The 259070-nt window shown below is 43.2% G+C and overlaps 4 protein-coding genes across 6 annotated transcripts in view; 3 read left to right on the top strand and 1 right to left on the bottom strand.

Moving 5' to 3' along the window:
- Nucleotides 1-1161, top strand: part of LOC115459946 (2-iminobutanoate/2-iminopropanoate deaminase-like) — an 8658-nt gene extending 7497 nt beyond the window's left edge. Inside the window, exon 4 of the mRNA XM_030189800.1 lies at nt 1135-1161. Coding sequence (XP_030045660.1) covers nt 1135-1161 — 27 coding nt within the window. The remainder of the gene's footprint in view (nt 1-1134) is intronic.
- Nucleotides 1162-15485: 14324 nt separating this feature from the next.
- Nucleotides 15486-92702, bottom strand: LOC115459936 (ribonucleases P/MRP protein subunit POP1-like). Its single transcript, XM_030189789.1, has 12 exons — nt 92645-92702; nt 78976-79126; nt 73271-73423; nt 63451-63626; nt 50929-51177; nt 49868-49955; nt 37933-38120; nt 29115-29371; nt 27938-28031; nt 18297-18408; nt 16118-16237; nt 15486-15595 (listed from the first exon to the last, which is right to left on the bottom strand). Exons 2-12 carry the CDS (start codon nt 79118-79120, stop codon nt 15486-15488), a joined length of 1692 nt encoding a protein of 563 aa, XP_030045649.1. The 5' UTR covers nt 79121-79126; nt 92645-92702.
- Nucleotides 92703-92931: 229 nt separating this feature from the next.
- Nucleotides 92932-118105, top strand: LOC115479269 (2-iminobutanoate/2-iminopropanoate deaminase-like). Of its 3 annotated transcripts, none has more exons than XM_030217125.1 (7): nt 92932-93016; nt 93124-93231; nt 102900-103005; nt 103724-103778; nt 110189-110257; nt 115196-115251; nt 117471-118105. In XM_030217125.1, exons 2-7 carry the CDS (start codon nt 93167-93169, stop codon nt 117537-117539), a joined length of 420 nt encoding a protein of 139 aa, XP_030072985.1. In that variant the 5' UTR covers nt 92932-93016; nt 93124-93166; the 3' UTR covers nt 117540-118105. The 3 variants fall into 3 exon arrangements, with proteins under 3 accessions (XP_030072985.1, XP_030072992.1, XP_030072978.1); XM_030217132.1 differs by having other exon boundaries at nt 92986-93051; XM_030217118.1 differs by lacking the exon at nt 92932-93016 and having other exon boundaries at nt 93058-93231.
- Nucleotides 118106-124245: 6140 nt separating this feature from the next.
- Nucleotides 124246-158270, top strand: LOC115479260 (2-iminobutanoate/2-iminopropanoate deaminase-like). The gene is made up of 7 exons (XM_030217107.1): nt 124246-124289; nt 124917-125049; nt 130642-130747; nt 143775-143829; nt 146058-146126; nt 149878-149933; nt 158054-158270. Exons 1-7 carry the CDS (start codon nt 124277-124279, stop codon nt 158108-158110), a joined length of 489 nt encoding a protein of 162 aa, XP_030072967.1. The 5' UTR covers nt 124246-124276; the 3' UTR covers nt 158111-158270.
- Nucleotides 158271-259070: the final 100800 nt, after the last annotated feature.

The following is a 259070-nucleotide window of genomic DNA, read 5'->3' as shown; positions in this document are numbered from 1 at the left end:
CACCACCTGCTAGCCAATCAAGGGAATACACTGAAGGGAAGAAAAGTGTCATAAGGCAGCATTACAATCACAAAGCATGAAAGTCCCCAGTTCCACACAGGGTTGATCTTCGATAAGGTCTTAGATTGCAGCGAAGTTGTTTTGTATCTTAGGGTACAAGAGTGGAGTGGAGGAGTGGCCTAGTGGTTAGGGTGGTGGTCCTTTGGTCCTGGGGAACTGAGTTTGATTCCCGGCACGGCAGCTCCTTGTGACTCTAGCAAGTCACTTAACCCTCCATTGCCCCATGTAAGCCGCATTGAGCCTGCATGAGTGGGATAGCGCTGGGGTACAAATGTAACAAAAAAAAAAAAAAGAGTTAGTGGTGAGAGCCACTAATGGGTACATGGTTAATCATTTACGGCCTCCATTAGTAGGGAAGCTCTCACCAGCTTATATGCAGTGTTAGTAATTTTGGGGGGCTTTATTATCAGGCTAAGATGAATATCGAGTAGAAGAGTATTGTCAATTTATAATGGGGGGCAGATTATCAATTTAGCTGTAGCAAGGATATTGTCACAACCTGGAAACTCATGGCACATAAGAAAACTGGGTCCAAAAACTGCAGAGCATAAAAAGGGAGAGTAAATGTGACATGCGAATGCTGGGGTATGCTTATAATTTTGTTCACAAGCTGGTCAGTCCTATCCTGACAACCATGTTACTGCACTACTTCATTTTATTGTGCCCAAAAATGGGTAGTAAAGTATTTAAGATCAAATGCTGTTCTTAATTGCCTTTATTACTAGATAGCCAAAAGGAGAAAAAATATGTAAAGCTGGAAGAAAATCGTGTGCAATCAATCTGGTTAATACACATTTATAAATGGAAAGTGAATGTTTGTATTAGAAAGATCAGATAAAGCCAGTATTATTGTATGCACATTGGGCTGATACCAAGCAAAATATTGCACATTTCCACCCATTTAAATAATCGAATTATGGATTAACTAGTTGCCATTAGCCAGGGTCATCTTCCCTAAGAGAAGAAATTTTATACCACAGCACAGATGGGGTTATTGCAACCCAACAGAGGCTCATATCTGAATAAAACATTCTTTAGACTATGCATTTTTAATAGCTGGTTTCTTATTTCTAGAGTACCAAGTTATCTGCAGTGTGCTAACTCATTAGTGACTTTCCTTTGGGGCTTAGGACAATTACCATAGAGTGGCTTAGGGAAGTTTTTGTGTTTACAGACAACAAATTCAAGCATTGAGCCCATTATTCCAAAGGAATAGAATTCTAAATAGCAAAAGATACCTTCTTGGAACAACTACTTCTGGAACCACAAGGTGTGAAGCAATTCCCCATTCAATTCCGCAACTGTCTGTACATAGTCAGCTTGAAGCAGCTCCAGGGACAACAGAATTTAACAGGTTATAAATAAAAGTAAATGGCGGAAGATCCATTTGGACCGGTGGGTTAGATAAAAGGGGATTTTAGGACAAGTGAACCACACACTGGTAAGAGTTTAATGAATTCAAGAACAGAAAGGAATCCATTTTCTGACATTTGCAGAAAACAGTCTAATGAGGATGAATGCAGAACCCTAAACATTGAATAAATTTACAGTAGACATGGTTTATACATGCATGAATATTACTCCCAGACCTGTCAAACCTAAACCCCCTCCCCCCCCCCCATTTTGGGAAGTCGCCCGAAGAGAAGGGAGTGCTAGTCCCTCCCTCTCCCACTACCACGAGGTAGGCTGCTGGGGGGGGGAGGGGGGAGACAGGGGCAGATAGCGGTCCCACTGGACCACCAGGGCATTTTTGTTGGTGAGGGGGGGGAGGGAGGGGAAGCTAGCACCAGGATGTTCTGGACCACCAGGGTTTTTGTGCTTTGGGGGGTGGGGCCTAGAGGTCCACGGACCACCAGGTCTCTGTTTGGGGGGGGGGGGGGGGGGGGGAAACAGGCTTAGGTTTGACAGGTCCTGGGAGAAAAGCCTCTCTCATTAGCAAATCCTAACGCCAGCACCTAGCTGGCGTAAGGTTTGCAGCGGTAGCAGCGCACTTGTCTGGCACGCTGCCCACTGATCATGAGAGATGAATGCGGGAGACCCTTGTTTCCATGCATTTGCAAGCAGTGTTCACAGCCGGCAAGCGCGTATTACACGCACCTCACTGGTTCTGATTATTAGGCGGGGTACAAACACAGGCGCTAGTATGGCGCTACTGGCCTCTAGCACCCGTGTTTGCTTCTGATCATTGGCCCATGAGAACTCTGGAGTTCTGCTTTCCTCTTGGATCCTGTATTTCTTCAAATCCAAGGCTCCTAATTATGGCTCTCAAGGATTGCAGGTATACTTTGGACAATAGTGGAAAAAGGGGAATACTTGTGGGCTACCCCACTGAACAGACTGATGAACCATTCTCCACTGTGATGATTTCTGACCCCTCAAAGAGTAAAGAGACAGACCTTTAGCTCAGAACCCAAAATACCCATCCCTTTGGCTGTGTGAACAGTCAGAAGACTGATCATATCAAAAGCGAGAGAGATATTAAAGAAGTTTGGTATCCTAGCCCTCCGGAAACCATTATCACCCATATACTGTCCATTAAGAAAATCAAGACAATCTCAGTAATAAAGGCACTGAAATCGATTTAATCTATATAGTGCAAAAAATTAAAACAATGATGTAACTGAATTGTAACAGCCAGGTGTGTGTGTGTGTATACATACACACACATATACATACATACATCTTTTGTAATGTTTTTCTAGCTCCTCATGCTGGCACATATGCCGAAACATGGCCGTGTCAAATCTGTTCTGCATTAGCAATTACATTTGATGACACAATAAAAAGTTTTGGTACTACAACCTTTACAATCCTTGTTTTCCTATTGCCTCACTGATCCATTTGCGCGTAAATCTTTTAACATGGAATTGAAAATGGAGCATGGCCATGGTAGGAGCATGGGTGAGTCAGGGCATTCACTAAAGATGCATACCCTATTACAGAATTTGGGGGATCCATGCCCAATTTATGTACGCAGATTTACACAAGGTTTCAGTTGGTGTAAATCCTCATACCAAACCTTAGGTGTGGATCCCGGTACTACATACTACCCAACCTCTTGAGTGCCATTTAGACAATAGCACTCAGTGCTCATTTTCTTTTAGCACCCAAATTTGGGGCACCACTTACAGAATCTAGTCCTAAATATTTACATAAGATGAACAGAACGAAAAAAAAAAAGGAAGGAAACACAACACAAAATATACAACACAGCTGAAACAGCACAAAAGACAGTGAACCAAGAAAAGATTTCTATCGTTAATAAACACAGTACATAAGGTTGTCAAGCCCTGTGGCTGGGGTCTACAGTGCTTTGTGCTGCAGTGATCTGTATCCCACACACATAGAGGCATATTTTCAAAGTACTTAGCCTTCCAAAGTTCCATAGGTTTCTATGGAACTTTGGAAGGCTAAGTGCTTTGAAAATATGCATGATAGTATCCTCAGATCTAGAGAGTAAGGGAAAACAGCTCTTGTCAACCAAACCAGCAATTCTTATGGTGAATGAACAGGTGAAGGTCCACTGAGTCACCCAGATATGCTATCACAACAGAGTAAGGGGGTCTTTTATTAAGGTGCACTAGCATTTTTAGCACGTGCTACAAATAGGTGCACGCTAAACGCTAGAGATGCCAATGTATTCCTATGGGCCTCTCTGGCATTTAGCGTGCGCCTACTTTTAGAACGTGCTAAAAATGCTAGTGCGCCTTAGTAAAAGACCGCCCTAAATGATGGCAGAGATAGCTGATGAGGGGAAGAGGGAAAACTCCAAAATACACAAACACATTTGTATAGATGAGTAAAAATCACATAAAGGTGGGAAAACCAACATGCAAATGTGGTTGGTATACATACCTCGCTGTTCCTAGTGAAAACCTGCAGTTCTCTTTTGGACACTAGATGTCAGAAGCAGTACTGACTAGCATCAGCGAATCTTCTCCATTTGAGTTGCTGCCCCCTTACTTTGAATTCCTTTTGATGTGCATATTATTTTATTAGTAAGATAAGATGTGGTACATACCAAAACATACCTTTACAAGATAGCTTAACAATAAGAGAATATTTATTAAAATCTTCATATCCGCCATGTCCCAAAACTCATGGTGGCAAACACACAAAAACCCCACAATGCCAAACACAAATAGACTAGACATTAGAGATGTTATTTCTCTTATGATGACCATACATTGCCTGAGGAAACTGTTCTTGCTAAGGGATATTCCATAAAGCTGTTCTCAATCCCTCATATTTGAGGTTGCGAGCGACCCCTTGATACCCACGAGAACACATTTTAACCTTCTTCATAAACATGGTTTCCACTTCTACCATTTGAGGGTCTATATGTGATTTATTCCAGACCTAGGACCAGCTATGGAAAACGCCTAATCCTTTGTTCAGCGAAGAGCACTAACCTTACTGATGGACTAGGTAATAACTTGAGTACCTTCAGACGGGAGTGATCACACAGGTCTATGCATCTTAAGAACCTATTAAAAGTACAGGAAATCTCCCCAAAGCAAGCAAGCAAAAAAACAAAACACAACAACAACAACATTTTAAACTGCACCTGCCACACCACCTGTAGCCAATGAAGAAAGACCAGCAATGGGAGATTTGGTCAAAATATGACAACTGAACAGCTGCATTCTGTGGGGTTGTTTCCTCTAACAACAGTAATTTCTCCTACACCGGAGGAGTGTGGTAGTCGTGTTAGTCCACTCTTAAGGTTATCAATAGAAATCAAACAAAATAAAACATGAAAAAGAAAATAAGATGATACCTTTTTTATTGGACATAACTTAATACATTTCTTGATTAGCTTTCGAAGGTTGCCCTTCTTCGTCAGATCGGAATAAGCAAATGTGCTAGCTGACAGTGTATACAAGTGAAAACCTTCAAGCATTACTATGACAGTCTGACAGGGTGGGAGGATGGGGGTGGGTCGAAGGTATGCATGAGAACATCAAAGCATATCATTGATATTCTAACAGGATGGGTGTGGATAATTGAGGGGTGGGGTGATCAACAGAGAAATACAGCTTTATGGTTGTCAGAATGATTGAATATTTTAACACCCAACAGAAAGGACTTAACAAGGATCTGGGGTTCCTAGCCCATTATAAACCATAAAGCTCTATTTCTCTGTTGATCACCCCACCCCTCAATTATCCACACCCATTCTGTTAGAATATCAATGATATGCTTTGATGTTCCCATGCATACCTCCGACCCACCCCCATCCTCCCACCCTGTCAGACTGTCATAGTAATGCTTGAATGTTTTCACTTATATATACTGTCAGCTAGCACATTTGCTTATTTCCGATCTGACGAAGAAGGGCAACCTTCGAAAGCTAATCAAGAAATGTATTAAGTTATGTCCAATAAAAAAGGTGGTATCTTATTTTCTTTTCCATGTTTTATTTTGTTTGATTTCTATTGATAATCCTACAACCGGACAAATTGTAACTACTGCAGCTGTTAACAATGGTAAGATAATATAACCTCTATTTCCACAGTGAGTTTATCTTTATGGAAACTTGAGAAAAACAGCATATAGTAGCCATGCTTGATAGCAAAACACTACACATGGAATAATATATATACATAGTAGACAGATGGGGTTTCCTCAATTCTGAACAGACTGGAAGACAGACGACCTACATTTTCAGCAAAATAGCTGTAGTCCTGCAGCTAGTGAATGTACGACAAGTTGTGGACCTTTTCCTTCCAGGTGAAGTGAACAGCTTACTCATAGAATGGAAGATTACTTCAGTTAACTAGACTCTCAACATGAACATGTTGTGTTACACATAACAAAAGTTTAGAACAGGGATCCACAGCCAGTCAATTTTTCAGGATATCCACAATGAATATGCATGCTTTAGAGGCAGTGGATGCTAATCTCTCTTATGAATATTCATTGTGAATATCCTGAAAACCTGACTGGCTGGGGTCCTAAGGAGAGGTTTGGGAACCACTGGTTTAGTACATAACAAAGCTGCAGTTTCCAAACTGTGGGTGATGATCCCAAATGGGATCACAAAATCCTCATTTGATGTCGAACATCTATACTAAGAAAATAATTTGCCACCATGTGCTCATTAACTATACACACACATATGCCTATACATTTCTAAGAGGGCCCAGGTAAATGCCACTCACCATCACTGCTTCTCTTCTGACAATCACTACCACCAGTCAAATCTGCTCTCATTCCCTTCATTGCTGTTACTCCCAGCCTAGACCTGCTCACTCCATTGACTATCACCAAATCCAACCCTGGCCAGTTCCCCCCCTTGCTGGTGACCACCAATTCCTTCCTGGGCCTTCTTGCCCTCACTATCCATAAAATCATCACACCCAGGGCCCTCTTACCCTCACCTACAGCCTTAAACCAGTACTGCTTTGATAAGTCTTCTTTCCCTTCCCTCTGGCACCAAGTCTACTGTTTACAGTTAATTAAAATTTGCTGTACTGCTAAGACTAACTCGTAGATCGAGACGATGTACAAAGAAAAAGCACAGAAAAGGCAAATAATATATTGTTAAGAAATGAATTCACAAACACCATGCTCAAAGAGTAAAGATAGGGTAGACTAAAGAGGGGAACAGTACATAGGCTGGGCCAGAGGGGGAAGGACTGGAGAAAATGGATAATAGCAAACAGGACAGCAGCAAACAGTTCAGTGGCTACTCCCTGGTAGGGACCAATGCTTTTAATGAAAATTCTGCAAAGAGATAAAAGAGGAGGGAATTCCAAAATGAAGGGGCAGTGAAAAAGAATGCACGTCTTGTCAAGTCTTGTTGGGTGAACCTAGGACTAGCAGGACTAGCCGGTGGTCATTTAACGATAGAAGGAGACAGACTGGAGAGTACAGGATGGTAAGAGTGGGTAAGTAATGTGGAAAGCACAAATCTGTGGGCCTTGAAGTGTCAGCAATTTGAAGATTATGCACTGTTGGATAGGAAGCCAGTGGGTATTTCTTAAGTAATGGAGTGACATGGCATAATAATATTAACATGGCATAATAACTGGATGCTACTAACCACTGCCAGTTTGTGTGTAAAGCCTATCATTCTCCACAGTTACATCAAGAATATAATTATTAAACAACAGAAGCCTCAAAGCTTCCCAGGTGAGGACGTCACTATTGAATAACAGTACCACTACTGGGTACACCTCAAATGTCTATGGAGCATATCATATCCTTGCTTCTATGATAAAGGGAAAAAAGGACCAATGCAAAAAAAAAAAATAAAAAAAACTCCTATAGAGGAGAAAAAGCTTTGGTTCCTAAAAACCCCTTTAAAAAAAATTCTTGAAAAACTGTAACTGTGAGAGAAAATGCTATAATTTTAAACAATGGTGTTTCTCAAACTAAACTTAGAAATACCCCTTACAAAAAACACATGTCTTGGGGGGAGGGGTGATGTAATTGAGGCCCCTCTGAAACGTGGCGAGGGAGGCTATAAGAACCTCTGCTTTCTATAATTTGGGGGGGGGGGGGGGGGCAAAGTGGCCTTTCTGATATCTGGAGGGGTGGGGTGGGGTTTGCTGGGGATTGTATGAGGTATACTGTTAAACGTTTGATGCTTTATTTTGCTCTATCTTTCTGATATGAGTGGTGACCTTTGATTTTTTTTTGTATCTCTTTTTCACAAGATTATGTTTACTTTATATTGTCCTCAATATAACAGTTGAATGTAAAACAGAGGATAAAGGGGGGGGGGGGGGGGAATAAGGGGGGTGGGGGCTGCGGGGATAACTATGTGACAAACATGGTTGCTTTTATTACGCTTATTCTGATAATGGACACTTTATATATTTCCATTGCTTATTCTGTATACTTTGCAATGTCATCAATAAAAAATTGTTGAAACATAAATAGTAATAATAAAAAAATATCTAGTGAATATGTATAATATACCACTGCATTCCACAAAACATAAGAAGCATGTTCCCACATACCATCTTTCTCTTTTGATCTACGAACAGGGAAAAAAAGATTTTAAATGCTCCCAGGTTTCAACCTAATTAAGGTTTAAAAAAAATTGTAATTTAAAATAAAAACTCAATGTTCAGACCTGATTCTCTGAACATGATGTCTGTTTTGGTGACCCTTTACTAGGTGAAAAATTCTCAGCATTAATACAAGGTCTGCTAGGGTGCTAGGGAGTCCCTATAACCAGCCCCTCGAAAAGACACAGTGATTACGATTTAGAAATAAATGCTACTCTAACCAATGAAAGGTGGAGGAGTAGCCTAGTGTGGTTAGAACAGCGGACTCTGATCCTGGGGAATTGGGTTCGATTCCCACTGCAGCTCCTTGTGACGCTGGGAAAGTCACTTAACACTCCCTTGCCCCAATAAGTATCTGTGTATACTATGTAAACCACTTTGAATGTAGTTGCAAAAACCATAGAAAGGTGGTATTATCAAGCCCCATTCCCTTTCGCTTATTCCGTTCCTATACTTCCTCTGTGTACATCCGACAACAAGCATACAATATGGCGGCTGCGCAGGAGGGGTCGCTTCAGCTCTTTGACGTCACGCTGGCTCCTGTCATTAAACCTCCTTGCTTCACAGTGCTAAATAGCATATAAAGGTTGTGTGCAGCAGAAATGGCTGTTGTTGGGGGAGGGGAGTAGGTTGGAGAACAAGCTGATTTGCTATGAGGCGATGGAGAGCCAAAGCACATTCAGAGGTTTTGCTAGGAGGAGGGGCTTTGGCAAGGCAGAGATAAAACAAAGTAAAGCAAGGGTTCCAGGGGAAGGGAGGGAGAGAGTATAAGGAAAGAAGAAAGAGGAAACTGGGGATGCTGCTACGAGTTAGGAAGAGAGAACTGGGGTCTAGCTGTAGGGTAGAGAGACCAGTACAGCAAAGGGGGAAAAAAACGGACAACAAGGGGTCAGAGAGAGAGAGAGCTGAGAGGGAGGAGATCACGCTAAACTGGGGACAGAGAGGTAGGGAGGGTCAATATTCCATCCACATCATCAATAACTAAACTTCTCTCTCAACCCAATACAACTTACTGATCTCCTTAAATCCACTGCCATCAAACTGGTTGAAACAGTCACTAGGAATATCTCCATTTCTTCATTCATCAATATCTCATAGTTTAACTTCAGGAATGGTTCCATCAGCACTTACACATGATCTCATTAAACGTCAGCACTTAAACATGCTCTCATTAAGCCTGTCTTTAAAAAGTCTACTCTTGACCCACTACAACCAAATAACTACCGCCCCGTCTCTAAATCTTCCTTTTCTGTCCAAGATAATAGAAACTGGTTTTTCACCAACTTCAATCTCATGTTGAATCAATAAATGCCTTACATCCTTGCCAATCAGGTTTCAGATCGGGCTACAGTACTGAAACTGTTCTTATTGCACTTTTCAGTGAACTTCATTGTAATCTCGAACAACATAGAATAGCACTGATTGATCACTCACTTCTTCAACACCTATCCTCTTTGGGAATTGCAGAAACTGTTCAATGGTTCACTTTTTTTTTTTTTTTTTTTTAAAGAGCACTGATCCTTCGCGGTTGTCCAGCACAAGTCCACTTCTATTTCTCATGAACTCTCCTACGGGGTTCCACAAGGGTCAAGTCTTTAACCTTCTTTATTCAATCTCTTTGTTAGTCCTTTAGCACTGCTTATTCAAACGTTCGGCATCAGTACTTACTCATATGCTGATGACTTCCTCTTGGTTTTTTACATTGATTCCATATCTCTTAATTTAGGTCCACTTGAAGACTGCTTTCGGGAGGTTGCTATCTGGATAAAAGAACACCGTCTGGTTCTTAATCCTGAGAAGACGATGGCTTGCTAGATTATGGGCTCTTCTCCCATACCTTCCTTAGCACTGATGCTCTTTGATAGACAGATTAACCCTGTCACTTCCTTCAGATATCTGGGAGTATACTTGACTCTGCTCTCTCTTTTACCCTGCAAATATCTCAAGTTAAAAAGACTGTATTTTCCTCTCTCGGACATGGTAGGTCTGTTCGTAGTTTGGTTGACCCAGCTTTCTGTTCTTTGTTTATGCATACATTAATTTTCGCTATGACTACTGCAATTCCATTTATGCAGGTGTTACCAAGGCCAACTTAAACCATCTTCAAACCCTTCAAAACATTGCAGCTTGTATAATTTGTCACGTAAGCCGCAATGATCATATCTCCTTATGATAAAATGCCTTCACTGGTTGCCTATAGTTCCATATAAAATTCAAGGTTCTTACAATTATTCATAGCGTTCTGCATACTGCCATTCCCTCTTACCGGCCTCTGATTATACCTTACACTCTTCCCATATTCTCTGTTCCCTTATGGATAATAGGCTTGTTATACCTAACCCTTCTAAGGTATGATGGGAGTCTACCCAATTGTCAGCTTTTTCTTTGTTTCATCCACCCTCTGGAACTCGCTCCCTCGGTATCTGTTAGATTATTCCTGTGCATCGTTCCACGCCTCCTTGAAAACCCTTTTCTTTCAACCAAGCTTTTGGACTATGATGTCCCTACCGGTTGGATTTCTGCAAATTTGGGGGGGGGGGGGGGGGGGGGGGGGGGGGGGGGGTGGAGAAGCAAATATACAAATAATTTTACATAATTATTTTAGTCTAAGTTGGATGTTTGTGTGTTGGTCAATTGGTCTTCAGTGGTTCTGCTTTTCTATTTTACAGATTTCCTATTAGTTTTGTTTTTAAGTTTATTTTTATGTACTGTAAACCGCTTTGTTTTACATGCAATGAGAAGCAGTATAGTAAACTCAATAAACGATAAGCCTAAGAGAGAAGGTTTGGGGCTAGGTCAGGCCTAGGTAGATGAGGAGCCAAGTCTTTTGAAAGGGGAATGCGGCACAAAAAAATGACAAACAAAACATATAGAATTTAGCAAAATATAATGCACAAAACTCCCCCAGGAATAAAGAGTAAACAAAAAAAAGAAAAAAGGAAAGAGACCACTATGTAAAATAAAAATGATTAGTATTGGAAAGCTGAATGGAACTTAAAAGGCACAAAAAGGAAGAGATAAAGAAAGCAGCAAAGGAGCAAAAACTCTAAAGCCCTAGTTTAATTAGGCAACTCGATGCTAAACTGTGCAGAAATAATGCAGCACATTTCTGTATATTGTTTAGATCTGTGCATTAGTTTTGTTTTTATGAAGTAAAAAAAAAAAAGGTAAGTCATTTCTGATGTTTCATGTGTGTATGGTTATTTAGTGTGTTTTTTTCTGGAAGAAAAACTTTTAGTGGTCAGCTCTGGGAAGGTAAGAGGGACATTAATAGAAGAAGGGGTAATCCAAGGTGTGGTAGAGGAGAAAGGTGGGATCTCCAAATAGGGAGATGACAAAAGGGACCTCAGGGAGGAGATGGAAGAGGAGAATTGGTATGGGGAGAAGGGGGATCCATTCACATTGTCCTCCCAATTATAATTCTGTCACTTATATGTACATATAACCCAATCCAATCAATTTGCTTCTCTTGTGCCTCTCACTCTCCGATTCTATTTTCTCCTCACAGTTCCTCTGATTCCCTCACTCTTGAGCACATATTCCACATCTTAAATACCTCCTTATCAGCAACTCTCTCTTCCCACCCTCCCCATCATACCCCCTCCTATTCTGAAGGTTGATCACCTTTGCAACTTCTCCACTTGTTTAAGATTTAGAATACAAGTTTTGTCATACTGGGTCAGGCCAAAGGCCTATGAAGCCCAGTATCCTGTTTTCAACTATAGCCAAACAGGTCACACATAAGTGACAGGATCCCAAAAGGTAGACAGATTCCATGCTGTTTATTCCAAGGATAAGCAATGGCTGTCTACACATCATGTTAACAACTGTTTATGGACTTTTCCTCCAGGAACCTTTAAGCCCAGCTACATTACAACTTACACCACATCATCCAGCTCCTCATTAACGCAATCTCATTTCTCCTTACACCCCTCTTCAGGTGCTCTGTTCATCATGCAAGTCATTCTTATCTGTGCCCTTCTCCTCCATCACTACCTCCAGACTCCATTCCTTCCACCTTGCTGCACCTTACACATGGAATAGACCTTTTCAGTCTGTTTTATCATGTTCCCTATTTAAATCAAGGCGTCAAGCCCATCTTTTTCAGGCTGCTTTTAAATCTTAACCACTCATTCTACAGTTTACACCTGTGTTATTTTAAATCATTTCCCACAATCTCTTATTTGTCCTGTTTGTAATGTCCGTGGGACAGAGATGGTCTCTTAAGTATATGTACATCCATAGTGGTAAGTGGCAGTATCTTCTCGCCCCTTTTTATCAGTTGGCATATTTCTTCCAGTCCCCACTGGCTGTTGATGCCTGTCCAAATACAGGGCAGGATTTAGGTACAGACAAAATAGGCATGTGACTAGAGCACAAATGTTTAGGAGGGGTCCTTTCAGACGTGCAATTCAACAATTCCAAGGGCAGATTTTTGCTCTGGTACGTCAGCTTCTGACAGAAAGGAGAGCATGAAGAGAGGGAGAACCCCCCCCCCACCCCCAATGCGCTGTTCTCCAGTCAGCTAAAGAAGTTGAATAGCATTTCTTACCTGCTGCTGCCTCCTTTGCCAGTTTTCCTCTGTTGTCAGAACCACATAGGACCCAGATTTATGGGAGTTTAAAAGTATATTTATATTAGGATGGGGGGCCCAAAGCTTTAACATTACCTTGTCCAGACAATTTACCGTTAACAGTGGCACTTCAGGCAACTTCACATACCTTGCACAAGGATTAAAGTGTCAAGACTAACATTGCACTGTATAACACAATGTTTTTCTGCTTTTTTGGTATCCTCAGAAATCGTGTACTGTATATATGAAATTATACCCCATATCCTCTTGTGGGCCTATAAAGATGCTTTTACATTTTTCATGAGAAAGCATAGGAAAAGTACAAATCGGTAATAAGGTAAAAAAAAAAAAGGCCACACATATACATGTTTTTTCTGATTGCTAAATAATTTTGGGAAGAATGTTTTGATCTTCGAAAGAAGAGTTTTAAGGCCCTGTCTACTAAGGTGAGGTACCGGTTTTTGCACGTGCTAAAATGATTGCGCGCCTAAATGTCTGAGACGCCCATATGTTCCTATGGGCATCTTTAGCGTGTGATAATCATTAGTGCACGCTAAAATGCAAGCGCGCCCTTAGCACTGCTTAGTAAACAGGGCCCTTATCGTTTTCACATCAAACTATTTCTGAACCATTATAGCATTTTAAAAATACTACTTTAGTTTTCAAAATAATCCCTGGGAAAAATTTTCTTGCTGGTCGTCTCAGGTAAAGTGGGTGGCTCGGAGGCTTAGAACAGAGTGGGACACAGGAGATCTGGGTTCAGACTCTGCTTCCAACACCAACAGTTCTTGTGATCTTAGGAGAATAACCACCAGCTGCTGCCTCAACTACCTACTTTGATTTTAAGCTCTTGTACCTGCATTTCATGTATAAAGCACTGTTTAAATATTGATACAAATTATCATCCCAATAAAGTAAATATTTTTCAATGGAATCTGTACCTATATCCATCTATAAATCAGACTGGAATAAATAATCTAATTTAAACTTTGCCAGTATAAAAACAAAAGCACAAACCAATGCTTTGGGGTGAGATCTCCATTACACACACCTTGGGGCACTGTTTGTTCTGTCTGAGTTCATTAAAATTCATATTGATTTTATCTTACTCTGGCCTTCTGCATGGATATGCATTCCAAGATCTTTCATGAGCCAAAATGTATTAGATGTTTTGAAATCACTTCCTGCAGTGTACACAGAATGTATTGAGTAACATAAATAGTGGTGCTGATTAAAAAAAGAAAAAGTGTTAAACACTGCACTTCCTTACCTTCTTCACTTTAAAATGCAGCATGTGGGCAGCCAGGTGGCTCACACCACAGACTTGAGTTACTCTCCAAGGTTAGTTTGGTTTCTCCTTGAGCTGGTAATGCTGCAGAGGCAGTGTACACAGCTTCCAGCCATGATGCAACAGTGACACCTACTGATCACATTCAAGGTACCTGTAAATCAGGTTTCTGGGGATGTTGGCCAGGGAACATGTTGGAAGAGTGATTTTGGATTTAGCACATGTTCAGTGGCTGAGTTATATTTGGCTGCAGTATTTATTTCTGTGTTCCTAAGAGCCTTGGATCTAAGATTATAACAGAGGCAATGACGAGTTAATGACTTAAAAATGGCAAAAAAAACAAACCCCAAAATAACCCTCTGGCAGCTAAAGAAAAAAGCTTAACTGTTCTGTTGCCGACTGAGCCAAAAGCTGCTGGGGAAAATATACCTCCCCCCCCCCCCCCCCAAAAAAAAAAAAAAAACTATTTACAGTGAACTGAATTGGGGCACCAAAAAACTGAAGGGTCACTGGCCAACATGTCATACACACTTCAGGACAAGGATTGCACCACAAGAGCACCACTGAGGCTTAGGAAAGGAACAAAACACCAAGACAGCCAACATAAGACCTGAAAAGGCACACTGGGAATAATATGGGGATTCCTATGTGAAAAAGACTTCACATTTTATCCTTTATGTAGCCATTATTTTTTCATTCAGCTTAGTAAGTGGAGCCCGCTAGACAGAAGACCAAAGGTAAGCTGCCCAATTCAAGATCTTGATTTTTCCTAAAATGAAGTGATTTTATATACAGATTCTACAGGATAAGTCCTCACAGCACGAATGGTGTCAACAACAAAGCCCCTGTGTGGGAAGCTACTCCAATTTAGTGTAACCTCATTGTGCAAGCACATAGTTTCCCACTGTTTTTATCATGTGGGACCACCTCGGTTTCTTTATTAGCTAAGAATAGAATACAACTGCTTGGGGAGATGGATGGGTATACAAGGACTTGTATCCTCCAGTCAGTGGAGAACACCTGCTAAAAGGTCACTAAACTGGTATTCTTCAATGTCAAGCAGAATATAAGCCCTCACAGCATGGGATTCCCTCTCTACAGGCTGTCTTCAATTAAAAAAAAAAAATAAAAAACCCCAAGAGGGAAAACAGTAACAGGGAGATGCAACAGGAAGACACCAACATTTTTGATAGCAAATAGCCCTTTCCATAATTTTCTCTTTTTTGGAAGGCAGCCTGCAACAGAAGGAAATGGGCCTAAGAGGGATGGAGCTGGACTCTGATCCCCAAAGAGATTCTGAAGGACTGACTGTCAAAACTTACTATTGCATCGCGAATCCTTGTCTGAATAGTACTGGGATGTGAATGTATGAACCAATGTTCACGATGCATCCCTGCAAATTTCGTCCATGTAGGCTGGCCAGATGGGCAACCAGTGTTTAGATATTCACGGTGAAGTGGAATATTATGGTTGCAATCTTATTCCACTTGAATACGTAGAAACTAACATATTACTGTGTCATAACACCTCTTCTTCCCACGCTTTATGGTGTTAAAATGGTATATCCAAAGAGCCTCATGCCTAGTTGACTGTTCTGCTTAAAGTCAGTGTAACCATGCTGCTTCTTCACCGATATGACAAAAGGAAGCAAGGCTCTCAAAGCAAGTAAGAGATGTATTGAGTTAGTCCAATAATAAACTAGGTCAACTACAATTTGCTTGCTGATCTTTTTCCTCTAGATATGCAGAAAAATGCTGAAAGGGAACATAAGGCATCCCGGTCATCATCAATATAAGGCACCACTATGTACAATGTGCTGGGAAACCCACAAACAAAATGGAGGTTGGCCACAGATAAAGAAAAATACTCTGCCAGCAAGCAAGGAACTCTATAATGATCTAACTTAATGCTAGCAAACTTGAGCACTTTGTTGGCCTTGCCAGGATTCGAACCTGGATCACCTGTATTGTTTGACAGAGGCTCCCTCTGAGCACAAGACCAGCAGCGTGTACAAGTCCCTCCCTAGTAGTTATACAACTCCCTCAATCTAAAGTATACCAAAGGCTACCTTGATTTCCATCTCCAGATAATTATCTTCATTGAAAGGGCTGAACTACTACCAGAATCCACTTCTTCCATCAGAGCTATGCAAACCAAAGATCTGAATGGACTTACCTGAATATTTTGACAAATCTGGCATGGCTTTTGTCCTCTTTCTTGGCAAATTCAATCTAGGATCACCAACTGTCAACCCAAGCACAACGCCTGCTGGGATTTCTGCTGGTGAAGATATCCCTTAAAATTAGAAACACAAGTTAAATGGAACACAGAACGGAACACCATATTCATGTTACCAAGTGTCACTATGCCAACAGGAAGCTGTAAGTTTATAATACCAACCTTAAATTTAACTGGCTGTACTGCATTTCTTAGTGAAAGGATTATCAGTCAAATATTTATGCAAAAAGTTGACTAAGTTAAAGCAGTAATACCAACATAATTTAAGACTGTTTTTTTTTTAATTTGTTATTTTACTGTCATCCATAAAGTTAAAAATAAAAAATCTTTTGATTATCCCCATTTTTAATTTCAGCTTCAGTTCCGGTCCTGCTTGTACCAGCCCTGTCTGTTTTCAGCCTCGTTCCCTGTTTGGGTGGTTCGCCTGCTGCTGCCGGTCTCTGGCAGTGGCCCAAGGGCTCACTATTCCTGACTCCGTGTCAGAATACTGCTGTGTGTACACTTCCTAGACTGATCTAGTGGATGCTAAAGAGAAGAGAAATTAGATCTTACCTGCTAATATTCTTTCCTTTAGTCTCACCAGATCGTTCCAATTTCCCTCCCTTCTTCAGAGACACAGATTGAAGGGCTGTAGTTTGCCTGCCTGAAGGTTAAGTTCTTATTGAATCTTGTGATGCCTTTTCTAAGTTTACTATGTTACTTGATATTCTGATTGTTTTCTCTCTTACCTGATTGATTAATACTATTTTGTCATCCACGTTCTTTATGTAATACCAATTGTAATTTACACTCCGGAATGGCGAATGCCATGACGGAACATTGTAAGCCACATTGAGCCTGCAAATGGGTGGGAAAATGTGGGATACAAATGCAACAAACAAATAATCAAGGCAGTGTTGGTCTTAAGTTTTTGAAAATTCTTCCTCCTCAGTTCACTCCCACTGCTATGGATGTAAAAATCTAGGTGCAGCTTTAAGCGACACCAAGAAAACATGAATTAGAGATAGCCCCACCACTGAGCTGTAAAATCTGAGTAAGACATACAGAGCATGGTTTTCATATTGCTGCACAGTTAGGAGGCCTGCAGGTACTCCATACCAGGGGTGGATTGACTGTGGTCGGGGCCCCCGGGCAGTAAAGGTCATTGGGCCCCCCGGCCCGCCACGTCACCGTTGCGAACTCCCACCCATAGTCCTACTTTGAAGGGCCTGGTGGTCTAATGGCTTCTTTGGGGGCAGGAAAGAATCCCACTCTTTCCTGCCCGCTGCTGCTACTATGCATGATGGCATAGGTAGCTCTGTGTTTTTCAAAATGGCTGCTGAGACTTACCGTGGTAGTCTCACGAGTCTCAGCAGACATTTTTAAAATATGGTGGCGCTGGCCTGGCGAGTTCTTTCTCCCTCTTTTAGGATTACGACGTTAAGATTTGTTTTTTGTATTAGAACTAGAAAACAATGGCATTCGCTTTCTCTCTGCACTTTTTCTTATAAACAGAATTTGTTACACCACGAGGTTAGTAGTCTATTGTTCCACTTGCACTTATTTATCAATGTCTGATAAACGATTTATCGATGTCATTATTTTTGTATTTTATTTGAAAATGCTGATCATTACTTACTTATTATTTATATATTTTTATGTATGCAAATCTAGTCAGCCATTTTAGGTCATTTTAACATTGTATTTTTGTTCATGTATGCATATTCATATTTTTATATTTTGTCACATTTATATTTTACTATTGTTTTTAGTATTATATTATAAGTTTTGTAGATGCCTGAGGCAGGCGCTTAGGTGCTGAAACACACCAGCTGTGTCGAGACGTTTGATGCTTTGTAATAAAGACCTATAATTGCATATATGTCTCCCTCATTGTTTGGAAAAAGCTAGCCTCCCCTACTCTTCCTTTGCTAGAGAACAACTGCCATTCTTCCAATCCCTCCGAGGCCCTATTCTGATTTCTTTCCAGCACATCACTTTCACTTTAGAAGTATAACAGAGCTAGCAATCATTTAACAAGACAAAAAAAAAAAAGTCCATTCATATTTTGTATTTGAAGACTTATTAAAAATGTGTGTTGAACATAGGGCTAGCATCTACCTAACATAGCTTATACCTTGCAACAAATGGAAGATAGTTTCCTGCTGGCGATGACGAGCCACATCATCAGGGCTCCTGCAATGTTCTGTCCACCACTGGTGAGGACCAAACTCTATAGTTTCCAGTTCCTAGAAAGCCAACAGATAAACAATTTGTAAAATAAACTGTTAAAATAAAGTGCTTCTTTTCAGTTTTGTCAGTCCATTTGTGACAATGCTGTCACAGGTAACACCAGCAGTCTGATCACAGTTAAAACATGAGCGCAGGAGCATATCTAACATTCGAAAATTCCACAACCTGGTACAATCAAATGGTGTTAAGCCACTTGGATTACTGTAATGCCATTGACGCCGGATGCAAAGAACAAATCATTAAGAAACTCCAAACTGCCCAAAACACTGCAGCCAGACTCATATTTGGAAAAGTGAAATATGAAAGCGCCAAACCCCTAAGAGAAAAACTACACTGGCTCCCACTAAAAGAACGAATTATGTTCAAAATCTGTACTCTGGTTCATAAAATTATTCGTGGCGAGGCCCCGGTATATATAAGTACATAAGTACATAAGTAGTGCCATACTGGGAAAGACCAAAGGTCCATCTAGCCCAGCATCCTGTCGCCGACAGTGGCCAATCCAGGTCAAGGGCACCTGGCACGCTCCCCAAACGTAAAAACATTCCAGACAAGTTATACCTAAAAATGCGGAATTTTTCCAAGTCCATTTAATAGCGGTCTATGGACTTGTCCTTTAGGAATCTATCTAACCCCTTTTTAAACTCAGTCAAGCTAACCGCCCGTACCACGTTCTCCGGCAACGAATTCCAGAATCTAATTACACGTTGGGTGAAGAAAAATTTTCTCCGATTCGTTTTAAATTTACCACACTGTAGCTTCAACTCATGCCCTCTAGTCCTAGTATTTTTGGATAGCGTGAACAGTCGCTTCACATCCACCCGATCCATTCCACTCATTATTTTATACACTTCTATCATATCTCCCCTCAGCCGTCTCTTCTCCAAGCTGAAAAGCCCTAGCCTTCTCAGCCTCTCTTCATAGGAAAGTCGTCCCATCCCCACTATCATTTTCGTCGCCCTTACCGCCCTTACCAAGAAGGAACTCAAAAAGATCATCACGCACATTCTTGAACCTCCATTACCCTAGTTGCAAAGGACTTAAATATAAATCAATATATGCATCAAGCTTCTTCTACATCAGCACGCAACTTTGGAATGCACTACCAAATGCCATAAAAACAACGCACGCCCTGACAGCCTTTCGGAAATTACTAAAGACTAACCTGTTCAAAAAGACATACCATAATGATCCTTCATAAATGACCTGACAGCAAAACTCTACCAGAACCAGACAAAAATCGAACTCTCTATACCTGTTTGCTTCAATCAATTTGTCACTAATGAACATTAATGCATTACCCCCTTATTTCTCATGCCTGAGATGTACTATTTATCTAATTTACTTTATAAGGTATTCTAACATTTATGAACTTTAAATGTAATACAACTTTGTATTTCTCTTTCCGGAAATGGTGATCGCCATTACAGCATAATGTAAGCCACATTGAGCCTGCAAAAAGGTGGGAAAATGTGGGATACAAATGCAACAAATAAATAAATAACAAATCACATTACAGGAGTGGTATGAATGTAACCTATTCTGCGATTCACGTATATCTTGAGGCAGCAACTTCCCTTGATCTGACCTGATAAAAGGAGTATTAGTTCAAGAAATATATTAGGTTAATCCAATCATTTATAGTTCATACTTGTTTACTGACTTTTTTGCTGCATACTCAAATGGACTAAAGTGATATACTTTTTAATTCACTTACAATATTTAACTAATTCTCTTTTTTAAACTTTATTTTTATATAGAAATAACAACAAATGAAAAAGTTCCACTGCAATATTCACTATACAAAAACAGGACCCCCCCCCCACCATTCTCCATGGGTAGCAATCACTACAGTTTAAGTAACTAGTTATAAACACATGGGTGACTGGATATACTGAAACATTCAGCTTATAAAACTATATACCAGAAAAGGTCAGCTTCGTAATAGTGTATAAAAACTTCAGTGGCTGATGGCCCTGCATCACTGCAAGAGAAGGTAGCATGCATCTCATGTCCATACATGTTCAAGTCTATCATGACCCGGATTGATCATATCAAGGTAAGAAAGGAGCCCAGGTTTTTTCTAATTTAGCTACTTCTCCATATTTAATGGTATAAGCATCCCAAAAGGCCATATACATGGTAATATTTTAAAAGCATAATTTGGGAACACATCAGGCAGTAAACTCAGGAAGAAAAAGACAGGATTGGTATCTACCTGTATACCAAGCATCAAGGTAAACATTAGGTCCAAGCATTCTGGATAACAGGGCATCCCACCAAATATGAAAATATGTACCATCTTTACCACACCCCCTCCAACACAGCCTATCATATACAGGACTAACTTAAAAAGTCTACTAGGTGGAAGATACCATCTATATACAGAAAGATTTCACTCTCCCCTCCACTAGGTTAGCTGAGATAGATATATGCAACTGTGTAAAGACTATTCTTTCCACAAGTTTTGACACAAATGAAAGATTTGCAATAGGCCGATAGTTTGTTGTATGGTGAAAAGGAGTGGAGGAGTGGCCTAGTGGTTAGCGTGGTGGACTTTGGTCCTGGGGAACTGGGTTTGATTCCCACTGCAGGCACAGGCAGCTCCTTGTGACTCTGGGCAAGTCACGTAAGTACCTGTATATAATATGTAAGCCGCATTGAACCTGCTATGAGTGGGAAAGCGCGGGGTACAAATGTAACAATAAATAAATAAATACCCTGGAGGATCTGGATTTCAGCTTTCTACTTAAGAGCCTAAATATGGCTTTCAGAACCTCCCCTCCATATCACTGCCACATGTACCAAGACAACTGGCTCTTCCCCAGAACTATCTAAAACCCTATCTAGGTGACGTGTGAGGTCTGTCACCTTTGTGCCAGGCAGGCAAGTGACCAGGCAGTTCTCACGTCCATCAACCACCCAGCTATCTATATGCCTAATGACTGAATCACCAACTACAACAGCTCTCCTAACCTTTCCGTCCTGGGCAGAAGCTCCTGGAGACACACCCTTGGTGCAAGAGGATATTGCATCCCCTGGTGGGCAGCTACTGGCTACAGGATTACTTCCTACCAGGGTGATGCTCTCCTTTTAGGAGACCTTCCTCCTCCAAGGCAGCACAACGTCCCTGTAGGTCTCCTCTATATACCCCTCTGTATCCCTCAGATCCTCCAAGTCTGCTCTATAGCCTTAAGAGAAGAACAGATTTATTTCTTTGAGAGCTATGAGCTCTTTTCATCAAGCACATACATATAACTTCTCGCCAACTGGGAGATAATCAAACATGTGACACTCAATGCAAAAAACTGGATAGTACCCCTCTCACTGCTGGCCTGCTACCTGCATCTTAGTATTATTGAGTTGTTTAAGTAAAACTTGTTAAGGTACTAGGGATAGTAGACTAATATAGAGAGCCTTAAGGTTATATGGTATATGGAGAAATTAGATCTTACCTGCTGATTTACTTTCCTTGACTCTCTCTAGACCATTCCCAACGTGTGGGTAATATGAACTCCTACCAGCAGAGGGAAACTGAGAACTACTGATTAGTGACCTTACAAGGGGACTGTGCAACCCTTCACTTCCTCAGTATTTCGAACAGGAAAGCCAAGAGGTAAAACAGCGAACAATCATAACAGGAACAGGCATAGAATCCCCAGTAACCAAAGAGGAAAGTTTGGGTGTTCCCTGCCCGATGAATCCTAGGAAGTGCTGGACAGGGCGCCACCATTTTGAGGCGGCACTCACAGAAGGGAGTGTTACTCCCTCCTCCTGTTTCAAGGTACGGGGCAGGTCTGGGGGGGGGGGGGGGGGGGGGCAGAGGCTAGCAGGGGTCCAACTGGGTCACCATTTTTTGTTGTTGTTTAAATTGTTTGGGTGGGGGGTCTGGCGGTCCATATGTCAGGGGGCTTGGCCTTAGGTTTGGGCTGTTGGGGTTTTTTTCCTTTTTTTGGACAGCCCAAACCTGTCAAATCTCTTCTGCTGGAGTATTGTGCCTGAGCACATGTTAAATAAATTCACATGTTATTAGTGCTGATGATAGCGAAGTTAATTCCCAGTGCTGTTTTGGTGGTATTTTTTCCCACGCTGTTCGGAACAGCGAGGGGAACTGATCGGGGCATCAGAATCCAGGCTCACAGCAGGAACATGAGACTGTCAGTCCCGGTTCTACTAGGATAGATAGCAATCTCTCCTCCCTCCCCCATGTCGGCTCACCTCTGACTTTTTTCTCTCTTTGGCTGAAGAACTTGCTTGCCTTGGAGGTTCGCTGTGCCAAAACGAGGTCCACTCATGGAAGTGCCCCACTTCAACCCTTGAAAGGCCATGGCCATTTCTTCCAATCCTTACACATCAAGGTCCTAAAAATTCCTGATCAATAATGCTGTCAGTCATGCAGTGGCGTACCTAGCGTATTTGACACCCGGGGCCGATCATTTTTTAACACCCCCCTCCTCTATATGAAAAAATTATTTTTAATAATAATCCACGAGTCACACAACAAGGGTATGCATAGGAAAAGGCAACATCTTAAACATTGCAGTGAGCACTAGAACATCAATACACCCACTGTAAAACTAAACAAGACATTAGTAAAAATGATCCTGCCAACACAAAACCATGTCTTTTTCACATAGAACACAGATACATCCTCACAAAAGTATAGAATAAGTAACCACAAACTAAAAACAGAAATATGTAGACAAAAGTTAAACTGAACCCCCAATAAGTCAGATTCTGCATACAATGCAATACCACAGAAACAGTGATGCATGTCCCCTAGTACTGTGCAATATAAAGACAGCAGATGTAAATTTGAAAAAACTGACAAATACCAATCACCACTTTACAAATTAACAAACAGAAATAAAACAAAAAAATGGAAAATAAGATACCATTTTATTGGACTAATGCATTTTTCAATTAGCTTTCAGAAGCCAACACCTCCTTCCTCAGGTCAGTATGTTACGGTAGCCTGTCCTGACCTGAGGATGGGGTTTTGGTCTCTGAAAGTAAGTCAAAAATGTATAAAAATTAGTCTAATAGAAAGATCACCTTATTTTCATTTTCATCATATCAATACTACTTTATCTTAAAGCAAAAAAAATAAAATAATAATAAATCTTTTTCCTACCTTTGTCGTCTCTGGTTTCTGCTTTCCTCAACTTCTCTTCACTCTCTCCCTCCCATCCAGCATCTGCTCTCTCTCTCTCCCCCCCCTCCCTTCCATCCAGCATTTGCCCACTTTCTCTGCCCCATCCAGCATCTGTCCTTTCTCTCTCCCTCCCATGCAGCGTTTGCCTGCTTTCTCTGCCCCTTCCATCCACTGTTGCACTCTCTTCCATTTTGCGTCTGCTCTATCCCCCTTTCCACTGGTGTCTGTCCGCTTTCTTTGCCCCTTCCACCCAGCATGTGCCCACTCTATCCTTTTTACATGATGTATTCCAACATCTCCCCCTCTCTCAATCTTTCTCTCTCCTCTCCCCATCCATCTTCTGCTTTCCAGTATCTCCTGTATATTTTACTTTTCTCCTTCCCCTGTGGCCTGGTATCACTTTCCCTCCTCTTTCCATCCTTCTTCCTCCTTCCTCTGAAGTCTGGCATCACTCTCTGCCTCTCCCCCTTCGGTCTAGCATTGCTTTTCCTCCTCTGTCCACCCTCCTTTTCCCTTCCCTTGAGGTCTGGCTTTACTCTCCCCTCCTCTCTCCATCCCTTCAGACTGGCATCGCGTGATCTTCTTCCTCTCTCCATCTCCTTTTCCCTTTCCCTGCGGTCTGGCTGACATCGCGACGCTCTTCCACGGTTCACCTCCACTCTCTCCACCCCTACCCCACTCTGCAGGCCTCCAAGCTTTCCAGCCCCACTGGCACACAGCATCAGCGATGTAAGAGCTGCTTTTAGCCTGCCCCGGAAGCTTTCTCTGTACAGCTTCCCGCGTAGGCGGGACGTTGTACAGAGGAGGCTTCCGGGGCTGGCCAAAGGCAGCGCTCATGTCGCTGATGCACGCTGCCGGAGTTCTGAAAGTTTAAAATTTTGAGGGAGAGAGGACCCTGGAACTCGGAGGGAGGGGGGGAGCCTGGAAGTCGAGGGGGAAGAATGATGGAACAGGGAGGGAGGGCCTGGAACAGGAAGGAAGGAAGGGAGGGTGGGCCTGGAACAGGAAGGAAGGAAGGAAGGAAGGGTGGGCCTGGAACAGGAAGGAAGGAAGGGAGGAAGGAAGGAAGGAAGAAAGGAAGGAAGAAAGGAAGGAAGGGAGGGAGGGTGGGCCTGGAACAGGAAGGAAGGCTGGAACAGGAAGGAAGGGAGGGCCTGGAACTGGGATGGAGGGAGGAGGGAGGGCCTGAAACAGGAAGGAAGGCTGGGAGGGCCTGGAACTGGGGGGGATGCATCACATGTAAAAAAATATTCAGCACCCCCAATCATTTTCAAAAGTTGGCTCCTATGCCTGGTAAGATCCCAGAACAGTAAAACAGATTTTATGTTGCTTATCCTAGAAATAAGCAGTGGATTTTCCCAAGCTCATCCTAGAAATAAGCAGTGGATTTTCCCAAGCTCATCTTAATAATGGCTTATGGACTTTTCTTGTAGGAAATTATCCAAGCCTTTTTTTAAACCCTGCTAAGCTAACTTTTTACCACATTCTCTGGCAACAAATTCCAGTTTAATTACACATTTCTTCACTCAATATTTTCTCTGGCAACAAATTCCAGAGTTTAATTACATGTTTATTCACTCATATTTTCTCTGGTTTGTTTTAAATTTACTACTTAGTAGCTTCATTGTGTGCCCATTAGTCCTAGTATTTTTAGAAAGAACAAGTAATTCATGTCTACCCATTCCACTGCACTTAGCATTTTATAGACCTCTATCATATCTCCCTTCAGCAGTGTTCTCCATGCTGAAGAGCCCTAACCACTTCAGCCTTTCCTCACAGGGAAGTCATCCCATCCCCTTTATCATGGTTGTCGCCCTTCTCTGTACCTTTTTTTAATTCCGCTATATCTTTGAGATGTGGTGAATAGAATCGCACACAGTATTCGAGGTGAAGTAACACCATGAAGAAATAAAAAGGCATTATAACATTCTTATTTTTGTTTTCCATTCCCTTACTAATAATTTCTAACATTCTACTTGCTTTCTTAGCTGCTTCTGCTGCACACTGAGCAGAGGGATTTAACGTATCAACGATGACACCCATATCCTTTTCCTGGGTGTGACCCCTAATGTGGAACCCTCCATAATGTAGCTATAGTTTGGCTTCCTCTTTCCCACATGTATCACTGTGAACTTGCTCACATTAAACGTCATCTGCCATTTGGATGCCCGGTCTCATAAGGTCCTCTTGCAAATTTTCACAATCCTCTTGCAATTTAACAACTTTGAATAACTGTGTCATCAGCACACTTAATTATTTAACTAGTTGTTTCAATCTCTGGATCGTTTTATAAATAGGTTAAAAAGCAATTGTCTCAGTACAGACCCCTGGGGAACCCCATTATCTACCCTTCTCTATTGAGAATACTGACCATTTAACCCTACTCTGTTTTCTATCTATCATCTTTTAGCCAGTTTTTAATCCACACTAGAACATTACTTCCTATCCCATGACTATCTAATTTCCTCAGCGTCTTTCATAAGCTATGTTTTCAAATGCCTTTTGAAAATCCATATTCAGGTCTGTTGTTCTGGAGCCTAGGACCTCTAGAAAGGACCATGACTCAGGGAGGATGTGCAAACAGGAGGGCTGGACACTGGGAGTGGTCTTGAGCCCCTGATATTAAGGTCTTAGAGATCACTTTTTTCCCATCCTCTTCCAAACTCTTTATACTGGCCAGAACTTGGGGAACATACCTCTGGGCCCCCTCCCAAGAGTAGGGAAGGAGGACAGTAGACACTGAATCCACAAACTCTCACAAAGATCTGGGGGAATTGGGGGGGGAGGGAGAAACCCACCCCCACTAGTTTTATCACCCCTGGACTCTGTAGACAAGCCTCAGTCAATCCTAGCCCTCTAGTCTGTTTCCAAGCAGGGAGGGAAATCAGCCCCAAAGGACTGCTCCCCTTAGCATCCCATGGACTTAGGAATCTAGGCCTATAACCTTCCCAGGAGTGGCCTGCACTAGGCCACACATCTGCACCATGTGAAGGAGCTAGAGAAATACTTAGATGCTGAAGGCTGCACCAGGGGAATGAAGTCAGCTCTAAGCTGTTTTTTCTCTAGCACTGATAGATTGGTTTGGCATGAACAATAAGAATACACAATTATCTATATGGTACAGTATTCATAATGAATAATTTCAACAGAGGAGAGAGAACTTTATAATGATTTCACAACACTTTTCTGGAGGCTGACAATTCTAAACCACTCCAAATTCATAATAGAGCGTTTTATACCTCAGCATAGTATGTCTAAAAACAAAGGGGAAAAAGCCTCAGAACAGAGTCTGCTTATACATTTAGAAGCAAGCAGGATCTAACAGAGTGGTTCCAATCATTGGCATTAAAAAAAAACCTTTGTTTTTTCAAGTCATTAAATCTATCTGATGTGTCAAACATTTGCTGGTTATACCTTCGCCTAGTGGTTAGTGAAGTGGACTTTGTTTGATCCTGGAGAACTGGGTCTGATTCTCACTGCAGCTCCTTGTGACTCTGGGCAAGTCACTTAACCCTCCTCCATTGCCCCAGGTACAAATAAGTACCTGTATATATACTATGTAAACCAATTTGAATGTAGTTGCAAAAACCACAGAAAGGTGGTATATCAAGAGGAGTAACCCAGTGGTTAGTGCAGCGGACTTTGATCCTAGGGAACTGGGTTTGATTCCCACTGCAGCTCTTCGTGACTCAGGGCAAGTCACTGACCCAGGTACAAATAAATACCTGTATATACTATATAAACCGCTTTGAATATAGTTACAAAAAAACTACAGAAATGTGGTATATCAAGTCCCATGCCCTTTCCCTTCTTAAAGTGACTATATAAAATTCAGAAAAGTTCAAAAACTTAGCTTTTGAAAATAAAGCATCTCTTAAGCTTGTGCTGAAAAACTACACAGACTATGGCCACAGTTTCGTCTGTAGCTGTGTCAAGGTGAAATGATCAGCTATTGATTGCATTGCAAATTTGTTGTGCGATACCTGGTGACGCTGAAAAGTTGCAGAGCAATCAACAGCTGATTAAATCAAGACCCCTTGACCCAGCTATGGGCAAAACTACAGCCATAGTCACTTTAAGAAGGTATAACCAGCAAACGTTTGAGGCATCAGATAGATCTAATGATTTGAAGAAACAAAGGGGGTTTTATGCCAATGATTGGAACTACGCTGCAAGATCCTGCTACATTCTATATGTATAAGCAGGCTGGGTTCTGAGGCTTCCCCTTCTGTTTTTAGACATACTATGCTGATGTATGAAAAGCTCTACTTAAATTTGGAGTGGTTTAGAATTGTCAGCCACCAAAAGTGTGTTGTGAAAACAGTATTTATGATGTACATATAAGACAAGCAAATGAAGTATGATCTTACCGAATGGACAGGAGCAGCCTTCAGAACCTCACCAAGTACACAGTGTGAGAGAGGTCCAATCAGCCGGAAGCGCATAATCTCCATTGTCAAATCACTGAAAAACACCCCAAACCCAACCCAATGAATTAATACCCAAATGATACCATGTAAGTTATAAACTGCTAAAAACCTGGCTTCCCACAGCAGTCTTCAGATTACAAAAGGAACCTGGCTCCTAGAAGTCTTGGCCCAACATGTAGCAAACTGATCCTTGGTCCCTTTAAACTTATTGCAGCCCTGTATCTCTTCTAATCTACTGCTTACTATCCTTCCATTTTTACCTTGCTTTTTAAAAAGTGAATTGCTTCTATCAATGCTATCCATTTTTCTCATTTCTCAAATACTGTCATTTGGAGGTTTCATAACTACATAGTTCAACTTAGACCTGACTGTTTTACATATATGTACCCTATCAAGAGGTTGGTTAGTACTGTTTGTTTTTTTTTTTTAAACCTTCACTGCTACAGAAATGTATTTTAGATAGAGAAACAGAAGGTGGCGATTAGACCAATGTTCTTTAGTGGGGGATTCGTGAAATGGAGCTTGATTTTTCCTCCTTTTACTCGATTTATAGTCATTTCTTTTTTTTTTTTTCCTTGTCTTTTCTTTCTGCGATCTGGGCTTGTTTAAAATTATTTCCGCTTTCTTTATGATATAAGGCAACAAAATTTTTTTTTTAAGATTTTGAACAAAACACCCCCCCACACACACACTTATGACTACTACTACTACTTACTATTTCTATAGCACTACTAAATGTATACATAGGGCTTTACAAAAAATATATATGAGAGAATTCCTGCTCGATAGCGCTTACAAATCTATTAAATCTGACATGGCTACTGAACAGGTGAACAGATTAAGAGTTAAAAGCAGCCTCAAAAAGGTAGGCTTTTAGCCTAGACTTAAATACAGCTAGGGACAGCTCTTAATGAACTGACTCAAGAAGGCTATTCCAGGCATACGGTGCAGCAAGATAAAAGGCATGGAGAAATATATGTACCCTGATGTACAGTAGGTCCAAACCTGTTATAACACCGAGTGAGAAAATATGAAACAGATCACGATGAAATAATATAGAGACAGCATTACTGGGCAGGAATTGGTCTTGTGTGGATATTGCCCTTAGGGCACGTGCCTGATTTTGATGCCAGTATCTTGCGATACCCAGTAATATGGGTGCAGTGAATCTCTGGTTCCATCTCCGATAATCTTTTTCACAGGCACCACTCTCTCTCCTTCTCCAGACTTTCTTTTCCTTTTCTTTCCCACAGTCTTTGCTCCTACAGCTGGCTTCTCCTCTAGATGCGGAACTGGGATGGGCTCAGCAGTACAAGAATTTGTATCAGTAATCTCGGCACACTGGCACACTCGTTTCAGCTCCATCAATATATCCTGGAGAAACAGTTCATGTAAAAGGCTTCAGTTCGGACATTTCTTACTTTCACAGAGAGGGTATACAGCAGTTAAATCGCTTATTATATTTGATATACTGCCATTTGAGTTCCATCTGAGCAGTGTACATTAAAAAAAAGTTAGCATAAGAGAATTTACATCATCGTAACACAGGAAAACAAAAACTACCACCTTTTTTCTCTTTTCTTTACATATATCGTCCCAGTGCCAGCCAACATTCCCATACCAGTTATCCAACTAAACTACTGCTCGGTTTTAAGGTTTTGCTTAAAATTCAGCAAAGACGTCAACAGGATGAAGATAATTGGGCAAAGAATTCCAAAAAGGGAGGTGCTGTAAAGTTAAATATAGAGGTACTTAAGAAATCAAAACATGGCGAAATGAGGGGCTGTCAAGGTTGTGTGTGAAGATCAACATCCTTGCTGGGGCATAAGGAATTAGGAGAAAAAAAATAGAAAAGAGGATGTCCTGTTTATCTAATTTTGAATGTTAGAGGGGCCAATTTACACAGGATTCTTGAAGAGATGGGAAGCCAATGCTCAGCTCTTATAAGAGGGGGGGTCATCATACTTATTCAATCCAATAATAAGTGTAAAAAGAGGCATTTTGATTTATTTGTAAACGTCTAATATCAAGAGCACGGACACTCTGTAGGATGCCATTACAGTAGTCCAATTTCTGTATGTATGAGGATAGCACTAGATTTCTTTGTTAATAAGGGATGTAATGAATATACTATGAGCACAGTATATAAACAATCAAAGAAACTAAAACTTAGAAGAAATGCAACACAAATGAGATACCTTCCTTTGGGCACCTTAGTCAATCTGCAGTGTGTAATCTCATCAATTCCTGTTGCAGAATTCCTCTCCCTGTAACAAGCTTTAAACAGAGAATCCCTTAACCCCCTCTTTTCTTTTTTGAAGCTCATACCTAGAGCTGGTCAGAGAAAAGCCAAGTATGCTCATTACATATGATTTCAAATATACAAGAGTAATATAATATTAAATGGCATGGAAAATTGTATTTCTTATGGGGTGACAGCTAACCTAGCACAAAGGCTTTTGTCTGTGGTTTTGATAGGGCTCCATTTCAATTAACATTTTTAGACATGATTATTTGCAAGATCAAAACATTTTATTGTGATTTAATTCTCATTGCCGCTCCTTGTGACTCTGGGCAAATCATTTCACTCTCCACTGCCACAGGCACAAAATTAGTTATATAACTTATTGTAAATAATCCACAGATTGTAACCAGAAAGGTGGTATATCAAATCCCATACCCCTTCCCTAAAGGGCTGAATCTCCCTCCCTCCCTCCCTCCCACTCACCACCTTTCTTTTCCTTCCGACCCTCTCCTCTTCCCCTAGGTCCATTATCTGTCTCTCTCTCTCTCTTCCCTTCCAGCCCGTTGTCCAGTACCTCTCCCTTTCTCCCCTCCACCCCATTAGTAGCAACACAAACTTGGTTGTGAGAAGCACCAAGCTCTTCTCATGGCTGCTGGAGCTCACTACCCTCACCCATAGCTTCCACCGGTGGCCACTCCAGTTCTGCTCTCGGATCTGCAGCTCACTCTCCTCACCCCAGCTATGGTTCAGCATCTGCACCTCCCCCCCCCCCCCCCCCCCAACTTCAGTCTACCTTAAAGGTGGTCTTCTGTTGGTCCCTGGCAGCAGCAACATTGCCCATATGCTGCTTGCAGCCTGCTCTGAAGCAGCATAATTACAATGCTGCCAGGACCAACAGAAGACCATATTTAAGGTAGAAAGGAGTGGTGAGGGGAATGCCAGATCACGTGAAGAACAGGATGTTGGAGCAGAAGAGATGTTTAGAGGAGACAGAAGACGCTGCAACATGATTTTTTTAAATCACAATTTGTGATTAATAATTAATGTATTCATAGTTATTTTATTTTAATTATTATTGATTTTTCAACAATAATAGAAATTAACAATGTAACATAATGTAATATGTAGCAGGATATAACTTGGAATACATACTCAGAATGATTCATGAAATTGATGGAATTTTAGCTAAATAATCATTCAGTAATTGCCATTTACAGATTCTAGATGGCACACCTGAGGAATGAAAAGATATTAATTATCAAGTTATCTTTCCAATGAGATATTATCAATTTAAGTGCCACTGTGATGAAGAACTCTAGTAATGATTTAGTATCATCATCAGAAAGAGTGGAAGAAAAGGCCAGGGATTTCCAGAGCATGTGTTTATGAAGTAATGGAGTGGTAAACTGGAGAATGTCCCGAATCTTAGACTATATATTAGACCAAATAATTTGTAGGTTAGGACATTCATAAATGATATTAGTGTACCCACATTATCGTTACAGGACTAGTATAAATCTGATTTGCTAGATCCTGATAATTTCCATTTCCTAGGAGTCCACAGTACTCTATGATATAGAAAAAACAGACCGTCAGTGAGGCAGATAAAGAGGTTCTGGGACCATGTGTCCAGAAAATGGACCATTGGGAATCTAATATGCTATCGCCTACATCTTCCTCCCACACCTGTTAGGTACTATGGCAAGTATGAGTAAGAGAGGTCTGGAAAATTTGTAAAAAAAAACCCAAAAAAAAAAAACCCAAAAATGAGGAATGGTGAGAAATAGAACAGGGACCACAATGAATGCATTTAAACTGTTCGTGAAAACAGTATCATCATGGTAGAGTCTCATAGAATTGATAGTGTGCTGTAATTGTAGCCAATGTAAAACTTGTGAACCAGGGAAATTGTAATCAGTTTGTAACTGGGCAAATGTTTTAAGCTTTCCATTATTGAATAACTGACTAATAAACCATATATTTACAGTTCTGCCAAATGGCCCAATGTATCGTTTTCTATAAAACAGTAATATATGTTTATTATTCCAGATGACTGCATCCTCTACAGCGTTGAGGTTTCCTAGGCAAAAGGTTGAGTAAGCAATGAAAAGCTCTCCTAGTCACCAATATGACAGGTGGAGAGGAATTGTTTATAGCAAAGGTAGAAGGAGGAGCATTGGCTAAAACAGACAGTGGAAAAAGAATATTCAAAGCAGTTTCAACAGTAAGCCAAGTGGAAGGATTAAATAGTGTTGTACCAGTGATAGCCTTTGGAGAGAATGTAGGAGTTATGATATAGGGTAAAATCAGGGAAATTAACTCCTTCTTAGTTTTTGAGCAATTTTATGTGTTTTTAAGTGAGATCCTAGATGGCTTAGAATGCCATAAGAACCGTGACAGCAATCTATCAATGGTTTTAAAGAAGGAATGAGAAAGAGGGATAGGGAGCATACTGAGCATATAATTTATTGGGTTCAGAGATTCTTGGATTTCTGATCTGAGTGCACAGAGGGCCTGAAATACCCTATAATTATGATTAGTAGCATATTGTAGTTCCAAATTCCTGATCTCCGTTTCTAAACAGATTAGGTGAAATCTATTATCACAGATTAGGTGAAATCTATTATCTTTCTTCCAATGGGAGGTGAATCCCATGTTGACACTACAGGTAAAGGATTTTAAAGCATCCCACCAGTTCAGCATGGAAGTGTCAGCTTATTAAAAGGCAATAATCAGACAGTCTGTTCTTGATCGTGACTTGGAATCCCAAGTCACCTATCAGTTTTGAGTTAAATCTCCAATTGGGTTTCTGAATTTCCAATCCAGACAGAGAAAAAAGTATATTAATAGGTGAATGACCTGAAATAGTAGTAGGTAATATATCTGCTGAATTAGTAATTGGAGAGGCAGCTGTGCTGCTGGACCTAGACAGAGAGAGGCGAGGGGCTGCTGGAATGGGCAGGGCAGTGGCGAGGAGGAGAGAGAAAGAGATTGGATCGGGGGAAGAGCGGGAGAAACACTGGACTCTGGGAGGGAGAGATGCGCATTGCAGGGGGAGAGCAAGGAAGATAAAGGGAGATATACTAGCGACAGAGTGGGGTGTGAGGGCAGAAAAGAATAGAGAGGTGAGGGAAAGATGCTGGGCATGGAGGGAGTCCATAGTCTGCTACTGAGATAGACATGGGGAAGCAACTGCTTGCCCTGGGATTTGTAGTATGGAATGTTGCCACAATTTGGGTTTCTGCCAGGTACTTGTGACCTGGCTTGGCCACTGTTTGGAAAACAGGATACTGGGCTAGATGGACAATTGGTCTGACCCAGTATGGCTACTCTTATGTAGTAACAGAACCAAAGTACAAAGACAAAAAACTGTGGGAGAATCTATATGTATGTCTAACTCAATCTAACTTGATGTTTTATTTAGAAAGTAAGACTTCTCTTCTGTTTTTACTTATCTTGTTTTATCGTGCTGCACACGGGAAAGACCAATACCATATGAGGAAAATGTAATCCTTAAAAAAAGTGAAAGGGGAAATTCTCAGAGATGTAAATCACCCATGTGGGGATATCCACTACAAATGTGGATTACCACCCTAAAGTGTGGACAAGGTTTACCGATTTGGAAATGCAGATGGATTCTTAACGGGACCTTTGTGCATCTGGCCCTCAGTGACAGAATTTTCAGCACTTTCCCAGGAAGGAACCTGGCACCACCAGGTCTACCCTAAAATTAGAAACCAATCCTAGCCTAATCACCCTCAAGCTCAATTGAACTAGGAAACTCAGAATAGGAGCAAGTACAGCAGAAAAGACAAGGAGCTTCTGGGAGACTGTCCACTGCCTGCTGAAGAGAGGAATACTGGCTGACCAAGAAGCATACTGTCCTATATGACAGAGTTCAGTCTGTTGTACTCTCATCTAGACCTGCTGGTAGATGGTCATTACCCACAAGTCTCTGGATTCATCTGCTGCTGATGCTAAGGGGGGAAAAAAAAAAGAATGCAATGGAAACTGTGTGCCTATTCTAGAAAGAGCAGAGAAAACTGCAATGTATGTGTGTGTTTTATAAAATGCACAAGTACCCCCCCCCCCCCCTCCCAGCTTTGGCATTTTCATGCTAGTGAAGCAGGGTCTGGGAACTTATTTTATAAGAGCCACGTAGGCTTAAACAGTGTGTGCAGGAGTTTCTCCTGAGATTAAGTTAAAGTACATGCATACTTTCCTTTTGAAAACTAGAGCAAAGAGTGTGTAGTGTCTTGCACACTTTGCCACTGGCATGAGGAGCAACTTTTAAGTAGATAGGACTGTGGCGTAGCCAGACCTGACATTTTGGGTGGGCCCAGAGCTAACATGGGTGGGCACTATGTATATAGGTTATGAGTAGCCTTTCTTGGGATACATACATAACATAGCTAGAATGTTTCCTCTAACAGCTTTCCATAGGAAAAATGTATTCAAAGTCTGATAGCACCTCAATAATAGCAACACAAAATCCCTTCACTGCCAGGTATTTTGTGAAGTAACACTATATCCTGCAAAGAGGCTTCTTAGAGCCTATGCTGCAAACCTTAACACCAATTCTGAATAGGAATACCAGTAACAGTACCTTTAAAAAGGCAGCAGTCAGCAATACACATCCCATTGGAATAGCCAGACAAGTCAGACTCATAGATCCTCACACAAACCACATGCCAGCAGAATCTCTCACCTGCTCGGTCACAGGTAGCACACAGACCAACCTTATCAATTACAAAATAAAGGACCAAAATTTTAAATTTGTCCTGTAGTCCTTCCTTTCCCTACCCCCCTCCCATCCATCCCAGTGGCCCAGCATCAGCCCTCCCCTACCTCCCCATCCATCCACATAGCCCAGCATCAGCCTTTCCCTTCCTCACCATCCTTCCCGTAGCTAGGCATCAGCCCTATCCTACCCCCACCCCTCCCTATAGCCTCAGCCCTGCCCTACTTCTACCCATCCCTTGCCCTTCCCATTCTCACCCTCCCCCACCCTGAAGCACACCAGCATTAAATATAAAACATTTTGGGGTTTTTTAATGTCCTTTGCACTGTAGAGTCCACCCCCACCCAGAAACCTGCCTACATTAAATACAAAACTTGTTTTTTATTTTAGCCTGGGCACTCTAGAGCCCACCCCCACCCAGAAACTCGCCTTTATTAAAATTTATTGTTGGTGGGTTTCTGGGTGAAGGTGGGCCCGTTACTGAGGGAAAAAAAGTATATTTAATGATTATACTTTTTTTCCATAGGCAGTGAAGAGTCACCCCCACCCAGAAGCCCACCACAAGCATTACATTGTATATAATAAATATATATATATATATTTTTTTTTTACCTGGGCAGCTGGGCTTCAGTTTTCCAAATTCTTATACACACCATACACTTGTGTGCACGTGGTGACAGATGACTCAGAGCACTGTAGATTGTGCTCTGTGTGCTGCTAGCTCCTGTGCTTGACCTGTTTGTGGCTGCAGGAGAGGGCTGAGGCCTGGAGGAAGGGGGCTCAACTCAAAGCTGATTAAGCAAGCCTGGGAGGGCCCAATAGCTCCTCCAGCTACTGCTGGCACGGTGGAGGACACCCAGAGCCACGTCATTATACGATACCGCTACGGCGCTACTGCATAGGATGGATGGAGGGAACAGCTACGACGCGCGCTCCGCGGCCGCGATGAGTCCTGCTGCAAGTTCATTTTTCAGTGCCGCCGCCGAGCCGAAGGTAGGCGGACTGAGGAGAGATCAGCTGAGCCGGCCCTGACCGCGACGTGGTACGCAGTGTGTGCGCGCTTGGGTGGGCGGGCCTGAGGGAGCCTGGAGAGATCAGCTCAGCTGAGCCAGAGTGAGCGGGTGCCGTTTCTCATTTCTGTCGTGGTCGCTACTCGCTAGGCTAGGCTGCTGCACAGTGTGTGGGCGCTTGGGTGGACGGGCCTGAGCTGAAATTGGGTGGGCCTGGGCCCACCCAGGCCCACCCGTAGCTACGCCCCTGGGTAGGAGGGCAGTTCTTTATACATAGGTGCAGTCTGTTATTTCAAAATGCAAGTAATATCTCTTTTTTAAAGTAACCATAGTTGTACACACATCTTTCAAAATTATCTTTACAATCTGTGCTCTACTTAATGTTTTGTGGCGATTTTCATTGTCCTCTGCATAAAGGGCCAGCCCAACTCAACTGGTGGAAGCAGTGAAATATTTACAGGTTTCCCCTAAAGATTCTCCTCTGTTGGACAAACTGGCACCCGTTGCTAAACTCTCCTGTATCAAACTGTGCACTGGCCCTGCCAGAGAGCCTGAAGATCCCGGCATATTTGAATGCTGTGCCAAATCCGAAGATGTGCTGCTGCCAACCGTTTCCTCTGCATCCCGTGGATTCTCAGTTTGCACACACTGCAATGCCCCGACGCTGGTCGGTGGGTACCACAGTGGGAACACCACTTAACTGCTTCCGTGGGGGGTCGCTATTCACCCTGTCACAAGTGCAGCACAATGTGTCCTAAGCAGTAAGTCAGGACCCATCCTCTACACCAAGTAGAACTTGCAGCCCTCCAAGTGGTTCCGAGTCAAACTTTAATCAGCTTTACCACTGCAGGCTGCTCCCCTGAAGCTCACAGACTGCACAAGTTTTATCACAGATGATAAAGGCTCAGGACTGATACTCTATCCCATACTCTCCAGTAAACCTCTTTCCTTCTCTCTCTCTTTTTTTTTTTTTTTTAAAGGTGGTTGTGCTGGAAAAGGAGAGTTCCACAAGAAACAGAGGAGAGGTGAAGGGAGGGAAGACAAATTCACAGGGATCCAGAAACAGAGATGTGAAAACCTCCAGATATGACTCTGTGGGCTCAACTCACAAAGCTCAACTGGGGACCAACAGACCAGGAGCAAAGCAAGAAAGAACCAGAGAGACTGAAAAATGTGTTCACCCATCTGCTGGAGATAAAAACAACTACCCCACAGCTTCTGGAATAGTGGGATGCTACATAATGGAATGACAGGTTACTTGGTTGCTCTGTGTGAATTTCATGGACCAAAAAATTAATACAATTGAATATTACAGTCTTTGTCCTCCCACTGTGCAAAGCTGATCCCTAACTACACTATAATGAGTCTCCACTTGCTATTTATTTTACGCAATAAAACCTGGTTTGTAGCATAACAGCTAGTGCAGTGGCCTATGAACCAGGGGAACTGGGATCAATTGTCACTGCAGGTTCTTGTGATTCTGGGCAATTCGCTTAACCCTCCATAGCCCCAGGTACAAAATAAGTACCTGTATATAATATATAAATTGCTTCAATTGTAACCTCAGAAAGGTAGTATATCAAATCTCATCCACCTTCCTCTTTCAGAAAAACGTGAACATGTTGAGAATACAAATTGCACATTTTAGGGAGATGTCTAGTTATTTATAGATATATATGTACACACAGCTACCAATGTTCTATCTAAACTGTGTGGGAGTCCTCCATCTACATTCCTGCCAGTGGTGGTGTTTCAGTATTATATTTTTGATACTAAGGAACAGGCCAAGTTCTCAGGGACTCCAAAGGACCTGTCTGTTCCTAGTGATTGAAAACACAATGTTGAAGCAACACCCCTCACCCCTGACTTAGAGAGAAACATTGACAGCTACCATGTAATGCCTTGTTTCTACTGTGGAAGCAAAAGGAGAGGCCAGTACCTTTTTCAGAGCGGGGTGTGCCCAAATCCAAAGCTGCCTGGTTTCAGAAGGGTTAAAGGGTCCATTCCTGGGCTTCCAGATAAACGTGACTGGGCCCAGCGAGTCCCTTGGGTATCTGTCTGCCTTATAGAGAACCAACGAGCCTTGGCGTTTTCCTGACAGACACTGTACAGCAGCAAAAGTTGGCCCTGAAATTATAAATAAATCCATACAGTATTAACACAATGTTTGAAAACCATGACTTTTGACAAGTGTTTAGCCAACTTTTCAAATACTGGGAATTATTTTAAATGTGGTCATTATTAAAGCTCTTCATTTTCAGTCACATAAGTTTCCATTGCCCTAGGTACAAAACTTAGATTGGGAGCCCACTAGAACAGAGAAAGTACATGCATATATGTAAACCACTGTGGTTGTACCCCAAAGATGTTATATCAAATTCAATTATACCTTTATTGCTTGTAAAATATACCTGAAAAAGTTTGCGTTTTTGCCCCTACGGCAAGCTTCTCTTCAAACTCTACCTGATACGTGCTTTGCATCCAACTTGCTAGTTCTCATGATTTTATATATATATCCACTTGCAGTTAACCGGAGTGTGCACTTAACTGTTTTGACCCAAAGAAGCTTGACATCTGATAAACATATGTACAGTGCTGTTTATTATACATACAGTATACAGTCTCCATTAACTGACGTTAGGCTTACTTGAAGTAATCAGTCATAGTCCTCTGTACACTCTTGTGTCTGTGAGTTCCATAGACTACGTCTGCCAGACGGTAAAAACTGTCATAGCACTGACAACCAGTGGCCTCCAGAGAGGCCCACACAGAGTTGGGACTCCCCAGCGCTCTTGCAAAAGTGACAGGAGGTTGTTGAATTTCGTCAGCATGTGCCTCGCTGCTCATTCATCATCTGTTTCATCATCAGCCGTTGTCTGCGTGTAGGCGCATATCTGGACATCAGTGCTGTCATCAGCTGTTTGTAGATCGTAATGAACAGCTACGTAATGATGAAACTCCTCTTCAGTAACACCGGCTGGGATGTCAATAGCCTGTTCATCTGGGGAGGAATACCGGGGAAGAATACCAGAGAAAACTGAAAGAAGCCAAGAGAGAGATACATCTGGCGAAAGCGCAAGCGGAAGAACAAATGGCTAGAAATGTAAGGAGGGGTGGCAAAAATTTCTTCAGGTATATTACTGAAAGAAGAATGACTAAAAACGGAATTGTGAGACTAAAAGATACTGCGAACCGCTATGTACAGTGGTGGAAATAAGTATTTGATCCCTTGCTGATTTTGTAAGTTTGCCCACTGACAAAGACATGAGCAGCCCATAATTGAAGGGTAGGTTATTGGTAACAGTGAGAGATAGCACATCACAAATTAAATCCGGAAAATCACATTGTGGAAAGTATATGAATTTATTTGCATTCTGCAGAGGGAAATAAGTATTTGATCCCCCACCAACCAGTAAGAGATCTGGCCCCTACAGACCAGGTAGATGCTCCAAATCAACTCGTTACCTGCATGACAGACAGCTGTCGGCAATGGTCACCTGTATGAAAGACACCTGTCCACAGACTCAGTGAATCAGTCAGACTCTAACCTCTACAAAATGGCCAAGAGCAAGGAGCTGTCTAAGGATGTCAGGGACAAGATCATACACCTGCACAAGGCTGGAATGGGCTACAAAACCATCAGTAAGACGCTGGGCGAGAAGGAGACAACTGTTGGTGCCATAGTAAGAAAATGGAAGAAGTACAAAATGACTGTCAATCGACAAAGATCTGGGGCTCCACGCAAAATCTCACCTCGTGGGTATCCTTGATCATGAGGAAGGTTAGAAATCAGCCTACAACTACAAGGGGGGAACTTGTCAATGATCTCAAGGCAGCTGGGACCACTGTCACCACGAAAACCATTGGTAACACATTACGACATAACGGATTGCAATCCTGCAGTGCCCGCAAGGTCCCCCTGCTCCGGAAGGCACATGTGACGGCCCGTCTGAAGTTTGCCAGTGAACACCTGGATGATGCCGAGAGTGATTGGGAGAAGGTGCTGTAGTCAGATGAGACAAAAATTGAGCTCTTTGGCATGAACTCAACTCGCCGTGTTTGGAGGAAGAGAAATGCTGCCTATGACCCAAAGAACACCGTCCCCACTGTCAAGCATGGAGGTGGAAATGTTATGTTTTGGGGGTGTTTCTCTGCTAAGGGCACAGGACTACTTCACCGCATCAATGGGAGAATGGATGGGGCCATGTACCGTACAATTCTGAGTGACAACCTCCTTCCCTCCGCCAGGGCCTTAAAAATGGGTCGTGGCTGGGTCTTCCAGCACGACAATGACCCAAAACATACAGCCAAGGCAACAAAGGAGTGGCTCAGGAAGAAGCACATTAGGGTCATGGAGTGGCCTAGCCAGTCACCAGACCTTAATCCCATTGAAAACTTATGGAGGGAGCTGAAGCTGCGAGTTGCCAAGCGACAGCCCAGAACTCTTAATGATTTAGAGATGATCTGCAAAGAGGAGTGGACCAAAATTCCTCCTGACATGTGTGCAAACCTCATCATCAACTACAGAAGACGTCTGACCGCTGTGCTTGCCAACAAGGGTTTTGCCACCAAGTATTAGGTCTTGTTTGCCAGAGGGATTAAATACTTATTTCCCTCTGCAGAATGCAAATAAATTCATATACTTTCCACAATGTGATTTTCCGGATTTAATTTGTGATGTGCTATCTCTCACTGTTACTAATAACCTACCCTTCAATTATGGGCTGCTCATGTCTTTGTCAGTGGGCAAACTTACAAAATCAGCAAGGGATCAAATACTTATTTCCACCACTGTAGATAATGATGAAGAAAAGGCAAATTTGCTAAATAGATACCTTTGTTCTGTTTTTACTGAAGAAAATCCTGGAGAAGGACCGCAATGGACTGGCAAAAGTTCATTTGAGAATGGAGTGGATATAGCACCGTTCACGGAAGAAACAACTTGAAAAACTAAAGATGGACAAAGCCGTGGGACTGGATGGGATCCACCCCAGGATATTGAGGGAGCTCAGAGAGGTTCTGGCGGGTCCTCTTAAAGATTTGTTTAATAAATCCTTAGAAACGGGAGAGGTTCCGAGGGATTGGAGAACGGCAGAGGTGGCCCCTCTTCACAAAAGTGGTGATAGGGAAGAAGCTGGAAAACTACAGGCCAGTAAGCCTCACTTCAATTATTGGAAAAGTAATGGAAGCGATGCTGAAGGAAAGGATAGTGAATTTCCTGGAAGAAAATGAGTTGCAAGATCCGAGCCAACATGGTTTTACCAAAGGGAAATCGTGCCAAACAAATCTCATTGAATTCTTGGATTGGGTGACCAGAGAACTGAACCGTAGAGGTGCTATAGACGTAATCTACTTAGATTTCAGCAAGGCTTTTGACACGGTTCCCCACAGGAGGCTCTTAAATAAACTGGATGGGCTGAAGATAGGACCCGAAGTGGTGAACTGGATTAGGAACTGGTTGACGGACAGGCGCCAGAGGGTGGTGGTGAATGGAGTTCGCTCGGTGGAAGGAAAGGTGAGTAGTGGAGTGCCTCAGGGATCGGTGTTGGGACCGATTTTGTTCAATATATTTGTGAGTGACATTGCCGAAGGGTTAGAAGGTAAAGTTTGCCTATTTGCGGATGATACTAAGATTTGTAAAACAGTGGACACCCCGGAGGGAGTGGAAAACATGAAAAAGGATCTGAAAAAGCTAGAAGAATGGTCTAAGGTTTGGCAATTAAAATTCAATGCGAAAAAATGCAAAGTGATGGACTTAGGGAGTAGAAATCCACGAGAGGTGTATGTGTTAGGAGGTGAGAGTCTGCTAGGTACGGACGGGGAGAGGGATCTTGGGGTGATAGTATCTGAGGATCTGAAGGCGATGAAACAGTGCGACAAGGCGGTGGCCGTAACTAGAAGGTTGCTAGGCTGTATAGAGAGAGGTGTGACCAGCAGAAGAAAAGAGATGTTGATGCCCCTGTACAAGTCGTTGGTGAGACCCCACCTGGAGTATTGTGTTCAGTTTTGGAGACCGTATCTTGCTAAGGATGTAAAAAGAATTGAAGCGGCGCAAAGAAAAGCTAGGAGGATGGTATGGGATTTGCGTACAAGACGTACGAGGAGAGACTTGCTGACCTGAACATGTATACCCTGCAGGAAAGGAGAAACAGGGGCAGTGAATGATACATACCTGTAGCAGGTGTTCTCCGAGGACAGCAGGCTGATTGTTCTCACGACTGGGTGATGTCCGCGGCAGCCCCCACCAACCGGAAGAAGCTTCGCGGGCGGTCCGCACGCAGGGCACGCCCACCGCGCATGCGCGGCCGTCTTCCCGCCCGTGCGCGACCGTTCCCGCCAGTTGAATGACAAGCAAAAGATGAAAACGCAACTCCAAAGGGGAGGAGGGAGGGTAGGTGAGAACAATCAGCCTGCTGTCCTCGGAGAACACCTGCTACAGGTATGTATCATTCATTTTCTCCGAGGACAAGCAGGCTGCTTGTTCTCACAACTGGGGTATCCCTAGCTCTCAGGCTCACTCAAAACAAGAACCCAGGTCAATGGAACCTCGCAACGGCGAGGGTATAACAGAAATTGACCTACGAAGAACAACTAACTGAGAGTGCAGCCTGACCAGAATAAATTCGGGTCCTGGAGGGTGGAGTTGGATTTACACCCCAAACAGATTCTGCAGCACCGACTGTCGCGTCGGGAATCCTGCTGGAGGCAGTAATGTGATGTGAATGTGTGGACAGATGACCACGTCGCAGCCTTGCAGATCTCTTCAATAGTGGCTGACTTCAAGTGGGCCACTGACGCTGCCATGACTCTAACACTATGAGCCGTGACATGACCCTCAAGAGCCAGCCCAGCCTGGGCGTAAGTGAAGGAAATGCAATCTGCTAGCCAATTGGAGATGGTGCGTTTCCCGACAGCGACCCCTAGCCTGTTAGGGTCGAAAGAAACAAACAATTGGGCGGACTGTCTGTGGGGCTGTGTCCGCTCCAAGTAGAAGGCCAATGCTCTCTTGCAGTCCAATGTGTGCAACTGACGTTCAGCAGGGCGGGTATGCGGCCTGGGGAAGAATGTTGGCAAGACAATTGACTGGTTAAGATGGAACTCCGACACCACCTTCGGCAGGAACTTTGGGTGGGTGCGGAGCACTACTCTGTTGTGATGAAATTTGGTATATGGAGCATGAGCTAACCAGGGCTTGAAGCTCACTGACCCTACGAGCTGAAGTAACTGCCACCAAGAAAATGACCTTCCAGGTCAAGTACTTCAGATGGCAGGAATTCAGTGGCTCAAAAGGAGGTTTCATCAGCTGGGTGAGGACGACGTTGAGATCCCATGACACTGTAGGAGGCTTGATAGGGGGCTTTGACAGAAGCAAGCCTCTCATGAATCGAACGACTAAAGGCTCTCCAGAGATGGCTTTACCTTCCACACGATAATGGTAAGCACTAATCGCACTAAGGTGATTCCTTACTGAGTTGGTCTTGAGGCCAGACTCTGATAAGTGCAGAAGGTATTCAAGCAGGTTCTGTGCAGGGCAAGAACGAGGTTCTAGGGCCTTGCTCTCACACCAAACAACAAACCTCCTCCACTTGAAAAAGTAACTCTTTTTAGTGGAATCCTTCCTAGAGGCAAGCAAGACACGGGAGACACCCTCAGACAGACCCAACGCAGTGAAGTCTACGCCCTCAACATCCAGGCTGTGAGAGCCAGGGACTGAAGGTTGGGGTGCAGCAACGCTCCGTCGTTCTGCGAGATGAGAGTCGGAAAACACTCCAATCTCCACGGTTCTTCTGAGGACAACTCCAGAAGAAGAGGGAACCAGATCTGACGGGGCCAAAAGGGCGCTATCAGAATCATGGTGCCGTGGTCTTGCTTGAGCTTCAGTAAGGTCTTCCCCACCAAAGGTATAGGAGGATAAGCATACAGGAGGCCGGTCCCCCAATGGAGGAGAAAGGCATCTGACGCTAGCCTGCCGTGTGCCTGTAGTCTGGAACAGAACAGAGGCAGCTTGTGGTTGGTCTGAGAGGCGAAAAGGTCCACCGAGGGGGTGCCCCACTCTCGGAAGATCTTGCGTACCACTCTGGAATGAAGCGACCACTCGTGCGGTTGCATGACTCTGCTCAGTCTGTCGGCCAGACTGTTGTTTACACCTGCCAGGTATGTGGCTTGGAGGAGCATGCTGAACTGGCAAGCCCAACGCCACATCCCGACGGCTTCCTGACACAAGGGGCGAGATCCGGTGCCGCCCTGCTTGTTGGTGTAATACATTGCAACCTGATTGTCTGTCCGAATTTGGATAATTTGGTAGGACAGCTGATCTCTGAAAGCATTCAGTGCGTTCCAGATCGCTCGGAGCTCCAGGAGGTTGATCTGCAGATCCTTTTCCTGGAGGGACCACAGACCCTGGGTGTGAAGCCCATCGACATGAGCTCCCCACCCCAGGCGAGATGCATCCGTCGTCAGCACTTTCGTGAGCTGCGGAATTTGGAATGGACGTCCCAGGGTCAAATTGGTCCGGATGGTCCACCAGAGCAGTGAAGTGCGGCAGCTGGTGGAGAGGCGGATGACATCTTCTAGATTCCCGGTGGCCTGAAACCACTGGGAAGCTAGGGTCCATTGAGCCGATCTCATGTGAAGACGAGCCATGGGAGTCACATGAACTGTGGAGGCCATATGACCCAGAAGTCTCAACATCTGCCGAGCTGTGACCTGCTGAGACGCTCTGGTCTGCGAAGCCAGGGACAGGAGGTTGTTGGCCCTCGCTTCGGGAAGGAAGGCCCGAGCCGTCTGGGTATTCAGCAGAGCTCCTATGAATTCCAGAGACTGTGTTGGCTGGAGATGGGTCTTTGGGTAATTTATCACAAACCCCAGCAGCTCCAGAAGTTGAATAGTGCACTGCATAGACCGGAGGGCTCCCGCCTCCGAGGTGCTCTTGACCAGCCAATCGTCGAGGTATGGGAACACGTGCACTCCCAGCTTGCGTAGATACGCCGCTACCACCACGAGGCACTTTGTAAACACTCGTGGGGCAGAGGCGAGCCCAAAGGGCAGCACACAATACTGAAAGTGCCGTGCGCCCAGGCGGAATCTGAGATACTGTCTGTGAGCTGGCAGTATCGGGATGTGAGTGTATGCATCCTTTAAATCCAGGGAACATAGCCAATCGTTTTTCTGAATCATTGGCAGAAGGGTGCCCAAGGAAAGCATCCTGAACTTTTCTTTGACCAGGAATTTGTTCAGGCCTCTCAGGTCTAGGATGGGACGCATCCCCCCTGTTTTCTTTTCCACAAGGAAGTACCTGGAATAGAATCCCTGCCCTTCTTGCCCGGGTGGTACGGGCTCGACCGCATTGGCGCTGAGAAGGGCGGAGAGTTCCTCTGCAAGTACCTGCTTGTGATGGGAGCTGAAGGATTGAGCTCCCGGAGGACAATTTGGTGGCAGGGAGGCCAAATTCAGGGCGTATCCGCACCGCACTATTTGGAGAACCCACTGGTCGGAGGTTATGAGAGGCCACCTTTGGTGAAAAAATTTTAATCTCCCTCCGACCGGCAGATCGTCCGGTACGGACACTTTGAGGGCGGCTATGTTCCCGTGGATCCAGTCAAAAGCCCGTCCCCGGCTTTTGCTGTGGAGGCGCAGGGGGCTGCTTAGGCGCACGCTGTTGACGAGAACGAGCGCGCTGGGGCTCTCCCTGTGCCTCACGAGGCCTTCGGGCCGGCTAGGTGTACCTACGCTTTGCAAAAGAATAGGGCACAGCCTGCCGGGCCCGGGAAAATCGTCCACCTGCTGAGGTGGATGCTGAAGGCGCCCGGTGGGAGAGCTTGTCGAGGGCGGTTTCCCGCTGATGCAGTTGGTCCACCAGCTGCTCGACCTTCTCACCAAAAATATTATCCCCTCGGCAAGGGACGTCGGCCAGTCTCTGCTGGGTGCGGTTGTCCAGGTCAGAGGCACGCAGCCATGAGTGCCTGCGCATCACTATACCTTGGGCCGCAGCTCGAGATGCCACGTCACAGGTGTCATAGATACCCCTGGACAGGAACTTTCTGCACGCCTTCAGCTGCCTGACCACCTCCTGATAAGGCCTGGACTGCTCCGGCGGGAGCTTATCGACCAGGTCCGCCAGTTGCTTCACATTGCTCCGCATGTGGATGCTCGTATAGAGCTGGTACGACTGGATGCGGGTCACGAGCATGGAGGATTGGTAGGCCTTCCTCCCAAACGAGTCCAGAGTGCGAGACTCCCGCCCCGGGGGCGCCGAGGCGGTATCCCTCGAATTCCGTGCCCTCTTGAGAGCAGAATCCACAACCGCCGAGTCATGGGGCAATTGGGGCCGCATTAACTCTGGGTCCGAGTGGATTCTGTACTGGGACTCTGCTTTCTTGGGAATGATGGGATTAGATAGTGGTCTCATCCAGTTCCGAAGCAGTGTCTCTTTGAGGACATTGTGCAACGGCACCGTGGAGGACTCTCTAGGTGGTGATGGATAGTCGAGGACCTCGAGCATCTCAGCCCTCGGCTCATCCACAGAGACCACGGGGAAGGGAATGCAAATAGACATATCCCGTACAAAGGAGGCGAAGGAGAGGCTCTCAGGAGGCGAGAGCTTCCTCTCTGGTGAAGGCGTGGGGTCCGAGGGAAGACCCGCAGACTCCTCTGAGGAGAAATATCTGGGGTCCTCCTCTTCCCCCCACGAGGCCTCTTCCTCGGAATCGGACATAAGCTCATGCAGCTGAGTCCTCAACCGGGCCCGGCTTGACGTCGAGGCACCGAGGCCTCGGTGTCGTCGAGCGGTGGACTCCCGCGCCGGACTCATCGACGTCGACGGGGACTCCACCTGCGTGGCGGTCGAGACCGGCGCCGCAAGCGGCGGCGGTGTCGACGGCCTCGGCACCGGGCTAGAGCTCGCCGGCGCCACAGTCAACGGCGCAAGCACCCCCGGCGCCGGCACAGCCTGGCGCATCAGCCCTTCCAGGATCCCTGGAAGGATGGCTCGGAGGCACTCGTCCAGGCCCGCTGCCGGGAAAGGCGGGGGTGCCGGTAGAGGCGTCGGTGCCAGAAGCTGCTCGGGTCCAGGAGACTGCACCGAAGTGCTGGGACCCTGACGCGTCGGTACCTCCACTACCGAAGGGGATCTCTCCTCTCGACGCGGACGCTTCGGCGTCGACTCCTCGCCGGTACCGATCGCCGGCCTCGAAGGCGACCGATGACGGTGCTTTTTGGATTTCTTGCGGTGCCCGTCATCGGTGCCAGGTGGAACGGAGGAGGAGGAGGAGGTCGATCCCCCTCGGTCTCGAGGAACCGGGTCAGACAGGGTTCGGTCCCGAGGGCCATGGGCCGAGGGAGTGACCGGGACCGATTGCCCACGCGGCCTCTCACCCCTACCCTCACCGGAGGACCGGCGGGCCAACGGGACCTGTTCTCCTGGGGTCGATGCCATCGGTGCCGATTTCTCGGGCCTCGATACCGGTACCGAAGAACCGGCCGTCGATACCGATGCCGTCGAGGTCGACGTCGAGGGGCCGGCGCAAGTTCCAAAAAGACGGTCCCGCAGAACTTGCCTCGCAACCTGAGTCCGTTTCCGGAGACCAAGACACAAAGAACACGACTTGATATTGTGCTCCGCCCCGAGGCACTGGAGGCACCAAGCGTGGGTGTCGGTCTGCGAGATCGGCCGGCCGCACCGACCACACTTCTTAAATCCACTCGGGACCTTCGAGGACATCGACGGAAAAATCGCGTCGGCGAAGTTAAAGTCGTCGATGGTGGCGGTAAATCACACCTCGAAAAATAATCGGCCGCGCGGCCACAAGGCCGCAACGCCCTCGCTAGAAGACGAGGGAAAATAAAGCGTGTGCTCTCTTTTTTTTTTTTTTTGAAAAAGAAAAACTGAAGCGCGCGATAAGAAACAAAAAAATAAACAAATTCGCGAAGAACGCGACGGTTTTCCGGGGCTGGCTCAGAGAGAGCGGCAATCGCACGACTCTCTCCAGGCGCGGAAAAGGAAGGACTGGCGGGAACGGTCACGCACGGGTGGGAAGACGGCCGCGCATGCGCGGTGGGCGTGCCCTGCGTGCGGACCGCCCGCGAAGCTTCTTCCGGTTGGTGGGGGCTGCCGCGGACGTTACCCAGTCGTGAGAACAAGCAGCCTGCTTGTCCTCGGAGAAAATATGATACAGACGTTCAAATATTTGAAAGGTATTAATCCGCAAACGAACCTTTTCCGGAGATGGGAAGGCGGTAAAACGAGAGGGCATGATATGAGATTGAAGGGGGGGCAGACTCAAGAAAAATGTCAGGAAGTATTTTTTCACGGAGAGGGTGGTGGATGCTTGGAATGCCCTCCCGCGGGAGGTGGTGGAGATGAAAACGGTAACGGAATTCAAACATGCATGGGATAAACATAAAGGAATCCTGTTCAGAAGGAAGGGATCCTCAGGAGCTTAGCCTAGAATGGGTGGCAGAGCTGGTGGTTGGGAGGCGGGGCTAGTGCTGGGCAGACTTATACGGTCTGTGCCAGAGCTGGTGGTGGGAGGCGGGGATAGTACTGGGCGGACTTATACAGTCTGTGCCCTGAAAAAGACAGGTACAAATCAAGGTAAGGTATACACAAAAACTAGCACATATGAGTTTATCTTGTTGGGCAGACTGGACGGACCGTGCAGGTCTTTTTCTGCCGTCATCTACTATGTTACTATGTCAGCATGTGCCTCGCTGCTCATGTCATCATCTGTTTCATCATCAGTCGTTGCCTGCGTGTAGGCGCATATCTGGACATCAGTGCTGTCGTCAGCTGTTTGTAGATCGTAATGAACAGCTACGTAATGATGAAACTCCTCTTCAGTAACACCGGCTGGGATGTCAATAGCCTGTTCATCTGACGCGTTTGCAGTTCAGCTGCATCTGTTTCGTCCCTCTCCACATCCCTAACAAAGCTTGCCCGCTTGTAGTGGTTCACAATGGTTGCCTGTGTAACATGATTCCAGGCTTCTTTCTGCATATGTAGTGATGTATTACGAGCCAGTTCAACAGCACGCTTATCCTTCCCAGTCTGGTCATCCATAACACTCATCAGACGATGTAGCACAAGAGCCCGATAATGTTGTTTGAAATTGGCTATTATGCCCTGATCCATAGGTTGAATCAAAGAGGTAGTGTTTGGTAGCAGGAAGACCACCTTGATGTTAGACAGCCTGACATCATCACTGTGTGCAGCACAATTATCACAAAGCAACAAAATCTGACGCTTTTGTGCCCACATTCTAGTGTCTAAATTCTTTAGCCACTACTTCCAAATTTTCCCAGTCATCCATGAATTTGCGTTAGCCTCGTATGACACAGGAAGTTGCTTAGCATGGATAGAGAGCCAATGAAGTGGCTTGAGGAGAGGGCTAATATGAGCATAGCGACACTGGCTGAATATAAGTTGTACAGCAGAATTTTGAACAGATTAAAGGGGAGAGAGAAGGCTTAATGGGAGGCCTGTGAGAAGCAAGTTGCAGTAGTCCAAGCAAGACGTGATAAGAGTGTGTTATTTAAAGGACAAAAGTTATCCAACACCCATATCACCCACACAATGAGACTGATATATCTATATCTATCTATATAGATATAGATATATTTCAAAGAGAGAGATATAATAAATATAAATGCACTCATGCCACCAGGGTAAAAGCCAAGTGCATCCCATGGCAACATGTAGAACAGCTGCTGGGGCTCTGTGACATTCCTTATATGTTCTAAGTCACTGTTCAATCTATTAACAGTATCTTTTCAGACAAGGGCTTTAGAATCTGAGTAGAAAAAATGATTTTACAAAACTTACTGAAGATTTTTACTGCTGAAAATTTTACTAGCTACGACATGTGTTTGTACATTACCTGCATCTGTACTGGACAACCGTGATAAAGCATTCAAGAGTTTCTCCTCTTCTCCCATCAACTCCAGGCAACAAAAGTAAGATAAATCCTGAAACAAGTTAACAGACTACCATAGAAAAGGTTATGGCATCTTTGGTGATTATTATTCTTCCAAGATCAACTTACATGGAGTAGCCTAAGAGACTAGGGAAGCCACAGTTCAAATCTCATTTTTACCACTAATGCTCCTTGGAACTTTGGACAAGTTGCTTCACCTTCCACTGTTTCAGAAGGAATCTTAGTCTGTAAGGCCTCTGGGGCAGGGAAATACCTACAACACTTGAAATGTAACTCATTGAGAGCTCAGGTTTGGAAAACCTACTAAATGCAAAATCCAGACCTGCAAGGTACAAGCAGAACAGCCACGGCTGAAACACAACACCTGTGTATAACAGCAGAATTCCAGTCAACTGGGACCCCCAATTAACATTTTTATCCAGAGCAAAGCAACATTTTCAAGGGAGTAGAAAGAAGCGGTGGGGGGAGAGAGAGCGTGGGGATGGGAGGAAGGGAGAGAATCTACTTCTGCAAAAACTGTGAAATTACTAAAATAATCTGTTGGTTGCATCCATCTTGTGTTGTTTGAGGCTAATTTTATATACGGGTCACACTGGTAAAAAAAAAAAAAAAAGTTCACACGTACGTTCCATCCCATGAATTTGGCAGGATTTTTTTTTTGTAATCTTAAAATTACAACATGCATAACCAGCACTATGAAAATTATCTTAGGAAAAAAAAAAGTATGCTAATCTGTGCAGATAGTACCAAACAAATGCCTCCACATATAACTGGTAAAAGAACGCACAAAACAGTGTTACTGCATATACGCCAGGCAATTTTATAAAAGCTTTTTTCTGTGATAAAGCACCATTTTACCTGTGGAAATGGCTTTGAAAATTACCTTACTAGCAAAAAATGCTTATTACTTGAGTATTTTCACTCTGAATTTAGACTGAAGTCTGATAATATTCGTCCTGCAAGCACAAAAGCAACCTTAAGTGATCTTAAAATCAGTTCACTACCTGTAGAAGGCAATACTTGGTCATGGCACGGTAGCAGGCCCTGTAACACTTTGCCGTGGGTCTGTCTCCCAAGCAGTATCCCCATTTCTTCAGCATATGGAATCTCTTTGCATGCCAAATGTGGGTTTCTAGCCAAATGTTCTTCTTTTGCCGGCGGTTAAACTCCAACTGTAAGTTAATATGACGCCTTCGAGCTTTGCGACATTTGTTTTTGGACTGTTCTTTCTTCAAATGGGCAACTTTATCCACCTGTGTTTCCACAACAACAAGATTTATACAACAACTTTTTTTTCATATTTAAAACATATGATACATAAAAACATAGCCTAAGCTTACAGGAATAACATGCTGTCTTCCCACTACCTATATAAACACTGCAAACGATAGGAAGTCACTTATTTAATTTATTAACATTTCACTTTTTGAAAAGCAACACAATAGATTACAATAAGAGAGTAAACACACTTAAATAAAACAGCACAGCCAAAGTCAAAATCCCTAAAAGATCTACTTCTCAAAGATCTGTTGAAAGAACACAGACTTCAGTCATCCTAAAATGTAAATTCATTTTTTTTCTAAATTACAGTGCAAGTTGATTCCACAAATGAGCCTCTACTAACTAAAGGCCTTAACCTAAGTTAACATCAACTGAATTATAGCGAGGAAAGCCAAGTCCAATAAGCTCTGTCAAATGGAGCAGAGTGCTTGAGCTGGCTCATGGGGAAATTTGGACTTATCTGCTAATTTCCATTCCTTGAGTCTTACCAGACCAGTCCAGGACAAGTGGGTTATGTTCTCTTGCCAGCAAATGGAGTCAGAGAAAACCAGCACAGAGGTAACGTCATTTCCTTTATAGTGGGCTAGTGCTGGTCTTCAGCTCCTAAGTATCCTACATCAAAGTTAAGACAACTGAAGGCAATTCTTACCTTTTAGGTTTCAAATTCATCCCCAAAGCCAAACTTGATGCAGTCAAAATCATGATTTCATGGCCACTAACCCAGGAATGAGAATTCCACACACCAAGGGAACTACCACCTTCACAGTGGGTACAATACACTTAACTTTCTGAATCTGTTAAATCAAGAACCCTTGACTGCCATGGTATCTATGGGTGGGTTCTGGACTGGTCTCACAGGACTCAAGGAAAAGGAAATTAGCAAGTAAATCCAAATTTTCCCTCTCTCATCATCCATGCCAGACCAGTCCAGATGAGCGGAATGTAGCCAAGCTCTATCCAGACCAGACAGAGAGGAAGCCACAATAGCTCTCAGAACTCCTACACCTAAGGTATCTAACCTCCAGACTTGCATACCCACACTGAGGCACTTAAAGACAGGGTGCAATGGAACCAAAGGCACCATCTTACCATTATCATCTGGAAGACAGAATGACTGCCTAAGAGAACTCTTTTGCTCTAAGTAGACTAGCTGGCTTTCTGGAGCTTGCCATCTCTTGTTTGCATTATCTGAGGTGATCAACTCATTCACTCCTCCTAGAATCGATGGTTTAAAGATCACTGTGCCTTATTAGGACACATCAATATGCCTAGGAACTTAAAGTCAGTTGCCAGTCATCTTTGAAATATTTATCAGCAGCAGCAAAAGCCTATTTCTGCCAGAATAAAACATTACTCTCAGAAGGGAGAGAGAGTATTAAGATACAGAGACACCTTTTCCTTTGATATTACCCAAGCAGATCAACCACTGCCCCTATACCTAAGAGGTACTACCCTGTGAAGCTTGAGAAGAAGGGAAAACTGAAGCCTTAGGACTAAATCCAGGTTCCAAATAGCAGTCCTGCATGCTTAACTCCTTGGAGAAGAGTATCCCATCAAAACGAGTAGTGAAGGAGCTTATGTGCCTGTGTCTCAGAACCCATATCTATCCTCTGAGTTGTGAGCTTATCTTCACCCCAATCTCTTGTGGAGAAAAAAAGCTAAAGAAATATAATCAATCACTCAATGAGAATAGAGTCCCCCTCAAATCTGAACTCTCAGAGGCTGCAAAATCTAACATAAAAGTCTGCTTTTCATATCACGCAAGGTTGTATCACCTAAGTATCTATGCTATGTTGCCCTATTCTCCCAAAGTCCAAGAATATCAAACAGAACGGAAAGAAGGCTTTTCCAAGAAGGAATCATCTGACTGGGGAAAAAGGTGAAGCACTACTTCTGATTGGCCCCTCCAGAAAACAGATTAGGAATATCCAAGCTCTCAGCAGGAACATGCACAGGAGATGGGATGTCAGTCCTGGCTCTCTACCAGGTTATCCACCCCCTGGTTCTTGATTTTCTTTGACCAAAGAACTTGCTTGTCATGGAGTTTTGCTGAGCCGATATGAGATATGAAAGTCCACTCAGAGGTGCCCTACTTGACTCCAAAGTAGAGCCACAATCACTTCTTTCAGTCCTCACACTTCAGGATCCCAAAAGAGGTCAGGGTTGAGAATTTTCTGACCAACAATGGTGTCAGTCATATGTGCTTCTGCCAGATTCTGCAGGGGAACTCCATCCCAGATCAAATCTGTTATGAGAGCATCTTAGGGCTATTAGTTTCCCTCAGCTTTGTTCCCATCAGCAAATAGGATTGTCTTGCCTGGACTAACTTCTCCAAACCTAGAGGTCAAAACTGTTGGTCTAGACCTGGGCCAATTGGTTCTCCACCAGGACCACTGTCACCACTTTGGCTGCCACAAACCACAACTCTCCTCCTAAGTACATAAGTGTTGTCATACTGGGACAGACCAAAGGTCCATCAAGTCCAGCATCCTGTTTCCAACAGCAGCCAATCTGGTTACAAGTACCTGGCAAGATCCAAAAACAGTACAACACATTTATGCTGCTTATCCTAACGTTTATGCTGCTAATAACGTTACCGGAGGTCTCAGTTTGATGATACAATTGGATGAGTTCAGGCCCTGTTTGATGGCCTTCATTGTTTAGAACCATCAAAGATAAGTTAACATAGTGCATTATACGTCAATTTCACGATAATGTTTATTTTGTAACCAACAGTGCCTCTATACATTTATATATATTTGAGTATCGATGCTATAAGGATTAAATAAATCGGTTAAAAGTTTTTCCGATACTCAGATTGCTAAAGACTAGTAATGCTTGGCACTGATTGGTTGGCTGGAGGTGATCGATGATTATAATCTTTCATTGGCTTGTTAGCCTTTCAGGAAGCAGATATTTATAAGCTTTCACCTACATATGAGACGCCTCTATCAGCCCATTAATTTTATATTACAATAAACATATGTGGTCTGATTGAAATTGTGTATCCTAGAAATAAGCAGTGGATTTTCCCCAAGTCCCAAGCTATCCAAACTTTTTTTTTTTTTAACCCACTAAGCTAACTGCTTTTACCACATTCTCTGGCAGCAAATTCCAGAATTTAATTACACATTGATTGAAGAAATGTTTTCTCCAATTAGTTTTAAATTTACAACTTTGTAGCTTCATTGCGTGCCCCATAGTCCTAGTATTTTTGGAAACAGCAAACAAGCGATTCAAGTCTACCCATTCCATTCCACACATTATTTTTTAGAGCTCTATCATATCTCCCCTCTGCTGTCTTTTCTCCAAGCTGAAGAGCCCTAGCTGCTTTAGCCTTTCCTCACAGGGAAGTCGACCCATTCCTTATATCATTTGTCACCCTTTTCCGTACCTTTTATAACTCTTACCTTCACCTCTAGAGTGCAAAATAACCATGAAGATGACTCCCAATCCATTCCCTGCCAAAGATAACTGAGAAACTGCTCAGGCTCCCTCCAATCTCCTTAGAGAAACAGAAAGGAGAAATTAGTCCTTCCCACTATTTCAGAACCTGTGGGATTGTTGTGTCCATCAGCCAGCAGGTGGAGATAGGGAACTGAAAACTGAGCTGAATCATCTCTCTTGGCATCCAATCCAGCTCCTCAGTATTTACATAGACAAGCAGTAAGGAGAATCTCACAATAAACACAACCTTAAACAACTCACTAACCTAACACCAAACAAATAAGCAAACATGTGAACCTCTTAAAATTTGCTGATGACAAAGTTATTCAAAGTTGTTAAATTGCAAGAGGACATTACGAGATTGGAAGACTGGGAATACAAATAGTAACGTGGAGGGGCATAATCGAACGTTGCCGGCGATCTATGTTGGCGGCGGCGCTACAGCTGGCTGGAACCGTATTATTGAAAAAGATGGCAGGCCATCTTTTTTTTTCGATAATACGGTTTAGCCCGGCCAAATGCCTTGGAGTTCGCTGGGTTTGAGATGCCCGGGTTTGTTTTTCAGCGATAATGGAAAGTTATGTCGGCCATCTCAAACCCCGGCCAAATTCAAGGCATTTGGCTGTGGGAGGAGCCAGCATTTTTAGTGCACTGGCCCCCCTGACATGCCAGGACACCAACCAGCCACCCTAGGGGTCACTGCGGTGGACTTCAGAAAAGCTCCCACGTGCATAGCTCCCTTACTTTGGGAGCTGAGCCCCCCAAACCCACTACCCACAAATGTACTGCACCCACTAAAACTGCTCCAGGGACCTGCATACAGCCTCTAGGACTTATTGCTGCTGTATAACTTTGGCACACCAGTTCACACCTGAAGACTAATCTCTCTGAAAAAGTCCTTTCTTGAAATAACCACGTTTACTCACAGTTAACTGCAGATCAGAGGTTGTGCCCCACTGGCAAAGAGTCCCCTGGTACTAAGATTAGCAGTAGGTCACAGCTGGCACAATGGTGTACAATGCCCTCTTTCAGCACCATGCAAGGTAAGAACTACATTCTCTAACGTGGGTAACACAGGAAAGGGAACTAAAACTGGCTTACAAAAATGGCCACTACCGCATGGACTACAACAGGAAACAAAACAGGGCACACTCTGACCCAGTTAGCAGGGGGGGAAAGCACCTTGGGAGTAGAGCCCAGTACCCTACACCCACCACAATGCATTGCTAATGTGACTCTGCAGGGCACCTAACAGAAAAGGTGTCACGCTCACCCGAGAGCCACATCGCAACCAGGGAAAGGCTGTCGGAGGATACAACACATTCTGCTGTCATGGAGGTGGGTACGGCATTTGAGGCTGGCATACAGGCTGGCAAAAAAGGTTTTTAGTTTTATTTTTTTAGTATGGAAGGGGAGTATGGGGAGGTCATACCCCATTCCCTCCAGTGGTCATCTGGTCAGTTGGGACACCTTTTTGAGGCTTGGTCGTGAAAATACAAGGGCCAAGTAAAGCCGGCGAAATACAGCTTAACGCCGCTTTTTTTTTTTTCCATTATCGGCGAAAGCCGGCCATCTGGTAGCCACGCCCATGTCCCGCCTTCGCTAATCTACCGACACGCCCCCTTGAACTTTCGCCGGCGAAGCGATGGTAAAGCGGCGATGCTGTCAAAAATGCCGCTTTTGATTATACCGATTTCGCCGCTTTTAAGAAATCGCCGGCCATCTCCCGATTTGTGTCGGAAGATGGCCAGCGATCACTTTCGATTATAAGGCTGGATAGTAACATAGTAGATGACGGCAGAAAAAGACCTGCACGGTCCAGCCAGTCTGCCCAACAAGATAAACTCATATGTGCTACTTTTTGTGCATACCTTACCTTGATTTGTATCTAGCAGATGACGTTTAATGTCAGCAAGTGCAAAGTGATGCATGTAGGAAAGAGAAGCCCAAACTATAGCTACATGATACAAGGTTCCATAATACGAACCACCACACAGGGAAAGTATCTAGGTGTAATTGTTGATACATTGAAACCCTCTGCTCAGTGTGCATTGGAAGCTAAGAAAGCAGATCCTCAGGAGCTTAACCGAGATTGGATAGCAGAGCCGGTAGTGGGAGGCGGGGCTGGAGGTTGGGAGGCGGGGATAGTGCGGGGCAGACTTATACGGTCTGTGCCAGAGCCAGTGGTGGGAGGCGGGACTGGAGGTTGGGAGGCAGGGATAGCGCTGGGCAGACTTATATGGTCTGTGCCAGAGCCAGTGGTGGGAGGCGGGGATAGTGCTGGGCAGACTTATACGGTCTATGCCAGAGCCGGTGGTTGGGAGGTGGGGCTAGTGCTGGGCAGACTTATACGGTCTGTGCCCTGAAGAGCACAGGTACAAATCAAAGTAGGGTATACACAAAAGTAGCACACATGAGTTGTCTTGTTGGGCAGACTGGATGGACCGTGCAGGTCTTTTTCTGCCGTCATCTACTATGTTACTATGTAAATAGAATGTTAGGAATTATAGGAAAGGAATGAAAATGGGCTAAAGACAAATCAAACGAAAACAAATTAACTCAGAAAACTGCCATCAAAACATATAAAAATGAGATCAAAATTGCAAAAACGTAATACTATTACAAAATAATCAGTGGTAATTTCCTTAATACCAGTAAACTTTTCAATCTGATAAAAAGCCTATTACCAAAAAAGAAATAAGTACAACCACAGAGTCTCCACCAACAGCAGAGCAACTGGCTACTTTTTTCGAACAAAAAATAGTTAAAATCAGAGGAGTCCTCAAATTAAAAATCAACCATCAAGTTATTTACAAAAAAAACAGTCAGACACACATACAGGCATGGGCGTAGACTGGGGGGGGGGGGGGGGGGGCTTTGCCCCCCCCCAAACGACGACAACCCGCAGCGGCGAACGGGTGGCCGGCAGTAGTAAAGGCAGCAAGCAGCAGACAGGCTCGACTCCGCTTTCCTGCTCTCTCTGCGTCCCGCCCGAAAGGAAATGACATCAGAGGAAGGCGGGACGCAGAGAGGGCAGGAAAGCGGAGTCGAGCCTGTCTGCTGCTTGCTGCCTTTACTACTGCCGGCCGCCCGTTCGCCGCTTCAACTTCGGTACCAGGGGCTGTTGGTAGCGGCGCTGCAGCGATTACAACAGTCTGCCTCGGCCTTCCCTGCCACACGTCCCGCCTATGCGGAACAGGAAGTTGTACCAGAGGAGGCGGGACGTGTAGCAGGGAAGTCCGAAGCAGACTGCTGTTATTGCTGGCTGGCTGCAGTGCCGCTACCGGCAGCGATCAATGCAAGTGAGTCAGGAGGAAGGAAAAAGGAGAGACGCTGGAACCGGGATTGGGGGGGGGGGGGCGAGAAAAGGAGAAAAATGGAGGTACTGTTCAGCTGCACCTTTGGGAGGAGCGAGGTGATGGAACCATGTGGGTAGGGGTGAATGGAGGGCAGAAGGAGGATCTACAGGATGGAGGGAGAGAGGTGCAGGTCTGCTGTGCTGGATATTTTTTTTGGGGGGGGGATGATGAACAGAGAGGAAGAGGTGATGGATTGGGGGGGAGAAGGGATTGTTAGATGTGGATTAGCTGGTAGGAGGGAAGAAGGGAGAATGGATGGTAGGAGGAAGGGAAGAGAAAAGAGAGTGTCAGGGAGACAGAGAAGCGAGATTGTGGTCATTGAGGGAGCATAGAGACAAGGACACAAAGGGACAATGCTGGACAGAGAGGGAATAAGGGCATACAGGGACAATGCTGGGAGGGAAAAAGGGATATTGGAAGATGATGGACATAGGGTGAGTAAGAAGACAGGGGAGATGCTGGAAATGGGGAGGTAAGAAAATGATGGGGGGGTGTGCTAGACATTGTATGGGGATGGGGACAAAGAGGGGATATGCTGGACATAGGAGAAATAATGATATAATGGAGAAGCTGACATGGAAGGGAAGGGGATATGGAGGGATGCTGGATTGAAGTAAGGGAAGGAGGATATGCTGGACAGAAGAGGGTGAGAGAAAGAGAATATACTGGTCAAAGGAGTGAAAATAGGGAGAGAGGGTGCTGTATAGAAAGGAGGAAATAGAAAGAGAGGGTGCTGGAAGAGGGGAGAATTAACAAAAAACACAGGAATAACAGGATGTAGATTGGGGTGAGGGACACGTTGAGGGCAGATACTGAAACTCGAGGAAGGGTAGAGACAGGGCTACTGCATAAAGAAGGCACTGCATAAAACAGAAGACACTGGGACCAAAGCGAATAGAAAAACTAAATGATGAGACAACAAAGGTAGAAAAAAGTATTTTATTCAGAATTTATTAATTGGAATATGTCAGCTTTTGGGAATGTGTATCTGTGATATTTTGCATGTAAGTTTCAATTTTTCTGGTATTGCTGCATGCCGAGTCTGTCCTTGGAATTAGTGCTGTTATGGTTTAGCAAGAATATGAGTGTGTTTTTGTACAAGTTTGTGTATAGCGTTTTGCAGTGGAGAGATTGTGTGTTGGCCTTACTGAGGTGGCACCAAAACATCAGAAAGGGTGTAGAGCCTAAATCACGACACACTACCTCTTGAAGGATCTACATATAGAGCCTATGCATTTCTAAGGTCAACACTGGTATGGTATGGGAAAGGGGGTCGGGAAATACTACTGGAGATGAAGAGGGAGTGCTGGGTAAGGAGGAAGGAAGGAAGGAAGGGAGAAAGAGCTGGCTTGATATCTCATACATATTCATTATGGTTATTCCCCCAAAAAGCCAGCTCTTTTTCCCTTCCTTCCTCCATATTAGCATATTCATTTGCATATGGATATATGCAAATGAATATGCTAATGTGCTCCGCCCCATCCCTTGCCCCCCCAAATAAAACAGTCAAACTACGCCTATGCATACAGGAATAGCCACCAACAGAATCTGGTCTTCTTTCCAACTACCAACCCATGACACAGTAAAACATTACCTCCTAAAATATTCAACCTCACAATGCATACTAGATCCTTGTCCTAGTTACCTTATGAAGGAAACTCTTGATATATTATCAATCTGCTTCAGCAGCATATCTCCCTCTTACTATTCCACGGCACTTGCCCTGATAATGAAGGTTCTACTACCCTAACATCAATACCAAAAAACAATTCAATCACCATAACTGATGTAACAAACCACAGACCAGTAGCCTCCATTCCTTTGACGATAAAGATGATGGAAGGAATAGTAGCATCACAAATTATAGACTATCTTTCACATTTCTCCCTACTACACAAATCACAATCAGGTTTCAGACCATGCTATATAACCGAGACTGTCCTTACTACCCTAATATCAAATCTCAAAAAAGAAATTAGCATAGAGTCTAAGATCTTAATAATGCAGTTCAATATGTCAAGCGCATTCAATGTAGTAGATCATAATATCCTACTAGACAACTTTGGTATATGTGGAACAGTCCACAAATGGTTTCAAGGATTCCTGAAATCAAGATCTTACAAGTGAAAATGAAAAGAACCTTATCCTCTCCTTGGTCACCGGACTGTGGCGTCCCTCAGGGTTCTCCACTATCGCCCATTCTGTTTAATGTAATGATGTCACCACTAGGTAACAGACTAGAAACAGCAGGATTCAAAACATTCATATATGCTGACGATGTTACCATATATAACCTTCAAAAAGAACATTCATGACATCTTACAAAAGGCAAAACTTGACTTAAATTTGATGGAAACCTGGGCCTCAGAATCCAAACTAAAGGTAAAGAAAGAAAAAACTAAATTCATGGTCATTACCAACCTATTTCACCAAAACAACTACAACAGTTTCACAACTGACAACACTTCATTCTCCATTGACAATAATCTGAAAATTCTAGCCGTAAATTATAGACCAACATTTAACATTTGATACTCAAGTTTCCTCAGTAATCACAAATATAAAATTGTTCAAAGAGATATACATTTTTAACATTTCCTAAAAGAAATACAGGAAGGAACTAAACTCACATTCAAAGGTAGCTTGTTCCAGGCAAAACAAATTACAGTGTACATAAACACCACTATTTTAACTGAATATTGAGGATCAGGCCAAGAAAAAGGTTAACCTCGTCTTCACCAGTTTCTTTTCTCAGTAAGTAACCCTATATGATATGCAAGCTGGAAATACTTACCCAAAAGACTTAAACATCTAGTTGAGCAAGACCATAAAAAAAATCTTTACTATTTGCAGTTCTGCACGGCTAACTGCAACATGGTTTTGGTCAAAATACCAAAAGGATCAATTTTCATTTTTAAATTATGTAAGCCACTTAAAACATGCACCATTTTCTTCCCAAAATATCATACATTTCTAAGTCTAGTCCTGTGAAATCAAAATTCCACTTCAGTGCAAAACATTTTACAAACAATCTAGGGTAAAAAATGGGAATGCCCAGCAAAGACTGAAGGATCTCATGCCACATTCACCAGAACTGGAGAACACTATTTGCTTGTTTTCTTCCTGTTTGTGCTGGCAAAATATACCTCAGAGAAAATGACAACAGGATACATGGAGGAAGCATACCAGCTAGGGGTAAGGCTGTAACCAACAGCAGTGCAAGCCCAACATAACATTTTGCTTGCATGCATCAGCTTTATGGCACTCAACAAAATTCCCACCTTAAAAGAAAACATTAAAAAAAACAATTTTATATACGCTCACACCACATCCAAATTTTATTTCCTGTTAAGGGGATGCCAAACTAGTCAATGTTCTGGACTTAAAAAGTTTGGGTAACATAGTAAATGACGGCAGATAAAGACCTCAATGCTCCATCCAGTCTGCCCAATACTACTACTACTTAACATTTCTATAGCGCTACTAGGGTTACGCAGTGCTGTACAGTTTAAACAAAGAAGGACAGTCCCATTATTACACCCATTATCAATTCATGATTAAACAATGAATTCAATATAAAAATACTTGATCATGGTCCTTCTTTGGTGTGGACATCGACTGTAGAAGCCTGCCCGGCACTGTCCTCATATTCCAGCTAATGAAGTTGCTGTCAAAGCCTTTTCCAACCCATCCTAAACTTCATTGCCATATACCGGACACAGACCATACAAGTCTGTTCAGCACTGGCCTTAGTTCTTCACAGCTGGAGTTGCCAACTAGGTGCCACTCAATACATCCATCCATATTTAGCCATTTTTTTTCTTTTCTTTTTAAAATACCACCCATTTTCTAATTACATAATCACACTAAGGGTTACATATAATGTAAGTAGTTGAACATGTATTAACTACTCCTAATCAGACTACTACAAGACTACTACTGGTATTCATTCTGTGTGAGCGGTTACACCGACCACAGAGGGTACTCTTGGTGTGCCAAGCTGTTATATGAGGCTGTTTAAGTAGGTCTCCTGAAGAAGTAGTATGAAACACGGCCAGTGTTAAGACCGGAATCTTGCTTGTAAAGAGAGTTTGTGCTATCCAAAACTCGACGTTGAAAACAGAAGGGAAGATTGCACATCTGTTGATGATTGAGTCATTGTTTTCATCATTTGGACTGATATTGAATCCTTTTGGAACATGGTCTTTTGGGACACATCGTGTGGACAGTAGATACAAGGAGGACCCAAAAAAGATGGATGTCGTATGGTGTGGACTATAAGATATGTGGAACAACTGATTTAATTTTCAGTCCTGTGGTTTGGAAAATTTGCGGGGGGATTGGATGGTTGTTATGTGAGTGTGTATAAGAGGTTAAGGGAGGGAGTGTAACAATAAAGAGTTGGTAAATGAACCATTTTCTAATTAGAGATCCTCTGTGTTCATCTTATGCCTTTTTGAGTTTTGTTACTGTTTTTTGTCTCTACCACCTCCCTAGGGAGGGCATTCCAGGCATCAACCACACTCACCGTGAAAAAGAATTTCTTGGCATTACTCCTAAGTCTATCACACCGCAATCTCAATTCATGTCCTCTAGTTTTACCGAGGTCTCCTTTTTTTGGAAAATATTTGTTCCTATATTAATGCCTTTCAAGTATTTAGAACGTATGTAAATGAGCTACATTAGCAAAAAGAAAAATCATCCATGGGACTATTTCTGATTTAAATTTCTGAAAACATCTTTCAGTTAGTATCATTCATGGGACTCTCTGGACTTCTATTAAAACTATTTAGGGCTAAATTGGCCAATAAGAACCATTAGTTCTGTTACCAGAGGTTGGTCTTATCTCACATTTTATTTTACTGTAGTAACATTCACTTTTTGGACCAATGATTGGAAAAAAAAAAATCAGAGATTCTAAAGTGACTGACTCTCCTCAGCAAAACAGATTTACAGTAAACATTCTCCTCTGTATTGTGCTCAAGTATGCAAATTGGAAGGACAGTAAACCAACTGCATTAAATTATACATAGAAAATAATTATGAAAACTACTGCTGCTTAAAATGTTAATGGCATTGCTGCTGCTAAGAGATCCGATAATATACTTAAAGATCTGGAAACTTGTCCACACACATTAAGTGATGTGTAATGCTGTTATTTCCCAGAATGACACTGTTACGTCTTTTTTCATGAAGACTGATCTCTGGCTTAAAAATAAAAATTAAAAGTTCACAATAAATACTTTTAGGTCCCTCAGACTTTCTAATGCAGCTCTATTTCCCACGCATACAAGTCATATCTACTTTTTTTTTTATCTTTTTATAGAAGGGGGGAAAGAAGAGGGAAAGATTTGAAGAGATTACAGAAACTGAAATCATTTTAAAAGAACATTAAACATCAACATTTGCTTCTTTAATAGTGACAAAGGTAAAGCACACCTCTCTTAAAGCAATCTCCCGGAGACGCCGGGGCAAGCGCTTAACATTATGCCCCATGGATCGTCTCCTCATGTGCCGGGGCAGACATTGGAATACCAGGGAATTGGCAGTCTTCTGTGACACAGCCTTCAGCATAGCACTGATTTCAGCAGCACGAGCCTGGGCAAATGTTATACCTGGAATTAAAAAAAACAAAATTAAATAGCTTATACCAGCGGTTTCCAAACTGTGCGACACAACGAACTCTCGGGGGTGCCACGGCAAATCCCAACCTCCCTCCTGCCGCCACCTGACCCACTACTGCACCTAATTCAGTGTCTGCCTCCTCTCTATCCGCGCTCCACCCACACACATCCATCCCTGCCGCTACTGCTTCTCTAGATGAGCAGCAGGCAGCCACATTGCACCAGACTCTTCATACACGTGGCTGATGCTCCTGCCCCCTCGAACATCACTTCCTGTTCTGGGGCACAGCCACGTGTATGAAAAGTCTGGTTCCACATAGCTGCAGCTTGTTTTGCGTCCGCTGCTGTTGCCGCTCATCTAGAAAAGCAGCAGTGCAGGGACAGGTGTGTGTGTGTGGGGGGGGGGGGAGCAGGGACAGAGATGAGGCAGACACTGGATTGGGGGGAGAATCGGAGAAAGGGCTTAGGCTGCATGGAAGAAGAAGAGAGGTCAAAGGCTGGATGAAAGTGGGGAGAGGAGGGCAGAGGCTGGATGGAAGGGGGGAGACAGGGCAAAGGCTGGACGAAAGTGGCGAGAGAGGGAGGGATAGAAGGGGGAGAGAAGAAGGTGTTGGTGGCTGATGCAGGCTAGCGATTTGCTTGCATAAATAGCATGGAGGTTGGACCTCAGGAATGGATCCCTTTAGCTTGTGGGGCTCAGGCATCCCCGCCAGCAAAGGTAGGACTCAATGCTGTTGGGGGTGAGGGGGGGGGGGGGGGGGAGACTTGAGAAGAAGTGTGTAGCCTAGGAGTGCTGCAACCCAAGAAAATTTGGTAACCACTGGCTTATACTACCAATGGCTCATTTAAACACAAATTTTAATGACTCTACTTAGCTTAAGACCTAGGAACCTCTGGATAGATTTTAAAGTACAGAAATATTAAAAGCACACAGAGAAGAGAGAGAAAAAATGGACTTAGGGTGGAGTTGTTGAAGCACCGCCAGCCGAAGAAATCTGCTACCTGAGTCACCCTCTTCCTCCTTGTACTGACTCGGGAACAAGGAACTCCGTGGCATGCTTCCAGCTACCAACGCTTGCACTTTCCAAGTTCATGCATGAACTGAGCATGCTTGGGGAGTGGAGACTGGAGGCACCCTGCTCACTTCCTTGCTTCTGAGGCAGTAGAAGGAGGATGGGGGCCACTTTGGCAGTGGATTTCTTCAACTGGTGGGGCTTCAGCATCCCCATCAGCAAAGGTATGATACCTAATGGAAGGAGAGGAAATGTGTGCCCCCCCCCCCCCCCAGTCTACCCCCAATAGACTGCTACCTATGCTGCATTATTAATCACAATTTTTAATCAAAATGCAGCCCTATACAGATCATACTGCACTCCATACCTTCCCCCAACATCTGAGGTAATAAAGTTAACTATAACCACATTACGATTTTAAATTTATAGAAATGTTCAAATGGAAAATGGTTTGTGATCGTTTCTGGGAAAAGGTGACTAAAGTAGCGAATTCTGCACTAATCTCCTGTGTTTGCAATTTGACTCATGTTTTTTGTTGCCGTGTCATTCCAGACTTCTATGCCCAATTGCTGTGCCTAATTCAAAGCGCAACGTCACCGGTCTATATCACGTGACCTGACACCAGAGGTATCCCGAAAGTGCCAAAATACTATTTATTCAAGTTGCCTGTGGCATCTCGCACTGAAGGAGCGTGACTGAGGAGCAGGTTATGCTCCTTGGGTGAGCTCCTTGGGGTGACCTCTGAGGGGCAAGTTCCTTCTGTTTGTTCCTCCCAGTTCCCTAAATCTTTACCGATTTGGGTTGTCCTTTATTTTATTTTCAAATGGCTCCCACTGATTTTGTTCATTCAATTACCCAGAACTCTAGTTCAGACTTTGACGAATTCTTTTCCTAGAACTCCTCATTGGGGTCACCGTCCGGTTTCTTCCCTGGCTTCTCGTTCCCTTTCTAGGACCTTAGTTTCTTTTCCTTTATAGAGTCAACCTCTCCCCCCTCTGCTCCTACTCATTTTCACCTACGCTTATTAAATTGGACTACTGATACCATACCATTGTGTATGGGACCCTTACGTGCAATGATCAACTGGCCCTGAATTAAGCATATTGCTACAGTAAAAGAGGCATATATGCATTCCCAGTAAATATAACCAGTAAGGAGAGCTGGGCTTGGGAGGGGGGGGGGGGGTACTAATAATACTTGTTGTTTTGTTGTGTAATTCACTATAGGGTGGGAAAAGCTATTTCATGCAATAATTGTTAGTGTATTTTATTTTACTTGCTGTATACAACAAAATTCCAAAAATAAAAATATTAAAAAAAAAAAAAAAAAAAGGAAATATACCCATTTTCAAAAAAAGAAAAAAAAATTGTAGATCTCTATGCAAAAAGACAGGACAGATTCATGATCTATTTTCTTCCTTTCAACTAGATATTCTGTGTCTTGTTGAAACTTGGTTAAAGGATGGTGAAGAATCCTACTTACATCAAAGCCTCCCTGCTTTATATCAAAGCTCCCGGCTTTCTACCTTGACCGTAAATTGCGCAAAGGCAGAAGTCTAGCTATTTGTTTACCCATTTCTTACACAGTTAACAGAACCTTCTTCCTTTGATTTTCCATACTCTGAATTATTAGTTTTACACATTTCTGCCCCATTCTATTTGCTGTTGTTACTTTCCACCATCCGCTACGCAACCTGATTGGGATGCCTGTGGAAATAATTGATGGGGCCTACACTGCAATCCTGGGCCTCTAGATTCCGCTTGGTATGGGACAAGGACCAATTAACTGATCGTTATCACGGATGCTTTAATGCAGATAAAGAATGGACCTGCTTATCAATGTTCTTCAGCCTGAGTAATTCAGTAGCTCTTCGCTTGGTGGAGGAGGGGGATTTGTCCTGTTTTTGCTGGGTGCTCACTGAAAAGTCCCTGTCAGTCACCCCTTGTTTGTATTTTATTTCTGGAGCTTGGGGGGGGGGGGGGTTGTTGTTACTGTGGAATTCTTGTCATTGTTTTGTTTTTATTTTTTCAATTAAAATCTTTAATAAAAATTTGAAAACAACAACAAAAAAAAACGTTTAAAAAAAAAAACCCTCCTCGGAGAGGGGCCCCCTACCAGAAAGGGAACAAACTCATCTAAGGCATTCTGCGCTGTCCTGTGCTCCAAGCGATTTAATCAACCAATGAAATGGTGCCCTATACCAGTTGGAACTTGTAAAGAGTTCCCCAACCCGACCTGCTGCTGTCCATTGTCCACCTCCCATTGTGTTATAGAAAAGGGAGTCCCGACGATGAAATTCCTGCGCGGCAACCACCACTGCATACTCCGTCTGGTAACCAGCGTCCAAGGAAGATGAAGGTCATACTTCTGCGACACTGGAGACCAGCAGCCTAGAAGAGATTCCAGTAATGCCCACATATCAGCCCTTGCCCGTGGCACCACTTCCATTGGCACAGTCACGGACCTCAGAACCTGGACCTGCCTTGACTGAGAAGACAAATCTGTTGAACCAGCTTTGATCTCCTTGCACTCCATGAGCAATATCCTCTCCAGTGCTGTGTTGAACAGAAACTGCGAAGGAATTAGTCTGCTCTTCTCAAAATTGATCACCTAACCTGTCTATAACAATTTTGTCCATCGCCACCATGCTGTCCAAATAGGATGACACACAAATCGCCAGTCGTCAACATACGGGTGAACTCTGATTCCCCGGCGCCAAATAAATGTTGCCACCATCACCACCACCATAACCTTGGTAAACGTTCTTGGAGTTGTGACGAGACCAAAGGGCAAAGCCCTGAACTGGAAGTAATGGCCCAGCACTACAAAACATAGAAACCTCCAATGTGGTGGCCATATGGGTATATGCAAGTATGCCTCCTTAAGATCGAGGGTCGTGAGAAATTCTACTGCTTGAACCGAGACTATGACTGCTCGTAAGTGTTTCCATGCGAAAGCGGGACACTCAGAGGCAGCGGTTTAGACCTTTGAGATATATGGCCGGATGAAAGGCGTCTTCTTTCTTTGGGAAAGGCATCTTCCTTCTTTGGGACAATGAAGTAGATAAAGTATCTGTCTCGCCTCTGTTCAGCCTGGGGAACTGAACAATGGCCCAGAGCACCAGCAAGGAATCCATGGTGACCTGAACCTCGACCAATTTGGTTCCCTTTTGACAAGGAGACTAGCGACCGGGCGGGAGAAATCCAACTTGTAACCTTCTGTAAGAATATCCAGAACCCTCTGGTCTGACGTGATTTTTGTCCACTGCTCCCGAAACTCCTGAAGACATCCTTCCACAGGGGGAAGAGAAGAGTGGACCAGCCTCGCATCATTGCGAAGCTCTGGAGACAGTGGGTGCTCTAGCTGACAGAGGAGGTCCTCCTGTCTGCAAGAAAGGAAGATAGACATGCCTGAAAACGGGACTTCTGACCAAATTGCTGATGACCAGGCCAGTACCATCTGCTGTCTCCAAAACTTTAGTTGGACTTGTCACTGCCAGCTGCTCCCCTTATGTTTATTTTTCCACAAGTCTTACCACAGATGAGAAAGAGTATCTGTCCGGAGTCTGTCCCATGCTCTCCAGCAGACTTCTTTCCTTCCACAGGAAACGGGAGAGGTGAAAGAAGGGAAGAAGTAAATTTGTGGGGCACCATAGTCAGGGATTAAAGACGTCCAGATATAACTCGAGTCATCCACAAAGCTCACATGGGTACCAGCTGACCAACTGGACCAGAAGCAAATCATTCAAATCAAAGGCTGAAAAGTGTGTCTAAAAAGTGTGTCCATCCACATGCTCAGTTTTCAGTTCTCCGTCTCCACCTGCTGGTTGATGGATACAACTATCTGAAGTTCAGGAACAGTGAGAAACTACACAATGGAAACTGGCATTGAATATTTGGGAATAACGCTGGTGGTGGTCAGCAAAACACACTGTCGCCAGCTGAATATTTACCCTTCTTATTTTTTCACATAAACAATTGAGGTTTGGACTGTTGTGTTATACATTTATAGGAGCAAGTGTCACTATATGCAGCAGTACATGCCATTTATATAACAAAGTTATAACGAATTAATACACGACACCTTCCAGCATTACCAACCTGGTATTAAAATACAGACTTTTGCTAACTTCATTTGCCAAGTTCTAAGAACACAAGAATAGCCATGCTGGGTCAGACCATCTAATCCAGTATCCTGTTCCAAACAGTGCCCAATTCAAGTCAAAAGTACCTGGCAGAAACCCAAATTAGTAGCAACATTTCATGCTACCAACCCCAGGGCAAACAGTGGCTTCTGTCCCAATAGCAGACTATGGACTTTTCCTACAGGAAGTTGTCCAAATTGTTTTTAAACCTAGACACACTAACTGCCGTTAGTACATCCTCCAGCAACGAGTTCCAGTATTCACTGAGTGAAAAAATATTTTCACCTATTTGTTTTAAAACTATTTCCATGTAATTTCCTTGAGGTGTTCCCTAATCTTTCTACTTCTTGAAAAAGAGTAAAATTGATTTACTTCTACTCGTTCAACACCACTCAGGATTTTGTATACCTCACTCATCTCTCCCCTCAGCCGCCTCTTTTCCAAGCTGAAGAGCCCTAACCTCTTTAGCCTTTTCTCATATGAGGAGTTCCATCCCCTTTATCATTTTGGTCACTTTTCTTTGAACCATTTCTAATTTCGCTATATATATATTTTTTTGAGATACGGCGACCAGAACTGAATGCAATACTCAAGGTGAGGTCATACCATGGAGCAATCCAGAGGCAATATAGAATTGTCGGTCTTATTTACCATTCCTTTCCTAATAATTCCTAGCATACTGTTTGCTTTTTTGGCTGCCGCTACTGCCACACACTGGACAGAAGGTTTCAGCGTATTGTCTACAATGACACCTAGATCTTTTTCTTGAGTGCTAAGGTGTACCCTAGCATCAGGTAACTATGATTCAGATTATTCTTCCCAATATGCATCATTTTGCATCTGTCCACATTAAATTTCATCTGCCACTTGGATGCCCAGGCTTTCAATTTCCTAAGGTCTTCCTGCAATTTTTCACAGTCTGCATGTGTTAACCTTGAATAGTTTGGTCTCATCTGCAAATTTAATCACTTCACTTTTCGTTCCGATTTCCAGATCATTTATAAATATGTTAAATAGCACTGAACCCATTACACATCCCTGAGGAACTCCACTATTCCCCCTCCTCCATTGATAGAAATGGCCATTTAACCCTATTTTCTGTTTTCTGTCCAATAACCAATTCCTAATCCACAACAAAACACTGCCTCCTAGCCCATGACCCTTTAATTTTCTCAGGAGTCTCTGTTGCTTGTTAGGCCTCAGACTTGCAGGCACTGTGCAAGGACATTGCAAAACATTACTAAGGCTGCCGCTGGACGAGGTGAATAACAACCACATTATATCACCACAAGGGGAATTCACAAGCTGGTGGTTGCAGACTGAGGCTTGTTTCTATCCAAGGAAAGCACATTGTTTACTTGAACAAATGGTCTCATGGCTGAAGTGCCCCTTTAACATGGTGCCAGTGTGACAATATTGTGGGCCCCTCAAGTTACAACATCAAAGGTGTTGTGCATCGACAACAAGGCCAGGACGTCTGACTCAGCTACAGCCTGAATTTCTGTATCAAAAAAAAAAAAAAAAGAGGCTCATATCCGAGGCAAATGGCTGTTTGCATTCCTTCTGAAGTGCAGCCCCTACTCTGCCATCTGACTGACCTGTATGAGGAGCGATCTGCCACGTGTCATGTGCCATCACTGTTCAGGTTGTATAGATGCCATGAAATTGCTGTATAGTGCCATGGGGTCTACTCTGAGCTGTTTCTACGATAAGACCATCTGTGTCATTATTCTGAATCTTTCGCTGTTTTTGATGATATTGTAAGTAAGCAATCTATTTTTATTAGGGTTGTCCATTGATCAAACGGTTTAAACGTGCGATAAATCGAGATTAAAAGTTTTAATCGCTTGGCTGGTCCAATGATCCAAATGTAAAACAGTTGAAATAAATTTAGAATGTACACGAGGAGGCATATTTTTAAAGCACTTAAACTTGCAAAGTTACGGGGAGGGGCATTTTCGAAAGAAACGTCCAAGATGCAATTTGGACGTCTTTGCAAAACATCAAAATCTAGGGGCGGGGAAAAACGTATTTTCAAAAAAGATGGATGTCCATCTTTTGTTTTGAAAATACTGTTGGAGACGTCCAAATCCTTAAATTTGGACGTCCTTGGATTTGGACGTTTCTGACTTTCAGCGATTTTTGAAACGTCCAAATACAAGCCATTTGGACGTCGGAGGAACCAGCACTTCAAGTGCACTCTTCCACGTGACATGCCAGGACACCAACCGGGCACCCGAGGGGGCACTGCAGTGGACTTCATAAATGCTCCCAGGAACATAGCTCCCTTACCTTGTGTGCTGAGCCCCCCAAACTCCCCCCCCCCAAAACCCACTACCCACAACTGTACACCACTACCATAGCCCTTACGGGTAAAGGGGGGGCACCTATATATGGGTACTGTGGGTTTGTGGTGGGTTTTAGAGAGCTTGCTGTTTCCTCCACAAATGTAACAGGTGGGGAGGGGGGTATGGGCCTGGGTCCGCCTGTCTGAAGTGCACTGCGGTACCCACTAAAACTGCTCCTGGGACCTGCGTATGACATCTGAGGCTGGCACAAAATATTTTTAAAGATTTTTTTTGAGGGTGGGAGGGGGGTTAGTGACCCGTGGGGGAGTAACGGGAGGTCATCCCAGATTCCCTCCAGTGGTCATCTGGTCATTTCGGGCACCTTTTTGTGCTTTATTCGTAAAAAAAAAACATATCCGAGTGAAAACTAAGTGTCTAAGTGTTCGTCAGGGACGTCCTTGCTTTTTTCAATTACGGGTCAAAAGACGTCCAAGTGTTAGGCACGCCCAAGTTCCGCCTTCACTACGTCTCTGACATGCCCCCTTGAAATTTGGACCTTCTTGCGACGGACTGCAGTTGGAGACGCCCAAAATTGGGTTTCGATTATACCGATTTGGACATCTGTGAGGACGTCCATCTTCCGTTTTATGTTGAAAGATGGACGTCCTTCTCTTTCGAAAATGAGCCCGATAGTAACCTGTGGAACTTTGTAAGTCTAAGTGCTTTTTTTTTTTTTTTTGTACCCCGCGCTTTCCCACTCAATGCGGCTTAGGTACTTATTTGTACCTGGGGCAATGGAGGGTTAAGTGACTTGCCCAGAGGCACAAGGAGCTGCCTGTGCCTGCAGTGGGAATCGAACCCAGTTCCCCAGGACCAAAGTCCACTACTCTAACCACTAGCCCCTTAGTTTACTTTTTTTTATTTTTTTTAATTGATACTAAACATTCAACCAATAACTTTGATTCTCTGTCCTCCCATCTCCCTCTCCCCCCCCTTGCTTTCCCTGGTACTATCTCCTCCCTTCCCTCCATCCATTACCATATTTTTCTACTCTCTTCAATGGGCACCATCTCCCTTATTCTTCCATCCCCTATTTCTAGCATCTGTCCCTACCACCCCCCCCCCCCCCCCTGCATTCCACATATTTTTCTCTCATTTTTTTTTCTCCTGGCACCCCTCTCCCAACAACCCTCTCTCTCTCTCTCTCTAGCACCCCCTAACCCTGCATCTCTTGCTCTTCTTTCTCCTGCTGTGGCTACCCTCCACCCCCACATCTCTGGCTCTTCTCCTGTTTCTCCTGCCGCCGCTGCCCCTCCCCCTCACATCTCTGGCTCTTCTTCTCTTTCTCTCGCCATCACCCTCCTCCTTCCCCACGTCTCTTGCTCTTCTCCCATTTCTTCTGCCGCTACTGCTGCCACCCTTCCCCTGAATTGCTTGCTCTTCACCTCTCTCATGTCTGGTTCTTCGTTTTCTGTTGCCGCCACCGCCTCCCTAGCGTGTACCTATCTTTCTCCCTTTTCTTCTGCTGCTGCCAGTGGCAACTCTTCTTACCTCTGCGGCAGCCCCCTCTCCTCTGCAATGCTTTGTCCCTGCTCCTCACAGCCGCTTTAATGAAACCATACTATATCGCCTCCTGACAGAACTTCCTGTTTCAGAGAAAGGCTTGGAGCCGGGAAACACACAGCATACTTTGAGTGCAGCGGCTGTGAGAAGCAAGGAGAAGGAGCTGCAGAGGACAGAAGTGTGTCGGAGAAGTAAGAAGAAGTGCATGCAGAGCAATGCCGGATGTTTACGGGCGGGGTATAGAGACACATTAACTCGAGTTAAAAATTTTAACGTAAGTTAATAACGCAATCAACATGTTAAATGAGTTAAATGTACAGTCTTAATTTTCATAATACCTTTGGGTGTAGAGTTAGTTCTGTTATTATTTGGGAATTATGAATTCAGGTTTATAGACAAATGGAACACAATTACTTTCCAAACACTACACTGTCTAATACCAAAAGGTGGTGTGTCATGTTTTTCTATAATTTGTACAGTGTCACATTCCCAATTACACCCCAAAAGAGGGCAACTGTGTATGCTTCAGAAAGTGTTTGCTACAACAGAATTCATTAAAACCTTTTGTTATTGTTTCTGGTGACTTTAGTCACCTTTTCCCAGAAATGGTCACATTTGAATTCTTACCAGTAATGTATTTAGGGATTTCCTGAGAGACTCCTTGCTCTCTTCCTCCTCTTCCTCTACGTTCCCCTCTAGATGTTGACGGCTGCTGCTTATAATAAGCCCCATGAAAAGGATGTCCCAATTTCTGATGCTGCAAAGTGCCAGAATGCACCTCTGGTAGGAAGACAGAAAGACTAGTGTAAAAGGAAAACATTAGCAGAAAGTAAACATCATGAAGACACAAGAAAAAAAAGACTGTCACAGAAAACACACTGGAACCATGGTCTTCATGCCAAGTCCAGGAGGGCATCAACAAATCAAAATGCTTATTATCTCCATTGTATGCAAATCTTTCACACATAATCATTAGGGATGTCCTGAAAACCTGACCTATTGATGGCCCTCCTGGACTAGGAATGAAGTCCAAGGCAACAGACGATGCAGGACTTATTTCAGCTTCTAGGAAAGCAACAACCTACAGAGAAGAAAGCAAATTTGGATGAAAATGGAAGTGATACGAGACTGATAACCAAAGAAGCTGAAGGACTCTCTGTATGGAAACAGCCCAGGGAGTAGGCAAACAGGAAACCCTCCATAGTTATCCCAAGCAAGCCTTGTTCTTGGCCTTCTTTATGCAGCTTTATCCTACCACAGTACTCTACATGGTCTGACCCCTGATAACCAATCTTCACAGTCTGCTCTGGGGCCTTCCCTTTGCCGTACACTGGCTTCTGATGCAACTTCTTGTTTAGCAAAAATAAGAAGTTGCATCAGAAGGTGGGACCCAGCAGAGGGAAGGCCCCAGAGAAGACTGTGAAGAGAACAGGAATACAGAAGGGAGATGAGAGATGCTGGACACGGGTGGAGATGATAGGGACAGACTGGTGATAATGAATGTGGGGAGATGAGCACAGAGAAGATGCTGGACAAGGAAGTATAGGGGATAGAGAGAAGGGAGATAATGAAACATGGGGAAAGATAGGTACACAGAGATGGAAGAAGGATGGTGAGCGTGGAGAAAGAGGAAATGTTAAATGGGTAGGAGATCCTGGCGAATGAGTTAAGAGAAGACAGAGGAAAACAGAAACCAGAGTCTGGGACCAACATGATTTGAAAAATAAGATGACCAGACAAAAAGTAGACAAAAATTTTAAATTCTATATTGTGATTAGAATACTTCAGATTTGAAATGTGTATCTTACCAGAGCTGGTGTTAGACACGACCAGAGCTGGTGTTAGACACGGCTGGGACCCAGGGCAGAAATTTGGGAGGGAACCCCAAAGCCCACTACCAGGCTATGCCTTCTTCAGCTTCCAGCAGGCTTAGGGCTCTCTCTGTCCAAGGAACAATTATGTTCTTACATGTTAATTTTCTTTCCTTTAACCCATTAGTGCCCTATGTTCTCATATGTGGGAACAAATATGGGAACACTAGGCACTAATGGTTAATCATACCAGAACACTCCAGACTAATGGGTTATATTCATCCACCAGCGGAAGGAGACAGAAAACAGTTCCAAGTAATCTGTCCCATTAAGGGTATAGTGCAGCCTGGAATGGTCAGTATTTCGAATAGCCAGCAATGGTGCTCAAAACTTCTACAAGATAACACAAGAAAGGTAAACACGGAAGCCACTCAAGCACATAAACAGGACTTCCCATAGCGCTACCAAAGGCTAAGGAAAGCATCGTCAAGATGTGATGTGCTCTCTGGCTTGGTTCCATGCACCACTAGTCAGATCCCCGAAGCACTGCAAAGGGCTCGATACTAAAATGCCCTCAAGCCTCACAAGGCTGGCACAGCATGGTAGCAAGGAGAAAGACAAAGGATATCCACATGGTGAAATATGACCTCCGTGAACTGGAGGGAGCCCAGTCACACACCTGCCAGAAACAAATCCTAGAGGATCCAAAGAAAAGGAAGAGAAACCATATTCTAGGGAGGGTGTCTGGACTGGGCTGGTATAATTAAAGGAAAGAAATTTATCAGGTAAGAACATAATTTTTCCTTCCTTGTCATCTATACAAGACAAGTCCAGACTAATGGGATGTAACAAAGCAGTCACTCCATTAGGACAGGAGAACAAAAGAACCAAACAATGTGAAGCTAAGTAGCCCACATCTGCACGGCAGCCAGCTACGGCAACAGAGAATAGTGGAACTACCTGGAAAAGAAGAGAACACTGCTAACTGCGATAGACAATAATCATGAGGCTACCTCGAAGGAGCAATGTAATCCAAGAGAAAGCAACAGCACCGGGAAAACTGAGCCAAAGCACACCAACTGTACAGGCCCTATCCATCTAAAATGGAGGCTAAGATACAAGAATACTGCTCGAGCCCGATAATACATTGAAAATATCTGCTCAGAAATGAATGGCAAACAAAAGTGAGAACGTTATAATGCCTTTGTATCAATCCATGGTGCAACCGCACCTCGAATATTGTGTTCAATTCTGGGCGCCGCATCTCAAAAAAAGATATAGTGGACTTAGAAACGGAACAGAGAAGGGCAACGAAAATGATAAAGGGGATGGGATGACTTCCCTATGAGGAAAGTCTGAAGCGCCTAGGGATCTTCAGCTTGGAGAAAAGACAGCTGAGGGGAAATATGATAGAGATCTATAAAATAAATGAGTGGAGTGGAACGAGTAGATGTGAATCGTTTGTTTACTCTTTCCAAAAATACTAGGACTAGGGGGTAATGTGATGAAGCTACAAAGTAGTAAATTTAATACAAATCGGAGAAAATTTTTCATCACTCAACATGTAATTAAACTCAGGAATTCGCTGCCAAAGAATGTGGTAAAGGTTTAGTGAGATTTAAAAAAAGGTCTGGACGGCTTCCTAAAGGAAAAGTCCATAAACCATTATTAAACTGACTTGGGGAAAATCCACTGCTATTTCTGAGATATGCAGCATAAAATGTTTTGAACTTTTTCGGGACCTTGCCAGGTTTTTTTTTTTTTTTTTTTGTTACATTTGTACCCCGCGCTTTCCCACTCATAGCAGGTTCAATGCGGCTTACGTATTATATACAGGTACTTATTTGTACCTGGGGCAATGGAGGGTTAAGTGACTTGCCCAGAGTCACAAGGAGCTGCCCGTGCCTGCAGTGGGAATCGAACCCAGTTCCCCAGGACCAAAGTCCACTAAGCAAATCAATAGGCCACTCCTATTTGTGACCTGCATTGGCCACTGTTGCAAACAGGATGCTGGGCATGATGGACCTTTGGTCTGTCCCAGTGTGGCAATACTTATGTACTTAAGACCCAGAAGAGCTCCACGCTGCTACAGGAACAAATGATGCTGCACCTCCAGCTCTGACTGGGTAACCCCATTGAGAGCCCGCAACCACTTAAAGGCAATCAAAAGAAGTTTGAGCACTCTAGAAGCCTAAGAGGTAGCAAGGAAGGTGCCACTGGCCAATCAGGAGCCAAGTCACAACCCTGCTGCAGAACCAGAACTGGGCCAGCAGAAAACGAGAGGGCAATCCCCAGAAGCTAGAGTTCCACAGGGAGCCGAAAAAAGGAAGTCAGCTGTTCCGAAGGCCAGAGCCACAGCGGATACCCCACCATCTGGACATTCCCCACCATGCTTGACCGACCAGAACTGAAACCGCGCTAGAGCGGCAAAAGGCAAGCGGACTGCTGAAACACCAGCAGGTAAAGCGGAAGTGAAATTCACAGGGTGCCGACACTGAGAATCACTGACTGAAGAAAATCGAAAACAAAGAGAAAAATGAAGTATCACCAAAGGGACCAAGTGCCTCGCTGCTGAAAACAGAAAGAAAACCGCTCCGGTCAGAAAAGACTCAAGAGAACTACCAGGCAAGACATATCACTCCAAAAGCTCACCAAAAATGCAGGAGAAGACTGCCGCCATGAAGAACAAGAAAATGCTGAGACCCACAGAAGCCAGGTAAGGAAAAAGGGAAAATAAGAAAAGAGTCTTTCCTTTATTTATTATTTTTTAATCAGTGTCTATAAAGACTGTTTCCCAGGAGACATTCCAATAACTGTTCTCTCAGCAAGCTAGGAAAGGTGAACCTGAACTATAGCTATATAATGCAAGGTTCCATACTAGAAGTCACCAACTAGGAAAGGGATCTAGGTGTCATCGCTGATGATACATTGAAACCCTCTGCTCAAGGTGCAGCAGCAGCAGCTAAGAAAACTTATAGAGTGTTAGGTATTTTAAAGAAAGGAATAGAAAACAAAAATGAGAATGTTATAATGCCTTTGTATCATTCCATGGTGCGACTGCACCTCGAACATTGTGTGCAATTTTGGTCACCACATCTCAAAAAAAGATAGTGGAATTAGAAAAGGTACAGAGAAGGGCAATGAAAACAATAAAGGGGATGGGACGACTTCCCTATGAGGAAAGGCTAAAGTGGCTAGGGCTCTTCAGCTTGCAGAAAAGACGGCCGAGGGGAGATATGAGAGAGGTCTATAAAATAACGAGTGGGGTGGAATGAGTAGATGTGAATCGCTTGTTTACTCTTTCCAAAAGTACTAGGACTGGGGGGCACACAATGAAGCTATAAAGCAGTAAATTTAAAACAAATTGGAGAAAATATTTCTTCACTCAACATGTAATTAAACTCTGGAATTCTTTGCCACAAAATTTAGTAAAAGCAGTTAGCTTAGCAGGGTTTAAAAAGGTTTGTATAGCTTCCTAAAAGAAAAGTCCCTAAGCCACTATTAAAATGGACTTGGGGAAAATTTACTGCTTATTCCTAGGATACTGTCAAATATGTAAGGCACTCCTCTACTGATATTACCCTGCATACAAAACTGGAGACAGTAGAGCACTCCTTGGAGTAATTTTTCAAACACTTATATAATAATAGGGGAAAAGTCTCATATAATCACCACGGCCAATTTCACTTCACCCATGCGGTGAACCTCTGCTCGTGTGTGTTTTTTAAAATCACAGACTCACCCCCCCTCCCCACCTATCCTTAATGTGTAGAACTTAATACGCTCTGTGTTTTACAGAAATAATCATTTGGTTAATACTATTGGTGCTGACAGCTCAGTAACACTTATCTGAATCCGCCAATGTGCTCATATTCCCCGACAGGCCTGTTTCGCTGTACAAGCCTTGTCAAGGGGGAGTCATAGCACCGGACTGTCTTATTGCCTTCCTGTCACGTGACAGGAAGGCAATAAGACAGTCCGGTGCTATGACTCCCCCTTGACAAAGCTTGTACAGCGAAACAGGCACACAGATCAAGAAACAACTTGCTTCTTCTCTGCTAATTCTCATTCTATGAATATTTATTCAGAAAGTCTTTACTCCTTTTCTCTCAGCTTCTTATCTGGTTGTTGTCCTCCATTATGAAAGATCCCGAAATATAGCAGGACTTCTATTCCCTCAGCTTCTTATCTGGTTGTTGTCCTCCATTATGAAAGATCCCGAAATATAGCAGGACTTCTATTCATAGGCAATTATAAAGTGGTATTTTTGTACTGTCTACTGGATAAACAATTTTACACTGGAGTGTTTTACTGGTGTTTTGGAGTAAAATCTGAAGATCAGAAGCTCTAAATATAAACCCTTCTCTCAGAGCTGCACAGACATCTAAGAGGAAGCCCACAGAAGCTAACGGTAGGTACCGTTCTTTTTTTCACTAGCCAAATAACAGTATAGAATGACTGTAATAGACCACATGTCTAACCTGGACTTAAAAGTGACATTTTAAATATGTCTGGCAATACCTGGTTGTGCTGGCTGGAAAGTTCGCTCTCCATCTTGATGCGATTTTCCACTACAGCCAGCTCCAATATCGGAAAAAGGCAAGATCACATTGGAAGGCTGGTTTCTCAGCTTTTTAGCACGTTTCTTTTCTTTTGCATTAGACATTTCCTGCTGGAGAATACCCAAACAATGCATTTAGCTGATTTCAGTGCAACTGATATTAAGGATATACTATGAAAATTATATTCCCTTCTGAGCTGAGGTACTATCAAGAGTTAAAACATTAAAAATGTGAAATTCAGATCATTTTAAGATAGAGCAGGACAGATGCATTTAACCTAATTACAGATTGCTGAATTAACAGTTTCAACAAGCTTAAGTAATGAATGTTTTGTTCAGATTCTGGGAATTCACTAAGAGCACGCATGTTTGGAAAGGAATAGGGAAGTAAGAGAGAAATATGCAGATGTTTGAGCATGCAGTTCTATAAGTATTAGATTTTTACTGGAACCACTAGCTGTTTTGGAGAGTACCCTGAACCCCTGAATTTGCAGATGTAAGCAGAATATAATCTAGCCAATGATTTTTTCAAAGTTTGTGTCCCATAATTTATGTAACCAATAATTTGTGATGTAACCAATTTATGACTTAATGCATCTCTCTTATCTGCACCCTTCTCCTCCACCACTAACTCCAGACTCCGTTCCTTTTATCTTGCTGCACCATATTCCTGGAATAAACTTCCTGAGCTGGTACGTCAAGCTCCATCTCTGGCCATTTTCAAATCTATATATATAAAACTCACCCTCAACGTTCTATTGGCTTCTGACGTCACTGAAGCCAAGGTTCGTATATTCGAAGCTCTGAAGCCTCGAAAATCACAGTCTCTGGGCCCCGCCCTCGCGTCAAACGTTATGACGTTGAGGGCAGAGGCGGAGCAATTCACCGTCCTCGCGTCAAGCGTTATGACGTTGAGGGCGGAGGCGGAGCAATTCACCCACATCGACGACGGGTGGGGGGGGCACAGGAAAGCCTTGCTAGCGCCCGTTTCATTGGCTCCAGAAACGGGCCTTTTTTTACTAGTCTAAGCTAAAAGCCCACCTTTTTGTTGCTGCTCTTAACTCCTAATCCTTATTCACTTGTTCAGAACCCTTACTTCATCATCCTCACTTTAATATTCCCTTATCTCTTGTTTGTCCTGTTTGTCTGTCCTAATTAGATTGTAAGTTGTCGAGCAAGGACTGTCTCTTCATGTTCAGGTGTACAGTGCTGCGTACATCTAGTAGTGCTATAGAAATGATGAGTAGCAGTAGTTAATAAAAGAGCAGAGGACCTGAGGAATTGTGATATCCTTAGTTCTCTCTCCCAAAGGCCTTTGATCTGTATATATTTATCGTGTGTGTGTCTGTGCTTTATTTCTCTTGACCTCTCCAGGGACAAGGATAAAGAACCGGCAGGTCCCCTACTTGGTTGGGGAGGGCATAAGAAAGATCAGCTTTCACAACAATCCACAATGCATAAGAGGACATTTAAGGAGAAATTAGGTCTTACCTAATAATTTTCTTTCCATTAGTCCTTCTCACCGTTCCAGAACCTGTGGGATAGATGTGCCCATCAACCAGCAGGTGGAGACAGAACTGAGCTGAGACCTCTCTCTTGGAAACAGTCCAGCTCCTCAGTATTTACGTAAACAAGAAGTAAGGAAATACTCAGAACAAACACAACAACCTTAAACAAATGGCTAACCTAACACTAAGCAGACAAGCAAAACATGTGTAGACCTCTCTCATCTCTGGACAACTTGTAGAGAAGAAGAGACATGCAGGAACCACTATGGTGACATCGTTATTTGACCCAATACTTCACACAGACTAAACATCTCAGACCCTCGTGCGGACCTCTGGAATAGTGGGAAGGACTAATGGAGAGAAAATGATCAGGTTTAGACCTAATTTCTCCTTCCATTATATAGCGTCCCACTATTCCAGAACCTGTGAGATGTATGAAAGCAATCCCTAGAGTGGGTGAGATCCTGGTGCTGTCTCTTGGAGGACTGAAGCCCCTAAACTGGCTTCCAAGTGCAACAACGTCCCCCCCCCCCCCCCCCATAGTGCTTGGCAAAGTTATGCCACCTTGCAAATATTTACCGGAGAAAGTAAGGAAGTCTCCACTCAAGATGACGTTTTTACCTTGTAGAATGAGTCCACAAGGCCCAAGGAGCATGCTTTTCTGCAAGCAACTAAAATGGCACAATAGCCTCCCTTAGCCATCTAGCAACTGTGGGCTTGGAAACCATGAGGCCAAACCTCTGTTGACCAAAAAGTGCACACATACACTCTGTGTGATTTGTGAAACTCACTCGTGGCTTACAGATATCTAATGATCTATGCACATCGAGAAGCTTCAAGGAAGAATACTGAGCCTCTTCGTCCTTTCTGCAAAAGGACAAAAACTCCACCGACTGCTTGAGATGAAACATTGATAGCACTTTCAGAAGAAAGGAAGGAACTGTGCACAAGAGACCCCAGTCTCTGAAAAGCAGAGAAAGGGATCCTGACAAGGCAGCCTGAAGCTCTGAAACCCTACGTGCCAACACAACCACCACCAAGAAAGCTCTCTTTAGCTTTCTTTCAAAAAGGCCCTCCAGAGTAGCTCGACCTTTGGGGAACAGTGATAGGTCCAGGTGAAGAACCCGGGGTTCGTTGGCTGCCTATCGCCACTGCCTCGGTGAGGGCAATAGGGCTCACTTCACATTCTGAACCTCCTTAGTGTGACACAGATGTAACTTTGTGTGGCAGTTTTTTGCGAGGTAATTTTGCATAGGCATATAGGTGCATAGCTTGTCCCTGTTTGCTAAAGGTAATGTGTGCCTTGTTTAACAAAATTACTTATGGTTTATAGCAAGCTTCAGCCTGAAGGACTAAATTAAAGGTTCTACTCTGGACACAGAGTACAAAAGTGAAGTTGCAAGCGGCTTGCTCTCCGCAAGACTCAAACAATATCCAAGTGAGCTGCAAAAGACGCCTTCTGTAGTCGGCCCCTGAAACAGACAAAAGCCGCAACCTGAACTTTTAGAGAACCCAAAGGTCAATCCTTTCTGAAGGCCTGCTGCCTGTAAAAACTCTAGGATGTGTGTGTGATCTGAGCAGAGAAGGGAGAAAGTCTACGCTCAGAACACCAGCCCTTGAATGTCCTCCACACCCTCATATGCACCATGGATGTAAAGCATTTTTGAGCCTGAAGCAAGGTAACAATGTCCAAATCAGAATAACCTTTTCGTCTCGACCAAGCCTTTTCAATGGCCAAGCCACAAGACCAAAGGGGGCACGGATTCTCCATGAGCACTGGACCTTGCTTCAGTAGGTCATGTACCTGTGGAAAATGGAGAATATCCCTGTCCAGCAGTTGAAATCAGGTACACATACCATAGCCTCTGAGAATTATTTGACCCCGGTGCAATGCTATCCTTTTCAACATGCAGCTTGCCATGAGCCAAGGAGGAAAGGCATACTGTAGATGTGTTTCTGGCCAGGGCTGCAGTAAGGCATCAATCCCCCATCGAGCCCAGTTCTTTCCAATGGACGAAGAACATGGGCACCTTTGGCACTGTTTCGTCACCATCAAGTCCAGAAGCAGACAACCCTATCAGTCCACTATCAGCTATAAACCCTGGTTACATACTTCCCATTCTCATGGGTCCGAGTGCCTACTGAGAAAGTCTGCATCTATTTTCAAGGACCCAGCTATGCAAGTTGCCGAAAAGCAGAGAAGAATTTTATCAACTCGACTTGCTGGTATCTGTTGTCACCACTTCCCTTTGTGTTATCAGAAAGGGAGCTCTGATGGTAAAATTCCTGGGTGACAGCCACCATTACATACATCCATCTAGCAACCAGTGACCAAGAAGTTGAAGGTCATACTTTAGTAACACTGGAGACTGGCGGCTGACAAGAGAATTCTGTAAAGGCCGTCTACGAGCCCTTGCCCATGGAACCACTTCCATTACCGCCATCACTGACCCCAGAACCGGGACACAGTCCCAAACCCTGGGCCTGCCATGACAGAGAAGGAAAGACGAATCTGATGAACCAGCTTTGACCTCCTGCATTCCGTTGAGAGCCTCTCCCCCTGCTGTGTCTAATAGACCACCAAGATACTCCAGCACCTGTGAAGGAGTTAGTCTGCTCTTCTTAAATTTGTCACCCAACTCAACGGACTGCAGAAGACGGAAAACTTTGCTGCTGCCACACTGTCCAAATAGGATGACAGACAAATGAGCCAGTCATCGAGATACGGGTGAACTCCGATTCCCTGGTGCCAAAAAGAGGCCACCACCACCATAATCTTTATAAACGCTCTTGGTGCCATGGTGAGACCAAAGGGCAAAGTGACAGCCCAGCATCGCAAAACAGAGCAACCTCTGATGCAGCAGCAATATGGGTATGTGCAAGTACACCTCCTTAAGATCGAGGGCGGTGAGAAATTCTCTTGCTTGAACCAAGGCTATGACTGCTCTTAGCATTTCCATATGAAAGTTGAACACTCGGAGGCAGCAGTTTAAGATCTTTGAGATTTAAGGCTGGATGTAAGATGCATTCCTTCCTTGAGAGAACAGAGAATGAAGTAGACAGAGTATCTGCATTGACCCATTCAGTCTGAGGAACTGGAACAATGACCCAGAGTTCTAGCAAGGAATCTACTGTGGCCTGAACCTCAACCGCCTTGGTTCCCTTTTGACAAGGAGACAGCAAGAAGAGAGGAGCAAATGGGTGAGGGAGTTCCAAATTGTAACCTTCTGTAAGAATATCCAGAATGTCCCACTCCAACCAAACCTCCTCAAGACATCCTCTCACTGGAGGAAGAGGAGTCCAGCCTTGCATCATTGCGAAGCTCTGGAGACACTGGGTGCTCTAGCACGAAGTTCTCTATTCGCACGAAAAGAAAAAGACTGGCATGGCGGAAAGCGAGACTTCTGATCATATTGCCGATGACCAGGCCAGTACCATCTGCAGTCTCAAAAATTGAGAGCCCCCTGAAGGTGGATGACCAGAGGCTTTTAGCTTATCCTCTGGCAACCGCTGTGGCTTAGTTTCTCCCAGTTCTTTCACCAAGTTACTGAGATCTTCTCCAAACAGTCACATGCCCTGAAAGGGAAGTTTAGACAGACGTGACCAACGCTGTATCCGCTGCCCAGTGTTTCAACCAGAGCTGCAGACATGCCGTGACAACCAAAGACATACTGTGGTTCATAACGTGTCAAATAGTATCCACTAATAGGCCAGCCCTGCTTCCAGCGGGGTGTTGTGTCACCCATCTTGTGCTGCTGACTACTGATGCCACTTCAGGCACGCTCTTGCTATGAATGAGCTGTCCCCTCATGATAGACGAAGATGAGCTCCTGACACAGAAGCAGAAGGTTCCTCAATGGAAAGCACAGTAAGTGTCTCAGAAACAAGAGTATTGAGCTCCTCTTTATGAAACAATCTCAGTACTTGGAGCTCTCCCTCCTCAAATAGCTCCTTCAACAACGGCTCCTCCGAATGGACAGAGGTCACATCAGATAAGGAGGGAGGAGAAGCAGAGATAGACGCATCTGATCACTCCTGCAGGTCTAAACGAGATCTCTTAGGAGCGGAGCCAAAGAGGCAGCGGGCCAATAAACTGAAGCACCTTGCAGCAACTTAAGAGCAATATAAACTCTGGAGAAAACAAAGATCCTCATACAGCTGAATGCCGTCAGGCCCTGAGGTAGTAAAATGATAGCTGTGCTCCACGCATGGACAAAGGCTGTTCCTCACTGCCAGTCTGCCCCATCAAAATGGCATCCGTTTCTGCACTCTCCTGCATCAAAGTGCTCACTGGCCCTACCGGAAAGCCCTAAGTCCATTGTTCCCTCTAAGCTGAGTGGGAGTCCTCCACCTACAGTCAGTGGTGTGCTGGTAAATTTTTAACAACAGGCTCTCTCCCCGGTCCACCTCTTTGCCCCCCCCCCCCCCCCCCCTCAAATTGCAGAGCTTGCTATTCCCAGGGACAGAGTTAGCTGGTAAAGTTTTAACAACAGGCTCTCTCTCCAGGCAAAGCCAGACCTGCAATTTGGGTATTGGGGGGGGGGGACACACATTTCTCTCCCCCCCCCCCCACCCGTGCAGGCACGCTACGCATTCCTTTGCTGGCAGGGATGCCGAGCCCCGCAACCTAATTAATGGACTGCCACCGTTCCCCACTGCTTGTTTCTGGCTCAGCAGGGAGTTGCAGAGCAGAAGTCTATTTATTTGGCAAAAACAAAAAACTGTACATATGTATGTTGTATGTAACTTTATTATACATTATTGGTACAAAGGATACGCACATGTTTTTGCTTTTTAAACCCAAAGGTAAATCCTAAGTGTGGTTGAACAATAAACTGTGTTGTTTCTGACTTTACTTGTTTTGGAGTGCTTTGGGTCCTCCTACTGATCTATACATCTGCTGTCTGGAATTTTGGAAGATAGAAATAAGGAAATAAAAAATACATTTTGGACATACTGTGCAGAAGTTGTTTTCTTTTGCAATGTGATGGATGCCTGTTCTGGTGTATAAATGTGATAATCTTTGAATAACTGCCTATATTAAATGGCTATCAAGCTCATTTTCAAAGCACTTAGCCTCCCAAAGTTCCATAGAAACCTATGGAACTTAGCCTCCCAAAGTGCTTTGAAAATATGCCTCTATGTATTTCTGAACATATGATATCATTAAAGGACAAACTTTTAAATGCTCAGTTGGGTATATATCATATATATGCTAATCTCAACTTTGTTAAATGTTTCAGACATATTTGTTCCCATGATATACCGTATTTTTCGGACCATAAGACGCACCTAGGTTTTAGAGGAGGGAAATAGGAAAAAAAAATTTTTCCTTTTTCCCTCCTCTAAAACCTAGGTGCTCCGGTGCGTCTTGTCCGAGTTTTGGACCTCCGTCCCGTACTTACACGATTCCATGTTCCCTGGTGGTCTAGTGACGTCAGGGCAGGAAAGAGCCCCCTCTTTCCTGCCCATCGCGCTGCACTCCGTGCTCCTCAATGCTTTCTGACGGTCTCGGCGAGATTCAAAATGGCCGCCGAGGGAACATGGAATCGTGTAAGTACGGGACGGAGGTCCAAAAACGCTACCTTCGGACTATAAGACGCACCCCCCATTTTCCTCCCAAATTTTGGGGGAAAAAAGTGCGTCTTATAGTCCGAAAAATACGGTAACTGAATTCTATTATTCTGTCTCCCTGTATTTTCAAATTTAAGCCATTTTGAACCCGACTTTGCTTGGAATAATGTATGATAAATGTTACAAAAAAAATTCCTTTATCCTCCATCTTTTAAGACACTACCTACCTGCTGGATAGTGATGGCACAAGGAAAGCAAGTTTAGTCCAGTGAAGACAAACTCAAAATAACTTGGCTGTTCCTTAGCTGGGCCCTAGAATTACCATATTGAAAATGCGACCATACCATGCCTCTGTGGTTATGCTCCACTAATAAGTTAAAAGATTAACTGGATTTCTTGAAAGGATTATATAAACTTAGGATGCATCATGACTAGGAACACACACATACACTTATTTATTCAATATCACAATTCTTCATGTACAGCCACAAAACCTTTTAGGGTGGATAGTGTTCACAATGAGCTCCTTTTATTACCGACCAGACAGAGATAAGAGTTTTCAGTTTTGGCACAGTAAAAGTTATCACAAGAACAAAATATAAGAAAACCAATATGGGCTGCATTAGGGGCTTATATAGCCCATTTACGTTTAAACAAAAGAAATCTGCATGAAACAAAATATTTATTTTTATTTTGACTAATAAAACCACTTGCCCCTGAAACCTGTTCAAAACAGAATAATCCATTTGTGTATCTAAAAGGTAAACTTCTACAAAACAGATTACGATCCGATTCCACGTGCCCCAATGAAAGCAGAGTTAAATTCTACTTCCATTTAATTTCAATATATTCCATCATCTTTATAACACCAGGCTTCCCAAGGTAGATTACAACAACAGTTAAGATGAACCCATCAGGAAACAGGATATCCTCACTGAAATTTGGCCATCTGTATTGTATACAGTGTATTTATTTATTTTTTTTAGTGTAGAAAAATGAGCACAACATACAGACTTTAAAATTGTTGTTTCTACCAGCTATAATAATTTAAGATGTTTTAGTGATACTCAATTGTTATTTCATGATATTATATCTATATGGGATGATTTCAAATAAATTAAAAAGCTGTCCAATAAGTAAAAAAAAAAAAAAAAAAAAAACAGCTTTTGACCTCTATGTTTTACGCACTACCTATCCAATTGAAACAGCTTTAGACTTGTTACAGATGGACAAACATAACGGCAACATGGATGCAGCAGCTCATAGGTTTCCTTGCTTTGGTTTGAGTGTACTGTCTAGAGGAGATGACAGCTTTGCGGGGGAGTTAAAACAGAGATTAACCAAATGGGCTTCCTTGCTTACTGTGGACTAGATAGGTTCATCACTTCAAAGCTCCTTGGTCCCAACGGTGTCCTTTGACTGCTGCGTCCTGCCTACGCAGAAACAGCAAGTTGAATCAGAGTAGGCGTGGCGTGGCAGCAGAAGGACCCTGAAGCCGGCATCCTGTCCTAACCACTGCCTGCAGGTACAGTAACGGTTCGGTCCGGAGGACTGCGGGGTGGGGAGGGGGAGAAGAGGTTGAGGGAGGGAGCAGATGCGGGAGGGAAAAAACTGAAAGGACAAAAAGTTCAACGCATGGGGAACCGGGAAGGGCAGAAGGGGAGAAAGAATCAGGAACTCGGACGGTGCACGTGTTGTTTGGGGGGGGGGCGGGGGGCAATACTCCCCCAAACCAATTTCCACTTAACTTGTGCCCCCCCCCCAACAAACGGGCCCAGCAACAAGCCTGCTTCTTAAATTCTTACCAGAGAGGGTAATGCTGTGCACTTCTGTAGCAACTATCAGCCCAGAAGGGCTCTCTTCTCTGGCAGCTGAAATCTCAGGAGGACAGTGGCGGGGCAGCCAAGTTGAGGTTGGAGTGTTGGATGGTACAGCTCCACGACCAGCTGGGCTGTGATCAGGAGCGCTGCTGAGGTGAGCCACGAGCACACGAATCTCTTGCCTGCAGTGCAGCATGAGGAGGCAGGGTTGCCGCATATCACACATGCACCAATATCAGGTGACAGCTGGTGTGTTTGGGCATGCGTGCCTCCTGCTGCAATTTGTGAAAAACCCCCCCACAAACCTTCAAGTCACGGCTGACAGCACAACAACCGGCTCACAAAATTGTTCAAAAATTAACAACCGGCTCTGTAGAGCCGGTGCGAGCCGGCTCCAGCACACCACTGTCTACAGTCCTGCCATTGGGTGCTGCTGTTTCACTATCACATTTTCCGTAGCGAGGGACAGGAAAGCTCTGCAGAACTCCAGGGAACCTGCCTGTCCCTAAAAAGACAATATTGAAGCACCACCCCCTACTTGCAGTAACACAATTGAAGGACTCTCACTCAGCTTAGAGGGAACAGTGCCGAAGTTCCTGGCATATTTGGAAAAATCCGAAGACATGCTGCCATCAACCGCTTCCTCCGTGTCCAGCAGGATTCCCGGCTTGCATGCACTGTAAATGCCCTAATGCCGGTCGGCAGGTCCCACAGCAGGAACACTGTTTAACTTCCTCCCAAGGAGTCGACATTCATCTCAGCTATCACAAGCACCGCAACACGTGGTCCCAGGCGGCGTGTCAGGATCCCTCCCCTGCACAAAGTACAACTTGTAGCCCTCCAAGTGGTTCTGAGTCAAATGTTAGTCAGACTTGCCACTACCAGTTGCTCCCCCTCCCCCAAGGTCACAAACAGAATCAGGACCAATACAATTAACCTCTTTCCTTCTCCTCTCTGTTTTTTTAAAGGTTGTGGTGCTGGAAAGCAGAGCTCCACAGGAAACTGGGGAGAGGTGAAGGGCGGGAACAAGTAAATTCACAGGACACCAGAGACAAAGATCTGAAGACCTCCAAATATGACACTGCAGACTCCAGCCACCTACAGAGCTCAACTGGGGACCAGCTGACCAACTAGACCAGGAGCACATCACTCAGAACCTGAGGCTGAAAAGTGTGTCCATTCACCTGCTGAAGATAGAAAATTCTGAGGAGCTAGACTGGATGTCAATAGAGATATGTCTCAGCTCAATTTTCAGTTCTCTATCTTCACCTGCTGGTTGATGGACACAACTATCCCACAGGTTCTGGAAGTGGGACGCTACGTAATATATATTTAAATATCACTTCTTTTAATAGAGCTGAAAGCAATTACAGCAAAACATAACCCCCCTTTTTATAACACCACATCCTCCAACCCACATAAACACTTATGTTCACCATAGTAATAATTGTCAGCAGATAAAGGGACACTAAGCCCAGCCTGGTTACCTTGGTCTACTACATCAACACAGACACCATTGAAGAAAATTGTTAACAGCACATCTGTTCATTCTAGCTTTTCAGTGCACATTGAGTCATGTCTGTATTTTTGCTGGCGAGTGGCATAAATGCAACTCAAAGATGATGTAGTATATGTGGGTTGGTGTTATATTATGATATGGTTGTTCTGGCCATGTGGATGTTCAGAGCTATTGTTTTTGTTGTTTGATCATATGCGAAGATGTATTATTTCTTAAGTTTAATGGCACCCTACCTAGTACTATGTATAAGCCTGGTATAAGGTTTTTTTGTTTTTATTTTTTTTTAATAAATCTTTCTTGCCCCTAACACACCAAATAGACACTTGAATTTTGTCCTGATCACTATCCCTTCCTTCTGGTAGGCCCATTTTAAATATCCACAACTCTTGCAAGAAAGAAGTATTTCTTAATTTTGTCTCCTTCCTTCCGTCTTCATACCATGACTCCTCAGCCTCATCCTTGAATTGTCTTTTTCTATGGAAAATATTTTCTCTTGCTGAAGCTTGCTATAAACCATAAGTAATTTTGTTAAACAAGGCACACATTACCTTTAGCAAACAGGGACAAGCTATGCACCTATATGCCTATGCAAAATTACCTCGCAAAAAACTGCCACACAAAGTTACATCTGTGTCACACTAAGGAGGTTCAGAATGTGAAGTGAGCCCTATTGCCCTCACCGAGGCAGTGGCGATAGGCAGCCAACGAACCCCGGGTTCTTCACCTGGACCTATCACTGTTCCCCAAAGGTCGAGCCCGCAGGTGTCCAGCAGGACTTGCAGAATCCTTAGGAGGGGCGGTCGGAAGCAGCCATGAGCAGCACATAGGCTAAGGCAAAGAGTGGAGCAGGGGTCCGACTCCAAACAGGAGTTAGACAGCAACAGACCAAAATGGGGTCAGATCCAGGCAAAGGGTCAGGTCAGGCAGCAATCCACAGCAAAGAGAAGCACAAGCAGACAAGCACAGAGACCTGTTGCCAAAGTGCTGTTCTGCCCACAAAGAAAGAAGATAAAGGAGCAAGGGCATCCGACTTCACCCCACCACTCTGATGTGCTTGGTGTTCAAGACCACAACCTCGAAGCGCGCACCGCCCGACATGGAAGCCCAAAGAGCTGGTGGAAGACGCCTGCGGGTAGACACAACACACTGAGATGTGCTGGGGAAAGGGGAGCCGATGATCCCGAGGCACACCGCCAAGGTAAAGCAGCATGACAATCTGCTCCAGGGCAGAAGTAATTTTGAACATTTATGTCCTGATAAAAATAAGCACTTGCTTGTGTATTTGTGTGCCAAACCCACCCATTCTCTACCCTTCAGAGCGTGCCTATGTATATGTTGTATTATACCTTTCTACCATTTACTTTTATCTACCTGGATTTAGCATACCCCTTTTCAGATAATGTGGATTGCTTACTTATAATCAAATTATTTACCATCTGGATAGGGAAGGGTGTCATGAGTTATCAGTTTATTAATATCAAGGTAAACTATAAAATGAGAGTGAAGTAGAACAGAAATCAAAAACATGACTAGGCCAACCAGTTCTTTTCTCCATCTAAGGGAATATGGTAGGCCTTATTTATGCCTACCATTGCAATGCAGTAAAGGGTATTAGGCTTTGCACACTAGACATGGCTTTAGCACACAACACAAAAATTAATTTTGCATTGGTGCTGTGTACAAATCCTTGCATAAACACCAATACGCAGCACAATTAAAACCCATACTAATAAAGTTAATAGCTACTCAGCACAAATACAGAAGTATGCAGAAGACCAAAACACTGAGTTCAATGCTGGGCCATTAACATATAATGTATGAGGCCGCATGAAACGTTAGCTTGTTCTTCTGCTGTCAGCATCAGTGAGGATTTCATGCTTGTTTCTTCTCTTTACACCAAGCATATAAAACCCACAACTTTTTTCTGGGTTCCATGAAGAGCACAGGTAAAAATGAACCAAGGAGAGAGGTGTAGCGGAACTATGAGGAAATTGCCGGAGAACTGCATACGTGTACAGGTCTGAGCACAAAAATACTGTACCAGCACATACATATGTATGTGAATGTACTGGAATGCTATTCTGCACAGAAATATTGGTAGTGCAAAAATTTTATGCACAGAACAGCATTCTAGCACATGCAAATTCAGCCACTTGTGAAAAGCCATGCACGCGTACATCCAGCGTGCTCTTCCACATTACTAATTTTGGATTTAGCTCACATCTTTTTCAGTGGTTAGCTCAAGATGAGTTACATACAAATATGCTAGGTATTTCCCTGTTCCCACAAGGCTTACACTCTAAGGGCCCTGTTTACTAAGCTGCGCTAAAGGCATGTTAGCATTTTTAGCGCATACTATGCATTAGCGCGCACTAACCAGGTAGATGCCCATAATATTCCTATGGATGTCTACATGATTAGCACATGCTAAAAATGTTAGCACACCTTAGTAAACAGGGCCCTAAGTTTGTACCCGAGGCAATGGAAGGCTAAATGACTTAACCAAGATCACAAGAAACTAGGTTACTAGTCTACTCCATTTGAGGAGTACACAGAATATATTTTTTGTCCTGTTTGCACACTACTTGGTGACTACGAGAAGCAAAATCTTGGTGTTATGCCTGTGTGAGAAAGTAGTGTTGCTACTAATTGAGAGGGGGATTTGGTATACCGGCTTTCTGTGTTTTTTGTAACTACATTCAAAGCGGTTTACATAGTATACTTATTCGTACCTGGGGATATGGAGGGTTAAGTGACTTGCCCAGAGTCACAAGGAGCTGCAGTGGGAATCGAACCCAGTTCCCCAGGATCAGAGTCCGCTGCACTAACCACTAGGCTACTCCTAATTGGGTTTCTGCCGGGTACTTGTGACCTGGATGGACCATTGGCCTGACACAGTATGGCTGTTCTTATGTTCTTACGCATTACAAACAGGGCTTTAAGACTTCCGCACTGACCCCTCTATGTGCTCAGTCTTACCAGAGCCTAAAAGCATTTTACACTAATAAACCAAAACGAATAATGACTAAAGCAGTAAGCACATAAATAAGCAAGCAACAAAGTAATCACACAAACACGTGTGATCAAGGGCAAACTTGTGACTGAGCCTGACAAACAAGTGAATGAATGAAAAACATACGATCGAATACAAAGCCAGAACAAGACACAAACGGAACGACAGGCGTCTCTCCAGCCCACCACTACTTACCTCAACTCATAAGCCGCCAACCCAGCCCCACGCCAAAGCCCCACAGGCACGAGCTCCGTAGCCACTCAGCAAAAACCTGACAGGAACACTGCGCATGCACCACACACCAATACTGTGCTTACAAGCCAATGAAAAGACTTGGGCGCCATTAGCCGAGCCACCAATCACAGAGCTCGTGCTGAAAACCTCCGTGGGCGTATTTTCTTCAACCTCCTTGCTTGATCCTGCCCCTCCCCTCCCCATCCCGATCAAACGCCACGCCTACTAGCTGTAGTATAACGAGTCACCTCACTTGCTGTAAAAAAAAAAATGTAGCGTTCCGAGCCTCATTCCGAATTTCCGAAAGGATCCGCCTTCGCTGTGAAGAGTGAGGTCAGGACTGGACGAGGAGGTTTAATAGACTGGAGGTGGGTGTGGGTTGGAACTGTTATTTCCATTGGCGCGCAGGTATAGTAAGCAGTTTGCACTGTGTGTTGCAGGTGGCTAAACGTGTAGTAAGATCGATTATAGAAGGAAGGAAAAATGGCTTCACTGGTCAGGCGGATCATTACCACTGCTAAAGCCCCGGCGGCCATTGGACCCTACAGGTAATATTAATGAAATGTAAAATGCACCCTTAAGGAAAGCTATCGGTAAAAATATGATCTATGCTATAGTTTGCCCCTGCTTTTTAGTTTACATTGGCAGAAGCAGTCGACTAATAAAAGCTCGATTGAACGAGCACAAATCCTTTTTAACAACTAGGGCATTTCAAGCCCCTTTGCGTTGGTATAACACTGAGTTGAGGTAGGACATGCGGTGGGGGACCCAAGTAGTTGGGTGGTAATATTGCACGCAGGTTATATTTCTTAGAAGATATTTGGATGTTTGATTTAAAAGCTGGGTTTAAATTTGGAAATGCAATGGATGACTTCAATTTAATTTTGTCCAGGGGCTCTAGGATTGGTCCAGTATATCTTCAGTAGTTTATTGGGACTGAGTCACGTGATTAAATTAGTTTAAAAGGAAGCAGTTTGACGGTAACTTTTAGATGTAAAACTCAAAGCATAGGTGCCAGCTCTGTGGGTGAAGTGCATGCTGTATATCTGAATTCGCAAAGTGGATCTTAAGTTGTAAAACTCGAAAAAAAAAAAAACTTTGCTAGATCAACACTCAATTGAAATTCATCATGTTTTCTAGTAGGGACAAACGACGGTCCCTTAGATAATACTGATATTTCATCGGGAGTAAAGGTCATACTTTGATAAATTGTCTCTAGTGGTTGATGGACGAGTATTGTTTGTTCTCTGTTGTTCCTGCTCTCCCAAGTAGTACCTCGGCCTCGCCAGGAGCCGCTGGTGGCTATCGCCCCCCCCCCCCCCCCCCCCCCCCGACTGTTCTCCACTCTCAATCTCACCACGCACTAGAGTAGACGAGTCTGTAGATAATCCAAAGCGTACTTTTTTGGGGTTGTATTTTCATTTTCTGTTATCTGCAACTTTCATCCATTGATATACATATCCTTCACAGTATCTCGTTTGAAATTTCTCGTATTTAGCTGATTTCAGTTCTTTACACTTTTTCATTATACTCACTTAGTGAGCTCTCATAGTCATTCATAGACTGCAATTTACGCTTCTTCTCATCCAATTACTGTTTAATTTCCTCCTATTTTAACCTGTAATGATTGTATCAACAGTAACATAAGGTCTAGAGAACATTGGTTCAACATGCTGTTCCATAATTTTACAAATTCTTCAGGGAATAGTTTAGGACTTCTTTGTATTTTTAAACCTTGTGGAATTATTTATTGATTGCAGTACTCTACAAGAGTAGCACTATGTAACTCCTAGCTGATTACATTTTTAATGTCCTCCAAATATTCCATCCAATTACTATTGTCTGAACTTTCTGGTAAACCCTAGGATAAAGCCAGAACTTTAAGAATGGTAATATAAGTACATAAGTACATAAGTACATAAGTAGTGCCATACTGGGAAAGACCAAAGGTCCATCTAGCCCAGCATCCTGTCACCGACAGTGGCCAATCCAGGTCAAGGGCACCTGGCACGCTCCCCAAACGTAAAAACATTCCAGACAAGTTATACCTAAAAATGAGGAATTTTTCCAGTCCATTTAATAGCGGTCTATGGACTTGTCCTTTAGGAATCTATCTAACCCCTTTTTAAACTCCGTCAAGCTAACCGCCCGTACCACGTTCTCCGGCAATGAATTCCAGAGTCTAATTACACGTTGGGTGAAGAAAAATTTTCTCCGATTCGTTTTAAATTTACCACACTGTAGCTTCAACTCATGCCCTCTAGTCCTAGTATTTTTGGATAGCGTGAACAGTCGCTTCACATCCACCCGATCCATTCCACTCATTATTTTATACACTTCTATCATATCTCCCCTCAGCCGTCTCTTCTCCAAGCTGAAAAGCCCTAGCCTTCTCAGCCTCTCTTCATAGGAAAGTCGTCCCATCCCCACTATCATTTTCGTCGCCCTTCGCTGTACCTTTTCCAATTCTACTATATCTTTTTTGAGATACGGAGACCAGTACTGAACACAATACTCCAGGTGCGGTCGCACCATGGAGCGATACAACGGCATTATAACATCCGCACACCTGGACTCCATACCCTTCTTAATAACACCCAACATTCTATTCGCTTTCCTAGCCGCAGCAGCACACTGAGCAGAAGGTTTCAGCGTATCATCGACGACGACACCCAGATCCCTTTCTTGATCCGTAACTCCTAACGCGGAACCTTGCAAGACGTAGCTATAATTCGGGTTCCTCTTACCCACATGCATCACTTTGCACTTGTCAACATTGAACTTCATCTGCCACTTGCACGCCCATTCTCCCAGTCTCGCAAGGTCCTCCTGTAATCGTTCACATTCCTCCTGCGACTTGACGACCCTGAATAATTTTGTGTCATCGGCGAATTTAATTACCTCACTAGTTATTCCCATCTCTAGGTCATTTATAAATACATTAAAAAGCAACGGACCCAGCACAGACCCCTGCGGGACCCCACTAACTACCCTCCTCCACTGAGAATACTGGCCACGCAATCCTACTCTCTGCTTCCTGTCTTTCAACCAGTTCTTAATCCATAATAATACCCTACCTCCGATTCCATGACTCTGCAATTTCTTCAGGAGTCTTTCGTGCGGCACTTTGTCAAACGCCTTCTGAAAATCCAGATATACAATATCAACCGGCTCCCCATTGTCCACATGTTTGCTTACCCCCTCAAAAAAATGCATTAGATTGGTGAGGCAAGACTTCCCTTCACTAAATCCGTGCTGACTTTGTCTCATCAGTCCATGTTTTTGTATATGCTCTGCAATTTTATTCTTAATAATAGCCTCCACCATCTTGCCCGGCACCGACGTCAGACTCACCGGTCTATAATTTCCCGGATCTCCTCTGGAACCTTTCTTAAAAATCGGAGTAACATTGGCTACCCTCCAGTCTTCCGGTATTACACTCGATTTTAGGGACAGATTGCATATTTCTAACAGTAGCTCCGCAAGTTCATTTTTTAGTTCTATTAATACTCTGGGATGAATACCATCAGGTCCCGGTGATTTACTACTCTTCAGCTTGCTGAACTGACCCATTACATCCTCCAAGGTTACAGAGAATTTGTTTAGTTTCTCCGACTCCCCCGCTTCAAATATTCTTTCCGGCACCGGTGTCCCCCCCAAATCCTCCTCGGTGAAGACCGAAGCAAAGAATTCATTTAATTTCTCCGCTACGGCTTTGTCCTCCTTGATCGCCCCTTTAACACCATTTTCGTCCAGCGGCCCAACCGACTCTTTGGCCGGTTTCCTGCTTTTAATGTATCTAAAAAAGTTTTTACTATGTATTTTTGCTTCCAACGCTAATCTTTGATCTGCCAAAAATCTTAAACCAGTTTACTCCAAAATTTCCTTTAATTATAAGCAGAACTATTTAATTGGAAGGCAAATGCTTAGCTTTACATCGTTAAGTCTGCTTGTAAATGAGCCTTTTTTTAACATCTGGGAACTGTTGTTACAGAAACAAGTTAAAACAGAGGAATCCTGTACAGTATGTATTCTCAAGTATACTGACTTTGTCCCCCAAAGTAGCCAGGATAGTGAAACGATATTGGGGGGTATTGGCAGTTCATGAAGGTTTTAAGGACACCCGTTGTATGGTGTCTTATGCTTGAAATAAAAATTTTGGTAGACATACTTTCTTATTTCGATGTATGGACTATCCCCAACACTCAGCAGACAGGTCATTACAAATGTGGTAAGGGAAGGAGTTTTGGTGGCCTTTGGGCAATAAAAGTATTGAATTGAAACGTACCACCGGTTGCAGTACAAATAGTTATATATGCAATTTTGTTCTTGTAATCTTCTGTTCATTGGTCAAACTAAATGACAAGAACAAGACTTACAGAGCACAAACTGTCTAAAATACAATAAACAGCAAGTGCCTAGGGTACATCATTGTAGCCAGAAGGACCATAAGTTGTTTTTTTTTTTTTTTTGCTTTGTTTTTTGACCCAAGATGTACGGTTTTAGATTTTCTTCTGATTGGCGTCTTAAGCTGTGGTCGCAATTTTGTTTGCAAGTTTATAGAGTTTGTTGGTTCCTCCTCCTGAAGCAGGCTACAAATCAAGGGGGCCCTTGTCAGGGTTAGGATTTTTTCACTGGAGCAGCCCAATTTGATACAAATGGTTAGAAGAAATTTGAGGTACATAAGTATTGCCATACTGGGAAAGACCAAAGGTCCATTGAGCTGTGCATCCTGTTTCCAACAGTGGCCAAGCCAGGTCACAAATACCTGGGAAGATCCCAAAAATGTAGAAAACATTTTTGCTGTAGTTAGGAAGATACCGTCACATAAATTGTTATGAGTGGAGGAGTGGCCTAGTGGTTAGAGCACCGGTCTTGCAATCCAGAGGTGGCCAGTTCAAATCCCGCTGCTGCTCCTTGTGATCTTGGGCAAGTCACTTAACCCTCCATTGCTTCAGGCACAAACTTAGATTTTGAGCCCTCCTGGGACAGAGAAATATCCAGAGTACCTGAGTGTAACTCACCTTGAGCTACTACTGAAAAAGGTGTGAGCAAAATCTAAATAAATAAATATGAGGCTTGCTCATGATATCCTATGGCACTACTAAAATAGACTTTTTCATTATTACATTTTTGTGACATGGTTAAGGGAACAGCACGAAATTTGATTTAACTTATGCATACAACTGGTGTATTTGCTTTTTTTTTGTCAGTGGGGTTTTTTTCTCCCTTTTTTAGGGAGTTTTCCACTGGTGTTTTTGCAGTTCACTGGTTGAAGCCTGTGAGAGAAGCCCAATGTTGAGCTGTATGTGTATGTACAAGTTTTGACTTATCAGCTCTGGGCAATTGAGGCTCATTTGTTTAAAAATTCAAGTAATTTGTGGTGTCTTTCATCCGTTGTACTTTTAGGCAAGTGGTATCTTTTAGATGTAAAGCTAAGCATTTGCCTTCCAATTAAATAGTTTTACCTATTCTTTTGAGGTTATTTGCCCTGTTTTTTGACCTGTCACTGACCATGCTTGTACAGTATATTCAGTTTCACAAACTGCAGCAAATGTTTGGCAAAGTATGTTTAGAAGTTTGGGCCAAACGAACATGCTATTTTTCCTGCTAGTTCAATTTCTCTCCGTTCTCCATGCTATATTACACATTGCTGGCCTCAGTCTCAGCTCTAGTGACATTCTAGTGTCTTCAGTCCACAAGCCAATACACGCACTAACCCCCTGCTTCCCGTCTATCCTGTAGTAGTGCTTAATCACAAAAAAATAACAGTTACAAAGAGGGGGTATGCATGCCCCGTTTCTCTGTTTGTTTTTTTTGTTTGGAATTAATTTCACTCTTTCATTTCCTTTCAATTTCTCCCTCGCCCACCCATTCCCCCCCCCCCCCCCCCCCCCCACACACACACACTGTTCCTTATTTATAAGGGGAATACAGCATGGGTGTTTGTGGGTACAACCCCAGAAATATTTTTGCACATATCGCACCCATTTCCACAGTAGTAGTAGCATGCCTCTCTTTCGGCTCCATTGCTATGTATGTTACCAGAGATGCTACAGAGTCTTCTATATGCTCTAAAATCCCTTTTTACAACTTGCCACATAACAGCACTGACTCCCGGCCTTGCGTTGAAGAACACTGCCCTAGAACATTAGTACACCTCTTATTAGAATCATGATTCCGGAAATCTCCCATGCAGAAACTCTTTGCTAGCTGAAAAAAGCCTCACCTCTGTCATATACACAAAACAGGCAGAGCATAACTAAATAAAGAATAAGTAATTACAAGTCAGAAACAGAAGGATGCAGACAATAATTGAAATAGAAAACCCTGAAATATGAACAGCCCAAGCTTTGACTGTTAGCTTCAGTGAGACAGGCATGGGGAGAGATAATGGTATAGTATTTCTACAGTCCCCTCTCTAAAGTCGACAATATCATTTGCTGGATAGTGTCTTCAAGTCTAGGCTTAAAGCCCACCTCTTTGCTACTGCTTTCGACTCCTAACCATGACTCCCTTACTCAACACCCTCACTTATCACCCCTACCACTGCAATTTCCCCACCCCTAGCTGTCTGTTCGTCTGTCCAATTTAGATTGTAAGCTCTGTTGAGCAGGGACTGTCTTTTCATGTTAATTTGTACAGCGCTGCGTAAGTCTAGTAGCGCTATAGAAATGTTTAATAGCAGTAGTAATAGTGGAGCAGAGTGAACAACCGGAGCAGTGACACCTTGGTATTTGTTCTCTAGTTTCAGTTAGATCCGTAGTGGATTACAGTGAAATATATATTACATAATAAGCAAACAGAATATCATAACATAAAAAGCATACAAACTTAAAACTGATTTGAAAACAGTATAAAAACTAATATTCAAAAAAATTGCTTTAAAAAGTAAGCCTTTAACACTGTTTTACTAAAATTTATAAAATGCACTTTGATCTGATCTCAGAGAGTAGGTTAGAGGAAGAGCAGCAGAAAATGACTACACATGTCTCAGCAAAGTGCTCACTGCAAGAGTAGCTAGTAAATCATTGTCTTGTCAAAATGAGACCTACACACGCATGGAGGGGTATCAGATTTTAAAGGCAGAAAATGGGATGTATTTCCATGCAGTACCTTAATTGGCAAGATCACCAGTTTAGACTTGACTCTCCAAAGGATAGGCAATCTTTTAATTCCATGCACATAAAGTGAAATATGCTCTTGAGGAAAATAAATAGCTACTAATTTAGGAGCTCCATTTTGAGTAGCTTTTGTCATGCTCTAATAGACCCAACAAGAAGACTTACAGACACAAAAATTAATCCTGACAGAAAGGTAAATTGTAAGACAAACCTAAAGTGTTATGACCAACATTACCATTAACTGAATCAGTTTTGTATAACAACATTTATCCAGTGTTCTGGATGTGTGATTTCATTGACAATAGTAGCAAATAGAACATAAGTATTGCCATACTAGGACAGACCAAAGATCCATCAAGCCCAGTATCTTGTTTCACACAGTGGCCAGTCCAGGTCACAAGTACCTGGCAAGATCCCTGTTTAGATGATTGGCTGGTCAAGAGCACATCGTGGGAGGTTTCTCAAGAATCAATGTAGAAAACTATCCGGTCCCACTCCAGCCCATCCAATAATTGGAGAACATAAGAGCCCTGCTAGTCTCAAGTTTGATCTGTCCCTTTCTCCCCCAGGATCAGGCAACAGCACTCATTGCAATTGCAACCAGGTTTGCAGCAGCTAGCAGGTTACAGCTCGGCAGATGTCAAACCACATGGCCTCCACCATACATGTACTCCCATGGCATGTCTGCATTTCAAGAGAGTCCAGTGGGCTCTAGCTTTTCAGTGGTATCGAGCCACAGAGTGCCTAATGGATGTCACCGAGGTTACTCCAGTACTCAAGCAGTCTCTCCATTGGTGGTTAAGTTCAATTTGATTCTTGGTACTCCCATTCCAAATTCCACAGATGCATCTAACCTAGGTTGGCAAGCTCATGTAGATGGACTTCACACTCAGGGGACTTGGTCCTCCCAGGAGGTCACTTTTCATATCAGTCTCTTGGAACTTCGGGTGATTTGGAACGCTCTAAAGGCTTTCAGAGGTCAGCTTGGAAACCAGATCATTTTGATACAAACAGAGGGGTACAGGATCCTACCCCTTGTGTCAAGAAGTAGCCATGATGTGGCAATGGGCTCTCAGCTGCAGGATGATGCTCAGAGCCACATAACTGGTAGGTAAGGAAAACAGTCTGGCGGACAGGTTGAGCAGGGTCATGTAACCGCATGAGTGGTCTCTCTGTATGGGCATAGCCCACAAAATCGTCCGAGCATAGGACCCCCCCCCCCCCTTCAGTGGATGTCTTCGCCACTCACCTCAACAACAAAGTCCTTCAGTACTGCTCAAGACTCAGATCACACAAGACTAGTGTCAGAACTTTCCTCCTGCTTTGGAAGGAGGTTCTCCTATATGCATATCCTCCCATTCCTTTAATAAGGAAGACTTTGAAACTCAAGGAAGACCGGACAACCATGATCTTAATCATGTTCTATTGGGTGAGACAGATATGGTTCCCTCTACTTCTAGAAGTACCCTCTGAACAACCATGAACAACCATGTTTTCGGACCCTTATCATGCAGAATGAGGGGGTCTCTTCTGTATCCCACCATCTAGACCCTAGCCCTCATGGCCTGGATGTTGAAACTGTAGGACATGGCCATGTTTGGGCTTCAACCTGCATCAGAGACAGTAATTTTATCTAAAATACAAATAAAAACAAAAAAATAACTCAATAGGACAAAACAGACATGTATGGGTTACTACAGTGCACAAACATATTTCACTCATATCTTAAAGTGTACTGGTAAATAAAAGTATACATTTAAATCATATAGAGGACAAATTAAGAATAAACAAGCAGACTTCATAACAAATTATTCTTAATTCCAGATACACTGATGCTTTTACATGTTCTTGGTGTCAGAATGGAAGAATTTCAGTTTAAAATAGATATGATGATGAGTCTGAAGTACATGAACAAACATCTGAAGGAGCGAGTTAAATTCATGTTGCCTGGCATACTTTCAGTTTACATGAACTCCATAGACATTAACTAGAAAAGTGATCATTGAAATGCTAACATTTGCATACAGACAAACGCATCTGGGACATCCGTTAATGAATGTGTTCATGAGCTTATGCAGCGTGGAGAATAAGGAGACATAACTCATATTTTTTGTTTGTACCAATCTATCCTGCTTTCATTGCATATCTTCTCAAAACTGATTCTTGCCTGACAATCATGGACTCAGAAATGAAGGATTGAGCTAAAACCCTAAGTCTGAGGGACCTATTTACTAAGGTGCGTTAACATTTTTCACACGCCTACAATTAGCGCACGCACTAACCATGTAGACGCATACACAGTTAACGCGCATTAAAGATTCTAACGCGGCTTAGTAAACAGGGCCCTAAATCTGTAGCGTAATCACGTTTTGAAAGTCTCATTACCCCTTAAAAATAAGTCCTACAGCAAACTATTAAAATGCTACAAATACTCATGTTGGTATAGAATTTATCATGTGAGTAAAACACAGTTTTATCCATGTATAGGTAGTATATTCTCTCAAAAATGTTTTGTGAAGTTATGCAATGAAAGCATGACATGTTGGTACAACCAACAAATATGAATTATGTCTCCTTATTTGGGCTAGAAGGAGACTCATTGCATTGTTATGGTGTGTAGCACTTTATTGTGTATGGAAAATAATCGTGAGTTGCCTTAAACCAGTTTATTCCGTGTAAAAAGTGGGGTATAAATATTAAATTGATTTCACTCAGGAGCACTGTGGGCCTGTTGGGCAGTTTCCTAGGTTATTAGATTTAATTAGAGAGCAATATATTCTTTTGTAGGACCGGTGTTAAATCTAGCTGAGAAGCATCTTCTTAACTTTCACGTATATACAAAGTAATATATATTATGGAAACCGTAATTAGAACATATGTTGCAAATCTTTATCAATTGCTTAAATACTTTTTGTAATGTGTTGCTTTTCAATGAGAATTTAACTTACAAAATGGTCACTTTGAAAACCAAAGCAGCAGAAGAGTTGAAACTGGGAACATCTGCAGGGAAAGTAAGATCTCCTCGGCTGAAACTGAGCCTTGTTTAACATCTGTCGGTGCTTTTCTCTAATGGCTTGATCTCCAACTTTCAGCCAAGCTGTGGTGGTAGAGAAGACCATGTATATTTCTGGACAGTTGGGCATGGACCCCGCATCTGGACAACTTGTAGCTGGTGGTGTGTTAGAGGAAGCTAAACAGGTAAGAAGTTAATTTCTATTGGTAGTTTTTTAAAGATAAGGTATTATGAAGGAGGGGGTGATAAAGAAATTTCCAAATATGCTAAATCCTTTTGTGCAGGATGCATATATATTAGTACTAAGCAGTAGATTTTTCCCAAGAGCCCACCCAGCCTGTCTGATTTTCAGGATACCCCTAATATGTATAAGAAAGATATGCATATACCACTTCTCTCATACATTTTCATTGTGGATATTCCAAAAACCAGACTGGTTAGATGTGGCCCAAAGACTAAACTGAGAACCACTGGGTTTTGCCCGGTCATTTCAGTAGCAATCCTTGACGAGAGGTCACAGAGTAGGAGGTTGATCTCTGAATCTGTACCCTAGACGTCTATGTTAAGTGAGCTGACCTCCCCACAGGTGCTGTGAATGCTGCCATGCACCATCCCAGCCCCAGGAATAGAACGCAAAGTCTTTTGCAGCTAACAGGGTGCATCTTGTGCACTCCTGCTATGTAGGAAAACATTGCAAGCTGATCTTGGGTGTCCTGTGATGGTTTTGTGTTTGCCAGATCAGTTCATAGTACAGCTGCAAATACTAGTGATGGATTCTTCCTCTTCCCCTCTCCCTTTCTGTTAAAATCTTAAAATCAGGCACTCAGCTAAATTGTGAGCTTATAACACATACACTACACCTTTGGGTCCTGCTAACGCCATTTTTTGCTCTTACTCCAACAGGCTCTTGTGAATATGGGAGAAATTCTGAAAGCTGCAGGTTGTAACTACTGCAATGGTGAGGAATGAATTCACTCAGGGGAGCACAAGGCAATCCTCTTACTGAGATTTTAATTGAAATGTTTTTCATCAAAGGATAACACAATTTTAATGTGACTGGAAACAAAAATTAGAATAGCTACTTAGAAAAGTTCAAGGCTGCGTCAACCCTGGCCATGTAGAATTTTGTAAATCAACATTGCTATTTTAAATGTAATGCGTTGTCGCTCTAATGGCAGCCTTCTCTCATCCCCTTCCTTTCTTCTGCTGGAAAATGGCCTCTTAAAAGGTGAAGTGTTTATAAAATGTGTAAGCACAAGAATCCATTGGTCAACCTCAAACAGTTTGTTTGAAAAATGCTTAAGAATCAACTGTGCAAAAACAAAAGAAAACAATTGAAAATTGAAGAAAAGTATGTTGGTCACAGCAACCTTGTTTCTTTGCAGTACATAGTTGTTCAGCCCTGCTGCATTCCCCTATTTTTCCTTAGCACCTGCAGTAGAAACTTGTGGGTTGTGACCATCTACCAGCAGGTGGAGATAGTGCTCTGTCTTACAGGACTGTATGCTCCTTGGTTAGTGTTTCTATTAGTTGGTGTGTTTTTGTCTCCAGCAAGCGGACGGTCTGTGTCAAGCTCTTGGTTTAATCTGTGTTGTGGCTCTTGTTCTGGGTTTCCCAGTTCAGTTGAGCCTGGGGGCGCTTAGGCTAAGCTGTGCCGGCTTTAAGGGGGTACACCTGGTGGGTGCCAGGTCCCCCCCCCCCCCCCCCCCCCCCAAAGACCTATCCAGCCACTTCCTCAGAGTTAAAAAAAAAAAGAGAAAAAGGATTACCTGCTTACCTGGCTATTTAAATGTTGGATGGAGTTGACTCTGCTGCAACCAGTATACTTGGGACCAGAGTGGTTACTCAGAACTTGTTCCTAGAGATTTGAGTGTTTCCTTACATTTTCCTCCTTCAGGCTTACTTGCAATTTTTATTTGCTTTTTCCTTGTGATGGCTGCAGAGCTTCGTCAGTACTGCTCTTGCTATGGAAAGTAGAGAGCAGCATTGGGGAAATGGCAGGATGTTCCGAGGGCATTTCAGCAGAGCAGCCTTTTTTGGCGGGTGAATCTTTGTCTTCCCACGCTGTGAAATCATGGCCCCTCTCTCCTCAGCTGACGTCCCCCCGACACGGTTTTTCAGGTTCCCACGACCATTTGAAATCTGCATGATTTGATTCCCACACCTGTGGGGGATTCATACTGCCTCTTCAAGCTGGGCATATTTCTGGATCTTTTACATATGCTGGTAAGGTTTTTGACTGTATTGTAACTCCTGGGCCTCTGGTGCCTTCTTTCCCAGCTTTTGTTCTTTCAGTGCAAAAAAAAAAAATCAAGCTTATATTCTGCAAAGGTTTCCTCAGCATACACAGTCTTGTGCCTGTCTCTTTCAACGGCAGTTGAAGGTTTCTGGGTCCTTGCAAGCTTCTTAGCCTCTGTAATTTGGATTCTGTGAGTGAAGGGAGACATTTGGAACCTGTCTCTGACAGATTCTTTGGCTTCTTTATCTTCCTCTCAGCCTGAATCGGGTTTGGCAGCAGCTTCCCTGCCTCCTGTTTTTCTGAAGGAGTTGAGGAGGGAGAGATTCTGGTTGATAAGCATGTTCCTACAGCTGTTGAAACTAATTCCTCCTTGGGGGGGGGGGGGGGAATTATGTTCTTTATAGCTAGGGGTGACAAAACCCCTCCGTTTCTACTCCTGGGATGTATAGCACACTGGAAGCTGTTCCCTGTACATGAGGCTATGCATGAGCTCATTTCAGCTCAGTGGGTCACCCCAGCTTCTAGTCTCAGGGTGGCCTGGGCCACGACTCCTTCTTCTGTTGCTCAGGATGAGCTTGGTAGGCTTACATTACCTTGATTCTTTGGCTGCAGGCACAAAAAAGAATCCACCCTGCTGATGGAGGATGGAATGGTCTTAAAGGATGTGCAGGATGGGACATTGGGGTCATCTTGACATACTCCTGTCCCAGCTCCCCTGTCTGCAAAGCATGGTTTAGCCTAACGGCTTCTCCCAGGTCACAGTCTCAGGACCATACTTGTCAGCTCGGAGCTCAGCTCCGCAGCCCCCAGTCGCACTTAGTTTGGCTTTTGCTCGGTCCTGCAGGGCCTTACCTGAGGATTGTGGGTCCCCATCCTCCCAACCCTCTTGCCTGCTCACCCTATTTGGATGTATTTCCCCAGGCTTCCCCTGCAGCTTCCAGGCTTTCCAAAAGTGCTCCCTTTGGCAGTACATATACCAGATAATAATTCAATTGGCCTGGCTAGCTTCGTGCCGTTTTTCAGTGGCTAATGCTGTTGCAAAGTACTAAGTAGGGAATTTCCTTCTAAGTGCACCCAGAGGGCTGGGGACAGCAGAGATGCTGGAGCTCCGGGCCAAGGTAGGCTGGGGCAGTCAGGCAAGGCAGCGAATGTCTGCAGTGGGATAGGGCATGCTGACAGCACATGCTGCATGGCCTTTAGAGCCAGAAACTGAGCAGGGGTACTGGATTATTTTTCTACTGTATAAATGTAGTTAATTCAGTCTGTCAGCCTTTCTTTTGGGGAGCATTTTACAGGTGCTGTTCCTTTCTCCCCTGCAGCACAAAAATGGATACTTTTTCCTGCCAGGACAGACTGGCAATTAGAATCCTCTCTTGTTTTCTCAATTCACTCGGAAAGAAAAAAAAAATTCCCTGATGATAGGAAGGCATAACACCTGGCCCTCACTGGAGTAGGCCCCGACCCCTGGGTACATAGCACATAAGCACCGCCATACTGGGAAAAGACCAAGGGTCCATCAAGCCCAGCATCCTGGAACCAGATCCTCCCCCAGTGGACCAATCCTTGGAGCTGTGTCACTGGGGGTGTATCTGGCGGTTCTGGACCTCTGGCCTGTTCCTTTTTAGTCCTCGCACTGGTGTTTTCTTTGCCTTGGAAGTCTAGGACATCTCTTTCTGTTTTGCGCAGTGCTGTTTAGGTTAGCTACGTTGCCCAGAACCTTTGCCAAGTTATGTTGGTGATGGCTGCCTTCTTGAGAAAAGAAGGAATTGGAGTACATCCCTACTTTGACGACTAGCTGATCAGGGCCTCGTTGGAGCAGACGAGTTGTCAAGTGACTACCTGGGTCATGGCACTTTTGTAGTCTTGAGGCTGGGTTAACAATCTGCACATGTCATCTGGTCCCAGCGCAGACTTTGGAATATCTGGGAATATGATTTGACATGACCCAGGACCAAGTGTCTTTCCCAGAACGGGAAGCGCAATCTTTGAGAACAAATTTCCCCAAGCTTGGGATTATGTTCAGGTTCTGGGCTCTACAGCAGTGCCCTTGGTAGTGATGTCTTATGCCGGAGCTCTTGTGCATCTGCTCCAGAAGTCTTCCTTCATCCAGCTGGTAACTGGTGGTGCACTCCCCTAATAGATCTCATGGTGACACGTTAGAGTTTCCAGGTTCTTCAGCAGGAGATGGGAGGTCGGTTCAGAAGGCATAGATGCTCCTTCAGCCTTGGCTGGAGCCAGCCAAGGCTGATGAAGACTTTGTCCTAAGAGTTCTTCGTCATCGGGGATTGGTGATTTCAGTTTGCTCTGGATTGGCCCAGGAAACCGGGCTGTGTGGGCTTGATTCATTGTCTGATAGGCAAACCGTTCGCCTTCCTCTAAGTCACAGTCTCCCCATCAGGGTCCCATTCAGATGGAGGATCTCTCCCGCTTTGGTCTTAGTCTGGCTCTTGAAAGGCCAAAATGGATAAGGAAAGAATATGCTGGCGATATTGTTGCAACTTTACTTCTGGCAAGAATATGCTCAACTGTAGCTGTGTGTGCTCATGTCTGGCGAGTTTCGAAACAGCTCCTAATGGGCTTGATCTCCATTTCAAGCCTCTTTGCACACATATTAGCCTTCTTGCAGGATGGTCTTAGGTCTCACGTACAGATCTTTAAGGTTTAACTAGCAGCTCTTGCCTGTTAACGGGGTTGAATTCCGGATGGAAGGAATGCCTTGGTGGATTGTGATGGTCACTGATGCGAGTTTCTCGGACTGGAAAGCCCTTTGCCTCCTCCTTCCATCTCCGGGGTGGTGGATGGCACAGCGGACGGTGTAGCCGATCTCCCGCATGGACCTGCTTTTGGTGCTGTTCGTCTTCTAGCACATCAGGACACGTTGCAGGCTAGGCGGTGCTTCTGGTGTCAGAGAAGATGAGGCGATGGCTGCTTCGACAGAGTGGGACTCATCAGACTGTGGTCATCAGGGCATGTCGCCCCTATGGAATGGACAGAGGACCTCGTGTTGCATTTCTATGCGGCCCACTTTGCAGGCTTTTCCTATGGTGAGGTTTTTTTTTGTTTGTTTGTTTTTTTACATTTGTACCCCGCGCTTTCCCACTCATGGCAGGCTCAATGCGGCTTACATGGGGCAATGGAGGGTTAAGTGACTTGCCCAGAGTCACAAGGAGCTGCCTGTGCCTGAAGTGGGAATTGAACTCAGTTCCCCAGGACCAAAGTCCACCACCCTAACCACTAGGCCACTCCTCCACTTTTCCGCCATCTTCTGGTCGCGGCAGAATGGTTATTCCGCACCAGTGCTTCTCCAACATGGCCTCAGGTAGAGAGCTCCTTAGGTAGATCTGATGGCGTCCCAGCTGGACGCCCAGGTGCCTTCTTTCTTCTGTCATCGGAGAGAGGGTGATTCGGCAGGGCTGGTTGTTCTATTGCATCCTTGGCCGGAGGATGTACTGCAATAGTGTTTCCTCCATGGCCTCTCTGCGGCCAAGTTCTTTTCAGATCGCTCTCCACTGGGGTCGAGCCATTCTGGTAGCTCCAGATTAACCACGGCGCCATTGGTATGCGGATATAGTGAGGCTCCTGGTGGTGCCTTCGTTTTGGATCCGCTTGACTCCGGGCTCTTTATTCTGTGTCCGCTCCTGAGTGGATGATCCCTCTCACTTTGGTCTTTCAGCCTGGTGTTTTGAGAGGTCGACTCTGAGGAACAGAGTTCTTTGAACGCTGTGGTTACTGTTCTGTTGTGATCTTGTATGTGGTCCATGGTCTACTGCAACCGCATATTCTCAAGTGTTGAGGATTTTTTGAGGCTGGTTGTGGCCCACGCTTGTTCTTCATTGTGGCCGTTTGTTCCTCAGCGATTGAGTTCTTTCTGCAGGATGGGTTGCAGAATGGCCTAGCCTTGCTCCTCCGCTGCTGCGACCTTCTCCCTGAAACCTCGTTCATATTCTCTGAGTCTGACTTGGGGTTCCTTGTCTACTGAGCATTGCTTCGGACTCCTTTTGTTCCTTTGCAGAATGCTTCGCTTAGCAACTTACAAGCAGTGTTCTTGGTCACCAATTCTTCGGCACGCAGAGTCTGAATTTTTAGTGCAGCCATTCCGCAGCCATTCCGAGCTGTTTTTTCTGCGATTTGCTGAGTCTGGAGTGACCTTGCTTTCAGTTCCTTCTTTCTTTTCCAGCTGTGGTTTGGCTTTTCTTTTTCAGCCTCTTTCTTACCTTCTTTCGGGAAGGGGATTTTCACACGGAGTACACGGTGCTTCGTCTTCTGGATGTTCAGAGGGCTCTCTGGTATTTGCAGATGTTGCATGTTTTTCAGCATTCAGATCTTCTCTTTGTCTTTGACGCTGGTTCTTGCTGTGGGATGGTAGCCTCTGGTCTGATCTGATTTTTTTATTTCTCGTTGGATTGCAGATAATTTGTGGATTTTTTGGAAAGGTTGCATCCCACCGGTGGCATTCCAGGCTCGTTTCATGAGTTTGCTATCTAATTCTTGGGCGGAACGGGTGTGCTTTCACTATTCAGATGCTGCCTTTGCAGCGGCGGTTCTGTCTCGGGGAGCGGCGACTTCCCACCCTACGTGGGGATTGCTTTGGTACATCCCACCAGTTCTTGGATTCATCTGCTGCATATGCTAAGGAAGGTAAAATTATGTCTTACCTGCTGATAATTTTCTTTCCTTTAGTAGCAGCAGATGAATCCAGGATCCTGCCCTTTGTCAGCCGCGCTTGTTTTGCCTATCTGTTCTTGTTCTGGTCTTTGGTTTCCAAAAAAAGGGAAAGAGAACAGAAACCACTGAAGAGGACTCCATCGCAGTCGTGGTTTCTCTTAAGTCAGACTGACAAGTTTCTATTTTGTATGGTTGGTGAGGAAGGCTTCCTGGTTTCTTGTCTGATTCTGCTTGGTGTTGAGGCATGTACTGAGGTGAAGGAGGAGCTGGCCGTCTGGTATCACTGCCTTCAGCTTTGTAATCTCTATCTCCACCTGCTGGTAGATGGACATAACCCACCAGTTCTTGGATTCATCTGCTGCTACTAAAGGAAAGAAAATTATCAGCAGGTAAGGCATAATTTTACCATTTGATAGCGTTTATAGTGTAGACTCTCACAATAATTGCATTGCTTTCTCTTCCAGTTGTGAAAACTACCGTCTTGCTGGCTGACATGAATGATTTCAGTGGTGTTAATGAAGTCTACAAGCAGTGTAAGTGGGTGTGGTAGTTTGTTTTTGCGTGCACCTGATGGCAGATTTTTTACGCACTTTGGATCTTTTTGTATAATTTTGTAGTCCCACACAGTAATAGTATTGCAGGTATTCACAGCAGCCAGTCAGATAAACTCTCCCTCTTCCTCATCGGCTCTCCAAACCAATCCAAATGAGTGGTTCATGCCCTGCTGCCAGCCGATGGAGACTCAGACTACAAAAGCAGTGGTATCACCCTAAAAGGGGTCCTTTGCATCCCTGAACAAGCCAGCATTCTTAGTTTCCAGCAGATGATAGGTAGATCCTGTGCATCCCGGTTCTGGTATGGGGAGACCACTTAAGTATTCCCTCTGGAATGAGCATTTTAATATGGAATGTAGATTAAGACATAAACTCTAATTTTCCCAGTTCCACATGTTCTCTTTTCTTTTTTTTTTTTTTTTTTTTTGTGGGGGGGGGGGGGGGGGGGTCTCTGTGTTCTGTGACCCAGTGTGCTGGGTCCCAGGTTTGGGGGGTACATGCTCCAGGTCCCTCCCCCTTCACAGTCTGGGAGGGGTTCCCTGAGAGCTTCCTGGGTCCAAGCAGACAAAAACAAAATCTAACAGGGTAAATTTTGCGGAGTTGGTGGCTGACCTTTCTGGGTCTTGGACTCCGGGCTGAGGGGTTTCTGTCTCCTGTGCAGTCAAGTTAGTTACTCCTGTGGCCATGGTACATCCTAGTTCATTGAAACTATTACTACTACTACTTGACATTTCTATAGCTTCCTTTGTGTCAGCAGCAGATGAATCCCAGAGGCTTGTGGGTTGTGACTATCTACCAGCAGGTGGAGATATAGAGATCGCTGAAATGAACTGTCTTATAGGATGGAATGCTTCTTTGTCGGTCAGTATTCTCTAGCTCCAGCATGTGGATGGACGGTTTCTCACAAGCTCTTGGTCTCATCTGTTAGCAGCTCCTGTTCTGGGTCTCTCAGCTCAGTAGAGCCATGGGGTGTGCAGCTGAGTGGTGCCACCTTTAGGGGGTACACTTGGTGATATCAGGTCCCGCTCCCACCCTTCTGACTTCTCCTGTCCTTCTCCATTCTCCTTCCTCCGTGTAGTGGAACTTTATAAAAACAATTTTTAAAAAGGCCAAGTATTTGGGCATTGTGTTCTCAGCCCACAATTGAATTCAGGAGAGGCACTGGTGCTCCCAGTATCAGGGCTGTTGGAGAAGAGGGTAGATGTGTGTCTCCGGCAGCAGTAAGACACAGACAGGACTCCTGACGGCGTCCTGGAGTAAATGCTCAGTTTCCTTTCTTTTGCTGTGCAGCTTCCTGCAGTTTTGCTTTCGTTTTCGCTTGGATGGCTGCAGATATGATTACACTTCTCCCGCAGAGGGGCGCAGTAAGCGGTGCCGGCTCTTTGTCCAGCCAGCAGTGCAGGCTGTCATCGGCGTCACAAGACTGTGCTGGTAGAGACCTTGCTTGTTTCCCTGCAAGGGAAGTGCAAGGTTGTTTTCCCTCATTGTGCTGGCACCGCTTCGGTGGCCATCTTGCTAGTACGCGAGTCAGGGCTGGCAAAACAAACTTTCTCACTCGTCTCTGCTTTCAGCATCCCTCTCCTCCGTGTCATCTGATCTGGGGGTTTCCCGGGGAGGGGGGAGGGTCATCTGTTTTCCCTCGTGTTTATTTTGCTCCAGAGCTATGATTCTATTCGGGGGGGGGGGGGGGGGGGGGGGGATGGACAGGGGAACCTGCTCGATTGCTTCTAGCTTCCTGTCTCTTCACTTGGCCCCTGACGCACAGTGAGGACAGGTGCAGTCAGGCTCTGATGTGGGGTCTCTGGCCCCCTTTTGCCACCTCAATCTTATAGGGTCCAGTCTGGGCAGTTTAGTGCCTGCACAGCAGCAGGCGACCTGGGTAACAGGGGAGCCTGGTAACCCCCCCCCCCCCCCCCCCCCCCGACTTCCGGTAATTTCTTCAGGAAAGTTGTCTGGGCTTTTCTGCTGGGCCCTTTTCGGACTTTGTGTTTCTCTCCAGGACGTATTTCTGCTGTCTTGGAGTGTCCTAGGATTGTAAGGAAGAAAATAAAGATGAAACAGTTACCGTTATCGCGGTAAATTCGTGGTAACAGCATCACTCTAAAAAAAAATTACCGCGAATGTGGGAACAAAACTTTTTACCACCCCGCAGGAACGATAAAAAGCCTTGTTCCCACAGTAAAAATAAATAAATAAAAAATAATCTCCTCCACACGGATGTCACTCAGGTATTGGAGTCACTTACACTTTCCTGCAGTCAGCTGGCAGTGTCAGTGATTCACACAGGCCAGCTCCATGGCCTTCCTCCTGTCAAGTCCTGCCCTCTCTACTGCAACTTCCTGCTTAGCGTCAAACAGGAAGTTGCATTAGAGAGGGCGGCACTCGGGAGGAAGGCCACGGAGCCAACCTTGGTGAATTGCTACCGGGTTGCTGCAGGAAAGTGTACATGACACCAGAATATCCTCGAGTGGCACCGGGGGGGGGGGGGGGGGGAATGCGGGAGAAAAGTGCTGGCTGGAGCTGCTGGACCCATGGGGGGAGTGAGGAGAGCTGGAGAGAAAGGAGGTGGGGGGTGGCTGGACCCATGGAACGAGGTGAGGGAGCTGGACTCAGGCTCGCTTTCTCCCTAGGGCATGGTAGAGGCACCAGAGCATTGTACTCGGGCAGGTTAGCAGAGGCCAGAAGACGCACAGGTTCAGCAAGTAGCCGGACATGCTGCTACGCTGCCGTACCCTGGCCAGACCTCCCAGTGGCTGCAACTCGGGACTTGCGCTGATCATTACTTGAGTTTGAAACTTCCTTTTCCAAGCAAGCAAGGGAGGAGAGCAGAGGAAGCTGCGTGACATGGGAAGGGAGGGCTGTGCTTGGTGCAGTCGGACCTCCTCCTGGTTTTTCAGTGTTTGGGGCCAAACCAACTGCCCTTTATTGCATTCAGATGCAAAAACGAATTCTGAGGTCCAGAGAGGATCAAAACTGTGAACATTTTTGGAGCCAGATCTAATGCATCAGTAACATCATTGGCACGTGTTCATGCATTAAGTGCGTCAGTATATACCTATCTTGATGCCACCTGCGGTGCACGGCCCCCTGGGACCAGTCAACATCAAACCCAACACTGAGGATTCGACATCCTCCTCATCTGCACCAAAGGGATGTTGATTCCGGGCATCGAGCAAAACCTAAGAAGCATCGGCATTGATCAATCCTTGACACTAGGTGACGGGAGCACCGGATCACCGAGAGATCTGGTTCCCGAGAAGAGTTGGTGCTGAGAGGGGAACTCTCCCTCCATGCTGCAGGTACCAGCACAGGAATATCTGTGTAGCCAGGATCAATCACGCACATGAACCCCTGACAGTTCAGCGGCTGTCTCTGACCCCAGTGCACCAGCTTTTCCTGACGTCTACCCTTGAGCATCTCCGGGCCCTTTTCCTTGAGCCCCAGGTGAGGTTTCTCCAGCTGAGGGCACTGACATCTAAGGTACTTGTGCCAGCCATGCTTCTTCCTCCTGCCCTGCTGAGCATACAGCCAACCCCCGCCCCACCCCCTCCTCTGATCAAAGCCAGGGACAAACTTGGCTAGCTCCAACAGAGCATAGCCACTGTCCACGTGACCATTCTGGGTGACCTGCCAGTAGGAGGGAAGCTGTTTTTTTTCCAGGAAAAGTGGCCCCTTGTAACCTCTGACTGGTGGTTCTCCAACTAGTCCATCACGGTTGCACCTTGCATTGGTGTCAAAAACCATCAGCTTGTCCTCTGTGCCTTCCTACAACTCTCAGCACAAGCAAGTACTTACAGAGGAACTCTCACCCTTCTAAAGGCCCACGTTCCGAGCACAGCTTGGGAGTTAGGCGGCCGTTCCAAACTGACGACATTTTGCTCCCCTGGATCGCTGTTTTTTGACCTATTTATAAATAACATGGAAAAGAGAACAAGTGAGGGTATTCATATTTGTAGATGACACAAATTTTTATTCAAAGTTTCTAAATCGAATGTGGATTGTGAGAAATTGCAAGAGAACCTTGCAAGACTGGGAAATTGGGCATCCAAATGGCAAATGAAATTCAATATGGATAAGTGCACATGGGGAAGAACAACCCAAACTATAGCTATACAAAGTAAGGTTCTTATTCACTCCCTCCTATTCATCCTCATCCCACTTTACTGATCATAATCTTGCCAGATAGGCTGGTGCTATTTACAAGCCCCTTCTATCTCCCCAATGAGGAAAAGCTAAAGAGGTAAAGAGCTCTTCAGCTGGAGAAGAGGCAGCTGAGGAGAGGAATGATGGAGGTGGAATAGGTAAATGTGAATCAGCTGTTTACTCACCATGTAAAAAGACTATGGGATATGCTTGGAAGATATTAAAAGTTGTATGATTAAAACAGATTGTTTTACTCAACACATAATTAAGCAACTTGCATCCGTTGCCTAGAGCAGTGGATTCTACAAACGTGGTTCTGGAGGCACCCCTGCCAGCCAGGTTTTCAGGATATCCGCAATGAATATTCATGAGAGATTTGCATGCAGTGGAGGCACTGCATGCAAATCTCTCATTAATATTCATTGTGGATATCCTGAAAACCTGACTGGCAGGGGTGCCTCCAGGACCAGGTTTAGGACCACTGGCATAGAGGATTGGGTAAAGCTGTTAATGGAGTTGTTTAAAAAATGGGTTGGTCAAGTTCCTGGAGGTGAAGTCCATAAGCCATTATTAAGGTCAACCTAGGCAAAACCCTTGTTTATCCCTGAGGATAAGTAGTATTGAATCTGTGTACTTTTTTGGGATTGTACCATATCCTTGAGACCTGGATTGGCCATTGTTGGAAATGGATCCTGGGCTTGATGGATCTTTAGTCTGACAACAATATGGCAGATTTTATGTTCTTAATAAGCTATTTTTTTTGTTTCTTTTCAGTTTTCCAGAATAACTTCCCAGCCAGGGCAGCATACCAGGTTGCTGCTTTGCCCAAAGTAAGTAACATCTGTAAAGCAAACACGAATCTGCCTTTTTCTCACTTTGTTGGATTTTATTCTTCACCTCTGCTTTTTGCCCACACATACAGATTTACTGCCTGAAAGGTTTTGTAATACAAGGTTTTTCACCTTCATTTTAAGTAGTTGATTATTAACATTTTGTTAAATGAATTACTAAACACATAACATTGTGCTGCTGTTAACTTCCTGAAATTATTTAGCTATGTTTGTCGACTGTGTAAACTTCAACTCTAAGTGAACAGACCAGATTTACACAATATGTTTTGTGAGACGAAAGACCTCAGATGTCGCATGGAACATCCACCCAAACCCTGAGCAAATCGGGCTGGGGGGGCGGGGTGTTACTCTTTAGTGATGATTGTCACTGGTCAGAAACCTCCTATGTGACCAACTGTGTGTTCATTTTTTTTTTTTTAACTCTATCAGTAATTTTTAACGATATGGATCACAAACTGGAAGTTCATGGTATATGATTCAAACTAATTTAATAGAATCCATATCACAGGAATTGTAAAGGAAATGAAGTGACACTTATTTTAGGCGAAGGATCTTTGCCTAATATAATTATCACTTTGGCTCCTTTATAATTCCTGTGATATGGGTTCTATTGAATGAGTTTGAATCGTATACCGTGAGCTTTCACTGTTCGTGATCCACTTTTTGAAGTTATCATTGATTTACTGATAGAATATGAACACCAGTGATTTAAATTGTCATAAAAGAGAGGAAACCACCCACCCCCACCCGATTTTGCTCAGGGTCTGGGTTGATGTTCCATGCGACATCTGAGCACTTTTCCTTCCAGAGAATATATTGTTGAATCTGGTCTGTCCACTTTTGAAGTTTACGCTTTTTTTTTTTTTTTTTTTTTTTGATGGTTGCAGCCATTTTTTTGCATTAGGTGCAGATAGTGTAGTCACAGCTTAGACTGCTTGATAAGTCATTCCCATGATGGGTTTCAGTGAACCAGCAAACACCCACAAAACATCTGCAGAGCAGGTGCCTATAGACATATGCACCTCTATTAAGTTAAGGCTTTCATAGTTCAGTCTGCCCGTCTGTTTTAGGCTGAATCTGTTCTCAGAGCTGCCTGTTGCTCTGGCCATGCAACCCTGTTCCTGTGCAAAGGCCAAGGCCACCCAGTTTATTCACACCAGTGCAACAAACATGTCTAACCTTTTTATATAAGGTGATAGCTAACAAAATAATAGAACTAGAGGGGATCTATTGTGACTGGGAGAAAAATGGTAAAAGTGGTATGTTAGACCCCAGAGCTATAGACAAGGTTTTTATTTAAATTTCTTAGCATGGCATCCTGAAATGTGTCTCTTCATATGGGGCTTTTCTGCCAGTTGCCACCATTTTAGTGTGTGGTCACAAGGAGTTAGAGCATATGTCCTCAAAATATTCAAGAGAAGGGCCATATAGGGTACTTTATTCACCAGACAGAGGGAATCCTAGAAAAGGGGAGAGGCAGGAGGCAAGGCAAGGTTTCCCAGGGTATGGCAGATTAAAACATTACTACCACTGTATTTTGCAAAAGATGCCAACCTTGTCATGATCCAGGAAGGCTGCTCCCTTACCTTCCTCATCCCCTTATTCTTTCCCTTAGGGAAGTGTTAGGGTTGGGGGGAGCACTTTCCATTCTAGTCTCTACTTTTATTTCCTCTTACCTACCTTTCTCCTTTCCCTCTCATTCACCCTCATCCTCATCCCACATCATTGATAATTTACAAGCTCCTTCTGCCTTCTCTCCATGTGAAAAGAATAAAGCTGCTTCCATGCACTGGATGGAGCCTAAGGAATGATGAGTTAGGCCTGAAAAAATCTCTCTGTAGGCTATAGTATGTAAATCCTGCTGTAGAAGTCTAGACTTCTTTTTGTGAAGAGCTCATATGGGAAAACATGAGCATTGGCAGCCATGTCTATGGTATTCTGCATTCAGTGGGAGATTGTAACAACTAAAATCCGTGCTGGCAAATGTGCCAGTCATTTAAGCTACATGTTATATTGGCCCAAAAGCAAGAAACTATATTACTAGTATTTTTATTGTACCCTCAGCACTGCAGTAGGAGGAGGAGGAGGATTCTTGTTCTCTTATGGTGGCAGTGTTTTTGTTTATAATTAAGTGAAGACTTAGATTGCTGTGGTTTTAATTTTTTTTTTTTTTTGTACTTTTTCTCTTTTTCATCTAGGGAGGGCGTGTTGAAATTGAAGCAGTAGCAGTGTTGGGCCCCATCGTGGATGCAGCAGCAGCACTATAAAAATTTAACTCTAAATCTCTGATTTTGGAATGTTTCTCTTTATGTTCTTTGTGGTCCTAGAAAGATGCCAATGAATTTTTTTGAGCAGTGGGTTGAATTTGGCTCACACTCCCCAAAAAAGGCAAGATCCCTGAAAAACGGCAGGATCATATTTAACTCATCTGTAGAATTTTTTTTTTCTAACGCAACAGAAAATCTAATGTGCCTTTCTGTCCCATTGTTTGAGGGCAGTCTCTGTTCTGATTGCAACAGTGTGAAAGTGCCTCTTAGACATTGGTTCTGGCCTCTGCCCATCACTCAGGCTAAATACCAAGCAAGCATAATATGGAAAATGATGACCTGACATTTTTTGGATCCATTTCTTTCCTATTCTATAAAAATCTATTTTTTTTACAGGGTGAGGTTTCTTCTATCTACTAGTAACATTAATTTGTGCAGAAAGTGACAGTAATCTGCCACTGTAGAGCAATATGCCTATGGAGGGGAGGCGTGGCCTATTGGTTAGAGCACTGATCTTGACATCCTGAGGTACCCAGTTCAAATCCCAGTGCTGCACCTTGTGATCTTGGGCAAGTCACTTAACTCTCCATTGCCTCAGGTACAAAATCAGTTTGTGAGCCCGCCAGGGACAGAGAAATCCAGTGTACTTGAATGTAACCCACCTTGAGCTACTACTAAAAAAGGTGTGAGCAAAATCCAAATAAATAAATGTGTTTCTAGCATTCAAAAAAGACACTGTAAGATTTTATACTTCTACTCTAAAGAGAAAGGTAGCATGTATCTGTTTCAAAAATATAGGTATGACTTAACATGGAATTGGAGTGGCTTTTTTTTTTTAATAGAAAATATGATCTTTGTCATGAAGTTTGGACAATAAAATACAAATCAGTGCAGACCAGCTTTATGAAGGAGCCTACTGTGTACTGGGGGGGCTTGAACGAGAAGCATTAACATGAGCTCCTATACTACTAGGTCCCCCAACTGTGCTACTCCATAAAATCCCACTGCTTAGCCCTACATGGACTTGCTGCAGAAGGCACTACTGACTTAAATCTTGTGCAACTAAAACCATGACATCCACCAACTACACCAGATAATTTGTGGATAGCGTCCACTGAGCCACACTACTGAGAGACAAATTGTGTGTAGTAGGATGGACACTGACAATCTCATTTTGCTAATGTGGAGGGGCATTTTCGATATGTCTTTTTTGAAAATGAAACGTCCAAAAAGAACGATTTTGGACATTTCATTAAAAAAAAAAAAAAAAAAAATTCCCCCCCCCCCCCCCCCCCCCCCCCGTAAATACTGTTCGAACAAGGTGTTGTGCTTTGGACATTTTGTTTGCCAGTCCATTTTTGAAATAAAAAAATGAATGAGATCAAAGCGTAGAGATTCATGCCATTGGGATATAGGAGGAGCCAGCATTTTTAGTAGACTGATCCCCTCAGCCATCCCAGGAGAGCAGTGGGGCACCCTAGCGAGGGCACTTCGATGCAATTCATGAAAATGCTTCCAGGTACACATTTCACCTTTCCTCCCTTATGTTGTCCCCTGAGCCCTCCAAAACCCACTACCTCCCACTGTACACCACTATAATAGCCATTATGGGTAAAAGAGGCACCTATATGTGGGTACAGTAGGGTTTTTGTGACTTTGGGAGGGTTCGTAGCTTCCAGCACAAGTGTGAAAGGTAGAGGGAAATAGGGACTTGAGTCCCCCACTCCATAGTGCACTGTACTGACCACTACACTCCAGTAACGTCCATGTTGCTGTAATAGATCTGACTTTAACCTCTGAGGCTGTCGTAGAGGTTGGTAAGTCATTATTTTAGGGGGTGGGAGGGGATCAGTGACCACTGGGAGCCTATTGGGGGGTCACCCCTGATTCCCTCCGGTGGTCATTTAGAGCACCTTTTTGTGCCTTATTCATGATAAAAACAGGTCTAGCTCAAAACGCCTTTGGTTTAGTCCTGGACACTTTTGTTTTCCATTATGGCTGAAAAACGTCCAAGTCTTAGGAACGCCCAAATCTCGCCCTTAACACCCATTACCCTGACACATCCCCTTGAGATGTAGATGCACTGCAGAAGAATAGCATAGAAAAACGTCTGGGGAAAAAAAGGTTTCGAAAATACTGATTTGGACGTTTTTATGAGGAAAAACGTCCAAATGCTGCTTTATGCCACTTTTTAGATGTTTTTCTCTCAAAAATGAGCCCCAAACTCCTGCCTAGCCTTTAACCCAGCACCTGACTTTGTAATTTGTGTACTGCCAATCCATGTCATTGTCTATGGCGTCCTCTACTGCAGATTGGAGGTGCCTTTATTTTCTAGGGCCTGCATAAGAAGGGGCAGTCCTGTGACACATCTTCCTGGAGCTCATGCTCACCTGCAGCCCTGCCGCTCCCATTTCCTGACTACCTATACCGTATTCTTGCTCCTTCCATTCACTAAGAAGCCAACATGACTGCACCCCAATGTGTTACAGTATGTACTATATCACATGCAGGGTTCAGCAGGATGAAGATAATTGTTACACTACTGTGTGGAAGAAGGTAGTGCGATAGTTTACTTAACAATTTCTATACCATGTCATCTGGATGTTCATTCAAAGCAGTTTATATAATAAATACAAACCAGCAGGTAACAATAAAAACCTGACAAGTACAGCTGATTCTGCCTTCTCCCAGTGCATCATATTAACTAATCTACAACAGCTACAGCAGAGGAGGCAAGTTAGGGAAGAATGTTTTAAAGGACAGTGTGGTAAGCAGGGAACATGTATTTTTCCATCTAAGCTGTGTCCATGGTTTAATGGTTTAGGCTTTTATCTTCCACCTCTGAAGTGGATCACAATAAAATCAATATCAGTGGGTGTTTACTTTTATAGCTATTCAGATGATCTAACGGTTACGGTCCCTATTACTTCCTTGGTTAAATCTCACATATACTCCACAATATTCTTAATACCTTTAGAATTGTGGATGAGAAAGTATAAGCTTAAATTAAACTCAGAAAAAAACAATTCTGTTAGTCACTCTACAGATGTAGGTGAAAATAGCGTGTTGATAAATCAAACATTGTTTCAGCTTTCTTCTGTTTAAAAGAGTATTAGGGATTCTGTTGGATACTAAGTTCTCTTTAGATTTCTAGATTAACAGTCTTACTCAAAGATCATTTTTCATAATGTGTAACTTATGATGTGTACGCAAATATATTGATCAAGATTATTTCTGGTTTTATAGTTCAATCCTTGCTTTTGAGTTTATTAGATTATTGGTATTTCACAGAGCCAAATACAAATAATAGTTCTGTCCCTGGAGCAGGTTGTCAGCAGCGCGCATCCTGAATAACAAAAAACTGCTCAGCTAACACTGTCCCGGACATCACATATATACTGTTGCAAGTTACATTTCTCAGAAATCATGTGATTTCCCTTAAACTAGAAATCAGAAACTAAAAAAAGAACACAGAAAACCTAAGCATTGCTTTGCTCAGATGGATCCTTCTTCCCCTATCAGCCCCCCCCCCCCCCCTCAAAGGAAAACAACATAACCCCCCTACTGCATGTGCCATGAGCCTAGAACCTATGCCAGTCCTTAGAAAACAGATCCCTTCTCTCCTGGGCTGGGGCCTCAAGATGATGTGGTCCTTCAGTTCATGATGATTTTTTTTTTCCAAACAAACAGCAGTGCTCCCACAGAAAGCCGCCTTCTCTATACCTCCTTTGTTACACCGGCCAGCATCTCAGCCTAATCAAATGCTGTCATCACCTCAGCCAAATCAAGTGCTACCATCATCTGGGCATTGTTCTTCATCAACCTTGCAAAATTAGATTTTGCCCTCACGCCAGCTAACTGAATGGGGCTCTCCTAGACTTCTTCCTGCGCTTTGTCCTGAATTAGAGGACCAGGAAATTCCTGGGAATCCATTAGAGTCTGGAGAATGGGCCAAGGAGATATAAATTAGTCCTTTCTCGTTGAGGAAGGAGAGATATCCTGAGTCCTAGCCATTCAGGGGCAACAAGAAAAGGAGTGTATACCTTGCAAAGGTGATGCACTGGTAACCGAGAAGACTATTCTAGTGGAAGGTAGTGCGACCCTGAAGGTTCTGCAGACTGTTGAATAGAGATTCTATCAGCAGGGTTTCAAAATTGTGGTGCTCCCTCTGCAGGCAGCAGTCTGTGAGGGCTATATTGCTTGGACCTGTTTCCAGTTACCTGAGGAGTCACTGAAGGAAGGTCTAGAAGGACATTTGGAAGTAGTGTGATTTGAAGATGGGTGCAGCTTTCCTGGCAGATACTCTATGCCAGTGTTTCCCAAGTCCAGTCCTGGAGTACCCCTTGCCAGTCAGGTGTTTAGTATATTCACAATGAATATGCATAAAACTGATTTGCATACACTGCCTCCATTATATGCAAATCTATTTCAAGAATATTGTGGATATTCTGAAAACCTGACTACAAGGGGTACTCCAGGAAATGGACTTGGGAAACACTGCTCTATGCCAGTGGTTCTCAAACCTGTCCTGGGGGGCCACCAACCAGTCAGGTTTTCAGGATATCCCTAATGAATATGCATGCGATAGATTTACATGCCTGTCATCTCCATTATATTCAAATCTGTCTTATGCATATTCATTAGGGATAATCTGAAGATCCGACTAGCGAGTGAGCCCTTCCCGCCTACAAAATAGGTGGTGTTATGGGCTCACACACTAACTGGAAAATCAGCATGTGGCCATTAATGGGGGAAATAGGAAATGGGTCCATTTTACAGCCATACTAAAAGTGGGCTCAGCGCACAGGGAAATGCACATGCTAGTCAAAGCACAGGCCACGTTTTAGTACAGCATCGTAAAAGGGCCCCCTTATTTGCTATGTGGAGCTTATAGCAATTTGGGATATTTACAACCCCCCAAATTCTATATATGGAGCCTTAAGTTGTGAGCGCTAATTTGGATGCATGGCCAAATTGCGCACACAACTCGATTAAAAAGCCAAGCCGCACTGATAATTAGTACTTAACAGCCAATTGGCTTTAATTATAATTTACACTTGCAACTTTCTAAGCGTATTCTACAACATGGTGCATGTAAATTCTATTGCAGTCGAAAAGGGGGCATAGCTATGGGTGGGTTGTGGGTGTTTTAAAAAAGCTACGGGCACTATTATGGAATACACCCAATCTGTGACTAACTGAGGCACAGGTATTTAGGCCTGATTTTAGATGACCTAAATGGGTGCACCTAAATTGTAGTCACAAGAACAGTTGGTGCACAGTAATATAACCATACTAACCGATTAGCGCTGGGCATGCCTACTCGCCGCCTCCCCAACACCCCCCCCCCCCCCCAGTGCTAAAAAATAAGTACCTTTTATTGCGTGGGAAGCATGCGCAGATCCCAAAACTACTGCAGGATGCCTGAGCATGCCCTACTGTAGTGCATTTTACTATGCGTGAAGCACACAATAGTGCTTACCGCTGCTTAGTAAAAGGGCCACCATTTTAAAGAGTATTTCCCACTGTAGGGACTGATTGGCAGTAATGGTTTAAGTTCCGATCAAAAAATTATAATCATAAAACTAAGTTACAACAAAATGACACAACAGAAAATGTAGTCATATTACAGTAATTAAGATAAGAATCATATTTTGCAATAAAATAGAAATGGGATCTAGGAAAGCTTCAGGAATGGCCTAGAGCTGGGTTGTCAAACTGCAGTCCTGAAGGGCTACAATTTGGTCAGGTTTTCAGGCTAATGAATGAACATTCATAGTAATATAGTAAATGACTGCAGATAAAGGCCTATACAGTCCATCCAGTCTGCCTAACAAGATAAACTTTATATGCATACCTGAGTTTGATTTGTCCTTGCCATTTTCAGGGCACAGACCGTAGAAGTCTGCCCAGCACTCTTCTTGTACTAAAAGTTCTGAAGCTAACATCGAAGCCCCTTAAAATTTACACTCCAGCCCATCCATTTCTATTCAGTCACAATCAGGGTACAGACTACAGACCAAAGAAGTATGCCCAGCACTGGGTTTGCTTCCCAATTACTGGTGTTGCCACCTAATCTCTTCTAAGATTCCGTGGATCCATTGCTTCTAAACAGGATTCTTTTGTGTTTATCCCATGCATGTTTGAATTCCATTACCGTTTTCATCTCCACGTGGAGATGCCATGTATCCACCACCCTTTACATACACAGCCTGTAATGTATCCAGATATCTTTCAAGCATGTTTATTAGGGTTAGCCTGAAAGCAAGATAGGTTTGGTGTCCTCCAAGATTACAGTTTGACACCCCTTATCCAGAATGCGTTAGCTAAGATGTAATTATAAAAAGTCCAGGGTCTTCCATTTGGACTGCAAAACTCAAGGAAGTGGTACAGTGTAGGGGATGATAGTTCTGTTCAGGAAAGAAGAATGTGGTCTGGGGTGAATGTACCTGATGATCATAAGATAGCCAAACAGGTAGATAAGGCGATGGCAAAAGCCAGAATGATGCTCAGGGTGAGGCATGGCTAACAAGAGAAAGGAGGTGATAGTGGCTTATAAAATGATATGTGGTCTTCAACATAAAGCATATGGGGATAGACATAAAGATCTGAATATGTATACTTTAGAAAAAAGGGCAGGACAGTAGAAATATGAAAGACATTTAAATACTACTGTGGTATAAATACACCAGAGGAAGGCCTCTTTCAGTGGAAAGGAAGATGAGCAGTCGGTGTGGATGGGCAGACTAGGTAGGCCGAATGATCTTTATCTGTCCCTTTTGATATAATTTGTGTCCTGGTATCACAGTGTTCCACTAGTTATCTGTTCTGTACATGATCTCTGAGATCCTTTTTACATTTCTGTCTTCATTTAATGCCATGCATTTTAGCAAGCCAAAACTATTTTTTAGACCTCTGGCATTAGCATATATACAATTTAAAATATGTTTTTATTTCTCTCCTTGCTCCACTTGAGCAGCTGCAGTCTCCTTCCCTTCTCCCCCTCCCATTATATCTTTCCCCTTAAGTGGAAAACTTAGAACTATTATTTTCCTACAGAGGGCTCTGCTCTCCTACCTATTTGAATGAATCTAACATCTGCATTCTGCAAATGGGGAATAGGAAGGCACAACATTGTCTGCAACAGGGACTGCATTTATCCTTTGGACGGCAATTTTTTTCTATTGAAGGGCCAACACACCCCTAGTTGACCTACTGCACAACCTATTTTTTTTGTTTAATTAAGGGACAACTGTAACAAGTCTCTGGTCTGTTTCTCAGACTATTTGCAAATATTAGCATTTGTGCAACCACTGATTTGGATCAGGATGCTGAAAGTGAAATATTAATCGGTCACTTCTTTTTTTTTTTCCCCAGTAAGTTTCAAAGGTTACTGCAACCCTGGGGATAAGGTGAGGTTTGCTTGGAGAAACTACTCTTTCACTATGGCTGCCACAATAAGGAAGGTGATCTATACCCCCAGGGCTCCTATCAGGAAGGGCATTTACAGGTACTGAGATAACTTAATATTCACTATTTATAAGCAAATCTCCAAAATTATTTTGAATTTTAATTAAACTTCAAGGGGATTTTTTTAATTAGTTGAAAAAGAAACAAAGAAATGATATTTTATGGACAGTGTTTATATGCTACTGTGAAAGTTCTGAAGCTTGTAAATGGGGGTGGGGGTGGGGGAAGAAGGTTCATTTCAAACTTTTTGGTTAATAAAAGGTTGTTATGGCAAGTTAGAACTTTTTAATACATAGACATCCTATTTACCTATATTAATTCATAGGTTGATATATTTTGATCAATTTTGTATAAAGCTAGATAATTTTAGAAGCATTTCCATGTGTTAAATAGCAGCATTTACCACTCAAAATCAAATAGCAATTTCAGAAAGCCGCTATTATACACAGAGAGATCTATACCACACTGCAGTTTCAAGGGGGGGAGGTGATTTGGGTGAAGCCATACACTTATATGGGAAAAATTTCCCCCATTGGGTCTTGTACCACGACAAAGGCTTGCACAGGTTTTTTAAATGTTTGTTTTGGACAGGACTTTACATGAAGGATGAAACCCCAGTTCTTTATTTCCGCATCCAAAATGAAAAAAAAAAAAGCAGACCATACCTAATGGGTGGCACTTATACATCTAGGTTTGTAAAAGGGACAGCTACATGTGGAAGCTGCTGAGTTCACACACTGCTCATTTTTTCCACATTTATACTGTAAAATGATTGCTTTTACTGTTTGTTGTGCAAGCATGTGCATTCTTGCATGATTGATGATGATTTGGCATTTAGGTCCTTGATCTTTGACCTGCCTCCCCACTGCCAAGCTGGATCCTTCTTCTCTATCCATAATCCCTAGTTCTTCATACCTGTGACTTTCATCTGTTTTTCTGTGTTAGCCTCAACCTCTATTCCTGATTCTGTCAAGTATTGGTGCTTCTCCTCCCTGACTCCCCTGTTGTGTGGCACTGAGAAACCTGCAATTCAGTCTTTAACTGCCCAGCAAAGCCACACATTATTAAAACACAAAACTAGCCTCACACTTCTCTCATCCAGGGGCAGTGGAGGACCTTTTTGGTTGAGGAACATAAACAAGCTAATTTCTAGCCCTGCACCTCAAGCTTCCTAGTTGCTGATTCCATGTAGTGCAAAACATTAACTTGGTCTTATCTGCTACACCAAATTCCACTTCCTGTGGAGACTTACCTGATGGTGGATGGATAAAGTGGCAGCATTGCTAGCTGCAAAACAGGTATTAGGGAAGAAGAAATGACCAGTGACCAGGGCTTGAGGAATATAGAAGAGGAGGGAAAGTGAGGACTGCCCCCTTTCAAATATAGGTTGGGACCCCTAAGGGAGTGAGCTGTAGATGCTTGCATGGACTCTGGAAGGCCTTGAAGGCCCGTGAGGTGTCAAAAAGATGGAAACTAAATAAAACAACAACTGACATTTTATTTTTCTTTTGTTTTAAAAATGAAATAAAATAGGTAATAAGCTAATGTCTCAAACTCCAGCTAAAGGTTTCACAAAATTCAGTAGGGGTTTAATGGAGAGTTTCAAGCGGAAGGGGGTTGGTTGTTGGGTAGTGAGGAAGAGATATGGCAGAGGTTTATTGGTCCTCATCTGTTTAAAAAGGCCACTTGGTTATGTTTGTATTGTTGCACTGAGAAGGTTGGGTGATTGTATTTTCTGTGTGTAATTAATGGGCTTTAGCTACTGCTATGGCTAGGGAATTTTATTTATAGAAAACTGTAAACAGAAAGAAAAAAACAGTAGGGGGGTCACTTGTGGATGAAGAAACTGGAATAAACCATGGCAGAAACCTCCTTTAGGGGTGCTGTGACTAAGAGGTGTGGCGGGATATTTTCGATATGACGTCTCAAATCTGAATAGAAAATATAGCCATTTAAAAAAAAAACAAAATGTCTCTCCCCCCCCCCAAACTACCATATGTAACATCTTTTTGAGCTTTGTGCGTTTATCTTTTTGGGCCATTTTCAAAGAAAAAAAAACATACAAGTGAAAAACGTAGAAAATTAAGCCATTGGGACGTAGAGGGAGCCAGCATTTTTAGTGAACTGGTCATACAGACATCTCACGAGAGCACTGGGGCACCCTACGGTACACTGCTGTAGACTTCATATAAATGCTCCCAGGTACACATCCCACCGTTGCTCCTTTATCTTGTCTCCTGAGCCCTCCAAAACCCACTGCCCCCAACTGTACACCACTACAATAGCCCTTATGGGTGAAGGGGTCACCTAAATGTGGATACAGTAGGGTTCTGGGGGGTTGACACTTTCCACAACAAGTGTAATACGTAGAGGGAGATATGGGCCTGAATTCTCTTCTCAACAGTGCACGGCACTGACCACTATATTACTCCAGGGACCTGCTTGTTGCTCTAATAGACCTGGCCATAACATCTGAAGCTGTTATAGGGGCTGGTAAGTACTACTATTTAATTCACATTTTTTGGAAGTGGGAGGGGGTCAGTGACTACTGGGGGAGTAGGAAGATGTCATTCCTGCTTCCCTGTAGTGGTCATCTGGTCATTTAGTGTCTTTTTGTGTCTTATTCATTCTAAAAACAGACCAAAACTGAAGGTTTCGCTCTAGATGTTTTCATTTTGTTCCATTATGGCTGTAAAATGTCCAAGTGTTAGGCATGACCTAAGCCCACTTCTGCAACTCTCCTGACATGCCCCCTTGTGATTTGGACACACTGCAGATGAAATACATAGATAAACGTCTGCAAAACAGGTTTTGAAAATACCAGGTTGGACATTTTGAGAAGAAAGCCATCCAAATGCTGCTTTATGACACTTTTGGGACATTTCTCTTTCAAAAATGAGCCTCATATTCTTCTGGCCTATGCTGCATAGTAGGACCCATAGGCGGTCAGTGGCTCAGTTGTTTGGGGAGGCTAAAGTGGGTGGGGTTGGGGCAGGGCCTGAGTCCTTAATAGTCTGACAACATACAAAAAGAAAGATCAGCAAAATAGTTTAGATATTAAGATACGTATTATCTACAATTTAATAAAAGGTATCAAAATGCTGAAGGCTAAAGTGATAAAGAAAATTAAACAGTGCAAACTTCAGTAAATATATACAGGTCTCTTAGGAAACTGAATTAAAGTGGATTAGAAAAAGTGTCAGTAGCTGATGCCTATGCCTCTATAGAGGCCTGCAGCCAGTGGGCCTGCATCCCTCTCATCTCTCCCATTTGCCTGCAGCCCATCTCTTTTTCTCTCTCTCACACACCCCATCCGCCCCTCTCTCTTACACACATATTTTCCCCCAACCCTCAGAGAGCTTGTTGATTTTACTGGCTCATGAGATTTGGAAGTACAAGGTGAACAGGTTCTTCATGAATCGCAGGTTGTTCCAACTGTCTGAGAGCTCCTTGGCTGCACGGAAGGCACGGGGGGGGGGGGGGGGGGGGTGGTGGTAAGAAAACTGATGGACATGGGAGTAGTGGAGGGAAGGAACATGCTGGACCAGACTACAGAGATGTCAAGGGTAGACCATGGTGGTGAAGGAAGTGAAGCCCAATGAATTGCAACATTTTCTAAAAACCTGTCTGATGTTTTGACAAACTAAAAGTAGATGAAAGTTTTGATGTCACCTCAATAAGGCGAACACACAATCCCTCCACTACAAAACACTATGCACAAACTTATGCAAAAACACATTCAGAAGCTTACCGTACCTTAACAGCACTAATTCCCAAGACTCCAAAAAGCAACAACCTTATACATGAAAAGGCTGCATTGTAAATATTAAACTGTTCTCTAAAACACCATTACACTACCTAGTGAAAAAACACAAAGCAATACAACTACAATACGATCTCTACATACGCACTATATGCTAGCAGAATACCACACCTTAGTCCAGTGATTCCTAAACTGGGTTCTGTTGAACACTTAGGTCAATCTCTGTTTCTTCTTCCCCATGTAGCCGTCATTCTGTGTACACTCAAAACAAAGCAAGCAAACCTATGCGCTGCTGCATCCACATTGTCGTTCTTTATTGTTGGTTGCATTTTTATTTAATCTCACTTATATTTTCAAACATGCCAGCTTGTGCAGCATATGGATGTGCACAGAGGAAGTATAGTAATGGAATAACTTTTCATAGGTTGAGTAGTAATTTGTTATAAATCATAATCGGTGTGTCATTTGGAGGGGCTGGATTTAGGGACACCCTAGCATGTGTTGTATTGACATTTTTTCTCCTGGTAAAGCATCACTAAAACAGACATCATGTTATGAAATCAGGTGCTCAACATTTAGAGTTTCTATCTAATGAGGGCAGCGCTACCTTCAAGCAGAAGTCCAGAGTCAGTCTAAACGTGTCAACATTTTCCAGTTCTGTGATATATTTTTATTTCTTCTTCAAGTCATTTTTCAACAGCATTTTCTCAGTTATTACCAATATGCAAACACATTTATAATGTTAATTAATAAGTTTTGGATGTTACTGAATTCTATTATTCTGTCTCTCTGAATTTCCAGTTTTGGCACAGTATAAGTTATCATAAGGACAAAATATAAGAAAACCAATGGACTGCATTAGGGGCTTATAGCCCATTTAGTTATGTTTAAACGAATGTGAGATCTGCAAGAAAGAAAATATTTATTTTTATTATTTTGATTTATGAAAACCACTTGTCCCTGAAACATACTCAAAACGGAATAATCCATTTATACAAAAGAGATGAGGTGAGCATGTGATTCCATGTGCCACAATGAAAGGACAGTTTAATTTTACTTCCAATCTTTATTACACCAGGCTTTCCAAGCAGATTACAACAGTTAAGATGAACCCATCAGTAAACTGGATATCCTCACTGAAATTTGACCATGCGTGGTCCATCTGTAAAGAGTCAAAAGCTGTTCCAGTTGGATAGGCAGTGCCTTAAAAGGTGGAGGATACATTTTTTTGTGAGAAAAACTTCTAAATGCAGATTTATGCCACTTTTTGGACGTTTTTCTCTTCTGAAAATGAGCCCCTTAGTAACCTATATAAATCTAAGTGCTTTGAAAATGAGCCTCATAGGCACCTGTGAGTCATTATAAAATACGTGCCTTCTTGCCCTCTCAACTAAGCAATCTGTTATAAAATTACCCTCTACATGAACTTCCCTTATTGACGGTTCCTTTGCTGTCCCATAAAAAATACAAGTAAGTGATCTACTCTTCCTTTACCAATTGGGGTTTTATTTCTTGAGATATGTAAACAGCAGAAAAAGGAAGAGTCCACAATCCACAGTACAACAAATCCACACTCAAACAGTGAAGTGATAATGGATGGCAGGAGATTCTTTCTTTATTTAGAATTCGGGTCATTGAATTCTCAATAAAGAATCTCCTACTATCCATTATCACTCGTTTGTGTGTGGATCTGAGATATGTAAACCCAGAAGGCTGAGTAAGATAACAAAGTTGAAGATGGCAAGACCTGAAACAGTGTACTAACAGAGGTGGTAGATGATATTACTGTAACAGGTTTTAGGCATTCTGTAGATAGAGATGGAGGGCAGTGGAATTACATACTTTTTCCTTGATTGTTTCCATGTACAGTCAGGCTGTGGTGGTTGATAAGACCATGTACATCTGCGGTGTGGTTGGTATAGACGTAGCAACTGGACAGCTTGTACCAGGGGGAGTACTAGAAGAAACTAAGCAGGTAAAATTTTGGTGTTGCTAATTTTAGGTTTCTGTGAAAGTTGTATTATTCTTTGAGACTATGTTGATTTCCTGTCTTATTTACTGGCATTCCTTTCTGTTTTTATGTTTTTGATTATTGGACATTACTCTGACTTGTGTTACAAAATTGGGTGGTATATCAAGTCTTTTAAACTATTAATTTCAAATGAGCTTATTCCAGATAGGGTTTCTTGTGACTTGTGGAGGGGCATAATTGAAAGGGGCGCCCAAGTTTTCCTGAGGACGTCCTCGCAGGACGTCCCGGAGAAGGGGCGGGGAAACCCGTATTATCGAAACAAGATGGGCGTCCGTCTTTCGTTTCAATAATATGGTCGGGGACGCCCAAATTGTGAAATTTAGGTCGACCTTAGAGATGGTTGTCCCCGATTTTTGCCGATAATTGAAACCGAGGACGCCCATCTCAGAAATGACCAAATCCAAGCCCTTTGGTCATGGGAGGAGCCAGCATTCGTAGTGCACTGGTCCCCCCCACATACCAGGACACCAACCGGGCACCCTAGGGGGCACTGCAGTGGACTTCAGAAATTGTTCCCAGGTGCTTAGCTCCCTTATCGGGTGCTGAGCCCTTCAACCCCCCCAAAAAATCCACTCCCCACAACTGTACACCACTACCATAGCCCTTATGGGTGAAGGGAGGCACCTAGATGTGGGTACAGTGGGTTTCTGGTGGGTTTTGGAGGGCTCACATTTACCACCACAAGTGTAACAGATGTGGGTGTGGGGGGGATGGGCCTGGGTCCGCCTGCCTGAAGTGCACTGCACTAACTAAAACTGCTCCAGGTACCTGCATACTGCTGTCATGGAGCTGGGTATGACATTTGAGGCTGGCATAGAGGCTGGAAAAATATTTAAAAAAAAATTTTTGAGGGTGGGAGGGGGTTAGTGACCACTGGGGGAGTAAGGGGAGGTCATCCACGATTTCCTCCGGTGGTCTTCTGGTCATTTAGGGCACATTTTTGTGGCTTAGTCATAAGAAAAAAAGGACCAAGTAAAGTCGTCCAAGTGTTCGTCAGGGACGCCCTTCTTTTTTCCATTTTCTGTCGAGGACGCCCATGCGTTAGGCATGCCCCAGTCCCGCCTTCGCTATGCCTCCGACACGCCCCCATGAACTTTGGTCGTCCACACGATGGAAAGCAGTTGAAGACACCCAAAATCAGCTTTTGATTATGCTGATTTGGGCAACCCTGGGAGAAGGACGCCCATCTCCCGATTTGTGTCCTTCTCTTTCGAAAATAAGCCTGATAAGGACTCTTCTACTAAAGAGTGTTTAGATTTTGCTGTTACCGCAGCTTAACGCAAAACAATTAGCACGTGATAAGTGCGAAATCTAAAGTGGCATGCCCAGTATTTCCCCTTGGTATTCCTATGATAAAAATGTCCATTAGCACATCGTACTATGATTGCAACTTGCATGGATGCACTTAAGGCTAGATTCTATATATGGCGCCTAAAAATTCTGCATGGAAAAATTTATGCCTAGGCTTATTCTATAAAGTATGCCTAAATTATATAGAATACGCCTAATATTCCACATGGTTTATAGAATATGGCAAGCGCCTGTCCAAGCAACTAAATTTAGTCATGGGCAGTTATGCCAAGTAAAACCTGGTGTAAATGCCAATGCTTAAATTGGATGTATTCTATAACAATGTGCATAGATTTCAGAAACACTCATGACCTGCCCATGCCATGCCCCCCTTTTCAACTGTGCAACTTAGAATTTACACGCATCATATTATAGAATACGCTTAGACAGTTGTGCACACAAATTGTTAATTAAGTTGCACTATATAAAATCCAGGGCTTAGGGCCTTCTGTTTAGGAGGTGCTACATGGACCTGCACTAACTGTACAAGTACTGGTTAGCATGCAGTATGTGCTGCACGCTACCTGGAGTTTGCTCTCCATTCCCACTCTCCATACTCCACCTAGTTACTACCCTCTAACCAGAGGTGTAGCTAGGTGGGGTGCAAGAGAAGCAGCCATTCCCCTAAATGGATTTTGAATGAAATGCCTATGCAGATTGGCCCTTCAGCCTTGCATCGGTGCCTATTTTACAAAAGATCTGCTCCCCCTGATATCATAACCTGGCTATGCTTCTGCCTCTAACACAGTGCTCTCCAGCCTTTTTCATGTAAAGGGCCACAAAGTGGACACGAGAGAGATCCGGAGGCTACCGAAAGATTTTAGGCTTACACATGTAATTTGAAATACTTATTTTGATTCTACAAGGATATATTTTAAAGTCTATTTTGGCTTACTAGCAGTTGCAAAATCCATAAATGTGACTCCTGAGTAACACGCTTAAGATATATTATTAATGAGGTCCCTGTGTCTGCATATTATTCACCAGCATAGAAAATTGTTGTTCATAATTGTGCAAGACAAATCGTAACATACTTAGGAGATTGTTTGCAGTTAGCCTCATTCTTGACTTCATATTGTTCATAGTTGAAAAAGTCTGTTGTCACAGATAAGTGGAGCCAAAAAATGAGGAAATTTTTTCTCTGCAATCATCACACACACAGGATAATTAGGAACAGTCTTCAAAACAAAAATCACAGAATTTTTCACAAATTTTTTGGGATACATCATAATGTGAATTTTATTTTCATGAGCTTTAGCTGATGCAAAAGCAGAACAGAAAAAGAAAATATTACAGCTTTGTTTTTTCTTTAAATAGAAAATGTAAATATGTGTAGTATTTTCAGAAATGGACAAGAACACAGGAATATAGAGCAAGCAGTACAACATTTTGCATTCTGCATTCCAAAGAGCTGTGGGGGTCCACATCTGGTATCATGCTATTCAGAAATGAAATTACCTCAATTAAAGGCCAGCAGGGATACTGCATAACAGTAAAGCTGGAATGAATAATTATATCCTGCCTTTGGCATCACCCTCTGTGACCTGCCTATCAGACACGTTGTCAGTGGATAGTGCTTAAAAATTGAATTTGCTCACCTGAAGGCTGCCGCAAAATCGGGAGACAGGTAGAAAAAAGATTCCGAGAAGCTCCGCTGGGCAGTGTGTGCCTCATATTGACGCACATGCACATAAATGTCACCACCAAATAATAACTTGTAACCACAGCTGCTGAGAATAAACTTTTACAAGTTAGCACTTTAAGTATTATAGGGGCCTCAGCAGTGGTACTTCTCAGACCAAACTAACTTGTAAAAGTTTATACTCAGCAACTGTGGTTATGAATTATTATTTGGTGGATATTATATTAGCTACAGTATACATATTTTGGCCTGGTTTGGAGAGTCCATTTGACGAACATAAATGTGACCATGCATTAGGGTTACCATATGGCTCCAGAAAAAGGAGGCCAGATTGAGCCAGTCTGGGCTTTACTTCCATTGCTTTCAATGGAAGCAAAACCCGGACTGGATCAATGTGTCCTCCTTTTTCTGGAGCCATATGGTGACCCTACCATGCATGACATACAGGCACACATGACCTAGTGGAGCTTTGCGTGGCCTTTTCTCTACCCGCCTCCTGATGGTGCCACATCCTTCTAGTGAGCAAATTCAATTTTTCAGCTATCGGTTACGGGCCACAAAAATGGACTACCCAGGCCGCATGCAGCTCACAGCCATGTTTTGGAAACCACTACTGTAAAACAACGTGTTAACGCATGAAGTAGCATGTGCTAACCATTAAAATAACGTAAAACCAGTAACAACACTTGTGGGATAGGCTTAGTGTGTATTAATTCAAATGTTAATTGCTTAACATACTTTAGTAAAAGGGCCCAATCGGCTATTGTATAAGCTCCAAATTAGTCAGCTGATTTTCTGGAATTCTTAAATGCAGAAAGCATTGCTCATATCCAACCATTTTCACCTAGACTGGGTCAAAAGTCATTTGGATGAACAGTTGTATGCTGGTTTGCAAAGGCCTTGGATACTCACTGTTAATAAATCAGTGGTTTGTTCTAAAAGTACATCTCAACAGTGCTGTGTATGATGGGGCAGCACACGATAATGGCACACATGGTGGAACCGCATATGATCATGCTATACACAGACAGCTCAAGTCTGCAGTGCTGACTTCATGGAGTTTGGGGGGGGGGGGGTGACAGGGAGGAGGAAAGATGTTCTATATACCTACAAAAATATACTGACAATAGCAGTTAGGGGCCATTATCCAGACTGAAAATCTGTCTCTCCCTTTCCTATATCACTGCCTCCTGAACATAGAAAGAGCCAAAATGTCATTTTATTGTAGTTAAACTGGTGCAAGGAAAATATAAACTATTCTTAACAGAATATACTTGTTTAAAAAAAACTTATTGAATTCAAAGTTAGATGTTATTTTTTCTCAGAGAAGTTTTAATCTTTGCTTACTTCATCAGTGAGAACTCTGGGACTGATGTGCTACACACTTTTTCAGTATGGGACTGAATGGTAGACAAAGTCATATTAAACTCACTGTCGACATTTAAGAAAATATTTGTTACCTAGGGCCCTGTTTACTAAGGTGCGTTAGTGGTTTTAGTGCGCCTACAATTAGCATGCGTGCTAACCATGTAGGCACCTGTAGGGATCATGTAGGCACGTACATGGTTAACACGTGTTAAAAACGTTAATGCGCCTATAATGCTGCTTAGTAAACAGGGTCCTTAGTTTGGAGTCATACAGAGCAAAGCTAGGATGTTTCCCCTTAAAACATGTTATACAAAACAACAACAGCAATATTTCTAATACCATCTTGTTAACAGCAACATAAAATCGCTTCTCTGCTAGATATTTTGCCAAGTAACACAAAACCCTGCAAATAAGCTGCTCCAGACCTACATAGTAAATCGTCCATGCCATAATAGTACCAACTCTCGGACATAAATAGAAAGAACTGTATCTTTAAAAAGGCTGAACTGCAGCTACAGAATATCACTACAATTCCTACTGGAATAGCCACACAAGTCAGACTGCTGTTGATCCCCACACAGAAACTGTATGATAGTAGAATTTACACGCATATAGTCATACGCACAGAGCACAAACCAGCCCTCACCAATTACAGAATGTAGAACCAAACATCAGAAATATAAATCCCAAGAAGCACAGTCTCGATGAGCAGTACAATACAAAGATGTAAGATACACACAATTCCAAAATTAATTTTTTTCAAGTCACTAAAAACTGAAAATAAAATCTTTTCTCTTGTCACCACTGTTAAGTGGCTGATTTATATTTCTAACTGTATGTGTCCAGATATTGGTCCATTCTCCTTTTGTTAATCTCTCCTAAATACTCTTAATATCATCTTTTTAAATTTATTTTCTGTCTTCTCCCTTTCCTACAACTGTCTGACATGGATCTTCCCCTTTCATCTTTTTTTCCTCCATTTTCCTCTTCTGTGCTTCGCTATCTATGCATGGATTTCACTTCTTTCTTTCCCTGTCTGTACCCTCCAGTCCTCAATCTCCCTTTTTTCACTTCTTACCTCCTTGCTAGCTTTTCATCTTACTTCTTCCCAGTCAACCCATTTCTTCCTCTGTCTTTTACTTCTTCTTCAGCCTTATGTTCCTCATCTGTCTTTCACTCAAGACTTAAAACCCCCTTCCCAGCCCTTATATACCTCTTTCTACCTCTTGTTTCCTCACCAGCCCTAGATCCTTCCATGCCATTCAGCCCCCTCCCCGGCATCCAACTCGTTCTTCTTTCTCTTATCCCCTACTTAGCTTCCTATAACTCTTTCACTTCCTTCCAGCTCTTCTATTTCTACCTTCTAGCATTCTTTCAAAGACCAAACCCTTTCTTCTCTTATCCCTTCCTCAGTGCCTCCATGTTCTTCAGTTTCACATTATCTTTCCACCCTACCCCACCTGCCTTAGAATTTTCTAAAATACTTCATCCCATCTAACTGACCATTACACATACTCCCACCCAGCTGTCTTGCCTTCAATGCAACACAATCTGACTCCTCCCCACTCAATAACTGAGTACCCACGTCCACCATCTTCAAGTCCCCATTTGGTCTCAGGTTCTCTTAATCAGAGTCCCTGTTCTCCCTCATCCCTACCTAATCCTAGTCCTGAAAGACATTTTTTTTTGGGGGGGGGGGGGGGGGAGGAGACATTTGTCATCCCTAAGGTTCCCCTTCTGTAGTGAGGTCACTGCACCAGGCTCATGCCTTCTCTCTCATGCCCCATTTGGCTCATCCAATCTTTCTCAACCCTCTATTCTCTACGCCCCTATGCTTATCCTGTCTCTCTCTCTCTCTCCTTTCAACCCCCCCTCCACCAGTCCTCATTTTAAAATTCACCCTCTCCATCATTGCCTGAAAGCAAAGGTGTTGCATATTGTGATAAACACAGTGACCGCCCTACCCTGAGGAGGCCGCTAGAGGGTGCTCTCCACCTGAAAACCTGGGATATGCCCAGAGGGAGCCAAAGGGGATATACCAGTGTAGTGACCTAAAGGGACAGCTAGGGGGTGCTTGTGGTATAGGACCTGTCCTTCGCTGAAGAGGCCACCAGGGGGAACTCTCAGAGTAGAAGCTGGAAAGTTGGAGAGAGTTCTGGGTCTGGACCTTTCTGGAAGTAGGGGGGGGGCGAGGCCTACAGAGGTGGGGTGGATTATTGGCCACCCTATATAAAGCACCCTCTAAGCCCGGGAGAAGGAGAAGATGAGGGGACCTGCAATGCCTGGAGCCTGAGGATTACAAGTAGGGAGAAAGTGAAGGACGAAACCTGCTGAAGGAGAGCTCAAGAGGAGGTTTAAAAGAAGGTTCCCTCCAAACCCAAAGAGGTACTTACCTGGTGGGGGACCAGGAACGGTGTACTATTGTTATGGACAATTGCTATTTAAAATGAACTAACAGCCGTGGGGTGGAGGATAGGACTGTAAGGTCAATGCGAGTGAAGAAGTCCTATCCAGGGATGGTGGCTGTTTTACACTGAGACCCCAGTCTCTCTAAGAAAAGGGGTTCAGTCAGTGTATTTGCGAGTGAAGGATACTTGGAAGGAAGTGGTGCCCCACAAGATTGAATCCAAGTCCTAGTAAAGTGAATTTGCATTTTGATTGTCTCATTTGCATATATGGGAAGGCTGGAGAATCCTAGTTGCAGTTCCAGGAGAGTGCGAGGGGTCATGGCCCGTGGATCAGAGGGGTGACCGGGGCACCCTGGACTGGACCGGAGAGGATTTCCAGCCGAAGGAAGGCATGTGTGAGCAGTCACCCTGAGTAAGGCAGGAGCCCCAGGTATAGAGGTGGGTGCTTGCAAGTGGCTAAAAGAAGACCAGCCAGAGGCCTGCTCAGGAGCCTGGGGCCAGTGAGACTAGGTAGAGAGCAGGAAGGGCACGGGTCTTTATGGACTGTCCTGAAGCCAAGTGCCAGGGAGTCTCAAGAGGGCTTAGTTGAAGAATGCCCTGAGGAGGGGAAGATATAGGAAACCTCTTTGTGTTTTGAACTGTCTGTTTCTGTGCTGTGCTTGTGGGAGTTACCCTGAAGAGAGGGGGAAGAGAAAGGAAATCCCCTTGTTTGGAACTGTTTGCTTCTGTGCTGTTTTGCCTGGGCAATTGCAATATATGGCTTGGCTTAGGAGCCAAGGGAACTCCGAAGAGACTGGCAAGCGAGACCCCGGCCAGCAGAGGGTTGCAGTTCAGTCACCCAGTGGCCGGGAGCTTCACAATATCCACTTGATGTGAAACAGAGAAAATAAGTAAAGTTTATTGTACTTATTTTAAATGCCCAATATTATATCAAATTCTAATTTTTTTTACAGTAAAGTATCAAAACAACATTTTGGCGTTCAAGAAGATCTTACAGCAGTATATTGAAATATATGTCTATATCATTTAATGCAAAAATTGCATATATGACACATTTGCTTTTAGGCAAGACCATGAATAGAATTGGCAGAAAGGGGGGGGGGGGGTGTCTTAAGGTCATCTCTTCCTCTGTAGTAGCAAAGGCTGTAATTGTGGCTAAAGGGGAGGAAATAGGAACCCACCTTTTTGAGCCAGGCTGGCAGTAGTGATCACAGTGGTAGTACAGGTAGGTTCAGGATACAGTGGTGCTGATATCTGGGGGAGGAGGAACAGAAAGAACAGCAACATTTCAACTTGGGCTGACAGCAAAGGTGATTTTTGCAGTTGGAGGAAAGCACAATTAGAGTGCAGTTATGATAATTTCAAGCGTCTGACTCCCTGCTTTTCACTCTCCCCAGCCTGCAGGCACACGTAATTGTTAAAGAAATCATGAGCTTGTCTATTTCAAAATTTTGGTAACACCCCCTCTGCCTCCCCCAGCACTTGGCAACTGGTTGAGAACTGCTGCTCTAACATGTCACCTCTTGCTTTCTTACCACTCCACAGTTCTCACCCCTCTTGTAGACTGTCCTTCTTTCACTGCTCCTAGCTCTTCTCTTTTCTTCTCAGCAGTCCAACTTTCTATCTGTCCCTCTTTCAACCTCCATTCCCCTCAATCCTCTAGTTCAGTGGTTCTCAACCCAGTCCTTTGAGGACACCAAGCCAGACAGCGTTTCAGGATATCCACCACGAATAATAAATGTTTGAGATTTACATGCACTGCCTCCTTTGTATGCAAATCTATCTCATGAATATTCATTGTGGATATCCAGAAACCCTGACTGGCTTTGTGTGCCCTGAAGACTGGATTGAGAACCCCTGCTCGGGTTGTGCCCTTACCTTTATTTTGTAGCAGAGGCCATACACCCTGTTCTCCCAGATCAGTAGTAAGCAGCTACACAGAACAGGCAGCATAGGCTCCAGAGTCCCTGCCCCTGTCATGGCCTGTTCTCCTGCTACTTCCCCTGCAATACATGTTTCTGATTAAGAAATGAATGCCACACAATTTTTGAGAGGTGAGAATGAGGAGGACCAGCTGTGGGGTCTGTGGGTGCAGGCTCTATTAATATATCTAAAATAGAAATATTCTGGGGAATATATAGTCTGGTTTCTTGTTTTGTACAAATATTACAAATATTGAGAAACCTACCAGCCTATAAAACATATATACACTAAAATTTGTGTTATAAAAATAGTGTGCAGTATTGAATTATTGTGCTCAGTTTGCCGTGCATGTAGTTCAGCCATAAAATAGCTTATATCATGCCTCTGGGATTCTACATCATAGCACAACCCTTCCTACCTACCAAACAATACATTTTTTTTTACCACAATCAGATGAAAAACATTGATACTTAGCTTCTGTGGGTTATTTCATGTAGCATGCTATGAGTCGATCTTCCAGTGGAAAAAAGATTAAGCTGTTCATGCACTGGCAATTGGCTTTTTTCCTTTCTTTTTTTCTTCTTATTTCATTTTGCTTGTGCTCATGTTTATAATTGTGTTATAATAATAATGCTACTTCACATTCCCAACATGCAACATGTTTCGCCAGTCCAGGTGGGATCTGTGAATTACTTCCCTCTCGTGAGTCGTCACATAAACTATTCTCGTTCTCCTGAAGACGCCATTTCTGGCGAAACATGTTGCATGTTGGGAACGTGAAGTAGCATTATTATTTATAACACAATTATAAACATGAGCACAAGCAAAATGAAATAAGAAGAAAAAAAGAAAGGAAAAAAGCCAATTGCCAGTGCATGAACAGCTTAATCTTTTTTCCACTGGAAGATCGACTCATAGCATGCTACATGAAATAACCCACAGAAGCAAGCAAGTTGGACTGCTACACACTCCTACATAGATACTACATGCTAGCAGAATCCTTCTCTCAATTGCACAAGCAGAATATGATCACCTGATATTCTGCATATTCACAAAATAGGGACCCCCCCCAAAAAAAAAAACATGCAAAAACTGAAATGGAGACCCCCCACTCCCCATCAAGAAAGCCAGACTCTATAAGCAGTGCAAATACTGGTAAAAGAGAAACAGAAATGTATTTTCTCTTGTACTCTGCAAAATACAAAAATAGAAAAAAACGTACATGGTGAACATTTTCTTTTTCTAATTGTGCTGGTCCCAATCTCTTCCACTTTCCACATGCCAGTCTTCTCCTGAATTCTTTTCCAGGTTGGCTTTTCCATTTCATCTCTCACCTCTTGTCTTCTTCCTTTCCTTCTTTACATCTGTCTGGCACTGATCTTTCGTTTTATGTCCCCCCCCCCCCCCCCCCCCCCCCCCCACACACACTTTTCTTTGCATTTATCTCCCTTTTTCTCGCCCGCTAGTCTCCATTTCATTTCTCATCTATCTACTGGCTTTTACTAGCTCCCTTGCATTCCTTCTCTAGCACTCCCATTGCCACCTCTGTTTCTCTCTTCCCTAATCTCCTAAACCCCTTCCTCATCTTTCACTCACTTCTTTAGTCCCCCATTCCCATCCTCTGTACTCACCCTTTTAGCTCTCATCTACCTTCCTCTGCATCTCATCAATCGGTCCCAGCTCCATCCTTATCTCTCCTTCCTTCCCTTGCCTCCAAAGACATTCTTATATCTCATACCCTATACGCCATGTCTTATTGCCTCTTTTTCACCATCTTTTTAATCCCATTTCCACCCTCACTCAACTCCTTCAGAGACCCAACCCTTTCCCCAGTACCCCCATCACTTTTCAATGTCTCTCATCCTTCCTTTCGTCTTCCAAAAAATTCATTCACATTATGTCTCAATCTTTCCCCATGTTATCCCCTTTTCTTGCCCCTCTTTTGTTATCCCTCATTTTACACCCTCATTTGTTTTCCCAACCCATCAATATACCCCCACTCATACCTAAAACTGCCAAGTATTCACTATCCCTTAAAAATTCTCACCCCCATCTCTCCTATCCATAATTCCCTGCTCTGCTCCCCAGCACTCTCCCATTCAATCACCAAGTTCCAGTCATTTTCCGCTCTATTCCCCTTTTCCCCACACCCTAATCATATCCATCTTCTGACCTGTTCCCCCTCCCACACACACACACTTAGTCATTTGCTCTATTTCCCTTCCATTTTTTTTCACGACCAAGACTCAAAAAGATGCCCAAACTGACCAGATGACCACCGAGGTAATCGGGGATGACCTCCCCTTACTCCCCCAGTGGTCACCAACCCCCTCCCACCGTAAACAAAAAAATTAAAAAATGTTTTTTGCCAGCCTCTACGCCAGCCTCAAATGTCATACCCAGCTCCATGACAGCAGTATGCAGGTCCCTGGAGCAGTTTTAGTGGGTGTAGTGCACTTCAGGCAGGCAGACCCAGGCCCACCCCCCCTACTTCTTACTCTTGTGCTGGTAAATGTGAGCCCTTCAAAATCCACCCAAAACCCACTGTACCCACATGTAGGTGCCCCCTTCATCCCTTAGGGCTATGGTAGTGGTGTACAGTTGTGGGGAGTGGGGTTTGGGGGACTCAGCACTGAAGGTAAGGGAGCTATGCACCTGGGAGCAATTTGTGAAGTCCACTGCAATGCCCCCTAGGGTGCCGGTTGGTGTCCTGGCATGTGAGGGGGACCAGTGTACTATGAATGCTGGCTCCTCCCATGAGCAAAGGCCTTGGATTTGGTCGTTTTTGAGATGGGTGTTCTCGGTTTCCATTATCGGCGAAAACCGGGGATGACCATCTCTAAGGTCGACCATCTCAACATTTAGGTCGACCATCTCTAAGGTCGACCTAAATGTTGAGATTTGGGTGTCCCCGACCGTATTGTCGAAATGAAAGATGGCCGCCCATCTTGTTTTGATAATACGGGTTTCCCCGCCCCTTTGCCGGGACGTCCTTAGAGATGGTTGTTCCCGTTCAATTATGCGCCTCCATGTCTCCTGTCTTTCTCTCTCTCTCTCTCTCTCTGTCTCTTTCCTTTCCCAGCCTATTCTTACTTTGTTTTTCCCTCACTCACTCTCCAAAGCCCACATGTACTTTTTTTCTGACTCTCATTCCCTCACCAGCCTTAGCTCTTTCCCTGTAACTCAGCCCTTCCAGACATCAATGCCATTTCCTCTTTCTGTTACCCCTACCAAGCTTCCTCTTCCTCTTCAACTTCTTTCCATTTCCATGTTTTCTGTGCCTTTCCATGGTCTCATTTCTTTACACTGCTTCCTAGGCCCCCTGCCCCTATGATCCATTATACCACCTCTCTACCCATCTCTCCATCCCTTCCCCCTTTGTTACTCTCTCACTCACTACAGTCTCACCCTCCCCCAGCCCCAGCATCAATACTCTTTTCTCGTCCCTAACATCTACCAGTCAGTTCCTTTCTCCCATCTGTAGCATCAGCCCCTCTCCTACCCTATCATCTACCTAATATCTCTTTCTCCTGCTTTCCCAAATCCAGTATCCCCCTCTATCTTTCTATTCACTCCATGTCCATCCTGTCCATGCTTCCCTCCCCCTACTCAAAAAATGGTTTGACATCTTTCTCCTCTTTCCCTCCCCCTAAAATGTTCTGGCATTTTCCCCTCCCTCCCCCCACCAACATGGTCCATCATTTCTGCCTCTCTTCTTCCCATCCTGCACCTCTCTCGCTGTCTCCCTCCTTTTATCAAGCATCTCCCCTCTTTCTTCCTTCCACCCTCCAAATGGTCTGAGTATCTTTTCTCTCCTCCTCCCTCCCTCCCTCCCACCCCTTCAAGTGGTCCCGCATCTCCCCTTCTTGACACCCCTCTGTAACCCTCCCCTCAAACCTTCTTTTTATGGTTCTTTTGTTGTTTTTGCAGCAATAGTGTCGTGCATTAAAGAAGAGCATGGCAGTGTGGAGCCTTGCGTAGTTTGAGTGCCAGGAAGTCACTGCCGGTCCTGCCTCCCTGATGCATGTTTCCTTTTGCATGTGGGTAGAACCCAGCAGCGACTTTCTGGTGCTCAAATGCGAGGCAAGATGAGCCCTTAATTCTGCACATAGGTGTCCTTATAGTGCCTAAGTAGCTCCACTGTAGCACACTTTGTTTTTTTCAAGATTTTTTATGTACTGCATTATTCTAATGTTGTGTATTAAACTAATCAGAATGTAAGGTGTGGAATAAAAGCATATTTAATAAATGAATGCATGATGTCTTTCACTCCTACCAGGCCCTTGTGAATATGGGGGAAATTCTGAAAGCTGCAGGCTGTGACTACAGTAATGGTAAGTGTAATTGGTTGCTGGTGGTGGGTTCTAATCCCCTCCCTACTTACTGGCATTCTTAGAAGAGTAGTTGAGCAGATGGGTATAGCAGACCATGCAAGAGGTGAAACATTACTGGAAAGGGAATGTCAACATTAAAATTTACCTTCTGTGATTTAACAGTTACCTCTCCAAGACAAAGGTCTTTTACAACCAGTGGTGTGCTGGTAAATTTTTAACAATGTGCTCTTTTTCCGGGGGTAGCCAGCCCTGCAATTTGAGGGGGGGGGGGGGGTGAGCCCAAGGGTGGACTGGAGGGGGCAACGTACTCCTCTCTTCCCACTCCCATACAGGTGCACTAGGCATATCTTTGCTGGCAGGGATGCCAAGCTCCCCCCCCCCTCAGACAAATAAATGGACTGCAGCTGCTCCCCGCTTCTTGTTTCTGCCTCTAAGCAGCATTCCAGGACTTCTTACACATGCTGTGAGCATGTGAAAGAAGTCCGGACATGCTGCTCAGAGCCAAAAACAAGCAGCAAGAAGCAGCGGCATCCCCACCGGTGAAATAAAGGGAGTTCAGGAGGTGGCCCAAACTCAAATTTTTGGAAGCCGGTTATTAAAGTAGGCATGGGGGCCTACTTTAACAACTGGCTCCCAAATTTCTTAAAAACTTAACAAATGGCTGTCGTGAGCCAGCTCCAGCACACCACTGTTTACAACCCTTGGAAAAAGAACATATGGCCACACAGTAACTGGGCGGTAACTCCAATTTGACGCATGTTGGGCGCAGATGGGCACCTATGCAGCTTAGTAATAGGGACCCTCTCTGCCCGTGCCATACCCCCTCAGAGAAAATTTCAGAAAAATACAATAATTAAGGTTTGAATGCATGGTAAAGAAAACTACTGCCCAGCCCCTGGATATAAACATTTTGCATTTCATTTTTATTTAATATAGCACCAATCAGAAAGGATATCTAAGCGGTTTACATATAAAACATAATTTAAAATGGGGATTAAAGGGAAAACACAGGAGGGAGCCCTAAATTACAAATTTTAAAGTATAAGGAAAGGGGAAAAGAGGAAAATTAATTACTCAAAAATCAAAGTAGACAAGACAATTAGGGGCCCTTTTTTACTGAAGCTTAGCATGTGCTGTGATATGAAGCCCATTTTATGCCTATGGGCTTCTTAGCATTTAGTGCTCTTTTTATTAAGCAGCAGTAACCCCAACGCGGGCTTACTGCTTACAATTTAGGAAGTATCGCCGGGCTGCTGCGGTAGCCAGGCGGTACTTCCCACCCCTACCATGCCGTCATTTCTGGCGCTATGCAAATTTATAGTGCTGGATACTACCCGGCAGTAATTGGGCAGTACCGCATGCTGCCTGGTTACTGCTGGGTTAGCGCGGGAGCCCTTACCACCACCTCAATGGGTGGCGGTAAGGGCTCCCCCCCGAAATGGCCATATGACAAGTGCTTTACTTGCCGCATGGCCATTTCCTGAAAGAAAGCGAGACCAGCCCTTTTACTAGCTGCGGTTCAAGGGGGCCTTGACATGCTTGTAAAACACACGCTGACGCCAACGCAGGCCCCCTTTTGCCACAGCTTGGTAAAAGGGGGCCTTAGTGCGCTAAGCTTTAGTAAAAGGGCCCCATAGTATCTGAAATATTTCTGAAACCAAGGGTCGCAAAGAAGGTAATGATATAACAATGAGTTTCAGATTACAGAAAAGAAGTGGTTTCACCAAAGCTGATCTTGAAAGACTTTTAATAAAATTTCATTCGAGCCTTTTTCTGCCCTACTGTTCCTTTCATTCTCTAGGGGACCACCAGCCAGCTGGGTTTTCAAGATATCCCTAATGAATAAGCATTTGCTATACAAAACTAGGCTAACATTCATATACAATGATTAAACATCAGCCACTTTTTAATATATGGATTTTCTAAATATATTAATAAAATTGTTTAGTAAAAAGTTCTTTATCATGTAAATTCAAAGATTTAGTAATTTTATAACGAATAAGCATGAGACAGGTTTGCATGCCTGTCACCTCCATTATATACAGATCTCTCCATGCGTTTTCATTAGGGATATCCTGAAACCCCGAAAGGCTAGTGGTCCCCTAGGACAGGTTTGAGAACCATTGATCTAGACCATCACAGTCAAGAGACGTATGTATGTTCTAGAATAATTTGACACAGGTTAGAGTCCAGAGCCTAATGCTAACTACATGTGCCATGTCTTCTAGTTGTGAAAACCACTGTTTGGCTAACTGATATGAATGATTTTGAACGCGTTAATGAAGTCTACAAACAATGTAAGTAGTTCATTTATTTCTTGTTTCATTTTCAGACTTGTATTTCTTATATATATGCCACTATAGTAAAGTCATTATCATTCTTTAGACTCTCCAGCTCATTTTCGAAAGAGATCGCCGGCCATCTGCCGACACAAATCGGGAGATGGCCGGCGATCTCCTCATCCCGGCCAAATCAGTATAATCGAAAGCCGAATTTGGCCAGTGCCAACTGCTTTTTCGTCGCGGAGTCAGCCAACCTTCAAGGGAGGGAACAGAAGGCGGGACGGGGGCGGAGTGGGGGCGGGACGGGGCATGGTTACAAGATGGCTGGCTTCACCCTATAATGGAAAAAAGATGGACAGCTCGAACGAGCATTTCATCGGCTGGACTTGGTCCATTTATTTATTTTTAGGTCCAAGTCACCAAAAGGTGCCCCAATTGATCAGATGATCACCAGCGAGAATCAAGGATTACCTCCCCTTACTCCGCCAGTGGTCACCAACCCCCTCCCACCCAAAAAAAAAAATTAAATCACATTTTTTTGCCAGCCTCAAATGTCATACCCAGCTCCCTGACAGCAGTATGCAGGTCCCTGGAGCAGTATTTAGTGGGTGCAGTGCACTTCAGGCAGGTGGACCCAGGCCCACCCCCTCTACCTGTTACATTTGTGGTGATATATGTTTAGTGCCCCCCTTCACCCCTTAGGGCTATGGTAGTGGTGTACAGTTGTGGGGAGTGGGTTTTGGGGGGCTCAGCACCCAAGGTAAGGGCTCTATGCACCTGGAAGCTATTTTTAATTTTAATTTTTAGAAGTGCCCCCTAGGGTGCCAGGTTGGTGTCCTGGCATGTGAGGGGGGGCCAGTGCACTACAAATGCTGACTCCTCCCACGCCCAAATGCCTTGCATTTTGCTGGGTTTGAGATGGCCGGGCCCGGTTTCCATTATGGCTGAAAACCAAAGCTGGCCATCTGCTCTACACCTGGCGAGCTCCACATTTGACCTAAATGTTGATTTAGCCAGCCCCAACCATATTTCGAAAATACAACCGGCCCCGAACATGGCCGGCCATTGATTTGGCCAGTGCCGTTCGATTATGCCCCACTCTATGTACTAAAGCACAAAGAGGGAAAGAAAAAAGGTGGGTACTACTACTACTATTTAGCATTTCTATAGCGCTACAAGGCGTACGCAGTGCTGTACAAACATAGAAGAAAGACAGTCCCTGCTCAAAGAGCTTACAATCTAATAGACAAAAAATAAAGTAATCAAATCAATTAATGTGTACAGGAAGGAGGAGAGGAGGGTAGGTGGAGGCGAGTGGTTACGAGTCAAAAGCAACGTTAAAGAGGTGGGCTTTCAGTCTAGATTTAAAGGTGGCCAAGGATGGGGCAAGACGTAGGGGCTCAGGAAGTTTATTCCAGGCGTAGGGTGCAGCGAGACAGAAGGCGTGAAGTCTGGAGTTGGCAGTAGTGGAGAATGGAACAGATAAGAAGGATTTATCCATGGAGCTGAGTGCATGGGAAGGGGTGTAGGGAAGGACGAGTGTGGAGAGATACTGGGGAGCAGCAGAGTGAGTACATTTATAGGTTAGTAGAAGAAGTTTGAACAGGATGCGAAAACGGATAGGGAGCCAGTGAAGCGACTTGAGGAGAGGGGTAGTATGAGTAAAGCGACCCTGGCGGAAGACGAGACGGGCAGCAGAGTTTTGAACCGATTGGAGAGGGGAGAGGTGACTAAGTGGGAGGCCAGCAAGAAGCAGATTGCAGTAGTCTAAATGAGAGGTGACAAGGGTGTGGATGAGGGTTTTGGTAGAGTGCTCGGAAAGAAAGGGGCGGATTTTACGGATGTTGTAAAGAAAGAAACGACAGGTCTTGGCGATCTGCTGGATATGAGCAGAGAAGGAGAGAGAAGAGTCAAAGATGACCCCAAGGTTTCGAGCTGAGGAGACAGGGAGAATGAGAGAGCCATCAACAGAAATAGAAAATGGGGGGAGTGGGGAGGTGGGTTTGGGGGGAAAAAATGAGAAGCTCGGTTTTGGTCATGTTTAATTTCAGGTGGCGTTGAGACACTAAAACAAATACCCCACTCGCCAAAAAAAAAAAGTGTGCACAAAATATCCCAAAATAAAAAAAGAAGCAAAAAAAGAAAAAGAAAAGAGAAAAACCCAACCAAAAACTGCTCTTGGAGGAAACATTTTAGTATCATACAGTGGTCATACAAAAACCCAACGTGCTGCATCAAGGGTTAATGTTGTATCACAAGTGAATACAGAAACTGTATTTTCTTTTCTGGTGAAATGTAAAAATATTCAACCTTCTTCATTTATTGGTGATTGCCTCCACACATATTTTCTGGGGGTTTTCTCTTATTTTTTAATTTTTGGATATTTGGGGCCAGATTCCATATATGGCACTGAAAAATCCGCAGGGAAATCATTTTCGCCTAAGCGTATTCTATAAGATTTAGGCATGGTATATAAAATACGTACGCTTAGTTGATATCTCAGCGCCTAAAACGACATGCATCCATTGACACCAACGAAAACATGGTGTAAATCCCTGCTCATACATTTTCAAGGACTGGGCCATATTATATAACAATGCACGTAAATTTGGGAACATCCATGAAACGCTCATTTCCTCACCTGTAGTCACGCCCCTTTTGAATGGCACACTTTAGAATTTGGGCACATGTCATTACTGAACATGCTTAGCGAATTATGCGCATAAATTCTAATTATTGCCAATTAGTGCTCATTATTGCTTCTTAAGTGCTGTTAAAAATGCTGATTAGCTTGTTAAAGTATACCAATGTAGATCTGATTCTCAATATATCCATACAATACCAATGTGTTTAGTGAATCTGTAATAAACGCCTGCCACAACTGCGTGCTGAAGTTTATAGTGAAAAAAAAAGAGGAAACCTCATACAACTGTGGCTCTGCCTGGTAAATATAAACCAAAAAATAATTAGGGCTCACAGTGCAAAAGTAATCACAGGTAAAAAAAAACCCTCTCTACTGGTCTATCAATAAATATAAGTGTCCCGATGAGTTAAATAATAGAAAATAAACAAATAGAGAATCTCGTAGGGGTCCTTTTACTAAGGTGTGCCGAAAAATGGCTTGTGGTAGTGTAGGCGTGGGTTTGGGTGCACGCCAATCCATTTTTCAGTTCACTTGTAAAAAAAGCCTTTTATTTTTGCCGAAAATGGACATGCGGCAAAATCAAAATTGCCATGCGTCCATTTTGGGTCTGAGACCTTACCACCAGCCATTGACCTAGCGGTAAAGTCTCATGCAGTAACCGGGCGGTAATGACCTACGTGCATCAAATGCCACTTGGTGCGCGTCTGATATGCGCGTCCAAAAATAAAAATGATTTTTGAGACGTGTATCGGATACGCGCCAAAAATGAAATTACCAGAAGAGCCATGCAGTAGTCGGGCGGTAACTCCATTTTGGCATGCGTTGGGCGCGCATAGACGCTTATGCGTCTTAGTAAAAGGGCCCCTTAATGTCTACGTCTACTTATTTTCAATTTTGAAAACATGTTAAAACTTTTTTATTTAGGAAATCTGTGTTATAATCTGATAGATAGTTAGAAGGTATCAGTATTATTGATCTTATTTTGTATTTCCTGGAAATGTCCAACTTCTTCTAAACTGTGATCCGCTTTGAAACACAAGGTATTAGCGGAATACAAGCTATAATGTTAATGTTAATGGACAGCTGCTGTGTTTATATTTACGGCACTCTTCCTTTCTCTAGTTTTCCAGAAACATGTCCCTGCCAGAGTAGCCTGCCAGGTTGTAGCTCTGCCTAAAGTAAGTAACAATTATTACATTCAGTCATATATACATGTCTTTAATACAGAATGTATCTAAGGTTTTTTGCATGAAGGTTGTTACCAGTTAACATAAATTCCCTCTCAACCGAGTGTTTTTTTTTCTAATTTCACATCTCAGAAAATCACATGTTGTGTGATTACACACAAGCTTAAAAATATATTAGCCCATTTGCAAACAGCTTAAATGTTTTTGATCTTTTAGGAAATTCCCAGGTCACTTGCCCCTCAGATGTTGCTGAGGTGTTTTTATCAGTGTATCTATTCTTATTTATTATTATATATAGGTGGTTTTCAAAGTACAAATAATCAGGTTCAGTTAGATACAATAAAGCTTATCCAGTATCTTTAATAACTTTCAAGACTGTCTGAGAAAAAACCATGAACTATAATGACGGAAGAACTATGGTCTATCTGCAGTCTGCGTGTCAACTTCTCAGCTCGGCAATCCCTTCCTCTCTTTGAAAACCTCTGCGCTTGCCCCATATGTATCCCCAGCTTCTACTTAGGGGCACCCTGTAAGCTGAGAAGGAGTCCTCCACCTACAGTCCTGCCAGTGGGGGGTGCTGTTTAACTATTACATTTTCAATAGTGAAAGACAGGTAAGTTTTGCAGGATTCCAGGGAACCTACCTGTCCACAGCAATTGAAAACACAATATTGAAGCACCCCTCCCCCCCCCCCCCCCCCCCCCACACACACACACACTGGAGCTCAGCTTAGAGGGAACAGTGCTTAGGGGTGAGGATGGCTCAAAGGTGAGTCACAAACTGGTGCCTACCCCCTCACAGGCCCCTTAATCAGAGCAAACAGCAAAACCCCCACATCACTGCAGAGCACCTAAAACATAGAGGAGGCAGCTCTATAAAGGGCGCCAAAAGATAGAAGCAAAGATGCAGCACGCTAAGTGCTAATTCTTTGACAGCATCTGGGTTCCCAGATACATTTATAGAACACTAGCAGAAGTTGGCATTTAAATGTGGGACCCACCCATGCCCTGCCGAAGTACCACCCACATGTTCACCCCCTTGCATTTTTGATGCCTATGTTCTAGAATATCACACTAAGCATGCAGCTAGCGCTCACATAACTGTAACAATCACACATATAAGTGCAAGAGTAACTTATGTGTACAATTGGTGTTAACTTTAGGCGACCTGTTATAGAATGAAGCAGAAAGGGGGTAGCTTTATAAGGAGGGCTAAGAATGCATATAAATAACCTGACTACTGGAATATTCTGGCTATATACTATTTTATCAAATGGTGCCTAAATGCAACGGAGCATAGTTTTCAAGTGGGTATTTTTATAGGCACTCTTTGGGTGGAGTTTGAGCTACTACTGAAAAAAAGGTGTGAACAAAAAAAAAATCCAAATAAATAAATAAGAACAGCCATACTGGGTCAGACTGATGGTTCACATACAGTGGTGGAAATAAGTATTTGATCCCTTGCTGATTTTGTAAGTTTGCCCACTGACAAAGACATGAGCAGCCCATAATTGAAGGGTAGGTTATTGGTAACAGTGAGAGATAGCACATCACAAATTAAATCCGGAAAATCACTTTGTGGAAAGTATATGAATTTATTTGCATTCTGCAGAGGGAAATAAGTATTTAATCCCTCTGGCAAACAAGACCTAATACTTGGTGGCAAAACCCTTGTTGGCAAGCACAGCGGTCAGACGTCTTCTGTAGTTGATGATGAGGTTTGCACACATGTCAGGAGGAATTTTGGTCCACTCCTCTTTGCAGATCATCTCTAAATCATTAAGAGTTCTGGGCTGTCGCTTGGCAACTCGCAGCTTCAGCTCCCTCCATAAGTTTTCAATGGGATTAAGGTCTGGTGACTGGCTAGGCCACTCCATGACCCTAATGTGCTTCTTCCTGAGCCACTCCTTTGCTGCCTTGGCTGTATGTTTTGGGTCATTGTCGTGCTGGAAGACCCAGCCACGACCCATTTTTAAGGCCCTGGCGGAGGGAAGGAGGTTGTCACTCAGAATTGTACGGTACATGGCCCCATCCATTCTCCCATTGATGCGGTGAAGTAGTCCTGTGCCCTTAGCAGAGAAACACCCCCAAAACATAACATTTCCACCTCCATGCTTGACAGTGGGGACGGTGTTCTTTGGGTCATAGGCAGCATTTCTCTTCCTCCAAACACGGCGAGTTGAGTTCATGCCAAAGAGCTCAATTTTTGTCTCATCTGACCACAGCACCTTCTCCCAATCACTCTCGGCATCATCCAGGTGTTCACTGGCAAACTTCAGACGGGCCGTCACATGTGCCTTCCGGAGCAGGGGGACATTGCGGGCACTGCAGGATTGCAATCCGTTATGTCGTAATGTGTTACCAATGGTTTTCGTGGTGACAGTGGTCCCAGCTGCCTTGAGATCATTGACAAGTTCCCCCCTTGTAGTTGTAGGCTGATTTCTAACCTTCCTCATGATCAAGGATACCCCACGAGGTGAGATTTTGCGTGGAGCCCCAGATCTTTGTCGATTGACAGTCATTTTGTACTTCTTCCATTTTCTTACTATGGCACCAACAGTTGTCTCCTTCTCGCCCAGCGTCTTACTGATGGTTTTGTAGCCCATTCCAGCCTTGTGCAGGTGTATGATCTTGTCCCTGACATCCTTAGACAGCTCCTTGCTCTTGGCCATTTTGTAGAGGTTAGAGTCTGACTGATTCACTGAGTCTGTGGACAGGTGTCTTTCATACAGGTGACTATTGCCGACAGCTGTCTGTCATGCAGGTAACGAGTTGATTTGGAGCATCTACCTGGTCTGTAGGGGCCAGATCTCTTACTGGTTGGTGGGGGATCAAATACTTATTTCCCTCTGCAGAATGCAAATAAATTCATATACTTTCCACAATGTGATTTTCCGGATTTAATTTGTGATGTGCTATCTCTCACTGTTACCAATAACCTACCCTTCAATTATGGGCTGCTCATGTCTTTGTCAGTGGGCAAACTTACAAAATCAGCAAGGGATCAAATACTTATTTCCCCCACTGTAAATTGAAGCAATAAAAATGTAAATAATAGCAAAATGGAGGTAAAACGTGTCAGATCCTGTTGTAGGGGTATACAGTCATAAATAGCAGTGCATCAACATACTGTAAGACATATACAAAGAGAGAAAATTGACAAAATGATGTCAATAGGTAATAAGAAATCTAAATCCACAATATGATAATAAAACATACCACACTACAAAAATCCATATACTGTGATAACCACAGTGTCTGCCCTTACAGGAGGAAACCGCCAGAGGGCGCTCGCCCACTGAAATTGGGAAAATGCCCATTCTGGCCACTAGAGGGAGCTCCAGGGATCGAGCTGAGTATGGGCATGTATGGGCCAGTAGAGGGAGCTCCAGAGAGATAGCTGTGGGGAGTGAGAAGAGGCTTCTAGGCCAGATCTTTCTGGAACCAGAGGGGCGAGGTTTCAAGAGGTGGGGAGGTTTATTGGACACCTCATAAATAGCTTCCTCTTAGCAGAGGGGAGAGGTTTGCCCGAAAGAGAGGAGGGTTCTCCCCCCAGGAGAAAGCCTGGCTGTGCCCTATGGCCCTGTGGGTCCCCAAAGGAAAAGATGGGGAGTCAAGAACAACCCAGAGGTACTGTGTGTCCCAGGATAAGAAGTATAGACTGTGTTTAGGCAACAGGGCAAGGAGAAAAGTTTGAAATGGAAGATTGCCCTGTGTAGGAAGAAGTGAACTTATAAGCTGGAAGAACTGTTTTAAGCTTGAGAAAGTGTTTAGAAGAACCAACAGCCGTGGGGTGGAGGATGGGACCGTAAGGTTAAAGTGAATAAAAGAAGGTTCCATCCAGGGGAGGAGGCTGTTGTACCCTGAGACCCAGATGTCCTCAGGGAATGGTCTCAGGGGGGTGAATCTCAGTCAGAATGAGAATGGGAAAGCCAGGTTCCAAGAAAAGACTGTAACCGAGCTAATAAACTGAATTTACATGTAACTGGCTAATTTGCATATTGTTTTGGGCCAGCCGAAGAAGCGGGGCTATCTCCCCCAGAAAAGAGGGACCTGGGGGGCCCCACCTAGAGAGCTGGAAAAGGGGAGGGGCGGTTACCAGGGGATACAGCGGAGAGGCAGGACCAGGACTGCCGATTAAGGAAGAGGTCACCCTGAGGAAAAGGGGAAGACCAAACCTAGAGGCCGGAATGAATGCCACCACATAGAAATCTGGTTTCAAGGTGGTTCCCTGTGGTAAAAGGCTGGTGAGGCCAGGCAGGAGCCCCTAGAGGACCAAGGCACACCAGAGAAGGCTCCGGTGGGGGGGGGGGGGTTTACAAAGGGCACTAGCCCAGAGAGTCCTGAGGGTGGAATAACCCCCCATGAAGACAAGGACAGGCAATAATTGTATCCCCCCAGGAAAGGGTGCAGAAAGGCCCACTGACTACAGGAAGGTTCTGGAGGACTAGAGAACTCGAAAAGAAAGCTGAGTGGAGCAGGCGTCCGTCTCCAGAGGAGGCCCCGGTATGAGGATAGCGGGAGCGGTCAAGTTCCAGAGGTCAGTCAGTCGAGGGACACGACGTCTACTGTGATCCTTTTTACAATACCCACACAATGATATAAATTGCTTCCAAAAATTATCATAAAATAATAAGGCATAGTAAATGCACTCTTACAACCACTTAGAAATATAAGTATCAATGTAAAAAAAAAGGTGATACTATCAGATATACTAATATATGAAAGAATACCTTTAGGCATATGAGGGGTCTTTTACTAAGCTGTGGTAGCGTTTTTTGCTCGTGGTAGAAATCAGCTGGTGGTAAACGCCGAGATGCCCAATATATTCCTATGGGTGTCTCGGCATTTACCACCAGCTGATTTCTACCACGAGCAAAAAACTCTACCACAGCTTAGTAAAAGGCCCCTATTGTGCGGCTCATGCAGAGGGAATTGCATATGTTGATACCTTTTCCTTTGCATATTATATACTTTTTGTAGTTTTCAGAATGTATTTATTATGTCCTATTATGGGGTATGTTTACTAAGGTGCGCTAGCGTTTTTAACATGCCTGTAAATTTAAGGCATGTTAAATGCTAACGCACCTATACATTTCTATGGGCACATTTGCGTTTAACGCTTGTACACCATTTACGCGCGTTAAAAATGCTAACGCTTAGTAAACCTAGCCCTATGTGTTTTATAATAATTTTTGGATGGATTACTTTTTAAATTATGTATCAGTGTGACACAAGTGAATGATTTTACAGATCTGAATGGGCAATCAATAATTTAAATCAAAGGTTAAAGTTTGCCAATGGTAATGCAGTGGAGGAGTTGCGTAATGGTTAATGCAGTGGGTTAAGACCCAGACGAACCCAGTTTGATTCTCACTGCCACTTTTTGTGACCCTGAGCAAGACCTTCCATTTCCCCAGGTACAAAACTTAGGGGTCCTTTTACCAAACTGCGGTAAAAAGTGGCCTTAGCGTGTCCTTATGTGGGTCATTCCTGAGTGCTAAGACCATTTTTACTGTAGGGATAAAATGGCCGATTTTTCTATTTTCTGTCTAAATGGCCAAGTGCTAATATTCCCATTAGTACCTGAGCTCCTGCTGCCACCTATTTTGTAAGTAGTAAGAGCTCACACGCTAACCATATGCTGATCGGTTAGTGCACGTCAATGTAGCTGTGGTAACCGATTAGCATAAAACATGCCCACTGTCTGCCTCCAGACCCACCTCCAGTGTTAAAAAATAAGTTTTATGTTGTAGCGTGTGAGTAGTGCATGCATATCCAAAACTTACCCCGGGATACCTCAGCGTGTCCCGCAGTAGGCATTTTTTGCTGTGGTAAGCACAAGTTGGTGTTTACCATAGCTTAATGAAAGGACCCTTTAGAGTGGAAGCCCCAAGGCCAGTGGCGTAGCCACAGATGGGCCTGGGTTGGTTGGGGCCCACCCACTTAGGGCTCTGGCCCATCCAACAGTAGCATACATTTAGCGGTAGCTGGTGGGGATCCCAAGCTCCACCAGCTGAAGACTTGCCCCTGATAGTAACATAAGCGCTACTCTCCACGATACCGGCACCTGCTCAGTTTTCAGGTCATGCCTGCTGCAGACTGCCAAGGTAGAAAGAAGCAATTTCCCGCCAACTGAGATATTTTTTTTGGGGGGGGGGAGGGGAGAACACTTGGTGCCCACCCACTTCTTGCTAAGGCCCACCCAAAATCTGTTGTCTGGCTACGCCCCTGCCCAAGGCAAAGAGAAAGTACCTGTATAGAATATGTAAACCACTTTGGTTGTACCACAGAAAGGCGGCATATCAAGCAAACAAATAAACAGCTGTTTCTTCTGCATTAAAGACAATATTTATTATCACCTACCCAGACAGAAGTACAAATTCAATAACAAAAACCATAAATCCTTAAACTCATGAGAATCTGATTCCCAATGACTAATTAACGAAACTTCCATTCTCCTGTATGAATAGCACTCAAAGTTCAATAATACATCTCTACTATAATAAAAGGCACCTTCAACGTTCTGAAGCTGACTCCGTGGCTTTACTGAAGTGAAGGGTTTGTAAGGATTGTTAGGTTCGTCGCTCTGTAACCATCTCTTTCTGCCCCGCCCTCGCGCCTCTGATAGGTCCGCCACCCTCGACGTCATCACGTTTTGACGTCCTCGACGTCATCGCGTTTTGACGTTGAGGGTGGCGGACCTATCAGAGGCGCGAGGGCGGGGCAGAGAGAGATGGTTACAGAGTGACGAACCTGATGAAACTTACGAACCCTTCACTTCAATGAAGCCACAGAGTCAGCTTCACAACGTTGCAGGTGGGTGGCTGGAGGGGAGGAGGCAACTACCCTGGAACTGGGAGGGTGGGTGGGTGGACCCTGGAACTTAGAGAGGGGCCGACCCTGGAACTTGGAGGGGGACCAGGCGGACCCAGAAACTGCCGTATTCTATAAACCATGCGGAATATTAGGTGTATTCTATAAAATTTAGGCATACTCTATAGACTATGCCTAGGCGTATTTTTTTCCGTGCAGAATTTTCAGTCGCCATATATAGAATCTAGCCCTAAATGGCTTACAAACAGCAGATTCATAATAAAATATAACAATGACAAATCAACAAAAAAACTACAGTGTAAAACAAGCAGAACTGCTATTCACCCTCTTGACCTTCCACCTCTGCAGCAAAATTGCCTGTCACCATTCCCCACCATCTCATTTACCGCATGAAAAAAGCCTGCAAAAATAAATAAAGTCTTTAATACCTTCTTAAAGTTGTTTAAGAGGAGCAAAAGATTATATAGATAATTTAAACTAAAAAAAAAAAACTTTATAGTAAAAAGAAAAAGCATAGGAAAATATGAGAACTAGAATATTAACTAGAATATTACGCAGCCGGCTTCTCCTACATAAGCGCACAACTATGGAATGGGCTCCCAAAAGCTGTGAAAACAATCCACGACCTCTTGAACTTCAGGAAATCACTAAAAAACAACCTCTTCAAAAAGGCCTACCCCAACGACCCCACGTAACCCTCTTCACCTACCAACACAGCATGACTATGATTGAACAGGACATCACGCAATCTTCATCCATTCTGACCCTCCACTTATACCTCATACGATCACTATACAACTTTGTATTTGTTATCCACTGACTGGGCAAACGCCTTTGACGGTACTATGTAAGCCACATTGAGCCTGCAAATAGGTGGGAAAATGTGGGGTACAAACGCAACAAATAAATAAATAAAACATAGATTGTAAGTTTTGTTTAAAAGACTGACAAGTGTTTACAGTGATTAAGCCATGTCATTTGTATCCATTACTTCAATGGTCAAAAGACTTCAGTGAACTTGCATGTTCACTTTACAAGCAGTTACTTGTGATTAATTTCCATATTAATTCTATAATATCTATACTTTGATTTTGGCATACATGCAAAATTGGAGGGGCCTTCTATTATTCTGCAGAAAAGAGCCAGGAAATTAGAGGATCTTTCCTTTTATTGCTTTTCACACACACCCAGTGCCTTTGCTTTGAGCTTTCCTGGCGTTGAGATATTTATGCCGTTGTAGTCTAATCTTGTATTATTTCCACTATTTTCTTACAGGGAAGTCTTATTGAGATTGAAGCAGTAGCAGTATTGGGGCCCATCACAGATGCATGAGCTTGACAAGGACAGGAATAAAGATTCTAAATATTATCCAACTCTGTATGTGTTACAGAAATTATTAGGATTTTTCTTTCATGGTCTCAATAATGTGCCTAGATTCTTCTGGCTGCTGCTCAATGTATCACATGATATTAAAATGTTTTAGGCCAACCTATGGATCCTATTCATTGTGAGATTTAGTTCATTATGGTCAAGGGGGCTATCCAATAAGAAAGCTGGACCTGTTAAGATTAAAGTGTGAAAAGCTTTGCAGGCTTCCAACCAGATAGCTAAACAGACGTTTTGATTGTAGAGCCCTGCAGCCTCTTGCCTTCTTGTGGCTGGGAGCTGTAAGGTCCTCAAACTCCCCCTGAGGTCCCCAGGTTCTGTCTAACAAGAATGCAGGAAGGCAAGTTTCCAGTGTCCTTAGGCTTAAATTCCTGTAGGTCTTGGTAGACAGCACACAGGCACAACTGATTGGAGTTTTTCCCTACAAATAACACTTACTGAAGTACCCATGAAAGGCAAATGACTTGCAAATTGATTGCTTTTATTGTTTTGTTGCATTTTGGTGCAATTGTGAACCAATTTGGATGGCTATTTAGCTGGTAAGGCAGCATATACATTTGTTAAATAAAAAAAAATCAGATACCCAGTCTAAAATTTACATTCACTGACTCTTCAACACTAGGGCGCTTTCTCTTCTTCTACACCTCTAATAGGATACGGCAGCCATAAGAGATGCTCCCAGCTGGAAATTTTCCTGTATTGGTACCTGTGTAAGTTGGTTGATTCTCTTCTCCAAGCAGAAAGTGACTCTTTGCCTGTCTAAGGTGAAATCTTCTTACAGCTCCTGAAGGTTCCTCTTTTTGGAATCCTTTTGAACACTGAATGATAATTTTTGGAGGGTCCACATACCTATCAGCTTTCCTCTGCTCACACTGTAAATCCACCTCACCAGAGGCAGTGCAATGGTGGTGGGTACTAATGAATTTTCAGGCCCCAAGTCTGCAGCCCCGCCTCCTCACCACCCCTTCCCCCAAGATTTTGATAATTAAACTGAACAATCATGATCATCACAAAAAACATTCTATAAAAAGGCAAGTTAAAATATGTGCTGATAGTTCTTTGAGTCTGTGCATTTGTCAGGAGGTATTGTTTTGCTTTGACTGTAGCTGATTTTGCTGCCCTCCAAGAAGTTGCTGCCCTAGGCAATCACCTTCTCTTGCCTAATGGCTATACTTCACCATTCCAGTAGGGTACTTTACATTGAAAACAAGAAGGTAAATGTTATATAGCAGGCTTGCTCACATAACCTTAAATCAATATTGTATCTATTTAAAGTTATGTGAATTTTTAGTAGTGCTATTCTTACAAGATGTTAATCTGATCGTGAGCCCTTGTGCCTAGGCCAAGGCTTAGGAAGGACCTTGGCCAAGGCCTAGGGTAGACCAATCAGGCGCTAAGCAATACCATGGGCCACAAAACCCCGCACACTCAGGACAATCAACAAGCACCACCAGAAAAGGGAGATAGACCATTCAGGTGGGCTGCAAGGCCGATCCGTAACCTACTCATACAGAGTCCAAGTGTATGGGCCGCAAGGCTAAACTGGAACCGAATCATACACTAGGGAAGGGAAAAGAACAACGAGAGGTCCCCGAAAGGACTGGAGCTCAAGCAGCGCCAGCCAGAGACACATAGGGAAGGCCGACAGATAAAACTGGTGAATACAGACTACGACCAGAGAGAGATAATACAAACAAAGGCTACATAGTAACTCAGGTAGTGGAGGGCAAAGCCTACAGGTAAAAATGGAAAGCCGAAGTCAGAATGGGACACTATAAACTCGGGACCTATAAGAGCGAAGCTCCACGGAAATGGCTGAACAGAGAAAAACAGACTGAAGAAAAAGGCTGCTTTCAAATAAAAGGACAGGAAAGAAGCAGGCACACAGGAGTACAGAAAGGGATAAGGCAGACACCAGAGAAAGGCTTCCTAAAAGAGGCAGGGTTCACAGAAGGCAAATACCAAGCACTGCACATAAAGGGTTAACACTGAGTAAAGGGAAACTAAACAAACAAAGCAGGAACGAGCTTACCAGGGACAGAAAGGCTGCCTAACAGAGGCAGGGAGAAACGAGGCAGGGGACAGACCCAGCTGCACTGCAGAGAAGCAATCAAGGACACGCTGGTTACAACCAGCACACACACACACAGACAGACCACAAACAAAAAGGAGAGCAAGCAAACTCCTCAAAATACACACTGTGTCACGAGCACAGACTGAGTAAGAGAACCAGAGCTCAGCTGCCAGTGAACGTTAAGCTGTTTTTCAGCTATTCCAGTGAGACTAATTTTTTAGCCAGAGTCTTTCATAACGATTTTTGTCAGATCGTGCACACAGCCTTTTTAAAGGTAGAGTGATTTTGAATAAGGGAGCGTTTAATAGAACACTCTTTAAAGAAATACTGATATCACCAGAAAACATATACATGGTGTAACAGACTCCTGACGCAGGCCAGTTGGGCCGAAACACAGCTGTGTCGAGTCATACCACCTCAATAAATTCATTTAGATTCAGTAAATGGCATCCACATCTTGGTAATAATAAATCCAAAACAGTTCAGATGACAAAAGGATCTGATACATAAATGTCCTTTAATAGATTTCTTCAAACAATCCAGTGACTCAGTGGCTCGACACAGGTTGTGTTTCAGTTAAAAAGCCTGCCTCAGGAGTCTTCAAAGTGTATGCATGTATAACATGGTACCCAATTGTACAGTCAAAAAGAATGTCTTCAATAAACATGAACAAATCTTCCAATATAACTTTCCACTCGCAAACAATCCGTCTGAGCATGATGCTACAAGTACCATGAGTGCACACCTTGCAGACTCATGAGGCAGCCTTTTCAGCCAAAACATGGCTTGTGTTGAGTCAGCAGATAGTTTGAGAAAATCTATTAAAGGACATTTGTTTATCAGATCTTTTTGTTGTCTCTACTCTTCTTCTATTGCTTTGTGTAGTGTGGAGTTTTAGTCTTCTGTTTCTTTAGCCAAAATCGTGGTGCCAGGAAAAATCGACACTCAGTGCTTTTCTATAAAGGGCACTCATGGATGAGCGTCCTTAATAGAAAAGCATGTAGTGCTGATTCCTAAAACTAAAGTAAAGTTTTAAGTCTGCTAAAACCAGGTGTAAATCCTGGCCTGCAAGTTGTGTGTGTTATCTCCACAACTCTGCGTGGCCAAGTCCCCTTTTGGGTTGTGTGCTAAAGAATTTAGGTGTGGTTCTTTATAGAATCACACAAAGGCAGTTTGTGTGTGCAAGTCCGAATTAGTGCCAATTAGCACAAATTAATTGTTAGCAGTCAATTATCGAGTGTTAATGGCTCATTAAATAATTTAGGTTCCCTTTTACTAAGGAGCGTAGATGCCTGCGTGTGTCCAACACGCACCAAATTGGAACTACCAACTGGCTAATGCGTGCCCTGGGCAGTAATTGCATTGTTTATGCGCACACAAAACACGCAGTAGAAAATATTTTCTATTTTCTACCGCATGGAGCTTACCCGACAGTAATTGACAGTTTATGTGCACTGGCCACTTACTACCTGGTTAGTGCATGAGACCTTACCACTAAGTCAATGGGTGGGCACTGCTTTTAATTTTGCTGCATGTCCATTTTTGGTCACACACACACAAAAAAGGCTTTTTTCCAGGCCTGCTGAAAAATTGACCTGCACACGTCCAAAACACGCGCCTACGCTAGTGCAGTCCACTTTTAGGTGTGCTTTAGTAAAAGGGCCCCTTAGTTGTGCGTATCTTAAGATTGAGCCCAAATTTGGGCAACCTTTATAGAATCCAGGGGATAACGTTAAATGCATACATCTCTATTTAATTATACCTATTTATGCATTTGTATTTAAACCTATGAAGTTATCCATTCAGCAGCTGAATTTCACTGTCGAATGGATAACTTAACACTGCTTCTGCCCTTAGCAATTTAGGGCACTGTTTACTAAGCCGCGTTATAGGCACATTAACATTTTTAACGTGTGTTAACCATGTAGGGGCGTTAACTGTGCACGCACCTACAATATCCCTATAGGTGCCTACACGGTTAACAAGTGCACTAATTGTAGGCATGTTAAAAACAATAACATGCCTTAGGGCCCTTAAACAGCTAAAGTTATTCATTTAACTGGATTTTTTTTTAACAAAAGAACTTATGCAGTCAGTACCGCAAACAGCCATATAAAAATTTCTGAAGGAGTACAGGAAATATTAAAACACTTACATTTTGTAGGAGTGGTAGCCATGTTAGCCTGGGATAGCAAAAATCCAGAGGATGGTGGGACCTTATATACTAATTTATTGAGGCATGAGTTTTCAAGGAGAAGTTGTCATTTTTGATATGCATGAAGTGTAGATCAGGAGGCAGGCGCAGTTTCTGTTTTTGTTTTTCTACTCAAGACTAACATGGTAGAATGTTTTCATTATCATGGAAGACATCAGTTTCAACAGTATGAAATGGAAATCTACCAGCCTCAAGAAAAAACTTGCTCAAATACAGACATTTTCTTCCTATCTAAGTGCAAATAAGAGGGCAACATCCCTAAAGAACGTAAGATTTTTAAAAGTTCACTTTAGGGCGTAAGATTTTAAAAAGTCCACTTCAGTCCACACCTTACACAAACTACAGAGATAGATTGTACTACACTCACTCAAAGAAACTGTTGAATCACCTAGTCAGCATTCTAAACAGCAGACAGTGTAAGATTAATAAAAGAATTTTCAGTAGTAGTTCAAGGCAAATTGCATTCAGGTACAATGTGCCCAATAATCAAAGTTTTATTTATATTTCATGTACTGCATATTGTTTACATGCACATGGTTTACAATTAATAATCTGAGATAATCAACAAACAGCATCACTTGCTCCATAATCTATGCCTCATGGAATTGGAAGCAACCTCAGAAAAAAATCTGACCTCAGTCAATGACAGAGCCAGGGATATCATACAGCCATGCAATATGCTAACACTTTCAAATGCTGTCAAATGCATTGTTATGAAACACTTAACAAATGTTTGAAAGCTTGGGGGTTTTATGGCAGGGGCGTAGCCAGACAACAGATTTTGGGTGGGCCTTGGCAAGAAGTGGGTGGGCACCAAGTGTTCTTCATCCCCCACCACCACCACGAAAAAAATATCTCAGCTGGTGGGAAAACACTTCTTTCCACCTTGGCCATCTGCAGCAGGCATACGCTGAAAAATGAGCATGTGCAGGTGCCAGTTTCATGGAGAGTAGCGTTTTCATTACCATCAGGGGGAAGTCTTCAGCTGGCGGAGCTTGGGATCCCCACCAGCTACTACTAAAAATGTGCTACTGATGGGTGGGCCTGAGCCCTAAATGGGTGGGCCCCGGCCCACCCCGGCCCACCTGTGGCTACGCTACTGTTTTATGGAGAAGGATTAAGTGGATCAAATTGGTTCAATGAAGTAGGGAGATATATGTTTGCTAATTTTATACTGTATTGTATATGGGTTTTTATTGTAATTCACCTCAAGCTTTTTGTGAGGTAAAACTTCAAATAATGTAATATAAAGTGAAGTAAAGATGGCTTACAAAAACATTTCCTCAGCTACTTCACCAGAAACCCTTGCTCTACCTGAGACATAGCAATGACGCCTTCATCATCTGAACCCATAGATATGAAGCCTTGGGGAAATCTATCAGGAATTTAATAAATTCCACTCCACCATCAACCCGAGTCTAGAAAGGTCTACACAGTAGGTTCACTTTCTCAATACCACCACGTGACCACCAGTAGCTCCATCAGCTACAGTCAAGCCCTACTAGAATCACATTTGTTCCAACCCCCTCAAAGAGGGGCTCTCTCCTTGAGAAGCTACAGTAGACATTTTAAAAGATTACAATACAACCCAATGAAGCGAGAAAGCAGATCATCAGACTTAAAATATTCCCATGAATAAACTACTACAGGACCATCCTAGAAAAGAAAACAAGAAAACACTTCCTGTTGTCCCTGACAGCACCAGCTAAAAACACTAAAATGTATCATTAAAGATCTACAGTCCATCTTAAGCAATGATGCCACTCCCTTACAGGCCTTGGGTGGTAGGCCTATCCAGGCTTACCAACAGCTTCCTAACCCCAAACAGATGTTCACAAGCAGCCACAAACTGCACAACGACTCAAACTCAAATCATTATTTTAAGATTTTACTTATAGATAATAACTAGAAATAAAATCATTTATATTTCAGGAAGTCACTTAAGACTCTTTTTTTAATTTCAGAAGTATTTCAATTCATAGAAACTGGTATTTAGTTGATGGTTTTTTTTTTTTTACCATTACTGTACTTATTAGTTGATTAATATGTAACATCTGAACATGTGGTTCATTCTTATTTAATATGTAACCCGCTTGGAACTATTTTTGGTATTAGCGGGATATAAGTCCAGTATAATGTAATGTAAAATAAAACAAAGGAAAACAAGTTGCTAACTTTTTCATTGGACTAAATATATTTTTGACAAGCCTTCAAAGGCAAAGCTGCTTTTTTCAGGTCAGATATACAGTATATCGTCGGCATGGTTAAAAAGTGAGGTGAAAGAAGCTATGAGGGCCAACAAAACATCTTTAAAAAAATGGATAAAAGATCCAAATGAAGAAAACAGGAAGAAACAAAAGAACTGGTAAGCTAGAAGATGCAAGGCATTGATAAAGAAGCCTACAAGAGAATTTGAAAAGAAGCTTGCTGTAGAGGTAAAATCTTTTTCTGGTACATTAAAAACAGAAAGCATATGAGGGAGGCAGTTGGCCAGTTAGGTCAACAAGGAGTTAAAGGAGGGCTCAGGGAGGACAAAGCCATAATGGAGAATATAAGTAGCCCTTTTATTGGTGCTAATTAGATCATTATTTAATTAAATTGTGCATGCCCAAAGGGTGACAATATGGAAAATGTAATAAGCCAAACTTACAAGTTAAAGAGCAGCAAATCACCTGGACTAGATGGTATACACCCCAGAGTATTGAAAGATCTCAAATATGAAATTGCAGATCTACTGTTGGTAACCTGTCATTAAAATCAAGTGTGGTACCTGAAGATTGGAAGGTGGCCAACACAGACTGGCAAGTCTAACATCAGTAATGGGCAAAATGGTAGAAACTATTATAAAGAACAAAATTATTGAATACATAGACACACATGGTTTAAATGGACAGAGTCAACATGGATTCAGCCAAGGGATGTCTTGCCTCACCAATTTGCTACATTTGGGGGGGGGGGGGGGGGGGGGTAAGTGGTAGGGTAGCCGTGTTAGTTCACCTTTTAAGGTAATAAATAGAAATAAAAACAAAACAAAGAAATAAGATGATTCCTTTTTTATTGGGCTAACAAAACATTTTTTATTAGATTTTGAAGGTACCTCCTTTTTCCTCAGATCAGAAATTCAGAAATGAACAAATGATGGCATATATCAGAATATATATGTGAAACATAAAAGCAATCCAATGACAGTCTCATGAGGAAGTTAGGGGTGGAGTGGTAAAAAACAGGGAGAGATGGATGTGTGATTAGAGGGAGACAAAGCAGTATAATTTTATGGTTTATATTGTCACATTTTTTGAAGGCATGAATAAACACATGGATAATGGTGAACCAGTTGATGTAATATATCTAGATTTTTAGAAAGCTTTTGACAAAGACCCTAGAAAATGAAAAAGCCATAGGATAGGAGCCAATGTTTTGTTGTGGATTAGGATCTGGTTAAAAGATAGAAAACAGAGAGTAGGGTTAAATGGCCAATAGAGGAAGATGAATAGTGGAGAGTCCCAGAGATCGGTATTGGGACCAGTGCTTTCTAATATATGTATAAATGAGCTGGAAATGAAAACTGTGAATGAGTGATCAACTTTGCAGATAACACAAAACTGTTCAAAGTTATTAAATTGCATGTAGACTGTGTGAAATTGCAGGAAGACTGGGCATCCAAATGGCAGATGGAAATTTAATGTAGACAAGTACAAAATGATGCACATTGGGAAGAATAATCCAAACTATTACTACATGATGCTAAGTTCCACATTAGGAGTCATCACCAAGGAAAAAGATTTAGGTGTCGATTGTGGACAATATATTGAATCTTTTGCTTAATGCGTGGCGGCGACTGAAAGAGTTAACAGAATGCTGAGAATTATTAGAAAGGGAAGGAAAATATGACAACAAATATTTGAATGCCTCTGTATTGCTCCATGGCATTATCTCACCTTGAGTATTGTGTACAATTCTATTCACCTTTATCCACATGTTTATTCATACCTTCAATGAAATGAAGCAAATTGGTGAGTCAAGACTTTCCTTAGCTGAATCCATTAAACCATGTTTGTCTATGTGTTCAGTAATTTTATTCTTTATAATAGTTTCCACTATTTTGCCTGGCACTGAAGTCAGGCTTACTGGTCTGTAATTTCTCAGATCACCTCTGGAACCCTTTTTAGAAATGAGCATTACAATGGCTACCTTCCAATCTTCAGGCACTATGGGCGATTTTAACAACAGGTTACAGATCACTAATAGCAGATCAGCAATTTCATGTTTGAGTTCTTTCAGTACCCAGGAGTGCATACCATCTGGTCCAGGTGATTTACTACTCTTTAATTTGTAAATTTGGCTTAATACATCTTCGAGGCTCACTGAGATTTCTTTCAGTTTCTCAGCATCATCGCCCTTGAAAAACATTTTTGGTACAGGTAGATCTCTTACATCACCTTCAGTAAAGACTGAGCTGGGGTTCCTAGTTCAATTTTTGTCTTCATAGCTCTATTTCTAATTTATGATCCTTTGGTGAGGATCAGTCTATATTTTGCGTGTGTCTGAGATATGGTATTTTGTTTGCATGTAGCTTCTGTGCCCCATTTGTTCTGTTTTACCAGTGTAATATGCTTCAGTATTTTAGGGTCCAATATAAGATATATAGTGCTGCCTTTTCATAGGGTTCTTGCTGTTTGAATCATAGGAATTAGCACTACTGTTGTATAACATATTCGCTACATCATATGTTGTTAGGATTTCTTTCAGATTTTGTATTTCACAGTATGCTTGGTAGTAGAGAGATTTATATTGCTATTGCTCAGACGACAAGAGAATCTGAATATTTTTTGTAGGGTACCTACCATGGAGGAATATCCTACATCTGATCTGCACCTGTTGGGGGAGGTGGGAGGGGTGGATTCTTGTGGATGCAGATCATATCTACATTTAACTTATAAGAACTGCTATACTGTGTCACACCAAAGGTCTGTGAGGCTCATATATGCAGTATGTCACATATGTGAGCATCATCTGTCTGGTGTGTTCCAACTGAAAAAAAAGGTTGAAAACCACTGCACTAGAGCCTTAGCAGCATTTAGTGTACGTGGATATAATTCACCTTCAGCTACTACAGAGTCACCTGATCCCTGCCCTCTCTCCCTCTCCATCTGTAAAGGACTAAAATACAAACTGATGCATGCCACTACCTTCTCTTACATAAGCACGCAGTTATGGAATGCACTTCCTGCTGACCTGAAAACAATCGACAAAATAACTAACTTTTGCAAAACTCTGAAGACATATTTCTTCAACAAGGCCTACAAAGAGAACCTATAGCCTCACAATCTACCTCACCAAACTACCCAGTTATGAAAGTCCACCTTATACCTAACCCAAATTACTTACTTCTTTCTTCCTTACTCAATCTCTGCATACTAATAATTGTATCTGATATCCTGAAATGACAATGTCATAACAAAATTATGTAAGCCACACTGAGCCTGCAAATAGGTGGGAAAATGTGGGATACAAATGCAATAAATAAATAAATCTTAAATAAGCAAAATACGTCTATGGGCTGCTGGTCCTGCCTCCTTCCCTCCCTCCTTTCATATTTTAAAATGCATAAAGCTATCTCTTACTTACAAAAAAAAATTATTATCTCTACCACTCTCTTTCATAAAAAGAGAGTGCAAATTGAGGGACCCCACTACTGTACTTTTTTGAACAGAAGGTATGGCGAATTCCTAGACAGCACTCATTATTAGCAGAGAGACAGCGGCAGGGAAACCTCCTACCAGTAGTCTTTTTTTTTTTTAATGTAATGAGTAGGGGGCAGACAGGGAGGAGGGGGAGTGGATAAGTTTATTAGCATTAAGATAAAGTAGAAGGAAAAAGGGCTCTGATGGCCCTTGACATTTGGACATTCTTCAGTTTTAGATGGTCATTTACCAGCTTTGTAAAATAGAAACTTAGACATCTATGCATGATAGATGTCTAAGTGCTAGTTTATGGAGTCCACACATTTATTTATTTATTAGGATTTATTTACCGCTTTTTGGAAGGAATTCACTCAAGGCAGTATATAGCAAGAAGCACTAGACAATTACAGCAGTAAAAATATTCAAACAACAATATGCAGTAACAGCATAGGGTGTAAGCAAAGAAGGAACCTCTAGATAGATAAGATAGAGTAACAGGAGTGAAAAAATAAGGGGGTCTTTTACTAAAGGTTAGCTCAAATGATCTGCAGCAGGTCCCATTTTATTCCTATGGGTCCTGCTGCAGATAACTCGAGCTAACCTTTAGTAAAAGACCCCCCTTAGGTACTAGTTTAAAGAAAGTTGCAAATGAGGTCTGAAAGATGCTTGAATATTATTGTGTGTGTGTGTGTGTGTGTCTAGCAAGTTAGTTACATCTATTAAAGGTCTGGTTGAAGAGTCAAGCTTTCATCTGCCTCCTGAAGTAGAGATAGTCATGTGTTAAGTGAAGCCTTTCAGGGAGTGCATTCCAGAGTGTGGGGGCTACTCTGGAGAAGGCTCGCTTGCGGCATCACACTGTGTGATGTCTTTTGGAGAGGGTGTAGTTAGAGATGCTCTTTGAGAGGACCTTAGTGATCTTGGAGAAGTATAAAGTGAGATCCTGTTCTTCAAGTACTCTGGGTCATTTCCTTTAAGGACCTTGAAGATCAAACCTAGAGTTTTCAATTTGGCCCTGTGTTGTACTAGTAGCCAGTGATGAATGGTGCTTCTAAAATAAGCACCTTTATAGGCTTAAAATAGCATCTAGGCACCCTGTTTTAAAGATTAAGCCGCCAGATCAAGTATCCAATAACCACACAGAGCATCATATCAGTTATCATTCTAAGTACTAATGGACAATAAATAATACTAAATTAGTAATACTTTTATTTATTCTTGTTTCAAAATCACAGAATACAAAATATAAAATTAGAAAAAAATCTGTTTGGAAAGCTATTTCCTGTAAATTTCAAACTCTTGCTTCCAGTCTAATCAAATTTGATCTCAGGCTAATATACTGTGACGAAAACTCACAAGATTTTACATTCATGGCTAATTAGGTTCCCAAGCATTTTGTCAAGAATGATTGGAAAACGGATTCTGATGAAATGTGCCTTCAGAACAGTGTCCCTGCTGGCAAGCATGGATTCCTCTGGCTGCCTTCTGAAGAGTCTGGTTACGCTTTAGCCATCTTGTGGTATGAACCAAATGAGGCCCATAGGTCCATCATGATTATAGGACTCTGTACAGTTCAACAGCAGTTGTGTTGTACCCCCTACACAGTTTAGCAGAAATACTGTTGTAGACTTTTAGAATGTCCCCTGTGCAGTGGAGCTGCTCCTGCGTCATGTTCCCTTAACCTCCATTCCCCTATAAATGCCATCTCTCATTAGTCTATCAGCCAAACAAGTAGGCTATGGGAACTTAACTCAGGCCACTGCAACTAAGCCAAGAGGTCCAGTTGGTCTATCAGTGAGTCATCCTTTTGTCCATTCTGATGATCTGTAATAAAACTAGGAGGACTTACCAAAATGGATGTGGTTTGGTACATAACACAAAATCAAAGCCTGGGGGATACAAAAACCAACAACAAAAACAATTCTGCAAGGGCAATATTCAGCGGGACAGTGACCACATAGTAACATAGTAGATGATGGCAGAAAAAGACCTGCACGGTCCACCCAGTCTGCCCAACAAGATAAACTCATATGTGCTAGTTTTTGTGTATACCTTACCTTGATTTGTACCTGTCTTTTTCAGGGCACAGACCGTATAAGTCTGCCCAGCACTATCCCCGCCTCCCACCACCGGCTAAGATAAGTTATCACTCTCACTTTATACATATATTCAGCCAAGATGCTCATATCAGTCAGACCACCAAATATGTGACTCTCTTGTCTGTATAAAGTAAGGCGTGCTAAATCTGCATGCAGACTTTTAAGTTATCTGCATAGTGGTTGAATATTGCTACTTTGGGGATAATTTTTGCCACCCCTCATGATTCCTGCCTCATTTTGGCTTTCTATCAGCTTACTTGGCCAAACATTAACTGTGCAGAGGAGGCAGAAATTTGAAAGCAATGGCTTATAGTACCCCTGTAATTTCAGAAACTACAGGGATAAGTCCTTTTGATTATTGACCCCCACTTGCATAATATAAGAACAAAACACTAAAAGGGCTTTAATCAGATGATACTTTCAGATGAAGCAGGATGCTTTATAGTAACATATAGTTTCACTGACACAGGACTTCTGCATGTGCACAGAATACCCTGATAGTTGTCTTTGGTTCTGAACCCGAAGAATTTCCTTCTACTTATGGCAAAATATATATTCTTTAAACAGCTTGCTCCACATTCTCTGCAGAGCTCAGCAGTAATATAGTTTCCTTTTCCAGCTGTCAGTCTCAGATTTTAAACTTCCAAAGTTCTCCTGCAAAGACACTACCACTAAAGTAAAAACCAATTGCAATGTTCCAGTGCTAGTCTTTGGCCAGTCACTAGGTGTCACTATAAGAGTAGCATGTGCCTCTACACAGCAATACATGTACACAGTGTGCCAGTTTCATGCCTGTAAAGTAGAATACAGGCACTTCTGATTACTTTCAGTGGCTGGGAATTCCAGGCCCAGTCAGCCCAAGGAGAAGCAGCTTTGGCAGCTAATAAATTCCAGGTCTCCTGCTTGGCAGAGAGGAAAATGTCACCAAGAAGGTGGAGGTATGCTAGGATCCTACTCAAGGAAACGCACACAGCAGGGAGTAGGAAGGGAAGGCTCCTCCAAGAAACTGGGGAAGACGTATAATGTAAATCAAACCTTTATTTTAGCGTCAAAACACAGCTGTGTCGAGTCGAGTTTTTCTCCTGCTTGGCAGCACTGGATATTAATAGCAAGGGCAGCAGGAAGACAAATGCTGTTGACAGGTAGAGTCAGATGGATAGTTAACTACTCTCTTCACAATCTGTCTGACATATTTAATAATGTGAACCATTTTGATGGGGCACGTCAATAGAGCTGAGGTATTATCCTTGCTCTCTTTCAGCGACTGACATCAGAGCCTTTATGATTGCCTTCATTCCATCATTCACACAGAAACATCTTATGATAGCTAGTATTAGAACTGAAAACAACCTGGAAGCTTCATGAAAGTAAGATCATACTCCACATATTCTGGCTCAGGAGTGAAACTCATTATTATCATGGTATGCACAAACCTAACCCATTTGGAGATATTGCCCTCAGATGAACTCATGAAGAATTATCAAATAGTAAATTGCTTCCACTTCATTTGCATATCATACACATATAATAAAAACTTTCTTGTAACAATAGGTCTTTATAAATCAGATGTAGACAAATTAGTAAAGTATTGGAGCTCTCTGTTGTTCTCCCTTAGGAACTATTGACCATACTCTGGTGGGTCACCCTACAAGTACACCCAGTGTAGCTCTTTGTTGAAATCTTGGCACTAAGACGCTAAGAAACTCACTTTAAAAAAAAAAAAAAAGTCTAATTTCTGTGATTCACTTGGTTGTCAATGTTCACATCTGTTCATCAGTGCCTTTTGCATTCAATTCTGATGTTTCTAAACTACCAAATAAAACAAAAGTGATTCTCCAAGCAGCAGCACGTGAAGGTTGTCCATGCAGGCAATACTGTAGGTTCACTCTTCATTGTTTATTGCCTCTGCCAATAAAAAGTCAAACATGAGAGCAATTAATTTATTCTGCACAAATTAAGGTTTTAAAAAGAAATGTAAAAATAATATCTTATTAGTCTGTTCTTTATTACCTTGAGTATTAGATCAAATCAGCAGTACTGCCAGACTTTGAAGGAATAGAGTCCACCTACATAGTGCATTACAGCTTCCTCCAGTGACAAAAAACTGAATAAGTGTGAAATCAGCCCCCTTCCTGACATATGCCAGTCACAATCATAGAAACTGACAACAGGAGTGGAGGGGTAACCTAATGGTTAGAACAGTGGATAAGAACCAGAGAAGCCCGGTTCACATCCCACTACAGCTCCTTGTGACTTTGGACAAGTCATTTAACCCTCCATTGCCTTAGGTACAGATTTAGATTATGAGTTCTCCAGGAGCAGGGAAATACCTAGTGTACCTGAAAGCAACTTGCCTTGAGCTACAGCTGAAAAAGGTGTGAATCAAATCAAAATAAACAGAGTACATCCTTGGAGCAATGGGCTATATGGGAGGATGCAGGGTCTATTGCTCCAAAAATCTGATGTTCCTGATGTACATTACTGAATATCCAATGAATCCCACAATAGAAATGCTGTCAGAGACCAGAAGATAAATATTTCCTATGGTAACCTTCTTGGGAAGGTCTTCAGCAGGGGGAATCCTTCTGAGGGGAGGGGGTGCTTGAAGTTGTCCATTGTTCCCAATATTTCTTGCTTCAGTGTCTGTTGCTCCAAGGATGTATTATGAATAAATAAGATCTACCTAGTTTCTTTAGACTTTCTATTTTTCCTACATATTTTGTTGACAGACCCTACTTGACAAGGCAGCTATCACTCTATTTACAGAAGAAAGTGTTCACATGAAATTGCAGAACTGAAAGTGGAGAAGGCAAGGGAGCCAGATTGGATATCTCTCCAATATTAAGGAAGATCAGAGATAATGGTAACACCATTGATGGCTCTGTCCAGCACTCTTTAGAGCTAGGAATTATTCCACAGTACTAGAAAAGAGCAGATGATATCCCTCTTCAAAAATGTGGAAAATGGGAGGAGGCCTGTTAGTCTGATATTTTTGTAGGTAAATTAATGGCATTACTACTAAAGGGAAGAACAGTAGAGTATCTTTACTCCAAAGGGTTGGAGAATCTAAGATAGCATGGTTTTACTAGAGAGAGATTATCTCAAACAAAATCTGATCAATTTCTTTGATTGGATGGTCAATCAATTAGGTGAGAGGAGAGCAATGAATGTGATATACTTGGATTGTAGTAAAGTTGTTGAAACACAGAAGGCTCAAAAATGAACAGAGTAGCCTGAGGGTGAGCCCCAAGATGGCTGAATGGGTTAAAAACTGGTAATAAATAAGAAAGGGTAGTACAAAATGGAGTGCATGCCAAGGCCAGAGCAGTTATTTGCAGAGTGCCTCAGGGATAAGCTGGTTCTCTTCAGTACTCACATGTACCATATATTACAGAGAAGTTATTTGAAAAGTTTGTCTTTTTGCAAATGATATTATGATCTGAAAAAAAGAGTGAAATTAAGCACCATTTCAGTTCCTGGACCATCACCTTTAAATTCCATTTGAGGAATCGGAGCTCCCTTATATCTACTTCAGTAAAGACTGAAGTAAAAAATTCATGTAGTCTCTCCGCTATGGCCTTGTCCTCCCTGAGTGCCCCTTTTAATCCATAATCTAATGGTCCAACTGGCACCCTAACAGGCTTCCTGTTTCAATGTACGTGAAAAAGGTTTTGTTATGAGTTTTTGCCTCCATGGCAAGCTTTTTTTTTTCAAATTCTCTCTTTGCCTTCCTTGTCAATGCTTTCCCTTGCTTGGTTTGTAGCTTGTTGTGCCATGAGGACTTGAGTTAACTACTGGCAGGTCTCCCTAAAGTGGATAGATCTCATCTGAGCTGTCAGATTAAGATAAACTACTCACCTAGGCAACAGCAGTATGGGACAGTGTTTGCAGTAGAGGATTACATTTCTGTGACAATGGCAACACCATCATCATTACCTGCATAGAAGAAAGGCCTGGAAATCTACTTCTGTATCTTGCCAAGAAAACTCAACACCATATTGTCTACAATGACACCTAGATTTTCTCTTGGGTGCTGACCCTCAAGGTGGACCCTAGCTTTAGGTAACAATAATTCAGATTATTCTTCTCACTGTGCATCACTTTGCATTTGTCCACACTAAATTTCATCTGCTATTTGGATACCTAGTCTTCCAATTTCCTAAGGTTTTCCTGCAATTTTTCATAGACCACATGTGTTTTATAAAACTTGAATAGTTTTTTTTTGTCATCTCCAAATTTAATCACCTCATTTGTCACTCTGATTTCCAGATCATTTATAAATTTGTTAAATAGCATCAGTGCCAGTTGTGACAAGGCTAGCTCCTGGGGCCCTGCAGAGAGGCAGTTAATCCCTAAACTACGATTCCCAGAAGCCCTTGCAAGAAGGAGAGAGGAGGGTAGCCCCAAAAGGGTAGAATGGATTTCCAACCCCAGCAGGGGGAGCAGTGGCCCAGTGCTAGGTGAGCCAGTTACTCCCTTCACCACTAGAGGGAGAAAGGGAGGTGAAGCTCAGTCCCTTGCTGCATTGCCAGTATATAATTCCCCCCAGCTGTGAGAGAAGGAGAGATTTCCTGGTGGCTCCCAGTCACCCGGAGGGAGAGGAAACTGATCAAGAGAGAAGCTGCCATGGAGTATGTGGAGGATGGAAAGGGCTTGCCACTTGAGCTTCCCTGGGGGGGGGGGGGGGAAGAGTAAGCTGCCATGGAGTGTGAGAATCAGGGGTGTAGCCAGACTTTGGCTGGAGGGGGGCCAGAGCCCGAGGTGAGAGGGAACATTTTAGCCCCCCCCCCCCGGCGCCACAGACCCCCCCCCCCCCCCGCCAACATTGACCCCCCGCCAACTTGACCCCCCCCCAGCACCCCTCCCCTTTTGACCTCCCTTTCCCCCACCGTCAACCCTTCCCTGAGTCCCCCGCCGCAGCCGCCGCCAGGTACTTGTGCTGGCAGGGGTCCCAACCCCCGCCAGCCGAAGTCCTCCTCAGCCGGTCTCCGGGCCGGCACGTTGCTGCAGCTGATATGGAAGCTTAGGATTCTGTTTCTTCTGTGTGAGTCATCCTGACATCCTGCACGTTGAGAGAAATGGCCATTTAACCCTACTCTGTTTTCTGTTCAATAACCAATTCCTAATCCATAGCAGAGCATTGCCTCTTATCCCTACTCTTTAATTTTCTCATGAGTCTCTCATGAGGAACTTTGTCAAAAGCTTTCTGAAAATCTAATGCACTATATCAACCGGCTCACCTTTATCCACATGTTTATTCACTCCTTCAAAGAATAAGAAAATTGATGAGGCAAGACTTCCCTTGCTAAAACCATGCTGACTCTGTCCCATTAAACCATGTTTATTTATGTGTTCCTTAATTTTATTCTTTATAATAGTTTCCACTATTTACCCGGTACCGACATCAGTCTTAGCAGTCTGTAATTTCCTGGATAGCATCTGGAACCCTTTTTAAAAATTGGTATCACAGTGGACATCCTCCAATCTTTAACAACACGTTACAGATTACTAACAACAGATCAGCAATTTCATGGTTGAGTTCATAGTATTCTTGAATGCATGCCATCCAGTCCAGGTGATTTATTACTGTGTAATTTGTTGATTTGGCTCAGTACATCTTCCAGATTCACCAAGATTTCTTTCAGTTCCTCTACATCATCACCTTTGAAAACCATTACTGGTACAAGTAGATCTCTTACATCTTCTTCCATAAAGACCGAAGCAAAGAATGTATTCAGTTTCTCCGCTATGGCCTTGTCCTCCCTGAGTGCTCCTTTTTAGAAGCAATCATCAGTCAACAAGAAATTTACAAATATCATAAGGAGAAAATTTTCTGATAGAGCCAGGTCTTTAGAGATTTCTGAAAAATTGAATAGTTCGATAGTTAGTTTCATGGCGTACATTCGGTTCCACCATTTAGCAGGTTGATACACAAACAAAGTAGAAAATTTGGATTTATAAATAACATCCTTAGAGGAAGAAAATTGAAGAGAGATAATGTCTGGAGTCTTTAACACAATTCTTCCCACTCCAAATAATTAGAGATGACATATACTGTGGGGCTTGACCATATATATTCATAAGACCAGAAGACAAAATTTAAAATTGAGTGGGCTTCAGTAGGGAACCAATGTAATTTGCAAATTAATGGTAAAGTGCTCTCAAATTTACTAGATTTAAAAATCAACCGAGCTGCAGTTCTCTGGATTGTTTGTAATCTATGATGAATCGAGGTACTGCAGCCCACATAAATAATATTGCAGTAGTCCATATGTGACAATAGCAACGTCTGAACATCTAGTTGAAAAATATTGGTGGCGTGCACCAAAACAAAAGTGAGATCTCAGGTGACCATATTTGATTATTTCAAGAGTGCAACAGACCAAGAAGATGGTGGCCAAAGCCAGAGAAACGTTAAGGTGAACCTGGAGAGCTATAAACAGTAGAGAAAAGGAGGTGCTAATGTGAGACCTCATCAGGATTATTGTACTCAATTATGGAGGCTGTACCTGCAAAAAAAATATACAGAGTAGAATAAAGAGAGGCTAGATAAGGGCTACCAGAATGGTGCAGTTTGCATGAAAAATCCTATGAAATGAAACAAGAACCTAAGGGCTCCTTTTACTAAGCTGCAGTACTGATTCCTGGCGCGGCAAATAAGTCAAAGCCCATTCAGTTCCTATAGGCCCTGTTGCATTTGCCACCGTAGCTTAGTAAAAGGAGCCCTAAATATGATGAAAAGAGATAGGAAAAATATGATAACAAATTCCACATAGGTATTAATAAAGCATAAGAAAAGTTCATCATATCAAGCTCATAAAAATAAGAAAACAACCCCCCCCCCCCCCCCCCCCCCCGTTTACTAAGGTGCACTACACTGCCGTACTCTAATGCCGACACAGCCCATTCAGTTTGAATGGGCTGTCGGCATTGCTGTGCGGCTTACTAAACAGGGGGGAATTTTGTTATGTTATGGCTTAATGTTATCCTATATAATAATTCTCACCTCCAACGTACTGAGGCTGCCTGGAACAGTGGAAAAGGAAAGTGGAGTAGATAAAAGTGACATCATTCCTGAAGTGTCACTGATTGGCTGCTATGACATGCTGCAGAACGTTCAATAGACAGGAGTGGAAGTGAACAAATCAAGTCTATGGTAAGCAAGGAAGCCCATTGGTTAATCTCTGATTCCACTCCCCAAAGCAGCCGTCATTCCTATACACTCAAAAAAAAAAGGAAACCTAGGAGCTGCTTCTCATTGCCGTTTTTACAGCTGTTTCCACTGGACAAAAGGAGGGGGGAGACACACAGACCCTGCAACTGGGAGGGGGGAGGGGGGACCCTGCAACTGGAAAAAGGGAGGATGGGAGGAGGGAGGACTCTGCAACTGGGAGGAAGGAAGGAAGGGAGGGAGGGGGGACACCCCAGCAAATGGGAGACATACCGGTGGGGGGGGGGGGGGGGGGGGGGGGGGGGGGGACAACCCTGGAACTGGGAGAGAGGGGGAACCCTGGCACATACTCTCACATACACACTCACACCCAGTCTCACTCTGTCTCTGTCACACACACACATACTCGCACATTCACACTCTCTCAAACATACACACTCCGAGGAAAACCTTGCTAGCGCCCGTTTCCTTTAAAACAGAAACGGGCCTTTTTTACTAGTTATGTAATATTTTTAAAATGCCATATGCTTAATTTGTAAGTTGCCTAGGCATTTTAGGTTGGCATCTCATAAATATGAATATATTTTTTTCACTGAACAGGTGAGGATAAGGAATGATCTCTCAGTGTTAGTGATGTAAACAGAAACTAATAAAATTCAAAAAGCATGAGAAAAGCCTTGAAGATAGGACTGGTTTTAGCAATCTGTTGAATATGTGCAGAGAAGGAGAGAGAGGAGTCGAAGACTCGAAGATGACCCCAAGGTTATGAGCTGATGAGACAAAAGGATGAGAGTGTTATCCACAGAAATAGAGAATGGGGGAGGAGGAGAGGTTGGTTTAGGGGGAAAGATAAGAAGCTCAGTCTTGGTCATGTTTAGTTTCAGATGGCGCTGAGACATCCAGGCAGCAATGTCAGACAGGCAGGCCGATACTTTGGCCTGGATTTCGGCTAAGATTTCTGGTGTGGAGATGTAGATCTGGGAGTCATCAGCGTAAAGATGAAACTGAAAACCATGGGATGAGATCAGAGTACCCCAGAAACAGCAGAGGAGGGTGACTCCAGCCCCCATCCTGTTGTTTCCACCAAAATTAATTCAGCCACAGTGAAAATGGAGACTTCCCCAAATGTGTGCTCCTATCCTCAGTCCTGGGCACTCTCCACAGGTTTCCTGGAATGATGTTGCAGGTCTGTCTGTCTGTCATTTAGGAAACTTCTAAAAACATATCTTTTTAGAAAATTTTGTGTTTAAAATGGTGTGGTTTTTTTTAATTCTAATTGCTTCCCAGAAGTTTATTCTGGCTTCTTTGATTGGAACTCGCTTAGAACTGTTGAGGTGTTAGTGAGCTACAAGCCTGGATGTAATGCAATGTAATGTAATGATGCAATGTCATCCCCATTGCACATGGTGCAAAAGAAACTGGCTGCTGATGTTGTCCATTGAAACATGACAACATGAGAAAAGCTTCATCATCACCGCATCCGCACAGCCCTCCCCCAGTCCTTGAAAAAAAACAAAACAGAATTATATGCCCCAGGTCCAATTACATCAGGACTACCATCTGTCTAAACAAGGCTGGACAAGACTGCTGTCCCTCAGCCTGCCATTCTGCCTCCTTTTCCAATCTTTTTTTTTAAACTATATTCCCTGTCAGGAAATTTATAGGATCAATCCCCAATGTTTTTTTTTCTTCACAGCCTGGGGGGTAAGGGGGCAGAGGGGGGAAGTACCCCTGCTGCTTGAACCTGTGGGCCCAAATGGAGTCTGGCACATAGAGCAAAGGCCCATAAGTTGAGGTTCCAGGCTGCTGAGGAGAAAATAACAGCCCTCCTCTACCTCAGTGGTTTCACCATGGTTCGGATCATAAGAACATAAGCATCATCATACTGGGATAGACCAAAGGTCCATCAAGCCCACCCAGTATCCTATTTTCAACAGTGGCCAATTCAGGTCACAAGTACCTGACATGATTCCAAAAGAGTAAAACAGATTTTATGCTGCTTATCCTAGGTATAAGCAGTGGATTTTTCCAAATCCATCTTACTATGGCTTAAGGACTTTTCTTTTAGGAACTTGTCCAAATCTTTTTTAAATCCTACTAAGTTAACTGCTTTTACCACATTCTCTGGCAATGAATTCCAGAGTTTAATTACAAGTTGAGTGAAGAAATATTTGATTTGATTTAAATTTACTACTCCGTAGCTTCATTGCATACACCCTAGTCCTTGTATTGTTGGAAAGAGTGTACAAGTAATTTACATTACCTTTTGTGTGAAACATTTCCCTGCATCACATGGCCATAACCTTGTGAACAGATATCTTGCCAAGCACATGCTTCCACCCATACTAGCTTTCTGCATTTTTCCCTGAGTGCACAATCCTAATTAGTATAGTAATTGTCATCATATTGTTTAATGTAATAAAAGTATTCATGCTTAAATCCTTTTTCTTTGCTCATGTATATTGATTAATGATACTTTAGCCCAACCTTTTTAGCTCAGTAACCCCATGCTACCATCTGTTTTCAGTTTTGTAATCGGACATTTTTCTTCAAAGGAAATGTACCTATACATATTGTATAGTCTCCTTATAGATACAATCTATGTACATTATGCATCAGAAAAGTTAACAGTACACCAAAAATATGAAGCTACAACAGTGTTACACAAACACAAGATCTCTTCCAAAACCCCTTAAGACCCACCACCCTACCCTCTCGTTCTACCATCTTGCCTCCTATTCTACTATCAGAACGATGATGAAAGATCCATTCATTAACCCAGGCATAGTGTCTCTGTCTCCAGAGTAACCAGGTATATGTTTATTCTCTTTTCTATCAGCATACCTATCTCTGTTGCAGCTTCTCCTGTTTCCTCTTCTTTTCTTTCAGCTTCTTCTCTTACTGTTTCACTGCGCATCTCAGTTACCACCTCTTCTCTTACTGTTTCTATAAGCATCTCAGGTACCATCAATTCTTCAGTCTCACCTGGAAACGGTAACAGTGGAGATCAGACTATGATGCACATAAATGACAATACTTAACCAAACTCAGTTCACTGTGAATGTTCTCATGCCAACCAATGGTACAATTATGTAATCGGAGATCTATGCAAACCAGCAGCAGTTGAATTATAACATCTCTAAACAGCTAATGCATTCAACTAACAAAGCTATGGAATGCTCTACCTACAGACCTGAAAGCTACTGACGATATAACAAACTTCCGCAAATCACTGAAGACACATCTCTTCCAAAAGGCATATAAAGAAAACACATAACCTACAAACTACCTCAACAATCCACACAATTAATACAGCTCTCCTCTATTCTACCTAACACCTTCCTCTATCTTCCCTCACCTAACCTTCAAACTTTAATAATTGTTCCCGTTATCATGAAGTGATTCTGTTGACCCTCCCTTACCTAATCTTCAAACACTAAGAACTATACCTGTTATCATGAAATGAATTGATTATGTCATTACCATACTCTGTAAGCCACATTGAGCCTGCAAATAGGTGGAAAAATGTGGGCTACAACTGCAATAAATAAATAATAAAATAACAACACATTCTTGTTTAACTAAGCACCTGTTCTGCAAACGCTTGTCTTTGGTAACAGACCAGCAGGTGTACTTTCTATTCAGGTCACATGAAAACACAGAAAATGACAGCAAAGAAGGACCAAAAGATTCACCTAGTTTGCAGAGCCGACTCAACTATTAGTAGTCCTGGAGGACCGGAGAAGGGCAGATGTGATCCCTCTTCACAAAAGCGGAAGTAGGGAGGAGGTTGGAACTACAGGCCGGTTACTCTGACCTCTATGGCAAGGAAATTAATGGAAACACTTCTAAAACAGAGCATAGTGAGGATTCTGGAATCCATTGGATTGCAGGACTTGAGGCAGGGGTCCTGTCAGACAAATCTGATTAATTTCTTTGACTGGATGACCTGAGAGTTTGATTGAGGGAGAGCGCTAGGGGCCCTGTTTACTAAGGTGCGCTAAACATTAGTGTGAGCCAACGCTAGAGACAACCAAAGGAATATATGGGTGTCTCCAGCATTAGCACACACTAAAAACATTAGTTTACTAGGCTGCCTACAGCGCAGCCTAGTAAACAGGGCTCTAGATATGGTGTACATAGATTTTAGCAAAGCCTTTAATACAGTTCCACATAGACAACTTATAAATAAATTGAGTACCCTCAGTACTCAAGTGACCGACTGGGTTATGAATTGGTTGAGTGAAAGGCAACAAAGGGTAATGGTAAATGGAGCTCACTATGAGGAAAGGGACATTACAAGGTGCACCACAGGGATCAGTTCTCAGTCTGATTCTTTTATAACATTTTTGTATGTGATATTGCAGAAGGGCTATCTGGTAAGGATTGCCTCTTTATGGAAGATACCAAAATATGCACTAGGGCAGACACCTATAATGGTATGGATTACATGAAGAGAGACCTAGCAAAGCTTGAAGGATGGTCCGGAATTTGGTGGTTAAGATTTAATGCTAAAAAAATGCATTTGGGCTACAAAAATCTGAGGGAGGAATACAGTATATGGAGTGAAGTACTTTTGTGCATAAAAGAGAAGTAAGACTTGGGGGGTTAATGTATGTGATGATTTTAAGGTGGACAAACAAGTAGAAAAGCCAAATGGATGACTGGGTGCATAGTGATAGGAATTGCCAGCAGGAAAAGAGAGATGATAATTGCCTCTGTATAACTCTCTGGTGAGACATTATTTAGAAGTATGGATGTACAAGTCTGGAGAGTTTACCTTTAAAAAGATTAAAAAAACAGATGGAGTCGGTCCAGAGAGCAGCTATTAAAATGGTCAGCGATCATCATAAAATTCATGGGGACAGACCTAAGATCTGAATCTGGCATCCAGTGATCATTGAATGGTGTGGACAGAGGGTTCATTGAAAAGTGAAGGTTCTAAAGTTAAAAAAAAACCCAAACCAAAATGTTGTTGTTGTCTGGAAGGGAGCATCTACAAGAAATGAGACAGCAGTGGGCAAAACTGAAAGGAGCTATTATAAGGGTAACAAACCTTTTGTAGTAAGAGGAAAAGAAGACCACTTTGGTTCTCAAAAGTAATAGCTGAAAAGGTAAGAAAAAAAAAAGGTAACTACAAGAGATTGCAGAAAGAGGAAGACAGAGTGACAATATCTAAGCTAAGAGAAGCTGGTAGAGTAGTCAGGAAAGTAAAGATCCAAGTGGAAGAAAAAATGGCCAATATGGTAAAACAGGGGGACAAGAATTTTTTTTAAAGATATATTAGTGATAGATGGAAGTGCAAAAGTGGAATTATGAGACTCAAAGGTGAAAGGGAGGAATATGAAGAAGCTGATAAAGTGGAATTGCCACTGTTCATCAGGCAAATTGCTTTTTTTTTTATCAGCATACCTATCTCTATCACGGCAGTATCCACAGCTTCTTCTGTTTCCTCTTCTTTTGTTTCGGCCTTTTCAATTACTGTTTCACTGTGCATCTCAGCTACCATTGATTCTTCAATCTCACCTGGAAGTGGTAGCAATGGAGATCAGACTATGATGCACATAAGTGACAATGTTTAATAACCAAACTCAGTTCATAGTGAATGTTCTCATCTCAACCAATGGTACAATTATGCAAGTTGGAGATCTGTTTCCCACTCCTGTTTTCTGTGTGTGCCTCCCCATGAGATTCTGGTGCTCTTTCCACATCTGTGGTTTTTCTACATAAATATTTATGCTGATGACATTTCTATTCTAATTCCAATTACTTGTTGGTCAGAATTGGAGTAGTCCAATGTACAAAAAGGATTAGATTGAATAGAAAATTGGATGTTTAAACACAAATTGAACCTAAATTTGGATAAAACAAAGTTTATATGTCTTGGAAATTCATCAATTTTGACACCTTCAATGATAACGGTTAGCCAGAAATATTATACATTGTCATCTTGTATTAAAATCTTAGGTATTCATCTAGTCAGTAAGTTAACCTTAGAGTTACAAGTTATTTCTTTAATTAGGAAAACGTTTTCAGGAAATTATGTCAGATACATAAATATTTTAAAGAAGATCAGTTTAAGACATTAGTACAATCGATTATTTTGAGACAATTGGAGTATTTCAATGTGATATATCTAGGATGTTCTAAACAGTTACTTAAAAAGCTCCAAACTATTCAAAACATTGCACTTTGATTAATTTTTTTTCTGAAAAAGTTTGATAGGTTATCTCAATTTTATGTAAAATTGCACTGCTTGCCGGTTAATGCGAGAATTTTATTTAAGCTGTCGTGTTTCCTTTATAAGATTTTACATGATTTAGTTCCTTTATAGTTTTATGATCATTTTAAGTTGGTGACTAGCACCAGAAATTTTAGGAAAGGACATGAATTTTTTTTTTCTTTTCCATCTCCCAAAGGTATTACACAGTTGAAAAGTTTTGACTATTTGTTGGGTTTTCAAGCTGCAAGATTAGGAAAAGATATTTCAATTCTAATTATAACCTCGGCTTCCTATTTGGAATTTCATTGTAACATAAAAACATTTCTATTTCAGAAATATATATTAAATCTTATATAACTTTTTCTGTAATATTGATTTATTGTAGCTGCTGGTCATAACCAGTATCTTGTTCTGTGAACCACTCTGAACTGGAAGATTGCGCAGGTAATAAGTTCTGTTATTATTATTATTCTCCACAAGTATCCTGATTGATATCTCATCTGCTTCAGCATACAGTCCATGCTTCTACTAGTCATCTACTAGTGTATTCACTCTACAGCTCCACAATACTCCTCTTCATGGTACTATTTATTAGGCAGTTTGATTCTTCTATTAGCATACCATTCTCTATCATGGCAGTATCCACAGCGTCTCCTGTTCCTTCTTCTTTTGGTTCAGCCTCCTCATTTACAGTTTCACTGTGCATCTCAACTATCATCTCTTCACATACTGTCTCTCTGCGCACCTCCGTAACCATCATTTCTTCAATCTCACCTAGACATGGTTAACAGTGGAGATCAGACTATGATACACATAGATGACAGTATTTAACCGAACTTAGTTCACCATGTATGTTCTCAAGCAAACCAATGGCGCAATCATGTAAGTCGAAGATCTGAACAAACCAGCAATAGTTGAACGCATATTCTTGTTTAACTAAGCTCCTGTCCTGTAAAAATGCTAGTTTGAAACATTTTCACTGTTTGTCTTTGGGACTTTTGTTCTTTGAACTTGTGGCTTTGGTGCCTTCCACCTTTTTTGTTTTTTGATATCCTGAAAACCTGATGGGACTAGGTGCAGGGTTACCATATTTGCCCTAAGGAAAAAAAGGAGACACATGCCTCACCCCCTGTCACTTTGACCTCCCCCCCCAAAGAAAATCAGATTCCTTTTCACTCCCCCATGTATATCCCCTCTTCGGGGCAGGAAAGAGCCCCCTCTTTCCTGCCTGGCACGGCTGTACACCTCTCTTGCTTCTGGTGCTGATTCAAAATGACTGCCGAGTGTTCAAGCAGTGACCTTGCAAAATTTCTGCAAAAGTCTCGCAAGGCCACCGCTTGAACTCTTGGCAGCCATTTTGAAGTGGTGCTGGGAGCAAGACAGTCTGCAGACACGTCAGGCAGGAAAGAGGTGGCTCTTTCATGCCCCGAAGAGGTCACTAGACCACCAGGGCACCACAATAAAGGTAAAGGAGGGGAAGGGAGGATAGGACACCCTGAGGCCTGCCTACCCGTCAGCCTGCCCATTCGTCCGCAAATCTGGACGAACAGACAGGCTGGCAAAACCCACCTAGATGCCCGACTGTGTCCTCAAAAAGAGGACATGTCTGGGTAAAACCAGACATATGGTAAGCCTAACTAGTTGAGCCCTGAGGACTGGGTTGGGAATGGCCGTGCTAGTCTTTGGAAACAGACCTGAAGGTTTACTTTCGATTCAGGTCTGCTTTACATGCAAACACAGAAAATGACAGCAAAAGTGGACCTAAAGGTCCATCTAGTCTGCAGACTAGGCAATTCCCTGCAACGCCAAAGAGCAACTGCAGTGAAAGTAAAACAACAGATCCCGATAACCACACAAACTCAAAGAACAATCAGTGTGTACTTTTACCTACAAAGAGGATAAGCACTTCAGCACTTTTGAAATAACCTATTCCATCTATTTCTGAAGCAGTATTGCAGAGCCTACCCAATCCCAGACTTTACCTCTTACATCTTCATATCTATGAATCTTCTGTAATTCTTCCAGAGGTCCTTTTACAAGGCGCGCTAAAAAATGGATTGCAGTAGTGTAGGCGCGAGTTTGGGTGTGCGCTGATCCATTTTTTAGCGCGCCTGTAAAAAAGGCCTTTTTTTGCCGAAAATGGATATGCGGCAAAATCAAAATTGCCGCATTTCCATTTTGGGTCTGAGACCTTACTGCCAGCCATTGACCTAGCGGTAAAGACTCATGCAGTAACCGGACGGTAATGACCTATGCGTGCCAACTGCCACTTGGTGTGCGTCCGTTACGTGTGCCCAAAAATGAAAGATATTTTTCAGATGCGCATAGCGGACGTGTGCCAAAAATGAAATTACTGCAAGAGCCACGTGGTAGTCAAGTGGTAACTCCATTTTGGCTTGTGTTGGGCATGCGTAGATGCTTACACGGCTTAGTAAAAGGGCCACGCCCCCCCCCCCCCCCGCAGTTTTTTCTTTTTTGGCTTCCAACATCTCCAACAAGAGGCTGTTCCCTTATAGCTACTACCCTTTGTTGAAGAAATGGTTCTATGTTAACCCCAATGTGTGCCCCTTGAAGCCCTAGATCAACCTGCATTTTCGAATTTTTTTTAGAATTTTCCTTCAATTTTTTATTGTGTATTATTAGAACCTTTAAGATACCTAAATGTACCTATATATTCCTATTATCCCCCTTTCTTTCTTCTCATCTATGGTATCATCTCCTTTGGGGTCATCTTTACTCCTCTTCCATGAATACATCTAAATCATTGCTAAAACATATGATATCTTTATCTATAACCACCAACCTTCATTCCTTCCTTTCTGAATACACTACCAAAATCTTTATTCTCTCTCATTGTCCTCTGATTAGACTGCTGTAAATTGTTTCTTACTGCACTCCCAGTGAACATCTATCTTCACTATAGTCTTTTCAGAATTTAGCTATATGATTATCTGTCTTCAGTGCTATTACTTCTATTTAGTTCTAAAGGGGGCCTTTTACTAAAGATTAGCTCGAGTTATCTGCAGCAGGGCTCATTTTATTCTAGATTGGTTCCCCATCTGCTTGCTTCAGCATAAGGTCTAAGCTTCTACAAGTGCATTCATTCTGTAGGTCCACACAGGCAAGTTGCTTCTACTATCAGCGTACCTATCTCTGTCACAGGAGTATCCACAGCTTTTCCTGTTCCCTCTTCTTTTGTTTCAGCCTCTTCATTTACAATTTTAGTGAACATCTCAGTTACCATTGTTTCTTCAATCTCACCTGGAAATGGTACAATGAAGATCAGACTATGATGCACTTAAATGACAGTACTTAACCAACTCAGTTTCCCATGAATGTTCTCATCCCAACAGATGGTAAAATTTTGCAAATTGGAGATTTACACAAACCAGCAGAAGTTGAATGCGTTAGTTGTTTAGAAGTGAAATAACACTACAAACTCTAACAACACATTCTAGTTTAACTAAGCTCCTGTCCTGCAAAATGCTAGTCCTTGGTAACAGACCTTCTATTCAGGTCTGCTTCATATACAAACAGAAAATGACAGCAAAGGAGAACCAAAAGGTCCATCTAGTCTGCAGGGCCAGCTAACCATTAGGCAGACTAGGCAGTTGCCTAGAGCAGCAACTTCTTGGGGGTGGGGCATCAAAGAGCAACTGCAGTGAATGTAAAACAATAAGGTGCTGATGGCTACACAAGCTCTGAGAACAATCAACATGTATGTGAAGAAACAGTGTGTTTTAAGCCTGTAAAATGTATTGGGTATTTTCGTGCATTGATTATGTTCTGAAATGCATTTCTTCTATTTGGCTAGCAGGTGGTGTTTCTTTGCTGTAAAGCTGTTACAGAGAACTAAGTGTTTTTTTTTCTTTAGTTTGACACAAACAGGAAGAAAGAAGCAGTATATATTTGAAATCTTGTTGACTGGGCTCTGATTAGCCTGGAGTTTGAAATTACCCAGCAGTTGTTGCTGGCTGTTGCTTCAGTCTTAGCCCAGGAGGAAAGAGAGGCAGTTCTCTTTGCTGAAGCTCTGTGAACAGTTATATATCCTGACCTTCCCAGGTACTGTTTAAACAGTATTTAGATGTTTAGCTAACGTTATTATTGATCCTAAATTCAGATACCTGTTATTGTTTGCTGATTTGACTCTGCCTGTCCGGACTGATAAAGAATCCTGGTGGTTTGTATGGGTCTGTGAGTGCTTTTTGGGAACTGTGGGACCACTGGGAGTGTGGCTCCGGTAACCTAGAAATCACTGGGGATAATTAGAGAGCGGGAGATTTGCCCAGAGGCAGTTGTGACCCAGTCGGTGGGTGCTATGTAGAGCACAAGTGGCAGGTGCAGGCGGACCTGAGCTGTACTGGGGATAGACCCTCTAAGTGACCGCAGGGTAACCCCAGGTGGGTGGCTAGGTGTTTCGTGACAATGTACTTTTTACCTGCACAGATTATAAGCATTTTTAGTTGACTTTTAAAAAATTAATTTATAGCCATTACAACAAAATAAAGGAACAAGGATTAACACAACCTCAAAAAGCCACAGGAGGATATTTATTCACATATCACAAAGAGGATACATAAGCATCTAATTTTTCCTATTAATGATGTTCATCCAAATGAACAGTACTTTTCCAATCATTCATTATTAACTTTGGGGTCCTTTTACATTGATGTGGTAAAAAATGGCCTTAGTGTGCCCTTATGCAGGTTTTTCCCAAGTACTAACACTATTTTTACTGTGGCTGTAAAATGGTCTGTTTTCTATTTTTTGTATTAATGGCCATAAGCTAATGTTACCCTTGGCCATGGGCATTTAAAAAAAAAAATTACTGTGTGACCACTTACCGCCACCTATTTTTCAGGTGTTAAGGACTCACATGGTATCCGTGCACTAACCAGTTAGTACACGGTAACTTAGATGCATTAACTGATTAGCTCAGGAACACCCATTCTCTACCTGACACGCCCCCTCAAGACAAAAAAGAAACATTTTTTAATGTGCAAAAGTTACCACAGGATGCCTGAGTGCATCCCATGGTGCTCTATTTTTTACTGCATTAGGTGTGCATTAACCCTTAACACAGCTTAGTAAAAGGACCCCTTTAATGCTACTGCTATCATGAAATCAAACAATACATCTCTTTTGAAAGCTGTTTCACCAAGTCTCGTGACTTCAAGATCAGAATCTTATATGTTTTTGGCTTTGATAGACTTCATATACTGGAGAGTCTATTTCATATTGCCAGCCAATATTGGTGAAGACAAGCAGAGACAACAATCATATGAAATAAAATTCCAATATCAACTTTCCATCAGTGCCTCATACCAAGAGAAAGGGGCTCGTCAGGACTGTACCCCCACCAGTGCCTGTAGTACCCCCTGATCCAGCCCAGGACTGATCAAATTCATCATCAGACCCTCGAGGCAATTTACCGGGAGTGTCCTTTCCGTGTTGGAGATGGGCAGAGAAGCATCCTCTCCTTTGGAACATGAAACTTCACTATCTCCCCTGGTTGCAAACAACCCACCACAGCAGCATGAACAATGCTCTTGGGTGGAGAACGCATTGAAGATGGTTCAGTAATGGATGGAACTGGTGAGGGTGGAATGTTGGAGGGAGACCTAGATTGTAAGCTCTTTGAGCAGGGACTGTCTCTGTGTGTCTCATGTTCAGCGCTGCGTACGCCTGGTAGCGCTATACAAATGTTATTAGTAGTAGTAGTAGAACTGCTAAAGGAAGCTTCTTTTGGAGGTCTGTTAGAGATTCCTGTGGCAGAGACTTTAGAGTCTATTTGGAAGACACTACAAACTTCAATAGAGGTAACCGCTTTTGTGACCAAGTTAGACACCATGAATAAAACAATTGAAACACTTAAAATGGATCATACAGCTCAACTGGACCAGGTCCGGATAGAAGTGAAGGGTCTGTAAGATTTTAAGAATGCTACAATTGTGGACAAATTAGTGGTTCATAGATGGATTGAATAATTAGAAAACCATAATAGAAGGCTGAATTTATGTATTTTAAATTTTCCTAAGACCTTGGTCTCTACCCCCCTGAATCTTTTAAAAAAATATTTGATTGATATTTTAAAGTTTGCCTCTGATGTTTTGCCTCCTGTGAATCAGATTTATTATCTTCCTGTATAGAAAGTCCAGGGTGAGGCAGTAGGCCGAGTGCCAGATCCACTGTTGGACTTCAATAATATATCAGCTATATTAGAAGAATCTATGACAGAAATTACGGAAAAGGCTATTCTAATAATGTCCATGGTGTTTGAACAAGATGTGAACTCTATTATGAAACAGTATTTTAGACACTCTCAAGATCTATTTTTTGGAGGGCTCTAAAATATGGATATACCCGGATGTTGCAAAGATTACCCAAAAAAGGCAAAAGGCCTTTCTTGCAATGTGTCAAGAAGTGAAAGGCTTTTTTGTTAGCATTTTCATGTAAATGTAGAATTGTATATGGTTAATTGATGTATGTTTTCTTTGTCCCTGAACAGCTGTGTTCCTTCTTGGGCTTAAAAAGCACCTAATTATGCTTGTTTTGATTTATACTTGAGGTATTTTCTGTTAAGCCTTGCTTTCTGATTTGTTACTTTCATTTTTACTCATATATCTTATGGGTTTCTTTCTCCTATTGTGGTCTAAGGAAGATTATTATATACTTCTGATTAGGTTTGATTATGGTGTTATTATTCTGCATTTCAGGTTCAAGAGAAATCTTGTGATAATATTGATAAATTAATAAATAATTTAAAAAAACAATATCAGCTTTGCTGGACTAGCTTCTATTGTCCAAAACATTTGGAAGCTGTGATAGTTCATTTGGGATCCAATATGCACGATGGTGCAAGAAGAAGTTAGTTTGATTAATCGAGGCCAAACTAGAAGCTTTATAGGACAACTCCCATATTTTGTCTCAGTGTTGTACAGTTAGGGGCTCATTTTCAAAGCATTTAGATTTACAAAGTTCCATAGCTTACTATACAGCTTATTTTTGAAAGAGAAAAACACCTATAGTGCGACCTAAATCGGGAGATAGACGTTTGTCTCGTAAAGGCGCCCAAATCGGTATAATCGAAAGCCGATTTTGGGCGTTTCCAACTGCACTCCGTCGCGGAAACGAATAAAGTTGACGGGGGCGTGTCGGAGGCATGGTGGAGGCGGAACTGGGGCGTGGTTATCAGCCGAGGAGAGATGGGCGTCTTTAGCTGATAATCGAAAAAAAGGCGTTTTTACCGCGATTTTGGGTCACTTTTTTTTGGACCCTTTTTTTTCACGAACAAGTCTCAAAAAAGTGCTCCAACTGCCCAGATGACCACTGGAAGGAATCAGGGATGACCTCCCCGGACTCCCCCAGTGGTCACTAACACCCTCCCACCAAAAAAACCTCACTTTACAAATTTTTTTTCCAGCCTCTATGCCAGCCTCAAATGCCGTACCCACCTCCATGACAGCAGAATGTGTTAGATCCTGTCACAGCCTTTCCCTGGGTGAGATGTGGCTCTCCGGTGCACTACAGGGTCACATCAGCATTGCATTGTGGTGGGTGTAGGGTATTGGGCTCCGTGATTTCATTAGCTTGTGTTACAGTCTCACGATGTTGGTAGTTGGTAGGCTCTTCTCCCATGGTGCTTTTCCCCCTGCCTACTGGGTCAGAGTATGCCCTGTTGTGTTTCCTGTTGTAGTCCATGCGGTAGTGGCCATTTTTGTAAGCCAGTTTTAGTTCCCTTTCCTGTGTTAGCCACGTTAGACAACTTAGTTCTTCCCTTGAATGTGGCTGAAAGAGGGCATTGTACAGCATTCTGCCAGCTCTGACCTACTGCTCATCTCAGTACCAGGGAGACTCATTGCCAGTGGGGCACAACCTCTGATCTGCAGTTAACTGTGAGTAAAGGCGGTTATTCCAATAAAGGACGTTTTCGGAGAGATTAGTCTTCAGGTGTCAACTGGTGTGCCAATGTTATATAGCAGCAACCAGTCCTAGAGGCCTGCGTGTATGCAGGTCCCTGGAGCACTTTTAGTGGGTACCACAGTGCACTTCAGCCAGGTGGCCCCAGGTCCATCCCCCCCCCCCCACCTGTAACACTTGTGCTGGTAAATGGGAGGCCTCCAAAACCCACTGTACCCACGTGTAGGTGCCCCCTTCACCCCTAAGAGCTATGGTAGTGTTGTACATTTGTGGATAGTGGGTTTTGGGGGAGGGGGTTGGGAGCTCAGCACCCGTGATAAGGGAGCTATGCATGTGGGAGATTTTTCTGAAGTCCACCGCACTGACCTAGGGTGCCCAGTTGGTGTCCTGGCATATCAGGGGGGCCAGTGTACTACCAATCCTGGCCCCTCCCACGACCAAATGGCTCGGATTAGGACGTTTTTGAGCTGGGCGTTTTTAGTTTCCATTATCGCTAAAAACAAACAAACGCCCAGCTCAAAAACGTCCATTTTTTTGAAAATTTGGTTTGGCCCGCCCCTTCACGGACCTGTTCTCGGAGATAAACGCCCATGAAGATAGGCATTTCTGTTCGATTATGCCCCTCCACGGGGCTCATTTTCAAAAGAAAAAAACATCCAAAAAGTGTGATAAAGAACGCCCAAATTGGTATTTTTGAAACCTATTTTGTAGATTTTTTTTCCTATGCACTTTATTTGCAGTTCATCCCAATCATAAGGGGGTGTGTTGGGGGCAGGCTTAGGGCATTCCTAACACTTGGATGTTTTACAGCCATAATGAAGCGAAATGAAAACATCTAGGGCTGAACTTCAACATTTTGGTCCAGACCTGTTTTTAGAATGAAAAAGGAAATAAAAGGTGCCCTAAATGACCAGATGACCACTGAAGGGTATCAGGGATAACACCCCCTTACTTCCCCAGTGGTTATTGACCCCCCTCCCACCCCTCAAAGATGTGACTAAAAATATTACTTACCAGCCTTTATGACAGCTTCAGATATTATAGCCAGGTCTATTAGAGCAGCATGCAAGTCCCTGGAGTAGCGTAGTGGTCAGTGGAGTGCAGTATAGAGAGGAGGACCAAGACCATATCCCACTCTACCTGTTACACTTGTGGCCCTCCCACACTCCTCTGAAACCTAATATACTCACATATAGGTGAACCCTTCACCCATAAGGGTTAATGTAGTGGTGTACAGTTGGGTATAGTAGGTTTTTGATGGGGTTTGGAGGACTCAGCATATAGTATAAGGGAGTAATGATGAAATGTGTACCTGGGAGTTCTTCTATGAAATCAATTGCTCTCCTGGGATGTCTGTGTGGCCAGTCTGCGAAAAATGCTGGCTCCTCCTACATTCCAATGGCTTGATTTTCTATGTTTTTCACTTGGACATTTTTTTTTTTCAAAAATGGTCCAAAAAGATAAATGCACAAAGCACGAAAACATCTTGCATGTGGCCATTTTTAGAAAAAAAGATAGATGTTTTGATGTTTCGAAAATGGTCATATTTCCTATTCGGATTTGGGACGTTCAGCACAAAACATCCAAAGTCCGACTTAGATGTCATATCGAAAATGCCCCCAATGTAACTTTGTAAGTCTATATGCTTTGAAAATATGGCTCTTATTGTGCTTGAACATTCTTACCCCTACAATTTCTCTAACGCCATACTCTGATGCACCTGGCCACAATTTGAGGCACTTACAGAAGTTGGACCCTGCATGGGGTAGTGATCCAATTTTACTCAAAGTTCTTGACAATGTCCACTCCTCATCAAGCTCAGATACAGATATTTTATCATCCACAACAGGCAATGGCATGCATCAACTATAGCCATCAAAAATGTTGTGCACTGAAAAGATGAAATTCCCTCTGTAGTATGTCTTTGCTTTATTATCATGAAACAATCGTTCTATCAACCAAATGACTTTTTTCTTCCATTGCTTCCAACTTATGGTTCTATCATTTATTTTTATGAGAACATTATACCATATAGGAAAAGTGAAAGAGTATCAATCATCCTTATTCATCCTTCTTTGAATGTGATGGTCAGCACACATTGTTGATTGTATTGATAGATACTCCTGCAACTGAGTTGGTAGCATTATACCCAACAAATAATGCATACAGTACAAACTGGGGGAGGGTCTTTTATGAAGAGGCAATTAAAGTCCAACGTGGGCTTACCGCTTGATAATCCGGAACTACTGCCGGGCTACCTCAGCAACCCGGTGGTAGTTCATAAGTACATAAGTATTACCATACTGGGAAAGACCAAAGGTCCATCAAGCCCAGCATCCTGTTTCCAATAGTGGCCAATCCAGGTCACAAATACCTGGCAAGATCCCAAAAAAGTACAAAACATTTTATACTGCTTATCCTAGAAATAGTGGATTTTCCCAAGTCCATTTAATAATGGTCTATGGACTTTTCTTTTAGGAAACCGTCCAAACCTTTTTTTAAACTCCGCTAAGCTAACCGCCTTTACCACATTCTCTGGAAATGAATTCCAGAGTTTAATTAAATGTTGAGTGAAAATTTTTTTTCTCCAATTCGTTTTAATTTACTACATTGTAGCTTCATCGCATGCCCCCTAGTCCTAGTATTTTTGGAAAGCGTAAACAGAAGCTTCACATCTACCTGTTCAACTCCACTCATTTTTTTATAGACCTCTATTATATCTCTCCTCAGCCGACTTTTCTCCAAGCTAAAGAGCCCTAGTCACTTTAACCTTTCCTCATAGGGAAGTCGTCCCATCCCCTTTATCATTTTCGTCGCCCTTCTCTGCACCTTTTCTAATTCCACTATATCTTTTTTGATATGCGGCGACCAGAATTGAACACAATATTCGAGGTGCGGTCGCACCATGGAGCGATACAAAGGCATTATAACATCCTCATTTTTGTTTTCCATTCCTTTCCTATTAATACCTAACATTCTATTTGCTTTCTTAGCCGCAGCAGCACACTGAGCAGAAGGTTTCAACGTATTATCAACGACGACTCCTAGATCCCATTCTTGGTCCGTGACTCCTAACGTGGAACCTTGCATGACGTAGCTATAATTCGGGTTCCTCTTTCCCACATGTACCACTTTGCACTTGCTAACATTAAATGTCATCTGCCATTTAGACACCCAGTCTCCCAGTCTCGTAAGGTCCTCTTGTAATTTTTCACAATCCTCCCGTGATTTAACAACTTTGAATAACTTTGTGTCGTCAGCAAATTTAATTACCTCACTACTTACTCCCCATCTCTAGGTCGTTTATAAATATGTTAAAAAGCAGCGGTCCCAACACAGACCCCTGGGGAACCCCACTAACTACCCTTCTCCATTGAGAATACTGACCATTTAACCCTACTCTCTGTTTTCTATCTTTTAACCAGTTTTTAATCCACAATAGAACCCTACCTCCTATCCCATGACTCTCCAATTTCCTGTGGAGTCTTTCATGAGGTACTTTGTCAAACGCCTTCTGAAAATCCAGGTACACCATATCAACCGGCTCACCTTTATCCACATGTTTGTTCACCCCTTCAAAGAAATGTAGTAGATTGGTGAGGCAAGATTTCTCTTCACTAAATCCATGTTGACTTTGTCTCATTAATCTATGCTTTTGAATATGCTCTGTAATTTTGTTCTTAATAATAGTCTCTACCATTTTGCCCGGCACCGACGTCAGACTCACCGGTCTATAATTTCCCGGATCTCCTCTGGAACCTTTTTAAAAAATCTGCGTTACATTGGCCACCCTCCAATCTTCCAGTACCACGCTAGATTTTAAGGATAAATTACATATTACTAACAATAGAACTGAAAAATGAACTTGCGGAGCTATCAGTACTCTAGGATGAATACCATCCGTCCAGGAGATTTGCAACTCTTCAGTTTGTAGAACTGCCCCATTACATCCTCCAGGTTTACAGAGAATTCATTAAGTTTCTCCGACTTGTCAGCTTCGAATACCATTTCCGGCACTGGTATCCCACTCAAATCTTCCTCGGTGAAGACCGAAGCAAAGAATTCATTTAATCTCTCCGTTACGGCTTTGTCTTCCCTGATCATCCCTTTTACTCCTCGGTCATCTAGCGGTCCAACCGATTCTTTTGCCGGCTTCCTGCTTTTAATATACCTAAAAAAAAATTTTATTATGTGTTTTTGCCTCCAACGCAATCTTTTTTTCGAAGTCCCTCTTAACCTTCCTTATCAGCGCTTTGCATTTGACTTGACATTCCTTATCCTGTTTCTTATTATTTTCAGTCGGTTCCTTCTTCCATTTTCTGAAGGATTTTTTTTTAGCTCTAATAGCTTCCTTCACCTCACTTTTTAACTATGCCGGCTGTCGTTTGGTCTTTTGTCCTTCTTTTTTAATATGCAAAATATATTTGGCCTGGGTTTCCAGGATGGTGTTCTTGAATAGCATCCACGCCTGATGTAAATTTTTGACCCTCGCAGTCGCTCCTCTAAGTTTTTTTTTCCACCGTTCTTCTCATTTTATCATAGTCTCCTTTTTTTTTTTTTTAAAGTTAAACGCTAACATATTTGATTTCCTATGTATACTTACTTCAAAGCTAATATCAAATCCGATCACTGTTATCAAGCGGCCCCAGCACCATTACCTCCTGCACCAGATCATGCCCTCCACTACGGACTAGGTCTAGAATTTTTCCTTCTCTCGTCGGCTCCTGTACCAGCTGCTCCATAAAGCTGTCCTTGATTTCATCAAGGAATTTGACCTCCCTAGCGTGCCCCGATGTTACATTTACCCAGTCAATATCGGGGTAATTGAAATCACCCATTATTATTGTGTTGCCCAGTTTGTTTGCGTCCCTAATTTCATTTAACATTTCTGCATCCGTCTGTTCATCCTGGCCAGGCGGACGGTAGTACACTGTTATCATTATCCTTTTCCCCTTTACACATGGAATTTCAATCCACAGTGATTCCAAGAAGTGTTTTGTTTCCTGCAGAATTTTCAATCTATTTGATTCAATGCTCTCGTTAATATACAATGCTACCCCTCCACCAATTCGATCCACCCTATCACTACGATATCATTTGTACCCCAGTATGACACTGTCCCACTGGTTATCCTTCTTCCACCAGGTCTCAGAGATGCCTATTATATCTAATTTTTCGTTTAGTGCAATATATTCTAACTCTCCCATCTTATTTCTTAGGCTCCTGGCATTCGCATATAGACATTTCAAAGTATGATTGTTGGTCCTATTTATTTTTATTTTTGTTACATTTGTACCCCGCGCTTTCCCACTCATGGCAGGCTCAATGCGGCTTACATGGGGCAATGGAGGGTTAAGTGACTTGCCCAGAGTCACAAGGAGCTGTCTGTGCCTGAAGTGGGAATCGAACTCAGTTCCTCAGTTCCCCAGGACCAAAGTCCACCACCCTAACCACTAGGCCACTCTTCCACATGATGCTTAGTACTTGACAGTATTAATTTGCAATCTTTTGTATGATTTTTATTTTTATTTAAAGACACCTGATCTACTACGGTCTGTTTTGCAATCTCACTATCAGGATACCCTATCTTCCCTGTTTTGGTGATATCTTTGAAAGATACCTTATCCCGAACCATGCGCTTTTGAGTGACTGTCGACCCTCCCCCCCCCCCCCCCCCCCCCCCCCCATTTCTAGTTTAAAAGCTGCTCTATCTGCTTTTTAAATGCCGACGCCAGCAGCCTGGTCCCACCGTGGTTAAGGTGGAGCCCATCCTTTCGGAATAGGGTCCCCCTTCCCCAGAATGTTGCCCATTTCCTAACAAATCTAAAACCCTCCTCCATGCACCCAGGGCTGTGCCTAGGGTCTCTGGTGCCCCCCTGCAGATTATCAGTAGGCGCCCCATCCCCACCCCGTGTGGCATTTCCTTTCTCTCTTCTCCCACCCTGCCCCCTTTTCAGCCCATTATCATAAAAGGTGAATGACAACTTGAAGAACAACAATCATGGCAAGGCTTACAAGCCTTTCTTGCGAAATACTTGATCGCAAATAATTTTTTATGATTTTTAACCTTGAAAATGATCGCTCACCACTTGCCACACTGACAGGAATTGTCAGCAATATTCTTAGAATGATGCTCACATTTGGGAATGGGAGGCTATTTGATAGAACAAATTTTAGAGTTTCAAAAGGATTATGAAAATGGCACAATTCGGTCTTAAACAGATCTTTAAAGGCACATAGTTCATCATACAGTTCAGTTCCATTGGTCCTTATTATCACCATCTGATAAATTAAGTTGCAAATCATTGCAATACTGTTGGAGCTGTTCATGATCAGTTTCGGCAAGTTTATCACTTTGCACTTGCCAACATTAAATCTCATCTGCTATTAGGATTCCCAGTCTTCCAACTTCCTAAGGTCTTCCTGCAATTTTTCATAATCTGCATGCATTTTAACAGCTTTGAATTGTTTTGCGTCATCTGCAAATTTAATTACTTCACTCGTCATTCCCATTTCTAGATCAGTACAATATAGCACCGGTCCCTTTACAGATCGCTGGGGCACTCCAGTATTCACCCTTCTCCACTAAGTGAATTGGCAATTTAACCCTACCCTCTGTTGTCTATCAATAAATTCCTAATCCACAACAGAACATTGCCTCCTCCTGTCCCATGGGTTTTTAATTTTCTCAGGAGTCTCTCATGAGGGACTCTGTCAAACACTTTCTGAAAATCAAAGAAATGAAGCATATTGGTGAGGCAAGACTTCCCTTTGCTGAATCCACATTGACTCTGTCCCATTAAACCACTAAGATGGCTTTATATTTCCTAGACTATCACAGCTTTAGAATTTCAACATAGCTGCCTTTTCAATTTAAGGCCACAGAAGAGTGGTTCAAAGCAGTGATGAAGCTTATTATGCAAGCAGGACAGATGCATACAGTAGAAATGCCACTTCTTGTTCTATTACAGGTGAATTATATGTGTGCAGATAACTCTTTAAACAACTTCAAGTCCTTTGTAAATTACTAGGGGACAACCAGGTAGTTTATCATCCATTGCTGCATATAAGCAACCTTTTTCTTTCTTTTTAAAATTACCCTGCAAGTGTATGATAAAAATTTTCTGATGTGAATTATACCTATTTTGATCCGTTTCAATTAGAGACATTTTTGATAGATAAAGAAGGGACATTATTTCCTGTTTAGGTTTGTCAAGTGAGATTTAGGTCTAGTGTGTAGGAGACCAGCTATTACCAAGGGGTGGGGGAAGGAATTTAATAACACTGGAGAAAAATTATATTTTAGAGTTTTTTTTTCCGGGGGGTGGGGGGATGGAGACACAGCCTAATGTTCAGAGCATGGTGCTGATAACTGGGGAAGCTCAGCTCAAATCCCACTGCTGCTCCTTGTGATATTGGAGAAGTCACTTAATGCCCCCATCAGATATAAAATTAGATGGTAAACCCTTGTGGGTCCGGGAAATACCTGACTACAACGCCTCCTAGGCTAAGCTACTATGGAAAAAAAAAGATATGAGCTACATCCACTAACTAAAGATATATTGATGACATTGTTTACTTCAAAGGAGCAAACTTTTCAAAACAATTAGGGATGGGATACCTAATCCAGATAACCCCTCCCTAGACACAGGAAAAGCATTTGTTCACTATTGGGGGGTGTACACCTCTGCCTTTGAATAATTTGGGACTTTCCAAGGCTACTTTATTTAAAAATCGTCACTATGTCAAACGAGCGATGCTTCTTTATGTCTAATGCAAGACGTTTCTGCCAAGTCGTACGTCAAATGATGCAGCGGATGACTAAGCGTTTGATGTAATGTTTAGTGCCTGGGTGCAATGCTGACAACATCCTGAGCCACCCACTTCCTGGTCGGGAGTCGAGGTTAGAGGAGTGTCTGTGCCTCTAGCACTTACCCAGAGAGTAGTAAAACAGCCACTGCCAAAGTCGTCCACCACCGTAGAATTTCCTTACCTGCTTTGGGGACCCCCGACCCTCGTCATGTACAGTGGGGGAAATAAGTATTTGATCCCTTGCTGATTTTGTAAGTTTGCCCACTGACAAAGACATGAGCAGCCCATAATTGAAGGGTAGGTTATTGGTAACAGTGAGAGATAGCACATCACAAATTAAATCCGGAAAATCACATTGTGGAAAGTATATGAATTTATTTGCATTCTGCAGAGGGAAATAAGTATTTGATCCCCCACCAACCAGTAAGAGATCTGGCCCCTACAGACCAGGTAGATGCTCCAAATCAACTCGTTACCTGCATGACAGACAGCTGTCGGCAATGGTCACCTGTATGAAAGACACCTGTCCACAGACTCAGTGAATCAGTCAGACTCTAACCTCTACAAAATGGCCAAGAGCAAGGAGCTGTCTAAGGATGTCAGGGACAAGATCATACACCTGCACAAGGCTGGAATGGGCTACAAAACCATCAGTAAGACGCTGGGCAAGAAGGAGACAACTGTTGGTGCCATAGTAAGAAAATGGAAGAAGTACAAAATGACTGTCAATCGACAAAGATCTGGGGCTCCACGCAAAATCTCACCTCGTGGGGTATCCTTGATCATGAGGAAGGTTAGAAATCAGCCTACAACTACAAGGGGGGAACTTGTCAATGATCTCAAGGCAGCTGGGACCACTGTCACCACGAAAACCATTGGTAACACATTACGACATAACGGATTGCAATCCTGCAGTGCCCGCAAGGTCCCCCTGCTCCGGAAGGCACATGTGACGGCCCGTCTGAAGTTTGCCAGTGAACACCTGGATGATGCCGAGAGTGATTGGGAGAAGGTGCTGTGGTCAGATGAGACAAAAATTGAGCTCTTTGGCATGAACTCAACTCGCCGTGTTTGGAGGAAGAGAAATGCTGCCTATGACCCAAAGAACACCGTCCCCACTGTCAAGCATGGAGGTGGAAATGTTATGTTTTGGGGGTGTTTCTCTGCTAAGGGCACAGGACTACTTCACCGCATCAATGGGAGAATGGATGGGGCCATGTACCGTACAATTCTGAGTGACAACCTCCTTCCCTCCGCCAGGGCCTTAAAAATGGGTCGTGGCTGGGTCTTCCAGCACGACAATGACCCAAAACATACAGCCAAGGCAACAAAGGAGTGGCTCAGGAAGAAGCACATTAGGGTCATGGAGTGGCCTAGCCAGTCACCAGACCTTAATCCCATTGAAAACTTATGGAGGGAGCTGAAGCTGCGAGTTGCCAAGCGACAGCCCAGAACTCTTAATGATTTAGAGATGATCTGCAAAGAGGAGTGGACCAAAATTCCTCCTGACATGTGTGCAAACCTCATCATCAACTACAGAAGACGTCTGACTGCTGTGCTTGCCAACAAGGGTTTTGCCACCAAGTATTAGGTCTTGTTTGCCAGAGGGATTAAATACTTATTTCCCTCTGCAGAATGCAAATAAATTCATATACTTTCCACAATGTGATTTTCCGGATTTAATTTGTGATGTGCTATCTCTCACTGTTACCAATAACCTACCCTTCAATTATGGGCTGCTCATGTCTTTGTCAGTGGGCAAACTTACAAAATCAGCAAGGGATCAAATACTTATTTCCCCCACTGTACTTCCGGTCTTAGCGTCTGAAAGCCAGCCATTCTACTTCCGGGACAGGAGCAGCGTCTCTTCTTCCAAGTTGTTATGGCGCTGTCAGAAGCGGCTGGAATAAGGAGCTTGGACAGATTCTCCCTCCCAGTGTTAGGGAATTGAAGGCAGCGCATGCGCATAGGTTCCCGACGCGCCAAAGTAAGGTTTTTAAAATTTTTTAATACAACTTGAGGTGCGGCGCCCTTGAAGGCAGGCGCCCCCCTGCGGTGCTTACCCCGCTTACAGTGTCGGCACGGCCCTGCCTGCACCATTGTCTCATCCACGCATTGAGACTCCGGAGCTCTGCCTATCTCTTGGGCCCTGCGCGTGGAACGGGTAGCATTTCAGAAAATGCTACCCTAGAGGATCTGGATTTGAGCTTTCTACCTAAGAGCCTAAATTTGGCTTCCAGAACCTCTCTCCCACATTTTCCTATGTCATTGGTACCCACATGTACCAAGATAGCTGGCTCCTCCCCAGCACTATCTAAAATCCTATCTAGGTGATGCGTGAGGTCCACCACCTTCGCACCAGGCAGGCAAGTCACCAGGCGATCCTCATGTCCACCAGCCACCCAGCTATTTATATGCCTAATGATCGAATCACCAACCACAACAGCTGTCCTAACCTTTCCCTCCCGGTCAGCACTTGGAGACATATCCTCAGTGCGAGAGGATAGTACATCCCCTGGTGGGCCTGTCCTGGCTACAGGAGTACTTCTTACTTCACCAGGGTGATGCTCTCCTTCTAGGAGACCTCCCTCCTCCAAGGTAGCACAGGGGCTACCAGACTGGAGGTGGGACTTCTCTATAACATCCCTGTAGGTCTCCTCTATGTACCTCTCTGTCTCCCTCAGCTCCACCAAGTCTGCTACTCTAGCCTCAAGAGAATGGACACGTTCTCTGAGAGCTAGGAGCTCTTTGCATCGGGCACACACATATGACATCTCACCAACTGGAGATAATCATACATGTGACACTCAATGCAAAAGACTGGATAGCACCCCTCTCGCTGCTGGACTGCTGACTCCATCTTAGTGTTTTTGAGTTTTTCAGTAATTTAAAACTTGCTACAGTATTAAGTATTACTTTATATAGTATATTGTATGATTTATTTAGTGTTTCCTTCTTAGATGGTAATGAAATGTATTTAAAACTCTGTAAGAGCACTCCTTTCTTGTTACCTTAATTACAATAACTGACTATAAATGAAGTATTATCTTAGGAGTGTGTGGGAAGACTAAACTAGATCCTGCAGTTCCTACTAGATTCTATCTGTTAATGCTGTGGTACAAAGTTTTTAAAACTAAGTGGAAAAGACTATGGAGATTAGTTGATAACATTTGCTTTTTATATTTTTATTTTGCCTAACACTAACCTACAATTCATCCTTTAAACCCCAATCTTTAAGTTCCCAAAGCACAAAGCAAAATAGCATTCACTTACCAGAGAAATGTCCTCTTCTCTCGAAACATCTCAGAAAGAAAGTTCAGTGGGACCTTTCCTCTTTATATAGTTTTGAATCTAAGGGGTCTTTTTTAAACAGGCTCTCTGAAGCTGACTCAGCAACCTATGCAAGTATTCTACTTCCCCACACCTTAATTAACTCTTAGTTGAGGTCGCTGGATGAGCTACCTCTCCAGCAGCCAAGGAACAGAAAATAACTGCCTTTTAGAACAAAAGTTTTTGGCTGTTTAGTTTCTACCTCTAGAAAAGGTTTCAGTTTAAAACTATGGGGAAAATGCCTATTTCTAGAGAAAATTTCAGTTTAAAACTATGGGAAAAGGGTTTCTACACTATCAGGCTTATTTTAAAAAGAGAAGGGCGCCCATCTTTCCACACAAATTGGGGATGGGCGTCCTTCTCTCAGGGTCGCCCAAATCGGCATAATCGAAAGCCAATTTTGGGTGTCCCCAACTGCTTCCCGTCGCGGGGATGATCAAAGTTCCCCGCGGGCGTGTCAGAGGCATAGCGAAGGCGGGACTGGGGCGTGCCTAACACATGGGCGTCCTCAAGCGATAATGGAAAAAAGAAGGGCATCCCTGACGAACACTTGACCGACTTTACTTGGTTCTTTTTTTTATGACCAAGCCACAAAAATGTGCCCTAAATGACCAGATGACCACCGGAGGGAATCAAGGATGACCTCCCCTGACTTCCCCAGTGGTCACTAACCACCTTCCACCCCGAAAAAAAAACAACTTTAAAAACTTTTGTCTTTTTTTTTTTTTTTTTTTAGAGTATGGATGAAGGACCTCCTTCGCTATGCCTCCGTCCCTGCGACGGCAGTTGAGGACGTCCTTCGCTATTTATTTACTTAGATTTTGCTCACACCTTTTTCAGTAGTAACTCAAGGTGAGTTACATTCAGGTACACTGAATATTTCTGTGCCTCCGTTCCTGCGACGGCAGTTGAAGACGTCAAAAAAGGGACAGTGATACTGGACCTCTTGGGGAGAGAGGGAGAGTGACACCAGACAAAAATGGTTTGTTTGATCTGTGGCAAATATTGCATCTGAATGAAAAGGAATACACTTTTACCCACTCCCACATAACATGTATTTTTTGTATTGATTTTTTTGTTGTTGACTCTTTGTCTCCTGTCACTATTGAGGTGCTTGAATATATTGCCTATTAGTATTTCTGATCATACAGATATTGGGCTGGAAATCCAATGTGTGAATGGCGTTCCTATTCCTAGATACTGCAGGTGTAAAACAGGGCTTGTAGAAGAGTTTCAGAATGTGGCCCTCCTAGCAATTTCCAATTATTATCAGAACAACAAGTGAGAAGAAATGTCTGTGTTAACCTGGTGGGATGCCTTTCAGGCTACTATCCAGGGAGTGATTATGACATTTATGATCAAAGAAAGAAAGAAAGAAAACAGAGAGATGTTGCAGTTAGAATCTGAGATTAAGACATTAGAGGATACCACTGTTCAAATTAAAGATAATATTATATTATTATGATTGCCAAAATTACAGTATGGGTATAATCAGCTTAATAGTAAGAAAGCAGGGGCCTCTATTTTCTTGTAGTCTGCCCATTATGATGATGAAACCAATTGTGCCGGTCATTGTGTAGCACAGTATTTGAAAATGAAACAGGACAGGCAGAGAATTCACACAGTAGTTATAGATAATGGGGACTCTGGCCTGGTCAGTATACATATTCTCAAACTATTTTGTTTATGTTATGCAGATTTACATACTACTTCTAATACAGGTGGGGAAATTGAAATTACAGCCTTTTTGCAGGACTTTCAGCGGACCTCCAGCCCTCCCTGTTGCTGGGGGGGGGCTTGGTCAGCGCCCACTGGACCACCAGGGACCATTTGCTGGGGAGGGTGGTGGGATCGTCAGGGGGACCGGAGGTCCGCCGGACCTCCAGCCCCCGTTGCTCAGGGCAGGGGTAGTCAGGGCCTGGTGGTCCCATGGACCTCCAGCCCCTGTGTTTGACAGGTTTGGGCTTTTGACAACCCAGACCTGTCAAACAAGTGCAGGAGGATTGTGCTGAGTGCATGCTCAGGCACAATTCGCCCACACTTCTACCCCATGATCAGAGATAATTGCGCTGCTTAAATTTGCATGCATTATCTCTGATCATAGGTCTAATAGCGCCCTGCGCTGTTCTTTTGATCATCTGCCTGTCAGAGCAACAGCAAACAGTATTGAGGGGTCCTTTTACAAAGGAATACTGAAAAATGGGCTGTGGTAGTGTAGGCGCGTGTTTGGGTGCGCACAGATCCATTTTTCAGCATGCCTGTAAAAAACGCCTTTTTAAAAATTTTTGCTGAAAATGGACATGTGGCAAAATAAAAATTGGATCCACTAAAACAAAAACGTCCAAAATCTGAATAGGAAAGGTCATTTTCAAAAAAGAAAAACATCTTTTGCTTTTGAAGGAAAAAGGCCTCACAGAGCTCCTAGTTTGCAACCATCTAATAGAGCTAAACCAGATCATAACGATCCTCTGTTCATCATTGGCCAAGAAAAAACCTTCTGATGATTGAATATTTCTTAGTGTCTCAATATATTTGTTTAGATGATAATATTTGTTTAAATGATTCTATTTAGTATGCTTTTTCATCTTTAGTTAGGAAACAGAACTGCATTTGTAGAATGTAATTAAGAAATATGGTGCTGAAAGAACACTTATCTTTCAGCACTGACTGCTACCGGCACTTTGAAGTTCATCTGCTGGAGCTAGTTTCTTGTCCCCCTCACCCCAAGCCGACGGTGGCCAGCATTTCGTGCTGCTTTCCTGGGATGCCGGGGGGGGGGGGGGGGGGGATCAGTCTACTAAAAATGCTGGCTCCTCCTACATCTCAATGGCTTGATTTTGTGCGTGTCCAAATCACAAAACCTTGCATTTTCAAAAGCATAAGATAGATGTTTTTCTTTTTTGAAAATGACCTTTCCTATTCAGATTCTGGACATTTTTTGTAAAACGTCCAAAGTCGGACTTAGACGTTATATCGAAAATGCCCCTCCACGTGATTTATCTTCCATTAATGTCCCCAATTGTTTCAGCATACAGTCCAAGCTTCTCCTACTTATCTACAACTGCAGTCACTTTACAGGTCCTCATTACTCGTCTTCATGACCATTGTTCATCAGGCAAGTTACTGCTTCTATCAGCATACCTATCTCTGTCACAGGAGTATCCACAGCTGTTCCCTCTTCTTTTGTTTCAGCCTCTTCATTTACTGTTTCACTTTGCATCTCAGCTGCCATCTCTTCACTTACTATTTCACTGCACATCTCAGTCACTATTAATTCTTGAAGCTCACCTGGAAATGGTAACAATGGAAATCAGACTATGATGCACTTAAATGACAGTATTTAACCAAACTCAGTTCACTGTGAATATTCTCATCCCAACCAATGGTACAATTATATAAGTTGGATATCTATGCAAGCTAATAATAGTTGAATATGTTAGCTGTTTAGACATGTAATAACACTACAAACTCTAATAACACATTCTTCTTTAACTAAGCTCCTGTTCTCCAAATGCTAGTTGGCAGTGGCGTACCAAGGTGGGGGGGGGGCTGCCCCGGGTGCACGCCGCTGGGGGGGGGGTGCCACAGCACGCGCCTGTTGCCCTGTTTCAGTACGATTTCGCAATTCACATGTGTTCATTGCTCCCTCTCAGTCTGCCCCAGAACAGGTTACTTCCTGTTCCGGGGCAGACTCAGAGGGAGCAGTGAACAAATGCGAATTGCGAAATCAGACTGAAACAGGGCAACAGGCGCGCGCCGCGGCACCCCCCCCCCAGCGGCGTGCACCCGGGGGGGGTCATTTTGCTGGGGGGGGAAGAGGTGTCATTTCGCCGGGGGGGGGGGGGAGTCACGCTGCACCCGGGGGGGGGGGGGGCGCATCAACGATCCGCCCCGGTTGTCAGCTAGGGTCGGAACACCACTGCTAGTTGGTAACAGACCTGGAGGTTCATCTTCTATTCAAGTCACATGCAAAGGAGGACCAAAAGGTTCCATCTAGTCTGCAGGGCTGGCTCAACCATTGGGCAGAAAAGGCAGCTGCTTAGGGCAGCAACTTCTAGGGGGCAGCAAAGAGCAACTGTAGTCAAAGCAAAACAATAGGTGCTGACCATTATACAAACTGCTGACAATTACACAAACTCCAAGAACAATCAGTGCGTACTTTCACCTGCACAGAGTATAAGAGTATAAGCACTTTTGAAATAGTCAACTTATCTGGGTAAATAACTTTACAGGATTATCTGGAGGGGGGAATTGGTTGTGATTGTTGAGCTTCATTATCAAAATCTCAATGGGGGTTATGGGCTGAAAGCTTATTGATTGGGGAGGAGTGGGCGGGAGGGGGGGGGAAGAGTAGGAAATCTGAAGGTTCACCTTGGGTGCCTAATACTCTTGTACCGGCCTTGCTAGTCTGCGTCCTGAAGCAATACTGCACAGCCTAACTAATCTCAGATTTTCCCCTATATCTTCATATCTAAAACTCTTCTGTAATTATTCAATTTTTTTCTTCTATTTTTTTTTTTTTGCAACCTCCACTGAGAGGCTATTCCATACATCTACTATCCTTTCTAGAAGAAATGATTCTTTATTACCCCAGTGTGTGTCCTTTGAAGCCTTAGACCAAGACTCTTTTATTAAAGAATTTTCTTTCTAGTTTCATTGTGTATTATTAAAACCTTTGAGATACTTAAATAAATCTGTATATCCCTATCATCCCCATTTATTTCTCCTCATTTACAGTATCATCTCTTCTGGGGTCTTCTTTACTCCTCTTTCTTCTTCTTCCTTGTATAGATCCACATCATTGCTAAAATGTGTAACTTCTTTCTCTATAATCACCAAAATGAATTCCTTCCCTTAGGAACATACTACCAAAATGTTTATTCACTCAATTATTGCCTCCTGCTTAGACTGCTCTAAAGTGTTTCTTACAGCTCTCTCAGTGAACCACTTATCTCCTCTATAGTTTGTTCAAAATTTAGCTGTATGATTTATCTGCCTTCAGTGTCATTACATATATTTAGTTCTCGTCTCAAGTTTCCCGATTAGCTCATCTGCTTCAGCATGCAGTCCAAGCTTCTCCTACTCATCTAAAGTAGAGGAGTGTGGTAGCCGTGTAATCTCCAAGAATATTGCCTCCTCCCTCAAAACACCCAGAGAGAATCTGCTACAGTACAAGGAGAAAAAATCCACAGACAGAATTCCCCTTGTAGTGACATACAATCCAGAGCTGGAAAAACTGAGGAAAATCATAAGAGATCTACAACCTATACTCCAGGAGGATAAATTACTGAAAGAGATATTCCCATCCCCACCAGTACTGGCCTTCCGACAACCACCCAACTTAAAACACAAGCTAATCAGAAGTAAACTTCCATCACAGACTGAAAAGGAACAGAAGGGCACACGTCCCTGTAATTTATTCAGTTGCAAACTATGCCAAAATATTTCACAGGACCCCACAGTTACCCACAAAGGAAAGATATTCAACATAAAGGGATCTTTCACTTGCTCATCTTCCAATGTGGTATATATCATTCAGTGTAAAAAATGTAACGAAGGATGCTATATTGGAGAAACAGGCCAGATGCTTAAGACAAGATTCAATTTACATAGACATCACATGAACAATACTGGTGCCAGTAGGGTTCCCACGTCTGTTGGTCAACATTATACAGGACCAGGACACTGTACCAGTGACTTCACAGTGAGAATCCTGAAAGGTAACTTTAAAACCATACAAGAACGTAAGACCTTTGAAGTCAGAATGATTGAATATTTTAACACCCAACAGAAAGGACTTAACAAGGATCTGGGGTTCCTAGCCCATTATAAACCATAAAGCTGTATTTCTCTGTTGATCACCCCACCCCTCAATTATCCACACCCATCCTGTTAGAATATCAATGATATGCTTTGATGTCCCCATGCATACTTCCTACCCACCCCCCTCCTCCCACCCTGTCAGACTGTCATAGTAATGCGTGAATGTTTTCACTTATATATACTATCTGCTACCACATTTGCTTATTTCCGATCTGAGGAAGAAGGGCAACCTTCGAAAGCTAATCAAGAAATGTATTAAGTTATGTCCAATAAAAAAGGTATCATCTTATTTTCTTTTCCATGTTTTATTTTGTTTGATTTCTATTGATATCCTACTCATCTAACAAATGTATCTGCTCTATAGCTCCACATTACTCCTCCTCATGGCCACTGTTCATCAGGCAGGTTGTTTCTTCTATCAGCATACCTATCTCTGCCACAGGAATATCCACAGCTTCACCTTTTGTTTCAGCTTCTTTATTTACTGTTTCTCTAAGCATCTCGGTTACCATCATTTCTTCAATCTCACCTGGAAACAGTAACAGTGGATATCAGACTATGATGCACATAAATGACAGTATTCAGCCAAACTCACTTCACCATGAATGTTCTCATGCCATTTGATGGTACAATTAGGTACATCAGAGATCTACACAAGCCAGTTACAGTTGAATGCATTAGTTGTTTACTAGTAAAAAAAGGCCCGTTTCTGAAGGCAAGGAAACGGGCCCTAGGCAGGCAATTTCTCCCTCCCCCCCGCGCTACGGCCCCCTCAACCCCCCCCCCCCCCCCGGACTGCCGAAAACGGCCCCCCTCGCCATTGTGTACTACCTGTGCTGACGGGGGACCCAAACCCCCGACCGCCACAGTGTTGTTGTGCCCTTCGCGTTCCTTCCTCATCTTCTCTGGAAGTTCCTCTGCGTGCGTCTGACGTCAGGAACGCGAAGGGCACAACAACACTTTGGCTGTCGGGGGTTTGGGTCCCCCGTCAGCACAGGTAGTACACAACGGCGGTGGGGGCGGTTTTTGGCGGTCCGGGGGGGCGACAGGTTCGCGGAGGGGGGGTGTCGAGGGGGCCGTAGCGCGGGGGGTGACAGATGATTCCGAGGCAGGGGGAGTAGGGAAACATGCTGCACGTGTTCCCCTACTCCTCCCCTTGCCTTGGAATCAGTTGTCATGATGTCAGTGACGTCAGTGCGTTTCTGCCTAGCAGACCACCTCCATCCTAGGGAGCTACGGTCCCTGGCACAGAACGTTGGAGGTGAGAATTATTATATAGGATAAATGTAATAACTCTACAAACTCTAAAATATTCTTGTTTAATTGAGCTCATGTTCTGCAAATGCTAGTCTTTGGTAACAGATCTGCAGGTTTACCTTCCTTTCAAGTCACATGCAAACACAGAAAATGTCAGCAAAGGAGGACCAAAATGTCCATCTAGTCTACAGGGCCAGTTCCACCAATTGGCAGACCAGGCAGTCACCTAAGGCAGCAAAGAACAACTGTAGTCAAAGCACAACAATAGGTTTGACAGGCACACAAGCTTGAAGAATAACCAATGTGTACTTTTACCTGCACAGAACATGCACACTTTTGAAATAGCCTGTTTATCAATATCAGGGTAAATGACTTTACAGAATTCTTTGGGGGGGGGGAGGGGGGATCAGGTTATGACTGTTGAGCTTAATTATCAAAATATCAATGGAAGTGGGGAGTAGGGGCCTGAAACTTGATTTTTTTTTTTTTTTGGGGGGGGGGGGGGGGAGGAGCGACAAATCTGAAGGTCCATCTAGGCTGCCTAATATTCATGCACTGGCCTTGCTACTCTGTCCATTCCTGAAGCAATACTGCCCATTACTGAAGCAATTTGAAGACGTGGGGGTAAAGACTGGGATTGAGCAGAGCCTGCCCATTCCCAGTCTGTACCCTCACATCATCATATCTAAGGATCTTCTATATCTCTTCCATTTTTTTTTTCTTGAATTTTGTTGCTGTTTTGGCTTCCAACACTTTCACCAAGAGGCTGCAACATACATGTATTATCCTTTCTTGAAGAAATGATTCTTTATTACCCCAGTGCAGGCATAGCCAGACCTCAAATTTTGGATGGGCCACTGGGCAAACTGGATGGGCACATGTAGTCTCTTTTGCCAACAAAAAAAACATGAACTACCTGAGCTGGTGGGGATCCCAAAGCCCCACCAGCTGCAGAGGTTCTCTAGCAGTAACAGAAGCCCGGCGGTACTTCCTGTTTATCAAGCGTTGGGCTTACTGCCACTTAGCAAAAGAGACCCTTAATTCTTTCACTTCTGTCATGAGGGATTCAATGTGCATCCAAGCAATCAGTCTGCACAGAGGCAGAAGCTGTAATGAGAGCTGCATCTTTAGGAGCTCGTTGTTTCTTTGCCAGATCTCAAGTATAGGAGCTGTTGTACTTGTGGATATAAGAAATGAAAATGGCCTATCAAAGAACCAACCCTTTTTTTTTTTCCAAAAACCAGTTCTGTGGTATATAGGTAGCAGATAGTTTTGGTGTAGGATCTAAGAACCTGTTCAGATGTGCTCTGTGGGTGAAATTGAATGGCTTTCAATACCACCTTTATGCTGATGATACCCAGATCTACCTCTCCGCACCGGATATCTCAGCTGAAATCCAGACCAAAGTATCGGCCTGCCTGTCTGACATCGCTGCCTGGATGTCTCGCCACCACCTGAAACTAAACATAACCAAAACTGAGCTTCTCCTCTTTCCCCCTAAACCTGCCTCTCCTATCCCCCCGTTCTCTATTTCGGTAGATAACACTCTCATCCTCCCTGTCCCGTCTGCGCGCAACCTTGGAGTCATCTTTGACTCCGCTCTCTCCTTCTCTGCTCATATTCAGCAGATTGCCAAAAACCAGTCGTTTCTTTCTCTATAATATTAACAAAATTCGCCCTTTCCTCTCCGAGGACGCTACCAAAACCCTTACCCACACCCTTATCACCTCTCGCCTAGACTACTCCAATTTGCTTCTCGCTGGTCTCCCGCTCAGAAATCTATCTCCTCTTCAATCTGTCCAAACCTCTGCTGCACATCTTATATTCCGCCAGAGTCGCTATACTCACGTTAGCCCTCTCCTCAAATCGTTTCACTGGCTCCCTATCCGCTTCCGCATACGGTTCAAACTTCTCCTTTTGACCTACAAGTGCATCCACTCCGCAGCTCCTCAGTACCTTTCCGCTCTCATCTCTCCCTACACTCCTCCCCGTGAACTCCGTTCGCTGGGTAAATGTCTCCTGTCGTCCCCCTTCTCCCCTACTGCTAACTCCCGGCTCCGTTCCTTCTATCTCGCAGCTCCCTATGCCTGGAATAGACTCCCTGAGCCAGTACATCAGGCTCAGTCTCTGGCTGTCTTCAAGTCTAGGCTTAAAGCCCACCTCTTTGCTACTGCTTTCGACTCCTAACCATGACTCTCTTACTCAACACCCTCACTTATCACCCCTACCACTGCAATTTCCCCACCCCTAGCTGTCTGTTCGTCTGTCCAATTTAGATTGTAAGCTCTGTTGAGCAGGGACTGTCTTTTCATGTTAATTTGTACAGCGCTGCGTAAGTCTAGTAGCGCTATAGAAATGTTTAATAGTAGTAGTAGTAGTAGTACTTCCTTACCTATTATTGGGATATTCAGTGATTTAGCTTTCCCTTTCAGGGAGTAGGGTTCTCCCCCCATCCCCCACCTCCAATGCAGTGTTTGGTTGTAGGCTCAATTCAAAGGATTAATCTCATCTATGGGTAATAGTTAATTGATAATGTTTTCTTGATTATCCTTCCAATACAGCTACTGTCAATGTGATGTGATATATGTGCTCATGAATAATGTATATATAATGCAGTGCTTAAAAGAAAACTGCTGTAACAATCTTGCAAACCCCAACTGGAAGCAGGAATGGAAAAATAAACTACAAGCACTAGTACAGTACTCTGAAAAAAAAAACTAACAAGCTAGCAAAAACCAACAGTAGGGGACAGAAAAATAGAAGTGAACTACTGCAGTGAAACAACAAAAACTTTTTTTTAAATGTCCCATGAAAGCATAGTAAAAAAAAAAAAAAGAAAAAAGAAATACTATGGCTAAAAGAATAAAAGTTTTAAAAATGGGAAAAAAATCATACACATGGATTAAAAAAAAAATTTGAAAAATGAAATGGGATAAGAGAAGGGAAAAGGAAAAGAGAAAAAAGGGGAATAGTAAAAGAGGAAAAAGGGAAAGAGTGGAAAAATAAAAAAGTAGAGGGAAAAAGGGGAAAGGGGAGGAAAGAGGGAGGGAAAGAAAAGGGGAGAAGAGAGAAGGAAGGAAGAGAAATGGAAAAAGAAGAAAGAAGGAAGGAAGGAAAAAAAGGGAAAATAAATCAGTGCCTCCAAGTAACTGCTGATCAAGAAAAACATTATATAAACTTATAAATTTTGTAATTACTCAAACATAACAGATTATGGTACAGAAGTGCTCAGAATAAGCTGAAGGGGGTGGAGGTTCAGATGGGCTCAGACCAATTAGGATGAGGATGGTATAGGCATTAGAGGTAATAGCCAATAATACAAGATAATATAATTCAAGGTAATGCATATGCAGTAGTAGAATAGCCAATAATAGTAGACAGACAGCTAGACAGTTAGCTAACAGTCACAGAGTTGAGGCAGCAAGGCTGGAGGCTGGAACAAAGGAGTAGAGGTTGCAGGATTGGATTTTAAGCTGCAGGCTGGAACAGATGATGCAGGCTGGAACAGATGCAGCAGATGATGCAGGCTGGAGCAGACGAAGCAGGTTAGAACGGATGAAACAGATTGGAGCAGAGGGAGCAGGCAGGAACCGAGGGTGCAGGCTGGAATAGAGGGTGCAAGCTGAAAGAGAGGGTGCAGGCTGGAATAGATGGTGCAGGGCACTAAGGATTTTAATTCAAGGCCAACGGTCTAATGGTTCGTACAACTCCCGTTTCTAGGTGAAATCATCCATCTGACTGCGATGGAAGTTAGGTCAGATGGCAGGTAGGTGGAAGTCAGGGCTGGTCAGTTAGCGTTATTGCCACAAGGTAAGGGTCTGTCGGGCAATGTTAGAGCCACGAGACTGGAGGGGAAACTCGGGCCGTATTTGTTCCTCTGGCGCCAATTGATGTCCGACCAGCCCTCTGTAGCCACTCTCAAGGAGAGGAGGTGTCCGAGTGAGCAGCGCCGCAAGCCACTTGCTGCCCCGTTCAATTACTGACCCACTCACCAAGCTGGACGTCGGTGGGGTGTATTAACAGAGGCATCAGATGGAGCAGGGCTGTGAAGGAAGAACCACTGTTGGACTGAAGGACAGACTGATAGCTGGCCTCAGTGCCGCAGAGGAGGTCCGTTAGTGAGGTAGGCCCATCCGAGGGGGAGGAGGAGGTTCACAATTACTTTGGAGGTCCGCAAACTAATCCGGGGGTCCACAAATTTCACCAGAGGCAGCTCAATCCTAATGTTCGCTGGCTGGGGCGACACCGAAATGGCTCAGTTTTCAGGCTGCAATGTGACCAGGTCCCGGAAGCAGCAACAACCACGTGATCCCTACATGGCAGCCATCTTGCAAGGAAGTATCTTCCAGGAAAATACATTTAGTTTTCAAAACAAGAAAGAGCAAAATTAAACTCCATAAAATTTCTCAAATAACCAGGTTTTTAAAGTTTTAAGAAAAGCTAAATAATTTGAATTAGCACTAATTATCAAAGCTAATGAATTCCACACTACTGCAGTCTGGTAATATAATGAGAAATTAAATATAGATTTACATCTAAGTTGAAGGAAACTGTAACAACATTAAGTTGCGCATTTTACAAGAAGAGTTCGAATGAAGCAAATCAACCCAGCTAACAAGATAAAAAGGCTAGGTTCCACATTAAAAGTCACCACTGAGAAAAGGATTTAGGCATCGTCACGGACAATATGTTGAAATCTTCTGGTCACTGTGTGGCAGTAGCCAAAAAAGCAAACAATTTATTTGTTACATTTGTATCCCACATTTTCCCACCTATTTGCAGGCTCAATGTGGCTTACATAGTGCCGGAGATGCGTTTGCAGACTCCGGTGTTAACAAATACAGAGTGATGTTGAGAAAAGGAAAAAGTTCATGTGGTACAGCCACACAAGGTCATCGTGCAGCGGGAGAATTGTGTTAGGAATTATTAGGAAAGGAATAAAGAACAAAACAGAGAATATCATAAAGGCTCTGTGTTGCTCAATGGTGAGACTGTACCTTGAGTGTTGTGTGCAATTCTAGTTGCCGCATCTCAAAAAAGATGTAGTGGAAGTGGTAAAGGTACAGAAAAGGGTGAACAAAATGATTAAGGGGATGGAATGATTGTTGCATGAGGAAAGGCTAAAGAGGTTAGGGCTCCTCAGTTAGGAGAAGAGACAGCCGAGGGGAGATATGATAGAGGTCTATAACATCCAGAACATAGTAAAATGGGTAAACACTCTTTACTCTTTCAAAATGACTAGAGGATGCTCCATGAAAATACAAAATGGCACATTTAAAATAAAAATAAGAATTCTTTTTTCACTCAACATACAGTTAAATCGTGGTATTCATTGCTGGAGCAAGTGATTTAAAAATGGTTTAGACAAATTTCTGCAGGAAATATATATAAACCATTATTAAGGTTGACCTGGGGAAAAAAGCCACTGTTTATCCTTGAGGTTAGGTAGCATGGAATTTTTGGAGACTCTGCCAGGCACTTGTGGGCTGGCTACTGTTGGAAACAGCATAATGTGCTAGATGGACCCTTAGTCTGACTCAGTACGGCAGTGCTTATATTCTTATAAACATAGTAACATAGTAGATGACGGGAGAAAAAGACCTGCATGGTCCATCCAGTCTGCCCAACAAGATAAACTCATATGTGTATACCTTACCTTGATTTGTACCTGCCTTTTTCAGGGCACAGACCGTAGAAGTCTGCACAGCAGTATTTCCCGCCTCCCAACCACCAGTCCCGCCTCCCATCACCGGCTCTGGCACGGACCGTATAAGTCTGCCCTCCGCTATCCTCGCCTCCCAACCACCAACCCCTCTTCCCCCACCTGCTCCGCTTATGTACTGTGTCTCTTACCAGATTCCCAGTGAACCATTTATCTCACTACAGTCTGCTGGAAATTCAGTTGTATGATTTACCTGTCTTTAGTGTCATTACATCTATGTAGCTCTCTTTTCAAATCTTGAGCTTGGTTCCCCCATCAGCTTCCGCATAAGGTCTAAGCTTCTCCTACTCATCTACAAGTGCATTCACTCTACGGCTCCATATTACTCCTTCTCATGACCACTGTTCATCAGGCAAGTTGCTTCTTTTTTCGGCATACCTATCTCTGTCACGGGAGTATCCACAGCTTCTCCTGTTCCCTCTTCTTTTGTTTCAGCCTTTTCATTTACTGTGTCACTGTGCATCTCAACTACCATTGTTTCTTCAATCTCACCTGGAATCGGTAACAGTGGAAAACAGACTATAATACACTTAAATGAGTTCTTAGATGGATAAGACAGATAGATATATTAGATATATAAATAATAGATATATTAGAATTAAAAGCAACTCAGAACTCCTAGTCCTCTTTCCCCTCCTCAACCTGTATACTTCCTTTTCAACTCTAACACATATTCTGCAGCTACTTTACTTCAAGTGAACCTTAGGCCCTCCCAGAAATAAATTTTAGAACCAGACTCCACACTTGGACTTCCTTGTCGATGCCTCTGCATTTAACTGTTAGTAATTCAGCTTCTGGCATTTTGCTTGGCTATGAAAACTACTCCTTTGTTATAAGGGCTTCTGGTTTTCCCAGTTGCTTAAAATACTACTGGCCAGGAAATATTTCACAAGAGTCAATTAGGGATTTTCAACAAGTAGTAGTCCTGACCTTATCAAAAGATTAATCATAGTTCCTTTGCAGGACAAGCTAGTATAAAATACACTAAACAAACATAAAGGAACTTATTCCACTTTAAGCATCCCTGTTTCTATACCAAATTAAAATAAATAAATAACAACTCAACAATATTAAAATGCAGATAGCAGTCCAGCAGTAAGATATTGGCTAAAAACTTTCCACATAGGGAACCAAATATATGATTACAGAGTGATTACAGAGAGCCGCCAAGGAGGAGGGGGGGGGGGGGGGGGGGCGGGCAAGAAAATTCGACAAGCCCGGCGCCAGCAAGCTTCTTCCTGTCTGCTTCTGGGTCTGTCCTCTCCTGTGTGCCGCCCAGGACCCGGAAGATTGCATTAACTCAATATCGCGTTAATGCAGTCATCTGGGCAAAGGCGTAGCCAGACAACAGATTTTGGGTGGGCCTAGGCAAGAAGTGGGTGGGCACCAAGTGTTCCCTTCACCTCCCCCCCCCCCCCCCCCCCCACACACACACCAAAAAAAATTATCTCAGCTGGTGAAAAAACGCTCCTTTCCACCTTGGCAGTCTGTAGCAGGCATGCACTGAAAGCCGAGCATGCGCAGGTGCCAGTATTGTGGACAGTAGCGTTTTCCTTACCATCAGGGAGAAGTCTTCAGCTGGTGGAGCTTGGGATCCCCACCGGCTACCACTAAACATGTGCTAATTTTGGGTGGGCCTGAGCCCTAAGTGGGTGGGCCCCGGCCCACCTGTGGCTACGCCACTGCATCTAGGTTCCAACTTGTCAGGAGCAGCACAGGAGAGGATAGAACAAGAAAGCAGAAAGGTGCAGAGGACCTCGGCGGGTGGGGGTTGGGGTCCCCCGCCAGCAAAGGTAGGCAGGTTGGCGGCGGGGGGGGGGGGGGTCGAGAGGGTCGTCGGCAGGGGGGATCATAGTTGTTGGTGGTGGTGGTGATGGCGGCGGCAGGGGGGGGGGTCGGTGGCACGGGGGGGGGGGCTAAAATGTGCCCCTCACCTCGGGCTCTGGACCCCCCTCCCACCGAAGTCTGGCTATGCCCCTGCCTTAGATTGTAAGACCCCTTGGGCATGGAAATAGCTACAGTATTTGAGCTGTAACTTCTTGGATTTTGAAAGGTAATTACATCTAGAAATCTAAATCCAAATCCTCTTGCTTACTCTGCACTTTTCTGGCATTCTCCGATGCTGAGCTGCTATAAGATTCCTCGACTGTGGCCAGCAGAAGCTTGGCTTCTCTGCTAATGAGAGTTGCATAGTCTGATGCCACCTGCATGAGCTCCTTCTGGCGTCTTTCTTCTGCCTCATCCTCCGGCTCTAACTCCGTCTGATCAGTTTGGTTTTCATTTGCAATGAAGCCACTGCCATTAGAAACAGCTTTAAATCATGAAGAGAAAAAAAAACCAGATGGTATGAATTACAGATATTTAGAAACACATCAGTACTCAGGAATAGTTTATAGAAAAATAAAAAATATTAAATTTTCTCCCTACCCTGTAATTATTCAACATTTTCTTAATTATTAAAGTGCAACACTATCAGTAGCAAACATAGTTTAAGGACAGGCGTACTGCTCTGAATTTTAAGGCGAACACATCATTTAGGGGTCCTTTCACTCAGCTGCGGTAAGCGCGAGAACGTGCTTACCACAGCTTGAAAAGGCTTACCGTAGGACGAACTCAGGTGTCCTGTGATAAGTTCCAAATTGGTGCACACTACCTGTGTGCTAAAAGAATTTTTTTTATTTTTTGGTTGAGGGGGCCATGTCTACGCTAATCAGCACATCTCCATTACCACGTGCTAACTAGTTAGCGCAGGATTACCGCATGAGCCCTTACTGGCGACAAAATGTGTGGCAGTAGATGCTCACACAATAATTGCTTTTAATGGCCATACACTAGTGGCAACGTTAGTGCACAGCTGTTATTTGAAAAAAAAAATAGAAAATCAGCTATTTTATCGCTGTAGTAAAAATAGTCTTAGCACGTAGGAAAAACTTGTGTAAGGGGGTACTAAGGCCACTTTCTACTGCAGCTTAGTAAAAGGACCCGTCAGCATGGGCGTAGTTTGACTGTTTCATTTTGGAGGGGCAAAGAATGGGGCGGGATGGGACATATTAGCATATTCATTTGTGTGTGTGTGTGTATATATATATATATATATATATATATATATATATACACACACACACAAATGAATATGCTAATATGGAGGAAGGAAAGAAGGTAGAAAGAGCTGGCTTTTTTGGGAATAACCATAATGAATATGTATGAGATATTCCCAAAAAAGCCTCTCCCTTCCTTCCTTCCTTCTTTCCTCCTTATCCAGAACTCCCTCTTCCTCTCCAGTAGTATTTCCCCACTCCCTTTCCTATACCATGCCAGTGTAGACCTTAGAAATGCATAAGCTCTATATGTAGATCCTTTAAGAGATAGTGTGTCATGATTTAGGCTCTACACCCTTTCTGATGTTTTGGTGCCACCTCAGTAAGGCCAACACACAATCTTTCCACTGCAAAACACTATACACAAACTTGTACAAAAACACACTCATAACCTTACCAAACCATAACAGCACTAATTTCAAGGGCAGGATGAGCTACAACCTTATGCGTGGAAAGGCAGCACTGTAATTACACTGGGCTCTAAAACACCAGTACACAACCTAATGAAAAAAAACCTAAACAAAAAGGGCTGCAAATACTACACACTAGCAGAATACTGCACCTTGATCACACATGAAAAACACATGACAACAGATATGACACAAGGATCTAGAAATAAAAAAATATGAAGGCAAAATACTGAACTGGAAAGTTACCTCAAGAAGTTAGACTCGGCATGCAGCAATACTAGAAAAATTGAAACTTACATGCAAAATATCATAGATGCAAACTTCCAAAAGCTGACATATTCCACTTAATAAATTCTGAATAAAATACTTTTTTCTACCTTTGTTGTCTGATCATTTAGTTTTTCTATTCGCTTTGGTCCTAGTGTCTTCTGTTTTATGCAGTGTTTTCTTTCCATTTGATATTTTTTCTCTCACCATGTCCATCATCCTTCCTGTGTCCTTATGCGTCCTGTGTACCATCTGTAGCCCTGTCCCTATCCTCCTCCAGTTTCAGCATCTGCCCTAAAAGTGTTCCGATCCAGCCCTTAAATTCAGCAATTTTCCCTCCATCCATATCCAGCATTTCTCCTCACTCCCCTCCCCTCCATCTTTGTGCATCTACTTCCTCTGACTTGCCTCCCCTCCATCCATATCCAGCATTTCTCCTCTCTCCCTTCCCCTCCATCCGTGTGCATCTCCTTCCTTTGTCTTTCCTTCCCTCCATCCTTGTCCAACATTTCTCCTCTCTTCCTGCCCTCCACTCCATCCATGTCCAGCATTTCTCCTCTCTTCCCTCCCTTCCATCCATGTGCTTCTCCTTCCTGACTTCCCTCCCCTCCATCCATCCATGTCCAGCAACTCTCCATTCTCCCCTGCCCTCTCCTTCATCCACCCATATCCAGCAAATTTGCTCTCTCCCCTGCCTCCATTCATCCATCCATGCCCAGCAATTCTCCTTTCTCCCCTGCCTCCTCCATCCATTCATGTCCAGCAACTCTCCATTCTCCCCTGCCCTCTCCATCCATCCATATCCAGCAAATTTGCTGTCTCCCTTGCCCTTCCCTCCATCCATCCATCCATGTCCAGCAATTCTCCTCTCTCCCCTGCCATCCCCTCCCCTCCCCTCCATCCATGTCCAGCAACTCTCCATTCTCCTCTGCCCTCTCCTCATCCACCCATATCTAGCAAAATTCCTCTCTCCCTTGCCCTTCCCTCCATCCATCCATATCCAGAAACTCTCCATTCCCCCCTGCCCTCTCCTCCATCCATCCATGTCCAGCAATTCTCCTCTCTCCCCTGCCCTCCCCTCCCCTCCATCCATGTCCAGCAATTCTCTCTCCCCTGCCCTCCCCTCCTTGCCTGTCCAGCGATCTCTTCTCTCCCCCTGCCCTCCCCTCCCATCCATGTCCAGTGATTCTCCCTGCCCTCCCTCAGCTCCCCGACAGCCCTCCTCTCCATTCCTTCCTGACCCCCCCACGTGTTTAACCCTTTTACTTTCAGTCACAGCAACGGCAATGAAGAAGACAACACAGCGGGCTCGCCTCCAGCTTCTCTCTTCCCTCACATATGTGTCCTGCCTTCTGCGATGATGTATTTCCTGTTTCTGTGAGGGCGGGACACTGTGTGAGGGAAGGCAAGGGAGAAGCTGCAGGCAAGCCTGCTGTGTTGTCTTCTTCACTGTCATTGCTGCAACTGAAAGTAAAAGGGTTAAACGCACGGGGGGGGGGGGGAGAAACAGAGAGGAGGGCTGTCGGTCAGGGAACTGAGGGCGTGAAGGAGGGAGCGTCCGAGAGAGCTGCCTGCTGCGTTGCGCCACACCAGCCCTACATTTGGGGGGGCAATGCCCCCCTCGACCCACAGATTACGCCCATGCCCGTCAGTCACTTCATTATCTAACAACAGAACTGAAATCATTCCATGTGACTCTTCCATACCCAATACATATAAAAACATTTCAATATCATATTGTATATTAGACCTTTATTGACCAAGACAGGAGAAATTATTCTATTTCTATAGAAACTAAATGGATTTTTCAAGGATGCCATCCACAGAATAAAAGCTGCTCACATATTACATATGGGGAAAAAGAAAATCATCAGATGCTAAGAGAAGCCATCAAAGTATTGCAGAGATATATATAAATAGTCTCAATTGTATTGGTCATTACCAGCTTGATTAAAACAAACTTCCAAACACACCTTGATACATACCTATACATATCTTTTTAGAAAAGACATCCATCTCTGAACATGGATGTCCAAATCTGTACATCACATATGGACATTCATTTCTCATGTATTTTAGACCAAAATCTGCTAATATACAGCCTGTTCTAAAATAAAGGGGATGGGATTGATATACTGCCTCTCTGTGGTTACAATCAAAAGCAGTTTACATATTGAGGGGCATTTCTGAAAGAAAGCTCAAGTAAGAATTGGGGTGTCCTGCTCTTAGTGTCCAAAAAAAAAAAATCCATTTCAAAGCCATTTTTGAACTGGAAAAACGTTGGGATTTCCTGTTTGAAAATACATGAGAAGAATACTCTTGCACTGAAAACATCGAAAATGAACAGCTGTTTCCCAGAATGAAACATCCAAGATATGAATGACAAAAAAAAAAAATAGGCACAAAAACATCTGTCTGGCATCATTTGTACAAAAATGGCCATACAGACATCCCTGCAGAGCAGAGTGGCAGCCTACTGGTCAGTGCAGTGGACTTTAAATAAGGGACCCAGGTACGAATTCAATCTTAATTCTTTTATATGTTACTAGTAAAAAAGGCCCGTTTCTGACACAAATGAAACAGGCGCTAGCGAGGTTTTTCTCGGAGTGTGTATGTTTGGGAGAGTGTATGTGAGAGTGACTGTGTGAAAGACAGAGTGAAAGTGTGAGTGTGTGTGTGTGAGAGAGAGAGTGAGTATGGGTGTGAGTGTGTTTGTGAGAGAGTGTGTGTGTTAGAATGAGAGTGTGTGCAAGTGTGTATGTGAGACACAGTGTGAGAGAGAGTGTGTGTGCGAGAGAGAGAGTGTGTGTGAGACACAGATTCTCTGTGAGAGTGAGTGTATGAGACCAAGCGAGTGTGTGAGTGACTGTGTGGCACATAGAGAGTGAATGTGATACAGTGTGAGACAGAGTGTGTGAGAGTGTGAGTCAGAAAGACATTGTATATGAGAGAGAGAGTGTGAGCCCTGCCCTCCCAATCCATGTCCATCTGTCCCCTGCCCCCTCCATTCATCCTTTTCCAGCAATCCCCATCTCTCCCTGAGCCCTGCCCTCCCAATCCATGCCCATCCATGCTACTCTGTCACCTGCCCCCTCCATTCATCCCTATCCAGCAATTCCCCTCTCTCCCTGAGCCCTGCCCTGCAATCCATATCCATCCATGCCCATCTGTCCCCTCCATTCATCCCTATCCAGCAATTCCCCTCTCTCCCTGAGCCCTGCCCTCCCAATCCATGCCCATCCATGCTCCTCTGTCACCTGTCCCCTCCATTCATCCCTATCCAGCAATTCCCTCTCTCCCTGAGCCCTGCCCTCCCAATCCATGCCCCTCTGTTCCCTGCCCCCTCCATTCATCCCTTTCCAGCAATTCCCCTCTCTCCCTGAGCCCTGCCCTCCCAATCCATGCCCATCCATGCTCCTCTGTCCCCTGCCCCCTCCATTCATCCCTTTCCAGTAATTCCCCTCTCTCCCTGAGCCCTGCCCTCCCAATCCATGCCCATCCATGCTCCTATGTCCCCTGCCCCCTCCATTCATCCTTTTCCAGCAATTCCCCTCTCTCCCTTCCATGACCCCCCCCCCGCATCCATGCTCCTCTCTCTCCCATGTCCCAGCCTGGCCCGCCCTCTTTTCCCCCCCCCCTCTTCGCATCCATGTCCCCCCCTTCGCATCCATGCTGTCGTTTCTCCCCTGCCCTCCCGCTCCCATTGTTCAACTTTACTGCCCACCCTCTTCTCTCCCCCCAACATCCCTTTTTTTTTTCTTTTTAAATTTACCTCCGTGGCAGCGGTTCCGGCAGCGCAGCATCAGGGAAAGAGGCGGCGCTCCCGACGTCTAGCCTTCCCTTCGCTGTGTTCCGCCTTCTTCTGACGTCATCCTTGACGTCAGAAGAAGGCGGAACACAGCGAAGGGAAGGCTAGAGACGTCAGGAGCGCCGCCTCCTTCCCTGACACTGTGCTGCCGGAACCGCCACCACGGAGGTAAATCGAATGTAATTTTCCGCCCTCGACGTCATGACATTTGACGCGAGGGCGGGGCAGAGACGGCTGGCTGGCTTCACACCATGAATCCACGAACCCTACAGCCAGGGAGTGTTTGAGTGACTTCAGAATGTTGTCTTCAGAACGTTCACGGTGCGTTTTATTATATTAGATTATGAGTCCTCCAGGGACAGATAAAAACCTACTTTACCAAAAGGTACACCATCACATTAGCCATCATACTTGCAAGTTTCTTACAAATTCAGGTACAGCAGGTTGTAGGAGGGTTCACATATCTGTACAGAAATAAAAGAGTTAAAGTGAGAGCTACACCTGAGTCCCATTGTTCAAAGTCCACTGCACTGACCACTAGGCTATTCCTTACACTTGCCTGCTGCTCTATTAGAAATGGCCATATTACCTGAAGCTATCATACAACCTGGTACCTACTGTCACTTTCACTTCTTAGGGGGGGTTGGAGGGGGGGTCAGTAACCACTGGGAGATTAGAGAAGGGTCATGCCTTCATCCCCTCCAGTGGTCAACTGCTCAATCAGGGCACTTTTTTGTACCCTGGACTTGACTGAAACAGGTCTAGATAAAAACGTCCTTCTTTTTTGCCTTGGGATATTTCTTCCTGTTCCATTATTGCTGAAAGATGTCCTAATTTGGGGCCTGCCCTAGTCCCACACAAAACAATCCTCCAACATGCCCCCTTGCCGTTTGGAGAAACCAGTGTAAAATATCCAAATTCTGCCTTTTGAAAATCGTGATTTGAACGTTTTCCACAGATGGACATTTTTGGGGGCCATTTTGAGATGTTCATCTGCTTTGAAAATCACGTCAATCATGAACTTTCATTTTACAAACTGAAAAATCCAAACTATGAATGAGCAAAACAAGGGACTATGTGTAATTTTTTTTTATTGTGAGCTTTCCTGGGACAGAAAATTACTTAATGTGACTTCCCTTATGCCATCCAATGGAGAATTGCTCAATTGGAGTACCTTTCTGTAATCTGGATGTGCCAAGTATCATGTCTAAATACAGATGTCCATCTTTTTGAACATGAACATCTTTTCCCCTTCTGCAGCTGGAGTTAGATGCCCATATTTTGGCCCTTCCCCAGTCTGGCCCAGACCACACCCCCTTGCCATATGGCTATACAGCAGTTTTAGATGTCCATACCCTATTTTTTTTTTAATCAGGAATTGGACATCCATGCAGTACGGATGTCTAAATGCCAATATTCAGACATCCAAAATCCACTTCTAAAATAACCACCATTACATCATGAATTCCACAAGGAAACTCTGTTTGGCACAATACAAGCATTAAGAAGAGTACTAACAGTAAATTTGACAGACTGAGATCACATCCAATGTACCTGGCTTACAACTGAGGTTCATGATTGTTGGATTATTTGTAGTAAATAATTAGCAGATTTTAGTACACACAGCTTCAGCTTTAGAAATGTTAATTTCTTTCTTCATCTCTCTCTCATTCACCCCTGAATAATTCACTGCTGAGTCACTTTAAAGTTGAAGTAACAAAACATCTGTTTACTCACAGTTTGTAGTTAGATTATAATCAGACAGGCTTTTATATACATATTACTATACATTTGTATTATCAGCTCCTTCCATGTGCTTAGATGGTAATGGATGCTCACACCACCATAGATCCTCTCAGGTTAGGAGAGATCATGAGCTCCATGTGCTCCATGTGCTGCATGTGCTGCATCTAATCCCCACAGGAAGTTGCATAGCTGTGTGACCTCTCTAAACAATTCACATCAGAGGTCACAGAGTAATCACAGAGAAATAATAGGTGACAGGCAATGCATGTAAAATACAATACATTCCAACAAACCCCTTCTCATGCATAACTGTCATGCAATTATTTATTCATACAAAGTCCAAGCTTTATACGCAGATTCACAAAACGTTCTCTGGGTAACGGTTTGGTCATGATGTCAGCTGTCATCTCACTGGTGTGACAATAGTGTAGACTGATGACCCCTTCTTTCGCCAACTCTCGCACGTTGTGGTATTTCGTTGCGATGTGCTTGGTGCGTGACTGAACCTTGTCATTCTGTGACAGTCGGATGCAGCTCTGATTATCTTCCATTATCTGGATTGGTCTCTTTTCAGCTATTCCGAAATCCAGCATAAGTTTTTCAATCCACATCAGTTCTCTGCACGCTTCCGATACGGCCACGTATTCAGCTTCTGTAGAAGACAAACTCACAATACTTTGTTTATGACTGGCCCATGAAATTTGTACATTTCCATACATAAACACATATCCACTTGTGGATTTATAATCAGAATGATCCCCTGCCCAATCTGAATCACAGTAACATATTAGTTTTGGATTACTATTGGCTGAAATCTTTAATTTACAATCAATGGTACCTTTTAAATACCTTACCATCCTTTTAACTGCAGTCCAATCTGATTTGGTAGGTGAGCTGACCCTTCTGCTCAAAATTCCTACTGCATTTGCTATATCAGCCCTGTATGTGGTAGCTAGATATAAAAGCTTACCTATGGCTGATCTATATTGGATGTTATCTGGTAAAGGTTCTCTTACTGTTTCATCCTTCAGAAAATCAGTGATCATGGGAGTGCTTACAACTTGGGCATCTTGCATACCTAAACTTTCAATAAGCTCATTTATTTTCTGCTTCTGGCTTAGAAGATAAGAACCATCATTTTGTTTCTCAATTTCTATACCAAGATAGTATGACACATTACCAAGTTCTTTTATCTCAACATTGTGGTTTAAACACTTTACAATGTCCTTGTACTCTTGCTCACTTTTGCTTGCAATGAGCAGATCATCAACAAAAGCTAAAATGTATGCATATTGTCCATTTCTGCACCTAGTGTACAAGCATTTATCTGCTTCACCTTGCTTAAATCCTAAATTTGTCAATATTTCATGCAATTTATCATTCCAACATTTTGCACTTTGCTTTAATCCATAAAGACCTTTGTTTAATTTACACACTAGCTGTCTTTGTTTTGTATTTATGAAACCTGTTGGTTGTTCCATGTACAAGTCTTCAGTTATATCTCCGTGAAGAAACGCTGTTTTCACATCAATGTGGTTGACTTGCATGCCTTTTGAGACTGCAATGCTCAGAAGTGTTCTAATTGTCGTGTGTTTCACTACAGGTGCAAACACTTCATCAAAATCTTCTCCATATTTTTGAAGATATCCCTTTGCCACTAATCTTGCTTTATACCTTTCTACTTTTCCTTGTGCATTCCTTTTTAACTTGAATACCCATTTGCATCCTATAGCTTTCTTGCCAGGAGGTAATTTTGTAAGAATCCAAGTATTATTTTTATCCAATGCATCAATTTCTTCTTGTGCAGCTTTATGCCATTCAGCAGCTTCTTCTGCTGGCATTTTCTCAATCTCATCCCATGTTAAGGGCTCTTGAGCTTCTGCTGACTTTGTTAAGTAAGACAGTCTTGGGGGTGGAACACCTTTGTTTTCCCTGGATGAGCGTCTGACAACAGGTTGGTCCGACCTTTCCGCATCCTCTATATCTGAGAGTCCTTCTCCAATTGATTCCCCTTCTCCAACTGTACTGTCTTCTTCAATGATCCTTTCTGTGTCTGCTTCCTCTGCCTGTTCCTCGTTAGATACAGGTGAGTTGCTTTCAGACATCTGCCTTGGTATGGCATTTATATACACTGGCATGTCTATTATGGTTCTAGTTTCATATTCTGGATGATAAGGCTCATCTGGGATAATCCAGCCTTTATCAACCCTTTTGTTTTCATCAAAATATGTAACATGTCTTATGCCAACAATGCCAGTTTTCAGATTCAAAATTCTATATCCTTTGTGTCCTGGAGCATAGCCAACTAAAATGCCCCTTTCTGTTGTGGAATCCAGCTTATGCCTTCTTTGCTTTGGTTCATGAGCATATGCTGTACTTCCAAATGTTCTTATGTGTGACAGGTTTGGCTTCCTACCATGCCATGTCTCATGTGGTGTGCGCTCAGCGCCTTTAGTTGGCATTCTGTTTTGTAGGTACACTGCTGTGAGAATGGCTTCCCCCCATAGTCTTTTAGGGAGATTGCTATCTGACAGCATACATCTGGTCATTTCCACAAGTGACCTAAATTTTCTCTCTGCAACAGAATTTTGTTCTGGTGTATAAGCTACTGTTGTGATATGCTGAATGCCTTCTTGTTCTAGAAATGTGCGCATGCTTTGTGAAGTGAACTCACCACCGTTGTCGGTCTGAAGAACCTTTGGTTTTCTTTCAAATTTATTGCTCACCATGGCTACGTATTTCTTCAGCATGTCTGTGACTTGACTTTTCTCTTTCAGCAAATAGGCCACACAATATCTAGAGAAATCATCCAAGAATATTAGCACAAATCTGTTATTTCCCAATGATGGGATATTAAACGGTCCACATAAGTCACTGTGTATTAAGTCCAGCACTTTATTACTCCTATTTCCTGTGTATGCAGGAAATGAGGGTCTCACACCTTTTTGAGTAACACAGTCTATGCATTTCTCCATTTTACCAGCATCTGCACTTATCTGAATGCCGGTGGCCAGTTGCTTACTGTAAAGATCCTGGATCACCTTAAAATCACGATGTCCCAGGCGGCGGTGCCAGATTTCCAGACTACATTTACCATCATTCTTCCTTACTTGCGCCAGATGTGAGGCTTCACCTGAAATGCTCAGTTTATAAACATCATTATGCATAAAAGCTTCAGCATACACTTCATCATTTTTAGAGATTGTGCACTTACTGTTTTCAAAATGAATCGCAAATCCCTTCTTATCTAATGTAGATACACTAAGCATATTGCAAACTGCTTGGGGAATATACAAGACATCACTTACAGGAATTTCTTTAACTTCATTAGACACTTTGCATTTTAAGAATCCAATACCTTTTGCTTGGATCTTAGCAGTCCCTGCGTTTGCAGTTTTAAGAATACCTTCCTCTGGACACATTTCCTGAAAGAAATCCTTACAATTGGTTAAATGGCATGTGCTCCCTGAATCCAAAATCCAAGTACTTTCATTTGAATTATTATTTACCATAGTCAAAGATTTTTCTGCCATTAGAAAACCCTTGTGTTTATCTTTGTCCTTCATACATTTCCTGGTTTGAAAATTCTTTAGTTCCATTGGCTTAGGTGAGCTAGAGGGAGTGTTTTGTGTTTCCTTACACCATTTAGATACATGTCCCTCCTTTCCACATGAGTAGCAAATCAGCTTGCCCTTGGGTGGAGTTTTCCCATAGCTCCGCCTTCCTCTGTTCTTTGCCAAGAAATTTGTTTCATTTCTCTCTGACTTGCTTTGAGAACACATCTCCTCAGAATCATTTATTATGCATTCCTGCCTTAGTTTTGATGTTGCCTGTTCAAAAGATTGCCCTTCAATGGCCTCATTTACAGACCTAAAAACATCAAACTTCTTTGATAGTGAGGTAAAAAGAAATGCTCTTTTCAATGCATCACACATGGGAATTCCAGAAAGTTCTAGCTTTTGAAATGAAGACATAAGATGCATAATGTGATCATTACATTTACTTTTATCCCTTAATTTGGTCTCATTTATCTCTGCTAACCAAATTGGTTGCTGCTTTGCATATGTAGTTGCATACATAGTTCTCAGTTTATATAAAATGTCCTTTGGTGTATCTTTTCCCTCCACTAATATGGCTTGTTTCTCTGAGAGAGCTTCCAAAAGCATGCACTTCACATAATAGTTTGCATTGTCCCATTCAGCCATATTTTCAGCTGTTCTGTCTTGGTCTAAGCATATATTTAATCTTTTTGCTCGAAGGAGACATATGAATCTTAGTTCCCACTGTTGATAATTAAACTCAGTTAATTTAGGCACCTTGAGAGAATAGAAAAATGGTGAATTTCTTCCCTCAGCCATTTTCTTAGCCTTCTGTCTGCTGTGTGGGGGGGAGAGAGAGACAGACTGAATCTTTCCTTTAAAACTTAAGAGAAAAATGTGGCCTTTTTTTCTGCCTGGTAATATTTCTCTTCTTTTTCAATTCCTGAGCCCTGGGCCCGTAACCCTTTTTGTTGGATTATTTGTAGTAAATAATTAGCAGATTTTAGTACACACAGCTTCAGCTTTAGAAATGTTAATTTCTTTCTTCATCTCTCTCTCATTCACCCCTGAATAATTCACTGCTGAGTCACTTTAAAGTTGAAGTAACAAAACATCTGTTTACTCACAGTTTGTAGTTAGATTATAATCAGACAGGCTTTTATATACATATTACTATACATTTGTATTATCAGCTCCTTCCATGTGCTTAGATGGTAATGGATGCTCACACCACCATAGATCCTCTCAGGTTAGGAGAGATCATGAGCTCCATGTGCTCCATGTGCTGCATGTGCTGCATCTAATCCCCACAGGAAGTTGCATAGCTGTGTGACCTCTCTAAACAATTCACATCAGAGGTCACAGAGTAATCACAGAGAAATAATAGGTGACAGGCAATGCATGTAAAATACAATACATTCCAACAATGATGACACCACAGGACATACAATTCAGTTGACAGCAGATGCTACAAAATACATCTGCTAGATTAATTTTCAAATTGGGAAAATTTAGTGTGGATAGTCCCCTCTTAAAATCTACATTTGTTAAAACTGGAATCCAGAATTCACTTGAAAGTTGTTGTTTAGTGTACAAAAGCTTTTATGGTTTGAACTACGAATCAGTGGGCAAGCTTCTTTTATTTCTAACTAATAGGAATCATTTGAGAAGTATTAAAAATTTACCACTCAATTTTCCCTCTGCAAAGAAGATAATTCTAAAAATGGTATGAGAACGCTCATATACATTTCAGGCAGCTAAGATATGGAAAATAGTATATGTGTTGAAATTTGCTTAATTACACCCTATATCTCTTTTCGTAAAACACTTAAAATGTACTTATTCTCATTTCAGCTATCTTGATTTACAGTAATTTAAATTGGACATATTGGATTGTTTGCTTATTGGGGATTCTCTTTTATTTTGTAATCCGCTTTGCACTGTTCGGTTAAAAGCGGACTATAAATTGCCAAATACAAATACAGCGTAACATTCCAGAAATGTTATTTCTATACTATGTTGTCCTTGTAGACTTTCATATATAGGACAGACCTCTAACATTGACCCCTAACATTGAGTGGAACACTTTTTATTAGAATGACACTGTATAGTATCTAGTTGTGATGAACTTTCTTAATCACTGGTGGAATGTTAGAGGAGGAGGAGCCTCATTTTGATGTTTTACACACGTTGCCATCTGAACCTTCCTGCAGCCATTTTGAATTCAAGTTATGCCCAGAGGTATTTTGAATTTTTCTTGACGCAACCTTCTAGTGAAATAGGGTAATGTCTGTGTTTGAATAATTTTTCTTGATAAGAGACTTGACTGTAACTTCTGGATTGGGGGTGGCTTGTGACTCATTGTATGCATTTGGAAAGTATTTTTCAATAGTTTGAAGTGGAGTATTTTTCTGACAAATGATGAGATGATCTGGCCTTTGTATGAGCTTGGCGTATGGCTGTTGAGCAGTGTATTTCCGAAGGTCTTTTTCTCCATGTTTCCCTTTATTTTTTTTGTCATGCACACTTGATTGGTCTAGCAATTTTCTGTAGAAGCTGTCATTGTGTCCGATTTTTGTGAATAACAGGCAGTCTGATTCCTATTGTTTTTGAGTGTGAAATAAACCCATTTGGAGACATTACCCCCAACAGATTTTCACTGTATAGTCTTTTTGTTGTTGTTGTTGTTCTAAGAGAATTATGCTCTTTGAAAGGATTCTCAGAGTACTGCATTCTTTGATGCACACACTTATTTCGTAAATTGACTATGATAATGTGATTTATACATGGTTACAGTACTATAACTTGAAGTGTTTGCAGTTGTTGCAAAACACAGCAGTGTATCTACTTGGGTGACTACCCAGCTTATAATCGAAAGAGAAAAACGCCTATATTTCGACCCAAATCGGGAGATGGGCGTTTTTCTCGCAAAGACGCCCAAATCGGTATAATCGAAAGCCGATTTTGGGCGTTTCCAACTGCACTCCGTCGCAGAAATGAATAAAGTTGACGGGGGCATGTCGGAGGCATGTCGGAGGCATGTCAGAGGTGAGACTGGGGCGTGGTTATCAGCTAAGGAGAGATGGGCGTCTGTAGCTGATAATAAAAAAAAAAGGCGTTTTTACGGCAATTTTGGGTCACTTTTTTTGGACCCTTTTTTTTCACGAACAAGTCCCAAAAAAGTGCCCCAACTGCCCAGATGACCACTGGAGGGAATCGGGGATGATGTCCCCGGACTCCCCCAGTGGTCACTAACCCCCTCCCACCAAAAAAGACCCCACTTTAAAAACTTTTTTCCCAGCCTCAAATGCCGTACACACCTCCATGACAGCAGAATGTGTTCGATCCTCTCACAGCCTTTCCCTGGGTCAGATGTGGCTTTCGGGTGCACTACAGGGTCATATCTGCATTGCATTGTGGTGGGTGTAGGGTATTGGGCTCCGTGATTTCATTAGCTTGTGTTACAGTCTCACGATGTTGGTAGTTGGTAGGCTCTTCTCCCATGGTGCTTTTCCCCCTGCCTACTGGGTCAGAGTGTGCCCTGTTGTGTTTCCTGTTGTAGTCCATGCGGTAGTGACCATTTTTGTAAGCCAGTTTTAGTTCCCTTTCCTGTGTTAGCCACGTTAGACAACTTAGTTCTTCCCTTGAATGTGGCTGAAAGAGGGCATTGTACAGCATTCTGCCAGCTCTGACCTACTGCTAATCTCAGTACCAGGGAGACTCGTTGCCAGTGGGGCACAACCTCTGCAGTTAACTGTGAGTAAACGTGCTTATTCCAATAGCAGACGTTTTTGGAGAGATTAGTCTTCAGGTGTCAACTGGTGTGCCAATGTTATACAGCAGCAACCAGTCCTAGAGGCCTGTGTGTATGCAGGTCCCTGGAGCACTTTTAGTGGGTACCGCAGTGCACTTCAGCCAGGTGGACTCAGGCCCATCCCCCCCACCTGCAACACTTGTGCTGGTAAATGGGAGGCCTCCAAAACCCACTGTACCCACATGTAGGTGCCCCCTTCACCCCTAAGAGCTATGGTAGTGTTGTACATTTGTGGGTAGTGGGTTTTGGGGGAGGGGGGTTGGGAGCTCAGCACCCGTGGTAAGGGAGCTATGCATGTGGGAGCTTTTACTGAAGTCCACCGCACTGACCTAGGGTGCCCAGTTGGTGTCCTGGCATATCAGGGGGGCCAGTGTACTACCAATCCTGGCCCCTCCCACGACCAAATGGCTCGGATTAGGACGTTTTTGAGCTGGGCGTTTTTAGTTTCCATTATCGCTAAGAAAAACAAAAGCCCAGCTCAAAAACGTCCATTTTTTTTGAAAATACGGTTTGGCCCGCCCCTTCACGGACCCATTCTCTGAGATAAATGCCCATGGAGATAGGCGTTTGCGTTCGATTATGCCCCTCCACGACATAGAGGTCATATATAACTCATCTGTTTATTCAGTTTCACTGGCTACCAACGGGGTATAGAATTGATTTTAAAATCTTATTACTGGCTCATAGTAGCTTATGATGAACAGATACCATCATATTTATTAATACGGCTATATCCTATATACCTAATAGACCACTAAGGTCCTTTTCGAACCATAGGATGTTATTGCACATTTATCTAAAGCTTAATGAGTTTCCACAGAAGAATCTGCCTTTTTGGAAAGCACCACACTGTAGAATGTCTTACCTATTACCATCTAAGCAGAAAGCAAATCAGGCAAAATTTAAAATACTTTTGAAAACACACTTTTTTAAATATGGTTTTTCCAGATCAAAATCCAGAAGGTTAGGATTGATCATCTGCAGTGTGCCTGGACAGCGGGGATTGTACTTGATTATGCATGAATGTAATTTCTTGGTTATGGATGATGGTCTCTTTCCTGTCTGATGGAGTTCTTTTAGATACTATATTAATTTTTATTGTATTTATTGCAAAACACTTAAATTTACACAAGTTAGGCAGTATATAAGTACATAAGTATTGCCATACTGGAACAGACTGAAGGTCCATCAAGCCCAGCATCCTGTTTCCAACAGTGGCCAATCCAGGTCACAAGTACCTGGCAAGAGCCCAAAACACTACAACATTTGTTGTAATGGGCCACATTTTCTAAAAAGATTTCTCCTATTCCATGTTTATTGTACATCTCTATGAATTACATGGTTTGTAAATAATTACCGATTCATTTTGATGTAAAGAAGAGTAAAATCATGCATTTGCAATGTAAAAATTCAGCAACCACATCTGTTAGGACAATGGGAAATGGTCTATCAAGAAACAATCATCTCAAATGACCTAAAGGTCAATAAAATAAATGGGAAAGCTTATATTTGCTTGCATAAGAAGAAGCATGAACAACAAGAAAGATTAGGCAATATTACTTTTATATATCACTAAACCCCATCCAGGGCTGCTGTTTCTATTAGGCAAACTAGGCAGCTGCCTAGAGTGCAAGATTCTGGAGAAAGCAAAAACCTGGAAATTTCCCGGTGCATATACCTTCTTAGGCAGGGCCTGTCTTTTGGTAGGCCAAGCTGGGTGAATGCCCATGACACTGCCAGCACTTGTCCTTTGGGTTAGACCAGGTCATGTCTGCCTCCACATCAGCACTACCAAGCATGTAGCATGCAAGGGAAATGATGTTTTATAGAGTTTCAGCTTGATTTGTCACGTGGGACCAGTCTTGCACTATGAGGTGCAAAAGCCCATAACCTCATGGTTTATATACTGTTGGACTGGTCCTGTGTGGCAGAGGAACCTGATGTGCTATTCAGTATTATTCCTCTTGCCAACCAGGGGAGGGGGTCAAGAAGGAAATAAAATGAAAGTACAGGAGTATGCAATGGAGTAGGACTGCATCAATCTGTTATGCAAATCTGCAACCAGTGGCAGCCTTGTTTGATGAGGGTTTGTCTGTGTTTTTCATGTGTGGCACAAGGGGAATATCTTAATAGAACTTAGTTTTTATGAGGCCGATGCAGTAAGCTGCGCTACCCTTTAACATAGCAGTTTACTCCTGATTTCCCCGAGCAAATATTACTTCCAATGTAGGAAGAAATATTGGTGCTGTAAAATCAGCATAAAATGACTACGCTAAGAGTTGCAAAGTGGGTGTGCGAAATGCATGTGAATTGCTGAATAAAAAAATTGCTCCTGCTATAAAAAAAAAAAAAACAACTAATCCACAGAAAGAAAATATTGACTAAACATGCAATGTTTATACTAGAGAAGAAAAGCCTCAAAGAGCTCAAAATCTTTCAGATTTAAAGAGCTGAGTTGAACCTCCCCCATACAAGCATTGAAACTTATTATGAAAAATTTTTTATCCTGAAAATGCTTGTTGCTGAAAATATTTCTAAAAAAATTGTTTAGGTGGTTTAATAAGCAGTCCTTCAAGTTTAATTAATGCTGATAATGAAAACAAAAAAATGTATCTCAATGAACCACCGGTGAGGTATAGAGTGAGCATCAAAGTCATTTCCTTAAATTCTCCCCGCCTCGGGTGGGGGAGGTTTTTGCCGAGGATGAAGTAAAAAAAACCCCAAAACTCCAAAACATATACGCTTTTCATAATGTTGAATATGTAAGCCAGCTCAGACCTCTGTGAAGATGCAGTCTGGGAACAGAAAGTAATCTGAATGAAGTGCTGCACTTCACCTCAGATGAGCCAAGATCCCTGGTGGCCCAAGTGGGCCCATGGACCCCTAACCCTTCTCCACCCCACTCCACAAAGACAGTTCCTGGTGGTCCAACTGGACTCACCTCCCAGATTCCCAGGAGTCTTTGGCTTCCCACACACACCTAAAAAAAACCTGGGAGGCAGGAGTGATGCCCACTTGCTCTGGCCTCCGGTGCTGCCATCTTGCTAAATGGTGGTGCAGGAGGCAAGAGTGAGTTGGTGTCACTCCTGCCTCCCAGCTTTTGAAAGTGCATGAGGGTTTGGGGGCCCCTGAGAGTCCAGGGCATCCACTCAGAATGCCAGGCACCTTTTTTTTTTTTGGAAGTTCAGAGGCCCACTTGGGCCACCAACACATTTTTGCAGGTTAGGGGAGGAGACAGAATCCTGGGAGTTTTGGCCTTTTATATAATATAGAAAATCCATAGGAATGGAAGAAGCCAACCACAATCTTCAAGGTGATCAATAAAAAGTTTATTGTGCTGACAAACTAAACCCAACATGGGCCATGTTTCGTTAGGCCAACAAGGTGATCAATAAATATGGATACTAAATAAAACATCAATGCTGAAAAGCTTAACTCAGCAAGTTAACAAAAATTATGTCAGAGAGGACACCCACAGTAAAAGTCGGCAAAAACCTTGAAGATTGTGGTCGGCTTCTACCACTCTTATGGATTTTCTTCATTTTCCTGTGGTAGATTTTGCTTTTCCTGTTTTGTTTACCTTTTATATAATATAAAATCTCCCTTCCTATCAGTGCATGAACCAATCCCTACTCATGCAGCAGTGTGCTCAGGGTTTGTTAGGGTTTTTTTGACGGCACACTTTTTTTTTTTTTAACTCCGCAGTAATTTGCAAGCCATTAGTTTAGTTCATGCCTGTTAGAATGCTTACTGAAGCTTAGCATAGTGTTCTAACAAAACGGGAGCTTGGCAGACTTCTACGGTCTACGCCCTGATCATGACTGAATAGATAGGGATGGGCTGGAGTGTAAATTTTAAGGGGCTTCGACGTTGGCTTCAGAACTTAGTACAAGAACAGTGATGGGCAGACTTCTACGGTCTATGCCCTGAGAAAGGCAAGGACAAATCAAACTCAGGCATCACATACCATGTAAAATGAGTTTATCTTGTTGGGAAGACTAGATGGACCGTACAAGTCTTTATCTGCCATCATTTACTTTGTTACTACGTTACTATGTTACATGGTACTTAATGTGCCACTGCTAAGGGCTGTGTAGGGTTGTTTTTTTTAGCAGTCTTACTTGTTCAGACATTTTATGAGGAGGTAGTATATTAGTTCTAAGGTCTGGTATAACCGGTCTTTTGATATTTGAGTACTGGAAGTTAATGCTGTGTTGCTATGGCAGGTTTGCTATATAAGTTTGGAATGTATTTGCTATTGGGTTACATGTTATTTCAAAACTGTCTTGTAGTGAAGTCTGTTTTACTGTTATTCAAGTGATTCCAATATTTTTATTTTATGAAACCTTGTGCTTCACCTCTGAAACTGTAATAGTGTAGTTTTGCTGTTGCACATATTTTATAGATCAATACAAAGACAGTTAAAAATATTATAACTGGGCAGTATATCTGAATCAAATATTAATATAAATGATCTATTTTTGTTATGCCACGTATGTGATATAATAGTCATAGATTATTAGCAGGGTGGGGAATAAGAGGAGAAGTGCATTAGAAGAGGGAGAGAATGCTTGTAGACAAGAATAAGCAGCAAGATGGGGGAGGAAGAATGCCTAACGTTTGGAGGATAAGAGGGAATGGATCACTGGAAAAGTAAAGGGAGAAGGAGTAGAATGCATGGAGAGAGGGAAAGGGGGAGAGAAGGAGTGAGAAATGTTTGAAGGGGATGGCACCACTGACTTTCGCTTGGGGTGCCATTTGTCCTAAACCCGGCTCTAGAGGGGAGAGAAAAAGAATAGGTGAGTATGGGGAAAAGGGAGATAATGTATTTGTGTATGACAGGGGAGAGGAACAGAATGAGAATGACTTGTGGATGTGACTCTGTACTCAAAGCATAGCTGCCGTTGTGAGGTGAGGCTCCTCTGGGCATCACTGACAGATACTAGAGGGAAAAGGAAGAAGAAAATAAATGTGGCATGAGAGAGGTTTTTTTTTTTAATGTACAAAAGGGCTTTTCATGAACGGGACAACTGTGCTTTATTAGTGACCTAACACGGGTTGCGTTTTGGCGTAAGTAATGTCTGCATCAGAGGTCAGGTGGTGACACAGGATACATATGTAGTAACACAGCACAATGGAAGTCTGCTCTGCTGAAATAACTGAGAAGTTTAAAACTAGTGAATAGGAACAGGATGCTATGAGATCACACCAAAAAAAGTCAAGCCAGAGATGCCATTGCTAGCTTGGTGTGTAATGAGGGAGGGGACTAAGCAGGACTGAAGCTTAGTATCTTTGCACCAGCCCTAACCTCACTTTAGGTTCCGTGTTCAGTTTTGGAGATTTATTTGTTTGGTTGTTTCTTGTCGTACCTGTGCAAAGGCATTAAGATGGAAGTCATTCAGAGAAATGTTACTAAAATGACAGAAGGCCTGCAATACCAACAGCACAATAAGAGGCTTAAGTCACTCAAAATGTAATTGTGGCATCCATAGATGGGAAAAGAGGGATATCATTGAAACACTTGGAGCCATGGTACAGCCAGAGAATGTGACCCCTTAGTGGAACAGCCCACAAATGTTTTGTGAAGTTGTGAGCATGCTCCACGCAGGAGTAATTTAGAGTATGTGAGTGTTACAGTAGCACAGTAAGTATTAGCTGTGTGAAGAGCAATGGTAAGCTAAGACTGGAAGCTCTTAAACTTAAGGCACAATGAATGGTTGACAAGCTCCCTGAGCAGTTAACACTAACTCCTAGAGGGCTATGAAGCAGACTGTAGACCTGATATACCATGGGCACTGAGGTTTAATTTATTTAACCATGTTATAACTGAATCCAGATTATATCGCTTTTACCCATTCATAATTACATGCAGTGACAGTTGATACTAGTTAGAAATGATACTGTGGTAATCATTATCCATCACAAATGGGTGAAAAAAAAATAAACAAACAAAAAAAGAAGAAGAAGAAAATACATCAGTTAGTAATACTGGGGGTAATATTCAGCTGTGGCAGTCAGTGTTTGATTTAAATGCTAGCCGCCAGGGTTATTTTATATACAGATATTCACTGCTGAAAATCCAGGTATAACTTAGCCATGGCTCTTAGCAGGGTACTGACAATATTTATGTATTTACTTCTGCTTAATATACCATCACATGGCCTGTTCTAGGCTTCAGAGCACTTTACAATATAGTAAAAACAAAGCTGTTTACAATACAATAAAATGAGAGAGGAGAAAAGACAAGAAAGAAAAAAACACCTCCCCCCCCCCCAAAAAAAAAAAAACAACCTAGTGAAAATCTGAAGCAAAGACTTGAGTAAACAGGTGGGATTTAGATGATTTCTTAAATGCTAAAAGAGTTGGTAGGTTCCTAACGTGAGGTGGAAGCTCATTGCATAGTTTTGGGCCGACATAGTGAAAAGCAGTGGAACGTGAAGAAGTGGTACCCTGATAACTGGATAAAGTTAGGCCAGCCTTTTCACTGTCCTCACTTTATCTGGACAGTTAGAGGACAGAAAATTGCCTCTACATAGAACCAGAACCATCCTGGCACTACCTGGATAGTGCTGAGGTGGTCTGAACCTGGTGAGTGAGACTTAATTGTATAGAAGCTGCTCATGCCCTCATAAGTCCCACTGAATATCATCCCCATTTAGTTGTATCAAACAATAATATGCAATAAGAAAAGAAAAAAAGGTGGGGTCCAACCCTTGACCGGATTATACTGAGCCATGATATATCAGATCTACAGTGTACAACTGTAAGCATCGTCAGTTCTAAACAAAAGCTGTAGTGACTCTGTTTCTACTAAATGCCTCCCCTTCCCCCTTCACAGGGTACAATTCAGTGGATCCTTTGTGTCCCAAGATGACACTATGGATTGCTGTTCAGTTACACTCACAGTTCCACTTTCACCGGCTCAAGCAAACTGGAGGACACAGTCCACTTTCTTTACACGTCGTCCCGTTGGTGAATTAGATGATCAACATAAGACATTGGTTGAGGAACCCTCAGCAAGCGGAAAGGGTACAGTCAAACCGGGGAGGCTCAGGGAGCCTTAACCCCGGAGTGGGTAAAACTGGTCTGGACGGTGCAGCAGGAACTTGCCGTTGGGATTGAAAAGTATACAACTGGGAACAAACATCCTGCAGGACTCCAGACAGACGATTGAGCTGGGCCTGTTGTTGCTGAAGAACCTGGGCCGAATTCGCCAAGTCGGGTTTGTCCAGCGAACTCATGGCTTTGGCTTACTGTCAGACCTGTGAGTTCTTGTACCAAGTAGAGTGCTGCCGAGCCCGGTACTCAGACCAGGTTCTGCTTGGCGGCTGGACAACCCCAGGTTTCACCTGCGTTGACCGCCGTTCCCCAGAGGTTGAGCCCCCAAGGTGCGGGCGGCCTGCAGGGCTTATGAGATGGAGCAGGAAGCGGGGTGATGAACGTGATGGCCAGACAGGCAGCAGGCAAGAGAGTGATCCAGGTACAGGCAGATTTAGTAGGCAGGCAGCAGACACAAGAGTAATCCAGGTACAGGCAGACTCAGTAGGCAGGCAGCAGACACGAGAGTAATCCAGGTACAGGCAAGATCAGTAGGCAGGCAGCAGACACAAGAGTAATCCATATACAGGCAGAGTCAGCAGGCAGGCAGCAGGTCAAGAGTAATCCAGGTACAGGCTAAGTCAGCAATGAAGAACAAAGTAGAGGAGAAGCACACTACTGAGCAAGTAACACCTACCAAAGTAGAAGTCGAAGCAAGGAGTCTAGGGAGAGCTCAGCTGATAAAGTGCTGGCGTCTGACATCAGCAGGGAGAAGAGGCACAGCCATAGGACAAGAGCAGGGGAAGGAGGAACCGGAAAACCAATAGGAGAGCAGCAAGGGAAACCAGGCATAGGAAGAGCGGACCCAGGTGGGTGGAAGCAAAGCAATCAAGGACCCTGCAGCCAGAGAAGAACTGCACACACATGGCTCAGGGCTGTGCCAGTCAAGTGTGCGTATCGACGGGACCCTGCGCAGCCCGAGGATGCCGCTTGCGTTGAGGTAGGGGACATGACAACCATGTGTCAGCAGTGTACCTAAATGAAGGCATCCTTTTTATAGAATTGCCCACAATGGACTAGATTCTATATATTACACCTAAAAAATCAGCGCCAGAATTAAATATGTCTATTTGTATTCTATAAAGTATGCCTTAATTTAGGCATACTTTACAGAATAAGCCTAAATTTCTACATAGTTAATAGAATACACTGAGTGTCTGTCCACGTAACTAAATTTAGTTGCAGGCAGTTAGGCCAAGTAAATCCCGAAGCCTAAATTAGAAGTGGACCAGATGCATTCTATAACAACGCGCATAGATTTCAGAAATGCAAATGGCCCACCCACTCTCACACACCCTTTTCAACTATGTGACTTAGAATTTACACACATCACATTACAGAATATGCTTAGTTCTGCATGTAAATTCTAATGAATGCCAATTAGTGTCAATAATTGCTTGGTAATTGGCTTGTTAACTAAGTTGCACATGCAAATATAGAATACGACTTTATTTGCATGCACAACTTTAGTCACACTATATAGAATCCGAGGGAATGGGGACAATTCTATAAATGGTGCTAAAACCTAGGTGCCAAAAACCTGTGAGCTGACATAATATTCTATAATGACATCAGGTTGCCCAGATTCTAGTACAGAATAGAGTGCAAGTCAGCATTTGTGTGCCAACTGTTCAGTGCCATCACTTACACCATATGAAAGGCAGGTGTAAATGTTAATGCCTTAGCTATGCAACTTACAGTATTGTAGAAGTTTCGTGTGCAAACCTGCCCACCCATATACATGCCCCCCTTACAGAATAACTCTTAAGTGCAACTGCAATTATATGCGAAACAGCCATCTACCCCCATTGCAGTGTTTCACTTCTGTTTCAGTGCCTAACTTGTGGTGCACTACATAGAATTATGGGGCTCCATGCTGAACTTGAGTTAAAATGTTAGCCCAGCTTAATAACTAAGGGCACACATTCTTTATAGAATAGCACTTAGCTCAGATTCTCTGGGTGCCAGGCTTACACCTGCTGAAACCTGACCTATTACTCTATAACACTGCACACAAGTTCTTGGAATGCTCCTGACCCGCTCATACCAATCCCATGGCCACACCTCCTTTTGGGTTACACACTTTGGATTTAGGCACCCAGCGTTATAGAATAGCTCAAAGCCAGATGCGCATGTAAATCCTAAAGGATGCCAATGAATGTCAATAATTGGTTGTTAGCTTCCAATTACTGATGGTATACAGCTTATTGGCCAATTAACTTGAGAGTGCCATACATAGAATCCAGGGATAAGAGTCAGTAGGATATGAACCCTGAATTTTTCAGTTCGTAGCATGTTACTCCAACAACGCATAATCCTCTATGAGTGCACTGTTTATATAACAACATAAGAATAGCCATACTGGGTCAGGACTAGTATCCTCTTTTCCAACAGTGGCCAATCCAGGTCACAAGTATCTGGCATGCTACAAATCCCAGAGCATACAATGGCTTCCCCATGTCCATCTCAATAGCAGACTATTGACGTTTCCTCCAGAAAATTGTCCAAACCTTAAACCCTGTTACACTAACTGCTGTTACCACATCTTCCAGCAACAAGTTCCAGATCATTACTATTCACTGAGTGAAAAAAATATTTCCTCCTATTTGTTTTAAAAGTATTTCCAAGTAATTTCATTGAGTGTCCCCTGGTCTTTGTACTTTTTAAAAGAATGAAAAATCGATTCACTTTTATCTATTCTAAGCCACTCAGCATATTATAGACCTGAATCATATGCCCCCTCAGCAGTCTCTTTTCTAAGCTGAAGAGCCCTAACCTCTTTAGCCTTTCCTCATATGGGAGGAGTTCCATCCCCTTTCTAGATCTAGAGGCTGCAATGATAGAAACCAATTTGGATTTGGTGGTGGTCATGGAGACGTGGTTAACGGAGAACCATGACTGGGATATAGTTATACCTGACTATAATCTACTCAGGAAGGACAGGGTAGAAAAAAAAGGGTGGAGGAGTGGCATTATATGTCAAGAATAATAAGTGACAGAACTACAGGACATATGGGGTAACGAAGAAGAACTGTGGGTTAAACTGGTAAGAGGGAAAGGAAAATGTATTTACATTGGTGTAATATACAGGTCACCTTCAGAGTCAGAAGAAATGGACAGAGATGTAATAGAACACAAAACAGAATCCACGAGCGTGGAGAACTCAAGAAGTCCCATGGAGCAACTCAAAAGCAGAGGGAAGTGGGAATGTGAACCAGGATTTCCAAAGACCGGACCACAGCAGTAGTAAAAATGAAGCAAAGTTTATTAAACAATAAAATGACTCGACACAACGTTGTGTTTCTGCCAAAAGGCCTACATCAGGAGTCTGTATGCTTGATATGAGAAAGAAAGCCAAGAAAATGGCGATGATTGGTTATAATGGCGCCTTCACGGCGCTGTCCTCGGAGATGGACGCTCTTAGAGATGGGCGACCCCAGTTGAAAATGCCCCTCCACGACATCCACTTTTGGGACACAAAAACAAATGCTAATGGGGATTGATGTATGGTAGGACCGAGACCGATTCTCAGAGGACTGTTTTCATCACCCTTGAAAACCATTTCCAGTACAGGTGGATCTCTTGTATCTTCTTCAATAAAGACCGAAGCAAAAAATGTATTCAATCTCTCCACTATGGCCTTGTCCTCCCTGAGTGCCCCTTTTGCTTCTTCATGATCTAACGGTCCTACTGATTCCCTCACAGTCTTTCTGCTTCTGATGTACCTGAAAAAGTTGTTACTATGAGTTTTTGTCTCCACGGCAAGTTTTTCATCATATTCTCTTTTAGCTTTCTTTATCAGTGCTTTGCAACTAGTTTGACACTGCTTATGTTTCTTCTTATTTTCTTCAGTCGGATCCTTTTTCCATTCTTTGAAGGACATTTTTTGGTTCCGATAGCCTCTTTCACTTCACCTTTTAACCATGCTAGCTGTCATTTGATCTTCTTTCCACTTTTATTAATATGAGAAAAAAAATTCTGGTCTGGGCTTCCATTATGGTATTTTTAAACAATGCCCACACCTCATTTCAAGTCCTAACCTTCGCGGCTGACCCTCTCAGTTTCTTTTTAACCATTTTGTCATAGTCACCTTTTCGAAAATTGAATGCTGCTACAGTAGATTTCTTAAGTGACTTCTCTCCAGATATCAGCTAAAATTTGATCGTGTTATGATCACTGTTACCCAGCGGATTCAACACAGTTACCTCTCGTACCATAGGATTTGTGGTTCTTTTGGTCATTGCTGTCACTAAGACATCCAATTTTGGGACACAAAAACGCTGGTCCAAGGGTATAATAGACCATAATATACTACTAAGAATACTCGACAAGATAGGAATCGGAGGGAATATACTTAATTGGATCAAGGGGTTCCTAGCCACAAGATCTTACCAAGTAAAGTCAAACTCGAAGATCTCTCCACCCTGGAAAGCTGACTGCTGATTTCCACAGGGATCACCTCTCTCACCCATCATTTTCAACCTAATGATGACCCCTTTAGTCAAGTCTCTTTTCAATCAAGACCTGAATCCTTTCCTGTATGCACACGATGTTACAATATAACTTACAAGTCGAACCCTTCAGAAATCACCAATGCAATAAACAGCAGCATAAGCATAATGGACACCTGGGCAGCAGCATTCAAACTAAAACTCAAGAAAGAAAAAACTCACTGCCTCATTCTTGCATCTCAGCATTGCACAAATCACCCCACAACCATACACACCCCAGAATATACTCTTCCAATCTCTGATAACCTAAATATCCTCGGCATTAACATAGACACCAACAACTCTAGAGAACCAAGCCAACGCCACAACAAAGAAAATGTTCCACACAATGTGGAAACTAAAATGGGTAAAACAATTCTTCCTGAGGGAAACTTTTCATAACATAATCCAAACAATGGTACTAACCCATGTCGATTACTGTGACGGCATATATGCGGGATGCAAAGAACAAATCCTAAGGAAACTTCAGACCGCTCAGAATACGGCAGCCAGGATTATCTACGGAAAAACTAGATTCAAAAGCGCAAAACCACTTCAGCAAAAACTGCATTGGCTAGCAATTAAAGAACGCATTGCCTTCAAGATCTGTACTTTGGTTCACAAAATACTCCATGGCTTAGCTCCGAACTACATGACTGATCTAATTGACTTACCTATTAGAAACACAAATGAATCAGCGAGAACATGCCTAACCCTCCACTTCCCAAGTTGTAAGGGCATGAAGTATAAATCAACATACGCGTCCTGTTTTTCCTACATATGCACTCGGCTCTGGAATACACTACCAAAAGACCTGAAAACCATGAATAATCATCTAATATTCCAAAAAAAAACTAAAGACTCACCTTTTCAGAAAGGCACAGCCCACATAACCAACATAAAGACTGAATGAAGAAAGACATTTGAACTAGGATACAAACTGTTCTCAACCCCCCGATACATGATCTCACCCTAGAATTTGCCTGGGATGAACCATACCAAATCTTATTAACTGTACTCCTACACTGTATATGTTCACACTGGAGTCTGAAACCACCTCTCTGAATATGTAAGCCACTTTGAGCCTACCAATAGGTGGGAAAATGTGGGATACAAATGTAATAATAAAAAAATAAATAAGGGGTGAACAACTCAGTACTCATTCTGAAGATGTAAAGGGGCATACCTTGAAAAAGCTGAAACACATGTCGGTATGCAGCCCCATATGATTTGAGTTTGGGTTTAAAAATCCCCTAAATCCTTCCAAGATAAGTATAGATTTATTCTGATTATAAGCATTTGAGAGTGCAAAACAAACAGACAGATGAAGAAATGTTTACAAAGATTAGGAAAGCTGGCAAATTGGGCAACACTATAACTACATAAGTATTGTCATACTGGGACAGACTGAAGGTCCATCAAGACCGCATCCTGTTTCCAACAGTGGCTGATCCAGGTCACAATTACCTGGCAAGATCCCAAAAAAATACACTTTATGCTGCTTATCCTTCACTGGATAAATGTTACATCAGGGAGTGCCAGGGAGATAAAATTTCTAGAGGTAATAAATGACTGCTTCTTGGAACAACTGGTCCAAGAACCATTTTGAATCTGGTCCTTGGTGGTGTGCAGGGTATAGTGCGAGAGGTGGTGATGTAGGGTCCCCTGGGAAACAATGATCATAAAATGATCAATTTGAACTACTATCTGGGATGAACCTGCAAAGGAAATCTACTGTAGCTGCATTTAATTTTCGAAAGGGCGACAATTATAAAATGAGTAAAATGTTTTGAAAGAAGCTAGAAGGATCAGCTGCTAAGGTTAGGACAATAAATCAGACGTGGAAGTTATTCAAAAATACCATCTTAGAAGCCCAGACCAGATGCATTCCATGTATTTGCAAGGTGGAAAGCAGAGAAAACGACAGCCAGCATGGTTAAAAGTTGAAGTAAATGAGGTTATTACAGCCAAATGATTGTCCTTCAAAGAATGGAAAAAGGACCCAAATGAAAATAAGAAGCAAAATAAGCACTGGCAAGTCAGATGCAAAGCATTAATAAAGAAAGCTAAAAGAGAATATGAAGAGAAACTTGCCACAGAGGCTAAAACTCACAGTAACAACTTTTTTAGGTACACCAGAAGCAGAAACCTGTGAGAGAATCCATGGGACCACTGGGTCATGAAGGAGCAAAAGGTACACTCGGGGAGGACAAGGCCATAGCGGAGATACTAAAAGAATGTGTTGCTTCAGTCTTTATGGAAGAAGATGTAAGAGATCTACCTGTACCAGAAATGGTTTTCAAAGGTGATAATTCGGAGGAATTGAAAGAAATCTCTGTGAACCTGGAAGACATACTGAGCCAAATCGATAAATTAAATCACCTCTACCGGATTGCAGGCATCCAAGGGTACTGAAAGAACTCAAGCATGAAATTGCTGATCTGCTGTTAGTAATCTGTAACCTGCCATCGTCCGTAGTACCTGAAGATTGGAGGGTGGCAAATGTGACGCTGATTTTTAAAAAAGGGTTCCACAGGTGATCTGGAAAATTACAGACCGGTAAGCCTGATGTGCAAGGTAAAATAGTGGAAACTAGTATAAAGAATTAAAATGACAGAACACATAAATAAACATGGTTTAATGGGACAGAGTCAGCAGGGTTTCAGCCAAGAGAAGTCTTGCCTCACCAATTTGCTTCTTTCTTTGAAGGCATGAATAAAGATGAGACAGTTGATGCAGTGTATCTAGATTTTCAGAAAGCTTTTCACAAAGTTCCTCATGAGAAACTCCTGAGAAAATTAAAGTCATGGGATAGGAGGCAATGTTCTGTTGTGGATTAGGACTTGGTTAATGGACAGAAAACAGAGGGTAGGGTTAAATGGCCATTGCAGTGCTGCAGGGATAAATGATATGGAAATCAGAACAACGAGCAAGGTGATTAAATTTGCAGATGACACAAAACTATTCAAGGCTGTTAAAACATATGCAGACTGTACCAGGCAGACTTCTATGGTCTATGTCTCAAAATGGCTAAGAAAGACCAGGATCAAGTATTTTTATATTACATTAATTTTAATCATGAATTGATAATGAGCGTGACTGTTGGGCAGACTGGATAGACCGTTCAGGTCTTTCCAAGGCATCTTCTACTATGTTACTACCTGCTGAGGTTTCAACATCAAATAAAACTGTAATTACTGCTACACCTTCCCACCAATACCTGCAGCATATATCTATGAAATCAAACCCAATATCGTCATCATTATTCCTCCTCAACAAATCATCTAAAACTGCCATCAATACTGTCTTTGCCCCATACATCCTGTGAAAACTCAATTGAAACCCATCCAATACCTCATTCCAGTTCAAAACTCCACTAACTGCTCACTAATCACCTCCTTCAAGAGCTTGCTCACAAAAGGAACATTGGATACTGGCCAAAAATTCAGCAGGATCAATTCGTGCAACTCTCCCCTTTTCATCAATGGCTTCATCAGTGTGGATTTAAAGCAGAGTGGGAAGAGTCCCCTGTAGCAAGGGCAGGTGCACTCATTCACCTTTCCCTTCACTAACCACAAAAGACATGGGTCCAAGCCATACCTTTGTGCTCCACATGCCCCTAAGTATTTCACTCAGTCAAAAATCAAATAATTGGATTCATACAGATCCTCTCTACAGAGGGGATGTCTGTGCTTCAAAAACACAAATTCACCACTGCAAATAAAATTAACATTTTTCCACAGCATAAAATCTCTCTGTGCAGAGGATGCATCAGGCAGAAAAAGACTAACCTTGCACAGTACTTAGATCTTCTCAGAAGTCCCTTGTTAAATTATATTTTTTAACACAATTAGTATCTCACTGACTACAGCAGAGTTGCAGAGAGAGACCTCTTGATAAGAAGCGGTAGTGAGGGTAGACCCTTAATAATAATTTAACCCCCCCCCAAAAAAAAAAAAAAAAACAGGCAGCATATCCCCAATCTTTATGATATAGGAACAGAAACCACAAGAAATTTTGAAAACTTAAAAAAAAATATTTTCATTCCCCTCCCCCCATAGATGTCCAATTGAAAACAAATGATCTAAAATTAGGAAATATTAGCTCCCACATAGTAAAACAAGGCACGCGCACGTGTGTGTATGTGTCTCAGAAATGCAACATTTAAAATATCAATTCACTTCATTCTAGGACTTCATTTTTACATTCCAGATTTTGATCCTGATTACTGTCCCTCAGTTCTAAAACAAATACTGAACAAACTGCTTGATTATGTCCAGGGAGAGGTAATTTTCATTGGACTTAACACCCCCCAATAATTTTGAAAGTTGGCTTCTATTTGCCCCTGCAGGAGCACAAGGAATTGAAATAATCTAAAACCCTAGTTTAGGATAAGGCTACTATTCCTCCAGGGCAAACTGAAGGGGCTGCCATTAGGCATAGGAGCCAACTTTTCAAAATTATTGGTGGTGCTAAGCCCAATGGAAACAACCCCTCCCTGGACACATTTAAGGAATTTTCTCAATATTGGGGGTGCTCAAACACCCACAGCACCCGCAGAGTTGGCTCCTATGCCATTAGGACTATTCATGAGACTTACTCCTAACTACCCTTCCCCGGAGATTCAGAAAGCTGAAGAGTCCAGGTAGGTCCCTGCCGTCCCACCGTGTAAGATTTCCAAGTGCATCATCATACAGGATCTCCCCTGTCCCCGCCCCTCCTTTTCTCTCTCACCGCCCGGCTCGGGGGCTTTGCTCCTGGGTCTGCCGCTGCCTGGCCCCTGGGTCTGCGTGCTGCTGGAACAACCCATTGGCTTCCTCCTGCTACTTTCACCGGCGAGAGCCCAGGAAAGGAAACAGGAAAGTGCAAGTAAATGCCACCACCTAAAAAAAAGAAAAGAAAAAGGAGGAGAGGGGGATATCCAGCTGGTGCTCAGTTCTGAGAGTCCTAGCGCAAAGTCTAGAGTAAGCCGCGTCTCTGCCCCGCGCTGTCTCCCAGCGCCGTCTACTTAGCGGGAGGTGGAGGGGGGGCGGTTGCCATGACAACAGGTGGAGCGACTGAAGGGTCCGAGCACGGCTTCCTCCTCAGCACCAAGCGATCCCCGCCACGGAGCCGCAGGAAGCGCAGACCTGCAACTCGGGTGTTCTTCCCATGCCAGGGAAAGGGCTTCAAAGCAGGTGGTCGTGACACTTGGCAGCCCTGATGATCTCGCATCTCCGAGTTGTGAGCTCGTATTGACTTATTTAAGTCAGTTTTGTTATTGCCCCTTTAGATTAGCATCTACGTTTCTAGACCTGTGATACATTGAAAGGTCATGACCTACAATATCTTTATAGCTGGTTATTTAAAAGGCTAATATTAAAAATGTGTTTTATAAAAAAAATATTTATTAATTTTAATAGTTGCATTCTTGTATTAATATTACTTGTCTTGTAATGCCTTCTTCTTAATTTGTTATGTAAAGCCACATTGAACCTGAGCTTTCTTGGGAAAACGCAGGGTAGAAATGTCATAATAAATAAAAAAAAGGAGAAGCAAGCAAGCAATACCAGATAACTGGTGGACCGAGAATGAGGTACAGACTAAGTACAATCTCGCTTATCTGACCTTCGCTGATTGGATCCTGGTGACATCAGGCTTCTCTTTCCATTTTCCAAAACCAAGACCCTACTTTTACCACCATTGTGAGCCAGAACCCTGTTTTTACTGCTTTTGTTTCTGCATTGTGTGACTCCTATTTTTGGAACCTATGACCCTCCTCACTGGCCTCCCACTTAGCCATCTTTCCCCCCTTCAATCCATTCAGAACGCTGCCGTACGTCTTATATTCCGCCAGAACCGATTTACTCATATCACCCCTCTCCTCAAGTCACTTCACTGGCATCCGATCAGATACCGCATACAATTCAAGCTTCTCCTCCTTACCTACAAATGCACCCGGTCTGCGGCTCCTCACTACCTCTCTACCCTCATCTCCCCCTATGTTCCCGCCCGTAACCTCCGCTCAGACAAATCCCTCCTTTCAGTTCCCTTCTCCACCACTGCCAACTCCAGGCTCCGCTCATTCTGCCTTGCCTCACCCTATGCCTGGAACAATCTTCCTCAACCCCTACGCCAAGCCCCCTCCCTACCCATCTTCAAATCTCTGCTTAAAACTCACCTCTTCAATGCTGCTTTCAGCATCTAACCTTTCGTGAAATATAGTATGTCCTATCAGACTGACTCTACACTTGTCTTTTGACTGTACACTTGTCTTTTAGATTTACACCTGTCTTTTAGATTGTAAGCTCCTTTGAGCAGGGACTGTCCTTCTATGTTAAATTGTACAGCGCTGCCTAACCCTAGTAGCGCTTTAGAAATGTTAAGTAGTAGTAGTAGTATGACTCTGTTTTTGCTGCCTTTGTTTCTGCATTGTTTGAAGGGTTACCATTGTTTTTCGCATTATCTGACTTTTAATTTATCTGACAACCGGTTGGTCCGGTTTAGGTTGGATAATTGAGACTTTACTCTAAATTATGTAAAATACTGCCAACTCCCTCCCCCCCCCCCCACCACGACAATCTCCCCCCCTAAAAAAAGCAAAACAAAACACCTCCCCCTCCCCCCCCAAAAAAGCAAACCCTAGAACAACATTCTAATGAAGCAAAAGACTATATGGTATGGAAGGACAAATGGTGCCCATAAAGAATATATTTAGTTATACCACCAAAGAACCACTGAAGAAGAGGCAATACAGCTGATTCAGGGCCTTGAGGGAAAGAGAGATGCTGGACTAGAAAGAATGGTAGTGGAGAAGGGGTGTGGCCTTGGGGAGATGCTAGATTATGGAGAGGCTGAGGAAGAGTAGGGGAACACAAAGCACGGGGAAGGAAATGGGGAAATGCTGGATGCAAAGTATGTAGGGAAGATGGAGAAAGAGGGCAAGTTAGAGAGAGGCTGAAGAAGGTGAAAGAGAAATTGAATGGGGTGGGCTGGTATGAGGGAGATGGAAAGCTGTAGGTAGACATGGGAAAAAAATACATAAATAAATAAATAAAGTGAAGTTGAAGACTGAATGGTGAAAAGGAGGGGTGACATCTGAAAGGATAGAGAAGCAGAAAAATAAAAGTAAACTAAAAGTGAAAGATCAATGTCAGAGATGAATGTGTGAGTGTGTGTGGGAGGGGGGAGGGGAGGGTAAAGACAGGAGGAGAGAAAAGAAATAACATATAGAAAAGAGATCCTGGAAACACAGTCAAGTGAAGACAAAAGAGAGCAAAAACTGGAAACTGGGAGCAAGATGATCGGAAAAATAAAATAACCAAACAAGATAGATTTTTAAAAAAATTTTCAGTTTATGTGATTGGAATATGTCAGTTTTTGGAATTCACATTGGATATCTTTATATTTTTACAGTACTGGGGGAAATGCATTGGTTTTTTAAATTTTAATTTCTCTGATGTTGTAAACATGGGTGTAAGGAGTCATTTCTTGGTGGGGGGGGAATAATTTTTGCTTTACTCAACAGAGCATTTTGGATGACAGTCATGATTTTTTTTTGTTCCATCTCTTTATTAATATCTTTCAACAATTTATGAACAACACCAAAAACAAACATTGGTACCAGAGTTGCATGCAGAGTCCAAAGCACATACTTCTAAAGTTTTTCCACAAATGCATCCTATTTAGACTGGTAGTTCCTGTTGTCTAGAGCAGTGATTTTCAACCCAATCTGGTTTTCAGGATATCCACAATTAATATGCACGAGATAGATTTGCATGCAGTGCTTTCTTGGTATGCAAATCTCTCTCATGCATATTCATTGTGGATATCCTGAAAACCCGACTGGACAGGTGGTCACTGAGGACTGGGTTGAAAACCACTGGTCTAGAGGCCAACCAAAACTGTCTGAAAACTTTCAACTCAAACTGCAACCAAAACATCACTGAACCCAAAAACTCAAGTTTGGTTGTGTGAATATGAACCAGTAAGGGCCACTGGGGTCAGCCAAAGTTTGCAGTCTGTATCCCTCTGCTAAACCCCTTAGTATTCAAGCCAGAATATTATAATTTAAATAATGAAAGATTGTATTTTACCTTCAAGCAAAATAACTTCCACACACTAGGGCCACAGCTAATGAAAACTGAAACTAAAAGTCATAGTGCTTTTACAGTGGCTGACTTTGCGCCACACTCAGAATGACAGCTCACGCCATAAGACGCTTATCATCCCAAATTTACAAAGTTAGGGGCTCTTTTAGTAAGCTGCGGTAAGCACTAATGCGTGCTTACTGCAGGTTAAAATCCACTACCGGGGGCACGCTTAGGAGTCTTGTGGTACTTTTCAGGTCTGTACATGCTTCCTACCCTCTTAAAATACTTTTAATTTTTTAGCGCTGGAGGCATGTTTAGGGTGGAAAGTAGGTGTACCCAGTGCTAATTGGTTAGTACAGCTGCATCACCATGTTCTGATTAGCGCAGGAGCCATTATCGCCTAGAAAATAGGTGGAAAATTAGTACATGGCCATTAACTGAGGAAATAGAAAATACGGCCATTTTACAGCCCTAAATGTGGGCTTAGTGCACGGGAAACCAACACGTTAGTCATAGCACAGTTCACTTTCTAGCTCAGCGTAGTAAAAGGGCCCCTTAAATTCCTGCCACAATTTGGTATCAAAAGCATTTATTTGGAGCACTCTATATTTACCATATAAGTTACTGTGCAAAATCATAACTGCATTACTTGCAATTGCAGTACAAACAAGAGTACAAAGAGCAGATGTCCCACCTGGCCACCATCACCACCCCACCACCACCACCACCACAAGGATTACGTAGTCAGGGTAGGAGCAATGTCTCAGTTGTAGTAGCCATTTTGAGAGCAGAGCAGAATGGGCAGGAGTTACTGGGGGTCAGCACTCAAGAAAAAAATCTGGGTGTCGTTGTAGATAATACGCTGAAGTCTTCTGCTCAGTGGCCGGCAGTGGCCAAAAAAGCAAACAGGATGCCAGGAATTATTAGGAAAGGGATGGTAAATAAGACCGAAAATGTCTCTGTATCGCTCCATGGTGTGAGCTCACCTTTATTGAATCCAGTTCTGGTCACCATATCTCAAAATTTAGTAGAATTAGAAAATGTTCAAAGAAGAGTGACCAAGATGATAAAGGGGATGGAATTCCTCTAGTATGAGGAGAGGCTAAAGAGGTTAGGGCTCTTCAGCTTGGAAAAGAGACAGATGAGGGAAGATATGATTGAGGTCTACAAAATCCTGAGTGGTGTAGTAGAAGTAAATCAAGGTTCCAAAAGTACAAAGACTAGGGGACACTCAAGGAAGTTACATGGAAATACTTTTAAAACAAATATGAGGAAATAATATATTTTCACTCAACGAATAGTTAAGCTCTGGAACTCTTTGCCGGAGGATGTGGTAACAGTTGTTAGGGTATCTTGGCTTAAAAAAGGTTTGGACAAGTTCCTGGAGGAAAAGTCCATAGTCTGCTATTGAGACAGACATGGAGGGGCATGTTCCAGACAGGGGCGCGAAAACCCGTATTATCGAAACAAGATGGACGCCCATCTTTTGTTTTGATAATACGGTAAGGGGCACCCAAATCTCCACATTTAGGTTGACCTTAGAGATGGTCGTCCCCGATTTTCGGCGATAATGGAAACCAAGGACGACCATCTCAGAAACGACCAAATCCAACCCATTTGGTCATGGGAGAAGCCAGCATTCGTAGTGCACTGGTCCCCCTCACATGCCAGGACACTAACCGGACACCCTAAGGGGCACTGCAGTGGACTTCATAAATTGCTCCCAGGTGCATAGCTCCCTTACCTTGTGAACTGAGCCCCCCCAAACCCACTCCCCACAACTGTACACCACTACCATAGCCCTTAGGAGTGAAGGGGGGCACCTACATGTGGGTACAGTGAGTTTCTGGTGGGTTTTGGAGGGCTCACATTTACCACCACAAGTGTGTGTGTGTGTGTGGGGGGGGGGGGGGGGTTGGCCTGGGTCCGCCTGTCTGAAGTGTACTGCACCCACTAAAACAGCTCCAGGGACCTGCATACTGCTGTCATGGAGCTGGGTATGATATTTGAGGCTTGCATAGAGGCTGGAAAAATATTTTTAAAATTTCTTTTGAGGGTGGGAGGGGGTTAGTGACCACTGGGGGAATAAGGGGAGGTCATCCCCAATTCCCTCTGGTGGTCATCTGGTCATTTAGGGCACAAGTAAAGTCATCCAAGTGTTCGTCAGGGATGCCCTTCTTTTTTCCATTATCAATCGAGGACGCCCATGTGTTAAGCATGCCCCAGTCCCGCCTTCGCTATGCTTCTAACATGCCCCCATGAACGCTGGTCATCCCCGCGACAGAAAGCAGTTGAGGACGCCCAAAATCGGCTTTCGATTATGCCAATTTAGGTGACCCTGTGAGAAGGACGCTCATCTTGCGATTTGTGTCGAAAGATGGCCGTCCTTCTCTTTTCTAAAATAAGCCTGATAGGGAAGCAACTGCTTGCCCTGGGATTTGTAGCAAGGAATGTTGCCACAATTTTGGTTTCTGAGAGTTACTTGTGACCTGGCTAGATCACCGTTGGAAACAGGATAGATCAATCATTGGTCTGACCCAGTATGGTTACACTTACGTTCTTATGTAATACTTGCCTGATTCTATCAGACAGACAACAGTGCTACCTTTTTCCTTATAAGTTCTAGACCTGAGTGACTTTTGTTGGGTTTTGTATTACTTCATAATATGGCTGGTAGTGGACAGGGTTTATGTTGCAGTTATTGAAATTAAAACAAAATCAGGCATTCTTGTTGTGAGTTCTATGGGCAAATGCCCCAGTTCTGCTCCTCATCCCATTGTTGGGCAAGGGGGACTTCTGTGGATGCAGACTATGAAGGCAATTCTATAATTGGGTGTTTTCATTTATTTCTTTAATGTATTTATTTACAAATGCTTGATATACCGTGAATTGCAAAAAGAAAATGCCGCAAAACAGAGGGCTAAAGGTGAAGAAAAATAAGGAGTGAGAGGAAAGGATTATGTGTTAGTGACATATTCACCTGAAGAACTGTAGTTTTATGTCTTGAAAGTCTGCCTGAAAAGCCAAGTTTTAAGCAACTTTTTAAAATGTGATGTAAGATGATTCAGTTTTCAATTCAATTGGTAAAGTATTCCAGAGTTTGGGGGCATCATATGCAAAAGCAATTTCACGGGTTATGTCCAAGAGCAGGCAAGAGGGTGAAGGAAACTGTAAAAGTGCAGCTTGAGAAGAACGGAGTGTACGGGAAAGTTTACATAGGACAAGTAAGTTAGAGAGATAATCTGGTGCCCAGGGCTTTAAACCCCACTTCAGGCACAGGCAGCTCCTTGTGACTCTGGGCAAGTCACTTAAACCTCCATTGCCCCATGTAAGCTGCATTGTGCCTGCCATGACTCCTCCCTCTCCTTCTCTGCGCATATCCAGTAGATTGCCAAGACCTGTCGCTTCTTCCTCTATAACATTAGCAAAATTCGCCCTTTCCTCTCTGAGCACACCACCCGAACTCTCATCCACTCTCTCATTACCTCTCGCCTTGACTACTGCAATCTACTCCTCACTGGCCTTCCACTTTGCCATCTATCCCCCCTTCAGTCCATTCAGAACTCTGCTGCACGTCTTATCTTCCGCCTGGACCGATATACTCATATCACCCCTCTCCTCAAGTCACTTCACTGGCTTCCAATCAGGTACCACATACAGTTCAAGCTTCTCCTATTAACCTACAAATGCACTCGATCTGCAGCCCCTCCTTACCTCTCTACCCTCATCTCCCCTTACGTTTCTACCCGTAACCTCCGCTCTCAAGACAAATCCCTCCTCTCAGTACCCTTCTCCACCACCGCCAACTCCAGGCTCCGCCCTTTCTGCCTCGCCTCACCCCATGCTTGGAATAAACTCCCTGAGCCCATACGCCAGGCCCCCTCCCTGCCCATCTTCAAATCCTTGCTCAAAACCCACCTCTTCAATGTCGCCTTCGGCACCTAACCACCATACCTCTATTCAGGAAATCTAGACTGCCCCCACTTGACACTTGACATTTCGCCCATTAGATTGTAAGCTCTTTTGAGCAGGGACTGTCCTTTTTTGTTAAACTGTACAGCGTAGTAGTAGTAGTAGTAGTAATGAGTGGGAAAGCACGGGGTACAAATGTAACAAAAAAAAAAAAACCTTTGAATATCAAGGTAACTTAAATTGTATACAGGCTGAAATTGGCAGCCAATGTTCTGAAAAAGGTGCTACATGGTCAAACTGATGCACTGCATAAAGAAGTTTAACTGACGTAGATTGTACCAGCTATAGGTGTTTTAAAGAAGAAAGATGGAGGCCAGAAAATAAAGAGTTGCAGTAGTCCAAATGTGCCCTGAGGCCACATGGTAGGTGCTTATCAAACATATATATACGGCGAGTGACCGTACTCACTCGCAAATGCGCAATAGAGACCTTCTCTGCCCCGCCCCCGCGTCAATACGTGATAACGGGGGGCGGAACACAGAGGGTCTGTACTGCGCATTTCTGAGGGAGGGACACCGCCATCTAACGCTCCTCCCACCCGAGTCGCCGCCGCCACCCACCTTCTACCTGGTCGGGCCCTCGCTCCACTATTGAAACAGCGAGGGTCCGGGAACGCAGCACTGAGCTCTGCTGAGCTGCCGACATCGCCCTTCCTTCTTCTTCTCTGCCTCTGTCCCGCCCTCGACGACGTTACGTCACACGAGGGCGGGACAGGCAGAGAAGAAGAAGGAAGGCCGACGTTGGCAGCTCAGCAGAGCTCAGTGCTGCGTTCCCGGACCCTCGCTGTTTCAATAGCGGAGCGAGGGCCCGGCCGGGTGGAAGGTGGGTGGTGACAGCTCGGGGGGGCAGCGGCAAACTCGGCGGCGGGGGTGGGCCCTTCAACCCCCCCCCTTCCTATAATAGCCCGTTTTTACGGGCTCAAAGGCTAGTTTTATTATAACAAGGGAAGCAGCTGCTTGCCCTGGGATTTGTAGTATGGAGTGCTTGTGACCTGGCTTGGCCACTGTTTAGAAAACAGGATACTGGGCTAAATGGACATTGGTTTGACCCAGTATGGTTACTCTTATGTTCTTAAAGGAATCTAGGAACCCAGGTTCTTTTATGGAATACTAGCATGCCCTGGGATTGGTAGCATTGAGTGTTGCCACGATTTGGGTTTCTGTCAGGTAGTTGTGACCTGGATTGGCCACTGTTGGAAACAGGATACTTGGCTAGATGGACCATTGGTCTGACCCAGTATGGCTACTCTTATATTCTTATATTATATCATAAGCTGCTATTGGTGTGTTTAACATTTAGGTATCCACAGTCTGAAGCGTAGCCAGGTTGAGGGCATTTGGGGAGCAGAGAGTGGACTGCCAATGGCGCCGGTGTGTATTTTAACCACGACAGATTGTGTGAAAAGTCGGAGCCAACACCATTGGAAGTCCATTTGGGGGAGTGGCCGCTCCCCTGGCGAGTCACCTAGCTATGCCTCTGTCCACAGTTATACCAAGCCATAGAGCTGGTGCAAATGCAGGGACACACATAACTCACAGACACACAGTCCCGCTCTCATTTACTGTTTCCGCAAGGTTGGGACCAGAGCTGAGAGAGAAGGGAAAACTGAAGTAAGCACCGAGCCTGCACGCTTTTTACTGCTGCTGCCAGCCGCCGTAACCCTGACGAGGTAAGTCAAGATTACTTTTAAAATTCGGAGGGAGGGGGCCTGGAACTCGGAGGGAGGAAGGGAGGGACAACGACCCTGGAACTCGGAGGGACGACAACCCTGGAACTCGGAGGGGGGGGGGGACGACCCTGGAACTCAGAGGGGACAACCACCCTGGAATTCGGCAGGAGGGAGGGAACGAACTTCCAGTGGGTGAAATATTGGGGGTGCTCGAGCACCCACAGCACCCACGGAGTCGGCGCCTATGCTAAGACAACTTCGCTATATCTGGTCCAGTCTAAAAGACTGAAACAACAACTAATGCTAGCATCACCATTTCAAAACACAATTCAAAATCAGAAGATTTTCAGCTCTCTATTCCCTGTACTTGGAGTCAAAATATGGAACTCTCTACCTATTGCCATCAAAACAGAAAACAGCTACCTCAACTTCAGGAAGAGGCTAAAAACCTTTCTCTTCCCAAAGACTGCTTCATAATATCCATCATGACTTCTAACTCTTAGTATCATCCATTATCCCTTCCTTTAATGTTTTTAGTCTCATGCATTACACTAATGGTCTCTAATGTTTCTCATACCTCACACTATCTGCTTTTGTCTCACCTAGAATGTAAATCGCAGTGAACCCTGGAAAGGGGATGTTAGCAGTATACAAGAATGGAATTGAATTAGGCATTCGGGTGCACTATTGACATTACTCCCAGCAAGATTCTTTTTAAAATTTGAATACAAAGAAAATCCTATAAACAACACAGTGAACTAAACAAAATGAAGATTTTTGGCCTGCACAACCCTAATATGTTATACAGAGTAGTTGCTTGGTACTGATAGCTTTCCTAGCAACACTGCTCTTCTGTTTTATTTCCTTATTCTTTTCTTCAGCTTTTTATCACTCAGAATGTTTATGTTCCAGGGGATTATAACCTCTTCATTCTTTAGATTCTCTCAGGATTGTAATACCAGGGATTTCCTGGTAGGGCAATACTATACTGTTTACACAGTTTCCATGAGATAAGACGTTACCTTACTGTGTCTATCTGAATATAGGTTTTAGTCCTGTTCTACAGAATGTGCATTTATCAGTTTTAACCATATTTTTCTGTGTTACTTATGAACGATCTTATCTGTAGTCCAGTGTTGCATTATCTCTCATCTTTAGATTAATCTTTAACTATTCCCATGTCAGCTGAAGTAATTTGCTAGTCTGACTCTTTACAGAGATTATTTTTTCTTGTTTTGATGTTGCTTCTTTCCCATATATGCTGGTAGGTTCCTGTTCATTCTTTCATAAGAAATAAGAATAGCTATACTGGGTCAGACCAATGGTCCATCTAACCCGGTATCCTGTTTCCAACAATGGCCAATCCAGGTCACTAGTACCTGGCAGAAACCCAAATAGTGGCAACATTCCATGCTACCAATCCCAGGGCAAGCAGTAGCTTCCCCATGTCTGTCTCGATAGCAGACTATGGACTTTTCCTCCAGGAACTTGTCCAAACCTTTTTTAAACCTAGATATACTAACCGCTGTTACCACATCCTCTGGCAAAGAGTTCCAGAGCTTAACTATTTGTTGAGTGAAAAAATATCTCCTCATA

Source organism: Microcaecilia unicolor, chromosome 1, assembly GCF_901765095.1.
Source record: "Microcaecilia unicolor chromosome 1, aMicUni1.1, whole genome shotgun sequence".
NCBI lineage: Eukaryota > Metazoa > Chordata > Amphibia > Gymnophiona > Siphonopidae > Microcaecilia > Microcaecilia unicolor.
The sequence above is the reverse complement of the archived record's forward strand: the minus strand, read 5'-3'. Positions and strand labels throughout refer to the sequence as shown.

Excerpts from the sequence above, each read along its gene's own strand:
- LOC115459936 (XM_030189789.1), bottom strand. The coding sequence starts at position 79,120 with ATGTCTAATGCAAAAGAAAAGAAACGTGCTAAAAAGCTGAGAAACCAG. Across the intron at positions 38,121-49,867 it reads GTTGTCCAGTACAGATGCAG|GGCCAACTTTTGCTGCTGTA; the intron begins GTAATGTACAAA and ends TTATAATTTCAG. Across the intron at positions 29,372-37,932 it reads CACACCCCGCTCTGAAAAAG|GATATATTGATGGAGCTGAA; the intron begins GTACTGGCCTCT and ends CTGTTTCTCCAG.
- LOC115479269 (XM_030217125.1), top strand. The coding sequence starts at position 93,167 with ATGGCTTCACTGGTCAGGCGGATCATTACCACTGCTAAAGCCCCGGCG. Across the intron at positions 103,006-103,723 it reads TGTTAGAGGAAGCTAAACAG|GCTCTTGTGAATATGGGAGA; the intron begins GTAAGAAGTTAA and ends TTACTCCAACAG. Across the intron at positions 103,779-110,188 it reads AGGTTGTAACTACTGCAATG|TTGTGAAAACTACCGTCTTG; the intron begins GTGAGGAATGAA and ends TTTCTCTTCCAG.
- LOC115479260 (XM_030217107.1), top strand. Across the intron at positions 130,748-143,774 it reads TACTAGAAGAAACTAAGCAG|GCCCTTGTGAATATGGGGGA; the intron begins GTAAAATTTTGG and ends CACTCCTACCAG. Across the intron at positions 146,127-149,877 it reads TAATGAAGTCTACAAACAAT|TTTTCCAGAAACATGTCCCT; the intron begins GTAAGTAGTTCA and ends TCCTTTCTCTAG.